This window comes from Myxocyprinus asiaticus, chromosome 18, assembly GCF_019703515.2.
Source record: "Myxocyprinus asiaticus isolate MX2 ecotype Aquarium Trade chromosome 18, UBuf_Myxa_2, whole genome shotgun sequence".
NCBI lineage: Eukaryota > Metazoa > Chordata > Actinopteri > Cypriniformes > Catostomidae > Myxocyprinus > Myxocyprinus asiaticus.
The window spans coordinates 47,608,979-47,897,336 of record NC_059361.1 but is presented as its reverse complement, the minus strand read 5'-3'; the positions used below and the strand labels follow the sequence as shown (position 1 = coordinate 47,897,336).

Here is a 288,358-nt window from a genome sequence, read left to right as displayed (position 1 = left end):
GCTTGTCATAGGAATCAATGAGACAGCCTGCCCTGTAGGCCCATGTGCAGCAGTACATTCATCAGAGACTTTAATACTTAGCAAGCACCTATGGACTCCAAATTCTAGAACCTGATTTGGGGGCCCCAGATGGTCGAGGATCTCAAATTTCAAGGTCCTGTGGCCTTTGGAACCCCCTTTTCTAGACGGCCCACTTGACCATTAAACCAATGCAATTCCATAGGTGTTTCGTGGGCTGCCTTAAATTAGGTGCTAAGACCTGGGGGCTTCGAATGCTTCATCATAGGGCCCTTAGAAACAACATATTAAAAAGCTGTGTCCCTTGAAGTTTGGGAAGTACTTTAAAAAAAAATATCAAGAAAAATATTATAGAAAAAGAACTGTCACTTTTCATTCACAAGTCAGCCAATTAAGCACTTAACGAAGTCATTCAGACTTCAAACTTTGCACACTCACTAAGGGGCCCCTGAGAAGCTATAGATTTCAAATTGGAGTCATTTGGAGCTTTCTGAGGGGTGTCCACGAAACACCTATAGAAATGAATGGAATAAATTGCTCATGGGATGTGCCCTGGCAGTGTGCCCAGAGGTCCCACAGACCCCAAATTTCACATAGTGACCCCTCGTGGGCCTCTTGAAGACATACTAAGAGTGCTAACGATTTCTGTGAAGTTTTGGTCAAACGTCAGAAAACACCTTTAAAGGACTCTGGGCAGACACAGCGTGCCCCCGCCATGTGCCCCATGAGGAAATGAATTAAAAAATGTAACAAAACATTATTTGTCAGGAGTACAGCAGTACATTCATCAGAGACTTTAATACTTAGCAAGCATCTATGGGGGCCCCAGACGGGGGGCATGTGGGATGCCTGGGCGCTGCCTGGCACGAATTAGGGTGATGTATGCCATCAGGGGAACACTGGGGGCAAAGGCATGCCAAAGTGGTATTTAGTGGGTAAGGGGACAAATAGTGGTTCTGTGGACGGAAGGAAGACTATGATGAAGTCTAGTGGGTAAGGGGGACACAGGAAGTGAGTTTGTGGACAACAGGAAGCCCATTTAGAAGAATAGTGGGAAAGGGGTCACAGGAAGTGAGTTCATGGACAACAGGAAGCCCATTTAGAAGAATAGTGGGTAAGGAGGACACAGGAAGTGAGTTCGTGGACAAGAGGAAGACTATGGTGAAGACTAGTGGGTAACGGGAACACAGGAAATGAGTTCGTGGACAAGAGGAAGACTATGGTGAAGACTAGTGGGTAAGGGGGACACAGGAAATGAGTTTGTGGACAAGAGGAAGGCTATGGTGAAGACTAGTGGGTAAGGGGGACACAGGAAATGAGTTCGTGGACAAGAGGAAGACTATGATGAAGACTAGAGTTAAGGTGGACAAAAAGAGGCTCTGTGGACACTGTTTACATTACTAAATGCCCCATGGGCAGTAGGTGGCTCGTGGGCACTCCCCGAAGTGACCATGACAACTCGAGAGCGCCCCTAGAGGTGTCCATACGGTGAGATAAGGGGGAAATTGAAACTTACCCCAAAGTAATGGGGAAGTGACAGATGGCCACCAAGCTAGTGGCCAAGTGGGTGTCCACATAAGGGGTACGATCCATCGCACCAACTATGGGTCCAATGGCAATTTAAATGAATAGGGCTCGATACCTCAATCCACCTAACTTCACTAGGTGGGAATCCCCCCCCCTCCCCCCAAAAAAAGGGGGCAGGGTCGGTAATCATCAAAAGAGGCAGGGACATGGGCAGGAACCATAAAGAGGTGGAGCCATGATTGGATCCCCCAAGGGGGCAGAGCTACAGATGGGAAAACCCCCAGGGGGCAGAGTTAGGGTTAGGTAAGGGGCGGGGCGGTGTTAAGGGTTGTAGGTAAGAAGGAAGCGGGGACCAGCTTGACAAACACATAGACATTTAATGACGCTTTTCAGTGTCTAAAGAAACAAAAACACGCACTGCTTTTTAGCCAGCTGTGTCAAATCATAAAGACATTCAGACATGTGGACAGGCTTCGTACATCTCTCTCCTGTCTGCCGCTGTCTCTTCTCCTTAAATACTCCCACCTCCCCTCGCAGGAACGCGAAGCCGGTGTGGCAAGCAGGTGGATGTCATTCGCCACTTATCTTCCTGGCCTCGCTCTGCCCAGACACCATTTGGCTCCGCCCTGCTCAACCACATACCCCCATCACCGAACTCAGGTCAGGGATTTCTCTGGCCTGTGACCTACCCCCCCCCCATTTCTAGGAAGGGTGCATTGACGGGTCACACCGGTCTCCAGATCTGACCTGTGCATGCCTGGGAGGGAAAGAGGAAGGGGAAGAGGGGGTGGGAATAACAATAGGGAGAGAGAAAGCAGAGACGGGCTCGCCGGCCTCGGACATGCTGCCGAATGGCCCTCAGCTCACTGTTGTGCTTCCATCTGGGATGCTGGCCGATGGCACTGGACCCCTCAGCCATCCGTTCCGGATGCCAGTTGATGCAGTGCTCCAGCGCCGCTGGATCAAGCACTCCCTCAGTGTCACAATCCTCAGTCAGGGGCGAGGACTCCTTGGACGGCGCATCCTTCCTCCTTCCCAGGTTTCGGCACCAGTGTAACAAAGGTAAAGGAGGAAGCGGGAACCAGTTTCCACAGTTCGATTGAGTCCGTTTTATTCACAGATAACCAGCAATCGCTGTACAGCTTCACTTCAAAACACAAGATGGCTTTTCAGCATCACTCAAATAAACTGTCTGCTTTTCAGCTTCACACAACACAAGGCTCTCTCTCTCTCAGGGGACAGACACGAAGACTCTGGTCTGTCTGTCTCTCTACTCTCTCTTTGAACTGGCCGTCTTTTTATCTCCCCCGACTCTCACTGTGAACATAGAGATGGTAATTAGTCACAATTCATCTCAGGTGGATGTCCTTACCGCTTTCTCTCTCCCCAGTTGGGCGCTCGACCATGCCCTCACCTCCACAAAATACAATACGGTTCTAGCACCTCCGGTGCTTGGCCTCCTAAATAGCAGAATGTTATTTTTGAAATGTTTAAAATGATGTGGACTCACATGAGATGAAGACTCAAGTCATGTCAGTCTTGGAGAAAAAGCTGCTTTATCCTAGATATTGATTCATATAGTATTGTGATTTATGTCATATGCATTGTATCATGAGGTAGCTGACAATACCCAGCCCTACTAGCTAGGTCATCAAATACAACGTCACTTCCATTTAAACACACCAGTAAGTCCCACCCACAGTTTTTTGAACTCTTGATCTCCCACGATCAAAATACATCAGCACTGCACTTTATTACTCGTACTCTTATATCTCACACCGGACTGTCATAAATTATATTATTATTATATATATTCTCTCTTAACAACTTACTATCAACCGACAGCCTGAATGTCAATACAGTACAATACAGCCTACTGTACATTCTATATATACTACTATATATACACTTTTTTTTTATTGAATAATGTGTATCTATATTGTGCGTATTGTATACTGTACATTGTATGTTATTATTTGTATATTGTTGTGTGTAATTATGTGTATATTAGACTTTAAATTGCGTTGTGTTAATTTGATGTTATTGTAAATTGGTATATGTCTCATCACTGTCACGACTGCTACATTGATCGGAACCGCACCCAAGAATTTCACACAACATTGCACTTGTGTATATGGCTGTGTGACAATAAATGTGATTTGATTTGATTTGATTTGAGGTGATCTGGTGTTGGCTTGCAGTCCAAACCAGGATTTCAGTTTCATTTGAGTTTGGCACGGGAAGAGCGTAATAATGAGGAAGTGAAATCACAAATTTATGTATTGCTACTCAGTGACAGAGTCATGTAGAATTTAGGGCACTGCAACTTTTCTAGTCGAAATTTGGCAGAAATGTGGTACACAAAAATTTAAATACACAACTTGCAATTATCTTTTAGTTAGTTTGCAAATTATGAATTCACTAAAAGGAGTTTTGTCCAGAATATGCCTCCATAGTTTCTCATTTATCAACACAAAATCTTTCATTGTCATTGACCAATCATCTTTGTTTTTTCCAAACAGCTATGGGTGGGCATGCCTGCTTGGTACGTTGCAGCCTGCCGTGCTAATGTAAAGAGTGGTGCTATCATGTCGGCCTTGTCAGACACAGAGATCCAGCAAGAGATCGGCATCAGTAACCCTCTTCATCTCCTCAAGCTGCGTCTAGCTTTTCAGGAGATCATGTCACTTACCTCGAGAATGGTGGGAAACATCTCACAGGCACATATATTCATACCCGCCCACCTAATTTTGAGATCAGAAACCTGACCCCGTCTAGTCATTGTGAAGTAATGATAAACTAGGATAGATATTTTAACAGTTTGTTTGGCACATTTCAGCTCAGATTATTTAGTTCATTAATCATAACTATGGTTATTTACATATAAAGTTTTTAAAGGAATAGTTGAAATGCCATCCCAGATGTGTATGACTTTCTTTCTTCTGCAGAACACAAACTAAGATTTTTTTGAAAAATATCTCAGCTCTGTAGGTCCATACAATGCAAGTGAATCGTGACCAAAACTGCAAAAAAATACCAAAATATAATTCCTTTTTCACTGTACATCTTGCCATTGCAGTCTCTAGGCACGATCAAGATTTCAAGCTCGATTACACTTCCTAGTGCTTGACACAGAGTGCTAGAAGGCTCTAGGAAGTGTAATCGAGCTTGAAATCATGATCACCAAGGAGACTGCTAATGTCAAGATTTATAGTGAAAAAGGAGTTATATTTTGGTCTGTTCTCACCCAAAACTGACTGGATCGCTTCACTGTTTTGACCTGAACATTCCAAGAAGGACTAAAGTTCAAGTTTGGTTTGTTTTGGAGGCTAAATGTGACCCTGCTCCTAATTACCTCACTGATAGTAATTCTGTTTTTCTGCCCATCCCAAATTTACTCTTTGATTATTTGCATTTCTGCTAGCTGAAATGTGATTTTGATTTTCATCAATGCATAACATTAAATTACAGTAAATTATTATAAATTATGCACAAGTTTTATTTCTATATTGAACCAATGGTTTAAACCAGCGCCACTCAACATACGGCCGTGGACCGCATGTGGCCCTCGAGTCATTTTTTTCAGCCCGTGTTATGTTGAAATCATCAAAAATATTTTTATCAGTATCAAATGTATGATTTGTGAGGTACCCATTTCCAAGAATATTTATTGTAATTTGTATCTCTGAATCGCAGAACAGCTAGAGTGCTAAAAAAAAAAAAAACTGGCAAGAATGTAATGAATGAATAAAAAAAAAATTTGAATATAGCTGATGTTACATGTCCACGCAGCCACGTGCTCTGCCACGCGCTCTGTCATTCAAAATTAATAAATCTTATACATAAGAATTACTAAAAATAAGAGTGTGTCCCTCAAGGCTTTAGGGGTCCTGCTTTGCAGTCCCTGAGCTTTCCATAGTTGAGTAGCCCTGGTTTAAACAATCAGGGTTTATGACATAAAAAGAGTGTGATCTGTGTTGTTAGTGGAATGTCCTTAATTAGCTATAAACATTTCTGTTGGTGAAAACTGTAACTCGCACACATGCTGCTGTGTTTTTTCCATGGTACACACCTGTCCGCCCTTGTCTCATCTCTCACACTCTAACAGCTGAAGGGATTTATTCTAACAGGTTTTACAAATTTTTCTTCTGTTAATAAAACATTCTCCTCTTACTGTCTCTTCACTCCGTTTTTTTTTTTTAAGATTAACATTTTTATTGATTCATAGAAATGACAAAGAAAAACAAAACATATATACAATGAATCAACATTTAACTCCCACTACTACCCGTCCCCCTCCCCCTCCCAAATCAACAACCCCACCCTGATCCCCAGTGAACATCCCTGTGGTCTCACATAAGTATACACACACACACACACACAGAAAATAAATAAATGTAAAAAAATAATAATCATTATAATATACGTATATATATATATACGTATATATATATATACGTATATATATATATATATATATATATATATATATATATATATATATATATATATATATATAATCATACACATCTAAAACTACACCTCTCTCTCCACAGTCCCTCCCTGAGAGTCCCCCAAAAACATTAAATAACTGCCCCATTTCCCATCCAATGAATCCCAGATCCCCAGCCTTTTACACGACACCTCCTCGACAGCTGCCACCCTCCCCCCTCGCACCACTCCCGAATTGAGGGTGCTCCAGCCGACTTCCATCATTGTGCCTGTACCAAAGCAATCAAAAATCACTTGACTGGCATCCTGTTGCTCTGACCCTCATCATCAGCAAATGCTTTGAGAGACTAATCAGAGATTACATCTGCTCTGTGCTGCCTGCCTCACTGCAGTTTGCATATCGCAACAATCACTCCACTGATGATGCCATTGCATCTACACTACACACTGCTCTCTACCACCTGGAAAAAAGGAACACATATGTGAGAATGCTGTTTGTAGACTACAGCTCAGCATTCAACACCATAGTGCCCTCCAAGCTTGATGTGAAACTCCAGGCTCTGGGCTTAAACAGCTCGCTGTGCAGCTGGATCCTGGACTTTCTGTCCAGCAGATGCCAGGCGGTTAGGATAGGCAGCAACATCTCCTCATCACTGACCCTCTACACTGGAGCCCCGCAGGGCTGTGTTCTCAGCCCACTCCTGTATTCCCTGTACACACATGACTGTGTGGCAACACATTGCTCCAATGCCATCATTAAGTTTGCTGATGATACGACGGTGGTAGGATTGATCACTGACAATGATGAAACAGCCTACAGAGAGGAGGTGCACACTCTGACACACTGGTGTCAGGAGCACAACCTCTCCCTCAACGTCAGTAAGACCAAGGTGCTTGTGGTGGACTTCAGGAGAAAAGACAGAGAACACAGGCCCATCACCATCAATGGAGCACCGGAGGAGATGGTCAGCAGCTTCAAGTTCCTCGGTGTCCACATCACTGAGGAACTCACATGGTCCGTCCACACTGAGGCCATTGTGAAGAAGGTTCACCAGTGCCTCTTCTTCCTGAGATGGCTGAGGAAGTTTGGAATGAACCACCACATCCTCACACGGTTCTATACCAGCACTGTGGAGAGCATCCTGACTGGCTGCATCACTGCCTGGTATGGCATCAGCACTGCCCTCAACCGCAAAGCCCTGCAAAGGGTGGTGCGAACTGCCAGACACATCATCGGAGGTGAGCTTCCCTCCCTCCAGGACATATATACCAGGTGGTGTGTGAAAAAAGCTTGGAGGATCATCAGAGACTCCAACCACCCGAGCCATGGACTGCTCTCACTGCTACCATCAGGCAGGCGGTATCGCAGCATCAGGACCCGCATCAGCTGACTTCATGACAGCTTCTTCCCGCAAGCAATCAGACTTTTGAACACTTGATCTCTCACGATCAATATACATCAGCACTGCACTTTATTAATCTTATGCTGGACTGTCATAAATTATATTCTCTCTTAACAACACACTGGCAACTGACTATCAACCGACAGCCTGAATGTCAATATAGCACAATACAACCTACTGTATATTTATATATACTATTTTTATTGTATACTGTGTATTCTATATTGTGTGTATTGTATACTGTATACTGTACATTGTATATTATTATTTGTATATTGTATTGTGTGTAAATTATGTGTATATTAGATATGTAAATTGTGTTGTGTAAATCTGTTGTTTATTGTAAATTGGTATATGTCTCATCACTGTCATGACTGTTATGTTGTTTGGAATTGCACCCAAGACTTTCACCCAGTGTTGCACTTGTGTATATGGTTGAGTGACAGAGGGTTTTGATTTGATTACAACAATCTGCCTGCCTGTCATAACACTGGTCAGGACCCAATTTTTTTATATATTTATCTCCTTTGTTGATGACCCCATCGCCCAAAACACAGAGTCTGGGGCAAAATGAAACCTGAGTGCCCAACATGTCACACACAAAACTCTGAACTTTCAACCAAATTCCTGGATCTCAGCACACCACCAAAAAACATGGGCCGTGTCTCCATCCTCCGATTGGCATCGGCAGCAGATGGGTGTGTCTTTAAGACCAAGCCTATACAATCTGGATGGGGTCCAATAGAATGTATGTAAAATCTTGAATGACCTTTTCCAAAAGCAGTAATCACCACTCCCAGAGTGTCTGCCGCTTTGGGGGGGGGGGTGTATGCTACTCCCAAAAATAGTACAGAGCAGGTGGCGCAGCTGTAAATACCTAAAAATCTGAGATTGGGAATCCCAAAATGTTGAACCAAATTTTCAAAGGATCTTAACACTCCACTCTCATATAGGTCACCGAGTGTAGCAACCCCCCTCACAATCCACTCTGACCAGCAGAAAAGGGACTTATTAATACATAATTTTGGGTTCAGCCATAAGCTCAAGGCAACATTTAAATAAATGTCTGAAATAAACATGCTGGACACTTTTGTCCATACCGAGTGCAAATGCGAGATAACGGGGTGTAACGTCATGGTTACTTGTGTAACCTCTGTTCCCTGATGGAGGGAACGAGATGTTGTGTCGATGTAGTGACACTAGGGGTCACACTTGGGAGCCCGAAACACCTCTGGTCTTTGATAAAAGGCCAATGAAAATTGGCGAGTGGTATTTGGATGCCACTCCCCCGGACATACGGGTATAAATGGAGCTGGTATGCAACCACTCATTTAGGTTTTATGCTGAGGAGCCGATATATGGTCCGGCCACTTCAGCGTGTAGTTCAGCGTCGTGGCAGGAGGGACACAACGTCTCGTTCCCTCCATCAGGGAACAGAGGTTACACAAGTAACGATGACGTTCCCTATCTGTCACTCACTCGATGTTGTGTCGATGTAGTGACACTAGGGGTCCCTATACGAAACGCCACAATTGGCTGAACTGTGTTACGTGAACTGGCGGTGTGTGGTGGGCAGACTACTGTGTGCCTCATAGCCAGCACACCAGGTCGACATGTAACCTCCCCCAACATAGTAATGAGTGTCGAATGGCCCTCTGGGGACAAGTCGACTACTCAAGAGATAGAGACAGGCTTAACCCAGTCGTGGCTTCTTTTCCCCTTCTCTTTTTCCACTCCCTAAAACAGAAGGAGGATTATCCGACTGGGCCGCCAGGTCTAGTCGTGGGGTGTCCCTCCCAAGGGGAAGACACCGCAGAGACCACACCTCGCCCAAAGAGAGGGGGATATTTAAGTGGAAGAATACGTCACATGGTCTTTCCAACCATGTGGAGAGTCTTCAAGGTAGATCCTACCCAACGGGGGAGGAGTTACTACAAACATGGAGACTGGGGCAGAGGGGCTCTGCCCAAGGAAGACGCAGTTTGCCAATAGGGAAACGAATTAGCGGAAGATATATCGCATAGGGTTAGCCTTACAGGGAACAGCCACATGCGGAGCACCTACGCCAGAACAGGACTCTTAGTTAGCACGTGTACTGGGCCGGCAGCGAGTCTCTCCGAAAACTCGACTGCCACAGGGCTCGGAGGAAGTCAACCAGGGAACAAAGTTTGTGAACACTACTGGGAATTAATGGCGCACGTCTTCAGCTCAAAAGGAGGTGGAAGGCGCTATGTGCAAGCGATACACCCGGCCAGCTATCCCGGGCTTATCCGTTTGTATTGCGTGCCACTACCTGGGACGAAACCGGTTCCACCCGGAGGTTGTAGAACCTTGCAAAGGTGTTGGGTGTAGCCCAGCCTGCTGCTCTGCAAATATCTGTTAGAGAGGCACCCCTGGCCAGGGCCCAGGAGGCCGCTACACTCCTGGAAGAATGGGCTCGTAGCCCTACTGGGGGGCAGCATGTCCTGGGCGTGATATGCCATAGTTATGGCGTCAATGAGCAAGTGGGTGATCCTCTGCTTGGAGACAGCGCTTCCTTTCCGCTGTGCACCAAAACAGATAAAGAGCTGCTCAGAGATCCTTAAGCTCGGCTGACTGCAAAGGCTCAAATGGGGCTCTCTGTAGACCCGGAAGAACTACAAAGAGGTCCCATGAGGGAACGAGGCACGGTCTGGAGGGATTCAGCCTCCTGGTGCCTCTTAGGAACCTGATGATCAGGTCATGCTTCCTAAGGACTTACCGTCGACTGCGTCGTGGTGTGCTGCTATGGCGGCAACGTACACCTTCAAGGTGGAAGGGGACAGCCTCCCTTCCAACCTCTCCTGCAGGAAGGAAAGCACTGATCTGACTGTGCATCTCTGGGGGTCTTCCCATCGGGAAGAACACCACTTAGCGAAGAGACGCCACTTAAAGGCATACAGGCGCCTTGTAGAGGGGGCCCTAGCCTGAGCGATCATGTCTATCACCTCAGGTGCCTCTTCCTCGTCCCGTCCAGGGGCCAGACATGGAGATTCCAGAGGTCTGGTCGCAGGTGCCATAGGGAGCCCCGTCCCTGAGAAAGAAGGTCCTTCCTCAGGGGAATTCGCCGGAAGGGGCTGTCGCGAGGAGCGTGAGGTCCGAGAACCACGTCTGGGTGGGCCAGTAGGGTGCTACCAGGACAACCTGCTCCTCGTCCTCCCTGACCTTGCACAGGGTCTGTGCAAGTAGGCTCACTGGGGGAAACACATATTTGCGCAGGCCAGGGGGCCAGCTGTGTGCCAGCGGTGAGGGTGTACCAGAGCGGGCAGTGGGAGGATTCTTGGGAGGCGAACAGGTCCACCTGTGCCCATCTGAATCGACTCCAAATCAGCTGGACCACCTGAGGGTGGAGTCTCCACTCTCCCCTGAGGGTAACCTGCCATGACAGCATGTCCGCTGTAGTGTTGTGGTTGCCCAGGATGTGAGTGGCTCGCAATGACTTGAAGTGCTGCTGACTCCAGAGGAGGACACGGCGGGCGAGTTGTGACATACAACGAGAGCGCAGACCGCCTTGGAGGTTGACATATGCTACCGTTGCTGTGTTGTCTGTCCGAAATAACACATGCTTGCCCTGGATCAACGGCCGAAACCTCCGCAGGATGAGCAGAATTGCCAACAACTCGAGGCAGTTGATGTGCCAATGCAGTGCGGGCCCGTCCACAGGCCGGTGGCTGCGTGCCCGTTGCAAACAGCGCCCCAGCCCGTTTTGGAGGCATCTGTCATGACCACGATGCGCCTGCAGACCAGTTCTAGAGGAACACCTGCCCGTAGAAATGAGAGGTCGGTCCAAGGGCTGAAAAGACGGTGACAGACCGTCGTGATGACCACGTGATGTGTCCCGTGGCACCAATGCCCATCTCGGGACTCAAGTCTGAAGCCAGTGCTGAAGCGGTCTCATATGCATCAACCTGAGCGGGGTAGCTACCGCCGAGGATGTCATATGCCCCAGGAGCTTCTGAAAAAGTTTCAGTGGAACCGCTGTTTTCTGTTTCAACGCCTTCAAACAGGCCAGCACTGACTGGGAGCGCTCGTTCGTAAGGCGCGCCGTCAAAGAGACTGAGTCCAGCTCCAAACCAAGAAAAGAGATGCTCTGAACCGGGAGGAGCTTGCTCTTTTCCCAATTGACCCGAAGCCCTAGTCGGCTGAGGTGTGAGAGCACCAAGTCCCTGTGTGCGCACAATATGTCTCGAGAGTGAGCTAGGATTAGCCAGTCGTCGAGATAGTTGAGAATGCGAATGCCCACCTCCGTTAATGGGGCAAGGGCAGCCTCTGTGACATTCGTGAAGATGCGAGGAGACAGGGACAGGCTGAAAGGGAGGACTTTGTACTGATACGCCTGACCCTCGAATGCAAACCGCAGGAAGGGTCTGTGTCGAGGAAGGATCGAGACGTGGAAGTACGCGTCCTTCAGGTCTACCGACGCGAACCAATCTTGATGCCGGACGCTCACCAGAATGCGTTTTTGCATTCAAACTAAATTCTCCTTCGTTTGGCAAAATCAAACAAAAAGGCAACAAAAGATTTTCCACCCGGCCCTCCACCGGGGGATGGAGTGGTCTTCTTACCAGCTCCAGGTGAGTGGGTTCCTTTGTCCTTGGGTTGCCTGTCTCAGGGGCACTTTGACGACCTCCGTGGGTTCTTAGGCACCGACTGTGAGACGGTTGGTGTCTGCTTCCTGTGCTGGGCTCCACGCCAGGGCCTGGCCGAAGGAGTGGGCTGCGGTGAAGCCGGTGCAGTCACCGCAGGGGGACGCCCTTGACGACAAGCAGAGGGGTGCAGGATCTTGAGCCGCGCCGGGGCAGGATGTGCCGTATAGCCTCTGTCTGCTGCTTCAGCACTGAGAACTGCTGGGCAAAGTCCTCGACGGTGTCACCAAATAGGCCAGCCTGGGAAATGGGGGCAGCAAGAAACCGTGTCTTGTTGGCCTCACCCATCTCGACCAGGTTGAGCCAAAGGTGGTGCTCCTGGACCACTAATGTGGCCATCATCCATCCGAGAGACCGCGCCGTGACCTTCGTCACTTGGAGAGCAAGTTCCTGCATCAAATCTGGGGCGGAACTACCCTCGTGCAGTTCTTTCAGTGCCTTGGCAGGAGAGCCATGGCGTGCAGGGCAGAGGCGGCTTGTCCAGCAGCGCTGTAGGCTTTAGTCATCAGTGACGACGTGAGCCTACAGGGCTTGGATGGGAGCTTAGGGCGTCCGCGCCAGGTGGCAGTGCTCTGCGGGCATAGGTGCACTGTGAGCGCCTTATCCATTGGGGGAATCGCCGTATAGCCCCTGGCTGCCCCGCCATCGAGGGTAGTGAGAGCAGGGGAACAGCAGAATCGGGGCCGGGCAGTGAAAGGTGCCTCCCACGATTTCGTCAGCTCCTCGTGCACTTCCGGGAAGAAAGGCACTGGAGCGGGGCGTGGCTACTTTGAGCGGTGCCGCGAGCTCAGGAACCAATCCTGGTGGAGGGTTCCACTCTAAACGACGCTCGCGGCTGCCCAGGAAAGCATGTCCGTCATTTCGGCATCAGCCTGTGACTGGGCAATCGTCCCCGAGGGGGGGAGCTGAGGCATCTGTGTCTGACTGGACAAGCCCGCTCTCCGATGCTGCGCTCGAGAGCTCATCATCTTCGTGGGCTCCGAACAAGAAGCCAGACTCGCTGTGAGACGAGCCGGCGAACTCATCCGGAAGCCCGACTGGGGCAGACGAGCGTGCTGGGGAATGGGAGGTCCGCGGTGGGATACCCGGCGGAGGCGATCCCATTGGGGTCCCCAAATCGCCCCCAGTGCTAGCCGCGCTGGCCTCATACCCATAGGTAGAAGGACCGAGGCGGGGAGCCGCTGGGGTGGCTTGCTTCTTACGAAAACAAGCCGTGACTGCAACGTTGCCATGGTCATGTTCTCGCAATGAGAACAAGAACCATCCACAAACGCTGCCTCTGTGTGGGTCGTGCCCAGACAGGAAAGACAGCAATCATGACCATCCCAAGTTGAGAGATAACGTCCGCAACCAGGAATAACACACAATCAGAAAGGCATCTTTAAAAAGACGTGTCTTTAAAAAGACGTTCCATGTGTGCTGCTCTTTTAGAGAAATATACTCTTTTAGAGGAAAAAGCTCTTTCAGAAAATATACTCTCTTTGTTTTCTGCCGAAGCGCTCAGGGGCGTTCTCTGCAGTGCACCAGTGCAGAGGAGGGAGAAGCCGCTGAAATGCGCCATCAGATCCAGCAGAGATGAATGAACAGTACAATTCAGCTCAATGAGCATGACCGTTCGGCTCCGAAGAGAAAATTTGCATACCAGCTCCTTTTATACCCGTATGTCCGGGGGAGGGGCATGCAAATACCACTCACCAATTTTTATTGGCCTTTTATCAAAGACCAGAGGTGTCTCGGGCTTCCAAGGGTGACCCCTAGTATCACTACATTGACACAACGTCGTGTGAGTGACAGATAGGGAACTTAACTTATCTGGTTAGTTTGATAGAAAGGCTTTGCAGTGGTGACATGGGGCAAGAACTTCCTGTTCAATACCAAACCAGGGAGGGGCTCTCTCAGGTGGAAGCGACCAATGAGCCAAATGTCTGAGACTGAATGCATAATAATAAAATAAAATCTTGGGTAGGCCTAGCCCACCTTTGTCAATCGGCCTATGTAACTGTGACGAGGAGGAGGGTAGGGCCGGGCCGTGACTATGCACACCCAGCCCCCAGTTGGGCTAATCAGCCGAGGAGAGGGATAAATGTGGTGGAACGCAGCAGTTCGGGAGAGAGAGAGCCACATGCAGCTGCCATGTGTGTGTTTATGTTGTTTGTCTTTTTGTTTAAGTTCTTATTAAATATTATTTTGACTGTTCAGCCCATTCCTGTCTCCTCCTTTCCAAACCTTACCCGAATTACAGTAATTTATTGAAATGTAATTTGGGACGCTTACCATTTCAAATGAAGGACTTCGCTATGCTATCAAATTGCTTGAAATAAGAGAGGGGGACATCTACAGGAAGAGATTATAGCAGGTAGTTGAATTCTGGAACACAATTCATTTTAATAACATTAACCTTCCCAATCATAGATGAATGTAATGAAGCCCACCTGCCCACATTGCTCGAAAACCTTTTTAATAAGGTGTCAAAATTAACTCTAACTAAATCACACAAATGTGCTGGGAATATAATGCCCAAATACTTAATGCCCTGTTTGGGCCACTGGAAGACACACGGCTGAAAAGCCATCACTGGGCAGTACGCTGTCAGAGCCAAAGCTTCGGATTTAGTCCAACTGATTCTGTATCCTGAGAACTTAACTTAATAATTCTGTGGAGGCAAGGCATAGATCTAGTGGGGTTGGAGACGAATAATAAAATATCATCTGCGTAAATCAAAAGCTTATGCGCCATACCTCCCGCCACCACCCCTAGAAAATCATCTTCCTTATCGCAGCTGCTAATGGTTCCAGGGCATTGCCCTCTTTCCCCCAATAATGGGGAAAGAGGGCAACCCTGCCTGGTGTTCCTATCCAGAGTAAAATAATCTGAAATTAATCCATTTGTTTGTACTGCCGCTACCGGGTGTCTATAAAGTAACTTAAACCAACCAATAAATGTACTCCCATTTCTAAAATCTTAAAAAGATAATCCCATTCTACCATATCAAACGCCTTTTCGGCGTCAAGTCAGATGGCAGCGACTGGAGACTGTTCATTCGCCACTGACCACATGATATTGATGAAACGCATAATGTTATCAGAAGAGCTATGACCCCGAATAAACCCCACCTGATCTATATGTATAAGAGATGTCATAACTTAGTCGATTATCAAACATTTTTGACAACATTTTTACATCTAGCTGGATCAGGGAAATTGGACGGTAACTTTAACACTCGCTTGGATCTTTGTCCTTTTTAAGAATCAGACTGATCCGGGCTTGTGTCATGGTTGGGGGAAGATTTTCATTCTTTAATGATTCCATATAAACTTCTAGCAAAAGTGGAGCCAATTCTGTATAAGTTCTAAAAAATTCAGTGGCAGAGCCATCTGGCCCTGGAGACTTGCCTGTAGACAAGGCATTTATTACCGCACCAAGCTCTCCAAGGTTATCTCAGAATCAAGATAATTATTTTGCTCAGTCATCAGTTTAGGAAGATCTAATGTTGCTACAAAGTTTTTTATATCCTCATCAGTAGATGAAGACTTGAAACTATAGAGATCAAGATAGAATTTTTTAAAAGATTATTAATATCAGTAGCCAAGGTAAATATTTCACCACCAGCAGATTTCACTGAGGGAATGGTAGAAAAAGACTCTCTCTACTTTATATATCTAGCCAAAAGCTTCCCTGTTTTGTCCCCCGACTCAAAGTATGACTGTCTTGCCCTGAATAGCCAAAACTCCACCTTCCACAACAAAATAGTATTATATCTATATTTCAGTCATTTCAGACATTTCACCCCACACTTCCTGTAGCACTTGCCATAGATGTGGCTGTCTTGTCGGGCACTTCTCACACAACTTACAGTCTACCTGATCCCACTAAAGCTCAATGGGGTTAAGATCCATAACACTCTTTTCCAATTATCTGTTGCCCAATGTCTGTGTTTCTTTGCCCACTCTAATTCTTCTGATTCTGAATCTTCTGATTCTAACCTTTTCTTTTTGTTTTGCAATTCTTCCCATAAGGCCTGCATCCCTGAGTCTTCTCTTTACTATTGTACATGAAACTGGTGTTGAGCGGGTAGAATTCAATGAAGCTGTCACCTGAGGACTTGTGAGGCGTCTATTTCTCAAACTAGAGACTCTGATGTACTTATCCTCTTTTTTAGTTGTACATCTAGCCTTCCACATCTCTTTTTGTCCTTGTTAGAGCCTGTTGTCCTTTGTCTTTGAAGAATGTAGTGTACACCTTTGTATGAAATCTTCAGAATTATATAGCCTTCATTCCTCAAAACAATAATTGACTGACAAGTTTCTAGAGAAAGCAGTTTCTTTTTTGCCATTTTTGACCTAATATTGACCTTAAGACATGGCAGTCTATTGCATAATGTGACAACTCAAAAACAAACACAAAGACAATATTAAGCTTCATTTAACTAACCAAATAGCTTTCAGTGTTTGATATAATGGCAAGTGATTTTATAGTACCAAATTAGCAATTTAGCATGATTACTCAAGGATAAGGTGTTGGAGTGATGGCTGCTGGAAATGGGGCCTGTCTAGATTTGATCAAAAATTACTTTTTTAGGGAAAGTTATGTGACGCCATGCGAGGATCGGTTGTGTGAATGGCGAGCTCTGTGCACTTTGCTAGTTTTAATACTTTTTTCCCCTCCCCTTTTCTCGCCAATTTGGAATACCCAATTCCCAATGCGCTCTAAGTGCTCGTGGTGGAATAGTGACTCGCCTCAATCCGGGTGGCGGAGGATGAATCTCAGTTGCCTCAAATACCGCGTTACCACGGAGACATAGCGCGTGTGGAGGCTTCACCCTATTCTCCGCGGCATCTATGCACAACTCACCACGTGCCCCACCGAGAGCGAGAACCACATTATAGCGACCACGAGGAGATTACCCCATGTGACTCTACCCTCCCTAGCAACCGCGCCAATTTGGTTGCTTTGGAGACCTGGCTGGAGTGACTCAGCATGCCATGGATTCGAACTCGGGACTCCAGGGGTGGTAGTCAGTAAACGTCACTGAGCTATCCATGCCCCAGTTTTAATACTTTTTATGACATAAACCGGTGAGATTCGAAACAATCTTTTCCATATCTGTTCTAGGAGGACAATATGTCAAAGAATTCAATATCCTCTGGCTCTGGAGACATTAAAAGACACTTACGTGCTCAAGCTGAGGCAAATTTCTGAGATCATCCAATAAAGATCTTCTGTTACACGAGGCAAGGAGTAAAGGAAGCATTTTTTGGAAGAACCACAGCATTTTCTTGTTCCCAGACTTTGCGAACTCGACAAGAGAGAAACATGATCGATTCAAAGAATCCAAGAAACTTTTACATCAACAGAAGGTCACTTTTGCACTAATATTCCTGGTCAAATTGAGAATAGATGCTAAGGATGGCACTAAAACATTCACATGCCCACATCAAACGATGTCCTTCATGAAGTCAATGGAGTGAGTAAGTCATCTTGTTGTACTCACGTTGTAGCCGAGTGGACCGGCTCACTGAACATTTGCTTGACTGTTTGGGGAATCTCCACACTTTTTTTGTGCTGCTTCCACCTATCGGCTGGAGTTTATTTTGTAGATTATCACACCTTCATGACAGATTTATGGATGAATCTACACACTGTTTGTGTTTATTCTGCCTATTGGGTGGAGTTTGTTTTGTGGAGTATTTCTTGCAAAGTCATTGGAGTGAGTAAGTAATTTGCTTGCACTCATGTTGCAGCCAAGTGGACCGGCTCACTGAACATTTGCTTGACTGTTTGAAGAATCTGCATGCTTTTTTGTGCTGGTTCCACCTATTGGCTGGAGTTTATTTTGTAGAGTAACACACCTTCAGGACAGTTTTATGGATGAATCTACATGCTCTTTGTATTTATTCCACCTATTGGCTGGAGTTAGTTTTATTGATTATATTTTGCTGTGTAATTCTGTCTCACAAAATTTGTATAGAAACACCGAACTTGAGCAATCCGACGGCAAGGTTGTTGCGGGGGCTCTCGTAAGCGTGCATGGACTGTTTATGTTTGGAGGGATGGACGCCAGTTGGCGCTGTCATGCGTGGGGTTAATGCACATGTTTTTCTTTTATCTGTTTGTTTTGTTCGGGGGGATGTTCAGGTTTTGAGGGTTGCATTAATGTTGGAATGTGGTCTTTATAATCTTTTTTTTTGGAACCATAATACATTTTTTCTTATATGTCAAAATGTCAAATGTTAATATGAGTGGATTGTCTCTCTCCACATGGAATATGAATGGGTTGGGGCACCCCATAAAAAGAAGGAAGGTTATTTCTCTTCTTAAGCGTAAGAAATATGATATAGTATTTCTTCAAGAAATGCACCTTTCTCTGCAGGAAGCTGAAAATTTTGGAAAGTTATGGGGTGGGCATTTTTTTTATATAGTGCTGGCTTGAGTAAGAGCAGGGGAGTCATTACACTGATAAGTAAACACCTACAATTCAAATGTCTTTACTGTCATTACTGATTTAGCTGAAATTCAGGGACAAAGTCTTATTTTGGCTAATATTTATGCATCTAACGTTGATGATCAGGGTTTTTTTATAGATCTTGAAGGGATGCTGCAAGCTGCTGTCACCCCTCATGATATAATATTAGGAGGAGACTTTTGATGGACTCAGTCATTAATCATAGTGAAGCAAAAGTGTGCAAGCCCCCTAGAGCAACAGATAGATATTTGAGCTTATAGATATTTGGAGACTTTTGAACCCATCTGGTAGGGACTATAAAAAATTTTCAACAGTCCGTAAGATTTACTCTAGAATAGATTTTTTCCCTCAGTCCCTCATTTCATCTGTTGTTGATTGCTCAATTGGAAACATTTTAGTTTCAGATCATGCCCTGGTGTGTTTAGAGGTGTTGCCACATATGGAGAAAAATAAATCATATAGTTGGCGCTTAAATGTATCCCTTTTGCAAAATCCTGAATTCCAACAAATGCTAAAGACTGAAATCAGTGTCTATATGGAGACCAACTGGTCCTCAGTATCCTCTGTGGGCATGGCTTGGGAGGCACTTAAGGCGGGTCTTAGGAGCCGGATCATACAGTTTGGATTCATTAAATACAGATATACAGATATGATACTATTTTCTCACGGAAGGTGGAGTTTTGGCTATTCAGGGCAAGACAGTCAAACTTTGAGTCGGGGGACAAGGCAGGGAAACTTCTGTCTAGATATATAAAACAGAGATAGTCTTTTTCTACCATTCCCTCAGTTAAATCTGCTGGTGGTGAAATATTTACCTCGGCTACTGATATTAATAATGCTTTTAAAGAATTCTATTTTGATCTCTATAGTTTCAAGTCTTCATCTACTGATGAGGATATAAGAAACTTTGTAGAAACATTAGATCTCCCTAAACTGACGACTGAGCAAAATAATTATCTTGATTCTAAGATAACCTTGGAGGAGTTTGGTGCGGTAATAAATGCCTTGTCTACAGGCAAGGCTCCAGGGCCAGATGGCTCTGCCTCTGAATTTTTTAGAACTTATACAGAATTGGCTCCACTTTTGCTAGAAGTTTATATGGAATCATTAAAGAATGGAAAGCTTCCACCAACCATGGCACAAGCCTGGATCAGTCTGATACTTAAAAAGGACAAAGATCCAAACGAGTGTGAGAGTTACCGTACAATTTCCCTGATCCAGCTAGACGTTAAAATATTCTGGCTAACTGATTAAGTAAAGTTATGACATCTCTTATACATATAGATCAGGTGTGGTTTATTTGGGACTGCAGCTCTTCTGATAACATTAGGAGTTTCATCAATATCGTGGTCAGTGGTGAATGATCAGATTCCGGTTTCTGCCATCTCACTTGATACTTAAAAGGTGTTTGAAATGGTAGAATGGGATTATCTTCTTAAGATTTTGGAAATATACGGGTTCTGGAATACTTTTATTGGATGGGTTAAGTTACTTTATAGACACCCGCTAGCAGTGGTACAAACAAATGGATTAATTTCAGATTATTTTACTCTGGATAGGGGACCCTGCAGGGTTGCCCTCTTTCCCCATTATTGTTCTGTCTTGCCCTGGAACCATTAACAGCCATGATAAGAAAGGAAGATGATATTCCAGGGGTGGTGACAGGAGGTATGGCGCAAAAGCTTTTGCTTTACACAGATGATCTTTTATTATTCATCTCCGACCCCACTAGATCTATGTCTTGCCTCCACAGAATTCTTAGTTCCTTTTCTAAGTTCTCAGGATACAGAGTTAATTGGTCTAAAAATGAAGCTTTGGCTCTGACAGCGTACTGCCCAGTAACGTTTTTTCAACCGGGCACCTTCCAGTGGCCCAAACAGGGCATTAAGTATTTGAGCATTTTATTCCCAGCAAATTTGTGTGATTTGTGATTGGGAAGGTTAATGTTATTAAAATGAATTGTATACCAACTTCCTGCTACACTCTCTCCCTATAGATGTCCCCCTCTCTTATTTCAAGCAATTTGATAGCATAGCGAAGACCTTTATTTGGAATGGTAAAGGTCCCAGATTAGATTTCAACAAATTACATAGGCTGATTGCCAAAGGTGGGCTAGGCCTACCAAAGATTTTGTTTTATTATTATGCACTCAGTCTCAGACATTTGGCTCATTGGTTGCTTCTTCTGGAGAGAGCCCCTCCCTGGGGTGTATTGAACAGGAAGTTCTTGCCGCTATTTCGCCATTGCAAAGCCTCTCTATCAAACTAACCGGAGAAGTTAAGTTACACCCCGTTATCTCGCATTTGCACTCGGTATGGACAAAAGTGTCCAGACTGTTTAATTCGAACATTTATATAAATGTTGCCTCGAGCATATGGCCGAACCCAAAATTATGTATTAATAAGTCCCCCTTCTGCTGGTCAGAGTGGATTGTGAGGGGGGTTACTACACTCGGTGACCTATATGAGAGTGGAGTGTTGAGATCTTTTGAAAATTTTGTTCAACATTTTGGGATTCCCAGATCTCAGTTTTATAGATATTTACAGCTGCGCCACCTGCTCTGTACTATTTTTGGGAGTAGCATACTAAAGCGACAGATACTCTGGGAATGGTGATTACTGCTTTTGGAAAAGGTCATGAGGCATCAGTGTATTACTCCCTGCTAATTCAGAGTCTGGGGGACGGAGCTTTAACTTCTATCAAGAGATTATGGGAGAAAGATTTCAACTCGGTATTGGAGGAGGGAGTGTGGGCTAGGATTCTAAAAAATGTCAAGTCTGCATCTAGAGATTCAAGGGTGTGCCTAATGCAATTCAAGATTTTACATCCCCCCTCTAGATTGTATAGGCTTGGTCTTAAAGACACACCCACCTGCTGGCAATGCCAATCGGAGGTTGGAGACACGGCCCATGTTTTTTGGTGGTGTGTTGAGATCCAGGAATTTTGGTTGAAGGTTCAGAGTTTTGTGTGTGACGTGTTAGGCACTCGGGTTTCATTTTGCCCCAGACTCTGTGTTTTGGGCGATGGGGCACTCATTGATGTGGGGAATAAACACATAAGAAATTGGGTTCTGACCAGTTTAATGATCGACAGGCAAATTATTTTAAGGGGATGGAGGTCGGCTGGGGCGCCCCCATTTCAGGAGTGGTGCATGGAGATGGGGAGGGTGGCGGCTTTTGAGGAAGTGTCATTTAGAAGATGGGGTAACTTAGATTTGTTTGTTGGGAAATGGGGTAACTATTTGGAGTTTTTGGAGGGCTCTCGGGGAGGGGCAGTGGAGAGAAAGGTAGAGGTATAAATGTATGTGATTATTATAAATTATTATAAATTATATATAAAATTTTTTTATTTTATTTTATTTTTTTTATTTTTTTTTTGCTTTTTTGTGTATGTACTCATGCGTGACCACAGGAATGTTTGTTGAGCATCAAGGTGGGGTTGGGGATTGGGAGGGGTAATTGTGGGGTTTAAATGTTGATTCTATGTATATATGTTTTGCTTTTCTTTATTTACTGAAGGAATCAATATAAAATGTTAATTTAAAAAAAAAATTTTTTTTAATGTATACCTGTGCATTGACTGTTGAGATAATGATTGCCATCTGCCTTGGTCCTTTACCTAACATGCAACCCCATATCATAAATGACTGGTGAAATTTGATTGTTTTCTTCAGGCAGTCATCTTTATATGTTTCATTACAACTGCACCAGACAAAAGTTCCAGCATAATTGCCTTGGCCAATGCAGATTTGTGATTCATCACTGAATATCACTTTCATCCAGTCATCCGCTATTGCTTCTCTTTAGGCCACTGTAGCCCTGTTTTCTTCTGTTTAAGTGTTAGTTCTGGTTTTCGTTTGGCCTTTCTATATGTAAATCCCTTTTCATTCAGACGTTTTTTCTACAGTTCTGTCCCAAACTGTAATGTTTAATGTGTTTGTTCATGTGTTTCATGTCATGTGGTCCTCTTGTCATGTGATTTCATGTTTTCCTCTATGTTCATGTGTCTTGTTTTCATTGATTTATTGTCTTGTTACCTTGTTATCAGTTCTGTCTTCTCATTGATTATCATTGTTATGTTTCTTCCTTGTCCATGTATTTAAGCCTCATGTTTGCCATTGTCCATTATCAGGTATTGATAATGTAACATTTTTGTGAGTGTAACTTTGTTGGATGGTTCATATCATGTCATGTCATGTCAAGTCAAGTTTAATCAAGTCAAGTCAAGTTAAAGTCAAGTGCATGTTTTTGGTATTTTGTTCATGTTGGGAGTTAAGGCTTTGGAATTTCACATTTGATAATAAAACTGCATTAGGGTTCTTCACACGTCTTCGTCTTTGTCATTGCCAGTGACAGCATTACAGAATACCTGACTTCGCAAGATGAACTCAGCAGTTCAAATCCTGCGTCTTCACCAGGGGAATCGATCCCTGGAAAATTATGTGGAGGACTTCTGCGCTCTGGCTGCCGGGTGGACCTCGTGATCGTGTATTGATTCGCCTCAGTCCGGGTGGCGGACAGCGAATCCCAGTTGCCTCCGCGTCTGAGACCGTCAACCCGCGCATCTTATCATGTGGCTTGTTGAGCGCGTTGCCACGGAGACATAGCGCATGTGGAGGCTTCACACCATCCACCGCGGCAACCACGCTCAGCTCACCACGTGCCCCACCGAGAACGAACCACATTATAGTGACCACGAGGAGTTTACCCCATGTGAATCTACCCTCCCTAGCAACCAGGCCAATTTGGTTGCTTAGGAGACCTGGCTGGAGTCACTCAGCACACCCTGGGATTTGAACTAGCGAGCTAGCGAACTCCAGGGGTGGTAGACAGAGTATTTTACCACTGAGCTACCCAGGCCCCCTGCCGGGTGGACTTTAATGAAGTCGTCCTCAAGGACATTTTCCGGGTGGGATTGAGTGAGCTGGTTTCCTCCTTGATGCCTCAGTCTCCTCAATCTGGCTCAGTATATAGACCTTGCCCTGCAGATAAGTGGTTCTACGTTCACTGTGGGGGAGGCGGATGCCGAGCAGGAGTTCCATGACATGGCTGCCAAGCCAGAGTCCCATGCCATTGCCGCCAAGCCAGAGTCCCACGCCATGGCCGCCAAGCCAGAGTCCCACGCCATGGCCGCCAAGTCAGAGTCCCACGCCATTGCCGCCAAGCCAGAGTCCCACGCCTTGGCCACCAAGCCAGAGTCCCACATCATGGCAGCCAAGCTAGAGTTCCTCGTCATGGTCGCTGAGCTAGTGCCATCTTTTGGCCCGGATCCTGAGTCTACTCCATGCCATGTCACAGCCACGAATCAGTCTGCTCCATGCTACGTCACAGCCAAGCTTCAGTCTGCTCCATGCAAGGTCTCAGGCTCACCTCTGGCCAACGAACCAGCGTTGCAGGCCTCGTCCGTTCCAGAGCCATCTCTCACTGGGCTATTTGAGCTGGAATTGGTTCCTGCCCTTGAGCCCACCCCTAGTTCTCCTGATCAGGCAAGGGGAACTTTCGACCCTCCGACACTGCCTAGATCCTCCGAGCCCTGGACTCCGCCTTGGTCCTTCGATCCCTCAGTCCCACCTTGGCCCTGTGTCCCTTCAGCTCCACCGTGGCCCTTCAGCCAATCGGCTTCTCTAGGGTCCCTCGTCCCTCCGGCTCCGCCTTGGTCAGTTGGTCACCTGGCTCCGCCTGGCCTCTTCTATCCTCCAGCTTTGCTTCATCACTCCGAGCCTGCGGCTTCACTAAGGACCTCCTTCCCTACAGCTTCACCTTGGTCCTCAGTCCCACTGGCTCCACCTCTGTCTTCCGATCCCCTAGCTCCACTTTGGTCCTCCGAGCCTACAGCGCTACCTCGGTACTCTGAATCTCCGGCTCCACCATGTCCCTTCGAGCTGTCGGCTACACTCCGGGAACCAAGTTCCCTGGTGTCGCCCTTCAAGTCTCTCATGGCTCTGCCTTCCATGGCTTCGCTCCTCTAGTCTCTCAAGGCTCCGCCCCTCGAGCCTCTCATGGCTCCACCTTCCATTGGCATTGCCCTGATCCCACGCTTCACGCACTGTCTTGCCAAGCCACGCCTCAAGACCCCCCCCCCCTCAGCTCCCAACAGAACTTTTTGATTATGTCATGTTTCATGTGTTTGTTCATGTTTTGGGGTGTCGGGAGCCGCCCCTAGTGGGGGGGATATGTAATGTTTAATGTGTTTGTTCATGTGTTTCATGTCATGTGGTCCCCGTGTCATGTGATTTCATGTTTCTCTCCATGTTCATTTTGTCTTGTTTTCATTGGTTTATTGTCTTGTTACCTTGTTATCAGTTCTGTCTTGTCATTGGTTATCATTGTCATGTTTCTCCCTTGTCCATGTATTTAAGCCTCATGTTTGCCATTGTCAGGTATTGATAATGTAACACTGTTTGTGAGTGTAACTTTGTTGGATGGTCCATGTCATGTCAAGTATAATCAAGTTAATATTTTTCGTATTTTGTTCACGTTGGGAATTACGGCTTTGGAATTTCACGTTTGATAATAAAACTGCACTTGGGTTCATCATCCTCTTTGTCATTGCCATCGACAGTGTTACACAAACATTGACTCCTGTTTCCGCCCATTTGTTTTTCATTTGTTTTGTTGTGCGTTTTCTATTTTCAAGGCATATTGCTTTGAGTTTTCTATCCTGATGCTTTGACGTCTTTCATGGTCTGCCACTATATTTTCCTTTATAACCTTCCCATTTTGTTTATACTTGAACCAAATTTTAGACACAGCTGGCTGGGAACAACCAACTTCTTGTGCCACATTCTGTGTTGGATTTCATTCTTGAAGGAGTTTAATAATCCTTTCCATTTTTTCAATTGACAACTCTCTTGTTGGGGTCATGTTTCCTTTCAATTATCCAAGTCCAACAGCTCGTTAAGGTCTGTAAGAACTCTCTTTTAACTGCAGACTAATTTGTATTTTTAGACTTGTGCCAGTATTTGTTTTTGAAATGAGAATTACAAGGTGATTCCATAATTTTTTCCTCAAAATTTAGTGATTCCATATTTTTTTTCCTCTACTTGATATGGGGAAGAAAATGGCATTATTTAAAATAATGTAATTTAATTTGTTTGAGGGATGTTTCATGAAGCCAGAATGTTCAGCTATTAAACAAAAATTGTTTTGTGTCATATCTGTGATTTATTTGCTACGAAGTAAAAAAGCTGGGTGAACATTCTCTAAATGTGGTGATTCCATCATTTTTGCCAGGGGTTGTATATATTTTGTAATTCTGTGCTCTGTCTTCTTACCTACCTCATTGTGTGTTTTTAGTCATTTATGTGATTTGCTGCTGTAACAGAAATTTCACTTGGGCACAAATAAAGCTCGCTCTCTCTCTCTCTCTCTCTCTCTCTATCTATAAAGTTACCTTCACTGCACATGACACAATGGATGGTTGTTTACATTTAGATTTTTCCCCCTTGCCTTCGTTGTGCTGCAGACTATACCAGTCTGAATTCATATTATTGCTATTATGACATTCCTTCAATTAAAAAATATGGGGGTCTAAATATGTATTTATGAAATATTTATAGACGTTTATATAATGTATAGATTAAGTTTACCTTTACTTTCTTTGAATGAAATTCTGTTATTAGATGTCATTATTCAGTTATTCAATTATTCTACTTAATTGTGAATGTTTTATTTCATATTTTTCATTAAATGTAATACATTCAGATGTATTTTATACATTCTATAAAAACGAATAACAGCTGGGACAAGTTTACCTTGGGGGGTTTCTTGCCCCAGGTAGTGGGGTCATCTTATCCTAGTAGTGATAAAAGCCCACAGTAATAACTGAAGTGATACATCACTGCTCTTGTGGAGTTTAGATGGTTTTTCAGATGCCTCATTCCGATCGTACTATTATATAATGTGGGGAAATTCCTGACAGATGTGAATTATATGATTAACGCTGCTTACCAGAGATTCGCTTTTATCAGATATCTTTAGTCTGTGTCTTATCTTAAAGCATGCGATAGACCAAACCTTACCATAATAATAAGAAGAACAATAACACCAAATCCCACAAAGTCTCTGACAAAGTCCCCCCACATTCCCAGCGCAGGTGGTGCAGTCTGTCTGGAGCAGGAAGTGGGAAGTCTGCGGGAAGAAAACCAGGCGACTTTTCTATTTATAACGATTTTCTCTCCATACGCGAAATTTACTTCAATATATTTGCATTAAGGAGGACATTTCAGTAAACCGTAAGTGTAAATGCGCGATTTTACCTGTTTTAAACCGACAGACGAGAAGAAACACGATAAAGTTAAATAGCAGGAATAAGAGCGATGATTTCTCAACAGTCGGTGTTTATTTATGATAGATTGCTTACATTTGTTTCTAAACACACTTATTGCTGCATTTCAGTTTTACAATAAAATAAGTTATGTCTTTATTAAAGTTGTATCAGCCAGAACGGAAGCGTTTAGTTTATGGGACAGGCTGAATGAACAGCAGAGCTTCACTACATCTCCAATACGTTACGTGTACATCGCATGAAAATATACATGTACAGTAATATGCACCTATTCACATTTGACCTTGTAAACATCGACTGGGTGGCTGTACAGATAACCAGTATCAAAACCATCCGGCCTATTAGTTGTATTTAGCCTAGGTAGGCGTTTTCTTTATAGCCCACTCATACCATTACAGAACACACTTATTACAGACCTAAAGGAATTCTGAATATACACTCACCTGACATACTTAAAACAATTATATAAAACATTTAAATCAGTTTGACTGCTGATTTTTAATTATAACAGGTAAAAAAGGGGCTTCTGAGGTGTCTGATCTTTAATTTATATGAGTCTGCAGATCATCTTTTATTATTTTAAAACTGTGTAGCCGTGTGTTGTTTTGTGAAGTGTAATGTTTTTGTCTCATGTCAGATGTGGAAAGCAGTCGTTGGTCAGTCTGTCTCTGTTGCAGTAGATGATGGAGGAGATGACTGGGAGACTGACCCTGACTTTGAGGTTACAAACACCCAATTTCCTTTTTAAAGCATCATCTCTCAGTCTTGAGACCCATTCATTCATTCATTCTGATTATGTTAAAGCTACCTATTTTTTGTAATTATTCGGTATAGGCAAGAATGCTAGTAGTAAATTATATCATTGACTGATTAGATAAGATAGTCTCTTATGCACCTGTTTACTCTGAAAACTCTTTAGTTTTTGCTGTGTTTAAAAGTTTAATACTCTCAGTTTTTTCTTTCTTCCCCTTACAAATGTTTTCTTCCTAATTTGTTTTTACTCTCTCTCTGCTGGTGTGTCGTTTTTCCCCCAAATCTCAGAATGATGTGTCAGAGAAGGAGCAGCGATGGGGTGCCAAGACCGTGGCTGGCTCTGGACATCAGGAACATATCAAGTTAGTCCAACTTCTATAATAAAAATGATAAAAATACATATTTCATGATGGAATATAGTTGTGAACTACATCCCCCAAGTCCTTAAAGGGTCATGAAACACTAAACTACATTATCTAAGATGTTAACCGATATACACTTCCGGTCAAAAGTTTTGAAACACTTACTCATTCTTTATTATAATTTTCTTTTTCACATTTTAGAATAATAGTAAAGTCATCAAAACTATGGAATAACATAAATGGAACTATGGGAATTATGCTGTGACTAAACAAAATCCAAAATAAATCAAAACTGTGTTATATTTTAGCATCTTCAAAGTAGTCACCCTTTGCCTAGAATTTGCAGATATGTACTCTTGACATTTTCTCAACCAACTTCTTGAGGTATCGCCCTGGGATGCTTTTTAAACAGTATTGAAGGAGTTCCCATCTATGTTGGGCACTTACTGGATGCTTTTCTTTATTATTTGGTCCAAGTCATCAATTTCAAAAAAATTGTTTTTTAAATTACATTTTAGTTTTATAATGAAATAAATTAATATGGTGGCGTAATTATATTTTTGTATACAAAACTAATTTCAAACATTTAAGCATACGCCTTCAGATCAAAAGATTTTTAAGATCATGAGAAACATTTCAGTCAAGTGTTTCAAAACTTTTGACTGGTAGTGTGTATTTGTTGCACATGACAGAAGATAACATTAGCATTTGTTAATTGTAATTTGAGAGGAAAATTGTTAAGCGTTATTTATTTTATTTTTATTTTATTTTTTTATTATTTTGATCTTCCAGCTTTGAAGTCAGCTTTGAGTAAACATCACAGGATGTTTTGGCCACGCCCCTCTTTGAAACTAGCAAACGTTTTGATTTTATTTTCTCCCAAAACACTTAATAGCAACAAAAACTACCATAGCACTTTCCTTAACACCTGTCTGTCACTATACACTGCAAAAATTTTACTGATCCATGAGATCATTTCGTGTGGTGTCTAAAGCGGCATTTTCACTGTCTCCCACATTTACAAATGACTGTTGTATTTCTCCCCCTAGTGGCAGTCGTGATGAACTGTCACTTTGCCCGCAATGGATTTTATTGATTGAGGGAGAAGCTACCAACGGTTTACCTGAGAATGACATTACTATGTGTGATGGATGGATTCAATGAAATTCATGATTAATATTAATTCAGTATTTATTGTTTTTGTGATAAACGTTTTTTATTGATTAATATATTAAACAAATAAAAGCAAAAACATATACAAACAGAATCAATACTTAACCCCCTCTATTACTCCCCCTCCCAATCCCCATCCCCACCCACAAGAACACCCCAGTGGTCCCACATGATTATAGACACACAAAAACAAGTATAAAGAAAATAATAATAATAAAAAAAAGTAAATAAATAAATAACATATAATAATCACACACTACACCTCTCTCTCCACTGTCCCTCCACGAGGGTCCTCCAAAAATGCCGGATATTTGCCCCATTTTCCCACAAACAAGTCCAAATTTCCCAATCCTCTAGATACCCCTTCTTCAAAAGCTGCCACCCTCTCCATCTCTGCACACCACTCCGGAAATGATGACGCGCCGTCCTACTTCCAACCCCTTAAAATAACTTGTCTGCCAATCATAACACTAGTCAGAACCCAATTTTTTATAAATTTGTCCCCCAAATTTATGACCGCCCCATCGCCCAAAATACAAAGTCTGGGGCAAAGTAAAACTTGAGTGCCCAAAACGTCACACAAATAACTTTGAACCCTTCAACCAAAAATCTTGAATCTTAACACACCCCCAAAAGACATGAGTTGTGTCTCCAACTTCTGATTGGCATCGCCAGCAGGTGGGTGTGTTTTTAAGACCAAGCCTATATAATCTAGAGGGGGTCCAATAAAATCTATGTAAAATCTTAAACTGCATAAGGCGAACCCTTGCATCTCTAGATGCAGACTTGACATTTTTAGAATCCTAGTCCACACTCCTTCCTCCAATACCAAGTTCAAATCTTTCTCCCATAATCTCTTGATAGAAGTTAAAGCTCCGTCCCCCAAACTCTGAATTAGCAGGGAGTAATACACTGATGCCTCGTGTCATTTTCCAAAAGCAGTAATCACCTCTCCCAAAGTGTCTGCTGCTTTAGGTGGGTGTGTGCTACTCCTAAAAACAATACAGAGCAGGTGGTGCAGCTGTAAATACCTATAAAACTGAGATCTGGGAATCCCAAAATGATTAACCAAATTCTCAAAAGATCTCAACACTCCACTCTCATACAGGTCATCGAGTGTAGTAATCCCCCTCACAATCCACTCTGACCAACAGAAAGGGGACTTATTAATATGTAATTTAGGGTTCAGCCATATGCTTGATAAAATAAATGTCCGAATTAAACACACTGGACACTTCTGTCCAAACCATGTGCCAACGCTAGATAACGGGTGTGACTTAACTTTTTCGGTTAGTTTGATAGAAAAGCTTTGCAATGGCGAAATAGGGGCAAGAACTTCCTGTTCAATACGAAACCAGGGAGGGGCTCTCTCAGGTGGAAGTGACCAATGAGCCAGATGTCTGAGACTGAATGCATAATAATAAAACAAAATCTTGGGTAGGCCTAGCCCACCTTTGTCAATCGGCCTATGTAACTTGTTGAAATGTAATCTGGGATGTTTACCATTCCAAATAAAGGACTTCGCTATGCTATCAAATTGCTTGAAATAAGAGAGGGGGACATCTATAGGGAGAGATTGTAGCAGGTAGTTCAATTTTGGAATAAAATTCATTTTAATAACATTAACCTTCCCAATCATAGATAAATGTAATGAACCCCACCTACTCATGTCACTCAAAAATCTTTTAATTAAAGGGAGAAATGAACTCTAACTAAATCACACAGATTAGCTGGGAATAAAATGCCCAAATACTTAATGCCCTGTTTGGGCCACTGGAAGGTGCCCGGCTGAAAATCCGTTACTGTGCAGTACACTGTCAGAGACGAAGCTTTGGATTTAGACCAGTTGGCTCTGTAACCTGAGAATTTAGAGAAGGAGCTAATAATCCTGTGGAGGCAAGGCATAGATCTAATGGGGTCAGAGACGAATAATAAAATATCATCTGCGTAAATCAAAAGCTTATGCGCCTCACCTCCTGCCATCACCCCTGGAAAATCATCCTCTTTTCTTATTGCAGCTGCTAATGGTTCCAGGGCAAGACAGAACAATAATGGGGAAAGAGGGCAACCCTGCCAGGTGCCCCTATCCAGACTAAAATAATCTGAAATTAATCCATTTGTTTGTACCGCCACTACTGGGTGTCTATAAAGTAACTTAATCCATTTAATAAAAGTATTCCCAAACCCGTACCTTTCCAAAATCTTAAAAAGATAATCCCATTCTACCATATCAAACGACTTTTCGGCATCAAGTGAGATGGCAGCGACCGGAGTCTGATCATTTGCCACTGACCACATGATATTGATGAAACGTCTAATGTTATCAGAAGAGCTACAGCCCTGAATAAACCCCACCTGATCTATATGTATAAGAGATGTCATAACTTAATTGGTTAGCCAGAATTTTTGACAAAATTTTAATGTCTAGCTGGATCAGGGAAATTGGACGGTAACTCTTACACTCGCTTGGATCTTTATCCTTCTTAAGTATCAGACTGATCTGGGCTTGTGTCATGGTTTACGGAAGCTTTCCAATCTTTAATGATTCCGTATAAACTTCTAACAAAAGTGGAGCCAGTTCTGTAGCATAAGATCTTAAAAATTTAGCGGCAAAACAGCGTGGCCCCGGAGCCTTGCCTGTAGGCAGGGCCTTAATTACCTCGTCAAGCTCCTCCAAGGTTATCTCAGAATCAAGAGAATTGTTTTGCTCAGTTGTCAGTTTAGGGAGATCTAATGGTTCCACAAAGTTTCTAAAATCTTCATCAATAGACGAAGACATGGAACTATAAAGATCAAGATAGAATTCTTTAAAAGCATTATTAATATCAGTGGCCCAGGTATAAATTTCACCACCAGCAGATTTCACTGTGGGAATGGTAGAAAAAATATAAAGCAGAGAGAATATCTAGCCAAAAGCTTCCCTGCTTTGTCCCCTGACTCAAAATTTGACTGTCTTGCCCTAAATAACCAAAAGTCCACCTTCTGTGACAAAATAGTATTATATCTGTATTTCAATCGGGTCAATTCTCTGAGGCCATCAGACGACATTCAGCGCTTCAGTTCTGTCTCGGTACTTTTAATATTCTCTTCCAACTCCACGAGTTCTCGTGCTATGGATTTTTTGATGAATGAGGCATACTGTATGATCCGACCCCTAAGAACTGCCTTAAGTGCCTCCCAAGCCACGCCCACAGAGGATACTGAGGACCAGTTGGTCTCCATATAAACATTGATTTCAGCCTTTAACATTTGTTGGAAATCAGTATTTTGCAAAAGGGATACATTAAAGAGGCAACTATATGATTTATTTTTCTCCATATGTGGCAACACCTCTAAACACACCTCTAAACAGGGTGTGATCTGAGACTAAGATGTTTCCTATTGAGCAATCCACAACATATGAAATGAGGGACTTAGATATAAAAAAATGTATATATATATTCTAGAATAAATCTTATGGACTGATGAAAAATTTGTATAGTCCCTACCAGATGGCTTCAAAAGTCTCCAGTATCTGTAAGACCAAGATTTTTACACATCCTGTGTAGCGTCAGTGTTGCTCAAGGGGGCTTACACACTTTTGCTTCACTGTGATCAAGAACTGAGTCCATCAATAGATTAAAGTCTCCTCCCAATATTATATCATGAGGGGTGCCAGAAGCTTGCAACAACCCTTCAAGATCTATAAAAAGGCCCTGATCATCAACGTTAGCTGAGTAAATATTAGCCAAAATCAACCTTTGCCCCTGAATTTCAGCTAAAACAATAATGACTCTTTATCTGTTTTAGACATTGGAATTGTAGATGTTTACTTATCAATGTAATCAAATCACTTTTATTGTCACACAACCATATACACAAGTGCAATAGTGTGTGAAATTCTTGGGTGCAGTTCCGAGCAACATAGTAGTTGTGACAGTGATGAGACATATACCATTTTACAATAAATATCAGATTTACTCAACACAATTTAAAATCTAATATACACATAATTACACACAACACAATATACAAATAATAACATACAATGTACGGTATACAATACACACAATATAGAATACACGTTAAACAATTTAAAAAAAATAGTATATATAGTATATATAAAATATACAGTAGGTTGTATTGTACTGTATTGCCATTCAGGCTGTTGGTTGATAGTAAGTTGCCAGTGTGTTGTTAAGAGAGAATATAATTTATGACAGTCCGATGTGAGATAATAAGATTAATAAAGTGCAGTGCTGATGTATTTTGATCGTGAGAGATCAAGAGTTCAAAAGTCTGATTGCTTGGGGGAAGAAGCTGTCATGTAGTCGGCTGGTGCGGGTCCTGATGCTGCGATACCGCCTGCCTGATGGTAGCAGTGAGAACAGCCCATGGCTCAGGTGGCTGGAGTCTCTGATGATCCTCTGAGCTTTTTTCACACACCGCCTGGTATATATGTCCTGGAGGGAGGGAAGCTCACCTCCGATGATGTGTCTGGCAGTTCGCACCACCCTTTGCAGGGTTTTGCGGTTGTGGCGGTGCTGTTGCCGTACCAGGCAGAGATGCAGCCAGTCAGGATGCTCTCTACAGTGCTGGTGTAGAACTGGTGTGAGGATGTGGCGGTTCATTCCAAACTTCCTCAGCCATCTCAGGAAGAAGAGGCGCTGATGAGCCTTCTTCACAACGGCCTCAGTGTGGACTGACCATGTGAGTTCCTCAGTGATGTGGACACCCAGGAACTTGAAGCTACTGACTCTCTCCACATGGGGCTGTGTTCTCTTGCTCTTCTCATGAAGTCCACCACAAGCTCCTTTTGTCTTGCTGACGTTGAGGTAGAGGTTGTGCTCCTGACACCAGTGTGTCAGAGTGTGCATCTCCTCTCTGTAGGCTGTTTCATCATTGTCAGTGATCAGACCTACCACCGTCGTATCATCAGCAAACTTGATGGCATTGGAGCTGTGTGTTGCCACACAGTCGTGTGTACAGAGAATACAGGAGTGGGCTGAGAGCACAGCCCTGCGGGGCTCCAGTGTTGAGGGTCAGTGATGAGGAGATGTTGCTGCCCATTCTAACCACCTGGCGTCTGCTTGACAGGAAGTCCAGGATCCAGCTGCACAGCGAGCCGTTTTAGCCCAGAGCCCGGAGTTTCACATAAAGCTTGGAGGGCACTATGGTGTTGAATGCTGAGCTGTAGTCTACAAACAGCATTCTCACATGTGTTCTTTTTTTCCAGGTGGGAGAGAGCAGTGTGTATTGCAGATGCAATGGCATCATCTGTGGAGCAGTTGTTGCGGTAAGCAAACTGCAATGGGTCCAGTGATGGAGGCAGCACAGAGCAGATGTAATCTCTGATTAGTCTCTCAAAGCATTTGCTGATGATGGGGGTCAGAGCAACAGGACGCCAGTCATTTAAGCAAGTGATTTTGGATTGCTTTGGAACAGGCACAATGTTGGACATTTTAAAGCATGTGGGGACTACAGACAAAGAGAGGGAAAGGTTGAAAATGTCCGTAAAAACACCAGCCAGTTGGTTCGCACACGCTCTGATGACGTGGCCCGGAATGCCGTCTGGACCCGCGGCTTTACGGATGTTCACCCGTCGGAAGGATCGGGTTACATCCGCTACAGAGACGGAGAGTGAACTAACCTCTGTAGCTTCGGCCGCGAGAGCTCTCTCCATGAGGGCGGTGTTATTTCCCTCGAAACGAGCATAAAATTTATTTAGCTCATCCGGGAGAGAGGCAGCGGTGTTCACGGCGAAGTTTTTATTCCTTTTAAAGTCCGTGATGATGTTAATTCCCTGCCACATGCTTCTAGAATCGGTGGTGTTAAACTGTCCTTCAATCTTGTTCCTGTACTGACGTTTTGCTGTTCTGATTCTGTTTTTCGGAGGGCATAACTGGCTTGTTTATGCTCCTCCGCGTTCCCAGAATTAAAAGCGGAGGTCTGCGCATCAAGTGCCGCGCGAACATCGCTATTAATCCAAGGTTTCTGGTTCGGGTAGATCCGTATTGTTTTGGTCGGAACAACGTCCTCTACGCACTTTCTGGTGAAACACGTTACGTTATCAGCGTAAAGCTCGATGTCGTCATCCGAGGCGGACCGGAACATCTCCCAGTCCATGTGTTCAAAACAGTCTTGTAGCGTAGAGTCTGATTGGTCCGACCAGCACTGGAATGTTCTGAGGGTGGGTGCTTCTTGTTTCAGTTTCTGCCTGTAAGCGGGCAGAAGCAGAACGGAAGAGTGGTCCGATTTGCCAAATGGTGGGCGGGGGAGGGATTTGTAGCCATCCCGGAAGGGAGAGTAGCAATGGTCCAAAACCCGGTCCACTCGTGTGTAAAAACTGATGTGTTGGTGGTATTTTGGTGCGACTGATTTGAGATTGGCTTTGTTAAAGTCCCCGGTCACAATGAACATGGCCTCGGGGTGCGCGGGTTCCTGCTTGCTTATAATCCCACACAATTCCTTGAGTGCCCGGTCTGTGTCGGCTTGTGGCGTGATGTACACAGCAGTGATAATGACCGCTGTGAATTCCCTCAGTAGCCAGAATGGTCAACACAGAAGCATGAGAAATTCCAGATCAGGAGAGCAGAAAGACTTGATAGAATGTACGTTCCTCTGATCACACCAGGATTTGTTGATCATAAAACATACACCACCACCTCTGCTTTTACCTGAGAGGTCTTTCGCTCTGTCTGCTCGGTGCACGGAGAACCTATAAAACAAACTCCAGCCAATAGGCAGAATAAATACAAAGAACGTGTAGATTTATTCACAAAAATGTCTCGAAGGTGTGTTCCTCCACAAAACAAATTCCAGCCGCTAGCGGAACCAGCACAAGAAAAATTACAAATAAAGCCGTTCAGTTTCCTCGGACAGTCAAACGAATGTTCAGTGAGCCGGCAGTTTCATAAGTGCAGCAAATGACATAATCATTCCAATGTCCTGCAAAAAATACTCCACGAAACGCACTCCATCCAAAAGGAGGCATAAGCACAAAGAGCAAGCAGATTCATCCACAACTGTCCCGAAGGAGTGTTATTCCACAAAACAAACTCCAGCTGCTAGGCGGAACCAGTACAAAAAGAAACAAAGGCGCCCAGCTTCCTCAGACGATCAAGAGTATTTTCAGCGAGACAGCCCACAGGAGGCATGTAAGAAACACACCATGACTTCCTCAGTCCATTGGTTTTATGAAAGACATCGCTCATTGTGGGCATGTAAATATTTTGTGGCCATCTTTAGTATCTATTCTCAATATCTATTATTGGCCAGGAACTTCAGGGTAAAAGTGTGCCTCCGTCGATGCAAAATGTAGGGAAACAGTATGTGTGAGCTAGGAATTAAATTAAACTGTTCTTATACTACATTATTATGTAAGGAAAGTTATAATGGAATTAGTCGCGTTCGACAATTTAACTGTTCATGAGATGGATAGCCTGAGGGGAAAAAACTGTTCCTGTGCCTGATGGTTCTGGTGCTCGGAGCTCTGAAGCGTTGGCCAGAAGGCAACAGTTCAAAAAGGTAGTGGGCAGGGTGAGTGGGGTCCAGAGTGATTTTTTCCCAGCCTTTTTCCTCACTCTGGAAGTGTGTAGTTCTTGAAGGGGGGGCAAGGGGCAACCAATAATCCTCTCAGCACTCCGAACTGTCCTTTGTAGTCTTCTGATGTCTGATTTCGTAGCTGAACCAAACCAGACAGTTATTGAAGTGCAGAGGACAGACTCAATGACTGCTGAGTAAAACTGTATCAGCAGCACCTGTGGCAGGTTGAATTTCCTCAGCTGGCAAAGGAAGTACAACCCTTGCTGGGCCTTTTTCACAGTGGAGTCAATGTGGGTCTCCCACTTCAGGTCCTGTGAGATGGTAGTGCCCAGGAACCTGAATGACTTCACTGCTGCCACAGTGCTGTTTAGAATGGTGAGAGGGGTCAGTGTTGGGGTGTTTCTTTGGGACAGGAATAATGATTGAGCGTTTGAAGCAGCATGGGACTTCACACTGCTCCAGTGATCTATTGAACATCTGTGTGAAGATGGGGGCCAGCTGGTTAGCACAGGATTGTAGGGCTTTACTGGTTGTTTAGATCAGTGTTACTATCAGAAATAATTAATAATTATTTCTGTTGTTATTAATCAATATTTAAATTAATTAATTGGATCTAACTCATTAAAACCTCATATGGGACTCCAGTAAATGTAGTGTGCTACGTTTAGGAGCAAGTTTGGTTATTAGCAATAATTTATAATTATCAAAGATAACAATTAACATTAAAAATCAATAGAACATTGATGAGAATCAATGTTAGCTTTTTTTAATCCTTTAAAATCAACACTTATCAAAGATAATCGTTAATTGTTAACATCGATGAAACATTAAAATTAACACTAGTTTATTGATCATTCAAATTCAAAGATAATTATCAATTATCAAAAATCAATAGAATATTAATAAGGATTAACATTGACGGGGCACCACCCTGGAATCAGGGACTAATAACCGAATATTAAAATAGTCTCAATATTAGATTGTTTTCTTAGGAAAAATCGACATCCGAAGAATATCGATTTTTGGGAAAAAAAACAATGAATGAAGGTTTAAATCCGAGCACTGACATCCCGTCAGCATGACACAGGCGTATGCAAAACAAACCAAAACACTTCTCTTTGTAATTTAACAAAGTTTATTTATGCTGTAATATCAATTAATAATTAATACAATGCGGTCAATAAACTTCCGACTTACAACTACAAACTAAACAGTGACATGATTAGATATGGAAATAAAAATAATCCTATAACACATAAGGTGTGTGTGTGACAGTGTGTGTGTGTGTGTGTGTGTGTGTGTCTGTGTCAGTGTGGTTAGTGAGAGAGAGCGAGCGAGAGAGAGAGAGAGATTATTCAGTGCCAGCCCGAAAGCTGAGTTTGCGATAGCTGGAGATAAAGCAGCCGTGTTTATCACTCAGAGACGCGGTTTTACGAGCGGGGCTTGTAAAAGTCCTGCGTTATTTGACTCTAATGGATGAACTCAGTTTCTGTCTCACCCGCGATGGCGAAAATGCACAACAATCCAATTTGGTTGGACCACAATACAGCAAACAATTCGTGATAATTAATACCCTGTATATTAATAATGAGCGGACATGGCAATCCGTAAACTGTACAAGCAAAAAACCTTGAAACACAAGAATAACACGCTATAATATTCTATCTCTGCCCAGACGTAACCTCTTACTTGAATTGCATGAGGACACAGGTAGAATGTGTTTTCCTCCGTCCTTTAACTTTGACCCGGTTCCTTGAGGCTCGTGTGATGACGGGAGGCCGTTTCCTCGCGCTGTTGATTCTCAGAGGGCGGTACGGCTGTTGATTCTCAGAGGGCGGTACGGCTGTTGATTCTCGGCGGGCTGGCGGAGAACTCAGAAATGTCGACTTGATTGAAGATGGAAGAGAAATCTTTAATCTCTTTACTTCTGTAGGCCAATGGATGAAGATGCGAATTGCTCGGCGGTCTCCTTCGGATCCGTTAGAGTGTTCGGTTGAACACAGAGTAATCTCAACTCGTCCAGCGAGATGGAGATTGTATGGCTACAGTTTCAAGTCGGACATTACTTCCTTATGCCACGAGGCTGCACTGGAGAGCAGCAAAAAGCTACGTCCATATTCGGTGAACGAAGTCGCTGGAAGCAACTCTGGAAGCATTTCAGAATTATTTGAAGTCCTGATGATGTCATGTTTGAGGGACATTCTGTGGTGTGCCTCATCCAATAGGAGTTGAGAGCTCGATCCTTTAAAGGGCAAGGCTTCATGGATCTGTAGTCTGTTTTGGACTCCCTTTGTTTGATTTTGGCACGATTTTTATGAGTAAAATTTAGGTGGGGGCTTGAGTTATGTTTTTATGACTGTTAGGCCTGCCTTTGTCTTCTATCTGAACACATGAGGCCCAACAGGCTCGAAGACACGCTGGTCAGACGCCATCTGGGCCTGAAGTCTTCCTCGTCTTTTGTTTCCGAAAGACGCGGCTCACATCATCTTCACAGATTTTAAGTGCAGGTTGAGTAGCAGGAGGGAGGAGGAGTGGGGGTTGCAGGAGGTGTTGGTGTTTGTGTGAAGTGAAGGTCAGAGTGGGTGTGGGGTGTGAGATTGGGCCTTTCAAATCTGCAGTAGAACACATTCAGGTTGTCAGCCAGTTGTTGGTTCCCTACAGGGTTGGGGGTAGGAGTCCTGTAATTTGTGAGTTGTTTCATGCCACTCCACACTGATGCAGGGTCGTTAGTTGAAAACTTGTTTTTCAGCTTCTCAGAGTATCTCCTTTTAGCCACTCTGATTTCCCTGTTCAGTGTGTTCCTGGCCTGATTGTACAAGATTTTATCCCCACCCCTGTAAGCATCCTCTTTGGCCTGACAAAGCTGCCTGAGCTCTGTTGTAAACCACGGTTTGTCGTTGTTGAACTTTAAATAAGTCCTAGTAGGAATGCACATATCCTCACAGAAACTGATATATGATGTCACAGTATCTGTGAGCTCGTCCAGGTGTGTGGCTGCAGCCTCAAAAACACTCCAATCTGTGCAATCGAAGCAGGCTTGTAGTTCCTGCTCTGCTTCATTGGTCCATCTCTTTACAGTCCTTAATACTGGCTTGGTTGATTTAAATTTCTGCCTGTAGGTTAGAAGAAGATGAACCAGACAGTGATCAGAGAGTCCCAAAGCTGCTCTAGGGACAGAGCGATATGTACCCTTTATTTTTGTGTAGCAATGATCCAGAATGTTCCTGTTTCTGGTGGGGCATGTGATGTGCTGTTTGTATTTGGGCAGTTCACGTGTGAGATTTGCTTTGTTAAAATCCCCAAGAATAATAATAACTGAGTCCGGGTATTGTTGTTCCATGTCTGTGATTTGATCAGCCAGCTGTTGCAGCGCTGTGTTCAAACCTGCGTTTGGCGCGATATACACACTCACCAGAATAAACAAGGAAAACTCCCGCGGCGAGTAGAAAGGCTTACAGTTAATAAAGAGTGCTTCCAAATTAGGACAGCACATCCTCTTTAACGTTGTTACATCTGTACACCAACTTTCATTGATATAAAAGCATGTTCCACCTCCTCTTGTTTTCCCCGTTAACTCCGTGATGCGATCCGCTCTGAACAGCTGGAAGCCCGGCAGATGTAATGCGCTGTCCGGAATGGATTCACTCAGCCAGGTTTCTGTGAAGCACAAGGCAGCAGAGGTTGAAAAGTCCTTGTTTGTGCGGGTGAGGAGATCTAGTTCATGCGTTTTGTTAGGAAGAGAGCAGAGATTCGCTAAGTGAATACTCTGCAGCGCTGTTTGAAATCCGTGCCGACGGAGTTTGACCAGCGCACCGGCTCGTCGTCCTCGCCTGCGTCTCTTGAGCCGCAGAGCTGCGCCTCCAACTAAAATGTGTAGCAAAACGTCTGAATATTCAAAAACCGTGAAAAGATTGTCTTGTACGTGCTGTCGAATGTTCAGCAGTTCATCTCTGTTAAAACTGACTGGAAAATGATTACTAAACACGGGACAAACAAACAAAAACAACAAAAGAACTGAGGAGCTCCACACCGGGGCAGCCATCCGCGGCGCCATCATGATGATAACAGGTGTCCCGTTCCATTTTGCGCTGGACGTGCTGACACTACTACTGCCAACAACACAAACAGTTTAGAAAGTTTGTGATGAATGCAGTAATGTACAGAGACATCCTTGATGAAAACCTGCTCCAGAGCGCTCTGGACCTCAGACTGGGGTGAAGGTTCATCTTCCAACAGGACACCGACCCTAAGCACACAGCCAAGATAACAAAGGAGTGGCTCTGGGACAACTCTGTGAATGTCCTTGAGTGGCCCAGCCAGAGCCCAGACTTGAACCTGATTGAACATCTCTGGAGAGATCTGAAAATGGCTGTGCACCGACGCTCCCCATCCAACCTGATGGAGCTTGTGAGGTCCTGCAAAGAAGAATGGGAGAAACTGCCCAAAAATAGGTGTGCCAAGCTTGTAGCATCATACTCAAAAAGACTTGAGGCTGTAATTGGTGCCAAAGGTGCTTCAACAAAGTATTGAGCAAAGGCTGTGAATACTTATGTACATGTGATTTTTTTTTTTCGTTTTAATTTTTAATACATTTGCAAAGATTTCAAACAAACTTCTTTCATGTTGTCATTATGGGGTATTGTTTGTAGAATTTTGAGGAAAATAATGAATTTAATCCATTTTGGAATAAGGCTGTAACATAACAAAATGTGGAAAAAGTGAAGCGCTGTGAAAACTTGCGTTTTCAAACCTGTGTGTGTCACCTTGTGTGTCTGTAACAAGGCCAAACATTCAAGTGTATGTAAACTTTTAATCTGGGCTATTTGGGTGATTTCTGTTATCATTATGATTTAAAAAGGAGCCAAACAACTATGTAATAATAAATGGCTTCATATGATCACTATCCTTAAATAAAAGACAGTTTTTTTGCATGATAAGTCATATTTTCAAAATCAATGCAAAAATTTCACAATTTCTGCTAGGGTATGCAAACTTTTGAGCACAACTGTATGTGTTCATCTACTGACTGAAAATCCCAAGACTGATGGTGGCAGACGTAGAGATGAAATTACCATATCATGTGAAATATCTATTTGAGTGATTGAATAGGTCATTAATAACGACTGTTTATCAAAATGGGTGATTAAAAATAATCTCTTATTATGCATAAAATAATTAATATTCATGAGTTTCGCAGCACTGCCACCCAAAGTACTGTTTTCCTAGAGTTTATTTTTATTTAGAACTAACATTGTGTTAATGTTCCCTTTCAAATGGCTTATTCCAGTTGTTACAAAGTTGATAGGCCTACAGGATTTTACTAACAGAATAACATTGGATATGCATGCACTCTCCATCCATGTGTATACTTTAAAAAAAGAAAAAAAAATTGTCCTGCATAATGTGAAATTAATCTAGATTGCCAGTTTTATGTCAAGCTAAGGAACATTTAGAATTTGTTGATGTGTTTAATAGACAATATCTTGGTACTCTGGAGATTTTTATGTTGGCAAATCAGTAGCAAAATTGTTACTATGTGATTCCTGTGGAAATGCAGTTGTATCGCAAATTTATGGATGTTTATAATTTCATTGTGACTCCAATTAATGAACTAATACTTGTTGCAATGAAGCTTGGTACCTTAATCCATAAACTCTACGCATGGGTGCTTGCTTTGGTGTTGCCACCCCTCATAGTATATAGTACATAGTACAAATATATGAACTCTAATTGTATTTGTTCGTATATGGCCATATACCAGATTTAAATATCAGAAAATGTAAATATTGCAACAGTCCTAATTATTGAATCCTCATTTGTGTTTTTAGTTTACAGATTTATTGTACATCTATTTTAACCTTAGATAAGTTTTCTTGCATTACCTAACTGCAACGTAATTTGATGACCAAACTTTCGTTGTGGCAATGTATTTGATTACGTTGTGACAACCGGAAAAGTGAATTTCCTATGTTCGTAGCCACAACGTAACTTTGGATCTGTCATTATGACGGTGTGGCAACATCGATGAACAATAGTTCTAAGTATGTGTAACTACGTTCTTCAGGTAACTGTGTTACGAAAAGAACGACAGATAAAGTTAAAGATCTGTTTAAGATAGCTAGCAAAATAAAAACGTCTGTATCTTAGAAATAACAGCTTGTATTCGTGAGCAATGACGTCACTCTCCACCCCATGTGGTCCAAATCGCTCCGAACCGGTGTGTCTTTCGTTTGTGCTGATTTATGCCGTTAAAAGAAACACTAACTATTTATCTTCCTTAGAAATAGCATGAAACATTTCGGGAGCAGAGATGTCGCTCCAAATCTCTCCGAACAGGTGTCGTTCGTTTGTGCTGATTTGTGCTGTTAAAAGAAACATCATAACATATTCCCTTTTTTGTATTTAACAAGATAGCTTTTGGGAGCGCTTAATGTGAATGGCCCCTCAGTGTAAGACTAGAACTCCAGAAAAATTTGACGCATTTGACCTATTCTTTATTATTTCTTACTGCACATTTTAGATTATAACATCATCAAAACTAAGGAGTAACACAAAAGTATGGAAATTATGCAGTGACCAAAACAAATTAAATCAAAAACATCTATTTGAAATTTTTCAGTGTAGCATTTTGTCTATTCCAGCTCTGCACACAGTTCAATTTCTCAATCAACTTCAGGTGCAGCCTGAGATGCTTTTTAAAATGTATTGAATGATTTCATATACTGGACACTTTTTGGCTACTTTTCTTTAAAAAATAAAATAAAATAAAATAAAAATAAAAGGTTTGTATCATCTATAATTAGGCACAATTTATTTTTGAGTACAGAAATAATCCCAAGCGTTTGACCATAAACCTTTAGATCAAAAGGTTTTAAGATTATGAGAAACAAACTTAGTGTTCTTTGGACTGGTTGTGTAGGCTATATTTATTTTATATTTATAAGTTCTTGATATAAATTTTATTTACTAACTTTTACTGTTTTTTATTTGATTTGTATTGTATCTCGCTGCGTTTTGCTATTGCTGTAGATAAATCGAGGACAACTGAGTTTCAAGTTTTAATTTACATTTTTAAGCTTAAAGTAACCATTTAAAGTGATTTTAATAAGGACAATTTAGAAATTTTACCAAACAATTTGGTCAAATTAGCTCCAGAAAAAGTGACTTTAGCTGAAAGGTGAGTAGTTTGCATCCATGATTTAAATATCAGACCAAATCTGATTTTTCCTGACAGAGAAAGATAGATGATTTTGAGTTTGATGTGGTGAAAGATTAAATATTTGCCAAAAATGAATGCTTCAACGATACCAAACACCGCACAAACCAGAAGCGAGCACAAATGATGAAGACAGGTGAGAGTGATTGACATGGGGTTTAAATACTTGTTAAATGCAAAGAAAGGAATATGTTATGATGTTTGTATCATCTCCATAGTAACAGTGTAGCGTCTCCTCCACTTTGTGTGTTCACAATCAAAATACTTCTAAAATTTCTTGGGACCGCAGACAGCACACATACATCACAGCTCGCGTTTAATCTTCACCCTGCGTGCTGAGAATGAGACACAAAACCCGCATTTATACAAAGAATCCCTAACATTCACTTAAAATCCCCATTAGTTGTGTAATAAAATGTGATTTGAATTTTAAGTGCGATTAATACAGTAGGCTACGAATCTGAAAATGGCAATATATGCTTAACACTTGTATGCTGGTAAGTGTTTATAAATGTTTTTACTGATATAAAAATGTAAATTATATACAGTAGATATATGCAATATACACTGACAATATGACAAAAATGTACATTTTCATATATGAAACATGTTTTTTAAACACTTGTGGAATTTAAATGTGTACATAAATACTCAAATATATGAACTCTAATTGTATTTGTTCATATATGGCCAGTGGCGATTTCTCAGGGCCAGCAAAGCCTTCTCTGCTGGCGTAACATGGCTAATAAATAAATATTTTTTCATCCTTTCATTCTCATTGACCTTTTTGCCTATGTTTCAATCACTTTCCACTTCTAATTAATGTACAAACAAATAGCAAAAAAACAAAAAAATTTATCCAATTCCTCGATGCTTACAAGCAAAGTGTGACACAAATCGCATGCCCGAAGCCATGCTCGTTAGCCAAAGCAGCGCTTGAGTTTGAGCTCCACCACATCAGGTCTTCAGAATTTCCACAGAATCCCTCAACACTACAGTGATTAGGCATCTAAAGTCACATTGGCAGATTAATCAGCCAATCAGATTGATTTATTTGTTCTTGTGGGTGTGGTCTTCAGGATATGTCCCAGTCCAGGCCTACTAGCTGGCGTTGAGTGACACAATCATGTCACTAATGTTGGGCCTCATGTATTCAGATAGAAGACAAAGGCAGGCCTAACACAGTCGTAAAACCTAACTCAGGCCCCCACATAACAAGTCATAAATCTTACTGATAAAAACCGCACCAAAATCAAACAAAGGGAGTCCAAAACAGACTACAAATCCCATGAAGCCTTGCTCACTAAAGGATCGAACTCTCAACTCCTATTGGATGAGGCACACGGCAGAACGCACCTCAACCATGACATCATCAGGAGTAGAAATACCTCTGAAATGCTTCCGGGATTTGCTTCCAGTAACTTTGCTCGCTCTCAGGTGCAGCCTCGTGGCACAAGGAAGTAACGTCCGACTTGAAACTGTGGCCATATAATCTCCATCTCGCTGGACGAGTTGAGATTACTCTGTGTTCCACCAAACACTCTAACGGATCCGAAGGAGACCGCGGAGCAATCCGCCTCTTCATCCGTTTGCCTGCAGAAGTGAAGAGAGAAAAGATTTCTCTTCCATCTTCAATCAAGTCGACGTTGCTGATTTCTCCGCCAGCCCGCCGAGAATCAGCAGCCGTACCGCCCGCTGACAGAGCGAGGAAACGGCCTCCCGTCATCACCTGAGCCTCGAGGAACCAAGTCGGAGTTAAAGGACGGATGATCACACATTCTGCGTCCTCATGCGATTCAAGTAAGAGGTTTACGTCTGGGCAGAGATAGAATATTATAGTGTGTTATTCTTGTGTATCAAGGTTATTGCTTGTACAGTTTACGGACCACTCGTTGCGATTAACACTCAGGGTATTAATTATCACGAATGAGATTTGTTGTATTGTAGTCCAACCACATTGGACTGTTGTGCATTTCCGCCATCGCGGGTGAGACCGGCACACTGAGTTTATCCATTAAAGAATCAAAGACAGCGGGATGGTTTACGAGCCGTCCACCACGTCTCTAAGTGATAAACTAACAGCTGCTTTCTCTCCCACGATCACGAAATCTATTCTCTCTCGCTCTCTCTCGTACTAACCACGCACACACGCGCGACCCTTCACAAACATTCTCGCACACATTTTTGGCTAGTAGATAGCTTCGTGATAAAGCTCAGCTTTGTCCCTATGCTACCATTGACTGGTTTCTCTCCGCCCACATTCACGGCCATATTCTCTGGCCGGAAGTCCCGCGTGACATACTCTCCACGAGAGTCACATCCGCCATTTTGTGCACGTCCCTCCTTACACACTCTCACACACACACCCTCATGTGTTATAGGATTATTTTGATTTCCATATCCAATCATATCACTGTTTAGTTTGTAGTTGGAAGTTGGAAGTTTATTGACTGCATTGTATTAATTATTAATTGATATTACTGCATAAATAAACTTTTGTTATACTTCAAAGAGAAGTGATTTGGTTTGTTTTGCATACACCTGTGTCATGCTGACGGGATGTCAGTGCTTGGATTCAAGCCTTCATTCCGAAAATCGATATTCTTCGGATGTCGATTTTCCTAAGAAAACAATCTAATATTGAGACTGTTATACTATCTGGTTATTAGTCCCTGATTCCAGGGTGGTGCCCCGTCAATATTAATCCTTGTTAATATTCTACTGATTTTTGACAATTGATAATTATCTTTGATGATTGTTGAATTTGAATGATCAATAAACTAGTGTTAATTTTAATTAATGTTCCATCGATGTTAATGATTAGTGATTATCTTTGATAATTGTTGATTTAAAGGATTAAAAAAGCTAACATTGATTCTCATCAATGTTCTATTGATTTTAATGATTAATAATTATCTTTGATAATTATTAATTATTGCTAATAACCAAACCCGCTCCTAAATGTAGCGCACTACATTTACTGGAGCCCCATATGAGGTTTTAATGAGTTAGATTCAATTAATTAATTTAAATATTAATTAATAACTAAAGAAATAATTATCAATTATTTCTGATAGTAACACTGATCTAAACAACCAGTAAAGCCCTACACTACGTAATTTGAAAGCGAAGAGCGCGAGATCTTGCTGACGAGTCGGCTGTCATCACTGCTGGTATTGCCATTGAGAAAGAGATCCTTATGGATTTAAAAACCTGAAATGTTCTGCATGATCGTGCGATTGACTAATTAAACAGGAATGGAGGGCTGATTTTAACTTCAAGCAAACTGGTAAGTGCTTTTTGCATTGTTATAGCAACATCAGGAGTTTTCTAAGTGTAAATTAGGCTGCTTGAGCATTCAGTGTCAGATCAAGTTTTGAAAAGTAACCGTGTACCCTGACGAAACAAAATTTATTGCAAGCGAAATTTAAATCGCAAATATTATTAGAGAGCTTTTCCTTTGTATTAGACCTCCTTAGTTCTGGCTTTCGTGTGTGGACGTCTTTTTAAAATGTCAGTTGGTATTATTAGTTGACTGCCACGTAATGTTTTATGGGCATACTGTGTCTTATTTATTGTGAAATTGTGTTTTCTTAATGGCATGAATCGCACTGAAGGCCTAGACTTAAAATGCACGGGCCGCGGCTGTATATGTCCATATACCAGATTTAAATATCAGACAATGTAATAATGGCAACAGGCCTAATTATTGAATCCTCATTTGTGTTTTAGCTTACAGATTTATTGTACGTCTATTTTAAACTTAGATAAGTTTTATTGCATTCTCTGAGGCAGAAAATTATAATACAAAAATAATTAAGGGTCTTTCTATACCCACAGCTTTCGCCTAAATGTATGCTATTTTTTGGTTGCTAACTGCATATTCAGTTATTATGCACTAAAATATTTACAAAATGTTAACACAATTACAGAGGTATATAATGATGATTTGTGAGTTTTCACTGCAAAACAACCCCCAAAAATGCAGCAAATTGCATTGCAGCAAATTCAGCCATTTTGTAATTCCAGCTAGCCAAATTACGTGGCCATTTCCTAACTACACCGTAATTTGATGTTTACTAAACAAACTTTAGTTGTGGCAATGTAGCTGATTATGTTGTGACAGTCGGAAAAGTGACATTTCTGTGTTCGTTGCCACATCGTAACTTTGAAGCGGTGCCAGTCCATTACAACGACGTCGTGGTTCAGTAGTGTCACGGGGGGACAAAGGATCGAAAAGCAGAGATGGCTGTTCAATGGTTTTATTAACAAAGTTCTCAATGGCAAGATAAGGCGCACCTGGCGCTGGCTGCTGAAGGCTGAAATCCACAATGGGTTATGGGCTAGTGAAGGGTGTGTTCGTATGATAAGTGTGTGCTTTGTGGAAGTCAGGAACAATCCGAAGAGAGTCCGTTGAAGCTGGTGTGTTGCAAAGCCCAGATGATATAGTCCCCGAGACGTGGGCAGAGACCGAGGAATCCTCCTCCACATGAACTGGGAACAGAACTGGCGAGGGTGACTGCAAACAGGAAGGTAACCACACCTCTACAGAGGGGCAACCAGCAGACACACGGGCATGCTCCAACTACACAAGAGAGCACAGTTAACATGATAGTGAACAATAAACGGTCAAATAACAAGGTGACACACAAGGAATAAGTAGGGAGTGCAATCATAGTGAAGCAGATGGTAACGGGCGAGTAAATCATTGCTGTGATCAGCATCTCCCCGAGATCGATCACCGTTCCCATGGAAATGCTGATCGCATGCCAGCTCCACTTGTGAGACATGAGGGAGAGAGAAAAGCAAACAACAGTATGAGCCGGCAGAAATGCCGGAACCATGACAAATATTTGTTTGTTGGTAACCAGTTGGTAATTTATGCTTTGAATAATTATTCTATGGGCAAACATGCAGTATTCTAAACTAATTTATGTCCTCATTTGCCCTACATTAATTTAGAGGCTATTTTAAACAGTTGTGCGTTTGAAGAACGAATGCAGACTCAAAGTTAATGTACTTAATTTATTTTGACAGGGCACAGAGAAAAAAATGCAACAACCGAATTGCAATGAAATTACAAGCCATAATGTCTTCTGTGCTCATATTAAAATCTATTTAGACTATATTAACACCTAATGCCATGAATTACATTTGTTCATTTAATTTAAAGCCGGTTTATGGATGAATAAAAATGGTAAATAACTTCATTACAATATAATCTTTGGATCTACATATTTTTTTTCCAATAAATAGTTATATTAAATTATAACAAAAATGTCAAATTAATCAGTTAGCAAAAAATTTAAAATTACAATTAAAAAATGATAGATAGATAGATAGTCTCATGAATCACCATTCAGAGAATCTGTCACCGCATTTAGACAACATTATGCCAAGACATCGAAGATGCTAAATTGCGAACAGATTTTTAAATATCGAACGGTGTTGCCATGGCGATTCACTAAATTAATGGCAAAAACAGGGAAACAGGAAGTGTCTCATATCTTCTGCGTGCATTGTGTGATTTAGATTAAAATTGAGTTGTATGTTTTTTCTTGGGGGCTAATCACATGGATGTGGCTATTGTGGGTCACGGTCAAAGCGCCACCAACTGGCAGCAGGAAGTGTGGCACTTACAACAGACTTTGAAAAAGTTCTCTTACATTTACCCAAATTACTTACATGGTTTAGACACTGCTGATGGAAAATTTTGTGACGTTGTAGTCGAACTGGAATGGTGGCATATATCTATTACTCATTGTATGTTTAGGGTCCAAGTGTACATTAATGTTGAGTTGTTGCTGTGTCCATCATTGTTTTCCGAAAGCCACCGAGTGGAAATGGACCCATGGTGCTTGGGCCCGTCATTGCTGCTTGCAGCTATATTTTTTATGTTATAATTGTAAGTGACCACTGTAGTGCGTGTTTGTGTCGGAGGGGGGGGAATGAAAGGAGAATGTGGAACCGAACGAACAATCAACAAAACTTTAATCATACAACATAAACACATATACAGAGCGGTATGTCTCTCTCTGTCGTCCCCGGCTCTTCCCTTATCTCCCTCCCGCTGATTAGGCAACTCAGCGCTGGCCGTGTATCTTCACGGCCCGGCCACGCCTTCCTCCTCGTCACAGCAGTTTTATTTTTTCAAACTGCTCGCTAGAGAATCATTTGCTTTTCTTGTTTGTATTGCAAACTTGTCAAATGGCTATTTCTTCTCACCCGGTAATGGTCATTGAGCCACCTACCATACCGGAGTAATATTGCTTGTCAATTAGCACCATCTATTGTAAAGGCATGAATGTGCTAACGGTGAGCATTCTCTTCACTTTCTATGGGAAAGGGCCGTTTGTCGGTGGTTCTGCAAAGGCCTTTAGTTATCATTTAATTTATTGTCTATGTATTCTATTTTAAAGGGATAGTTCACCCAAAATTTGTAATTCTCTCATCATTTACTCACCCTCATGCCATCCCAGATGTGTATGACTTAATTTATTCAGCAGAACAAAAACAAAGATTTTTGGAAGAATATTTCAGTTCTGTAGGTCCATACACTGCAAGTGAATGGTGGCCAGACCTTTTTAGCTACAAAAATCACATAAAAAAAATGTAAGTAATCCATATGACTTAAGTGGTTAAATCAATATCTTCAGAAGCAATATGATAGGTATGTGTGAGAAACAGAAAGTTAGGTTACTTCTGTTACCCCAGTTCTCTGATAAGATGTGAGGTATCTCACTAAGGGAACGCCTCAGGTGTGACTGATTGAGGAAGCACCAACTGACAACATCTGCAGAATGACGAGAATGAGAATTGAAGTAACGATCAGGGAGTCCTGCCTCCCTCATATGTAGACCACTCCAGCTCGGTGCTGCACCATTCTCAGCATACTGTATCTCTTCACCATGCCAGTCTGCAAGGAGGGTGGTGAGGTGAGATATCTCACTTCTGTTATCAGAGAACTGGGTTTACGAAAGTAACCTAACATTCTCTTTCTAACATTTGTTTGGGATCTCACTAAGGGATATAGTCAACTCCTGTATTGCAGATATGCTGTACGAGACAGACGCAATAGCCGAATAATAAAGGCAGCCAACATAACCGTAGCTTTAGGTACCATTGTAAATAAAACCTATTCCCCTTATGTCAACGAGATCTATACCATTATTCAGGGGTCCCTTTCCTGAGAAAAGACGGAGCCCCCAGTGACGTAAAGCTAGTACACACTCCTCAGAAATGATTATTCTGCGACTGAGCAGGTCCCTAAGGCGCAAAGTTTATGTCGCTGTCGAGTACTGAAATTCCCTCATTCGTAACAGCCAAGGGGAATCACAAATACTTTTGATGCCATCAAACCGAGAAGCCTCAGATATATTCTGAGAGCAACCGATCTCCCTCTCTGAAAAATGGAGATACAATTGCGAAATGATTTGATGCATTCCTCTGACAGGAATGCACATAACAGAACTGAGTTCAACCTGAGGCCCAGATAGTTTCTTTCTTGGGCAGGAACCAGGCAGCTCTTCACTTGGTTTATTCTGAAACCCAAGTTCATCAGACAGTAAAACTAGTGTTTCTGTATCCTTCTTTCGCCTGCCATTGTGACAACGCACAAAGAAGCAGATTGTCCAGGTAAGGCAACACTGATGCCCAAATGTCTTAAGGGGGTTAGAGCCACCTCTACACATTTGCTGAATACTCGGGGGGTCTTTAAATACTAGTAGGCTCTGCCCTAATAGGCGAACCTGAGAAATTTCCTGTGAGCAGGAAATAAGTCTATGTGGAAGTATGCATCCTGGAGATCTACTATGGTAAACCGGTCTATGGGATTAATAGAGTCAGACCATGTTCTGAGCTTGAGCATTTTGAACCTGTACTTTCTGTGCTCTCTGGTGTTTTAGCTGCGGCCATAACACCAACGTCCTTCACCCTCTTTGTTCTGTAAACTCGACCACAACATACAAGTTTACAGCCACAGAACAGTGTCAGACAAAACTCTCAGCAAATAAACTCCTACTTTCTCTTTTGATACAAACTAAATCACATCAAAATTATTTAGATGTGGTGTAGATGAGAGCGAAAAGAAATATTTTTCACGAGAATGAAAAACCTGCTGTGACGCGGTCATTTTACACCCTCGAGCATAAAAACACCCAGCAACTGCAAGATCGAATCTTATCGCGTTTGTGACATTACCTTGCGACTTCATCTGTAAACTGTTAAGCGATAACTCAGATAATGCGTCTGAGTGCAGCTTCCACAAACTTCATGGGGAAGAGAGAGAGAATGCCTTTAGTAGCGAGCTGGAGTGGTCTATATACGAGGGAGGCGGGACTCCTTGATCGCTACAGCGATTGGTCTGTCATTCTGACGTTGTCAATTGGTGCTTCCTCAATCAGTCATGCCTGAAGCGTACCCTTCGTGAGATACCAAACGAATGTTAGAAAGAGAACAAAATTTAAGCCCTTTTTTACTCTAAATATCCACTTCACTTTCACTTTCAAATGTGAAATTGAAGCTAAACACAAACACATTTTGATCTGTTTATCACCGACACCTATAATACAGCTTCTGAAGATATAGATTTAACCATATGGTCATATGGTTTACTTTTATGTTTCTTTTATGTGATTTTTGGAGCTACAAAGGTCTGGCCACTCAGCCATTCACTTGCATTGTAAGGACCAACAGAGCTGAAATATTCTTCTTAAAATCTTTGTTTGCATTCTGCTGAGGAATGTCATACACACCTGGAATGGCATGAGGGTGAGTAAATGAGAGAATTGTAATTTTTTGGTGAACTATCCCTTTAACCCTCTGGGGTCTGAGGGTGTTTTGGGCCCTGGAGAAGTTTTGACATGCCTTGACATTTGTGCTTTTTTCAGTTGCTTAAAAACATATTAATGGCTAAAGTCTGATAACACTGTATTCAGCACAAACTAGGCTACAATAATATGTGAACAACATGTATGTACATGTTTGTATTTTTGAGAAAATAACATTTATGCGTGGTTTTTGAAAAAACAAAAATTTTAAGTCACTGAAATAAGGCCATATAACACATACTAAACATTTGTTCACAAGACTTTTGAGAACTGGATCTTGTAGCATAGAGTTTTTGCTACAAAAATGATGTGAAAACCATCCCGATCACTCATTCATACAAAACAATATAGTCATTTAACTTTTGTAAGACGCTTTTAGTGTTAGAAAGGCCATATGTGAGGAGGCGTGGATGATCATGAATATTGATGTGATTCACACCTGAGGACCCCTCCCCTGAGAGAGAATGAGTGTGAGGAGACTTAATGAATGAATGTATTGTTTGTAGCTTATTCACAAAATCAAGTTTAAGTTAAAAAGTAATCTGACTATACATTTTCTTTAAATAAAGACTTAACTTAAAAACTTTAGACCTACACTACCGTTTAAAAGTTTTAGATCTGTAAGATTTTTAAATGTTTTTAAAAGAAGTCTCATTTGCTCACCAAGGCTGCATTTATTTGATCCAAAATACAGCAAAAACAGTGATATTGTGAAATATTTTTACAATTTAAAATAACTTTTCTATTTGAATATATTGTAAAATGCAATTTATTCCTGTGATCAAAGCTGAATTTTCAGCATCATTACTGCAGTCTTCAGTGTCACGTGATCCTTCAGAAATCATTCTAATATGCTGATTTTCTAATATGGGCATATTTACAACACATTTTACACATTTACACCCGAACAGATATTTGCAAGCACAAGCTTCGTTGTTGATAATGAGGCAGCATAAACACTAGTTAAAATATAATCTAAACATTCATATTATTTTTATACCATATTACATATCATATTTATATCATACAGAATACAATTTAAATACCTGCTTTAGCCGAAACAACATTTAAATGTAACTAAAACTTGCCTATTAGGACATATTTCAAATTTTAATACACTGAACCCTGGCTGGCAAGTCTGGAAATAGTCCAACTAGTAAAATATGTACATGTTTATATAAAATAGCATGTCAACTAATATGTAAGTAAAACTAAATGACTTACTCATCCGAAATTGTATTCTCGGCTGGATCAAGTCGCTCTTCAAAATGCAAATGTTCCTCGTCGGATTCCTGCTCTTCTTCTGAGGAAAATGTGAACTCTTCTTCACTATCCAGGACCATCTGTAGAGCTTGCTTACCTGTGTAGCATGCCATCTTCCAAACATGCAGAAAAGTGAATGAACTTTGTTTTTTAAGGCATTGTTGGGGGCGTTTACCATTTGCATTGATCGTCTCAGCACATTATCATATGAATAGCGTGCTCTGCTGGTGGGTGTGATCACATTAGCGATAATTAGCTGAGCCAGGAGAAACTGTACATCGCTTTGTTTCGTACAGATTACATTGCAGGAGAATATTTGTTTTAAATTCGAATTGTTTTATTTAAAAGTAGACATTTTAAGCTTTCTTTAGACATATGTTTACTGTTTGTCTGATAAGTATTCGCAGAGTTTCAGTTCATTTTTGTGATGTGTTTCAGAAAGATGCTCGCGGAGATAGAGACGGCTGAAAGCGCACCCTGTTTATTTTCTTTATTTTACAAAAGCACAAGGTTTTGTTGTTATTGTGAGTGTACACAAATAAAAGTAGACCCTTTTATAGTCTCTAATGATGTCTTACACTTATCTATATGACCAAAAATGACGGAGTATTTGAAGTTGTTTCCGCTGTTATGAGGAAAAAATCCAGCAGGACGCGCCGGTGCATCTGTCAACCCCAGAGGGTTAAGAGAGTGTAGGCCATCCTGTGACCAAAATGATACAGGCAGAGGTCAGTGAGTTGCATAGCAGTCCGGATGCAAGCTGGTGGCAGTTCATTTCCGGTGAAGTCCATTGTAAGTCCAAGGTTCAGGCAGTGGCCAGTGAAGTATCACATGTCTTACGGTTGAAGTTAAGAGTTCATCCATTGTGAAGTCCATCGTAGTAGACTGAAGTGATATTTGGCTGCCATAGGCTGCGGATAGTAGTCATCACTTGACGACACATTGTTGTGGGAGTAGGACATCAGACAGGACTGAAGCTGTATCTGGCTGGCTCTGGTAACCTTATGTTATGTATCCCAAGGTTGATACATGGAAACAGATAGAATAATATTAGCATAGATGCCATTCATTTTAAAGCAGATTTATAGAATATGAGAAGTGTTTCTTGTTCCAGCAGTCCTGACTAATGCAGCATAACCATGAGCTGAGGGATAAATTAGGTGTATGCCTGGCTGAAGAGATGAGTCTTTAGTCTAGACTTAAACAGACAGAGGGTGTCTGATTCCTGAACAATGCTAGAAATTGTATTCCATAGTTTAGGAGCCAAATAGAAAAAGGATCTTCCTCGTTTCGTGGATTTTGATATTCTAGGTGTTATTAACAGGCTGGAATTGCGATTTTAGTGAACGTGATGGATTATTGTGTGATAGAAGGTCACTTAAGTACTGTGGAACTTATCCGATATCCACCAAATTTGGCACATTTCTTCAGAATCAAATGACTCATATGTGTACTAAATTTGATGAAAATTTGGATGGATTTGTCCTTTAGGAGTTATAAAGCTTTTGGGTAAACTAGGTCATGCCCAGAGTATTAAATTACACCATTATAGCCATACCCTGTTGTAGCCATGCCAAATAATTATATATATATATATATATATATATATATATTGATCTAGGCCTGTACAGGTTTTGTTCATGTGTGGGGAAAAATGTAGGAATAGTTCACCGAAGTAGGTTTTTTAAATAATCTTAGGCAGAGTGGCTGTAGTTCCATATTTCTTCCACTTCTGTATGATGCTCCTATGTATGAACATTGCTTTTGAAATGGCCTTGTATCCTACCTCAGATTTGTGCTTCTCCACAATTATATCACTCACTTTTTTTGAAGGCTCTTTTGTCTTCATTTTTGTTTGTTCAAAGGAAAATCCAACCATACAGTTTGATCTTATAGAGAAGGAAGGTATTTATGCTCTTGAAGTAATTGAAAGCAGCTGATCCACTAATTTCCAACACTAGTGGAGACTAGAGCAACTAATTCAATGTGTTTATAAGACAATATCTTGCACCAGAGTACCTAGTAATTACAAAGGGTGTGAATACTTTTTTAAAATATTTTTAAATTATTTTTTTTAGGGTATTTTATTTATTTATTTTTAAGAGGTTTTGGGAATTTTTTTTATCATGATATACAGTACTGTGTTCCAACTGGGGAAAAACTTACTTTTATTATATTCTACATTTGGAAACTGACACACAAAATTGTGAAAACTGTACTTTATAATTTTTTTGTTCAGGTCTTAAACTCTGCAACAACCCTGAATTCTCACCTGGACTATAAGTGATTTATGGTGAATTTTCACCCTGCATTGCTCTTATTTCTCAGTATTCATAAGCTGCGTGAGAAGGTGTCATGTGAACACAGTGATCTGAAGCAGAAGGAGCTGGACAACATGCCCAAAGCATCTCATGGATATGGAGGAAAGTTTGGAGTGCAGCAGGATCGCATGGATAAGGCAAGATACTTCTGTCTTTATCATAAACTTAATTGAAGCAGGAGAAGTTCATCATCACTGATATATACAGTATATAGAACTGGATTGCTGATGACGTCATAACAGTGAAGCCACTGTGCCACCATATTGCTATGCCCAAACATTCCAATGTGCCCATTGACGTAATAGAAAATCATCTCAGTTCAGTGAATAAACATAGGCCATTTAATCACAGATTTTTATTTCTAAAATCTGCCTGTACATCCCTACAACGCAAAGGTCCTACACATGTAATTATTTATTTAAAGTCGGTAATTGTTTTTTGAAAGCTCGAGTGAGTTATGTGTATCTATCAACAAACATCCCTGTGGTCACACATGAGTATACAGGTGCATCTCAATAAATTAGAATGTCGTGGAAAAGTTCATTTATTTCAGTAATTCAACTCAAATTGTGAAACTCGTGTATTAAATAAATTCAGTGCACACAGACTGAAGTAGTTTAAGTCTTTGGTTCTTTTAATTGTGATGATTTTGGCTCACATTTAACAAAAACCCACCAATTCACTATCTCAAAAAATTAGAATATGGTGACATGCCAATCAGCTAATCAACTCAAAACACCTGCAAAGGTTTCCTGAGCCTTCAAAATGGTCTCTCAGTTTGGTTCACTAGGCTACACAATCATGGGGAAGACTGCTGATCTGACAGTTGTCCAGAAGACAATCATTGACACCCTTCACAAGGAGGGTAAGCCACAAACATTCATTGCCAAAGAAGCTGGCTGTTCACAGAGTGCTGTATCCAAGCATGTTAACAGAAAGTTGAGTGGAAGGAAAAAGCGTGGAAGAAAAAGATGCGCAACCAACCGAGAGAACCGCAGCCTTATGATTGTCAAGCAAAATCGATTCAAGAATTTGGGTGAACTTCACAAGGAATGGACTGAGGCTGGGGTCAAGGCATCAAGAGCCACCACACACAGACGTGTCAAGGAATTTGGCTACAGTTGTCGTATTCCTCTTGTTAAGCCACTCCTGAACCACAGACAACGTCAGAGGCGTCTTACCTGGGCTAAGGAGAAGAAGAACTGGACTGTTGCCCAGTGTTCCAAAGTCCTCTTTTCAGATGAGAGCAAGTTTCATATTTCATTTGGAAACCAAGGTCCTAGAGTCTGGAGGAAGGGTGGAGAAGCTCATAGCCCAAGTTGCTTGAAGTCCAGTGTTAAGTTTCCACAGTCTATGATGATTTGGGGTGCAATGTCATCTGCTGGTATTGGTCCATTGTGTTTTTTGAAAACCAAAGTCACTGCACCCGTTTACCAAGAAATTTTGGAGCACTTCATGCTTCCTTCTGCTGACCAGCTTTTTAAAGATGCTGATTTCATTTTCCAGCAGGATTTGGCACTTGCCCACACTGCCAAAAGCACCAAAAGTTGGTTAAATGACCATGGTGTTGGTGTGCTTGACTGGCCAGCAAACTCACCAGACCTGAACCCCATAGAGAATCTATGGGGTATTGTCAAGAGGAAAATGAGAAACAAGAGACCAAAAAATGCAGATGAGCTGAAGGCCACTGTCAAAGAAACCTGGGCTTCCATACCACCTCAGCAGTGCCACAAACTGATCACCTCCATGCCACGCCGAACTGAGGCAGTAATTAAAGCAAAAGGAGCCCCTACCAAGTATTGAGTACATATACAGTAAATGAACATACTTTCCAGAAGGCCAACAATTCACTAAAAATGTTTTTTTTTATTGGTCTTATGATGTATTCTAATTTTTTGAGATAGTGAATTGGTGGGTTTTTGTTAAATGTGAGCCAAAATCATCACAATTAAAAGAACCAAAGACTTAAACTACTTCAGTCTGTGTGCATTGAATTTATTTAATACACGAGTTTCACAATTTGAGTTGAATTACTGAAATAAATTAACTTTTCCACGACATTCTAATTTATTGAGATGCACCTGTATATACAAAAAAAAGCAAACAAATACACAAACAAAAAAATATCTAATAACCATACACATTTAAAACTATACTACTCTCTCCACTGCCCCACCCCGAAAGCCCTCCAAAGACTCCAAATAGTTGCCCCATTTCCCAACAAACAAATCCAAGTTACCCCATCTTCCAAATGACACCTCCTCAAAAGCCCCCACCCTCCCCATCTCCGAGCACCACTCCCGAAATGGGGGTGCTCGAGCTGACCACCAACCCCTTAAAATATTCTGCCTGGCGATCATCACACTGGTCAGAACCCAATTCTCTGTGTCTATTCCCCACATCGATGACCGCCCCATCACCCAAAACACAGAGTCTGGGGCAAAACGAAACCCAAGTGCCCAACACGTCACACACAAAACTCTTAACCTTCTACTAGAATTCTTGGATCTCAACACATCACCAAAAAACATGGGCCGTGTCTTCATCCTCCGATTGGCATCGCCAGCAGGTGGGTGTCTTTAAGACCAAGTCTATACAATCTAGAGGGGGTCCAATTAAATCTGTGTAAAATCTTGAATTGCATAAGGCACACCCTTGCATCTCTAGATGCAGACTTTTTTTTACATTTTCTCCCCTTTTCTCACCAATTTTCGAATGCCCAATGCACTCTAAGTCCTCGTGGTGGCATAGTGACTCGCCTCAACTCGGGTGGTGAAGGACGAATCTCAGTTGCCTCCTCGTCTGAGACCGTCAATCCACTCATCTTATCACGTGGCTTGTTGTGCACATTACTGCGGAGACCTAGTGTGTGTGGAGGTTTCACGCTATTCTCCGTGGCATCGACACAACTCACCACGTGCCCCACCGAGAGCGAGAACCACATTATAGCGACCACAAGAAGGTTAACCCAATGTGACTGGCAACCGGGCCAATTGGTTGCTTAGGAAGCCTGACTGGAGTCACTCAGCAGGCTATATGCAGACTTGACGTTTTTTTTAATCCTAGCCCACACTGGGTCTGTGGTGACAGCATTTGAAGGTCAGACATGTGCAAGACAGCTCTGTGCACTTTGCTAATTTTTTTTATTATTTTCATGATATAATCCGGTGAAATTCGATACACCCAGTTACACATTTACTGTTTGAGGTAAACATGGCAAAGAAGTCAAAATCCTCAGGCTCTGGAGACATTAAAAGACACTTACATGTACAAGATGAAAGCCCAGACTGGCCTGTGGACCGGGGACTCGATTTGGATGGCGCGGCGGGAGAAGGAATCCAGCGTCAACTATCCAACATGTCGGTGATGTTGACGAATGTACTTGCGGACTTGGAGGATCTTGCTGTAATACATTGATCGATTACGGTGATGGAAAAAAAATTCTCTGAGCTAGTCACGAGTGACAGATGTTGAAAAACGAATCGATTATTTGGAGTCATCAGAGAGGGAATTAGCCGCTAAGTTGATTTGGAACGTGTTCTTGAAAAGCTTGAAGATCTTGAGAATAGAAGCCACAGGAATAACATTCGAATTGTTGGAAATCCTGAGCATGAGGAGGGCAAGAGATATGGTGAAATTCCTAGACGAGCTTTTCCCGAGTCTGCTCGACATAACAGGCCACAAACTGGAAATTGAGCGAGCTCACAGAGTCCCACCTCACAGATCTGCTGAGGGAGGAAGGCACCGATCGATTCTGGCCAAATTTTTGAGATCATCCGATAAAGATCTCGTGTTGCACTAGGCGAGGAGCAAAGGAAAGCTTTCTTGGAAGAATTACAATATTTTCATGTTCCCGGACATTGTGAAATCAACGAGAGAGAAATGCGATCGGTTTTAGGAATGCAAGAAACTCTTACATCAGCGGAAGATCACTTTTGCTCTGATGTTTCCAGCCAGACTGAGAATAAACACCAAGGATGGCAGACGGTTATTGAAACAATGGGTGAGTAACCACTGGGTGTTTTTCTTGTGAGTGGATTGACTCACTGTACATACTCTGGCTTTCAGAGGAAGCTGGGCGCCATTTTTGTTTTCTTTTGTGTTGGCTGGAATTTGTTTTGTTTTGTGGGTTAACACTTTTCCTTAAAGAAACTTTTGCATTGACGGAAGATCACTTTTACAATGAACTGATGACCACAAAATATCTACATGCCCACACAAAGAATGTCTTTTATAAAGTTGGCAGACTGTGTAAATCATGGGATATACTTTTATGCGGCCTCCGAGTGAATTGACTCTTGACCATCCGAGGAACCGGGATGCGTGTTTCGTTTCCTTTGTTCTGGTTCCGCCTAGCAGTTGGAGCTTGTTTTGTTAAATAACATTACTTAGGGACAGTTATAGATGAATCTGTCAGTTCCTCCTGTTGGCTGGAGTATGATTTGTGGAGTATTTTCGTGGAACATTGGAATTATGATGTCATCTGCTGCTCTCATCAGCTGGCTCACTGAAGATTCGTTTGTCTGACCGAGGAAAATGAACGGCTTTATATCAGCTGGAATGTGTTTTGTGAAGGAACACACCTTTGAGACAGTTCTGTGAATGAGTCTACACGTTCCTAGTGTTTATTCTGCTTATTGGCTGGGGTTTGTTTTACAAAATATTTGATGTTATATAATTTTGCCTTACAAATTTGTGAGGCAAAATTGAGCAATCCGATGGCAAAGTTGTCACGGGGGCTCTCATAGGCGTACATGGACTCTTTGAGTTTAAAAGGATTGACGCTGGTTGGCGCTTTCGTGCGTGGGGTTAATGCGCACGTTTTTTTCTTTTTTCTGTTTGTTTTGTTTGGAGGGAAGTTCGGTATTTTATTGTTGCATTGATGTTGAAATGTGGTTTTCATAATTTTGTTTTTGGCACACAATTTATTTTTTCTATTATATCAAAATGTCAAATGTTAATATGAGTGTACTATCTCTCTCCACATGGAATGTGAATGGGTTGGGGCACCCCATAAAAAGAAGGAAGGTTATTTATTTTCTTAAACGTAAGAAATATGATATAGTGTTTCTTCACGAAACACATCTTTCCCCGCAGGAAGCTGAAAAATTTGGGAAGATATGGGGTAGACATGTTTTCTTTAGTGTTGGCTCAAGTAAGAGCAAGGGAGTCATTATATTGGTAAATAAACATTTACAATTCAAATTTCTCAAACAGTTTAATGATAAATTAGGAAGAGTCATTATTGTTTTAGCAGAAATTCAGGGGCAAAGTCTGATTTTGGCTAATATTTACGCACTTAACGCTGATGATCAGGGCTTTTTTATAGATCTTGAAGGGATGTTGCAAGCTGCTGGCACCTCTCATGATATCATTTTGGGAGGAGACTTTAATCTTTTGATGGACTCAGTCCTTGATCATAGTGAAGCAAAAGTGTGTAAGCCCCCTAGAGCAACATTGACGCTTCACAGGATATGTAAAAATCTCGGTCTCACAGATATTTGGAGACTTTTGAACCCATCTGGTAGAGACTATACATTTTGTTTTCATCAGTCCATAAGATTTATTCTAGAATAGATTGTTTTTTTTTATATATATTTATATCCAAATCCCTCATTTCATCTGTTGTTGATTGCTCAGTTGGAAACATTTTAGTCTGAGATCACACCCTGGTGAGTTGAGGTGTTTCCACATAAGGAGAAAAAGAAATCATATAGCTGGTGCCTTAATGTATCCCTTTTGCAAAATCCTGATTTCCAGCAAATGGTAAAGACTGAAATCAGTGTTTATATGGAGACCAACTGGTCCTCGGTATCCTCTGTGAGCGTGGCTTGGGAGGCACTTAAGGCAGTTCTTAGAGGTCGGATCATACAGTATGTCTCATTCACCAAAAAATCCAAAGCACGAGAACTCGTGGAGTTGGAATGAAATATTAAAAGTGCAGAGGCAGAGCTGAAGAATCGTATGTCATCTGATGGCCTCAGAGAATTTACCCGATTGAAATATAGATATAATACTATTTTGTCGCAGAAAGTGGAGTTTTGGTTATTCAGGGCAAGACAGTCATACTTTGAGTCGGGGACAAAGCAGGGAAGCTTTTGGCTAGATATATAAAGCAGAGAGTCTTTTTCTACAATTCCCTCAGTGAAATCTGCTGGTGGTGAAATTTTTACCTCAGCCATTGATATTAATAATGCCTTTTAAAGAATTCTAGCTTGATCTTTATAGTTCCACGTCTTCGTCTACTGATGAAGACATTAGAAACTTTGTGGAACCATTAGATATTCCTAAACTGAAGACTGAGCAAAAAAAAAGCTCTTGATTCTGAGATAACCTTGGAGGAGCTTGACGAGGTAATTAAGGCCCTGCCTACTGGCAAGGCTCCGGGGTCAGATGGTTTTGCCACAGAATTTTTTAGATTCTATGCTACAGAACTGGCTCCACTTTTGTTAGAAGTTTATACTGAATCATTAAAGAATGGAAAGCTTCCCCCAACCATGACACAAGCCCGGATCAGTCTGATTCTTAAAAAGCACAAAGATCCAAGTGAGTGTAAAAGTTACCGTCCAATCTCCCTGATCTAACTAGATGTAAAAATTGTCAAAAATATTGGCCAACCGAAAGTTATGACATCTCTTGTACATATAGATCAGGTGGGGATTATTCGGGGCCGCAGCTCTTCTGATAACATTAGGCGTCTCATCAATATCATGGTTGGCGGAAGCTTTCCATTCTTTAATGATTCCGTATAAACTTCTAGCAAAAGTGGAGCCAGTTTTGTAGCATAAGATCTAAAAAAAACTCATCGGCAAAGCCATCTGGCCCCGGAGTGTTGCCTGTAGGTAAGGCCTTAAATACCTTGCCAATCTCCTCCAAGGTTATCTCAGAATCAAGATAATGTTTTTGCTCAGTCATCAGTTTAGGGAGTTCTAAAGGTTTCACAAAATTTCTAATATCTTCATCAGTAGACAAAGACGGGGAACTATAGAGATCAAGATAAAATTCTTTAGAAGCATTATTAATATCAATGGCCGAGGGAAAAATTTCACCACCAGCAGATTTCACTGAGGGAATGATAGAAAAAGACTATCTCTGCTTTGTCCCCCGACTCAATGTATGACTGTCTTGCTCTGAATAGCCAAAACTCCACCTTCCGTGACAAAATAGTATTATATCTGTATTTCAATTGGGTCAATTCCCTGAGGCCATCAGATGACATTCGGTGCTTCAGCTCTGCCTCTGCACTTTTAATATTCCTTTCCAACTCCACGAGTTCTCGTGCTTTGGATTTTTTGATGAATGAGGCATACTGTATGATCCGACCCCTGAGAACCGCCTTAAGTGCCTCCCATGCCATGCCCACAGAGGATACTGAGGACCAGTTGATCTCCATGTAAATATTGATTTCAGCCTTTAACATTTGTTGGAAATCAGGATTTTGCAAAAGGGATACATTAAAGTGCCAACTATATGATTTCCTCTTCTCCATATGTGGCAACACCTCTAAACTCACCAGGGCATGAGCTGAGACTAAAATGTTTCCAAATGAGCAATAAACAACAGATGAAATGAGGGATTTAGATATAAAAAAAAATAAAAATGTATTCTAGAGTAAATCTTATGGACTGATGAAAAAAAATTATAGTCCCTGCCAGATGGGTTCAAAAGTCTCCAAATATCTATAAGACCAAGATTCAATGTTGCTCTAGGGGGCTTGCACACTTTTGCTTCACTATGATCAAGGACTGAGTGCTTCAAAAAATTAAAGTCTCCTCCCAATATTATATCCTCAGAGGTGCGAACACCTTGCAACATCCCTTCAAGATCTATAAAAAAGCCCTGATCATCAACGTTAGGTGCATAAATATTAGTCAAAATAAGACTTTGTCCCTGAATTTCAGCTAAAACAATAATGACTCTTCCTAATTTATCTTAACTCTGTTTGAGACATTTGAATTGTTGGTGTTTACTTATCAGTGTAATGACTCCCCTGCTCTTACTCGAGCCCAACCATATCTTTCCAAATTTTTCCAAAGGTTCGTTTCTTGAAGAAACACTATATCATATTTCTTAAGCTTAAGAGAAATAACCTTCTTTTTATGGGGTGCCCCAACCCATTCACATTCCACATGGAGAGAGACAGTCCACTCATATTAACATTTGACATTTTGACATATAAAAAACAATAGATTGTGTGTCAAAAACAAGATTATAAAGACCACATTCCAACATTAGTGCAATCCTCAAAACCCGAACATCCTCCCGAACAAAACAAACAGAAAAAAGAAAGCGTGCGCATTAACCCCGCGCACGGTCCATCCCTCCAAACTCATACAGTCCATGCATGCCTACGAGAGCCCCCGCGACAACCTTGCTCAAGTCTGGTGTTTCTATACAAATTTTGAGACAGAATTACACAGCAAAAGATAATCAATAAAACAAACTCCAGCCAATAGGCGAAATAAACGCAAAGAGTGTGTAGATTCATCCATAAAACTGTCGTGAAAGGTGTGTTACTCTACAAAATAAACTCCAGCCGATAGGCGGAACCAACACAAAAAAAGTGCACAGATTCTTCAAACAGTCAAGCAAATGTTCAGTGAGCTGGCCCACTTGGCTGCTACATGAGTGCAAGCAAATGACTTACTCCAATGACTTTATGAAGGACATCGCTTGCTGTGTGCATGTGAATGTTTTACGGCCATCCTTAGCACCTATTCTCAATTTGGCTGGGAATATCAGTGCAAAAGCGACCTTCCGTTGTTGTAAAGGTTTCTTGCATTCCTTGAATCCATCACATTTCTCTCTTGTCAAGTTTGCAAAGTCTGGGAACAAGAAAATGCTGTGGTTCTTCCAAGAAAGCCTTCCTTTACTCCTTGCCTCGCATAATACAAGATTTTTATTGGATGATCTTAGAAATTTGACCAGAATTTATCGGGGCTTGTCTCCCTCTGCGGATCGCCGAGCAGAAACCCTGTGAGCTCGCTCAATTTCCAGCTTATGGCCTGCTATGTCGAGCAGATTTGGAAAGAGCCCATCCAGGAATTTCATCGTATCCTGTCCCACTACTCCCTGCGGGACTCCAACGATACGGACGTTATTCTGCCGGCTACGGTTTTCCATGTCCTCCAACTTCTCCCAGACATGCTCCAAATCCACCTTGGTTGCTTGCGGATTAGCAGATAATTCCCTCTCCGATGACTCCAGGTAATCGGTCCGTTTCTCGACATCCCCCCACTCTTGTAACCACATCAGTGAACTTCACCACCATGGCAGTGATCGATCGACGTATCACAGCAAGATCATCCAAGTCAGCAACGACCTTCGTCAGCATTGCCATCATGTTCAGCATCTCCTGCCGCATTTCCCACACCTCCCTGACCAGATTGACTCCCAGGCCTGCGGCCTGCTCGGGGGCATCAGCTTGTGTAAGTGTCTTTTTTTTCTTCTTCTTTTCTCCCTTTTTCTCCCCTGTTTTGGAATGCCCATTTCCCAATGCACTCTTAAGTCCACATGGTGGTGTAGTGACTCACCTCAATCCGGGTGGTGGAAGACAAATCTCAGTTGCCTCCGCGTCTGAGACCGTCAGTCCACGCATCTTATCACGTGGCTTGTTGAGCACGTTACCGCGGAGATGTAGCACGTGTGGAGGCTTCATGCTATTCTCCGTGGCATCCACACACAACTCGCCATGCGCCCCACCGAGAGCGAGAACCACACATTATAGTGACCACGAGGTTACCCCATGTGACTCTACCCTCCCTTGCAACCGGGCCTATTTGGTTGCTTAGGAGATCTGGTTGGAGTCACTCAGCATGCCCTGGATTCGAACTTGCGACTCCAGGTGTGGTAGTCAGCTTCAATACTCGCTGAGCTACCCAGGCCCCACCACATAAGTGTCTTTTAATGTCTCCAGAGCCAGAGGATTTTAAACTCTTTGACATATTGTCCTCCTAGAACAGTTATGGAACAGAGTGTATCGAATCTCGCCAGTTTATTTCATAAAAAGGATTAAAACTAGCTAAGTGCGCAGAGCTCGCCGTTCACACGTCCGATCCTCGCATGGTGTCACATGACTCCCTGCTTTGCCCAATTTGAATGCCAGCAATAAATAGTCTCTTAGAAACTAAATCAACACCTGAATCAATGGCTGTATAATTTGCTCCTTAAGATAAAGCCCCGGTAAAATGTTCCTCTTGTCGTCCAATTAGTCTACTTAATGTGGATTATAAAATTATGGCCAAATCGGCTTGTAACTGTTTTGCCTCATATTATTAATCCGGACCAGACCGGGTTTGTTAAGTCTAGATATGGTACTGATAATATTTGCAGAGCATTTAATATAATTGATCATTTAAATAGGACAGGGGACTCTTATTTTATCTCTCGATGCCGAAAACGCATTTGGCAGGGTAGAACTGCCCTTTCTTTTTGCAGTGCTGGAGAAGGTAGGGCTGGGACTGAAGTTTATTGGTTTGGTCATACTTTTATATTCTGAACCTGTGGCCTTTGTCAAGACCAATGGAGTATTATCTAATACATTTCCAGTAAATAGAGGCTGCCATCATAGCTGCCCGCTCTCACCACTTTTGTTTTCTTTGGTTAATGAACCACTGGCTGTAGCCAGGGTTTTTCCTGGCTCAAAATGAGGCAGAGGAGGTACCATCCTGATCATGTGCACACATACACTTGTACCATGCCTTCCACTGGCTGAAGCAAACACTTACAAGCAACATATTTTAGATGTTTTAATAATTAGATGATTGAAGAAAATGACAATTATCAACTTATAGCATATTTAATCAAAAAAGCTAACCTGTTCAACATTAAATTAAATACAACATAACAGCTAATGTGTTCATTTATAGTTAACAAACAGCAAACTTGATTAACCTCTTAAACCAATAATAAGATCATCTCTGATCTCAGGTATGTGGGTGGGTATGATGGGAAGGGACGATGTGTAGAGACCAATCAGCCACTGTTTTACAGTTTGGATTGGACTGATCGCTTAGATTGACAGGTCTTGATTTACCATGCGCACAACTGAAACAGTGCTGGATCTTGTTACTTATTCTATGTAATTGTGTTTCTGGTTTATTGTGGCATTTACAAATGTAAGTAGTTCTTAGGTTCAGTAAAACCCTCAGATCACTTGTTTGGAGAATTTTTTGGACTTTTGATAAAAAAGGCTACCTTGGTTCCAAATGCCATAACTTGCTTGGAGATAACAATACAAAATTTTGCCCAGATACAGTTGACATGATTGTAGTCATGATGTCAAGCATGAATAATTAACAAAATTAATAAATAAACTGCATCACTTTCTCAGCAGTGTTGTAAGATAAGACCCTCCAAACATGAGATGTACTTGTTTGCATTTTTGAGAAAATCAAGATTATGTGTGGTTAGTAATTTAAGTCACTGAAATAAGGCCATGAAACACATAATAGATTTTGTAGACTCCAGTTTTCACTCACAAAATTAACTTTTGTGAGACACTTTTTGTGTTAGAAAGGCCGTATCGTATCACGCTCTTCTTCTGAGGTAAATTCACAGCGTGTCTTCTTCCAAAAACGATAATGAGCTCAAACGGGAAAGACTGTACCTCTCGTTGGTTTCATACAGATTACACAATCAGAGAATATTTGTTTTCGATTTAAATTGGTTCATTTAAAAGTAGACAATTCAAGCTTTCTATAGACATATTTCTCATGTCTGCGAGGCAAGTATATGCTGAGTTTCAGTTCATTTTCATGACGCGCTCCAGACAGAAGTTCACGGAGACTGAGATGGCAGAAAGCGCATTCTGTATGATTTCTTTATTTTACAAAACCACAACATTTTGCTGTTATTGTGATGGTGTGACACTCCGCTCAATAACCCGCACCATGCGTGTGCACTCCACTCAGCCGCTCATGGCCCAAGCAGACGCTCCGCTCAAGTACCACTCACGCTCACCGATAAAAAAGCGTTTGCTCAAATCCCACTCTGACATTCAATTTCTCTGTAGTATACTTGGTTCCAAGCATGTAAACGGGGGGTAGCTGCAGTGGCCCATGCAACTGCACTTTGCCCACATGGGCTGAAGTGCCCCTCTGGGTGAAATATAGACTATAGGCCGACATTTATTAAATTATCAAATGATTAGTAATGTATACATCTGAAATTATGTGATTTGTATTGTGTTTTTGTATATAAAATCTTGCTGTTTATTTTGGACTGGTTTACAACGGCTGTTAGATATTCAGGTCTACCAGACCTTCGTTAACATTTGTAATCAGTCAAATATTTCTCTATCACATATGCCATTGAACATCTTCAAATAATACCTTTAATAAAAAATCAGTTCTAAATTACCTTTATTTACTTTAAACAAATCATCAAACATGCCTCTACAAGTGATAAAACGTGCGTTGGCACGGAAACTCGCATACGTGCAAATTTGCGCTTTTCAGTTTAAACTGGATCTGAATGACACAACCGACTCAGAAAAACACTTTCAACTTTAAAGTTTGTTCGAGTCGTTTAAATAATGAAAACATGGACTGGTATCAGGAAAAATATTGCAGGTAAAAGTGAAATTCATAATTGTTTTTCAGTTGTCTCCACAGAATGATTATACTGTAGATTTGATACATTAATATTTTTCTGATTTCTGATTTAATGCTATCAGACTTTGGGTCTGTAAATTAAAATTAGCAATTTTTCATCCTAATTTTGTGTTCAGTTTTAAAGGGATTATTAAGTTATCCAGAAAAGAGCAGTGAATGTTTTTCTCTTTTTCAGTGTTGTTGCTTTATTAATATTCCCTACAATTTTATATGTACGAATCAATTATTATATGGTTATTTATATAATAATTATTATATTAGTAGATAGCATGTGCCCCCTTTGTTTTTCCTTAATATTTTTAAAGCATTATAAAGTGAATCTGGACTTTATATGCGTCAAACGATCATGTCTTGTGTATGCACTCTTTATATGTACAGCAAGGTTTAATCATGGATCTAACAAATTAAAAATATTTGTCCTGCATAAAGTGAGATTTTGTCCAATATATATTAGATGAAATCATGTTTAATGATCCTAAAACAAATAAAAATTATTTAATTCACAAATTGCACTGCCTACGTTTAAGAATTATTTTTTTTCTAATGTACAATCATTTCTAGAATTTTTTTTAATTACGTTTCACTTATCGTTAAGGTGTGGATTTGGCTTTGGGAAACTGACCAGCGGTTATGTGTCACTTTATCCCGAAGCAGAAATCGAAAGCAACAGGCGGTCGATTAAGTGAGATAATTCCGCTATGAAATTCTCTATGCGAGAGCAGAAATATTTACCAATCAAATGCTCAGTTGTACAATAGAGGCATGAAAGCAGAATGCTGCGCCAGCAAATTAGGACACACTGATCTGCAAGATCATACATGTTTAATAGTTTTGAAGCAGGGTTTTTTCTCTCACAGTCTCTCCACACTCCCTTTTGATTTCCTCATTCTTAACTTTGATTTATACTTTGCATTTATTTAGGCTATAAGGTTTGCAACTTCACTAAAACAGTGTTAGAGCTCCATAACCTCAGGCCTATTGCTTCCTTTCGCAGATTCCCAAACCAGCAATTCCCTCTGGTGTACACAAATAAAATTAAACCCTTTATAGTTTCGAATGATATCTTGCTCTTATCTGTATGACCAAAAATGACAGCGTATTTATTTCTGCTGTTATCAGGGAAAAAGTCAGGTGATCGTGCCGGCACCTCCAGTGACCACAGAGGATTGAGTATGTTAACTATCAATATGTAAACTAATGCTATTTTGAGCCAATGCCTGATTAGCTTGCTTGTTGTTAAGCTTAATGGAGGGATTTTGCCTAATTTATGCTGGCTCTATGGAGATTTTTTTTATAGTGGTTTAATTTCACAGCACCACTTGGGGTCTCTATATGTGCATGTGACTGCCTGCCTGAGTTTCGTCAACAGTCGGAGACGGCACGGAATTTGACGTAGGTGGCTGCCTCATAATTCTCTATGCAGGAAAAGCCCTAGTAGCTGTGAGAACCAATGCAAACATGCATGGCATTAAAATAGGCCCAGAGGAACATCACATATCCCTTTATGCAGACAATGTTCTGCTATACCTTAAATACCCTGAGACCTCTACTAACACAGTTTTTGCAGTAATTTATAATTATAGTAATTTTTCAGGATATAAGATTAATTTGGATAAATCTCTGGCTTTGTGTATGCATGTCCCTCCTGAAACCACTTTGAGTTCCACCCTCCATTTAGCATCCTCAGGATTTAAATATTTGGGAATTAATTTTACGCCTAAAGAATTTATAAGACTGGTCAAACCTTCCAACTTCTTTATTTGGCAGGATTAATGTTATAAGAATGAATATTCTTGCCAGTTTGAATTTTTTGTTCCAATGTCTGCCATGCTATTTGAATACAAGTTTTTTTTTTTTTTTAAGGATACATTCTTAAATTATAAGGTATTTGGAATAAAAAAAAAGCCCAGACTTAAACTCTCCGTTTTGATGAAGCCAAGAAAACTGGGTGGGCTTTGCTTCCTAATCTTCAGTTATATTATTTGTCTGCACAAATTAAACACATGTTAAGTTGGTTTCTTAATAGACTTGAATCTCTTTGGGTTGAGACTGAATCTTCAATGTGTTATCAAAGATTGTAATGTTCTTTGCCATTTATTTATTATACACAAAAGATTCAGTCTCTGACTAATAACTTTACTGTGGAAAATACTCTTCTGGTGTGGAAGGATGTTAGGAAGTACTTAGCCATTCCAACTAATTTATCTCTTAAATCTCCCATTGCCCTCAACCCTGATCTTCCCTCATCAATACAGAACATTGGGCTTCAGGCCTGGATGTCAAGAGGAGTGTTGGAGTTTGGGCATTTATTTAAAAATGTTAAAATTAAATCATTTCAGCAGTTAAGACAGGAATTTAACTTGCCCGGTAATGATTTCTATAAGTTTCTTCAACTGCGGCACTTTATAGTGTCACAGTTACTCTTACTGAAGTGGAAAAACAGCTTTTTTCCCTCATCCACTCTTAAGAGGAAGATTTCTGACATATACACTGTTATCTAATGTTGGTCCTTCAACTTTTGATTCTTTGAAGGTGATATGGGAAAGGGACATTGGGTCATCTTTCAGTGACAAGGAATGATTATCTGTTTGTGCAAGTGTTTTTCTTAAGTGTGCCCCAATTTCGGGCCATTAGCAAAATTTTACATTTATCCATAGGACCTACTTAACACCGGGTTGCCTCCACAAAATATCCCCCAATACTTCTCAATTATGCTTTAAATGTAAGACAGACATCGGCACTGTAATGCATGTATTCTGGGTTTGTGATAAGATAAAATCCTTTTGGAAAGAGATTCACAAAATTATACAAAAGATCATTGGAAAAACTTTTACAATGTTTCCAAACGCACATCTCTTCCAGTAAGAGGGAAGCAGAAAAACAGAACTAATAACTGTAGTGACAGCAAATGAAATTTGCAGAGGTATTCTGTGCATTTTTCAGTACTCTGTTTGAGTTGTGATCATTGTGATTACAGCTGCAAATATTTCAGTCTGGCTTCTGTTTTCCACACCTAGATTCAGGAAGTGAAAGCCATTCTGCCTTGCTTATCTACACTTCATGAGAATTAAACAGTGCGTTTTGTATTCTTCCTGTAGTCTGCTGTGGGTCATGAGTATCAGAGTAAACTATCCAAACATTGCTCTCAGACCGACACATCGAAGGGGTTTGGAGGGAAATTTGGAGTGCAAGCCGATCGTGTTGACCAGGTAAATCATTAGATCCTCAGATCTTCAATTGACCGTTTCTACTCAATGTCACATTTTCTCAGTAATGTGTGGGTTTCATGCAGTCTGCCGTGGGCTTCGAGTATGCTGGAAAAACAGAGAAACATGCATCTCAAAAAGGTGAATCTTTCTTTCTTTACTGTAAAACAGGTTTCATTTACAGTACTCTGCCTCACGAACCTGTCAAACCAACAGCATCCTGAAATTATGGAATTATGTGTCATTGTTTTATCTATAGTTTTTTCCAAATGAGTGTGAGAGAATTTGTCAGTATGTCACTCTTTAGCACATACACATACACTCTTCACTCAAAATATAAACACTCACAGAAAACAGATGCATCAAGCAATCAATCACACAATTTCCACTCATGAACATCAGTTTTGTTATTTTGACATTTATTCATTCATTCATTGACTGGTAATGTTGGTTTAATATTTCTGTACGATCACTGACACTTTATATTAATGACAAACAGATATGGCTTTTTCAGTAGTCCTTGCAGATGCCGATATCTACAGCAAAGAAAATAGTTGAGCTGAAAATGGATATTAGATATACATTAGAACAATAATCATTTATATATTAAGATTAAATTAGATAAAAATTATATTAGATATAATTAAATGATTTACATTTTATAAATTTTTATACACACTATGTACAATTGATAATAAATTGATTACAATTTGAAAATCATTTTAAATAATATTTACAATGTTTAAATGTAATAATTATATTTACTTAATTTTTGGTATTATTGAATTGAGTGAATGTAGTATTAACTCAAAAATATTTGAAAACAGTTAATAATGCACTGTATACTATATTTACATATCGCCTCCGAAATGACCAAATATCAGTTGCTATCACTTCTCTATATAGTATTTAGGAATACTTTATATACTGTGTAAATACACACACACACACACACACACACACACACACACATATATATATATGTGCAATACCCAAGTAATGTATGTGATTCACTACTCCAACATGACAATAATGTTCATTGTTTCTTGTAGAGGATCATTAGCAGAAAGAGCTTCAGCAACTCTTCTGTCATATGATTTTTCTATTTTTCCTGACATTCACCCTATTCTCCTCTGTGCTCTTATGCTGCATTCTATTACCCCTGCAAGACTACGCCACTGGGTTTGGCGGTCGCTACGGCGTACAGGCAGATCGCGTGGATCAGAGCGCTGTTGGCTTCGATTACAAGGGTAAAACTGAAAAACATGAGTCACAGAAAGGTTCGTTACTGGTCCCGCTCACAGACACATATTCACTAAGCAGCTGCCTGTGTTCATGTGTTAGTAATATTATTGTTAATACTGACAACACCTGTATGATATGGTTTGGTTTGATCTGTTGAGAAGTTTTCAACCTCTCTTAGATTATGCCAAAGGGTTTGGTGGCAAGTTTGGAGTGGAGACCGATAAAGTTGACAAGAGTGCAATGGGATTTGAGTATCAGGGCAAGACTGAGAAACATGAGTCACAGAAAGGTTTGTGTCACACACGTCTCTCCTGTGTTTCATAGGTCAACACTGTTTTCAGCTGCTAAGTTTAAGAATACAGTCATGGGTTGTCAGTGTTTTCTTAAGAACAGAAGATACAGGTTGCCTGATTTTTTTTTTTTTTCTTTTTTTTTTTTTTGCTGGGTCATGTCAGTATGATTAATTATATAATATATTTTCAAATGTTTTGGTTTGGTTCCTTTAAACTTTGTTGAAATGGAGATGCTCTTCTCTAGTACCGGAGTAGCATTTCAATACTGTCAGTGTTGGTCTTAGCACTGTGGTGGTGAAGTGGCAGTGGCGGTGATGTGCATGTAAATGTATCAACTTATAAGACCTGAAATAAATTAGTGAAATAATAGCATACGAGTATATTGAAGTATTGGATCCTAAGTTACGGTGTTTTCAAATCTTAATGCTAGAGACATATTAATTTTCAGATTTTTAGAGACTGTAGGAGTACATTAGGAGGACTTTAGCGACTATGTAGCGCATTATGGCACCGGCCTATTCACAATGCAGGTTACGCATCTAGTGCAACTTGTTCAAGTTCAGCTGTGCATTCGCTTCATTGGCCACGTTTACATGCACCCTCATAATGCAATTATACTGCGATTAAGGCAATACTGCGATTTAAACTGTAACTCATGTAAACAGAATATTGCGATTATGATACTGTGATTATGCTAATAATCAAAGTAATGATAATCGCTGGATATGTGGAGTACTCCTATTTTAATCGCTTTATACTAGCATGTAAACGCTTTAATGGCATTTCTTCCACTCTGAGACGGATCTGCAGACGGATGATGTTATGCTCGAGCACAGGTTTGAAAACAGGTTAGAAAAAGAAGCTGCACTTACTTTTTGGTTTCATGTAAAACGGCAGTTCCATGCAGTGTTTTCCAGCAGTGGTCCTCCCCCATCTACACCCCTTGGCAAAAGAAACCATATTTTCCCAAGTTGTGAATGTCCATTTAAAGTCTGAATTGAATGTTGGGGAGATAAAAAGACCATATGCCGCAAAATAATGGCAAGGAAACACGTCTTTGAAATTAGTTTGTGCTCGCAGGCGAAACACAACAAAATCCATCGCGTGTATTCCGATTCACACACAAATGACTCTAATGAACCGATTCTTTTTAGTGATCATGTTTAATCTAGCAAATCTAATGTAGTCAAAAATGAATCTTATGAATTGGTTCTTTTAATAAATCGTTCAGAAAGACTCACAAACTGACTGACTAATTTTCCTTATACCAAGCTGTATTTAAAGAGACATATTTGCAACAAGTTTTTTTTTTGTAATAAATATTCATATATATTAACACTGTTAGTTTATTGGTTATATCTTGCAGTTATTTATTTTACGTCATATTTTCATATATTTAAGCAGAATTGTTAAATGATCCTCATGATGCACATCTATTCTTTTTTTTATCGGAATAAAAATACAAAACACCTGAACTTTCGTTGACTGAACGTGTTTTCAGTGCGGCTGATAGCATCATAACCCCAGTGAGGTCCTCTATAAAACCGGACAGTGTTGTTGTTTTTTCCTGTTGAAAGAATGTACATCTGAATTGAAAAGCTTTCAGCCAAGGTAGGACTGAACTATTTAATTATTGTCCAGCTGTTCACTGATATTTAGTCTTGATCAGTTTTCAAGTTTAGCTATATTAACAGATTTTGACATTCAGTAATATTTTTAGCCGTTGATGTTTACCGACTTATAAGAAGCTATTGGTGCAATAAAAGCCAATACAATTTTTTTTAGTTTTGTATTATGGTATTTTGCATATTTTGTGATATTTTACAAAGGGATTAATTTCAGTGATGCATTTTTTAAAGTTTGATCCACAATAAACATAATTTGTGCGCACTCTCTCCCCTGCCCTCCAACCACCGTACAACACTGTCACTGGCGGTGGTTGGCCTTTAAACACCATGGTGGCACAAAAATTTGTCACCGCAACTGCTGTAGTCACATTTCAGTCTGTGCCCCTTTCTCTTTCACACTAATATGTTGTTGTGTTTGTTGTATGTCAGACTATGTGAAGGGATTTGGAGGGAAGTTTGGCGTTCAGATGGATCGTCAGGATAAATCTGCGGTAGGGTGGGATCACCAGGAGAAACTGCAGCTGCATGAGTCACAGAAAGGTGAAAACACACGCTTACATCTTCACCGGTTCTATGTAATGTCAAGTCAAGTGAAGTAAGTTATTTGTATAATGCTTTTCACAACACACATAGTTTCAAAGCAGCTTCACAGAAAATTGTGATATAACAGAAAATTAAGCTGTAATGTCTGTAATGTCTTAAAGTCCTCATTATTCAGTTAAAATTAATAATGTGATTTTATATTATACTTACATTTTTTTTCATGCATTCTGGAGTACAAATCACTTTACACTACAGACAAATACAGTGTGCATAACGGCCCATTATTATTTGAACTGGAGCACAGTGTAATTTGTCTTTTTGGAACCCAAAATCAGCTTTTGATGGTAATTCAGAATTCGGCATTCAGTGTAAAACTTATCCTAAAAGTGCAGTATCATCACTGCTCAAGGAATCAGACTAGTGTATTAGTTTAGCTTCCTATCTGTCTGCTTTATGTTTGTTGTGTTAATGTCATGTTTCATGTACTTACAGGGCTCTACGCTAACATTTTTATTTTGAAGCACTCATGCCCCAAAGTAAAAAATTTAAAGGACAGTCAAAAATGTAGGGGCACGAGAGTCACGTGACGCCACGCAAGGATCAGATGTGTGAATGACGAGCTCTGCGCATTTTGCTAGTTTTTAATTATTTTTCTATCATAAACCGGTGAGATTCGATACACCCTGATAACATAACTGTTCTAACATAAGAATTCAAAATCCTCGGGCTCTGGAGATATTAAAAGGCACTTACGTGCTTAAGCTGATTCCTCAGACAGGGCAGCAGACCAGGGACTCGGTTTGGACGGTGCGGCGGGAGAAATTCAGCGGCAAATGTCGGTGATGCTGACAAAGGCATAGCGGACCTGGAGGATCTTGCTGTAATACGGCGATCAATTACGGCGATGGAGGTAAAATTCTCTGAGTTGGTTACAAGAATCGGGGACGTCGAGAAATGGATCGATTATCTGGAGTCATCGGGGAGGGAATTAGCTGCTAACCCGCTAGCAACCAAAGTAGATTTGCAACGCGTTTGGGAAAAGCTGGAAGACCTTGAGAATCGTATTCGGCGAAACAATGTCAGAATTGTTGGAATTCCTGAGAACGAGGAAGGCAGAGATATGGTGAAATTCCTAGATGAGCTCTTCTCGAGTCTGCTCAACATAACAGGCCATAAGCTGGAAATCGAGCGAGCTCACAGAGTCCCGCCTCACAGATCTGCTGAGGGACGCAGGCCATCAATTCTGCCCAAATTTCTGAGATCATCCGATAAAAATTCTTGTGTTATGCGAGGAGTAAAGGAAGGCTTTCTTGGAAGAACCACAGCATTTTCTTGTTCCCAGACTTTGCGAATTCGACGAGAGAAACATGATCGATTCAAGGAATGCAAGAAACTCTTACATCAGCGGAAGATCGCTTTTGCACATGTTTCCGGCCAAACTGAGAATAGATACTAAGGATGGCCGCAAAATATTTACTTGCCCACAGCAAGCATTGTCTTTCATAGAGACAATGGGGTGAGTAAGCCATTTGATGTTTCTCACATGGTCCCCAAGTGAGCTTGACTTGCTGAACATACAGTGCTGTGCAAAAGTCTTAATTTATCTTAAGATAGTTATGTATATCTTCAGCTTTAGTGTGTCAATAGGAAATATAAATTTTAGACTCTCAAACATTACTTTTGTAAATATCGAACATCGAGTCACTCTGAGATTAAATGAAGAGATAGAAGCAATTGAGACAGCCTAAACAGATGGAAGAACTGTGGTAAATTCTCCAAGAAGCTTGGAACATCCTATCTGCCAACAACCAAAAAAACTGTGTCCAGGAGTACCTAGGAGAATTGATGCTGTTTTGAAGAAAAGGTGGTCACATCAAATATTGATTTAGCTTTTTTTTTATGTTTACTGGACTTTGCATGACATTAATTGATAAATTAAAACTATTTATGGCATTATTTTTAAAGACATCCTTACTATGCAACATTTTTCACCAGTGCCTAAAACTTTTGCACAGTACTGTACACTTGACTGTCTGAGAAAGCTGGGCGCTATTTTGTTTCTTTTTGTGTTGGTTCCGCCTAGCGGCTGGAGTTTGTTTTGTGCAGTAACAGTCCTTCAAGAAACTCTTGCATCGACGGAGGATCGCTTTTGCACTGATGTTTCCGGCCAAACTGAGAATAGATTCAAAGGATGGCCGCAAAATATTTACATGCCCACAACAAGCGATGTCTTTCATAAAATCAATGGACCGAGGAAGTCGTGGTGTGTTTCTCACATTTGCTCCCAAGTGAGCTCGTCTCGCTGAACATACTCTTGATCGTCCGAGGAACGGACACCTCGGCACCTTTCTTGTTACTTTTTGTGCTGGTTCTGCCTAGCGGCTGGAGTTTGTTTTGTGGAATAACACTCCTTCGGGACAATTGTGGATGAATCTGCTTGTTCTTTGTGCTTATGCCTTTTTTGGAGTATTTTTTGCAGGACATAGGAAGGATTTGGTCATCTGCTGCACTCATGAACAGCCGTCTCACTGAACATTCTTTTGACTGTCCGAGGAAACTGAACGTTTTTTTTTTTTGTGCTGGTTCCGCTAGCGCCTGGAGTTTGTTTTGTGGAGGAACACACCTTCGATACAGTTTTGTGAATGAATCTACACATTCTTTGTGTTTATTCTGCCTATTGGCTGGAGTTTGTTTTATAGATTATTTTCTGTTATGTAATTCTGTCTCACAAAATTTGTATAGAAGCACCGGACTTCAATCCGGCGGAAAAGTTGTCGCGGGGACACTCGTAGGCGTACATGGACTGTTTGAGATTAGAAGGATGGACGCCGGTTGGCGCTGCCGTGCTCAGGCTTAATGCGCACGTTTTTCTTTGTTCTGTTTGTTCGGTTCGGAAGGATGTTCGGGGTTTGACATTTTGACATATTAGAAAAAATAGATTGTGTGTCAAAAATAAAATTATAAAGACCACATTCACCATTGTTGCACTAATGGTGAATGTGGTCTTTATAATTTTATTTTTGACACACAATCTATTTTTTCTAATATGTCAAAATGTCAAATGTTATATGAGTGGATTATCTCTCTCCACGTTGTTGGGCCTCATGTATTCAGATAGAAGACAAAGGCAGGCCTAACAGTCATAAAAACATAACTCAAGCCCCCATCTTCTAAGTCGTAAATTTTACTGATAAAAATCGCGCCAAAATCAAACAAAGGGAGTCCAAAACAGACTACAGATCCATGAAGCCTTGCTCACTAAAGGATCGAGCGCTCAACTCCTATTAGATGAGGCACACAACAGAACGTCCCTCAAACATGACATCATCAGGAGTTCAAATAATTCTGAAATGCGTCCAGAATTCGCTTCCAGCGACTTAGTTCACCGAATACGGACGTAGCTTTTTGCTGCTTTCCGGTGCAACCTCGTGGCATAAGGAAGTAATGTCCGACTTGAAACTGTAGCCATACAATCTCCATCTCGCTGGACAAGTTGAGATTACTCTGTGTTCAACCAAACACTCTAACGGATCCGAAGGAGACCACCGAGCAATTCGCATCTTCATCCGTTTGCCTACAGAAGTGAAGAGATTAAAGATTTCTCTTCCATCTTCAATCAAGTCGACATTTCTGAGTTCTCCGCCAGCCCGCCGAGGATCAACAGCCATACCGCCCGCTGACAATCAATAGCCGTACCGCCCGCCGACAGAGCGAGGAAACGGCCTCCTGTCATCACCCGAGCCTCAAGGAACCGGGTCAAAGTTAAAGGACGGAAGAAAACACATTTTACCTGTGTCCTCATGCGATTCAAGTAAGAGGTTACGTCTGGGCAGAGATAGAATATTATAGTGTGTTATTCTTGTGTTTCAAGGTTTTTTGCTTGTACAGTTTACGGACCGCCATGTCCGCTCATTATTAATACTCAGGGTATTAATTATCACAAATTTGTTTTGCTGTATTGTGGTCCAACCAAATTGGATTGTTGTGCAATTTCGCCATCGCGGGTGAGACAGAAACTGAGTTCATCCGTTAGAGTCAAATAACGCAGGACTTTTACCGCGTCTCTGAGTGATGAGCACAGCTGCTTTCTCTCCAGCTATCACAAAATCAGCTTTTGGGCTGTCACTTAATCATCTCTCTCTCTCTCACTAACCACACTGACACACACACACACACACGCACACACACACACTGTCACACACACGCCTTATGTGTTATAGGATTATTTTTATTTCCATATCTAATCATGTCACTGTTTAGTTTGTAGTTGTAAGTCGGAAGTTTATTGACTGCATTGTATTAATTATTAATTGATATTACTGCATAAATAAACTTTGTTTATATTACAAAGAGAAGTGTTTTGGTTTGTGTTGCATACGCCCGTGTCATGCTGACGGGATGTCAGTGCTTGGATTCAAACCTTCATTCATTGTTTTTTTCCCGAAAATCGATATTCTTCGGATGTCGATTTTCCTAAGAAAACAATCTAATATTGAGACTGTTTTACTATTTGGTTATTAGTTCCTAATTCTAGGGTGGTGCCCCGTCAATGTTAATCCTTATTAATATTCTGTTGATTTTTGATAATTGATAATTATCTTTGATGATTGTTGAATTTGAATGATCAATAAGCTAGTGTTAATTTTAATTAATGTTTCATCGATGTTAACAATTAACGATTATCTTTGATAAGTGTTGATTTTTTTTAAAGGATTAAAAAGCTACATTGATTCTCATCAATGTTCTATTGATTTTAATAATTAGTAATTATCTTTGATCATTATTAATTATTGCTAATAACCAAACTTGCTCCTAAATGTAGCACACTACATTTACTGGAGCCCCATGTGAGGTTTTAATGAGCTAGATCCAATTAATTAATTAAAATATTGATTAATAACTACAGAAATAATTATTAATTATTTCTGATAGTAACACTAATCTAAACAACCAGTAAAGCCCTACAATGTGGAATGTGAATGGGTTGGGGCACCCCATTAAAAGAAGGAAGGTTATTTATATTCTTAAACGTAAGAAATATGATATAGTGTTTCTTCAAGAAACGCATCTTTCCCCGCAGGAAGCTGAAAAGTTTGGGAAGATATGGGGTGGAAATGTTTTCTTTAGTTTTCTTTAGTGCTGCCTCAAGTAAGAACTGGGGAGTCATTACATTTGATAAGTAAACATCTACAATTCTAATGTCTCAAACAGATTAAAGATAAATTAGGAAGAGTCATTATTGTTTTAGCAGAAATTCAGGGGCAAAGGTTGATTTTGGCTAATATTTACGCACCTAACGCTGTAAATACGGAATCATGATTTTTTATAGATCTTGAAGGGATGTTGCAAACTGCTGGCACCCCTCATGATATAATATTGGGAGGAGAATTTAATCTTTTGATGGACTCAGTCATTGATCATAGTGAAGGTTCTCAGGGGTCGGATCATACAGTATGCCTCCAAAAAATCCAAAGCATGAGACCTTGTGGAGTTAGAAGGGAATATAAAAAATGCAGAGGCAGAGCTGAAGCATCGAATGTCGTCTGATGGCCTCAGAGAATTGACCCAACTGAAATACAGATAATACTATTTTGTAGTGGAAGGTGGAGTTTTGGCTATTCAGGGCAAGCATATTTTGAGTCAGGGGACAAAGCAGGGAAGCTTTTTCTATCATTCCCTCAGTGAAATCTGCTGGTGGTGAAATATTTACCTCAGCCATTGATATTAATAATGCTTTTAAAGAATTCTATCTTGATCTTTATAGTTCCACATCTTCGTCCACCGAAGAAGATATTAGAAACTTTGTGGAACCGTTAGAACTCCCTAAACTGACAACTGAGCAAAAAAATTCTGATAAATTCTGAGATAACCTTGGAGGAGCTTGGCAAGGAAATCAAGGCCTTGCCTACATGCAAGGCTCTGGGGCCAGATGGCTTTTCCGCTGAGTGTTTTTTTAGATCTTATGCTACAGAACTCGATCCACTTTTGTTAGAAGTTGATATGGCAACTTTTGGGCCAAGCGTAGTGTTTTCACAACCAATCAAAGATTTAGTGACTGAGTTAAAGATTTGATTGTTGGCTTAAAGTAATAAACATGAATCCATGAGAGAGGAGACCATGCTAATAAATAGATTGTGACGTGTAATATACAGTAGGTAAGACATTAGGCCTAACCTGTGAATTAATAATGTGTATATAAACATGATACTAGACAACCCAAACGAGACCAACACTGACTGATACACAAAGCACAGAAAGAGTCCAGAAATGAGAAATGTAACGGGTGTGTTATGAGGATGATATGAAGTAGGCTAGACTGTTTTAAATGAACAGCCTTAACTTAAGATTTTACTTTTCATATCAAACTCCATTATCATTTTGATTTATTGTTTATGTTATGAGACATTGCCTAAGTAAATGTTTACTTGCATTTTGGATACTGAGCAGCTCAGATTTCCAGCCATGTGGATAAAGTTTATTATGTTTCATTCAGTGCTTCATTTCTAAAGGCGAAATAATGAGAGAAATTTGCTTTTATTTTTTTTAATGTGGGAATAATACTTGCGCTCTGTCCCTTTATGAGTGTGCATTCATGCTAAACGGGGTATACAATGCATGGAGAGAGATGGATTTACAGTCCAATAGAAAGAAACTGTTGATTTCTTGTGTTCCAATGTGTGGATTAATAATTTTCAGCCAACATGTTAAAGGTGCACTCAGTAAGTTTTTGTTCATGTAGTCTTGGACTTACACTGACATCTAGGGGCATGATGCAGCATCACTCAAACACAATAGTTTGCAGGTATAGATGCCATTGTAGAAATTCAGTACTCTCAGTAAGCCATAATTAATTTAATCCATGAGTGAAAGTGTCTGATAACAGGGCGGTGACTGAGATTAAGTGAGTAGTATTCAGCTGGTCATGTGATTTTAACATGGCAGCCCCGATGAGGGGATCCTCTCCATGTAGAATAAAACAGGTTTTATAAAGTTACTGATATGACTAGAGACTTCATCTAAAGTGAGTTATCATGATTATATACATCTGTTTCAAAATTACTATTGTTTAGGAGTTAAACTTTTTTTAATGAGGAAAAAATGACTGAGTGCACCTTTAAAATGAAAAAATGGAATTTGCTGGAATATTTTTTTTTTTTTTTGCAATTAACAGTTTTTATTGATTCTAATGACAAATCCAATAAACATAAAAGGAAACACAGAATCACATTACATAAACCTAAACCCTTCCCTCCGAACATTCCCACCCCCCACCCAACACAAACACACACACCCCAGTGGCCTGACATCAAACCAATAATGACACACCAAATAAACAATAAATCAACAGACAGTATTCAGAAAAATAAATAAAGAAATAAGAAAAAAGAAAAAACAATAAGAACGCACACTCGCATTCAATATTACCCATCTCCCTCCACCGTCTCCCCCAGGGAGCCCTCCACAAAATCCAAGTACCTACTCCATTTTTTTATTAAATAATCCTGTGTTGCCCAGCCTTCTACAAACCATCCCCTCAAAAGCCGCCACCCTGCCCAACTTTGCGCACCACTCCAAAAACGAGGGCGCTCCAGCTGATTTCCATCCCCTAAGGATGACTTGCCTTCCGGTCATGACACCAGCCAGGACCCAACTCTTCATAAACCCATCTCCTACATCAATGACCGTCCCATCACCTAGAACACAGAGCTGAGGCAAAATGAAACCTGAGCAGCCAACACCTCACAAATACAATTCTGAACCCTCAACCAAAAATCTTGAATCTTTACACACACCCAAAAAACATGGGTTATGTCCCCAACTTCTGATTGGCATCGCCAGCAGGTGAGTGTGTCTTTGAGACCAAGTCTATACAATCTAGAGGGGGTCTAATAGAATCGATGTAAAATCTTAAATTGCATCAGACACACCCTTGCATTTCTAGATGTAGACTTGATGTTTTTTAGAACCCTAGCCCACACTCCCTCCTCCAATACCAAATTTAAGTCTTTCTCCCATACTCTCTTAAGAGAAATTGAAGCTCCATCACCCAGATTAACAGGGAATAATACACTGATGCCTCATGACCTTTTCCAAAGGCAGTAATCACCACTTCCAGAGTATCTGCTGCTTTGGGGGGCGTGTGCTACTCCCAAAAACAGTGCAAAGCAGGTGACGCAGCTGTAAATACCTGTAGAATTGAGATCTGGGAATCACAAAATGTTGAATCAAATTTTCAAAAGATCTCAATACTCCACTCTCATACAGGTCACCGAGTACATTAACGCCCCTCATAATCCAGTCTGTTCCAGCAGAAAGGGGACTTAGTAATACATAGTTTAGGGTTCAGCCATAAGCTTGAGGCAACATTTAGATAAATATCCGAATTAAACACTCTGGACACTTTTGTCCATACCGATTGCAAATGCGAAATAACGGAGTGTGATTTAACTTCTCTGGTTAGATTGATAGAAAGGCTTGCAATGGAAAAATAGGGGCAAGAAATTCCTGTTCAATACAAAACCAGGGAGGGGCTCTTTCAGGTGGAAGCAACTAATGAGCCAAATGCCTGAGACCGAACGCATAATAATAAAACAAAATCTTGGGTTGGCCTTGCCCACTTTTGTCAATCGGCCTATGTAACTTATTAAAATGTAATCTGGGATGTTTACCATTCCAAATGAAGGACTTCGCTATGCTATCAAATTGCTTGAAATAAGAGAGAGGGACATCTATAGGGAGTGACTGTAGGTAGTTGACTAGTGTCAAATTTCTACCAGTTTATCGTGTCTATATCACTCACCCCTACTATCAACAGACAATCTACATATATCTACAAAGAAAATGTAGTAATTTTGTTGTTCTCCATCACTGTAGATTATTCTAAAGGATTTGGTGGGAAATATGGTGTGCAGAAGGACCGAATGGACAAGGTAAAATTATTTAATTGTTATTTTGATCTATTTCATGCAGTTAATCAAATCATTACATTTCAAATGTAAATTAGGAAAGGCTACATTTATGTTAATGTTTCATCGAGGTCTGACTTTATGCAGTTTCAACATGCCATGAGCCAAAATTTGAATATTATTATGTTTGTGTCAAATGTTTCAAATAATCTTGACAGACAAATTGAAAATAGAGCTCTTCAGGTTGTAGGCCAAAACCCCGGAAGAGAATTCGCCATGGGTTCCATTGGGATTTTCCTATGGGTTTTTATAATGCCAGATTTTAATTTATATGTAAAATAAGGTCTGTGGTAAACATTACTTGACAATACATAGTCGTTTTGTTCTACAACATAAATTACACACAGTCATACCTCAAATGGGAATTTTGAAGTCATATTGAATTGCATTTTTTATTTTATTTTTTATATATAAACTTGGCGACTTCAAAATTCACATTTGAGGTATAAAAGAGTGTAATTTATGTTTTAGAACAAACGTCCACGTATCTTTAAGTAATGTTTTACCACAGACCATATTGTACTCAAAAACACTTTTATAAAAACCCATAGGAAAATTCAGAGGGAACCCTTGGCAAATTTGCCTTCCAGGTTCACCTACAAATTGGTGTCATGGCTGAAAGCTTTATGCATCACAGATCTTGTCAGTGAGTTTTACTACCACATGATGTTTTTTATGCTGTTGTCAGAGTGCCGGCACATTTGAGGAGGTGGAGAAAACAAGCGCCACATATCAGAAGACCAGACCAATTGAAGCAGGTCAGAATTATGATGCTGTAGAAGCAAAACATTTATGTTTTATAACACAAATATGTTGTGTTTAGCTGGCAGCATTATATCGTTTATATACTGTAGGTTTATTATGCTTTAAATGGGTTGAACTCATGAATGGGTTGTGTTTTGTTGGCAGCATTATATAATTTATAAAGCTTTTTAATGCTTTATAACACATGAATGTGTGGTGTTTAGCTGGCAGCAGTGCTGGCAGTATTAAGGCTCGGTTTGAGAACATTGCAAAACAGGAGGATAAGAAGAGAGCCGAGGAGGAGCGTGCTAGACAACAGGCCAAAGAGAAGCAGGAGCAGGAGGAGGCACGCAGAAAGCAGAAGGTGCCTTCTTTTTTTTTTTCTTTTTTTTTGCATAACATAACACCTATACAACATTCCATCACAAACCTGTGACATCTCTAATAAAGTAATTTACACATTTATTTACTTAAACTTATTACACACTTCAAATGTACCATTAATACAGGGATGTCCAAACTATAGTCCACTTCCAGTTCTGGTGTTGCCGCAGTAGAAATTAAATTAGAATTTGACTTATATTTCATTGTCTGAACACTGGGTGGCATAATCAAATGGCACAGCCAAATGTTAAAAGTAAAAATGTGTGGAAGACATATTACTGTTCTAAATGAGAGAAAGATGTATAATACCACTGATAAATTAAGACTTAAGAATTATTAAGAATTCTTACACATGCACTTTTCAAGTATATACTATAGCACAGAATTCACATTATGATAGGATACTACTTATTACGATTAAGGCTCTGGGTTACTGATCAGAAGGTCGGGGGTTCAAGCCCCAGCACCGCCAAGATGCCACTGTTGGGCCCTTGAGCAAGGCCCTTGACCCTATCTGCTCCAGGGGTGCCGTATCATGGCTGACCCTGCACTCTGACCCCAGCTTAGCTGGGATATGTGAAAAAAAGAATTTCACTGTATATGTGCAAATGTATAATGTGTGATAAATAAATATAATTATAATTAAATAATTATAATTACTTATTTTGTGTTGGCTGGCCCCCAATTAAATATTTTGGACACCCTTCCACTAATGTATACTTAATGTTTAGTGTGTCACAATGTATAATGGTGGTAAAGTAATTTGCTGTTGCTGCAAAAACATGACTGGCAAAAAAATATTGCTCAGATGTGTCAATTCAAAGCACATTTCTGTAATGAGGGTATTGCTTTTGATAGAGGGAGACTATACTCTAATCGGAGATGATGGTTTGTATTGTGACTCATGATCTTGTGCAGGAGGAACCTTCAAATGAGAACGTGGAGAATGGTGCTAATGTGTATGAGGTGGAACCTGCTGCAGCAGAACCCACATATGAAGAACCGCTTCCAGAAGACCTGTACCAGAACCCTGAGCCGGACAGCCAGTACCAGAACACGGGTATCACACCTGGAACATCACACATCATATTCACATACTATTACATTTCATTAGGTCTGCTTCTGGCTCGTTTTGTGCAGATGTTTCAGTCCTCTTAGTGGTTTTTGTGTGTGTTTTACAGGTGATCAGTCAAATGAGTATGGCGAGGATCTGGGTGTGACCGCTGTAGCTCTGTATGATTATCAAGCTGGTAAGTGAACAATTCCATTATCGGCTGGTGTTTTTTCATTCTTGCCTGCACAATTCCTTACATGCATAAACACACACACATGCACGCATACACACACATGCCTGGGTCAGAAGTTTACATACACTTTGTTAGTATTTGGTAGCTAAAACTAAACAAATTTTACTTAAGATTATATTTTTATAGTGTTTAAACAGAGACCATATGATGATGTATGGTTTATGACAAAATAACACCAATGTGGAGACCGGTGATAAAATAAAATGCACTCTCATACAGGTCGCCGAGTGTAACAACCCCCCTCACAATCCACTCTGACCAACAGAAAGGGGACTTAATGATACATAATTTTGGGTTCAGCCATATGCTTGAGGCAACATTTAAATAAATGTCTGAATTAAATACTCTGGCCACTCTTGTCCAAATCATGCAAATGTGAAATAACGGGGTGTGACTTAACTTCTCCAGTTAGTCTGATAGAAAGTCTTTGCAATGGTGAAGTAGGGGCAAGAACTTTCTGTTCAATAAAAAAACCAGGGAGGGGCTCTTTCGGGTGGAAGTGACCAATGAGCCGAACGCATAATAATAAAACAAAATCTTGGGTAAGCCTAGCCCACCTTTGTCAATCGGCCTATGTAATTTGTTGAAATGTAGTCTGGGACGTTTACCATTCCAAATTAAGGACTTCGCAATTCTATCAAATTGCTTGAAATAAGAGAGGGGGACATCTACAGGGAGACTGTAGCAGGTAGTTGAATTTTGGAATACAGTTCATTTTAATAACATCACTCAAACTTTTTAATTAAAGGGTCAAAATTAACTCTAACTAAATCAGACAAATTTGCTGGGAATAAAATACCCAAATACTTAATGCCGTTTGGGCCATTGAAAGGCGCCTGGCTGAAAGGCCGTTACTGGGCAGTACGCAGTCAGAGCTAAAGCTTTGGATTTAGACCAATTTACTTTGTATCCAGAGAACTTGGAAAAGGAATTAATAATTCTGTGGAGGCAAGGCATAGATCTAGTGGGGTCAGAGACAAATAATAAAATATCATCTGCGTAAAGCAAAAGCTTATGCGCCACACCTCCCGCCAGCACCCCCGGAATATCCTCCTCCTTTCTTATCGCGGCTGCTAATGATTCCAGGGCAAGACAGAACAATAATGGAGAAAGAGGGTAACCCTGCCGGGTGCCCCTATCCAGAGCAACAAAATCTGAAATTAATCCATTTGTTTGTACCGCCACTACAGGGTGTCTATAAAGTAACTTAATCCAATCAGTGAATGTACTCCCGAACCCATACATTTCCAAAATCTTAAAGATAATCCCATTCTACCATATCAAACGCCTTTTCGGCATCAAGTGAGATGGCAGCGACCGGAGACTGATCATTCGCTACTGACCACATGATATTAATGAAACTAATGTTATCAGAAGAGCTTCGGCCCCAAATAAACCCCACCTGATCTATATGTATAAGAGATGTTATAAGCCAAATTTTTGACAATTTTTAAATCTGGCTGGATCAGGGAAATTGGACAGTAACTCTTACGCTCCCTTAGATTTTTGTCGTTTTTAAGAATCAGACTGATCCGTGCCTGTGTCATGGTTGGAGGAAGCATTCCATTCTTTAATGATTCCGTATAAACTTCTAACAAAAGTGGAGCCAATTCTGTAGCATAAGATCTAAAAAATTCAGCGGCAAAACCATCTGGCCCTGGAGCCTTGCCTGTAGGTAAGGCCTTAATTACCTTGTCAAGTTCCTCCAATTTATCTCAGAATCAAGAGAATGTTTTTGCTCAGTCATCAGTTTAGGAAGTTCTAATGGTTCCACAAAGTTTCTAATATCTTTATCAGTAGACGAAGACTTGGAACTATAAAGATCAAGATAGAATTCTTCAAAAGCATTATTAATATCAATGGCTGAGGTAAAAATTTCATCCCCAGCAGATTTCACTGAGGGAATGGTAGAAAAAGACACTCTCTGTTTTATATATCTAGCCAAAAGCTTCCCTGCCTTGTCCCCCGACTCAAAGTATGACTGTCTTGCCCTGAATAATCAAAACTCAAAACACTTTTGCAAAAGGGATACATTAAAGCACCAATGTCAATGTTGCTCTAGGGGGCTTATACACTTTTGCTTCACTATGATCAAGGACCATCAAAAGATAAAAATCTCCTCCCAATATTATATCATGAGGGGTGCCAGTGGGTTGCAGCATCCCTTCAAGATCTATAAAAAAAGCCCTGATCATCAGCGTTAGGTGCATAAATATTAGCCAAAATCAACCTTTGCCCCTGAATTTCTCCTAAAACAATAATGACTCTTCCTAATTTATCTTTAATCTGTTTGAGACATTTGAATTGTAGATGTTTATTTATCAGTATAATGACTCCTCTACTCTTACTTGAGCCAGCACTAAAGAAAACATGTCCACCCCATATCTTCCCAAATTTTTCAGCTTCTTGCAGGGAAAGATGTGTTTATTGAAGAAACACTATATCATATTTCTTACACTTAAGAAAATAAATAACCTTCCTTCTTTTTATGGGATGACCCAACCCATTCACATTCCATGTGGAGAGAGATAGTACACTCATATTAACATTTGACATGTTAGAAAAAATAGATTGTGTGTCAAAAATAAAATTATAAAGACCACATTCCCCATTAGTGCAACAATCAAACCCCAAATACCCCCCCCCCCGGCAAAACAGAAAAAAACATGTGCATTAACCCCACGCACGACAGCGCCAAACGGTGTCAATCCCTCTACACTCAAAAGGTCCATGTCCATACGAGAGTCTCTGCGACAACTTTGCCATCAGATTGTTTAAGTCTGGTGCTTCTGCACAAATTTTGTGAGGCAAAATTACATAACAGAAAATACTTTGTAAAACAGACCCCAGACAACAGGCAGAATAAACACAAAGAATGTGTAGATTCATTCACAGAACTGTCTCGAAGGTGTGTTCCTCCACAAAACAAACTCCAGCTGATATAAAGCCATTCAGTTTCCTTGGACAGACAGACAACTGTTCAGTGAGCCGGCTGTTTATGAGTTCAGCAGATGACGAAATCATTCCAATGTCCCTTAAAAATATTCCACAAAAACAAACTCCAGCCAACAGGAGGCATAAGCACAAACAGCGAACAGATTCATCCACGATTCATATCCCGAAGCAGTGTTATTCCACAAAACAAGCTCCATCCGCTAGGCGGAACCAGCACAAAAAGAAACAAAACAGGCATCCCGGTTCCTCGGATGATCAAGTTTATATTGAGCGAGTCAAATTCACTCGGAGGCCGCGTAAAAAAACAAAAAAACAAAAAAAAAACCGCCATGATTTAATCAGTCCGTCAAAAAGATGTCCTTTATGTGAGCATGTAGATATTTTGCGGTCATCCATAATGTCCATTCTCAATCGGGCCGGGAATTTCATTGTAAAAACGATCTTCTGTCAATGCAAACATTTCTTGAAGGAAGTGTCATTCCACAAAATAAACTCCAGCTGCTAGGCGGAGCCAACGCAAAAAGAAACAAAAAATGCCACCCAGTTTCCTCAGACCCTCGAGTGTATGTTCAGTGAGTCAAACCACTAATATAAGAAACATCAAATGGCTTACTCCAATGTATTTATGAAGGAGAGTGCCTGTTTTGGACATGTAAATACTTTGCAACCATCCTTCGTTTCTGTTCTCAGTTTGGCCGGAAATATCAATGCAAAAGCGATCTTCCGTTGATGTAAGAGTTTCTTACATTCCTTGAACCGATCGCGTTTCTCTCGTCGAATTTGCAAAGTCCGGGAACAAGAAAATATTGTGATTCTTCCAAGAAAGCTTTCCTTTGCTCCTCTCCTGGTGCAACACGAAATCTTTATCGGATGATCTCAGAAATTTGGCCAGGATTGATCGGGGCCTGTCTCCCTCAGCAGATCCGTGAGCCGGGACTCTGTGAGCTCGCTTGATTTCCAGTTTATGGCGCGTTATGTCGAGCAGACTCGGGAAGAGCTCGTCCAGGAATTTCACCATATCTCTGCCCTCTTCATGCTCAGGAAGTCCAACAATCCATATGTTATTCCTTCGGCTCATATTTTCAAGATATTCCAGATTTTCCAAAATGTGTTCCAAGTCTGTTTTGGACGCGGGCGGATTAGCGGATAATTCCCTTTCTGATGCATAATCGATTATCTCCAGATAATCGATCCTTTCTCAACATCTGCCACTCTTGTGACCAACTCAGAGAATTTTGTTTCCATCACCTTAATTGATCGAAGTATTACAGCGAGATCCTCCAAGTCAGCAACAGCCTTCGTCAGCATCACTGAGTTGTTGGACAGTTGACGCTGAATTTCTTCTCCCGACGTGCCGTCCAAATCGAGTCCCGGCTCGCGGCCTGTTAGCTTGAGCACGTAAGTGTCTTTTAATGTCTCCAGAGTCTTTTGTTTACCTCAAAGAGCAAATATATAATTGGGTGTATCGAATCTCACTGGATTATAACATGAAAATAATAAAAAAAAAACTAGCGAAGTGCGCAGAGCTCGTGATTCACACGTCTACTTCTCGCATGGCGTCCTGGTTTTTTTTAATATGTGTATATTCTTAATCAGAGTCACAATGGTGACAAATGAATGTTGGTAACCCTGGAGTGCAGGCTTGGTGGGCCCAGAGACTGCACAGGGCACATTTTACCCATACTTCGTTTGGCTTTGAGTTGCCAAATGGCTCCATACAGACAACACAAAAGTTTTCATCATCTGAGGTCTCAGAATCCTCAGATTTGTCTTTCAACATTTTCTTGGCGGGCTTTCTCTCCTTTTTCTTTTGCTTGGGGGAAGGTAAGTAGCACAATCCCCTTTTCTTTGCAGAAGTCGATAGCTTTCACAGATATATGTGAACAGTGGTTATCCAGCAAAAGCAAAACCTTCTTCTCTTGGCTGACCTTTGTGTGTTTTGCAAAGTGATCAGGGAATAAGAGGAAGTCTTCCTCTTGCATCCATCCTGAGGCGTTACCATTTCCGGCACTCCCTGTTGGCCCACTTAGAATAAAGTATTCCTTATAACGTTTACAGGGGAATACAAAGAAGGGGGGGATTGCATTTCCCAGCGCTTGCACAGCACATGCTATTGTAACAAGCACACCTCTTTCACCTGATGTCATCGCACCCAACTGTTTGACTCTGCGACGTGCAACAACACGGTCTGGTGACTGGACTGTTGTTACACCAGTTTCGTCTACATTCCATATGTCGCTCCAGTCAAAGTTGCATCTCTCAATGACCTGTCCAAGGCTGTTGAAGAAACGTTCCACATTTGTGCAGTTAAAACTTGTGGCCCGTGTAAGGCTGGTTGTCTCTAGACTCCTCATTGACAGGTTGGGGTTCCGCTTCATAAAGAAAGTGAACCAGTCAGGCCCTGCCATCTGCTTCTCATCCCATGTTTGTGGGTGTTTCGTGTTATATATTTCTGCCAGTTGATATGCAAACTTTCTGACCTGAAATAAAGTGGAATAGAAATCTCCTGCACCTCAGAAAACTTTGTTGCTGCTCCGGTAACCTACACTCGGAGGATCATTGGACCCCTGGACTCTCAACTTCTGCAGTGATTTGCAGTACCTGCTCAGTATTACGTGGCAGATCCCGTGTGCCTTCAACAGATCTGACTGACTTGCCCTTTTTTGTAAAATCATCAGATGCTTTTTTAAAACATTGGCAGGCACACCTCTCTCTGTCTTTCTTTTCCACTGCCTAGGCATTCTGTAATTATTAAAATCAAGAAACTTTTCTTAGTTGAAAGTAAGGGGATGGTTGTAACATTTTGTAAAGGTGTGTTACAACCCACCCCACCCCTGTCAGCCATTGTTTAGCTAGCTGTATTAGCACAGTGGTTTAAAATTAGCAGGGGAAATGTATCACAGTTTGCCAGAGAAACTACAATTTAATCTAATATAAGTCATATGATTTTATCTGTAATAGTATTCGTTGTAAACAAAATATAGTCTTGGTCAAAACATTTACTTTCTTACCTCAAAATCCGTTTTTTCTCAATAAAATCAGCATGCGCACCACCGTGTGGGATCAGAGAGGAAGTGGAAAAACACTGAAATGATCATATGACTCCTATCTTATCCCTGATTGGTGGAAACCCTTCCCCGTTACAACCATACCCAGTCTCCCCTATATTTTATTAGCCAAGTTGATGTATGCAATAAAACATGCTCATGTACATTTAGTGTTAGAATTGTATTATATTCCTGATGCAAATGTTACAGAATCCATCCATCTTCTATAGCCGTTTGTCCTATGCAGGGTTGTGGGTAGTGCTGGAGCCTATCCCAGCTGTCTTGGGCCGAAGGCAGGGAAATTACCTGGACAGGTGGCCAGTCCATCACAGGACAGCAAACACACACAGACATACACAATCTCACTCTTAGGTAAAATTTAGAGTTTCTAAGGGCATTTTAGAGTTTCCAATTCACTGAACCTGCATGTTTTTGGACTGTGGGGGAAATTGGAGCAAACACTGAAAGCATGTAAACTCCACACAGAAAGGCCTAGAGTGAGCTGGGGCTCAAACCGGAGAACTTCTTGCTGTGAGGCAACAATGCTACCCACTTAGCCACCGTGCCCCCCTATGTTTCAGAATGACCTGAGCAAATCAAATCAAAATAAAGATGCCTTGTGACTCTTTTTTTTTTTTCTTTCAGCGGGTGATGACGAGATTTCCTTTGATCCTGATGACATCATCACCAACATTGAGATGATTGACGAGGGCTGGTGGAGAGGGGTGTGTCGTGGTGCATATGGACTCTTCCCCGCCAATTATGTTGAAGTTCGGCAATAGACCCATATAATGCGCCATTTAAACCGCAGTGCATCTCTGAAGAACACGTCGCCCGATGCTTCCACACCACTGCTTCATCACTTCACTCCTTTTCTTTTCTGTATTGTGCTGGCACTTTCAGACTGCTCCCTTCAGCTGAAACTCGAACTGTCCAGTTCATGTCAATTTATCCTCTGTAGTTGAGCGAGACTTCACTCCAGCCCTGCCAATAGAGATTTTATGATACTTAAAGTTTTTATATACTACATAATATGTACGTACACACAGTGTAAATCAGTGTTTGAAGAGGTGGTTGACCAAAGATGGAGGAATAATGTCAGTTATCATGTACATGGGTGGATTCTTCATGGAATAAATCTGTGGTAGCTCCTAAATCAATTTAAATTCTTAATCATTTTCTCATCTAGCTGTGTTTGAAAAGGTCTTTAAAATATTTCTGATATATGAAGAGGTGTGTATTAAAATAAGATACTAATGGCTTGTTCTATAGTGTAAATTATGAAAAGCGTTTCATTTGCGCCGAGTCTCACATGCTTTTCTTGTTTCTGATTTATATCTATGTAAGTTCTGTGGGTATATATGACTAAATCAGGAGTCTGTGAGTGCATGACATTTGGGACAGCTGAATTATCATCAAGTGATCTTTTGACAAATGACAATCCAGTGCAGGTGCAGTGGAATATAGTATGAAGGCTTAGCAACGATTAATGCCATTTTCTGTTTTACATTTTTAGTTAAGTGACCTTTGCAAACATATTGTCTGTGCTTATCTGTATTTGCTCTCTGTCCATGGTTTAAGAAATATCAATTAAGAATAAAAAATAAAATAGTTTTAGTATTTTTAACACCGCAGTACCACTGAAATACCATTATAAAAGTAATGTAATTATATAAATTCAAAATACTGCGCATTCTTTTATACTACTATTGTATTGAATATTTAAAGAGGATCTATGTTAAAACTACATAACAGCAGTAAACTTTTATTCAGAACAGGCTTGAATTTTCTTTATTCTGGCCCACATATTATAAATAATAATCTTACTTGGGGAGATGCCTAAAAAGAACAAGAACCCTACAGCAAAAAAAACTTAGCAGAATGATTTTCATCGTTTTCAGTATACACCAATGTTATGAATTTCTTTGTATGAGTTGCACATACAGAATCAACACCGGGATTTACAAATTAACAATAAATATGGTTCCAATTTTAAAATATCACAACCTGTTTATGACATCCTCTCAGTTCACTGCTCTCAGATGTTTTTGAATTTCTTTACATCTTTGCTCAATCTACAACATATGCCTGAACATCCACATCAGTTTGAGATCAATTAATGATTTGAAAATGGTGAAACAAGTTAAAATACATTATGAAATATGCAGGTAAGCCCACACATAGCAGTGAATATATATCCCTTTTTATTATGGTAAATATAAGCGAAAGCATTTACACTTTGTGGGATTTATTTTAGCTGTAAGGATCAGAAAAATTAAACTCTTCAGCTGCCCTTGTGGAAGATGACGATGAGTTTGAATTATTGTCCTCATTCAACCCCATGAAACCCAAGAAGCATAATGGACACGGATGGGGCCGATTAACGAGCGCCACGACCCTGCACTTGTCTGGAGTGACTGCAAGTTCCCGACAGGGTAAACATTTTTATGTTTAAGTACAAGTGAATCCCAATTTTTTTGCTAATTCAGCAATCAACATTTTATAAAGATGAAACAAAAACATAATAATGCTCTTTTGTGTACGTGTTATCAAAACTCTCTTAATGTACTTGATCTCTCATTCATTGCAGTTTTTCCAAAAACTTCATTTGCAAACAAGAAGCATTTTCTCATGAATTGCATGTTCTATTTCAATGCAAATTTGAAAACCACTAACACTGCTGCAAAACAACACTTCCTTTCTATTTTCATTATACTGTTCATTGCAATTCCTAAAATATACGAACTATGTATGCAAACTGCATATTGCCAAAAGTTCCTTTCATTTGTTACGTCCCTCCCCATCTAGGGTTGGGAAGGGGGTAACAAGGAAATAAGAATGGAAAAATGTATAAAAATAAATTTAACAGGTATCTAAAGAGGTATCCTCTCCTGTCCCAGCGCTGTAACAAAGATCACTCAATTCTCAAATCAATCAAAAATCATATTTATTTACAAGTTCACAAAAAAAGGGAAGCTTCAAAAGGCTTCAGGAGGGGACCAGGCCAAAACAACAAGTTTTAGGAGAGTACTTTCTAACCTTTACAAACAAAATAAAAATTAACAAAACTCTTTCCTTACTCCCTCTCTAAACCAAAAACAGGAGAAAACATGGTCAATAACAAAAATGGCATCCTACGGCTTCCAAAAGGAACAAAAAAGATAAAACAATGAACTAAGGATTCTCTAGGAGTATCAATAATCTAAAATTATGAAACAATGAATCAACACTTACCACCATTACTAAGTAACAGGTTGTACAATAACAACAGGTAACACTTAGTATAATTCAACAACAACAATAATAATAATAATAATAGCACAATTGCTAGTTGACTGGGACAGGAGAAAACAGTCTCAGCAGCCTGGAAACAAAAGGCCTTCCTGAAGTGAGTTAACTCTCCAGCTATATCCTCAAGCTCTCCATCCAGCAACCAATCAAGGCAGCAATCAAAGGTAACCATTGTTAGCTGGTGTCCATTAACCTTTGCAATGAGGAGAGAGCGAGAGCAAATCACCACAAAACACTGCCACAATACAGACAACACATACACAGTAATCAGTACAATTAAGACTTCCCATGTATTATACAAATAAAAATAATAATTACACCCTGGGACATAACACAGTGCAGTGCCTAAAATAACTAACACTGCTATTCTCACTAGTTTCTTTCTACTCAATATAGTTCTGAAAATAACTCTTTACTTTCAAACGTATTGAATATTCTTGCCGAAAACCACTAAATGCGAGACTGCGAGCAAAACACATTCTATTTTCATGATACCTACCATTGCAATTCCTAAAATATACAAACTACGTATGCAAAATGCATATTGCCAAAATTTCCACGGACCCCTTCATTGCAGTGCCTAAAATAACTAACACTGCCTGCAAAAAAACCACTTCCTTTCTATTTTCATAATACTGATCTTTTAAATTCCTAAAATATACGAACTATGCATGCAAAATGCATATTGTCATACTTTACATAATCGCCTTCACTGCAATGCCTAATATAGATTAATTACAAGAGCCCGTTCACTGCATAGCGAAAAATCATTATGCAAGTAAATCTCATATTCTCACTAGTTTCTTTCTTCTTTTCAATATAGTTCTGAAAATAACTCTTTACTTTCAAATGTATTGAATATTCTTGCCAAAACAACTAAATGTGTGACTGCGAGCAAAACGTTCTATTTTCATGATACCGATCATTGCAATTCCTAAACTATACAAACTATGTATGCAAATGCATATTGCCAAAATTTCCACAGTCCCCTTCATTGCAGTGCCTAAAATGCCTGCATAAAAATACTTCCTTTCTATTTTCATAATACTGATCATTGCAATACCTAATATATATGAACTATCCATACAAAATGCATGTTGCCATATTCTCTCTCTCTTAGTGTTCTTGATCTCTCATTCACTGCAGTGAATGTCTATGTTCTATGTCAATGCAGATTTGAAAACTACTAACACTGCATGCAAAAAAAAAAAAAAAATTCCTTTCTATTTTCATAATACTGATCATTGCAATTAATAAAATATACAAACTATGCATGCAAAATGAATCTTGCCATACTTTACATGATCTCCTTCATTGAACTGCCTGCTATAGATTAATTTCAAGCTGCCGTTCATTGCGTAGCGAAACATCACCATGCAAGCAAATCTCATATTCTCACTAATTTCTTTCTACTTCTCAATAAAGTTCTGAAAATAACTATATTTAATTACAAACATATTGAATATTCTTGTGATTAACATTTGTATTGATTCATCTATTAAAAAGGAACAGCAAAACATAGACACACAAACAAACAAAAAAAGTATATAAATAAATAAAAATAAAATAAATAATAAACTGAATCACACATATCCCCTCCACCTCTCTCCACTGTCCCTCCCCGAGAGCCCTCCAAAAAAGACAGATATTTGCCCCATTTCTCCCCAAACGGGTCTAGACTCCTCAATCTTCTGGATATCCCCTCCTCAAGCGCTGCCACTCTGGAGACCTCTGAACACCACTCCTGAAATGGGAGTGCTCCAGCTGACTTCCAACTCCTTAGAATAATCTGTCTGGCAATCATAATACTAGTTAGGACCCAGTTTTTCACATGTTTATTCTCCAAATTAATGACTGCCCCATCTCCTAAGATAGAGAGTATGGGGCAGAATAAAATCTGAGAGACTGAAACCTTGCACATAAAACTCTGAATCCTCAACCAGAACTCTTGAATCTTAACACATCCCCAAAAGACATGGGTTGTGTCTCCATCTTCTGACTGACATTGCCAGCAGGTGGGTGTGTCTTAAGACCAAGCCTATGCATTCTAGAGGGGGTCCAATAGACTCTATGTAAAATCTTAAACTGCATAAGGCAAACCCTTGCATCTCTAGATGCAAATTTGACATTTTTTAGAATCCTAGCCCAGACTCCCTCCTCCAATACCAAGTTTAGATCTTTCTCCCATAATCTCTTAAGAGAAGCTGAAGTTCTGTCCCCCAGACTCTGTAACAGGGAGTAATACACAGATGCCTCATGACCTTTTCCGAAAGCAGTAATCACCACTCCCAGAGTATCTGCCGCTTTAGGGGGGTGTAAACCACTCCCAAAAACAGTACAGTGTAGGTGGTGCAACTGAAAATACTTACAGAACTGAGATCCTGGAATCCCAAATAGTTTAACCAAATTTTGAAAGGATCTCCGCACTCCACTCTCATATAGGTCACTGAGTGTAGTAAACCCCCTCCCAATCCATTCTGACCATCAAAAAAGGGACTTGTTGATGCATAATTTGGGGTTCAGCCATATGCTCGAGGCAACATTTAAATAAATGTCTGAATTAAACACTGGACACTTTTGTCCATACCAAGTTCAAATGCGAGATAACGGGGTGTAAATTAACTTCTCCGATTAATTTGATCTAATAAAGGCTTTGCAATGGTGAAATAGGGGCAAGAACTTCCTGCTCTATACAGAACCAGGGAGGGGCTCTCTCAGGTGGAAGCGACCAATGAGCCAAATGTCTGAGACCAAATGCATAATAATAAAATAAAATCTTGGGTAGGCCTAGCCCACCTTTGTCAATTGGCCTATGTAACTTATTGAAATGTAATTTGGGATGCTTACCATTCCAAATGAAGGACTTCGCTATGCTATCAAATTGCTTGAAATAAGAGAGGGGGACATCTATAGGCAGAGACTGCAGCAAGTAATTGAATTTTGGAATACAATTCATTTTAATAACATTAACTTTCCCGATCATAGATAAATGCAATGAAACCCATCTGCCCACATCGCTCGAAAACATTTTTATTAAGGGGTCAAAATTATCTCTAACTAAATCATACAATTTTGCTGGGAAAAAAATGCCCAAATACTTAATGCCCTGTTTGGGCCACTGGAAAGCGCCTTGCTGGAAAGTCGTCGCTGGGCAGTACGCTGTCAAAGCCAAAGCTTCAGATTTAGACCAATTGACTTTGTATCCTGAAAACTTAGAAAAGGAATTAATAATTCTGTGGAGGCAAGGCATAGATCTAGTAGGTTCAGCAACGAATAATAAAATATCACCTGCATAAAGCAAAAGCTTTATGGTACCTCCCGCCACCACCCCTGGAAAATCCTGCTCCTTTCTTATCGCAGCTGCTAATGGTTCCAGGGCAAGACAGAACAATAATGGGGAAAGAGGGCAACCCTGCCGAGCGCCCCTATTCAAAGTAAAATAATCTGAAATGAATCCATTTGTTTGTACTGCCGCTACAGGGTGTCTATAAAGTAACTTAATCCAACCAATAAATGTACACTCGAACCCATATATTTCCAAAATCTTAAAAAGATAATCCCATTCTACCATATCAAATGCCTTTTCGGCTTCAAGTGAGATGGCAGCGACCGGAGTCTGATCATTCACCACTGACCACATGATATTGATGAAACGCCTAATGTTGTCAGAAGAGCTGCGGCCCCTAATAAACCCCACCTGATCTATATGTATAAGAGATGTCATAACTTAATCGATTAGCCAAAATTTTTTACAATATTTTTACATCTAGCTGGATCAGGGAAATTGGACGGTAACTTTTACACTTGCTTGGATCTTTGTCCTTTTTAAGAATCAGACTGATCCGGGCTTGCGTCATGGTTGGCAGAAGTTTTCCATTCTTTAATGATTCCGTATAAACTTCTAACAAAAGTGGAGCCAGTTATGCAGCATAAGATCTAAAAAACTCAGCGGCAAAACCATCTGGCCCTGGAGCTTTGTCTGAAGGCAAGGCCTTAATTACCTCGTCAAGCTCCAAGATTATCTCAGAATCAAGAGAAATGTTTTGCTCAGTCATCAATTTAGGGAGTTCTAATGGTTAAACAAATTTTCTAATATATTCATCAGTAGACGAAGATGTGGAACTATAGAGATCAAGATAGAACTCTTTAAAAGCATTATTAATATCAATGGCTGAGGTAAAAATTTCACCACCAGCATATTTCACTGAGGGAATGGTAGAAAAAGACTCTCTTTGTTTTGTATATCTAGTCAGAAGCTTCCCTGCTTTGTCCCCCGACTCAAAGTCTTGCCCTGAACAACCAAAACTCTACTTTCTGCGACAAAATAGTATTATATCTATATTTCAGTCGGGTCAATTCTCTGAGGCCATCAGATGACATTCGGCGCTTCAGCTCTGCTTTGGCACTTTTAATATTCTCTTCCAACTCTACGAGTTCTCGTGCTTTGGATTTTTTGATGAATGAGACATACTGTATGATCCGACCCCTAAGAACTGCCTTAAGTGCCTCCCAAGCCACGCCCACAGACCAGTTGGTCTCCATATAAACACTGATTTCAGTCTTTAACATTTGTTGGAAATCAGGATTTTGCAAAAGCGATACATTAAAACGGCAACTATATGATTTATTTTTCTCTGTATGTGGCAACATCTTTAAACTCACCAGTGCGTGATCCGAGACTAAGATATTTCCAATTGAGCAATCAACAACAGATGTAATGATGGATTTAGATGTAAAAAATAAAAAAAATCTATTCTAGAATAAATCTTATGAACTGATGAAAAAATGTATAATCCCTACCAGATGGGTTCAAAAGTCACCAGATATCCCTTTCTGAAGATTCCAGACAATCGACTTGTTTATCAACTTCTGTCACTCGTGACCAAATCAGACAATTTTGTTTCCATCGCCGTAATCGATCGACGTATTACAGCGAAATCTTCCAAGTCAGCAACAACCAAATCAAGTCCCTCATTCACCAAAAGTGGAGCCAGTTATGCAGCATAAGATCTAAAAAATTCAGCGGCAAAACCATCTGGCCCTGGAGCCTTGCCAGTAGGCAGGGCCTTAATTACCTCGTCAAGCTCCTCCAATTTTATCTCAGAATTAAGAGAATTTTTTTGCTCAGTAGTCAGTTTAGGGAGTTCTAATGGTTCCACAAAATTTCTAATATCTTCATCAGTAGACGAAGATATGGAACTATAAAGATCAAAATAGAACTCTTTAAAAGCATTATTAATATCAATGGCTGAGGTAAAAAATTTCCCCCCCAGCAGATTTCACTGAGGGAATTGTAGAAAAAGACTCTCTCTGCTTTATTTATCTAGCCAAAAGCTTCCCTGCTATTATCATGGCTTCCTAATAATCATGAATTGGCTACATCACTGTATTCTCCTCTCCATTAATAGCTAGTGTGTGGTGGGGGTTCTGGTGCACTATGGCTGCCGTCACATCATCCAGTTCGATGCTGCGCACTTGTGGTGGTTGAGTAGATTTATTAGTTGAGAAGATTTTCTTTAAGTACCTAGAAAGGAATTATTTTTGTTGTTATTAAACCTACTGTGAAGGCCTTTGGAGTACACTGAATTATATGTACCATAATGGTTGTAGAACCAGCTTCAAATTATGTGTGCTTTGTGACATGGTGCGTTATCCAGTTGGGAGTATCCATAAGAAGATGGTAACAACACACCCTACCAACAACCCTATTATATGCATGTTCAAGATTTATAAGACCAGAGGATATTTTTTTCCAATCTGTGTCCACTGTAGCCTCAGATTCCTGTTCTTAGTTGACAGGAGTAGACTGTCACTTAATGGATGATTTTTAGTCAAGAGATTATTGTGTGGACATCAACAATACAGTGCTCACAATTCACACCATGAGGAATGCAACAAGTAGTTGATATAAAGTTAAATGTAAACTGAAGCCACTTGCATGAAATACAGTATGTGTGAGCATGTATGCTTATTGAAGAGCCCTCTCAAGACATTAGTTCACTCGGCTCAGGTCCCTTCATTTTGATTGCATTTGTCTATAAACCAGTGCAAACTATGTGTTTGATGGCTGTATCTCCACTAGTCCAAAAATTCACCTATAAGCACGTTTCACCAGCCCTTCAACCTCATCACAGCACCATCTCCATCCCTCCTGTCCCTTCATGCTTTGCAGATGCCGCCTCCTGTCCTGGCTACGTTCCTGGCTCATTGGTCTCAACCTGACAGACAGAAGAGGCAATGACAGGCTAAGCAATAGCGACTCCATATTTTCTCATTTTTTGACACTTTCTATCCTCTTCACAACCTCTGACATTTATTGTGTGTTGTATTTTTGTTCTTTTATCATCAGTCTGTTTTTCCTCCAGCCTCTAGCGCTGTTATGGATGTGTTCAGTGAAAACACTGAACTGTATTATGCTCTATCAATTACAAAAAAAGCTCCACAGAATCACACAATAATGATTTAATTTATTTATTTATTTTTTACTTGAGAGAATGATTGATTTACTTAGTTTGTGGACTCAATACTTTATGAGCTCTTTAATGTAAGGTTAGTTAGAATAAAGATTGCACACATGAAATTGTCTTTACTCTTGTAGTTAACCCAGCCCACCGCCTTTGTCTTGACAGCACCCATAAACAAAACTACATGACGAACTACTCTAGACAGATGGGTTTTCACCACTACTGCAACAGGAAGAGGCGGGCATTGCGACAGCGGACCTAACTGCTTAGAAGGAACAATGTGCCAATCACACATACGATTCTGTTGGCTACTATATGCTTTCCTTGATGAAAAAAACACTATGTCAGGTCACTTCTGTTAGCATAAGGCCATTCTTTCCCATCTGGACAATACATGGACCATCTAGTTCCATTTATAGCCAATCAATGCCTTCCCAGAGCAGTGTGATGGGAAAGACAAAGCACCTAAACTTGAATTTTTTGTATACTCTCAGTGAACTGTTGGTTTTCTTGATTTTGTTTATTATTATTCTTATTTGGATTCTCCTGATTTGAACTTCTACAAAGCTCTCTTGCTCTCACCTCACTCTCTACCACACTGTTAAGTTATTCTGATGGTTCTGATCATTACTAGTGCTGATAACATTCTGGGGTAGGTCCACAAAGGAAAACTGAAGTAGTAGTTTCTAGAAAGAAGATAATGACAATGTGTTTTTGCTGTTGTGTGTCTGTGGGTTTGTTTTGTGATGCGTTAATTGTGGTGTTCCAATCATTTGTTGGTTTTATACTAACTTGTTTCTTCTGGGCTTTGATCATTTTTCCTCTCTGAAATGAGGCAAGGGGAGTCAGCCTTAGAGAAGGAAAAAAAAAAAGAAACAAGCAGAGAATGAAAAGAGAAAAATAAGTTTAAAAAGAGAGACTGACAATGTTTTTTTGTTGTTGATAAATCACTTTTTATATATTTTGTTTCTTTAAAAATATTAATGGTAAATGGTTCCCACCTTAACCTATTTAAAATACAGCGCGTGTGAAACCTGTATGTTTTTCATTTTTTAGTTTTAAGTTATTAAGCAAACAACACCCTTCTTTCCTCACTCAGTGTCATCCAGTCGTAATGTTACCCACTCCTTTGTTTCCCCTCTTTTGTTTGTACCTGAAAAGTTTGCGCTCAGTGTTGTTTATGATGTTACCCTCTCCCCTTCTTGGTGTAGCTCTCCGATATAGCAAGTTCTTGTGTATATATAGATTGTATATTGTACATATATGCAGAGATCCATCAGCCTTATAAAAGGGAAATAAAGAACTTTCAAAACATATTTTTTATAATAGTTTTTGTTTTATGGACACCTGTTGCAGATAAAATGTTCAATATTAACAACAGGAATGTGATTTATAATAAAACCAATCAGATGTCGAGTCTATCCAGTAACCAAAATCCAAAGCATGATGCAAGAATAAGAATTGAGACAAGACAGACCATGAAGTGCAAAAGAGCACTCAGAACTGCAGACCTACCTGAGGCTAACAAACCTTTCCAAAGTGATAATGTACAGGTATTTGGGTCGTTCCTAAAATTCTGTGAATTTTTGGCTTTTATAAGTATCTTTCTTTCATCAATAAAGGGACACGTTAAAGACTTTATAAGTCAAATGTCCATCCAGTTAAATAAGCAAGGTCAGGGTGGAAAATAACAGAGTGGACATTCAGTGGGTAAAATTAACCTCTACATGGTCTGTGAAAGAAATCCCGCTAACATATTTGTAAACTTATATTGATGATTTTACTTCTGTTAACAAATATATTGAAATTTTTCAATGACATTAATTTTACCTATCTTTCCATAACAGGGTGGACATATTATGCTTGACCACATCTGACTAACGCCACAAAATGAAGAAAAACATAAGAGTTGCTTCAAATAACATTATTTTGCTGAATGTTACCACCAGTGTGTGATGTCATTTCATTTAAAAAAACTTGTGATTATTCAGCACTTATTTTTGTCATAGATGTTTGAGATGCAGCTCTGGGGATGTAAGGAAATGACACTAGTGTAATGAATTAAAATTTAAATTATTTGATATTTGACTTTTTGGTCCACAACAGTGTGTAACACTATAAATAGTCATTATTCTTTTTAACAAGCTAATTAAAATTGTAATCGGCTGAAATAAAACATAATTATCATAACTTGTAGGGTACAACCTAAGGTGTAAAGGCACACCTTAAGGAAAATTAAGAGTCAAAGGACACAGCTCAAAAAAAAAAAAAAAAAAGGTGTTCTCACAACTAAGTGCCAATGAGCAGAGAGGACTTGTATGCAGTAATTTCTATAATGTTTTGGACATCACTGCATAATTTTCTGTTACAGCATAATTTTCTACAATGCTCCTTTGAAATGTGTGTTGTGAAAAGCACTTAACAAATAAAAATGACTTAACTCTTATCCCTCTCCATAAGCTAACATACAGTTCCTAGCTGCAACACTTTTCACTTCTTAAGAGTGAAAGGAATGCAGATTCCAAAACTGTTACACAAAAATCAATTCTCAGTTGAGATAAGAAACTTTTATAATCTGCTTAAAGATGCATTCAGTTGTTTGGAGCCAATTTTAAAAGTTTTGCACATTACCGAATGAATTGTGTTTTCGTTAAGTTTGATCTGAATTGTGTACACTCACATGAGATGAAGACTGTACGCAATAGTTTTCTATAAAAAATAAGTTTTATTACACATGGTGCAGGTCACCCACTTCAATGTGTTAAGCCATGTTGAAATCGCATGACACGTGGTGTTTCACTAAACGTCGAATTAGAGAATCCTTGCGCTCATTAGCTGCCGCCTATGTAGATATGCTTGACTATGCTTAGAACAGTGTTGTTTGGTGATGCGAAGAGCAAAACAATGTAAAAAAAAATATTTATCATGCTTTAGAAGCAGAGACAACAGGAGATTCTGTAACTGTACTGCAGGAGAACCAAAAAAAGGTCTGAAGCAAGAAGACGGAAAGACTGGCAAATGCAAAAAACTAGAGTAAACATCGGTAATGGTAAGGCATCTTCATTTGTTTAGTAGCTTGGCACAGCGATTGTTGTGGATTTTGTGTAAACCATGACTTTGGTTGATTGGAAAAAAAATAAGTTAATCAAAAACAGTATTCATGGACATGCTAAATTTGATAATCAAAAACAACTCTAATCTTTCCTTTACCATAACATTCTTTAATCGCTAGATAACTGAGGTTTATTTTACGCTAAGCAGTTCTCTAATAAAGGTAATAACTGTCTTTAGAAATAACGTGAAGCATAGACTGTCTCCAAAGTTTGATACGAGGGACAATAATAATCTGTCCTTAACTGTAGAAGTCTTTTCACTTGAATCCTGACGTTTGTTTTTAGGCAAACTAATTTTATTATAATAGTAATAAATAACTTTATGACTTCAAACTCCAGCATTTTTCAAATGCAAATGATATTCCATAACTGGTGGGGGCAGCAGGGACGATCATGCTTATCCATGTCAAAAGATGGCAGTACAACATCTCACACACACACACGTTGGGTTTTCATGTTTTATGAGGACTCGCCATAGACAATGGTTTTTATAAATGTACAAACTTTATATTCTATCCCCTAACCCTATGCCTAACCCTCACAGAAAACTTTCTGCATTTTTAATTTTCAAAAAACTCATTTAGTATGACTTGAGCTGTTTTCCTCATGGGGACCGACTGATTGTCCCCACAATGTCAAAAATTTCCTTGTGGGGACATTTGTTCCTCACAACATAGGGAATACCTGGACACACACACACACACACACACACGTGTGTTCCCACACATTTTAATTCTAGTCACTATAAAGTTCAAGAGGAGACCCATGAGGCGACACAGGTGGAGATATCAACTAGGAAATGTCGAGGCATACAGGTTCTGCGATACACCAGCAAAGAGCAATTTGTGAATGCTTGGACTTCAGAAAACCCCACTCCAAACAGCCGATCACATCAAAAATTCATGTTAAAATGGTTTTGTTTTTTGACAAACTGTTTAATCAGTCTCAGTTAAAAAGTCAAACAAACTTAAGTTTAAAAAAAGTTCAGCATAGTAGCTCATGACTTGCAGTACTCCATTCCATTTTGTCTGTGGCTTACGCTGCAAAAGCAGAGGTTGACAGTCCCTTTACTACATTCAGCATACAAGTCCACTCAAACCAGTCACAAAAGCACTCACAGTAATAGCGGTCACTGTGAGGAGTATGTGGTTGTATGCACAGCGCTGGTTTGAGTTGCAGTAATGTTGGTCGCAGCAGGAGTATTTGAAGGTTATGTTGTTCCCTCGTATGACAGAACTGTTTGACCTGATGCAGTTACTCTTGGTCATGCAGCCCTTGGTGAACAGAACAGAGGCTCGTCCAAAACGGCCATCAGCAGTGAAGCACAGCTCCTGTGGTGGACACTCAGATAAAACATGCTTACAGGACTTGTTGAAAGCTGTCAGAGGACAGTAGTAACACTGAATGTTTTCACAAAACAGACCAGGTAGAAGACACATAAACAAGAACAAGAACAAAACACCTAGCACTTTGTGAAGACCTGGACTAAAAAACAAGAAACTCATGTTGTTGGATACCACCAAACAGTTCTCAACAAACCTCAGCCCTGAGTTAAATATAACACACATCCACAAACCAGGTGTTAGCTGTTTCTTTAATTGCTAAATTAGTGAAGCTCAATCTCATTCAGAGAGACTTTTGTCTCTACAGAACAAAAACAGGCTTTTCCCAATCAGTGGGCATTTTCAAACCATTGAGATTCCCTGCTTTCATTGGATAGTTTAGAAACGCCTACCCTGGTTTGAAAACGCCCACAGATTGGAAAATACCCATTATTGTTCCACAGAGTATACAAGTATACTTGGAATACTTGCATTCAGAACACATGGGCTGCATCCAAATTCCCATACTTTCATAGTAGGCCTATGTACTAAATTTGATGACAAACTTGACCAAGGTACGTTCTGTAGGTATGCAGGTGTGTAGAAGAAATACATTCTCAGGCTGAGTTTGGAATGGCATACTACTTTATCTATGGACTCTGGTGTTTGAGGTGATAAAAAAGTAGAAATCTTTTTAAAATCTATTTTTAAAAACATGTCAATTTCGTAGAAATGTTATGTTTGTGTCCATGTTGGTTACACAAATTTTTAACAAATATTTACACTGGTGGCCAAAAGTTTGGAATAATGTACAGATTTTGCTGTTTTGGAAGGAAATTGTATTCAACTGATCACAAAGTATAGTCAGGACATTACTGATGTAAAAAACAGCACCATCACTTTTTGAAAATGTCATTTTTGATCAAATCTAGACAGGCCCCATTTCCAGTAGCCATCACTCCATCACCTTATCCTTGAGTAATCATGCAAAATTGCTAATTTGGTACTAGAAAATCACTTGCCATTATATCAAACACTGCTGAAAGCTATTTGGTTCATTACATGAAGCTTATCATTGTCTTTGTGTTTGTTTTTGAGTTGCCACAGTATGCAATAGACTGGCATGTCTTAAGGTCAATATTAGGTCAAAAATGGCAAAAAAGAAACAGCTTTCTCTAGAAACTCATCAGTCAATCACTGTTTTGTGGAATGAAGGCTATACAATGCTTGAAATTGCCAAAAACTGAAGATTCCATACAAAGGTGTACACTACAGTCTTCAAAAACAAAGGACAACTGGCTCTAACAAGGACAGAAAGAGATTTGGAAGGCCCAGATGTACAACTAAATAAGAGGATAAGTACATCAGAGTCTCTAATTTGAGAAATAGACAGCTCACATGTCCTCAGCTGACAGCTTCATTGAATTCTACCCGCTCAACACCAGTTTCATGTAAAACAGTAAAGAGAAGACTCAGGGGTGCAGGCCTTATGGGAAGAATTGCAAAAAAAAAGCCACTTTTGAAACAGAAAAACAAAAAGAAAAGGTTAGAGTGGGCAAAGAAACACAGACATTGGACAACAGATAATTGGAAAAAGTGTTCTGGATCTTAACCCCATTGAGCTTTTGTGGGATTAGCTAGACTTTAAGGTGCATGAGAAGTGCCCGACAAGACAGCCACATCTATGGCAAGTGCTACAGGAAGTGGGGGGTGAAATGTCACCTGAGTATCTGGACAAATTGACAGCTAGAATGTCAAGGATCTGCAAAGCTGTCATTGCTGCACATTTTTTTTAGTGAGAACTCTTTGAAGTAGTTTAAGAAGTTCTGAAATTTTTTTTTCAAATTGTAATAGTAAATGTTCACATTATTAATGTTCTGACTATACATTGTGATCAGCTGAATGCCACTTTGGTGAATAAACGTACCAATTTCTTTCCATAAGAGCAAAATCTGTACATTATTCCAAACTTTTGGCTGCCTGTGTTTATGTGTGTATATATATACACACACATACATATTTTAAATATCATGAATTTTTGAGTCAAGGATGTCAAGAAGTTTTCTCAGAGTTACTCGATATGACCTGAAAATGTGCCGTTTATTAAATTAAATTTAAACTATTGATATTTAATGATTCACATGACAACAAAACAACAGGGTACAGTACATGACCACCTGACTATGGGCAAAAGTTTTTCAAATATTATATTTTAAAACAAAAATAAAGCAATAATAATAAGATTCTATACTACTCATGCCAACATATAATTTTTCAAGAATTTAAGCTTTTAATGAGACTTTAAAAATAGTTTCTTTTTTACTGTCTTAGATGGTGACACAACATGAATATTTTTACTTTAAGCCCCAGAAAGAAATATCAAAATGACTTTGAACTCAGTAATTTATATATATATATATATATATATATATATATATATATATATATATATATATATATATATATATATTTCATTTGATCTGAACAAAAATGAGCATTGTGTCATTTACCTTTTCTGTGTATAGATATGGCTGAAGAGTAATAGTATGCCATTATAAACTTAGCCTCAGACATACCACATACACCATGCTGACATGTGTTTTTTATCCTATGAAGTACTTCCAGCAACCATTAAAGCTTCAAGTAATTGTTCCCCCATTAATTATAATTCTCTCATCATTACTCACCCTCATGCAATCTAAAACTCATATGACTTTCTTTGTTCTGCGGACACAAACAAAGATATTTTATGTAGATATGATGTGAATAAATCCATAAATTTTCTGTATAAATCCAAATTCTCTTCCAGCACCTGTGTGATCAGCACTCGCGCCCCCCAGTGATGTGTGCTCTCCCCACTACTCCCTGTACACAAATGGCTGCACCGGCAAGGACCCCTCTGTCAAGTTCCTGAAGTTTGCAGATGACACTACTGTCATCGGCCTCATCCAGGATGACGATGAGTCTGCATACAGAAGGGAGGTTGAACAGCTGGCTGTCTGGTGCAGTCAAAACAACCTGGAGCTGAACACACTCAAAACAGTGGAGATGATTGTGGACTTCAGGAGAAACACCCCAGCTACCAAATCAGACATCAGAAGACTACAAAGGACAGTTCGGACTGCTGAGCGGATTACTGGTTCTCCCCTTTCCCCCTTCAAGAACTGTACACATCCAGAGTAAGGAAAAGGGCTGGAAAAATCACCCTGGACCCCACTCACCCAGCCCACTACCTTTTTGAACTGTTGCCCTGTTGCCCTCTGCCCGGCACTACAGAGCATCAGAACAGCCAGGCAAAAGAACAGTTTTTCCCTCAGGCCATCCATCTCATGAACAGTTAAAACTGCTCCATTGAGCAATAATTATGTGCAATAACAAGCTTAGTCAATTATATATTTTTAACATATCCTACCTCTTCTGCACATCACATTCTCTTGCACTTTCTGTATATACGAGATTGCATTTTTATATGTGTATATTTTTTGTGTCTTATTGTGTATTTTTACATAAACTTTATATTTTATTGACTTATTTTTCTTCTTTATTCTATTTTTTATTATTTCTGTCTTGTTGTTGTATTGTTTTTGCACTGGAAGTTTCTATCACCAAGTCAAATTCCTTGTATGTGTAAGCATACTTGGCAATAAAACTCATTCTGATTCTCATTCTGATACAATGCAAGTCAATGCCCACCCCAGTAGGAAAGCTCCACAAAAAACGCTTGAGGGGTGACATGTTGTTCTGGGTACACGCGCGAATACGCTGCTGTCAGCGCTCTCAGAGCATTTCACGTTAGTAGCTGCTGGGTTTGGGTCAATTTTTCAAGTGATATGGGCATGGCCGAGCAACGTCTGTGGAAAGCAAGGCAGAGAGAGTGAGTACGGTAGGGATTGACACCTGTGAGAAATTACCTCTAACAGCTGTTTTGTGCTTGCAGTTAGAGTGGAGAGGGATTTAAAAAGGGCAGTCCAGTCCACCGTGGGGGTGAGAGAGAGAGATGCATGAAGCTGTGTGTGTGTGTGTGGCTGAAAAGCAACAAGTTTCTGAGAAAATAAAGAGACTTATGTTGGATTGTTATCCGGCTCCCGCTTCCTTCTTTGGAGAGAGTTAAGACCCTTATCACAGTGATGCCGAAACCCTGGAAGGAGGAAGGATACGCTGAAATTACATCCTCACCGCTGAAAGAAGTCTTCAAATCCCTCGCCAGCATCCACCAAGCACAACACCAGGCCAGGCAGAAAGAGCAGGAGAAGTGTTTCAAGATGCTCCTCCAGGCACAAGCGGAGGACTGGTGGGTGTTGCAGAGCTTGCTGCCCCAGGAGGGGGCTTCAGCCGTAACCCCCGCAGAAGCAGGAATCTATGTGAAGCTCATGAAAATGACACCACAGGATGACCCGAAGATTTTTCTGGAGCTCTTCGATCACACAGACAGAGCCCTGAAGTGGCCGCACTCACAATGGGCGGTCCATCTGTTACACTGCTGTCTGGGGAAGCCCAACTCACGGCACAACCTCCTGGAGTATTCCAATTTGGAGAAAGCCATCCTGCAACAGGTTAGCCGCAGCCCGGAACAGCACTGCCAGCGTTAACGCACTTTTCTCTCTCTCTCTCCCTCTTTCTCCCTTTCCTCACCCTCCCCCTCATCCTTTTCCTGCTCCCCGGAAACTGTGAATCCCTTCCCCAAAACCAGTTCCCCGGTTCCGTGGGCCATTCATCCTGCTGACTTTCCCTAACCCTCTCTGCTCTTCCCCACAGGGTGGTGAATCCGCTCCCGCTGGTGCGGGCGTGAAGTCTGGGCCAGTCTGCTGGAGCTGTGGGGGTCCGGGGCATTTCCAGGACTGATGCCCCACGATGAAGTTGGAGACATTGGTCTGGGTCCCTGACACGCCACATGCCACCACCGATCAAGCAGGAGCATACCGGATACCTGTGAGTATAAAGGGGGTACATATCAAGCCTTGGTGGATTCAGGTTGTAATCAAACCTCCATTAACCAAAGTTTGATTCAATCTGAGGCAGTGGATACAAGCTGGTGGGTGAGGGTTAGGGTTGTTACAGGTCTCTCAGACAAAAGAAGATGCAACACAATTGTTAGTACCGAAGAGCCATCGGGAAATGTTATTCCAGACGGCTCATTGTAATCCGATGGTGGGTCGCTTAGCGTGTGAGAAAACACCGAACCATCTAACGGCCCATTTCTATTGGCCAGGCATTCCCAAGGATGTTCGCAGATGGTGTGCGACATGCCGTGAATGTCAGCTGGTGAATCTGCCGGCCACCCCAAGAGTGCTATTGCGTCCCCTTCCGTTGATCGAGGTCCCCTTTGAAAGAATTGGAATGGACCTCGTCGGGCCATTAGAGCAGACGGCACGTGGGCATCGCTTTGTGTTGGTTCTGGTGGACTACGCAACACGAAATCCGGAAGCAGCCACTCTTCAGAATAATCTCCTGAGTGGGGATTCCGAAAGAAATCCTCACTGATCAAGGCAGAACGTTTATGTCACGTACACTACACGAACTGTATTAATTATTGGGGATTAATAGATTCGGACCAGCATTTATCACCCCCAAATGGACAGCTTGGTTGAGTGATTTAATCAGACACAAAAAAATATGATTCGTAAGTTCGTTTACAAAGACACTCGAAATTGGGACAAGTGGCTTGAGCCCCTTTTATTTGCATTTCAAGAGATCCCGCAAGCCTCCATGGGGTTCTCCCCATTTGAATTATTGTACGGGTGTCAACCACGTGGTGTGCTCAACGTCCTATGGTAAAATTGGGAGGAAGGACCTTCAAACAGCAAAACCATGGAGAGAGGCGGTCCCTGTGACTTTGGCGACATTGGTTCTGGAGAGGGAGGAGCTCGGACTGGAGGTGAACTTAAAAGCCACCGATCGAGTCACTTGCAGAGACCACCTCTAACCTTCACAAGTCAGGTTGCAAGGAGAATTCTCTGATGTGTTCTCACCTCTTCCTGGTTGTACGAATCTCATAGACCACCATATCGAAACGACCCCAGGGGTAGTGGTACGCAGTCATCCCTACCGGTTACCAGAGCACAAAAAAAGTAGTTCGGGAAGAATTAAAGGCCATGCTAGATATAGGGGTAATAGAAGATACCCACAGTGACTGGGCCAGCCCGGTGGTGTTGGTTCCGAAGAGTGATGGCTCGGTCCGATTCTGTGTGGATTATAGAAAAGTCAATGCAGTGTCTAAATTTGATGCATACCCAGGAGATCACATGATGACATGTGAGAAGCAGTCATGTGAATCACGAGCTCTGCACACTAAGCTGTTTTTAAAAAATATATATTTTTATGTTATAATCCAGTGAGATTCGATACACCCTGTACATATTTGTTCTTTGAGGTAAACATGGCAAAGAAGTCAAAATCCTCGGGCTCTGGAGACATTAAAAGACAATTACGTGCTCAAGATGAAACCTCTGGGCCTGCAGACCGGGGACTCGATTTGGGCGGCACGTCGGGAGATGAAATCCAGCGTCAACTGTCCAACATCTCGGTGATGCTGGCGAAGGTTGTTGCTAACATGGAGGATCTCGCTGTAATACGTCGATCGAGTTGGTCACAAGAGTGACAGAAGTTGAGAAACAAATCGATTATCTGGAGTCTTTGGAAAGAGGATTATCTGCTAATTCGCCCACGTCCAAAATAGTCGTGGAAAATTTTTTGGAAAAACTTGAAGATTTGGAAAATAGGAGCCGAAGGAATAATATATGAATTGTTGGAATTCCTGAACATGAAGAAGGCAGAGATATGGTGAAATTCCTGGACGAGCTCTTTCCGAGTCTGCTCGTCATAACAGGCCATAAACTAGAAATCAAGCGAGCTCACAGAGTCCCGGCTTGCAGATCTGCTGAGGGAGACAGGCCCCGATCAATTTCTGAGATCATCCAATAAAGATCTTGTGTTGCGCCAGGCGAGGAGCAAAGTAAAGCTTTCTTGGAAGAATCACAATATTTTCTTGTTCCCGGACTTTGCGAATGCGACGAGAGAAACACGATCGATTCAAGGAATGTAAGAAACTCTTACATCAATGGAAGATCGCTTTTGCACTGATGTTTCCGGCCAGACTGAGAATAGAAAAGAAGGATGGTCGCAGGTATTTACATGTCCAAAGCAAGCACTGTCTTATATTAAAACAATGGGTGAGTAAGCCATTTGGGATTTTTCATGTAGCTCCAGAGTGGATTAACTCGTTGTACTTACTCACTTTTTGTTTCTTTTTGCGCTGGCTTCGTCTAGCGGCTGGAGTTTGTTTTGTGGAATGACTCCCTCAAGAAACTTTTGCATGGACGGATGATCGCTATTTTTCAAAAAATAGCTGGCTGGCTATTATCATAGGTTTGTGCCTTAATATTCGACCGTCATTAGCCCGCTGACTGATCTTACTAAAAAGGGGGACCAGATCCGGTCCAATGGATGAAGCCGTGTCAGCAGGCATTCACACAAGTTAAAGTGGCGGGCCATTGTTACATGCTCCCGATTTCTCCCTGTGCTGTACATAAGTTGCAAGTTCTCGATGAGAGAGACTAAGTACAGCACAATCGAGAAGGAGTGTTTGGCCATCAAGTGGGCAGTCCTCACGCTCCTATCATCCTACTATTGTTGGGACATGCTTTCACCCTCTGTTAGGACCACGCCCCGCTCCAGTGGCTCCATCGCATGAAGGATGCCAATGCGTGGATCACCCTGTAACTATTCGCTCTAGAGCGTAAGATACACAAAAAAAGGAAAGTTGTCTTCCCTACTATGAATGAATGTTTGACTGGAAAAATAACATAGCCATACACAAGCTGTACAAAAAACCCAAGTTGTATTATACCTCTCAAACAAATAGTACAAACAGTGAAAAATAACCGGCACCATACATAAAGTTTGTGTGTGTGTGTGTGTGTGTGTGCGTGCGCATGTAAAGTCTTTCAAAGTCCCAATGTATAATATATATCAGATGAGCTAGATTGGTCTCACCGTATTGACAGTTTATGTCCCGGGAAAGCAAAATCCAACCAGCGCTGCGCTGGAAAGTCCCTCTGTGGTAAGTAATCCAAAACGTATGAAAACTCCTCAAAGAGACAATAAAAGTTCTCTATCATCCAACATCCAAGCGCCAATGAGTAATCCTTGGAGTGATCGATTGTTAATCCCAACCATGAATGCCAAATACCTCCTCCCTTCACGCCACTTTACCGGCTTCTTTTATGTCCCTGTTTACTTCCTCATTCATGGCTTCGTCCATCACATGATTGCACGTAACTGAAGTATCGCGTAAGTAAACACCATAACCATCACCATAGCAGGGCAAACAAACAGAAACAGGGAAAACAGTATAATCATCTTAATCACTAACAGACACATTTATCCGTGGTTTATACATGTGAATCCCATTATGTGGCTTCGCTACAACCCGTTGGTATCTAGCTCTCCAGCCGTTTAAGTTCAAGGTGGTCCACAGGCCGGGGGCGCAGATGGCTGTTGCGGATTTCCTCTCCAGGAATGGGGGGGTGGGGGGAGTAAGTGACAGGCCGGATGGCTTCCCGGCCTGAGTTGGGCGGTATGTGGTGATAGGGGCGTGGCTGAGCGACGTCTGTGGAAACCGAGGCAGAGAGAGTGAGTACGGTAAGGACTGACACCTGTGAGAAATCACCTCTAACAGCTGAGAGGGATTTAAAAGGGCAGTCAAGACCGCCAAGGGGGAGAGAAAGAGAGACGAAGCTGTGTGTGTGTGTGTTGGCTGAAAAGAAACAAGTTTCTGTGAAAGTAAAGAGACTTACGTTGGTTTGTTATCCGGCTCCTACTTCCTCCTTTGGAGAGAGTTAAGAACCTTGTCACAGTAATTTATTTAAACATTATTCCAGATTGTTCTGCACCTAGCAAAGTTTCAGCGCTGGATAAACGGAAATGTTTTTGATCCCTTCTGCTCTAGTGTGCTGAGGGGCCGCCGTGCCTTGAATGTTTACAGTTACAATACTTTTTTGAATGTCGGCTACAATGCTTACTAAAAATAAAGCCTTTTGCAATATGGTGAACAATACACTGCAGCTTTAGAATTTAAGCTCCCGGTGAAAGTACATGAAAAAAGACAGAAATATATTACTATTGTATACAACAAATCCTCAAATAATAATAATAATAATACTGTATCATATTATAATGACAAACTGGAAAACAATAAATAATTGTTGGGTTATAACATTAATAAATAACAACTGAATTCCAAAATGTTACTGGGTGAAGTAGTATTATTTTGCACACCCTGTTAAAAACAAAAGTGTTTTGTAAAAATATATGTAGGTAAATATTGCTTTTTTTTATCACTGTTATGGAAAAACTAGAAAACATGCATTAATTATCTTTAAAAATGTTGGTTCCCATTGACTGCATATTTGCATACCTTCATCAAAATATTTTCATTTGTGATTCGCTGAAGAAAGAAAGTCATACAAGTTTGAGATAGCATAAAAGTAAGTAAATTATAATTTTGGAGAATTATAATTTTTTGGTAACTGTTTCTTCAAAGGCTTTCTTCAAACACAGAACTGTGTTGCAATACCAGCCTCAAACTGATTTAAATGATGGTTATGCTTTTCATCAGCATATTTTTTTTTTTTTTTTTTTTAATTCAATGACATCAACGATAGAAAGTCTTTCTGCAAAAAGTTCACTAAATAAGCCTAATCCATCTCACTTGTTTAAACCTTCAAGTCAAAAAACCTTTATTAAAGGTGCACTCAGTAACTTTTGTCTTTGTGTTATATTGGACTTACACTGACACCTAGCGGCTTGGATGCAGAATCATTTAAAATCAATAGTTTTCACTTTCAGATGCCATTGTAGAAATTTAGTATTTACAGTCAGCCATGATTACTTTAATCAATGAGTGAAAGTGTCAAATAACAGGACGGTTACTGAGATTAAGTGAGTATTATTCAGCTGGTCATGTTATTCTATCATGTGCGGACCCTCTCCATGTAGAATAAAACAGCTTTTATAAGGATACTGATTTGACTGTAGTCGTCATTTTAATGTGAGTGCTCATGATTTCCTACATATATTGCAAAATTACAATTCATGTCTTTAGGAGTTAAACTTTTTTAATGAGGAAAAAATTACTGAGTGCTCCTTTTAACAAGTACAATTTATCAAAGAACCCAACTTGCAGTTCTCCACCATTTTTTTTTTTTTTTTCTCAAATCTGACAGTTCCTTAGCTCCAATGGCTTTATGGGATAGTAAAGTGCCCTCTGGTTGCTTCAGAATCTCAGCCAATGCAGTAGTTCATCTGGGTATTGTTCACCTGTATCATGAATACTGAGGATTTGTTTACATACTGCTTTTTGCATACTGTGCAGCAGAAGAGTATGCATACTCAGATGCAGGGATGGGTTTCCACCATATTTGTAGCATTAACAGGAAAAAGAGTTGATTATTAAACCCAATACATTGTTTTATAAACTGTGGAAAAGGGTTTGGTGAGTTGACAAGAGTCTATCTGGTCAAAAAGCCAGTTGTCTTCAACCTGTTGAAAAGACCAGCATTGTAAATAAATGTTTCAGCAAGGGAGATACAATAGTCAAGTTATTTCATTTCAGACTCAAACATGCTTTATTACGAAGTTCATCAGTTCCCAGACTGAAAAACCAGTCATATGTATAAGAAGTGGGACATTATCTATTGCAGCCCCTTTGGTATTAATACAATTGTCAAGTTATAAATACAAGCCTTCAAAAGCATGTAAAAAAATGTCATGTTACACACAAACAATAAAAGAACTTCTGTCCTGTTCATTTCCCACCATAGTCTAGGTAAGATATTTCTGAGACTTTTATTCATCTGGACAGCAATCTAGAGGACTGGCAGTGGTGATGTTGTCAGCAGGACTGATGGCAACCCCAAGCAGTTTTTTGATGAGGTTGTCTACTGTAGGGGGTGTATTGCAGCGGTCGCAACAGCAGCAGGTGTAGGTGACATTGTAGCTAACACCCATGTACATGAGTGTTTGATGTGAGCCACAGAGGTGCTGTGCCACACAGCCCTGCCCAGAAAGCATGTGGACTCGACCGTAAAACCCCCTGCTGAATGAGCAGCGCTTATTTGGACTGCACTCAGTGGTGATGTTGGGGAATGGATGGTCTCTGGCCTGCAGGGGGCCATAGTTACATAGTAGCCCATCAGTGGACAGAACCACAGTGAGCAGCAGGAACATGCCAACAAGAGGAAACTTAAAGGTTTGTGTTAGTAAGCTAGGCCTGCATGGGAAACACAAACACTGCATTAATCCAAAAATTATACACAAAAACATTGCTGTAATCCAAAAATGATACACACAAAAACAAAGTATAAATGACATTTCGAAAGAATCATAAGAAGGTTTCTTTCAAAACATTTTAACATACTGTATGTCAGTGAAGGTTGAGACATGAGAGATTATAAATGGATGTTGTTTCTTCATTTCCATTTTAAGGAGTAAAATTACAGGAGAGAAAAGAATGTACTACATCTGCACTAACAAGTTTTGTCAAACCTAAATTGGATTTACTGGTTGCATTTTGATAACAGGTCACAGTTGCTGATGGCAATATTCACCTGCTGACAGTTACACAATCTGTTTCCATTGCTGCTGTAGAGTGGAGAAATCAGTCCAATACTGTGGAACTGAGGTGGTAAGAAAATTAGCTCAGTTGACTGGTTCTTCGGTTTCATTGCTGTCTGTAATTGGTTTAATTAATCATCAGGAAACCAGGTGCAGTGAATTGACATGATCTTGACTTATTAATAACGACAATTTTATTAATACCAAAGGGACCGCAATAGATAATACCCCACTTCTTTTACTTTTGAATTGGTTACCTATACCTATATTTATGACTGGTATTTCAGTCATATGTTCATATGTTCTAGCATCAGAAACAAAAATCAGAAATAAAAAAATTAAAAATTGAAACTGTGAGAGTTCACCCTTTGGAACTTTTCTCTCCCATATGGCAACAATGCCGAAAGAGCAGAGAATAGAGACATTGAAGTAATAAAATAATTAAACAATGAAAATGACAAAGAATCAACATACCTGATTAAAAAACAGCCTTTAAACTTGTGTGTTCCTTGTAACTTTCTGTGAAGTAAAAAAAATTATGTGTAATGTGGTGTGTTTGCATTTGAAGTTCACTAAATAGACAGAAAACGAAACATAGCTGTAAACAAGTCAAATCAAGAAAATAATTAAATATATGGAAAAAAAATATAATTACATATGAATTAAAGGAAAATACATTAAAAAATAATTTTAAGGCAAAGATTAAATAATATTAATTGGAGCTTTGCCTAAACCTACCTCTCCCATCCAGACACAATGCTGAAAGGGAAGAGGAGGAGCTAAGACAGGAAATAATTGATAAACACAAAATTTCAGTCAGAAAGTTAAAGGAGCAGAGACACACAAACAGACAGGGACATCAGGTACACATTGAACATTTTATGCAGTTCTATATATGAGAAATACTGTGCATGTATGTAAAATGTACTTGCATCCCTTTTACACTCACAAGCTCCCATTTGTCTGCAAGTTTCTGCTTCCCTCTACAACCCTTGTTAACCACAAGAACTTGGTTACCGACTGAAAGAAGCAGACCCTTTTGTCTTTTGCTGTACTGACTGGACTGGTGTTGTTGTTCCAAAGTTGAACAAGATTCCATAAAAGCACTGCAAGTTTGTCCCACTGCTTCAAATTTCTGAACACAAACTGGTTTTCATTGGCATGTTCACATCTAGATGGTCTGCGTCTTCTGCCAACATAATGGGACACTCTTGCTGCCTTCACGTGCTGTCGGAATTATCGTAAATATAAGTTTCCCACTCGGATGTTGCACATGAATGACCCCTCAAGTCGTATTTACGACTGGGAAACTCAGAAATACTTTTGATACCCGAGTTTCTGAGATTGGTGGAGTCCTAAACTTTCAACATGGTGGAGGAGAGTACAGTTTCTGTAGTGAATGACAGTTTTTTTTTTTTCTAAATACAGCTAATTGTTAGTGCTTGCCGTTTTAGTCAAATTAATTTACTTTATGTATATCAGCAACCATTCTATGTATGTTGTACATTTTTACACTGTGAAAATAGATTGTATTTGACCAAAATTCCATTATCGTCAGAAAGCTAACTGTGTGATATGTATTATGGTTTCAAAATAAAAGTTCCTCAAGAAATATGTATAAATGAACCTGGCGTCGTCTATGTTTCCTGTTCTTCCCAACAACAAAGCACGTGAACACGACATACTCGTAATTACCACATCAGAAGTGGGAAGTAGGATAATTCCGATAGCACATGAAGGCAACATCAGTCAATGACAGAGTCCTGCTGCTGATGTTTCTGCAGGCCGATCAGTGATAGGGAGTTTAGAGAGTTCATCAAAAGATGTCACTCTTAGTTGCGTTCCTGTTTCCCACTCTTCACAGGAGGACAGAATGGAAAACATGTCTTCTGCAGACATAGATGCATGCAGCCCCATGTGCAGTGACAGTTCTGATAATGTTTGCGATAGGGGTGCAACAATTCATCGATCTCGTTTCATCGATACAACACGTAAATATCAATATAGAATTTGTTTTAAGATGTACCTTTATTTTAATACTCTCATGTCGAAGAGAACATGGACGCCATGCCAGGTTCGGATGTATGAACGGCGAGCTCTGCGCACTTTGCTAGTTTTAATACTATTAATGTCATAAACCGGTGAGATTCGACACACTCTGATTCTTAACTGTTCTAGAGGACAATATGTCAAAGAATTCAAAATCCTCTGGCTCTAGAGATATTAAAAGACACTTACGTGCTCAAGCTGAAGCCCCTGAGCAACAGGCCGAAAGCCCGGGACTCAATTTGGCCAGTGAGGTGAAAGAGATTCAGCGTCAACTGTTGAACATGTCAGCAATGCTGAAGAAGGTCGTAGCTGACTTGGAGGATCTTGCTATAATATGTTGATCGATCACTGCCATGGAGATGAAATTCACTGAGATGGTTACAAGAATGGCGGATGTTGAGAAACGGATCGATTATCTGGAGTCATCGCAGAGGGAATTAGCTGCTAATCCGCTAGCGACCAAGACAGACTTGGAGCGCGTTTGGGAAAAGTTGGAAGACCTTGAAAATTGTAACCAGCGAAACAACGTCCGAATTGTTGGAATTCCTGAGGATGAAGGCGGCAGAGATATGGTGAAATTCCTAGATGGGCTCTTCCCAAGTCTGCTCGACCTAAAAGGCCATAAGCTGGAAATCGAGCGAGCTCACAGAGTTCCAGCTCGGAGATCCGCGGAAGGAGACAGGCCACGATCAATTCAGGCCAAATTTCTGAGATCATCCGATAAAGACCTCGTGTTACGAGAGGCAAGGAGTAAATTAAGGCTTTCTTAGAAGAACCACAGCATTTTCTTTTTTCCAGATTTTGAGAGTTTGACAAGAGAGAAACGTAATTGATTCAAGGAATGCAAGAAACTCTTACATCAATGGAAGGTCACTTTCGCACTGATGTTCCTGGCCAAATTGAGAATATATACTAAGGATGGCCACAAAATATTTACATGCCCACAAGCGATGTCCTTCATAAAGTCAATCGTGCTGTGGGCAAGCGATTGAGTCATTGTGTGATGCACTCTATGCAGCCGAGTGGGCCTGAATCACTGAACATTCACTTGATTGTTTGAGGAAACTGAACGCCTTTTTTGTTTCTTTTTGTGATGGTTCAGCCTAGCAGCTGGAGTTTGTTTAGTGGGATAACAGTCCTTCGGGACAGTTTCTGGATGATCTGCATGTGCTTTGTGCATATGCCTCCTATTGGTTGGAGTTTGTTCTGTGGAATATTTCTTGCAAAACATTGGAATGATTAGGGCATTTGTTTCAGTCATGTAACAGTCAAGTGGGCCTGACTCACTGAGCATTCACTTGACCACCATCTCAGGACTCAATAACAGCATCTGCATGGGTAACATTCTATAGTGATCACTATCACAGAAACCACTCTCATTTCACCATGAACTCTTTAGCATTCATGGTTTGAGGGTCAAGCTGAAAAGACCATAAATTTCCATGCTTGTCCAGGCTGATTTGTGCTGTTTTTGTACTGCTGGAGGACCAACAAAACAATGTGGCTCACCAGCAAAACATAGCTGATCATCCAGCATAATCTTTTTGATGAAGCTATGGACAAGCAAGTCTTCTTGGTTAAGCTAGTTAAAGGTGCACTCCGTAAAATTTGCTTTTATGTTGTACTGACACCTACCGGCATAGATGCAATATCACATAAAAACAGGTTCTCTGTTGGCGATATCATTAAAAGAAATGCGCTATTCATAGTCAGCCATGATTCATTGGTTTCGCAAGTGAAAGCGAGTAATATTTGGCTAGTTATATGATGTGAACATGGTAGTGCTCATGAACGTGCATCCAGCACCATATGTTGAATAAAGCAACTTTATTACTAAGACTGAAATGTGTACATCATTTTAAGTATATTTTCCAAAACAAAATAAAACTATTATAATATTACAATTTCTTTCTGTTTAAAATTTTAGCAATTAAAAAAAAAATAACGAGAACACTTTTAAGAAGTCTATCGGTGGGGAAAGTCTTGTGAGAGTCGCATTTCCTGTTACTAAGGTTATGGTTAGGGTTAGGTTTAGGGGTGGGGGTAGGTGCAGGGTTTCTGTAGGACTACCAGTAAACAAAATAAACAGATTGTATGAATGTTGCATGTGACTCTTGTGAGACTTTCTCCAGCCAGATGGTTCCCTTGTAGACATGACCCAGCAGCACACCAGTATCCAAATCACAACATACAATGATGAGCAGCTGTAGTGCTATTTTCAACAGGGGACAGAACTCTATTTTTTCTTGCAATTATGTGTTCTTTTCGTTGTGTTAATTTATTTAATTGTTGAATGGTTTTTGTGTGTGTATGAAGTTTTTCAGACACTGATGAGTGTAAACTGTTCCACAATGGTCAGGTCGGCCGTTTGCGTTTACACTCATGTGTTAACGCTCCTGGTGGCTATCGATGCACTTGGCCGGCCAGTTACAATGTGACTCGTGATGGGCGGAACTGCAAAGGTCATTCATTATGAAAAAAAAAAAGCATGCACTTGGGATGCACTGAGGTTCAGTCACTCTAGACTTTAACATAGAATGGGGGAAAAAAAAAAATTATGTTATTATTCATTTACCACCTGCATGATCTATACAAAATAGGTGTTGTAAAGCTTAGAATCTTGACTGTGCAAAGAATATAGCTGATCTGACCAATCGTTAAAAACTTTTCTGTTTTCATAATTAGCAAATTTGTGATCAAAACAATCATATTCAGAATTGGTAAAAACATCAAAAAGATCAGATATTCATGTAACATATATCATTAGAAAGGTCTCAAGTGGTAGAATACAACAACTAAAAAGCAACATTTGCTTCGCTCAGAGACCAAACAACAGTGAGTTTTAGCCCTTAGGAAAATCGAGAGTTCATGGCAAATTTTCCCGCAAACTTGCTGCAAATTCGCCACTGATAATTTCCATATGCAAATGAGCTTTGCAGCAAACATGCGGCAAATTGTCCATTGTTGCCAAAGGTTTGCCGGAGGATCACAACTTTGCAGGCAAAGAGCTGCAAACTTCTGGCAAACATGTGTGGCGAATCACAAAATAACGAGCTGCAAATTTGCTACAAATTTAAGGGAGTGTGTGAAATCCACATAAATATCATTTAACAGATGGCTTATTATTTCATCAAAACCAAACATAATATGAAAAATGTCATGTTGTAACTTACAGCAGGTGATCCCCATTCAAATGAGACACAAACACAATGTGATATAATGTTTAGATCCTGATTTATACCTTAAGAGTGTCATGACAGGCTATGGTGCCTAATAGCTAATAGTATCTCTATGAGACTGACTCACTGAAACACGATATTTTGTGTCATAGATGTGTTAGATTGTCGTCACTGTATGTCTAGTGTTAGCATCCATATTTGGTGAGTGAGTGCGGGTGAGCGTAGGCAAAGCGCACATACAATGCACATTTTTGGAGTGATGGACTATGATGTCCATTTTTTTCATTATATGGTACTTGATAGACATAAGTTTAAGAATTTTATGATTTAAAAAAAAATGTTTAATAAAACAACACATCAGTATTTGCTTAGAGAAATTTTTTGCAATTGCTGTAACTTCTGATTTGTACTAAGAAATTAGTTTCAACAGTATTAACACAATTTTGCAGGTATAGCTGACATGCTAGAGAACTACACAAAAGTATTTTTTTATTTTTTTTATACTTGTTTGCATTCTGATGTATATTATGTCAAAAACATAAATATAACAATAGATACAAACAATTATTTCCTATTTGCTGTTTAGGTGGGAAATATTTAAAAATTGCCTTCAAGGGTGTAAGGGGTTAAAGGTACACTCAGTAACTTTTGTCTTTGTGTCATCATGGACTTACACTGACACCTAGCTTGGATGCACCATCATTTAAAATCAATAGTTTTCAATTACAGATGCCATTGTAGAAATTTAGTATTCACAGTAAGCTATGATTACTTTAATCAATGAGAGAAAGTGTCAAAAACAGGATGGTTACTGAGATTAAGGAGTAGTATTCGGCAGGGCATGTGATTCTAACATGGCAGCCCTCATGTGTGGACCCTCTCCATGTAGAATAAAACAGCTTTTATAAGGTTACTGATATGACTGCAGTCTTCGTTTTAATGTGAGTGGTCATGATTTCCCACATATACTACAAAATTACAATTAATTTCTTTAGGAGTTAAACTTTTTTAATGAGGAAAAAATTACTGAGTGCGCCTTTAAGTATGCAAAATGACTTTGGACCGGATATGGTCCAAAGGATATACACTGTGTGCACAATTATTAGGCAAATTGTATTCCTCAGGATTATTTTTTTGTTGTTGTTGAACAATGCTCTCAGTCAATCCAAAATGTTATTGAACCTCAAACCTGAATGTTTAACAAAGGAAAAGTGAGTTTTGTCTCAGGGGAATATATAAGTGTGCACAATTATTAGGCAACTAAATTACAAAAATAATTTCTCCCAACTCAGTTGTTTATTCTCAATTTTTAGAGTAAGTGCAACAAATAAGTAACACAAAATGACAATTAAATAAAATTTTTGGCCTTTCAAAAATATTCAGTGACCAATATAGCCACCCTTCTTTTCAATAACTGCCATGAGCCTTCCATATATGGAGTCTGTCAGTTTCTTGATCTATTCACGATCAACTTTCGCTGAAGCAGCAACCACAGCCTCCCAAATGCTGTTCAAAGAGATGTATTGTCTTCCCTCACTGTAAATCTCACGTTTGAGAAGGGCCCACAAGTTCTCAGTAGGATTTAAGTCAGGTGAGGAAGGGTCCAAGTCATTATTTGGGCATCTTTGAGGCCCTTGCTGGCTAGCCAAGCAGTGGAGTACTTGGATGCATGTGATGGAGCATTGTACTGCATAAAGATCATGGCCTTCTTGAATGCTGAGGACTTTACTTTACTGCTGAGGCAGTAGGTTTGGAAGTTGAGTTTCAGTCCATCTTCAACTAGAAAAGGTTGAGGATGAGGTCCAACTACCTCATCCTTAATGATAGCAGCCCATACCAGTACCCCTCCTCCACCTTGTTGGCGCCTGGTGAAGTGGTGCCATTTGTCCATTAGTGATCCGGCCATGGGCCCATCCATCTAGTCCATCAAGAGTCACTTATTTCATCTGTCCATAAAACCTTTGAAAAATCTGTCTTCAGGTATTTCTTTGCCCAATCTTGACGCTTCAGCTTGTGAATCTTATTCAGTGGTGGTCATGTTTCAGCCTTCTTGACCTTGGCAATGTCTCTGAGCACTTGACACCTTGTACTTCTGGACACTCCAGGTAGGCTGCAGATCTGGAATATGGTGGCACTGGAGGATAATGGGTTCCTGTTAGCTTCTCATTTAATTCTTCTGAAGTCTTTTGCAGTTAATTTGCGCCTTTGCATAAATAAATGCCTCCATGCATTTTTTGCGCACCAGTTGAATATTCGCAACAAAACATTTGATTGTCCGGTGGTCACGCCTCAATAGTTTAGATATTTCAAGAGTGTTGCATCCGTCTGAAAGCCATTTTACAATTTTTGACTTTTCAGTGTCAGTTAAATCTCTTTTTTGGCCCATTTTACCTGAGGTAATGAAGTTGCCTAATAATTATGCACACCTTGATGTAAGGTGTTAGTCACTTTCGCCACACCCTCCCTCATTACACAAACACATATCACCTGAAAATGACTGAATCCAATAAGCATTCAAGTTTATATGGTTTGGAGTTGGGAAATGTGCATGAAAATGATGTTAAGATCAGAATACCCACTTGCCTAATAATTGTGCACGCAGTGTAGTGTCACACCCTTGGGATTCTGTTTTTATAAATTAAGAATATCTAATAATAATTAGTGCTGTCAGTAGATTAACCTTTTTAATCTTGATTAATCTCATATTTTTTTGTAGTGTATTTTGAAAATGCTGAAATTTGACCCTATATATACTTCTTTTTCAGTCAAAATGCATTTATTTCCATCTTAGGAAAGAAAACAAAACAATGTAATGGTTTATTTTTGATATTAACAATTTTTATTGATTCCAGTCAACAAATTACATAAACATCACAGAAAATGCGGAATCAAATTATATACAATTAAACCCTTCCCCTGACCACCCCCACCCGACACAAACACTCACCCCAGTGGACATAAATATAAAAATAAAAAAAACACGCACACATAATAAATAAATAAATAAAAGCATATTAAAAAAAAAAAAAAAAAAACAATCAAATTGCACACACATATTTAAAACTAAAGATCCCTCTCCACTACCCTTCCCCGAAAGCTTTCCAAAAAGGCCAAATATTTGCCCCATTTCCTATCAAATAACCCCAGATTTCCCAGACTTCTATAGATCCCTTCCTCAAAGGCCGCCACCCTCCCCATCTCCGAGCACCAGTCATGAAATGAGGGCACTCCAACCGACCTCCAACCCCTTAAAATAACCTGTCTGGCGATCATAACGCTCATTAGGACCTAACTCTTTATGTGCCGATTCTCAACGTCGGTGACCACCCCATCGCCCAAAATACAGAATCTGGGACAAAGTGAAAGCCGAGTGCCCAATACATCACATATAAGACTCTGAACTTTCAACCAGAACACCTGGATCTCAACACACCCCCAAAAGTCATGAGTTATGTCTCCAACCTCTGACTGACATCGCCAGCAGGTGGGTGTGTCTTTAAGACCAAGCCTATACAATCTGGAGGGGGTCCAATAAAATCGATGTAAAATCTTAAATTGCGTAAGGCGAACCCTTGCATCTCTAGATGCAGACTTGACATATTTTAGGATCCTAGCCCACACCCCTTCCTCCAATGACAAGTTTAGATCCTTCTCCCATAATTTTTTGAGAGAATTCAAAGTTCCGTCCCCCAGACACTGAATTAGCAGGGAGTAATACATTGATGCCTCATGACCCTTCCCAAAAGCAGCAATCACCACTCCCAGAGTATCTGCTGCACTGGGGGGGTGCGTGCCACTCCCAAAAACAGTGCAGAGTAGGTGGCGCAGCTGTAAATATTTGTAAAACTGAGATCTAGGAATGCCAAAATGTTGAACCAAATTTTCAAAAGGTCTCAATACTCCACTCTCATATAGGTCACCAAGTGTATTAACCCCCCTCACAATCCAATCCGACCAACAAAAAGGGGACTTATCAATACATAGTTTAGGGTTCAGCCATATGCTCGAGGCTACGTTTAAATAAATATAAGAATTAAACACTCTTGACACTTTTGTCCATATCGAGTGCAAATGCAAAATAATGGGGTGCGACTTAACCTCTCCGGCTAGTTTAATCGAAAGGCTTTGCAGTGGCGAGATAGGGGCAACAACTTCCTTTTCAATACAAAACCAGTGAGGGGCTCTCTCAGGTGGAAGCGACCAATGAGCCAAATGTCTAAGACTGAATGCATAATAATAAAACAAAATCTTGGGTAGGCCTAACCCAACTTTGTCAATTGGCCTATGTAACTTATTGAAATTTAACCTGAGACGCTTACCATTCCAAATGAAGGACTTTGCTATGCTATCAAATTGCTTGAAATAAGAGAGGGGGATATCTACAGGGAGAGACTGCAGTAAGTAATTGAATTTTGGAATACCATTCATTTTAATAACATTAACCTTCCCAGTCATAGATAAATGTAATGAAGCCCACCTGCCCACATCGCTCGAAAACCGTTTTATTAAGGGGTCAAAATTAACTCTAACTAAATCAGACAAATTTTCTGGAAATAAAATACCCAAATACTTAATGCCCTGTTTGGGAAGCTGGAAAAGCCGTTACTGGACAGTACGCTGTCAGAGCCAAAGCTTCGGATTTAGACCAGTTGACTCTATATCCTGAAAATGTAGAAAAGGAGTTAATAATTCTGTGGAGGCAAGGCATAGATCTACTAGGGTCAGAGACAAATAATAAAATATCATCTGCGTAAAGCAGAAGCTTATGCGCCACACCTCCCTCCACCACCCCTGGAAAATCATCCTCCTTTCTTATCGCGGCTGCTAATGGTTCCAGGGCAAGACAGAACAATAATGGGGAAAGAGGGCAACCCTGCCGGGTGCCCCTATCCAGAGTAAAATAATCTGAAATTAATCCATTTGTTTGTACCGCCGCTACTGGGTGTCTATAAATTAACTTAAGCCATCCAATAAACGTACTCCCGAACCCATAAATTTCCAAAACCTTAAAAAGATAATCCCATTCTACCATATCAAATGCCTTTTCGGCATCAAGTGAGATGGCAGCGACCGGAGACTGATCATTCGCTACTGACCACATGATATTGATGAGACGCCTAATGTTATCAGAAGAGCTACGGCCTCGAATAAACCCCACCTGATCTATATGTATAAGAGATGTCATAACATTACTTAATCGATTAGCCAGAATTTTTGAAACAATTTTTACATCTAGCTGGATCAGGGAAATTGGATGGTAACTTTTACACTCGCTTGGATATTTGTCCTTTTTAAGAATCAGACTGATCCGGGCTTGTGTCATGGCTGGCGGAAGCTTTCCATTCTTTAATGATTCAGTATAAACTTCTAACAAAAGTGGAACCAGTTCTGTAGCATAAGATTTGAAACACTCAGCAGCAAAGCCGTCAGGCCCCAGAGCCTTGCCTGTAGGCAAAGACCTTGCCAAGCTCTTCCAAAGTTATCTCAGAATCAAGAGAAATTTTTTTGCTCCGTCATCAGTTTAGGGAGATCTAATGGTTCCACAAAGTTTCTAATATCTTCATCAGTAGATGAAGACGTGGAACTATAAAGATCAAGACAGAATTCTTTAAAAGCATTATTAATATCAATGGCCGAGGTAAATATTTCACCACCAGCAGATTTCACTGAGGGAATGATAGAAAAAGACTCTCTCTGCTTTATATATCTAGCCAAAAGTTTTCCTGCTTTGTCCCCCAACTCAAAGTATGACTGTCTTGCCCTGAATAACCAAAACTCCACTTTCCGTGACAAAATAGTATTATATCTGTATTTCAATCGAGTCAATTCTCTGAGGCCATCGGATGACAAACGGTGCTTCAGCTCTGCTTCGACATTTTTAATATTTCCTTCCAGCTCCACAAGTTCTCGTGCTTTGGATTTTTTGGTGAATGAGGCATACTGTATGATCCGGCCCCTAAGAACCGCCTTAAGTGCCTCCCAAGCCACGGCCACAGTGGATACTGAGGACCAATTGGTCTCCATATAAACATTGATTTCAGTCTTTAACATTTGTTGGAATTCAGGATTTTGCAAAAGGGATACATTAACGTGCCAACTATATGATTTATTTTTCTCTATATGTGGCAACACCTCTAAACTCACCAGTGCGTGATCTGAGTCTAAGATGTTTCCAATTGAGCAATCCACAACAGATGAAATGAGGGACTTGGATGGATATAAAAAAAAAATCTATTCAGGAATAAATCTTATGGACAGATGAAAAAAATGTATAGTCCCTACCAGGTGGGTTCAAAAGTCTCCAAATATCCATAAGACCAAGATTTTTACACATCCTGTGAAGCATCAATGTTGCTCTAGGGGGCTTACACACTTTTGCTCCACTACGATCAAGGACTGAGTCCATCAAAAGATTAAAGTCTCCTCCCAATATTATATCATGAGGGGTGCCAGCAGCTTGCAACATCCCTTCAAGATCTATAAAAAAGTCTTGATCATCAGCGTTAGGTGCGTAAATATTAGCCAAAATCAACCTTTGCCCCCGAATTTCAGCTAAAACAATTATGACTCTCCCTAATTTATCTTTAGTCTGTTTGAGACATTTGAATTGTAGATGTTTATTTACCAGTATAATGACTCCCTTGCTCTTACTTGAGCCAAAACTAAAAAAAACATGTCTACCCCATATCTTCCCAAATGTTTCTGCTTCCTGCGGAGAAAGGTGTGTTTCTTGAAGAAACACTATATCATATTTCTTACGTTTAAGAAAATAAATAACCTTCCTTCTTTTTATGGGGTGCCCCAACCCATTTTCATTCCATGTGGAGAGAGATAGTACACTCATATTAACAACTGACATATTGATATAATAAAAATAAAAAAACTGTGTGTCAAAAACAAAATTATACAGACCATATTCCCCATTAGTGAAACAAACAAACCCGAACTTCCCCCCGAACAAAACAAACAGAAAAAAGAAAAACGTGCGCATTAACCCCACGCATGAAAGTGCCAACCGGCATCAATCCCTCTAAACTCAAAAGGTCCATGAATGCCCACAAGCTCCTACGACAACTTTGCCATCGGATTGCTCAATTTTGCCTCACAAATTTGTGAGGCAAAATTACATAACAGAAAATAGTTTGTAAAATAAACCCCAGCAAATAGGAAGAATGAACACAAAGAACGTGTAGATTAATTCACAGAACTGTTTTAAAGGTGTGATCCTCCACAAAACAAATTTCAGCTGATATAAAACCGTTCAGTTTCACGGACAGATAAACGAATGTTCAGTGAGCCAGCTGTTATGAGTTCAGCAGATGACGTAATCATTCCAGTGTCCTGTAAACAGTACAAAATCCAGCCGCTAGGCGGAGCCAACACAAAAAGAAACAAAACCAACATCCTGTTTCCCCGGATGGTCAAGTCAATTCACTCTATACCATGACTTCCTCAATCCGTCAACTTTATAGAAGACATCCTTTGTGTGAGCATGTAGATATTTTGCAGTCATCTGTAGTGTCCACTCTCAAACTGGCCGGGAACTTCCATGCAAAAGTAATCTTCTGCCAATGCAAAAGCTTCTTTAAGGAAAGTGTTATTCACAAATCAAACTCCAGCCGCTAGGCGGAGCCAACGCAAAAAGAAACCAAAATGTCACCCAGCTTCCTCAAGAGTAAGTACAGCGAGTCGGCCCACTCACATGAGAAACATCCAATGGTTTACTCATCCATTGATTCTAAAAAAGACATTGCCTGATTGGGACATGTAAATACTTTGCGACCGTCCTTCGTTTCTATTCTCAGTTTGGCCGGGAACATCAATGCAAAAGTAATCTTACGCTGATGCAAGAGATTCTTGCATTCCCTGAACCGATCGCGTTTCTCTCTTGTCGAACTCGCAAAGTCCGGGAACAAGAAAATATGATGGTTCTTCCAAAAAAGCTTTCCTTTGCTCCTCGCCTGGCGCAACACGAGATCTTTATGACCTCAGAAATTTGGCCAGAATCGATCGGGCCTATTTCCCTCAGTAGATCTATGAGCTGGGACTCTGTGAGCTCGCTCGATTTCCAGCTTGTGGCCTGTTATGTCGAGCAGACTCGGGACAAACTCGTCTAGGAATTTCACCATATCGCTGCCCTCCTCATGCTCAGGAATTCCAACAATTCTGACGTTATTCCTGCGGCTTCTATTCTCAAGATCTTTAAGCTTTTCAAGAACATGTTCCAAATCAACTTTGGTCGCAGGCGGATTAGCAGATAATTCCCTCTCTGATGACTCCAAATAATCGATTTGTTTCTCAGCATCTGACACTCTTGTAACCAACTCAGAGAATTTTATTTCCATTGCTGTAATCGATCGACGTATTACAGCGAGATCCTCCAAGTCAGCAAGAACCTTCGATATCATCACCGATATGTTGGACAACTGACGCCGGATCTCCTCTCCCGCCGCGCCATTCAAAACAAGTCTACGGTCTGTAGGCCTGTCGGGGCTCTCATCCTGAACACATAAGTGTCTTTTAATGTCTCCAGAGCCCGATGATTTTGACTTCTATGCCATGTTTTACCTCAAAGAGCAAATGTGTAACTGGGTTTATCGAGTTTCACCAGATTATAACATAAGAATAATTAAAAATCTAGCAAAGTGCGCAGAGCTCGTCGTTCACACGTCTGCTTCTTGCATGGTGTCACGTGAACTCAATGTAATGGTTTATTAACATTTTCCAAACAAAACCTTCCACAGAATAAAGATAGAAATGCACTAAAATATCACCAATTCAAGTAACATTAAATGTTTCCCAAAGTCTAACTGGGAGGTTGACTAATTGAAAGAATTAGTCTCCCCATATGTTGCATTTTCATTGCAATGAACATTAAATATCTTAAACTCTTATCCTCCACAATATTAATCTGCCGGTAGACTGTGGCTATCCACTTTGTTACAGCAATTGTGAACTGCTTTCATGATTCGCATGCCACTTTGAACTCCATGCTCGCAGACAAATACGTCTCATTCTGCATTTTGGTGATAGTTAAAGGTGCTGTAAGTGTTCCCTATCTGTCACTCACTCGATGTTGTGTCGATGTAGTGACACTAGGGGTCACTCTTGGGAGCCCGAGACACCTCTGGTCTTTGATAAAAGTCCAATGAAAATTGGTGAGTGGTATTTGCATGCTACTCCCCCGGACATAAGGGTATAAAAGGAGCTGGTATGCAACCACTCATTCAGATTTTCTCTTCGGAGCCAAACGGTCATGCTCATTGAGCTGAATCCTACTGTTCATTCACCTCTGCTGGACCTGACGGGGCATTTCAGCGGCTTCTCCCTCCTCTGCACTGGTGCACTGCAGAGAACGCCCCTGGGCGCTTTGGCAGAAAAACAAGAGAGTATATTTTCTGAAAGAGCTTTTTCTCCTCTAAAAGAGTACCTATTTCTCTAAAAGAGTGTCACACATGGAACGTCTTTTTAAAGACGCGTCTTTTTAAAGATGCCTTTCTGATTGTGTGTTATTCCTGGTTACGGTCGTTATCTCTCAACTTCGGATGGTCATGATCGCTGTCTTTTGTGTCTGGGCACGACCCACACAGAGGCAGTGTTTGTGTATGGTTGGCAACGTTGCGGTCACGGCTTGCTTTCGCCGGGTATCCCCCCGCGGACCTCCCATTCCCCAGCATGCTCGTCTGCCCCAATCGGGCTTCCGGATGAGTTCACCAGCTTGTCTCATGGCGAGTCTGGCTTCTTGTTCGGAGCCCGCGAAGATGATGAGCTCTCGAGCGCAGCATCGGAGAGTGGCCTTGTCCAGTCGGATGCAGAAGCCTCAGCTGGGCTTCCCCCTTTGGGAACGATTGCCCAGACACAGGTCAATGCCGAAATGACGGACATGCAAGTGTCGGGTTAGAGTGGAACCTTCTGCTCTCCCCTGAACCCTCGCGGCTTGATGATTGGTTCCTGGGCTTGCGGCGCCGCTCAAAGCAACCACACCCCGCTCCAGTGCCATTCTTCCCAGAAGTGCACGAGGAGCTGATGAAGTCGTGGGAGGCACCTTTTACTGCTCGGCCCCGATTCCGCAGTTCCCCTGCTCTCACTACCCTCGATGGTGGGGCAGCCAGGGGCTATACAGCAATTCCCCAGTGGATAAGGTGCTCGCGGTGCACCTATGCCCGCAGAGCACCGCCACCTGGCGTGGACACCCTAAGCATCTGTCCAAGCCCTGTAGGCTCACGTCGTCCCTGACGACTAAAGCTTACAGTGCTGCTGGACAAGCCACCTCTGCCCTGCACGCCATGGCTCTTCTGCAGGTCCAGCAAGCCAAGGCATTGAAAGAACTGCACGAGGGTAGTTCCACCCCAGATTTGATGCAGGAACTGCGCTTGGTGACCGACCTCGCTCTCCGAGCAACGAAGGTCACAGCGCGGTCTCTCGGGTGGACGATGGTCACACTAGTGGTCCAGGAGCGCCACCTTTGGCTCAACCTGGTCGAAATGGGCGAGGCCGACAAGACACGGTTCCTTGCTGCCCCCATTTCCCAGGCGGGCCTATTCGGCGACACTGTCGTGGACTTTGCCCAGCAGTTCTTGGTGGTGAAGCAGCAGACAGAGGCAATCCGGCACATCCTTCCCCGGTGCGGCTCAATATCCCACACCCCGTCTGCTCGTCGCCAAGGGCGTCCCCCTGCGGTGACTGCCGGATGGAGGAAGGACCTTCTTTCTCAGGGACGGGGCACCTTCCGGCACCTGCGACCAGACCTCTGGAATCTCCATGTCTGGCCCCTGGACGGGATGCGGAAGACCTAAGCGGTGGTAGACACGATCACTCAGGCTAGGGCCCCCTCTACGAGGCGCCTGTATGCCTTTAAGTGCCGTCTATTTGCTAAGTGGTGTTCTTCCCGACACGAAGACCCCCAGAGATGCGCAGTCGGATCAGTGCTTTCCTTCCTGCAGGAGAGGTTGGAAGGGAGGCTGTCCCCTTCCACCTTGAAGGTGTACGTTGCTGCCATAGTGGCACACCACGACACAGTCGACAGTAAGTCCTTAGGGAAGCACGACCTGATCATCAGGTCTCTAAGAGGTGCCAGGAGGCTGAATCCCTCCAGACCGTGCCTCGTGGGACCTCTCTGTAATTCTTCAGGGTCTACAAAGAGCCCCCTTTGAGCCTTTGCAGTCAGCCGAGCTTAAGGCACTCTCCTTGAAGACTGCCCTCCTGACTGCACTCACTTCCATCAAGAGGGTAGGTGACCTGCAAGCGTTCTCTGTCAGTGAAACATGCCTGGAGTTCGGTCCGGGTTACTCTCACGTGATCCTGAGACCCCGACCGGGTTATGTGCCCAAGGTTCCCACCACCCCTTTTAGGGACCAGGTGGTGAACCTGCAAGTGCTGCCCCAGGAGGAGGCAGACCCTGTCGTTGCTGTGTCCGGTGCGCGCTTTACGCATCTATTTGGATCGCACGAAGAGCTTTAGAATCTCTGAGCAGCTCTTTGGCTGCTTTGGTGCACAGCGGAAAGGAAGCACTGTCTCCAAGCAGAGGATCGCCCACTGGCTCTTTGATGCCATAACTATGGCATATCTCGCCCAGGACATGCCGCCCCCAGTAGGGCTACGAGCCCATTCTACCAGGGGTGTAGGGGCTTCCTGGGCCTTGGCCAGAGGTGCCTCTCTAACAGACATTTGCACAGCAGCAGGCTGGGCAACACCCAACACCTTTGCAAAGTTCTACAACCTCCGGGTGGAACCGGTTTCGCCCCAGATAGTGGCACGCAACACAAGCGGATCCTTTTGTGCTGAAGACGTGCGCCATTAATTCCCAGTAGTGTTCACAAGTTTGTTTCCTGGTTGACTTCCTCCAAGCCCTGTGGCAGTCAAGTGTTCGGAGAGATTCGCTGCCGGCCCAGTACACATGCTAACTAAGAGCCCTGTTCTGGGGTAGGTGCTCCGCATGTGGCGGTTCCCTGTAAGGCTAACCCCATGCGATATATATCTTCCGCTAATTCATTTCCCTGTTGGCAAACTGCGTCTTCCTTGGGCAGAGCCCCTATGCCCCAGTCTCCATGTTTGTAGTAACTCCTCCCCCATTGGGTAGGATCTACCTTGAAGACTCTCCACATGGTCAGAAAGACCATGTGACGTATTCTTCCACTTAAATATCCCCCCCTCTCTTTGGGCGAGGTGTGGTCTCCGCAGTGTCTTCCCCTTGGGAGGGACACCCCCCAACTAGACCTGACGGCCCAGTCGGATAATCCCCCTTCTTTTTTAGGGAGTGGAAAAAAGAGAAGGGGAAAAGAGGCCACGATTGGGCTAAGCCTGTCTCTATCTCTTGGGTAGTTGACTTGTCCCCAAAAAGGGCCGTTCGACACTCAAAAATATGTTGGGGGAGGTTACGTGTCGACCTGGTGTGCTGGCTATGAGGCACACAGTAGTCTGCCCACCACACACCGCCAGTTCACGTAACACAGTTCAGCCAATTGTGGCGCTTCGTATAGGGACCCCTAGTGTCACTACATCAACACAACGTCGAGTGAGTGACAGATAGGGAATGTCATGGTTACTTGAGTAACCTCCGTTCCCTGATGGAGGGAACGAGACATTGTGTCCCTCCTGCCACATCACTGAACTACCCGCTGAAATGGCCGAACCTTATATCGGCTCCTCAGCATAAAACCTGAATGAGTGGTTGCATACCAGCTCCTTTTATACCCGTATGTCCGGGGGAGTGGCATGCAAATACCACTCGCCAATTTTCATTGGCCTTTTATCAAAGACCAGAGGTGTCTTGGGCTCCCAAGAGTGACCCCTAGTGTCATTACATCGACACAACATCTCGTTCCCTCCATCAGGGAACGGAGGTAACACAAGTAACCATGACGATTTTTTTCATGGAAAGGTAGGCAAAAAAAATTCTACTCCCTGAGAGATATTACTGAAATAAGTGTTGTAAGATATCTCTGTGACATCTCCAGACTCTGTAAACAGCAAACAAAAATGTGTCCGCAGTCCACGGACAATGACGCTTTCGACCTGTCAATCGTTTTGCATGTTCTCATAGTGTTGGAGTTGCAGGAAATTAATGAGACTTACTGCCATTTTTAAGCTATGTTGTTGGTTTTTAAAAAAAAATTTGGCACAATGTCGGTCTCAATAAAACTCATTTGGTATCTTTGGAGATAGGATTGCTGTCGTGTATTTTGTTGGTTCATGTTTTTCATGTCTTTTATTTTGAAATTCTAGTTCCTGTTTCATGTCATGTGGTTCCCTTGTCATGTGATTTCATGTTTCCCTCCATGTTCATGTGTCTTGTTTTCATTGTTTGATTGTCTTGTTATCTTGTTTAGAGTTCTTTGTGTTTATTGGTTATCCTTGTCATGTGTTCTCCCATGTTCATGTATTTAACCTTTTCCAGCCGGAGCGTTAAAATTTGGGAACAATTATTCCCATGGTTCCTGTCTCAATATCTTTGCCTTTCAATCACCGATTTTATTTCTGAAAACTGCCAGATACTCATGACAATATAAGCTAAAAGCACATATGATTGGGTTACTGGGCGTGAATAATAAATGTATCGTCATCCGTGTCATCCTCCATTTGCCTGGGCGAAGCCAGAGAGGATACCCCGGGAAATTACCTCCAGTGTTGGACTTACTGCTTCAAATTGAAAACTGAGGCGATCTTTCGAGGTAAGACAAGTTATTTAACATGTGTTGTCAATATTGTCTATTTAAAGTCAAAATGTTTTAGTTATGAAGCATTTATTTGTAGGAGTAATGCTAGTTATTTCTGGAAAAAATGGCATGACTGGCAGCGTTCATCGGACAGGCAGCTAGCCTCTATTTTTAAGCAATTTCTGTGAAACTTGTTAAATAAACATTAGCTTGCAATACTATGTACATTTTTAGCTAAATATCAATAACTTTTTTGGCCAATTTTGTCGCTTGTGGAAGATAGTCAAACCTTTTTAGTTATGAAGCATTTATTTGTAGCAGTGCTAGCTAGTTTTTTTTTTTCTGGAAAAAAACGTGACCGTCATCTGCGAGCCTCTTCTTTTTATATAAAAGTTTTTTTGGCAGTTTCTGTGAAACTTGCTAAATAAACATTAACTAGCAATACTATGTACATTTTTAACTAAATATCAAAAAAATTTTGCCAATTTTGTCGCTTGTGAAAAATCTGCCTGAAGTAAAGTGAGGCAGAAAGCAGACTCTTTTTTTTTTTTTTTTCACACTGTTCAGACCTGCCAGGAAACTGGCCTGCTAGTTAGATAAGTTATCTAGCTTGTTGATTTTCCCATGTAATAAAAAAAATGGTAGATATCTTTCTATAATTTAGCAGATAGCCTTACCCATCCATCACACAGACATGATTTTAGGTTGTGTGTAGCTTCCTGTTCACAAGGAAAGTGTGAGAGGGCTTTCGGATATTCTGGTTAGTCTGCAAGCCTTTGGTGACTATTCAGTGTACGGATTTGTGAAGAACACACTGCTGGCTACCAATTGTGTACTTTTTTTCTGTAGTAGAGATGGATAGAGACTATGGCTCCCTGCTTTTGAGGGCATGAGCACACAGGAGGAAGATCTGCTGGACTCAGGAACTACTGCAGGAAGACCTGGACCACGAGGAGATGGAGGATGAGATGGAACCTGATCCCCAGCCAAGACCATCAACTGGGTATATATGAATGTGTATTCAAATGTTTGTTTCTATTTCTCATATGACTGATGCTCACAGTAACACTAACACTGTTACTCTTATTATTTTGGGTATGGCTAGCCATTCTCACACAGGTCCCAAGTCATCTAGAAAGCGTAAACGCTTCCCTGACTCATTTTCTTATCCCTCGTACTCTGACATCAATTCACAGGCACCAAAACCTCTCCCGTTTAAGCCTAGACATTGATGGGCCTCATGTATTCAGATAGAAGACAAAGGCAGGCCTAACACAGTTGTAAAACTCATACCAAGTCGTAAATCTTACTGATAAAAATCGCGCCAAAATCAAACAAAGGGAGTCCAAAACAGACTACAAATCCCATGAAGCCTTGCTCACTAAAGGATCGAACTCTCGAGGAAACGGCCTCCCGTCATCACCCGAGCCTTGAGGAACTGAGTCTGAGTTAAAGGACGGATGAACACACATTCTGCATCCTCATGCGATTCAAGTAAGAGGTTTACGTCTGGGCAGAGATAGAATATTATAGTGTGTTAGTCTTGTGTTTCAAGGTTTTTGCTTGTACAGTTTACGGACCGCCATGTCTGCTCATTATTAATACTCAGGGTATTAATTATCATTAATTTGTTTTGCTGTATTGTGGTCCAACCAAATTGGACTGTTGTGCATTTTCGCCATCGCGGGTGAGACCGGCAAACTGAGTTTATCCATTAAAGAGTCAAAGAACGCGGGACTTTTACAAGCTGTCCACCGCGTCTCTGAGCGATAAACTAACAGCTGCTTTCTCTCCCACGATCGCGAAATCGGCTTTAGGGCCATCACTTAATTCTCTCTCTCTCTCTTTCTCTCTCGTACTAACCACACACACACACGCGACCCCTCACAAACATTCTGGCACACATTTTTGGCTCGTAGATAGCTTCGTGCTAAAGCTCAGCTTTGTGCCTAAGTTATCGTACAAGCGGATACACGCGGTAACTGGTAGACGCCATTGACTGGTTTCTCTCCGCCCACATTCGTGGCCATATTCCCTGGCCGGAAGTCTCGCGTGACATACTCTCCACGAGAGTCATGTCCGCCATTTTGTGCATGTCCCTCCTTACACACACACACACACACACACACACACACACACACTCGCTCTCACACACACACACCCCCTCATGTGTTATAGGATTATTTTGATTTCCATATCTAATCATATCACTGTTTAGTTTGTAATTGGAAGTTGGAAGTTTATTGACTGCATTGTATTAATTATTAACTGATATTACTGCATAAATAAACTTTGTTTATATTACAAAGAGAAGTGTTTTGGTTTGTTTTGCATATGCCTGTGTCATGCTGACGGGATGTCAGTGCTCGGATTCAAGCCTTCATTCATTGTTTTTTTCCCGAAAATCGATATTCTTCGGATGTCGATTTTCCTAAGAAAACAATCTAATATTGAGACTGTTATACTATCTGGTTATTAGTCCCTGATTCCAGGGTGGTAACCCGTCAATGTTAATCCTTATTAATATTCTGTTGATTTTTGATAATTGATAATTATCTTTGATGATTGTTGAATTTGAATGATCAATAAGCTAGTGTTAATTTTAATTAATGTTTCATCGATGTTAACAATTAACGATTATCTTTGATAATTGTTGATTTAAAAGATTAAAATAGCTAACATTGATTCTCATCAATGTTCTATTGATTTTAATAACCAAACCCGCTCCTAAACGTAGCGCACTACATTTACTGGAGCCCCATATGAGGTTTTAATGAGTTAGATTCAAGTAATTCATTTAAATATTAATTAATAACTAAAGAAATAATTATTAATTATTTCTGATAGTAACACTGACATAAACAACCAGTAAAGCCCTACATAATAATTGGTGCCCCATGTGAGGCATCCTACGTGCCAGTTCTGTCACAGTATGTCATTACTTCAAAGTTTGGTTCTGTTTGACAATTTACTTCTCACAACATGCCAAACATAAGCCAGTGTGGTGTGAAAGTGCTCTTAAGAGTGAATTAGGGGTTGGTAAATTTACTATAGTCTGCTTCAAATCTGCTGTTGTTGTTATTTAACTCCTAATGCTTTCATCTAAATGTTACAGAGAGGTGCCAAGTCACTTCATTGACGTCCACCAACGAGAGAATGCAGTGAAATTTGCACGTTACATAACAGTAGCCTGTAAGCCACAGGTCGAAGCCTCTCACCTGTGCGTTCGTGTCAGCATTATAGCAACTGTAAAACAACAAGCTATCAGAGCCACTGTGTTGCAAGAATTTTTACTGCCCAGTAAAATGAGTCAACAATCGCCCCTGGAGCTGAAGCTCCACAGAGGTTAGTCGACCCAGCACTGCAAGATGTGGTCGCTGCTGTCCTTCGTCTCTCCGTAGGGGAGAGAGATAACCTTAACTGCTACGATATTAGTTGTTGTGATGATGCATTGCAGGAACTAGTTGATTATGTCAACAACCCGGTCGGATTGTTGCAGAGCAGCTACCAAGCGGTGCAGAGGGAAAATCTCAGCCTGCACTAAGAAATTAGGTGCACCCAAGCTGAGAAAGTCCAGGCACAGGAAGATAATGCCCAGCACAACATCTGACATAGAAGAGGGCCCCCTTTTTAGCGATATGCGTAGAAATGTGCCCTTGAGAAACCCAGGGACACACGCTAGGAGCCGAGCTACCCCTAGTGGTACAGTCTCTGACTTCGTCCTGCAAGACACCTTTCAAGCTCCTCCAGCGGCCTGCTGGTTAGATGTAGGTGCCCCTCCTTACAGTTGCCCTCCACAGTCAGTTTTCAGTCACGCCACCTTTACTTTCAAACCAACAGATTCCACACCACGGAGGGGGGACAATTATTTTCAAGCCCAGAGTGGTGTAAGCAGCTCGAAGATCCCATTAGCCAGGGAGCTGTACGTAATCCGGGGTCCACCCCCACGCGTCGACTGGACTCCTTCCCCACCACGAAGGGGAGGAAGTCGTCCTCATTGCTATACGATCCGAGTGACTATGGTGTTTCGGATGACTCGGACGACCCGTGGTCATACCGCCACCAACTCTTGCGCATCCGACAACTCGAGTCCCTCGCAGGGGACATAGAACGCTTTGACCCAAGTAATTGAGATTCAAACATCGACAATTATCTTAGGGAAATTGAGCACTGCCTGGTTGACTTGCCTTATGCTTCGTCACGTGAAAAACTCAAGCTCATATGGAAGACCATGGTAAGGAGTGTCCATGCGTTCATGGAAATGCTTCCGACTGGTACACGAAACTGCTACTCAGCTCTGTGTAAAGCCCTACGCGAGGAGTATTCGCTGTTTATCGACGAAGCCTCCGCTACCATAGCTGCTTTCGCCATCACCCAGAAGAGGCACGATCCTCCGCGTGAGTATTACAGACGCCTGAGAACCATGTACTTCCAAGGAGGTAATGCACCAGGTCTGGAGGAGGAAAGAGCTTTCAAGTCTCTTTTCCTTCACAACATCCACGAGTGCGGGCGATATGACGTCACGATGCACTGCAGAATGGGCAACCCCACCATGCAGGAAATCAGAAGATACGCGCAACTGGCATGGGAGACACGCATGCACCCTGCCCAAGGGCACGAAGGTGACGCCAGAGTCCTGGGGATCCAAGCCTCAGAATATGCAGACCTAGCGCTTGAAGGCAACAAAATGCCTCACGTTAAGGTGAATGCTAGAAAAGGACCCCAGAGGCGCCGATCACCCCGCCAGCAGGGTAGGCAACAGAACCAGGGGGTGGTAACCAGACACACCCCCAGGGTCATGGCAGGCCTACACAACAAAACGTTCGCCGGCCGAAAGGAAAGGCACGGTTCGAACAAAAACCCAAACAAGAAGGTGAATGGGTAGGTAAGGTTTCAAATCCCCTCAGAGAACAAGATTTGAGAAAAGAAATGGAGGATATAAGGAGATGTTGGACTGAGTTAGTAACAAAGCTTGAGGTGCTCCATTGTTCACCAGGTCCGCCGACCTCTTCAAAGGAACACGGCACTGAAACCCCGTCAGTATGACTAGATGATGTACCCCCTCCCGTTAACGCCAAAGTTTACTTTGTAGGTCGGGAAAAGGGGAACAGAGTCCAAGTTGCTCCCCAAAACAGTCACTCCTAACATGCCACACCCTCCTTTTCTGACCTTCTTGGGCGATCTGTACCGTAAGGGCAACGCCTGACACATGGGTCATTCAGCTCCCACGCACTACTCGACACCGGTTCTGAAATAGTCTAATGGGTTCCAACACCTTCGCAGAGGTGGCTAGAGCAAAGCTCTCCCTTGGCAAACCATTATAGACAGAGACCTGCAATGTAAGCATCACAAGCTACACGCAAGATAGGTCGTCTATCACAAAACGGGCCTGGATTGACACCTTTCAAGGGATGATGCTAATAGACCCTGTTTACATATGTCCGATTAATATGGAACCACTGTTAGTTGGCCAGGACCTACTGAACCGATTGGCTCCGCTCATTGACTGCCGTCGTGGACACATGTGGGCTCAGGTTGACATACCGAGACCACTTGGTCCAGAAAACAGTTCGCCAGCTTCAGATGGACAAGTCGCCATCGTCCAAAAATCCAGCAGAGACGACGTCTCCAATAAGAACAATTACAGGGCCTGAATAAAACACTTCAGGGTACTATAGTCACTGTAAATTTGCACTCCGTTCTTATCAATAACACTTTGCACGCTTTAGGGACTTTGTCAGAGAAGACAACTTATGTGTGTATCGTTAGAGATCTAATGCAGGACCTCCTCAGGGAAATTAGCTCCTCAGTCAACAATCTGAGTGGTGGAAGGATTCCAGCTTACCTGGTCTCCCTAGACCTTGTCGAACAAATCCTTAGATCTGCTACTATCTCCATTGTGTAGCCTTCACAGATACACCTGTCATATAGTTTTGGCATTGAAATTCCAATCCATGTAAATCCTCAGAACCTCAAAATAGGATTTATTCTCAATCTACCATCATAGGCAGAATATATACAGACTAAAGTCCATATTTAATGTTGATTTTCAGAGAGGTAATGCACACATTCACCTCAAAACACCACCAACACTCGCCTACCATGATGAGGACCCCTCGCTCTACCTTATACTTAACCTAAACATGTGTACCAAGACAAAGTACATTCATTGGGTTTGTCAAAACGCAACCCCTTTGTTAGAGAGGTGACTAACTACCTCCCTGAACAAGTGTCATGGTAGCATGTCCATCAAAGATGAAGGAACAGAGACAAAGGTAGAGCGAGCAGGCAAGCGCTGGCTCGTTAACACACCAGCAACCGAAGTCCCAATGTCATATGACTGCCATGATACAGCCACTAATCTAAGGCTACCAAACCAAACGGTGTTCTTAATGGTTCCCCAAGGAGCCACCGTGCACATTGACAATATTTTCCTCCATCATCTCAACGTCAACAAACATGACGCAGAAATTGAGATCATGGATGCATTTAGAGGTCACAGCCTCACCGTTGATGACACCCTTCAACAGCAGCTTCAGGCTGAAGGGACGAAATTAGTGAAGTTCAGTCTCAAACCGACTGGCTTGACCACTATATTTCCTAGTCACATAAGCAGATCGTCATCTTACCGAGAACACCCTATCAGTTTGATTGCCCTCTGGCTCCTCCTTAGTGGTTGGATCATCGCAATTATTGCACACGCCATGTACAGGTACATTCAACACCTACAGGCCAGACTGGACTCACTTCTCGTACAGCCGTGTATTACACACCAGTCTGAGCCCATCCCACAGGTTAACCCCAATCATTTCCAAGGGTAATCCTTTTAACCTTTAACCCTCCTTTCCTCTAACATTTTGTTCCTCGTAACCAATGTCAGGTTCTACTTTGATTTTGTGTTATGACCAAAAAACAACTAAGGATGGTGTTATGGTTCCAATAACTTGAAATGTTTATGTGTGATGAATGTAGTTTTAGATTTAGCTAGAAGTTCTATGCCCAGATGTGCCTCAATCTCTGTCCAGACGATAAAGCCTCTGTGAACTCTAATGAACTGTATGGACTGTGCAACCATTTTCTTTCCTATCAGGAATACATAGATGGCGTAACCCACAGGTTACTGTGAACCGACAAGAACTGTTCGGCCCTTCAGTTGCTCTAAAGATGCTGGACAACAACCAACTCTTCAGAACAAGGGGGGGAATGTTGGGCCTCATGTATTCAGATAGAAGACAAAGGCAGGCCTAACACAGTCTTAAACCTAACTCAGCCCCCACATACCAAGTCGTAACTCTTACTGATAAAAATTGCGCCAAAATCAAACAAAGGGAGTCCAAAACAGACTACAAATCCCATGAAGCCTTGCTCACTAAAGGATCGAACTCTCAACTCCTATTGGATGAGGCACACAACAGAACGTCCCTCAACTATGACATCATCAGGAGTAGAAATACCTCTGAAATGCTTCCGGGATTTGCTTCCAGCAACTTTGCTCGCCGGGTATAGACACACCTCATCGCTGCTCTCAGGTGCAGTCTCGTGGCACAAGGAAGTAACGTCCAACTTGAAACTGTGGCCATACAATCTCCATCTCGCTGGACGAGTTGAGATTACTCTGTGTTCAACCGAACACTCTAACAGATCCGAAGGAGACCGCCGAGCAATCCACATCTTCATCCGTTTGCCTGCAGAAGTGAAGAGATTAAAGATTTCTCTTCCATCTTCAATCAAGTCGGCATTTCTGAGTTCTCCGCCAGCCCGCCGAGAATCAGCAGCCATGCCCGCTGACAGAGCGAGTAAACGGCTTCCCGTCATCACCCGAGCCTCGAGGAACTGAGTCTGAGTTAAAGGACGGATGAACACACATTCTGCATCCTCACGCGATTCAAGTAAGAGGTTTACGTCTGGACAGAGATAGAATATTATAGTGTGTTAGTCTTGTGTTTCAAGGTTTTTGCTTGTACAGTTTACGGACCACCATGTTTTTCATTATTACCATCATTATTAATACTCAGGGTATTAATTATCACGAATTTGTTTTGCTGTATTGTGGTCCAACCAAATTGGACTGTTGTGCATTTTCGCCATCGCGGGTGAGACCGGCAAACTGAGTTTATCCATTAAAGAGTCAAAGAACGCAGGACTTTTACGAGCCGTCCACCATGTCTCTGAGCGATAAACTAACAGCTGCTTTCTCTCCCATGATCGTGAAATCTGCTTTAGGGCCGTCACTTAATTCTCTCTCTCTCTCTCTCTCTCTCTCTCTCTCTCTCTCTTGAACTAACCACACACACACACACACGCGACCCCTCACAAACATTCTGGCACACATTTTTGGCTCATAGATAGCTTTGTGCTAAAGCTCAGCTTTGTGCCTAAGCTATCGTACAAGCGGATACACGTGGTAACTGGTAGACGCCATTGACTGGTTTCTCTCCGCCCACATTCCATATTCCCTGGCCGGAAGTCTCGTGTGACATACTCTCCACGAGATTCACGTCCACCATTTTGTGCGCATCCCTCCTTACACACACACTCGCTCTCACACACACACACACACCCTCATGTGTTATAGGATTATTTTGATTTCCATATCTAATCATATCACTGTTTAGTTTGTAGTTGTAAGTCGGAAGTTTATTGACTGCATTGTTTTAATTATTAATTGATATTACTGCATAAATAAACTTTGTTTATATTACAAAGAGAAGTGTTTTGGTTTGTTTTGCATACGCCTGTGTCATGCTGACGGGATGTCAGTGCTCGGATTCAAGCCTTCATTCATTGTTTTTTTCCCGAAAATCGATATTCTTCGGATGTCGATTTTCCTAAGAAAACAATCTAATATTGAGACTGTTATACTATCTGGTTATTAGTCCCTGATTCCAGGGTGGTGCCCCGTCAATGTTAATCCTTATTAATATTCTGCTGATTTTTGATAATTGATAATTATCTTTGATGATTGTTGAATTTGAATGATCAATAAGCTAGTGTTAATTTTAATTAATGTTTCATCGATGTTAACCATTAACGATTATCTTTGATAATTGTTGGTTTAAAGGATTAAAAAAGCTAACATTGATTCTCATCAATGTTCTATAATTTAATAATTAATAATTATCTTTGATATCGTCCCCTCGAGGATTACGTGGAGGACTTTTGCACTCTGGCATGCCAGGTGGACTTTAATGAGGTTGCCCTCAAAGACATTTTTCAATCTCTTTGCTGATGCCAGGCGGTCAGAGTACCCACAGCCCGGCTCAATACATCGACCTCGCCCTGCAGATTATTGGTTCCACGTTCACTGTGGGGGAGGCGGATGCCGAGCCAGAGTTCCACGTCATGGCCGCCGAGCCAGAGTTCCACGACATGGCCGTCGAGCCAGAGTTCCACGACATGGCCGCCGTGCCAGAGTTCCTCGTCATGGTCGCTGAGCTAGCGCCATCTTTTGCCCCGGATGCTCAGCCTGCTCCATGCCATGTCACAGCCACGTCTGAGCCTGCTCCATGCCATGTCACAGCAACCCCTCAGCCTGCTGCATGCCATGTCACAGCAACGCCTCAGCCTGCTCCATGCCATGTCATAGACACATCTGAGCTATTGGACCTGGAGATGGTTCCCGCCCTTGTACCCACCCTAAGGACGCTTCTTCAGGATCAGACAAGGGGAACTTCTGATTCTCCGAATTCGCCTAGACCCTCCGAGCCCTGGACTCTGCCTTGGTTCTTTTGGAGAATTTGGAGAATTGTGAAATTTCATCATGTTTAGAAGAAATATAAAGTTGGGTATCATCGGCATAACAGTGGAAACTTATTTAATGATTCCTGATAATATCTCCCAGGGGAAGCATATATAAGGAGAAAAACAGAGGCCCTCAAACTGATCCCTGTGGCACTCCATACTTCTGTTTGATTTGACAATTGCTCATTTACACAGACAAAATGGTAGCAGTCTGCTTAATAGGACCTAAACCATGCTAATGCAAGTCCACAAATGCCAACATAATTCTCTAGCCTATTCAAGAGAATATCGTGATCTATTGTGTCGAAGGCATAACTAAGATCTAAAAGCACTACAAGAGAAGTGCAGCCGCGGTCAGATGATAAGAGCAAGTCATTTGTAATTCTGATAAGTGCAGTCTCTGTACTGTGGCCTAAATCCTGACTGAAATTGTTCATATATACTATTTCTCTGTAGAAATGAACATAATTTGGAGGACACAACCTTTTCTAGTATTTTTGACATAAGATTTGAGATCGGTCTATAATTAGCCATTTCTCTAGGATCAAGTTGTGGCTTCTTAATAAGCGGTTTGATAACTGCCGTTTTAAAGTTTCTTGGGACATGTCCTAAGAATAGCAAGGAGTTCATAATATTAAGAAGAGGTTCTGAGATTACAGGAAAGGGCTTAGTTGGTATTGGATCTAACATACATGTTGTGGCTTTTGATGTTTTGATAAGTTTTGTTAGCTCTTCATGACCTATGACAGCGAAGGATTGAAGTTGCACGTGAGGAAAATTATGAGATACTGTTTTCTGAGGTATTGTGACAGATGACTGCATAATTCCAATTTTATTTCTGATTATTTAAATTTGATCCGTAAATAAATTAATGAAGTCATTTGAGGCTCAGTTGAGGCTTTATTCCTAACCAATTTTGCCATAGTACTGAATAAACACCTAGGATTGTTGTGGTTCATTTCTATGAGTTTGCTAAAATATGCTAACCTGGCAGCTCTTACTGTGGATTAAGACAAATTTCCCTCTTCAAAGAAGAATAACATGAAACCGATATAGGTTTTAAAACACCGTTATTTTACTTGATAACAGGGCTGCCCCCAACCAAAGATTTTCTTAGTGGACTAGTAGGTGTTAGTTTAAGCTATTAGTTGACTAGTTGTCGCACGTTTATGATATTGATATAATTACTTAAATATATATATTTGGGGGGGCATCAGAAAATGGTTTGAGTTCCAGGGCTGAGAAAGAATGTTATAAGTAACATTGCTAACACAGTTCTACATTACAGAGAAATACGAAACCGTAATAACGACCTTTAAAATATAAAATATACAAGCGCACATTCGAAGCCAGCCGCAGCGACACTGGCAAAAGTGATAATGATTCTGAATGTGTCGGAAAAACCAGCAAGGAGACTGTCTGAACATCTTGTTCTACTGGATGATACCTGGTAGTGTTGACAAGGTCCAAGCAGAGGTGGGCTACAAGATTGACTTCTCTAGTGCAGCTAACAGGGTGGCATTCGACAAGTGCATCAATGGGGAGAGAGGAATGCCAGGGATACGTACTCGTTTTGACTCTGCGAGTCCTTGTGGGCATAAGCCCACACTTTCAGACCTGTCACCCCTGCTTCAGATTTTGCACACTCACAGCAAGGCTGTTTGTCTTTCTGGGCTTGAGGAGTACTACCATCATTATGCAGACCCTGTTAAGCCACATGTAGTGCCAAAGTCCCTACTGCACCTTCGTGACCCAGGAAAGGATGAATGCGAACTATCTGTCCCGCTCCAGCATTGCAACATCATCACACACCTGGTAGCGGTAACAGAGACACAGGCAGCTGCAGTGGAAGCTCAGACAAGACTGCAACATCGATCGCCTGCCTGGTAAACATTAAGAGCAGGAAGAATAACTGCTTCCAATATGCATGCCGTTATGTCCACTAGTGTTGACAAACCAGCTACATCAACTGTGTCAAGAGTGTGCTATCCCAAAAAAACAGCAACCTAAGCTGCCTTGTCACAACGAAAACTGTGCAGTCCAGTGGTTCCACCTCAGCTGTTCCCACACAGCTGTGTGGAACTCAGTCAGGCACCTTCAGAAAGCAAGTCATGGTTCTGTGCCTCCTGCACACACTGAAACATTGGAGCACAAGTGTGTTTTTGTATTTATAGTTCTTTTTAATTACTGGACAGTATTGTATTTAAATTTTCATGTAATGTTCCAATAGGTTTTCATTTTTAGTTTTCTATTTAACTTGTTTACTTATTGCCTTGTTATCTGTGTTCTTGATACTTGAAGGTTACGCCGCTGTTACCTCTTTTACCTGTTGTATTTGCACTACAGTAGCACTGAACTTTAAGGTGCAATGTTTTTTTTTTTTTCTATTTAGCTTTTTTACTTAATTACCTTTTAATGTGTTAAGTTTACACTGCCACTTTACCTGTTTTGTATGTTGAATAAGTTACTGTGAACTGTACACATTTACCTCAGTGTGTTTTGATACACAAATAAAGAGATACAGAATTGAGCTACTTTGTCATTTATTATGGTAACAGGTGGTATGCAACATGAATAAAACTGATAATGCAGGATATGCTGTTCATGCATAGCGTTATTCCCTGTGACAGCTTGCTGTCTCTGTGTTCTCCGGTTAAACAGCCCAGAGTGTGTTGCTTTAAATTCTGTGTGCCCGAAATGTAATGATGGTACCCAGTCAGGGTCACACTCCAGCATTTCATAGGCTGGTTTGCCTAAAAAGAAAATGCAGAATTTATTTGATTAGTTATGTAGCTATGCAGCTAGTTACTAGTGCAAAGTTAGCGGTCGTGAGAGCGATTATGGCAGTTAATTACACAACAAGCATTCACCATTGTTACGTATTTTTATCTGTATAATACAAACTATACCATCTAATTCCAATACAACACAGTATCCACCACAGCTTCCGTGTCCTGAAGTCCCAACATGCATTGCGTTGCTGACGTCACGTTCCCAGAACCTATAGTGAGAAATGCACATTAGGGTTGTGCCAACAGACGATGATCTCGGGGATCGACGATGGTCAGAGTGATTGGCAATAGCTGATGCCTTTGACGATGTCAAGACGATATTTGGCTCGTTTCCCCATTAATTTATTTTAATTATTATTATTATTAGGCTAGTATTATTATCAATTTATATAACAAATAATTTGCCCGTAGACACAGACACACGCTTAAAGAAACACACTTTATTATATTATTAAGAACAGATGACAGAAAAGCCGTCTATGCGCATGTATGTTTGTTCGGAGGCGTGCAGTCTTGTGGAACAAGCACGCGCATGTAAAAGGTTCTCACTCTTTGTTTCTGTGTTCTGCATTTTTTTTTTTTTGCAAGAACAGTATCATCTATGAGTGCTGCAAATGACCTCAGACATCTCAGCTCAGGAGGTGCTTTGAGTTCAGTTCGCTTTATTTCCAAAGAGCAGTTCATTGTGCCCACAACTCAGCCTATACATCTGTGATTAAAACAAAATAATACAAAAACATATTCACCTCGAACCATGATTTATATTTCAGTGATTATTATCATCATTATAATGATATATTTTTACATTTATAATTGTTTTTATGTATTCATAAGTAATTTTCCGCCTGCATATTTAGATGGATCCTTGCCTAATGGTTAATGGAAAGGTGGTTACTTATATATATATATATATATATATATATATAAATATTTTTTTGATCACTTCATTATTTTAATTGCTTTTTCATTTCGTTTGGAGTGCAGTTTGAATTTAGAAATGTATGTGATTTAAGTTTTTAGTTTTTTAAATAAATAAATTACATTTTCAATGCAAAATCACTAAAGCAAGAATATTCACCGATCCCTCAGCCCAGGGGTTGCAGATGTAATTGTATATTGCGATATATATATATATATATATATACATACAGTTATGCTCAAAAGTTTGCATACCCTGGCAGAAATTGTGAAATTTTGGCATTGATTTTGAAAATATGACTGATCATGCAAAAAAACTGTCTTTTATTTAAGGATAGTGATCATATGAAGCCATTTATTATCATATATATATATATATATCGTGAAGGAGGGAACAAAATGAATTTATTCAAATACGTGATGTATTTTCCCGGACAACGAAATATCCGATCAGTAGAGGATGCACACTCCCTCCTCCAATACCAAGTTTAAATCTTTCTCCTATAATCTCTTGATAGAAGTTAAAGCTCCATCCCCCAGACTCTGAATTAGCAGGGAGTAATACACTGATGCCTCATGTCCTTTTCCAAAAGCAGTAATCACCACTCCCAGAGTATCTGCTGCTTTAGGGGGGTGTATGCCACTCCCAAAAATAGTACAGAGCAGATGGCGCAGCTGTAAATACCTAAAGAACTGAGAATCACAAAATGTTGAACCAAATTTTTAAAGGATCTCAACACTCCACTCTCATATAGGTCACGGAGTGTAGTAACCTCCCTAACAATCCACTCTGACCAGCAGAAAAGAGACTTATTAATACATAATTTTGGGTCCAGCCATATGCTCGAGGCAACATTTAAATAAACGTCCGAATTAAACACTCTGGACACTTTTGTCCATACCGAGTGCAAATGCGAGATAAAGGGGTGTAACTTAACTTCTCTGATTAGTTTGATAGAAAGGCTTGGCAATGGCGAAATAGGGGCAAGGACTTCCTGTTCAATAAGAAACCATGGAGGGGCTCTCTCAGGTGGAAGCGACCAATGAGCCAAAAGTCTGAGACCGAATTCATAATAATAAAACAAAATCTTGGGTAGACCTAGCCCACCTTTGTCAATCGGCCTATGTAACTTGTTGAAATGTAATCTGGGACGTTTACCATTCTGAATAAAGTATTTCAATATGCTATCAAATTGCTTGAAATAAGAGAGGGGGACATCTACAGGGAGACATTGTAGCTGAAGTTGAATTTTGGAATACAATTCATTTTAATAACATTAACCTTCCCAATCATAGAAAAATTTAATGAAGCCCATCTACTCACATCACTCGAAAACCTTTTTATTAAAGGGTCGAAATTAACTAACTAAATCACACAAATTAGCTGGGAATAAAATGCCCAAATACCTAATGCCCTGTTTGGGCCACTGGAAGGCGCTTGGCTGAAAAGCTGTTACTGGGCAGTAAGCTGTCAGAGCCACGGCTTCGGATCTAGACCAATTGACTCTGTATCCTGAGAATTTAGAGAAGGAACTAATAATCCTGTAGAGGCAAGGCATAGATCTAATGGGGTCAGAGATGAATAATAAAATATCATCTGCGTAAAGCAAAAGCTTATGCGCCATCAAAACTGGAAAATCATCCTCCTTTCTTATCGCGGTTGCTAATGGTTCCAAGGCAAGACAGAACAATAATGGGGAATGAGGGCAACCCTGCCGGGTTTGAAATGAGTCCATTTGTTTGTACAGCCGCTATAAAGTAACTTAATCTATTCAATAAAAGTATTCTCGAACCCGTACATTTCCAAAATCTTAAAAAGATAATCCCATTCTACTCTATCAAATGCCTTTTCGGCATCAAGTGAGATGGCAGTGACCGGAGTCTGATCATTCGCCACTGACCACATGATATTGATGAAACTTTTAAAATTAATTCTCTGAGACCATCAGACTACATTCGGCACTTCAGTTCTGTCTCGGTACTTTTAATATTCTCTTCCAACTCCACGAGTTCTCATGCTTTGGATTTTTTAATGAATGAGGCTTACTGTATGATCCGACCCATAAGAACTGCCTTAAGTGCCTCCCAAGCCAATCTCACAGAGGATACTGTCTGTGTGGGTGCCTCCAAATATCTGTAAGACCAAGATTTTTACACATCCTATGAAGCATCTATGTTGCTCTAGGGGGCTTACACACTTTTGCTTCACTATGATCAAGGACTGAATCCATCAATAGATTAAAGTCTCCTACCAATATTATATCATGAGGGGTGCCAGCGGCTTGCAACATCCCTTCAAGACCTATAAAAAAGCCCTGATCATCAGTGTTAGGTGCGTAAATATTAGCCAAAATCAACCTTTGCCCCTGAATTTTTTCTAAAACGATAATGACTCTTCCTAATTTATCTTTAATCTGTTTGAGACATTTGAATTGTAGGTGCTTACTTATCAGTGTAATGACTCCTCTGCTCTTACTTGAGCCAGCACTAAAGAAAATTTCCACCCCATATCTACCCAAATTTTTCAGCTTTCTGCAGGGAAAGATGCTTTTCTTGAAGAAACACTATATCATATTTCTTACGTTTAAGAAAAGAAATAATCTTCCTTCTTTTTATGGGGTGCCCCAGCCCATTCACATTCAACGTGGAGAAAGATAATCCACTCATATTAACATTTGACATTTTGACATATTAGGAAAAAATTATTGTGTAAAAAATAAAATTATAAGACCACATTCCAACATTAGTGCAACAGTCAAACCCCAAACTTCCCCCCAAACCAAACAAATAGAAAAAAGAAAAATGTGCGCATTAACCTCACGCACGACAGCGCCAACTGGCGTCAATCCCTCTAAACCAGGGTTGGGCAACTTTGAAGGGGGCGAGGGCCCAAATTTTTTCTCCTTTCTACCAAGGGGCCGGATTACAAATCCGTACTCTAACAATGTTCACCCCTTTACTCAATTTCCTGATTATTGTGGGTAATCTATGCACAACTAATGCAATGTTCTTTTAAAGATTTTGTTACCTATATTAAAATTTTTATATAACAATATTTATAAAAACTATTATAATTATTTTGTAACTTAAGTTTTTACTAAAACATGCCGTTCACATGTACAAATTCATGTTCAATTGACAAGCAATATATTTCAGACTTACATTTTCAAGAAAATTGATCTAATTTGCATTGTCTACATTTGCAACAGACAAACACACAAATGAACAGACAATATTTTCAACCCCACCTCATAAAACAGCTTATAGGTATTAGTTAAAATCATCAATAACAATACTGGATACAAGAACATAACATTTCAGTGCATTAATACAAAACATTTCAGCACCACAACATACACGCATGGATCGAACAGTCCCGTGCATCAGAGAACATTCTGTCTATTCGCAAGACTTTTCAACAATCAGTCAGGCATCTCAGTCGCTCATTTCTTCAAAGTTTCTCCCTCTTACTACAACTTTTTCATTTTTCACAAGCACGAGCAAAACAACATTAGATGTCTTTGGTAATTCCCGCACTGTCACGGATTTCGTAAAAACTTTTGATGCCTGTTACCCTTGTATTTTATTTACCCTTTACATCTGTGAGGAGAACAGCTCTGGTGTATGTATTTCTCATACTGTACACCTCTTTGATCACTTGATCAATGGTGTATTTGCGAATCAAATTGAAATCTTTAATGACTTCGTATCCAGGCAAACAAAAGACATGGGTTCCAACAGCGTACACTAACAATAGCGCGCACTATGTTGCTGACAAGCTGAGGTAAAATTGAGCTCAATTTACCTTATAAATGATGAGCAAGTGTAAGATGTTGCATGCTAGAATCCTAGAGTAATCAGCTAGTCTGCTAAAAACAAGCGCCCTCTTCTGGTCAATAGTTGTAATAACATCATAAACTGAATGCAGTCTTTACATAATCCCTTTTTCAAAGAAATATAATCAATCCTCATTCTTGTCCGACGGGCTGTATTCAACAATACAGAGGGCCATATACGGCCCGCGGGCCACCAGTCGCCCATCCCTGCTCTAAACCCAAACAGTCCATGTACGCCTACGAGAATCCCCACGACAACTTTGCTGTCAGATTGCTCAAGTCCAGTGTATATATAAAAACTTTGTGAGACAGAATTACATAATAGAAAATTATCTATAAAACAAACTCCAGCCAATAGGCAGAATAAACACAAAGAAGAGGAAAAAAAATTTTCAGTTTCCTCGGACAGTCAAATAAATGCTCAGTGAGCCGGCTGTCATGAGTGCAGCAGATGACCTAATCCTTCCAATATCCTGCAAAAAATACTCCACAAAACAAACTCCAACCAATAGGAGGCATAAACACAAGGTATATGCAGATTCATCCACAACTGTCCTGAAGGAGTGTTATTCCACAAAACAAACTCCAGCCGCTAGGCTGAACCAGCAGAAAAAGAAAAAAGAAAGGCGCCCAGCTTCCACGGAGGGTCAAGCGTATGTTCAGCGAGACAAGCTCACTTGGGGGCAATGTGAGAAACACACCATGACTTCCTCAGTCCATCAGTTTTATGGAAGACATCGCTTGCTGTGGGCATGCAAATACCCTGCAGCCATCCTTATTATCCATTCTCAATTTGGCCGGGAACATCAGTGCAAAAGTGATCCTCCATCAATGCAAACGTTTCTTGAAGGTGTGTTATTCCACAAAACAAACTCCAGCTGCTAAGCGGAACCAACACAAAAAGAAACAAAAAAAAGGCGCCCAGCTTCCTTAGACAGTCAAGTGTATGTTCGGTAAGACGAGCACACTTGGGGGCAACATGAAAATCATCAAATGGCTTACTCACCCCATTGTCTCTATGAAAGAAAATACTTGCTGGGGACATGTGAATACTTTACGGCCATCCTTAGTATCTATTCTATTGGCCAGACTTGATCAGGGCCTGTCTTCCTCAGCGGATCTCCAAGCCAGGACTCTGTGAGCTCGCTCGATTTCCAGCTTATGGCCTGTTATGTCGAGCAGACTCGGGAAGAGCTCGTCTAGGAATTTCACCATACCTCGGCCTTCTTTATGCTCAGGAATTCCAACAATTCGGACGTTGTTTCGCCGATTACGATTCTCCAAATCCTCCAGTTTTTCCCAAATGCGTTCCAAGACTGTCTTGGTTGCTAGCGGATTAGCAGCTAATTCCCTCTCTGATGACTCCAGATAATTGATCTGCCTCTCGACGTCCGACAATCTTGTAACCAATTCAGTGAATTTCACCTCCATCGCCGTATTACAGCAAGATTCTCCAGGTCATAAACAACCTTCGTCACCATCACAGACATGCTCGACAGTTGGCGTTGAATTTCTCCCGCCGCACCGTCCAAACCGAGTCCCTGGTCTGCGGGCCTGTCAGAGGTATCAGCTTGAGCACGTAAGTGTCTTTTAATATCTGCAGAGCCTGAGGATTTTGACTTCATAGAACAGTTATGTAGCAAGGTGTATCGAATCTCACCGGTTTATGACATAAAAATTATTAAAACTAGCAAAGTGTGCAGAGCTTGCCGTTTACACATCCGACCCCCGCATGGCGCCACGCGACTCTTCGACATGTCACATTCTTAAAATAAAGTAGTGATCCTAACTGACCTAAGACAGGGAATGTTTTCTACGATTAAATGTCAGGAATTGTGAAAAACTGAGTTTAAATGTATTTGGCTGTGTATGCAAACTTCTGACTTCAACTGCAGGTTCTTTGCCAGAGAGATGTTGCCCTTCACAACTGTTGTAAAGCCATCTTTCAAAAAGTTGAACAACACACATTTTAATTGCACTTAATTTTGTCCAGTTTCATTTTAATTTTTAGTTAAAATAAAAAATAAAGTTCAAAGTTTGAAATCAAGGTATCTTGCTTTATTGTGTAGGTTTAACCCTAACCCTGCTTAATGAAAATGACCCCGTAGTACCACCAAGCGTCCAACCAGCGGTGTTCATCAGTTTCCTGTGGAGTTTTTTTTCTGCGACCAACCGACCAATCAAAACTTGGTCGACCAAGACTCTTCTCATAAAATAACATTTGGTCGACTATTAGAGGGCAGCCCTACTTGATAAGCTTGATCAGGGGCACATTAACGCACGGGCTTATACGGGCTGAAGCCCAGGGGCCTACAACTCCCATGGGGCCCAGCGGGAAGAGCGCATTTAAATGCTTTCAGCGGGATACGTGGTTGTTGACATGGTGACAGTGTGCCACCGTTAAAGGCATCTGTGTAGTGCTTGTTCAATGCAGAGCAGTTCTGACCCCTCCTCCCCCCCGCTCAACAACTTGAAGGGGGCCTCAGCGGACCAGCGAGCCCATGGGCCCAGAGGTACCTTAAAGCACCCCTGAGCTTGATAACATTGTGCAAACAAACAGTTTGTGCAGTATTATATATATATATATATATATATATATATATATATATATCATGCAAGTTATAACTACTTACATAAACATCTGGACTTGTGTATAACCGAACATCTCCTTATGGTTTAACACGCATCTACAAACAACACAGAATGGCAGTGACAACTAGCCAGCATGTCTTCATCCACTTTCATTAATTTCTAGCTTTTTTTATTCAGGTTCCGTGGTTAGATGGATCGATCAGACGTCTGCAATTTTTCACTTTTCTTGGTGCAAAGGGCAAAATGGCACATTTACCTATTTAAATGAATATCAGATGCTAAAACTACATTGAATTATAGTCCTTACCAGGAATATACTTTAACTGTTGTTGTTGTTTATGCTTCAGGACTTGCTATTGGCTGTTGGCATTGCATAAGTAATGAGATACATCTTTTAGGTTTTGTGGACTGTTTTGGGGTGTTACTAATTAACATTTAAAAGTTATTGGGGGTTATAGTTATGTTTTAAGTTCTGTTTAATGTTAATTAAGTTGTTTTAATTTATGACATGGGTTTTATTTTTAGTTACCATGGGTGAGATTAGTGTTCCTTTGATTTAGTTGTGATACTGTTCAACATAATGTTCTGCTTCACAAAACTTTTTGGAGGTCTGAATCAAGTTAATCAATTCAGTCAGTAAACAATTTGGTAAATGATTCTGTGTTTTGAATCGAAAGTCCTATACTGGCTCTGTTTGTCCATAGTGTAATCAATATGAGATCTCCTCTCAGTTTTGTCTAGAATGGAACCCTTGATCTGGGTTAAGTCTTATAAGAGTAACATGCAATATTCATATTCATGAAAGCATTATCACCAGTAAACAACTTTGCCAATCAGTTAACAATTACACATCCATCCGGAGACTGCTGTCCTGGTGCTGCTGTCCTGAACTGTGACTGGCTGAAAAGCAATAGCTTCCCCAGCTGCCACACTCGTAACACAGTAGCCAGCCCTTATTTTCTGTGCTTATGGACATGACATAAACATGCAAGGACGAAAGACGTAAGCCTGTGATTTCTAGTCAAATCTGGCCTGACAGCTCAAAATATAAAACATTATTGTTGGCTTACTGTAGTGAATCGGGGGTAAGGCAAGGACAGGGTTTTGAACGCAAATTTGTATGTACTCAATAATTATTGGAATTTTGTTAATTTGTAACCAATAAAAGCTTAAATACTGCAGCTTTAAACTTGGCAAGCAGTTTAAGATTCCGGTCATTCCCTAATTAAATAGACAGTACTTATTTGACTGAAACTAGCGGTCCTAAAATGGCCACTACGTGGACTGACTTGACATAAAATGAAATTTTGTTTTGTGAATTCTGTCTTCTCTCTTCGTAGGCACTGTGAATGGAACCCGTGTCCTGTAGACAGCAAGTCCTGCTCTCAGGCACCAAACTCTTTGTCAAACCATCACGTCTGTGGTGTCCAATCTATCCGCTCCACGGGTCATGTTCCCATTTCCGCCATCAGAATGATCGGAGACACACTTCGGTTTGCAGTACTTAGAGGCCGTGCTCACCGTTACTTCACTGCACAGCGCTTCGATCATCAGACCGGGGAAGTTCTGCTGGTTAGTCCTGTTCAGGGTCCCGTTACGCTCAACGTCGAGGTGGAGATGACGGAATTGGGATGCTACATCACAAAAATGACAATTTTTGTATCAAAATATGAGTTTTAAAGACCGCATATTGGACTTCTAAAAGTATTCAAATAAAATATTTTATTTAAGCAATATGATGTGAGCAAGAGTGCTGTTATACTGAATATTACCTGCGGCCTCATGCATATGACCCAATCACAGCCGTGATGTTCAAAACAACCGTACTATTACTTGTGTCATATTGCTGAAAAGACCTTATTCACAGCAGCACCATCTTTGATTTTTGACGGGATGTGAGGGATAGACGTACAGTCTTTTCAGTGGGTTGTACTGAAGAGTAAAGTGTTTTTGGATCGTTCTGCGAACAAAACATTTTTCCAAAGTATGCGATACTAGAGCATTTTCAAAAGTTTACATATTTGGTGGAAGAAAATGCTGTTCCATTGTGGATGAGGGACGTAAACTAAAGAGAAAGTCATACTCAATGCTAGTTTATAGTGCTTAGAGCCGAATCTATTTGTTGAAAATGTATTTGGACAGATTTAGAATATAATACAACATGAATAAAATGAGAGGGACCATAGTCAGAATTGTATTGCTGTTAGTGTTTGAGTGTAACTCTTAAGTAACTTGGACAAATAAATGATAAGGATCAACCTGCTGATGTACTTTATTTCCACTGTATTTATTTAGTCAGTCATCATATTCATGTGTTAAATGTAGGGTGGTCAATAGGTTAAACGTAATTGGAATTAATCTCAAAGAAAACAAAGCAATACAGGTGCTGGTCATATAATTAGAATATCATCAAAAAGTTGATTTATTTCACTAATTCCATTCAAAAAGTGAAACTTGTATATTATATTCATTCATTACACACAGACTGATATATTCCAAATGTTTATTTCTTTTAATTTTGATGATTATAACTGACAACTAAGGAAAATCCCAAATTCAGTATCTCAGAAAATTAGAATATTACTTAAGACCAATACAAAGAAAGGATTTTTAGAAATCTTGGCCAACTGAGAAGTATGAACATGAAAAGTATGAGCATGTACAGCACTCAATACTTAGTTGGGGCTCCTTTTGCCTGAATTACTGCAGCAATGCGGCGTGGCATGGAGTCGATCAGTCTGTGGCACTGCTCAGGTGTTATGAGAGCCCAGGTTGCTCTGATAGTGGCCTTCAGCTCTTCTGCATTGTTGGGTCTGGCATATCGCATCTTCCTCTTCACAATACCCCATAGATTTTCTATGGGGTTAAGGTCAGGCGAGTTTGCTGGCCAATTAAGAACAGGGATACCATGGTCCTTAAACCAGATACTGGCTGCTTTGGCACTGTGTGCAGGTGCCAAGTCCTGTTGGAAAATGAAATCTGCATCTCCATAAAGTTGGTCAGCAGCAGGAAGCATGAAGTGCTCTAAAACTTCCTGGTATATGGCTGTGTTGACCTTGGACCTCAGAAAACACAGTGGACCAACACCAGCAGATGACATGGCACCCCAAACCATCACTGACTGTGGAAACTTTACACTGGACCTCAAGCAACGTGGATTGTGTGCCTCTCCTCTCTTCCTCCAGACTCTGGGACCCTGATTTCCAAAGGAAATGCAAAATTTACTTTCATCAGAGAACATAACTTTGGACCACTCAGCAGCAGTCCAGTCCTTTTTGTCTTTAGCCCAGGCGAGACGCTGAAACCCATGTCTTGCATACGTCTGTGCGTAGTGGTTCTTGAAGCACTGACTCCAGCTGCAGTCCACTCTTTGTGAATCTCCCCCACATTTTTGAATGGGTTTTGTTTCACAATCCTCTCCAGGGTGCGGTTATCCCTATTGCTTGTACACTTTTTTCTACCACTTCTTTTCCTTCCCTTCGCCTCTCTATTAATGTGCTTGGACACAGAGCTCTGTGAACAGCCAGCCTCTTTTGCAATGACCTTTTGTGTCTTGCCCTCCTTGTGCAACGTGTCAATGGTCGTCTTTTGGACAACTGTCAAGTCAGCAGTCTTCCCCATGATTGTGTAGTGTACAGAACTAGACTGAGAGACCATTTAAAGGCCTTTGCAGGTGTTTTGAGTTAATTAGCTGATTAGAGTGTGGCACCAGGTGTCTTCAATATTGAACCTTTTCACAATATTCTAATTTTCTGAGATACTGAATTTGGGATTTTCCTTAGTTGTCAGTTATAATCATCAAAATTAAAAGAAATAAACATTTGAAATATATCAGTCTGTATGTAATGAATGAATATAATATACAAGTTTCACTTTTTGAATGGAATTAGTGAAATAAATCAACTTTTTGATGATATTCTAATTATATGACCAGCACCTGTATATGTTAATGATGCCACTGCAGTCCTCCAGTTCTGTCAAATCCAAATATATGGATTTAGTTTTTAGTTTTTTTTTAATGAGAGAAAAATAGTCATATTTTAATTCAGATTTGTATTTATGAAAATGAACCAAACATTTGTACAATATATGATATAAATGCAGTATAAAGACAGGCAACAAGGAAGTGAAGGATCGTCTTATAATAAGCAATTGGCCCTGCTATTTTTGACAAATTTTGAAAACACAACAGGTACAAGCCAAGCGAAAGGTGCACACCTGATCTGTTTAGCATGAGCGCTGACAATACCAAACTCATTTATGGCCATTATAGATTAATTCTTCTTAGTGACAACACAAAACCCTGCTACAACCGATGCCTATATTCAAACAAATATGCTGTCTCACATTTACACAATCAATTACTCGCACGCACACACACGCGACAACGAAAATCAAGAGATTCTTGATGAATAGTAAGTTAAATGCATAAGTATAAATTCATTATGGATTAATAAACATCAGTGAGTCTCTTCATGTACAATTAGCATTGTGCGTTCATGAAAAAAAAAAAAATCTGGGCCCATTACTGTAATGAGAATTACATTTTTTTGCACTACGTTAATAAGAATGTGCTTAATTGAGTTGAAATGTTACCTGGACGTGTTCTGATGTGATTCATTCTTATTGTAATGATTGTTTGGCTGTAGTTGTCACATGCATCATTCAAACACATACAACTTTTACAGTACAAATGAACCATCATCCATCATCTTTTAATAAATGCTCAAAATAAGGTGCTTTTGATTCATAAATAGTATACAATATGCAATTCTTAGTGTGTGTATATATATACACTAGTAAATTATGTTGTAAAACATGATGTGGAACATAAGCTGAATATCTCAACACTATTTCACAACAAATGTGCACATATTAGCAACATATCACATGCCTTTAGAACAGGACAGGAATATGACCCAGACAATGACTTTCCTCTTCCAATATAAACAGCCATTACAAATGATAGATTTACCAAAACAATCCAGTTTGAGTGTGAACACAATTTATCCTTTATGCGCTTCATATCACACTGGCCCAAACCTCTCGTGAGCTGTTGCAAGGCACTTTAAAAAACCAACACTCAACACTAATGTTATCAGTCATGTTTCAATAAACACCATATAAATTTTGCATGCCCCACAGTACCTCCTCATTTAGAATTGTCAGTGTTACACAATAGTGTGGCACAAAGAAAGACAAAAATGGAAGTACAGTTTTCACCAATTTAGCACAACTCGATGCCTCAAACAATCAAAGCTGCTGTTCGTATAAAAATGCAACCCTTTGTTTTTAAACCATGTGACACAGGCATGTGCTCTTAAAAAGAGAGACATCTAAGATTACAACTAGAACAATGAATCAATATATTATTCAAGACATTAATGCACTTTTAAAAGTGCAATAATTGGACTATTTACAAGCACACACACATACAAAAAAGCCAAAGGCAATATGCTTTCAAATTATTGTAATACCCGAGCTAAACAAGTTCCACTTCAGCTGTCGAAAATGGGCGACTTGTGACGTTACACTATTATGTGTTTTAAAAATTCATCAACCGCTCTATCAAAGAATGTTAAATGCCACATAATGAGTGACTCACTTGACACAAATATCCTTTGGTGTATAAAAGATATCTTCAGGACTCAATGGAGTGGACTGTGTCAAAACTGAGTTGTAGCTCTAGTGCCGCTTGTTCGTAGATTTGATTCAGCTGACTACGGCTCGTCACCTTCACTTGCCCTGGAAGTTGCTCAGCTCCATGTCATCCTTGCGGCGCTTCTGTTGTGCAAACAGTGAGCTGAAAGGGTAGAGTTTTGCTTTAGCTGGGTACCTCTGCCCTGCGATGTCCACCTCATAGTTGCCCCGGTTGATGAAATCAGGGGTGACCACGGCCGGAGCGCCATCCGAGTTGGTCGGGCTGACAAAGCCTAGACACACATGGCGCTCTAGGGTGTAGCTGTAGGCGCTGCTTGTGGTGACACCTACCAGCTCACCGTTTCGGTAAATGGGTTCACCCCACCAGGGCCAGAGGTCGAGCTCAGTGTCGTGGTCCTCAAGGACCAACATAATAAAGCGTCGCGTCACTCCCTCCACGCGTTGTCGCAACAAAGCGTCCCGACCCAAAAAGTCTGTGTCCTATGAGAGAAAGACAACCAGATGGTAAAAAGAGAAAAGACAGAGTAAGACGTGGCATTTAACATGCAGGAAAATACAAATACAACATGATTATCATGTCCACTTCAGCCAGGGCTGCAGTCAAGTACAAGACCAACTAGAAAAAATTGTCAAGACAAACTCTGAATGTTGACTTGACAGAGATTGGCTTGAAAGTTTAAAAAAGAAAGAAAGAAAAAACTTTTAAAGGCCTTGAAATTTGAAGGCCCTATGCAGTTTGAATTCTTGGGCAGACTGAATAGTTTTGAAGACTGAAGGTTATGCACATTACATGTAGCTGTGTGCAGTTTGAAAATTTTATTTGAAGGTTGTGTAATTCTGAAGACAGATTTGAACAGGCAGCTGTTTATTTACAGTGACAAGAAAAAGTATGTGAACCCTTTGGAATTAGCTGGTTTTCAGAATTAATTGGTCATAAAATGTGATCTCATCTTCATCAAAGTCACAAGTATAGACAAACACAATGTGCTTAAGCTAACAACACACAAACAATTATAATATTTTATGTCTTTATTGAACACATCCCATTAAACATTTACAGTGCTTTGGAAAAAAGTAAGTGAACCCTTGGATTTAATAACTGGCCAATCCTCCTTTGGCTGCAATAACCTCAACCAAGCTGCGGATAAGACCTGCACAACATAGAGAAGGAATTTTGGACCATTCTTCCTTACAGAACTGCCATATTCTTAGGATGTCACGTGTGAACGGCTCTCTTGAGGTCATTCCACAACATTTCTATTGGGTTAAGGTCTGGGCTCTGACTGGGCCACTCCAAAAGGTAGTTTTGAATTTTTTGAAGCCATTATGTAGTGGATTTACTTCGATATTTAGGGTCCTTGTCCTGCTGCTTCACCCAACTTCTACTGAGCTTCTGCTGCCACACAGCCACCCTGACATTATCCTGTAGGATATCTTGATAAACTTGGGAATTAATTTTTCCCTCGGTGATGGCAAGCGGTCCAGGCCCCGAAGCAGCAAAGCAGCCCCAAATCATGATGCTCCCTGATGAAGTACGGTGGGATGATGTTTTCATGTTGGTATGCGGTGCCCTTTTTACGCCATATGTAGTGCTGCGTGTTCTTCCCAAACAATTCAACCTTAGTTTCATCAGTCCCCAAAACATTTTCCCAGTAGCATTGTGGAATGTCAAGGTGGTCTTTGGCAAACTTCAGGCATGCAGCAACATTTTTGTTAGAAAGCAGAAGCTTCCTTTGTGGTGTCCTGCCATGGACACCATCCCTGTTTAATGTTTTTCAGTTTTGTAGACTCAAGAACAGAGATGTTGATCAGTTCCAATGATTCCTTCAAGTCTTAAGCTGTCACTCTAGGGTTCTTTTTTACCTCATTAAGCATTCTGCGGTGTGCCCTTTGAGTTATCTTGGCTGGAAGGCCACTTCTAGGGAGAGTAGCCACAGTACTAAATCATCTCCATTTAAAGACAATTTGTCTAACTGTGGACAGATGAATATCTAATCTCTTCGAGATAACTTTGTAACCCTTTCCAGCTGTATGCAAAGCAACAATTCTTGATCGTAGGTCTTCTGAGATCTTTTTTTTGTGAGGCATGGTCCACGTCAGCAGATGCTTCTTGTGAGTAGCAAACTCAAAATGTTTGAGTGCTTTTTACAAGTCAAAGTAGCTCTAACCCACAACTCCAATCTTGTTTTATTAATTGGATGCCAGGTTTGCCAACTACTGACTCTAATTAGCTTTTTTTGTCGTCTTTAGCCTATGGATTAACTTACTTTTTCCAACCTACACTGTGAATGTTTGAATGATGTATTCAATATATACAATAACAATACAATAATTTGTTTGTTTTTAGTTCAAACAGATTGTGTTGGTTTCGTTATTGTAACTTAGATAAAGATCAAACCAGATTTTAAGACAAATTTATACATAAATGCAGGTAATTCCAAAAGGTTCACATACTTTTTCTTGCCACTGTAGGTTATGAAATGAAAAGGTGTTCTGAGTAGTTGCTAGGGAAATGCTAGGTGGTTGCTAGGGTGTACTTGCTGGCTAATAAAATAACAGTGCAATGAAATGGAACCCAAGACTCATCCTGAGAACTACAACCTTGACAGAAGACAGTTATAAAGAGCAACAGAAACAGACCTTGTCAAATTTGACGCGGAATTCTCGGCCGCACTCCAGTGGAGTGGTAAACGAGTCCAGATCCTGCCCCCAGAATGCAAAAAACTTCTCAATGCGCAGACTCCGTAAGGCGTAGTAGCCCGCATTCCGGATCCCATACTTCTGCCCGACTGACATCACTTCATTATACACATGCAGTGCATACTGGAAAAAAAAGAGTGCATTCTCAGAGCTTTGTAAACAATACACAAATAATTTATACGTTTTGTAATATAGCACATTGTAGAATTAGGGGCTGTTCACAAAAACATGTTCTTGTATTCAGTTTCCAATGTTTATAAATTGTTGATCTATGTACATGTGTCTGACGGATATCTACCTGTCTTTTCATCGTCTGCATTTCTAAGACGTTGTGTCAAGTTATGTCATGTCTGGTATTTTTATGTATATAGAGCTTTTCACAATGCACATTGTTTCAAAGCAGCTTTACAGATGTTAACTATTTATTAACTAAGATGAATAAATGCTGTAAAAAGGTGTTTTTCATTATTAGTTCACATCACAATTCTAGGCTACAAGATCCAGTTCTAAAAAGTCTAGTGAACAAATGTTTAGTATGTGTTATATGGCCTTATTTCAGTGACTTAAAATCTTTTTTTTTTCAAAAACCACGAACGTTATTTTCTCAAAAATACAAACATGTACATACATGTTGTTCACATATTATTGTAGCCCAGTTTGTGCTGAATACAGTGTTATCAGACTTTAGCCATTGATATGTTTTTAAGCAACTGAAAAAAGCACAAATGTCAAGGCATGTCAAAACTTCTCCAGGGCCCAAATCACCCTCAGACCCCAGAGGGTTAAAGCAATCACCACTGCCCTTTTTAATGTTAAGAAATGTGCTAATATATGTAGCCTATGAATAAAAAAAATCAAGATTTATGCTGTAAAGGGGTGTTGTTTATTGGTAGTTCATGTTAACTAATGCATAAACTAAAACAAATACAACCATATTGAAAAGTGTTCCCAACTTACCTCTATTGGTATGTAGAGCATGAAGCCTGGCTCTCCTGTGTGTGTCATACTCATCACTCTGATGCCGTTAGCATAACCCACACTCATTTCCTGTCAGAGACAATCACAGTCAGAAGCTCTGCTGTATGTCACATTTGTCAAATCTCATTCAACACAAGCATGTCTCACCTTACAGAACAGAGAGGGGAAGTGTTCTGGAGTCATGGACACATAAGACAGCTCAGACAACACGTCCATGGCACGAGGGCCAATCAGATTCAGAGCTGAAAAACAGACCAAAGATCAAAGGTAAAAAATCATAATACAAATACTGTGAACATTTTTGGCACCTTCATGAGCATACACTATTAAGCACTTTATTTAAATAACTTATGTCGGGAGTCACATGGCGCCATGCGTGGGTCGGACGTGTGAACGGCGAGCTCTGCGCACTTTGCTAGTTTTTAATACTTTTTGTGTCATAAACCGGTAAGATTCGATACACCCTGTTCCGTAACTGTTCTATGAAGACAATATGTCAAAGAATTCAAAATCCTCAGGCTCTGGAGAAATGAAAAGACACTTACGTGCTCAAGCTGACACCCCTGACAGGTTTGGACAGTGCGGTGGGAGAGATCCAGCGTCAACTGTCAAGCATGTCGGCAATGCTGGCGAAGGTCGTTGCTGACTTGGAGGATCTTGCAGTAGTACGTCAATCGATCACTGCCATGGAGACAAAGTTCTCTGAGTTGGTTACAAGAATGGGGGACGTCGAGAAACGGATCGATTATCTGGAGTCATCGGAGAGGGAATTAGCTGCTAACCCGCTAGCAACCAAGACAGACTTTGGAGTGCGTTTGGGAAAAGTTGGAAGACCTTGAGCATAGTATCCGGCGAAACAGCATCCGAATTGTTGGAATTGCTGAGAACGAAGAAAGCCGAGATATGGTGAAATTCCTAGATGAGCTCTTCCCGAGTCTGCTCGACATAACAGGCCATAAGCTGGAAATCGAGCGAGCTCACAGAGTTCCGGCTCGGAGATTCACAGAGAGAGACAGGCCCCGATCAATTCTGGCCAAATTTCTTACGCGAGGCAAGGAATAAAGGAAGGCTTTCTTGGAAGAACCACATAATTTTCTTGTTCCCAGACTTTGCGAATTCGACAAGAAAAACATGGTCGATTCAAGGAATGCAAGAAACTCTTACATCAACGGAAGGTCGCTTTTGCACTGATGTTCCCGGCCAAATTGAGAATAGATACTAAGGATGGCCGCAAATATTTACATGCCCACAGCAAGCGATGTCCTTCATAAAGTCAATGGAATAAATCATGGTGTGATTCTCATGTTGCAGCCAAGTGAGCCTGACTCACTGAACGTTCACTTGTCCGAGGAAGCTGGGCACCTTTTTTGTTTCTTTTTGTGCTGGTTCCGCCTTGTGGCTGGAGATTGTTTTGTGGAAGAACACTCCTTCAAGAAACTTTTGCATTGACGGAGGGTCGCTTTTGCACTAAAGTTCCTGGCCAGGTTGAGAATAGATGCTAAGTATGCCCGCAAAGTATTTACTTGTCCCCAATATGCATTGTCCTTCATAAAGTCAATGGAATGAGTAAGTCATTGTGTGGCGCTCGCTTTGCCTCACTGAACATTCACTTGACCGTCCGAGGAAACTGGGCGACTTTTTTGTTTCTTTTTGTGCTGGTTCCGCCTAGCGGCTGGAGTTTGTTTTGTGGAATAACACTCCTTCGGGACTGTTTATGGATGAATCTGCACGTTCTTTGTGTTTATGCCTCCTATTGGCTGGTGTTTGTTTTGTGGAGTATTTTTTGCAGGACACTGGAATGATTAGGTCATCTGCTGCACTCATGAAACAGCCGGCTCACTGAACATTCGTTTGACTGTCCGAGGAAACGAAACGGCTTTTTTTTTTTGTGCTGGTTCCGCTAGAGGCTGGAGTTTGTTTTGCGGAGGAACACACCTTCGGGACAGTTATGCGGATTAATCTACACGTTCTTTGTGTTTATTCTGCCTATTGGCTGGAGTTTGTTTTATAGATTTTCTTCTGTTATGTAATTCTGTCTCACAATATGTGTATACAGGTGCATCTCAATAAATTAGAATGTCGTGGAAAAGTTCATTTATTTCAGTAATTCAACTCAAATTGTGAAACTTGTGTATTAAATAAATTCAATGCACACAGACTGAAGTAGTTTAAGTCTTTGGTTCTTTTAATTGTGATGATTTTGGCTCACATTTAACAAAAACCCACCAATTCACTATCTCAAAAAATTAGAATACATCATAAGACCAATAAAAAAAACATTTTTAGTGAATTGTTGGCCTTCTGGAAAGTATGTTCATTTACTGTATATGTACTCAATACTTGGTAGGGGCTCCTTTTGCTTTAATTACTGCCTCAATTCGGCGTGGCATGGAGGTGATCAGTTTGTGGCACTGCTGAGGTGGTATGGAAGCCCAGGTTTCTTTGACAGTGGCCTTCAGCTCATCTGCATTTTTTGGTCTCTTGTTTCTCATTTTCCTCTTGACAATACCCCATAGATTCTCTATGGGGTTCAGGTCTGGTGAGTTTGCTGGCCAGTCAAGCACACCGACACCATGGTCATTTAACCAACTTTTGGTGCTTTTGGCAGTGTGGGCAGGTGCCAAATCCTGCTGGAAAATGAAATCAGCATCTTTAAAAAGCTGGTCAGCAGAAGAAAGCATGAAGTGCTCCAAAATTTCTTGGTAAATGGGTGCAGTGACTTTGGTTTTCAAAAAACACAATGGACAAACACAAGCAGATGACATTGCACCCCAAATCATCACAGGCTGTGGAAACTTAACACTGGACTTCAAGCAGCTTGGGCTATGAGCTTCTCCACCCTTCCTCCAGACTCTAGGACCTTGGTTTCCAAATGAAATACAAAACTTGCTCTCATCTGAAAAGAGGACTTCGGACCACTGGGCAACAGTCCAGTTCTTCTTCTCCTTAGCCCAGGTAAGACGCCTCTGACGTTGTCTGTGGTTCAGGAGTGGCTTAACAAGAGGAATACGACAACTGTAGCCAAATTCCTTGAAATGTCTGTGTGTGGTGGCTCTTGATGCCTTGACCCCAGCCTCAGTCCATTCCTTGTGAAGTTCCTTGAATCGATTTTGCTTGACAATTCTCATAAGGCTGCGGTTCTCTCGGTTGGTTGTGTATCTTTTTCTTCCAAACTTTTTCCTTCCACTCAACTTTCTGTTAACATGCTTGGATACAGCACTCTGTGAACAGCCAGCTTCTTTGGCAATGCATGTTTGTGGCTTACCCTCCTTGTGAAGGGTGTCAATGATTGTCTTCTGGACAACTGTCAGATCATCAGTCTTCCCCATGATTGTGTAGCCTAGTGAACCAAACTGAGAGACCATTTTGAAGGCTCAGGAAACCTTTGCAGGTGTTTTGAGTTGATTAGCTGATTGGCATGTCACCATATTCTAATTTTTTGAGATAGTGAATTGGTGGGTTTTTGTTAAATGTGAGCCAAAATCATCACAATTAAAAGAACCAAAGACTTAAACTACTTCAGTCTGTGTGCATTGAATTGATTTAATACACAAGTTTCACAATTTGAGTTGAATTACTGAAATAAATGAACTTTTCCACGACATTCTAATTTATTGAGATGCACCTGTAGAAACACCAGACTTGAGCAATCCGATGGCAAAGTTGTCACGGGGACTCTCGTAGGCGTACATGGACTGTTTGAATTTAGATTGATTGACGCCGGTTGGCGCTGTCGTGTGCAGGGTTAATGTGCACGTTTTTCTTTTTTCTGTTTGTTTGGTTCGGGGAGAAGTTTGGGGTTTGACTGTTGCACTAATGTTGGAATGTGGTCTTTATAATTTTATTTTTGACACACAATACATTTTTTCTCATATGTCAAAATGTCAAATGTTAATATGCGTGGATTGTCTCTCTCCACGTGGAATGTGAATGGGTTGGGGCACCCCATAAAAAGAAGAAAGGTTATTTATTTTCTTAAATGAAAGAAATATGATATAGTGTTTCTTCAAGATCTTTCCTCGCAGGAATCTGAAAAATTTGGGAGGATATGGGGTGGGCATGCTTTCTTTAGTGCTGGCTTGAGTAAGATTAAGGGAGTCATTACGCTGATAAGTAAACATCTACAATTCAAATGTCTCAAACAGAATAAAGATAAATTAGGAAGAGTCATTATTGTTTTAGCTTAAATTCAAGGGCAAAGTCTTATTTTGGCTAACATTTATGCACATAACGTTGATGATCAGGGCTTTTTTATAGATCTTGAAGGGATGCTGCAAGCCGCTGGCACCCCTCATGATATAATATTGGGAGGAGACTTTAATCTTTTGATGGATTCAGTCTTTGATCATAGTGAAAGCAGAAGTGTGCAAACCCCCCAGAGCAACATTGACGCTTCACAGGATGTGTAAAAAATATCGGTCTTACAGATATTTGGAGACTTTGAACCCATCTGGGAGGGACTATACATTTTGTTTTCATCAGTCCATAAGATTTACTCTAAAATAGATTTTTTTTTTTTTTTTTTATATATTTAAGTCCCTCATTCCATTTGTTGTTGAAAGCTCATTTGGAAATATTTTAGTCTCAGATCACACCCTGGTGTGTTAGAGGTGATGCCACATATGAAGAAAAGGAAATCATATAGTTGGTGCTTTAATGTAAAGCAAAGAGAGTCTTTTTCTGTCATTCCCTCAGTGAAATCTGCTGGTGGTGAAATATTTACCTCGGCCACTGATATTAATAATGCTTTTAAAGAATTCTATCTTGATCTTTATAGTTCCAAATCTTCGTCTACTGAACAGGATATTAGAAACTTTATGGAACCATTAGAACTTCCTAAACTGTCGGCTGAGCAAAAAAACTATCTTGCTTCTGAGATAACTTTGGAGGAGCTTGGTGAGGTAATTAACACCTTGCCTACAGGCAAGGCTCCGGGGCCAGATGACTTTGCAGCTGAATTTTTTAGATCTTATGCTACAGAACTGGCTCCACTTTTGCTACAAGTTTATACAGAATCATTAAAGAATGGAAAGCTTCCGCCAACCATGACACAAGCCTGGATCAGTCTGATACTTAAAAAGGAGAAAGATCCAAGTGAGTGTAAGAGTTACCGTCCAATTTCCATGATCCAGCTAGATCCAGCTAACTGATTGAGTAAAGTTATGACATCTCTTATTCATATAGATCAGGTGGGGTTTATTCGGGGCCGTAACTCTTCTGATAACATTAGGCTTTCATTAATGTCATGTGGTCAGTGGCGAACAATCAGACTCCGGTCGCTGCCATCTCACTTGACACCAAAAAAGCGTTTGAGATGGTAGAATGGGATTATCTTTTTAAGATTTTGGAAATGTACGGATTCGGGAATACTTTTATTGGGTGGATTAAGTTACTTTATAGACACCCGGTAGTGGCGGTTCAAACGAATGGATTAATTTCATATTATTTCACTCTGGATAGGGGCACCCGGCAGGGTTGCCCTCTTTCCCCCTTATTGTTCTGTCTTGCCCTGGAACCATTAGCAGCAGCGATAAGAAAGGAGGATGGAGTGGTGGCGGGAGGTGTGGTGCATAAGCTTTTGCTTTACACAGCTGATATTTTATTATTTGTCTCCAACCCCACTAGATATATGCCTTGCCTCCAAAGAATTATTAATTCCTTTTCTAAGTTCTCAGGATACAAAGTTAATTGGTCTAAATCCGAAGCTTTGGCTCTGACAGCGTACTGCCCGGTAACAGCTTTTCAGCCGGGCACCTTCCAGTGGCCCAAACGGCATTAAGTATTTGGGCATTTTATTCCCAGCAATTTTTTTTTTAGTTAGAGTTAAATTTGACCCTTTAATAAAAAGGTTTTCGAGCGATGTGGGCAGGTGGGCTTCATTACATTTATCTATGACTGGGAAGTTTAATGTTGTTAAAATTAATTGTATTCCAAAATTCAACTACCTGCTACAATCTCTCCCTATAGATGTCCCCCTCTCTTATTTCAAGCAATTTGATAGCATAGAGAAGTCCTTCATTTGGAATGGTAAACGTCCCAGATTACAATTCAGTAAATTAGATAGGCCGATTGACAAAGGTGGGCTAGGCCTACCCAAGATTTTGTTTTATTATTATGCATTCGGTCTCAGACATTTGGCTCATTGGTCGCTTCCACCTTAAAGTGCCCCTCCCTGGTTTTGTATTGAACAGGAAGTTCTTGCCCCTATCTCGCCATTGCTAAGCCTTTCTATCAAACTAACCAGAGAAGCTAAGTTACACCCCGTTATCTCGCACTTGCATGCGGTATGGACAAAAGTGTCCAGAATGTTTAATTCAGACATTTATTTAAATGTTGCTTCGACCATATGGCTGAACCCAAAATTATGTATTGACAAGTCCCCTTTCTGCTAGACGGAGTGGATTGTGAGGGAGATTAATACGCTTGGTGACCTATATGAGAGTGGAATGTTAAGATCCTTTGAAAATATGGTTCAACATTTTGGGATTCCTAGGTCTCAATTCTTTAGATATTTACAACTGCGCCACCTGCTCTGTACTATTTTTGGGAGTAGCATACACCCCCCTAAAGCGGCAGACACTCTGAGAGTGGTGATTACTGCCTTTGGAAAAGGTCACGAGGCATCAGTGTATTATTCCTTGCTAATTCAGAGTCTGTGGGACGGAGCTTCAACTTCTCTCAAGAGATTATGGGGGAGAAAGATTTAAACTTGGTATTGGAGGAGGGAGTGTGGGCTAGGATTCTAAAAAACATCAAGCCTGCATCTAGAGATGCAAGAGTGCGCCTTATGCAATTTAAGAGTTTAAATTGATTCTATTGGACCCCCTCTAGATTGTATAGGCTTGGTCTTAAAGACACACCCACCTGCTGGCAATGCCAATCAGAAGATGGGGACACAACCCATGTTTTTTGGTGGTGTGTTAAGATCCAAGAATTTTGGTTGAGGGTCCAGAGTTTTATATGTGACGTATTGGGCACTCAAATTTCATTTTGCCCCAGACTCTGTATTTTAGGTGATGGGGCGGTCATTAATATAGGGGATAAATACATAAGAAATTGGGTTCTAGCCAGTGTTATGATCGGCAGATTATCCTTAGGGGTTGGAGGTCGGCTGGAGCGCCCTCATTTTGGGAGTCGTGCACAGAGATGAGCATGGTTTCAGCATTTGAAAAAATGTCAGATAGAAGGCTAGGCAACCTGGGGGTATTTAATAGGAAGTGGGGCAGTTATTTGACCTTTTTAGAAGGCTCTCGGGGAGGGGCAGTGGAGAGAGATTTAAAGTTTTAAATGTGTGTTATTATTATTTAATTTTATAGTTGTGCTCAAAAGTTTGCATACCCTTGGAGATAATATATGTACCATTTTTAAAGAAAACATGTATGAGCAGACAAAACACATTTATTTTATTTCTTATGGGATTCATATTCAACTGTAGGTTATAACAGAATGGCACAATCATAAAACAAAACATGGCAACAATAAAAAAATGAAATGACCCCTGTTCAAAAGTCTGCATACCCTTAGTTCTTAATACTGTGTATTGCCCCCTTTAGCATCAATGACAGCATGCAGTTGTAGAGCCGAGGAGGGCGGGGCCGGGCTGGAATGAGACACACCCGGTCCCCAATCAGCCTGATGGGGCGCGCGAGGGATAAAGGCGGCCGGGGACGACAGTTCGAGAGAGAGAGAATTGCAGGCAGCTGTACTGTGTGTTTTTAGTTGTGCGTTTTGGTTGTGTTTTTTGTTTAATAAATTGTTATTTAAGTTGTCAAGCCGGTTCTCGCCTCCTCCTTTCCACTAAACCCCCTTACAGCAGTCTTTTGTAATAGTTGTCTATGAGGCCCCAAATTCTTGCAGGAGGTATAGCTGCCCATTTGTCTTGGCAAAATGCCTCCAGGTCATGCAGAGTCTTTGGTCGTCTTGCATGAACTGCACGTTTGAGATCTCCCCAGAGTAGCTCGATGATATTAAGGTCAGGAGACTGTGATGGCCACTCCAGAACCTTCACCTTTTTCTGCTGTAACCACTGGAGGGTCAACTTGGCCTTGTGCTTATGGTCACTGTCATGCTGGAAAGTCCAAGAGCGTCCCATGTGCAGCTTTCGTGCAGAAGAATGCAAATTGTCTGCCAGTATTTTCTGATATCATGCTGCATTCATCTTGCCATCAATTTTCACAAGATTCCCCGTGCCTTTAGAGCTCACATACCCCCAAAATATCAGTGAGCCACCACCATGCTTCACAGTGGGGATGGTATTCTTTTCACTATAGGCCTTGTTGACCCACCCTTGTTGAGCACAACTTGTGCTCAAAAGTTTGCATACCCTAGCAGAAATTGTGAAATTTTGGTATTGATTTTGAAAATAGGACTAATCATGCAAAAAAAACTGTCTTTTATTTAAGGATAGTGATCATATGAAGCCATTTATCATCACATAGTTGTTTGGCTCCTTTTTAAATCATATTGGTAACAGAAATCACCCAAATGGCCCTGATCAAAAGTTTACATACCCTTGAATGTTTGGCCTTGTTACAGACACACAAGGTGACACGCACAGGTTTAAATGGCAATTAAAGGTTAATTTCCCACACGGATTGACCGCACAGAATCAGTCTGTATGTGTAAAATAAACTACTGCAAACGTGTAAATGACTTGTGTTTGTAGCATAAATGTTTTCCTGAAATAATCCATTATACACTGTTCTGTCTTCCCTTCTGTTGCGCTCACACTTGTGGCACAAATTTCTCACTGAAAAGAGTTTTGCAAGTGCGAGGGGGAAGGCGGGTCTACCTGCTTCTAGTAACCAGTCAAATGAGGTTTTCCTTGACCAGTTTAGTTTAATAACGTGACAGACCACTGCTTCTTCATAAGGCTGAGCATCATTCCTCTTGGTATCTCTCCTCTCTTAAATATTCAGCTGAAATATTAATACAAACACGTTCTTTTATTGTGAGTGTAAATTTGAGCAGACACCGTTTATTGACATAAATCTCAATCTGGTCTTCAAATGTTTCTTCTTGTTGCTGTTTATTATTTTAATTATATTTTAATTACTTTGTATTATCAGTGGCATGGCAAATGGGTGGATGGAACTTGCTGGTATCATAGAACTACTGTAATTCTAGAAAAGAAAATGAGATAAGTAAACTCTTATCTATCTGTTCAGAGAGTTTCATTTTATATGGCATACTTTATTAATTTGTTTTCTAGCATGAGTTCTGTGATACCAGCTAATTCATCAAAATGCCTAGCCAATGATAATTAAAAGTAAATATAATTAAAATAGCCTAATGAACAGCAACAAGAAGAAACATTTGAACACCAGATTGAGATTTATATCAATAAACAAAAAGAGTTCTGGCACACTAGCTGCAAATTTGCCACTCATTATTTTCATTTGCAAATGAGCTTGTGATTCGCCGCAAATTTTTGCCAGAAGTGTGCAGCTCTTCGCCGGTAACCTGCAGCAAACCTTTGGCAACAATGGACAATTTGCCACAAGTTTGCCGCAAAGCTCATTTGCACTAAAAAATTAGTGGTGAATTTGCTGCAAGTTTGCCATGAACTCTCAATTTTTGTGAGGGTACAGATGAAAACCTGAGTCACAGAGACGGTAGTAGCATTTTTAAGTAGCCTATTCAGAGTATTTTGCCTTCAGTATACACAGTATGCAACCAGTTTAAATATTCTATTTTGATTTTGACCAGATGCGACTGTTTTTCCAGAAAATATGATGTGAATACTTGTTAATTAAACATTTTTAGCATTTGGAGTTAAAAATGCCAGTCAGCATTTTTATGCCTCTTGTTATAACTTCATATTAGTGGTTTCTAATGCATTTGAAAATGAATTATTAGTCATCAATAAACCTATTTATAACCCTTAACAAAGTGAACTTTAATGTAAAGTATTATTATTATTATTATTAAAATTACACCCTGTTACACACAGTTATTACATTTGGGACCAATTATTACATTTGTGCCCTCTACAGACTCCTTTAGGGGGTATTTACACTTGGTCACCTCATGCATTTTTACTGATCGAATAACTTTCCGATCATGGAAAGACCAAGTGTAAATGCCCTCCAAAATGTATTCAAGACGGATATAAATCTGACCACACCTCCAGAGGACTTGGTCAAGAGTAAATGCATCTGGCTGTTCAAGCCACATTATTTAAACTTTACTCCGTCCAAACAGCACTCCATCAGCAAAAGGAAAAAGCAAAACATCACAGATGTTACAGAGTATTTGCATACGGCTTGTGTTGTGCAGTAAATAATAAAAAAGAACGGAATGGATGCACATTGTTGGAGAGACAGAACTTTTTCTTCATGTACCTGATGCAGATCGCAGACGAATACTGAAACTAAACACAGCTATAAATAAGCGCAGATGGCACGCACGACGTGTCTTAACTACGGCAAGCCCTGAGGGGGAAAATACACAGTGCATACACAAACACACATGCACTGGGCAAATTCACTTGGAATCAAATAATATATCACATCTTTTAAATTCTCTGCCTGGAATTAGCATAATCACAGAAGTGAACTCTGTTTTATATGCATATATCGCGGGAATTGTAATTGAACATTATGCCTAATATGCTGATGGTCCTCCACGTGCCATGAAAACAGTGCCGATCCACCAATGTATGGAATCTACCAGACCCCTGAAGGTGTCCTGTGGTCTCTGGCACCAAGACATTAGCAGCAGATCCATCAAGTGGACTGAACTTGTTGGTCCAGCACATCCCACAGCTGCTCAATCGAATTGAAATGTGGGGAATTTGGAGGCCAGTGCAACATCTTGAACACTTCATCATGTTCCTCAAACCAATGTGAGCAGTGTGGCAGGGTGTATTATCCTGCTGAAAGAGGCCATTACCATCAGGGAATTACATTGCCATAAAGGGGTGTTCCTGGTCTGCAATGACGTTTAAGATAAGTGGCACGTGTCAAATTGACGTCCACATGAATGGCTGGACCCAGGGTTTTCCAGCAGAACATTGCTCAGAGCATCACACTCCCTCCACCAGCTTGTTGTCTTCCCACAGTGCATCCTGGTGCCATCACTTCCCCAGGTAAACGGCACACACGTACATGGCCGTCCACATGATGTACAAGAAAATGGGACTCATCGGACCAGGCGACCTTCTTCCACTGCTCCAAAGTCCAGTTCCGACACTTGCGTGCCCATTGTAGGCACTTTCGACGGTGGACAGGGGTCATCATGGGCACTCTGACCGGACTGCAGCCACGTAGCCCTATATGCAGCAGGGTGCAATGTGTGTTGTGACACATTCCTCCCGTAACCATCGTTAAAATTTTCTGTGAGTGCCACAATAGACCTTCTGTTGGTTCAGACCAGAAGGCATAGCCTTCATTGCCCTCGTGCGTCGATGAGCCCTGGAGCGCCCAACACCCTGTCGCCGGTTTGTTCCTCCTCGGGCCACTGTTGGTGGGTACTCACCACTGCTGACCGGGAGCACCCCATAAGCCTGTCTGTTTCAGAGATGCTCTGACCCAGTCGTCTTGCCATAACAATTTGGCCTTTGTCAAAGTCGCTCAGGTCTTTACTCCTGCCCATTTCTCCTGCATTCAACAAGTTGACTACGAGAACTGATTGTTCGCTTGCCATGTAATCTACCCAGACCTTGACACGTGGCCTTGTTAGGAGATGATCAACATTATTCGCTTCACCTCTGAGTGGTCTTTATTTTCTGGGCCATTGGTGTATGTGCTTATTCAATCGGATAGCAATCTGATCAATAAAAACGCATGAAGTGACCAAGTGTAAATACCCCCTTAGAAGCACACATAAAGTATGTAAGCTGAGCTCATGAGTTCATGTCACCTGTGTATTTCCAGCTAACATCCTCCAGGTGGAGTTGAGGATCGTTGGGCATGTGCTTCTTAATCCAAGACCAGCAGTGAACTTGTTGATCAGTAGGTGAAATGATGAAGAAACTGGAGACAAAAAGTGAACTGAATGATTTTTATGAATGATTCATTCATTCCCATGCCATTCATGACCTGATCCTGATCTAACTGAGAGTGTGGTCAGTATCTGAAACAATACATTTAATTCACATCCAGCTGGATAAGGCCAGTAATATGGTAGCTATGTCCAAACATTATTTTAATGTCCTTTCACAATACACAATTTTAAGGTTAAAAGGGTAACTACAAGCAAACTAATAAGCAAAACAAATGTACTGATCATTTATTAACAGTGTTCCACAAAAAAGCACACAGGAGTTTTAAGGTTAGGGTATACATTACGTCTCACGCATGTTTGGGTGTACAAGCCTTTCAAAGTATACTCTCTTTTGACCGTGAGCCAATACAGAGGCGTTCAATGCATGTGCACTAGGACTGCTTTATGATACTCATTAGTACAGTGAATTCCAGGCGCATGGTTTTGGTTAGGTAGAGAATTTATAGGCCATACTTTGATGATTTTGGCGCCACCTATCGACTTCTGCCAGTTAAGAACGAAATCATCTGCCCCTCAGTAATCTACAATCAACATGTTTCCTGTGATTATGCTTCCTGTTTAAATGCATTAATGGCGCCTCTGTCTCACTTCAAAAAGTCTACGTCAACACACTATTTTTGTGCTGTATTTGCAGTGTAAACACGGCTTTAGTTGTCTGAACTTGCCATTTTCAATTGTCTGAGATTTTTTTGTTAATGTCCTGGACTAGTGGACATCCATTAAAGGGATAGTTCACCCAAAATTGACTGACCCTTTTGCTGTCTCAAACTCGTATGACTTTCTTCAAACAAAGATATTTTGATGGAGATATGAAGTGTTTATATCCATACAATGCAAGTGAATGGGGTTTTTACTTTCAAGCTCCAAAAAGCACAAAGGCAGCATAAAGATATGACTCGAGTGATTTAATCCATGTCTTCTGAAGCGATCAGTTTTGGGTGAGAAACAGACCATTAAGTAACTCCTTTTTCACTCTAAATCTTGACATCTGCAGTTTCATTGGCATGATCATGATTTGAAGCTTGATTACACCTCCCTGTGCTTTAAGCATGCACAAAGCGCTGTACACTCTTCAGAAGACATGGATTAAACCACTCGAGTCATCTGGATTAACTTTATGTCCTTTTTGGAGCTTGAAAGTTTGGTTCTCATTCACCTGCATAGTATAGATATATTCACATTATATCTCAAAGTATCTTTGTTTGTGTTCCGTGGAAGAAAGACAGTTATAAGAGTTTGAGTGAGTAAATGAGTTATTAAATGATGATAGAATTATCCTTTTTGGGTGAACTATTTCTTAATGTCGAGCCCTTATTCTTCACTATCAATGTTTTGGCACCTGTTTTTGCTGAGTCGCACCACACTGCAGTCATTCTCATATCCTCCTCTCTCATTCAGCATGCCTGTGTGGACGATATGACCCACTGGCACGTCCAGATCATTACCACACAAACGCTGCAACAGACTCAAGGCCTGATCACCTGCAGACTGACACAAACACACATTCAAGAGTTCAGTGTTAATTACTGCAAGACATTAATGATCAGTGACCCTGTTTACACCTGGCATTAAGATGTGTTTCTGGTGAGTCAACAATTTTTTTCTGTGCTTTATCATCATGAAGTAAGACACTGGTGTAGTATGTGATGTTTGTCATCATGAAATCAGAGACCCTCCCCTCGAAATCTTATCACAAGTGTAAATGCTGATAGGTCTCGCCTGACCACAATGTGATCAGATCACCTGAGATGCATCTTAATATCAGGTTTACACAGAGCCTTAGTCATTCAACAGACTCAGAACCAAATCCAGCAAAAGCGCTGTCTCCAATTTACCTCCAGCAACAACTGAGGATTGGAAACCTCTTTTAGGTCATAGAGATAAATAAGTTCTAGAAACAAGTAGTATTAAAATCAAACGTTACAGCCACCTGAAACTCATAACAGGTGATATCTGATAAAAGTATCTGAAGAGTGAACAGATGAATTAACTCACTGTGAGCTCAAACTTTGTGAAGGAGGACATGTCAATCACACACACGGCCTCTTTACAGCATTTCACCTCTGCTCCCACAATATCAAACCAGTCCGGTTTATAGAAGGTCTTACTCTGGTCCAGAGCCAGTAGATCTGTGGGGATGAAGATTGGATTTCAGTATTTCAGCCTTGGCTGATGTAAAAACTTTCCCTTAAACATGGTAATCATGCATCAAATTTTGACCTAGAAATGGTGATTTTGATGAAATAAAATAATAATAAAATCAAACCCATCGATCTGTGTTGAGAGTATTCAAAATTAGTTATAAACTAATATATCAGCAAGGCTAATTATTGGACCAATGTTTGGCCATTTTGAGACTTAAACATCAGCTTTAGCTTTCTTTTTTTCAAAGGCTATGTCCAGATTAATCCAGATATATTTGAAAACAGTGTTTTCGAAACACTCTCCGTCCAAACTGCTGTTGTCAAGCGTTTTCCAAAAGTTTTTCATCCACACTGAAATGTAAAAAAAATCCCTTTACTACACATGTGAAAAATCGCCATTCCATGTACGGTCTGAAATGCAATTGTCCTCAAGTTCTTTCACCGGATAGCAATTTTGAGTAAACTTGCCGTCGCTTTTTAGAGAATGCAATGTGAAGGATGTACAAAGTAACATTTATCTTTAACAACGCTATCAAAGTAAATAACAGGCACAACAACGCCGCTACAGCTTGGGTGGCCATCTTGATTGTTTTGGGTTGAATGGATCACATGACTGCGTCACATCGTCATCATCTACGTCATCGTTTTCAGAATTTATCCACTTGGAAGAGCTTTTTCAAAAAGCTACGTTTTCGCTGTCAAAAACGGCATCTCAGTGATGGCCTCTTAGTAGGCCACGTACACTAATATGTTTTCATTTGAAAACGCATCTTTTTCTCTACGTTTTGGCTTTCTGTCCACACTGAGACTGCGTTTTTGACATAGAAAACTAAGCTTTTCGAAAACGCTCTCCCAAGTAGATACATTTGAAAATGCTATCTTCGCGTTGTAGTGTGAACAGGGAAAACAGAGATATTTTAAAACTATTACTTATTTGTTGTCGTGATCTATTCAACCCAAAACAATCAAGATTTCAGCCTATGCTGTAGTGGCGTTGTTTTACCTGCTATTCACTTTGATGCCGTTGTTGAAGATAAAAGTTATTGCATTCCATTCCTTCAAAGGCAATGGGAGGTTTACTCAAAATTGCTGTCTGGCAACAGAACATGAGGACAATTGCTTTTCAGACTGTTCATAGAACGATTTTTCAAATGTGCAGTAAGGGTATTTAAGACTTTTCATAAGTTTCAGTGTGGACAGTGAAAATGCCAATGTGGATGGAGATTGTTCAGAAAACGAAAATGCTGTTTTCTAATGTATCCGGATTAATGTGGATGTAGCCGTAGAGGAAAAGATACGTTTTCAAATGAAATGTATAAGTCTATCAACAGCCTTGTCAATGGATAATAAATAGTTTCTGTATTCAAAAATGTATGAGTAAAATTTGAGAAAATATTGTGTTAAAAAGTGTTTTATATATACAGAATATTTATACACAGACCAGGGCTAGTTGTCACACGGGGGGCTGTCACAAAGGCTATAATAGACAAAAGTCAAAATGCACAAATGTGTTTTCTCTAGCAGAGGTTCTGTATGTTGGTTTCAACTAGATCCAAGTTGAACATTTCACATTTTTAATAACATTTACATTTTACATTTACATTTATGCATTTTGCAGACGCTTTTATCCAAAGCGACTTACAGTGCCCTTATTACAGGGACAATCCCCCTGGATCAACCTGGAGTTAAGTGTCTTGCTCAAAGACACAATGGTGGTGGTTGTGGGGATTGAACCAACAACCTTTTGCTTACCAGTTCAATGCTTTAGTCCACTATGCCACCACCACTCCTAATAAATGAATAAAAAATAAATAAATGTATTCAATTTATTAAATACAATATTTGTTGGCCAAAACAATGTGTATGTTACCTTTTCTGCTTCATAATTGTCTTACTTTTTAAATTGAGCTGAAAGCCTATAATTGTCTGTTTGATGCAGGTGTTGAATAAAAAAGATTTGTTTTGGTGGTTGTGATGGCAGGGACACATTCTATCATAACCCTTCAATGTTCACATGAAACCTACACCATTGGTTTAGTGGAAAGTTCCACTGTGACAACTTTTAGGGCATGTTTCCACTGCTGGGGCATGTTTTCACAAAAGGTCAACTTGTTATCAATGCACGGTGAAAATGTTCAATAGCTTTTTTGAAGCCAAAACTTCAAGGTATGTGGCTACACAGAAATTGACTTTCAAAAATAAACAACTAGCCCTGGTCTCCCCTATAGTATATCAGCCTTATCATGGCCACCCTGCTCTTTAGTTGAAAACCCATATCAACAACTACACAAAATCAATCTCTCACCCTTCCCAGCAGGAACAAAGTATTTGGCTCGCTCAAAGCCGTGTTTCTCCATCCAGCGTGCTCCCTGAGTGTCCAAGCGGTCATACAGCGGACTCGTGCGCAGCTGTCGACCAGTCTGGAAGTCCCAGCGAGGAACTTTAAGTTCATATAGGAGCGCTGAAGCAGACACACACACACACACACACACACACACACACACACACACACACACACACACACACACACACACACACAGATAAATGCTAGAGGGACCTATTAATGGGATATGGTTTTAGAATGACATGAGGGTGAGTAAATTATGATGAACTTTTCATTTTTGGACAATAATATTCTAATATTTTATACAATAATAATAACAATAGTATCTTTGTGTAACTGTAAAGAATGAAAACAACAACAGAACAGCTGTGTCACTCAAACAACATGAGTGGTATTGTGATACTTTAGCCGGCATCACACTGTAAGTAATACAACATTATTAAGGTATCATGACAACCCGAAATGGTAGTGATGGTAGTGGAGAAGTTTCTGAAACTTTCTAATCAATTCAACCAGCTGCTTTGCAAAATGATACGCTGTTTTGAAGAGCTTGAAACTCTACATGCTGAGAACATATGCTCGTTATTAGTTTATCATAGAACTATGATTAGTTTGGTGTTATGATTTTTTTTTAGTTTCTTTTTTTTTTTTTTTGGGGGGGGGGGTTTCCCCTTTTTCTCCCAATTTGGAATGCCCAATTCCCAATGCGCTCTAAGTCCTCGTGGTCGCATAGTGATTCACCTCAGTCCGGGTGGCGGAGGACGAATCCCAGTTGCCTCCGCGTCTGAGACAGTCAACCCGCACATCTTATCACGTGGCTTGTTGAGCGCGTAGCCACGGAGACATAGCGCGTGTGGAGGCTTCACGTCATCCACCGCGGCAACCACGCTCAATTCACCACGCGCCCCACCGAGAACAAACCACATTATGGCGACCATGAGGAGGTTACCCCATGTGACTCTACCCTCCCTAGCAACCGGGCCAATCTGGTTGCTTACGAGACCTGGCTGGAGTCACTAAGCACACCCTGGGATTCGAACTAGCGAACTTCAGGTGTGGTAGCCAGCGTATTTTACCACTATATTTGTATACTCGTATAAATCTTATATCTTGCTGTTTGTTTTTCATACACCTCAGTCTGAACTAGTCTGACATTATTAACTTTGCTTTCGAGCCCAGCCCATCACTCTTAAATGGATAAATAAAATGCAATTCAATGTAAAGTAACTTAATCTTTGTCCATAACGATGGTTTATACTCACGCATGACCTCCATAACACGATGCCGCAGGAATGTCCGGCTGCTCTGTAGATTACCAAAGCGCTTTATGTCTAACGGCCATACATTAGCACTGGGGTATCCATCTGTAATCCACTCTGCCAAATATCTGTGGATAAAACACTATTATGAGCTTCAACACAAAGCCAGAGAAACACACAGCAGAGCTGCTTCCTCACCTGCCCGCCCCCCCAGCGAAGGACAGGCCCGACGAATTCATGCCCGCCAGCACATAGTATCCGTATATGCCTGGAGTCTCTCCCATCAGACAGCGCATGTCTGGAGTGAAGGATTCTGGGCAGTTCACCAGCTGCTGGATCTCACATGACTCCAGACTAGGCATCCGCCGCAGAAGAGCACTCAACATAGGCTCTGTGTGGATCACAGGAGACAAATATAAAGAGAAAAATAATATGAAGAGGATAATAAACCACAATGATGATGCAGGATTTTTTCTGCTGGCCCAGTGGAGTCAGTAGCTCACATTTATACTGATCTGCCAATACTTTCACCAGCCTTATTTTATTTTTAGTAACATATGTGTCAAGATGTAACAGAATTTAACTCCATGACAGCTATACATTCAAAACACGATAGATACATACATACATGTTATTCATTTTCAACTCAACTCAGGGGTACTACGTTCTGTCCATGCTGCGCGTCCTTGAATGAGCAATTTTTTTTGCGCATTTACTTGAACCGCTCAGGTAATGTGCTCAGGAACCCAAGCCGAAATTAATCAAGCAGAGCAATCCAAAGATATCTTAATATTATTAATCAAGCAGAGCTATCCAAATATATCTTCATATTTACAATTTAAGCTTCATATTACGAGTACTTTCTACGACCCCCCTTACAAAGCAAGTGAGTATTTCCTACTTCATTTGGACAAAAATGTAAATCGAATTGTAGTAATTGCATTTATAGAAAAGGGTGTAATGTTGGTCTTTCACTCAAATAAGGATGTGTGAGTCTAGTTAGTTAAACCAGAAAGAAAATGGCATGACTCTGACATGACGTGAAACTTTCATGGCCTTTTCTACAACAGCAGACAATCAAAGCAGATCTGCTCCTGATGGCTAAAATTAGCAGCCTATCACAGCGTTTGAGCAATCGGCAACAATGACATCACAGAAAAACAGGTGGTAACACAACATGAGGTTCAATTTAGATAGTCCTAACAGATCATTTATAAGAGCGCACACATCACTCAGTCATGAATCCATTCCTGCAGTGAAAAATTATTATTAATAACAGCAGATAACTATGCAACACGCTTCTATTATGCCCAAGTTACAAGTGAAATTACAGGGATAGAAGACAAGGACAGAAAGAAAATAAAAGAAGAGAAAGAGAGGGAATAAAGGTCAGTGTGTAAGCTAGAAATAGCTGTCCTTCACTGCATACTGCACACACAACACCACCACTAGAGGCCTGGAAAGCACTCATTTTCACATCATGCCCTATAGTTCAGATGTACATGTGCAGTGTTAAAATCACTGACTTTCTATATTTATATCAGGGCATGTGCAACATAATACCGGATGTTCACCTGGCTCAGTTTCAGAACACACGCAGAGTCTCCTATAAACGAATCCTCAAACTGCTTAATCCATAGACAAAATATTGTAGATTACGGAAGCCCATTTTGTACTTGGTTTATTACTTTTTTGTGTCTTGTTTTCTCATAATCTTGACATAACAAATATCGTTTTCTCATGATTATGACTTGAACACAAGAGAAAACACCTTTTGGTGCCTGGAGCAGCTCATAACGTCACAGGCACAGCATCTTCATCTGCCGTTTATCGCAACAGTATAGGCTTCTCCAAGTCAAGGAGATGGATTTTTTCTAGTGACTCACAAGCCTGCTGACCTGCATCTCTCAGTCATCGCCAATCCATGGAGTAGTGATGTGAAAATGAAGCTTTCTGAAGCAATGAGGCTTTCATTACAAACATATGAAAATTGGGTTCGTTCCTCAAACTTCTTTTCACGGATCAATTCACTGCCATCCGGTGGTCAAAAAAATTAAGCGCAACTAGTAAGTTGCTGTGGCTGACAACAATTTGAAGCAATACAGTTTTTATCAGCGCTAATATGTCGGTTTCGTCTTTTGTTAACTAAACAAAGGGTTTATAAATAAATAAGTACTAACCAAGTGAATGCTCAAAGGCTTCACTGTGCTCTGTTGAAAATAAAAATAAAATAACTGAGTAGTCAGGCCTGTCACAAATATTTATTAATCGTCTGATCGCGGTTATTTGATCTAACAGCGGTTATTTGAGTTTAAATTCCAATCCCATTTTACTGTCTAAAAGGGAATGAACGGCGCGTTTTAGTGTCTCATTCAACTGAACTCCGACCGTCTCACTGAGCCGCACCGCAGTTCATACTGATTGCTACCAGTGGGACTTTGAGCAGCTCTTAAAGAAAGCGTGAAGATTAAGTGATTCTGAAGCGGCGCCGTGATGCCCCGTGATGCACGCGCCGTCTACGGAGGTTCACGCCAAACTCCAGCGAAAATATAAATGAGGATTTTAGTAAATGCAAAGTGCTCTAATGGCAAATGTTATATGTCGATGTGAGTTCATTGATCAGCAATGTTGTTGATAAATAGCAGCTTTATTTTAATGCGCAAGCTCGTAATCACGTCGTAGGTGATTGAATCATTAGTGTTCTAGGGCCCTTTTTTAAGAGCGCAAATGTTAAGTCATAAGCGCATAGCATAAGGCCCTTTTTTAAGAGCGCAAATGTCAAGTCATAAGCGCAAAGTCAATGGGCATGGGCGTGAAGTTTTAGCATTTTCGTGCAAGCATGCGTTAAGTCTTGGAGCAAGTGGGTTTGGCGAATTCGCATGTGCAATGTGCAAAAAGGCTGGATCAAATACAATTTAATTCTGAGGTTCTTCTCTAGTTATTCAACCGTCTGCGTCCTATTATATAGTCCATTCCCTTAAGCACCAATGATTTCAGCAAAGACAAATCCAGAATTCATAAGAAGTTGGTAGAGTAAATGAATTAGAAGAATAAAAATATGGACTTACATTCTTTTGCGCATTCACTGGGTCCTTGCTGAATGTCAGGCATATTTATATGACAGTGACACACGCTCCTTTTATACACATGGGAAATGTGATTCTCGTCAGAATTTGGATGTATGCGCCATTATATTATAGAGAATGTAAGTATTATTAATCATTTTCATCAACTGACACACAAATTATGGCTATCATTAACAGTGATTGTATTGGCACGCACTTCACTTCTATCGGTCATTTTTGATTTTGAATAACTGAATTCATTTATTGAAAGATGAAAAAATGTAACAAAAATCATACCCAACTCCAACTTATTCCACCAGCCCCTTTTTCAGTGGCTTAAAAATCACTCTACGACAACGGGAGGAAAACTACCAATATAAATTATATCATAAATACAATTGCAAATATAAACATAATGATAATAATTTAAAAATAAGCCATGACCTTTAGATAGTTTAACAAAATCTCATTATTATTTTAGTTTTTTCTCAAAATGGCTACGACTGTGATTGTCAGGGACTTAATTTAATGTTCCACTATATTTTCAGAGTTTGGACATTAACTTTATTACCACCTGTTGGTGGAATCTCAGAACTGTAAATGCAGGAACTGAATTTGGACTTTGCGTTGAGATAAGATGTGGTATTGAAACGTCTTAGCGCAATGACCAAATTCACAGGAAAATAGCTAATTGTGCTTTGCGGCACTTCATTTACATACAATACACCCACAGCAGCGCAAACACTCCCTCCCACGCCCACTTGTGGTTTGCGCTGGCACAAAAATCGCACTTAGAAGTAGCGCTCTCACGAAAATAGACCCACCAATGTTCAGTGGATGAACACCCTTGCCAGTGTCCGAATTCCTGTTCACAATATGCAGTGCTTAAAATATGGAATTTCAATCAAGCCAGCCAATCAGATCAGCTATTACTAGATTGAGAAAGTAGTTTTGAGAAAGTTGTCGTCTGAGGCTGACAGTAACTTTTATCATCAAGTGCCTTTTTGTGCTTTTGAAACTTGACAGCCTCCTTCCCCATTCACTTTAGTTGTATGAAATGTAGCACCATGAACATATTTAAAAATGTGTCCTTTTGTGCTCTAAAGAAAGTCATACAGGTTTGGAGCATCATGAGGGTGAATAAATGATGACTGAACTATTATTTTTGGGTGAAGTATTCTAACTATTAACAGCACAGTATGTCACACAAGAGCTGTAGCGAGTTGAACTCACCGAAGTGGTCCCAGTCTTCCTGCATGTTGTGAATCTCCAGCTGGTTGCGTCCCTCAGTGAAGATTGGTTTAGGGTTCTTCTCAAAGCCGCCTGACAGAATCCCCCCCTGCCAGGCCCGAGCGTAGATCCGTCCGTCCATGTCTATCACTACTACACGAACACAACACATTCTGCAGTTACTGCAACACGCTTTCATCAACTGGCCACAACATGCTGTGTTTGCAGTGGATCAGTACTTATTCAAAAATGCTAAACCAGGGGTATGCAACCACAGGGAGCCCAATGATTGGCAAATGAATTTTTAGAGTGAGAGAAATTAATATTTTATGTGTTTATTATTTTATTAAAGGTGATATGTGTAATTTTTTAGATGTTAAAATACTAATATCCCAGCTTAATACTCAGATAGCACACATATATATCTATATCTGGAGAGCATTGAATTTTAATTTTTGTGCAAAAAACATCTGATAAACATTTTAAAAAGAGCAGATTCTAAATCATAAATGTATCAAAGACATCCATTGAATGTCTTTTTGACATCTGAGAGTTAACTCTTACAGTATAGATGTATTGCAGATGAGCAAACAATAACAAAAAAGGCCCTTTCCAACCTACAGTCCTGGTACTTTTCCTTAAGTAACTTTCAGACGAGAACTCTTACGAGGAACCGGACACCCGAGGAGACTTTTCCCCTGTTGCATTCACATTACAAAAGTTACCACGTAGTGAAGTCATCAAGTATCGACCATTTTTCTTCTGACGTGGTTGGCACGTGCAATTCAATATCAACAACAACTACGAAATCAACAAAACCAACACCAGGATCGGATCTATATTCTACACTTTTGTTGGGCTATTTTACATGAGCTTTGGCTGCATCCAAAAATGTAGACAGCTGCCTAATCAGTTAACGGTTTAAAAGGGCAGAGGCGGTGCTTAAGCACTAGTGGATTATCGCAGCGCCAGCTACATAAGTCGAGACCATATACCAACAAAGTCACGTAGCTGAGCTTCGAGGATAACAGCCACATTAGCTCAGCATCCAGCCTCTTTTGCTTTCTCGCCTGATGAGATAGGTCGTTATTCTTTGTGTGATTCCACACTGTATAATACAGCTTACAGGAGCTGTGATGTATCGTCCTTGCAAGCTGAGACAACGCGCTCCTAAGCCTTTTGGATTACTTTGTCGGCATTTGGTGAGTTTTTGTATTTCATTGGATATATTTTTACTATCTGTTGTTAACACTCCGTGCTTTTCTGTGCTATCCAGTGGCTAGTGTTTACCACGCTGATAAGTTGGCGGTCCCCTGATAACTTAGTTATCTTAATCTCCATACAGATTTTTGTGATATGCTGTGCTCCTCGGTGCAATACGACAGCCAGTTATCAGAGTGTGGATATATTCTTTTAAATTTTTCCGCGAGCGTTCTTTGCTGAACTGCCTTTCGGTTCTATCCGGAGGAATTGGATTACTTTTTGTTCATTATCAAGGTATCTCTCCTGGGTTATTTACCGCTCTGCTCATCTTCGCCTTACTGTTCTATCCGGGGGTGTTTTGTTACCGAAGTGATCATGGCTCACGGTTCTATTGCCACTGTCTTCCCACTGACATGTAAGCTGTGTCCTAATACTCTTCTCCCTGACAACGGCCATGATGTCTGTCCGTCCTGTTTGGGAATTCAGCATTTGAGAGAAGCTATCAAGGACCCGTGCTTGCACTGTAGTTTTTTTGCCTATGTTGGAGAGACGGCTCTGTCTCGCTGAGTTAGACCCTAATTCAACGGAGAAACTCGGGGAATCGGAGTCACCCCCCACCACACGGACTCGGAAATGTTGTGCGTATGCTGTAGCAGCAATCGTATGGAGCTATGCCACCATGCAAAGATTTTGAGTCTGACTTTTCTAATGCCCTCACAGGGTCTAGTGCACCAAAGCGGCGATCAAGGATCACTCGTACACTAGTGTCTATGGCCGAAGCAGATTCAATTGAGATGGGCCACACTCCAGAAATAGAACAGCCTGTCGCAGCCCTGGTGGTGTCACCCGACGAGGCCTTACGGGGCAATGTGTGATGCCCCAGTACCCAATGTGGTCGCACAGACTCGCTGTTGAAAAAGGCGTACGAATCTGCTGCCTATATAACCTGCGCTGAGAATACAAGTCCACAGAGACCCTGTGCTACTGACAGTGCCGAGGTTTTTGACCTCCTCATTGGCAGTTGCCAGGGGGACCATGGCAGCGCAGCCCAACTCACCCCCCCTCCCCCACTAAAAGTCACACCCACCAAGCCTTGCTTGGGCCAGCAGGTGATCATTTTTCAATGCAACACCTACAGTTCTGGAGGAGCACAACAGTAGATCCCTGGGATTTGACTACCCTGAGCAGGGGGGTATGCTCTACAGTTTTAATGCCAGCCCCCATAGTTCTCAAGGATTATACCTACAGTGGTCAGGGATGCAGTTCATTCAGTGGCTCTCTCTCAGGAAATTCGTTCTCTGATCGAGAAGGGAGCCATAAAAAAGGTTCACCCCCTCGTACAAAGCAAGGGTTTTTATTCAAATTATTTTCTAGTTCCAAAAAAAGACAGTGGTTTTCATGTAATTCTCAATTTAAGGCATCTAAACTTGTTCCTGAAAACTCTGCCTTTTCGAATGTTGCACGCAGCCTCTGTCGCTTGTGGTTTGCGAGGGCAGAGACATCCAGCCAGTTGGGGCAGGATGCGCTGTCTCACGGGTGGCCGAACTGCTTACTTTATTAATTTCCTCCTATTCCGCTGTTGTGGGAGACACAGGATATCCCTGTGCAACCATAGGATGCTCCTTGTAGCACCCCGATGGCCAGCCAGGCCTTGGTTTCCCATACTTCTGAGACTATTGGTGGGCAGACCGTGGCAGGTTCTACTCTGGAAGGATCTGCTATTGCAGATGGACAATGGTATTTGGCACCCAGATCCAGCCCGTCTGCAGCTTTGGGTTTGGCCTCTGGGTCCAACCCTCTTCTAACTGATTGTGAAGCTGCTGTTTTTCATACTATTGCAAGTGCTAGGGCTGCATCCACACGTCAGCTCTACGCTGCACGTTGGAATTTTTTATCTTCATGGTGCAGGGATCGTAGGTTGGATCCTACACACTGAGAGTTTCCAAGAGTTTTGAGATTTTTGGATGCAGGCAAGGCAGTTTCCACATTAAAGGTATAAGTTTCTGCATATCATGTGCCAGTAAATGGTTTTTCTCATGGTTCCCATAATCTTAATTATAGTTTTTTAAAGGGTGCAAGATGTTTAAGGCTAGCCTGCAACTCCATTTTCCTGTGTGGGATTTTCTCTGTTTGCTGCTATTTGAGCTTTTGCAGACTGCTGACCTAAGTGGGTATCTTTCAAAACTGCTTTTCTGCTGGCCATCGCTCCCACTAAGTGAATCAGTGAGTTACATGCATTGTCTGTTAGTGCATTATAAATGCGTTGGTTGCCGGATGATTCTGCCATTGTGCTTGAGCCAAATCCATCTTTTCTTCCTAAAGTTCTGTTTCCTCAGTTGGTGAATCAGCCTATTAATCTGGCTGCATTCCAGTATTTGTCCCAATCAGATGAGTCGAGGGATCACCTCTTGTTTCCTGTGTGAGCCTTGAGGTGTTACATGGATACTACCGTTCGTCTTAGACAAACAGATCAGCTATTCGTTTGCTATGGTGGTGTCCAGAAAGGTGCCGCTGTTTCAAAGCAGAGATTTTCACATTGGATTGCGGAGGTGATCACTCTGGCATAAAAAAGCCCAAAAGCCCCTGCCACGAGGTATCTCTTGTCATTCTACTAGGGCTGTGTCTTCATCTTGGGCTGCCTTTAGATGAGTCTCCAAGGCGGATATCTGTGCAGCTGCTACCTGGGCTTCTCCATGTACCTTTGCTCGCTTCTACAAGGTCAATTTTGCTACCCTCATGCTGTGAGTTCAGCTGTTCTTCAGGGGCAGCCTTGACTGTTTTTCAGGTGAGTAGCATTCCTCATGACTATGTTGGTAGGAGTCATCCACTAGTGCTTAAGCACCGCCTCTGGCAGTCAGGAGGAATGAAACAGAATGCTAGTTAAGTAGGTAACTGTGGTTCTGTGAATTCCGGATGACCGGCAGAGTTATTTGTCACTTAGAATGTGGCTATTATACTCGAAGCTCAGCCTACGTCACTACATGACTTTGTTGTTATATGCTCTGTTATATGGTGCTGCAATAATCCACTAGTGCTTAAGCACCGCCTCTGGCAGTCATCCGGAATTCACAGAACCACAGTTACCTACGTAACTAGCATTTTGATGAATGGAACTCTTAAGGTAACTGGTCACAGAACAGTTAAAGCACCTTATTTCATCCTACCTCCTTATACAGTCTCCTGAAGGCAGCATTTTCCAGTTTTCGGACACAGTCTGTGTCTTCAGGTTACAGTTTTAGACTGGGCACGAGAGCTGTGTGTGCAGAGCTCTGTGATGCTGCAGCCAGTGTGAGAGATGAGATGAGCGGTCAGACGCAGCACACACTGAATTTAGTGGACGACATGTTCAAAATGCACTATAAACCTATTTATCAACACAATATTTTACAATAAAGGCTTTTATGACTCAACATTAAATACTGTACTGAAATACTAATTTACTTAAAGACGTCTTGATGCATGTTAACCACACAGTAACAGGCACGCAATACTTCCCTCATGTAAACTAGATGTCATGACGGTTTAGTGTATAACAGAGTTAAAATACCCACTCGATAAACAGCTGATTATTTATATCCATCACAAACACGTGTGAAACAGGTGATCCTCTTTGTATACTTTGTTGATTATGTTATTTCTGTTAAGGGAACTGTAAAATTAGTGCAATCCTCTGAGTAGCAGGCTAGCAGCTAAAAGTTTGTTTACAAATGGCAGCTGCGGACTCCTCTCCTTTCTCAAAGCTATTTGTGTGTCATAGGTTTTTGACCAATCACAGGCTGCAGCACCTCCCACAGTTCCTATACACCCCAAAAGTACCTACTCTAGAGTAGGAGCTAAAAATCCCCCTAAAACGGCTCAGAGGAACTATAGTTCCTCAGGTGCAAAAGCGATGAAAAGTACTAGTCCCGGGGAAAAGTACCATAAACGAGCTTTAGTACCTGCAGTGGGAAAGGGCCTAAAGATATCTTCCAGATTTAAAACACACACATGAAATAGATGTCTTAATGATGTGACATGATCCATCAGAAAACACAGAGTGGATCCTTTTATATGCATGAGCCATCGACAATCAGTTTGCTCCATGCTGCACTGTCAGTCAGTCATGCAAGTGAACAGATCTGTTCTGAGCTGTACAACAGGTTGCGCTGTGCGGTTCATTTGAGTAGCACGGTTGTTTTTATGGGTAATATGGTAAAGTGATTAATAAAATAATAAAAAATGGCACTGTGTGTGCTGGTTTCAGCTGTGTGTTCATCACCTGGGCTGTCGGGCTGCAGTGGCTCTGAGAGAGGTTTAGTGAGCAGGTAGAAATGCTCACAGCCATGTAACGGCACCGACACTTTCACCTCACTGCTCTGACCCAGCTCATACGCCCACTGAAACACATATCAACACATCGCAGGTCAATCCGAGAATCTCTAAAGTCAAAAGACCAAATATATACTGGAACACAGTCCTGGATCCTGAGTGGTCAATACTAGGGCTGGGTAAAAATAAATTCTTAATATCAATCCTTTTTTTTTTATCCCCTTTTTCTCCCAATTTGGAATGCCCAATTCCCACTACTTAGCCTAACCTCACCTCAATCCGGGTGGCGGACGACGAATCTCAGTTGCCTCCGCTTCCGAGACCATCAATCCGTGCATCTTATCACGTGACTCATTGTGCATGACACTGCGGAGACCGCATGTGGAGGCGCATGCTACCCTCCGCGATCCACGCTCAACTTACCACGTGCCCCATTGTGAGCGAGAACAACTAATCATGACCACGAGGAGGTTACCCCATGTGACTCTACCCTCCCTAGCAACTGGGCCAATTTGGCTGCTTAGGAGACCTGCGACTCCAGGGGTGGCTTAATATCAATTCTTAAAATCCCAGGATCGATCTTTTACTCTATGTGCAACCCATTACAACAGAAGTAAATCACTTGAGTATGCCACCACATTTTACATGACTAAAATGTCTGTGATTAGCCACTGGATGGTAAAATTTCGCTTGCCAGTGATTGAGTAGTATAGTGGAGAAGAAGTTTAGCAGCAAGATCCTTTTACTGCATGTTGAGAGTAAAGATTTGGTTTGACTCGTTCTGTGTAATGTGTCTCCAAAGACGAGATCCACGCAATCCATTTGTTATTGAATAATCTCTTAGTATCCTCCCTGTTCTTTACTGTCAGTTGTTTATCAAAAACTACAAAAAAGAAACATTTAATTCTAATCACACGGATGCGCTAAAGAAGCCGTACAACTCCACTCTCATCTAATGCAACTAACATACACTCAACCAAAACACAATGCGAGACGCTTACCAAACTGCTGTGATTCTTAAAGTGACAGTACCATTTTAGCACGAATTCTACAAATCAATGTGAATACTTGTAAATAATAAAAATTATGCATGTAAACAATAAACATGTAACAAAATATATATCTGCAATGTAATATATGCAATTTCAAGACATCATAATTATTGATAGAATACATGGAATTTGTACTTTTTTAAAAAGCTACAATTATAAAATAAATTGTGTAAAATTAATATTTTTGCAGAATACCTAGTTAGACGTTCAGCTGTATATGTAACAGCATTAGCTGAGAGAGAATTTCTTTCATTTGTAAGCAAAATGGACATAACTGAAATACACCCAAAAGAATCAGAATCAAACTGAATCGATATCAGAATCAAACCAAGAGCTTGTGAATTATAATTGAATGGAATCAAGAAATCTGTAACAAAACCCAGCCCTAGTCAATACAGCATTCCAGACAAAATACAACACTTGATATAGTAAGAACTGTTCAGCAGCTACAGTTTACATCACTGCACAGCACAGAGTTTCCGCAATTTAGAAATGTTTGTGTTGGGGAAAAATTTGGTCAAGCTCGATTACACTTTATAGTGCCATCTAGCGCTCTGTGCATGCATCAAGCCCTAGGAAGTGTAATCAATCTTGAAATTATAATCATGCCTACAGACTGCACTGACAAGATGTACAGTGAAAAAGAAGTTTTATTTTTGTCTGTTCTCATCCAAAACCCATTGGATTGCTTCAGAAGACATTGATTAAACCATTAGAGTCATATGGATTACTTTTATGCTGACTTTATGTGCTTTTTGGAGCTTCAACATTTTGGTCACCATTTACTTATAAGGACCTACAGAGCTAAGATAATCTTCTAAAAATCTTTGTTGGTGTTCAGCAGAAGAAAGTCATACACATCTGGGATGGAGGGTGAGGAAATGATGAGAGAGCATTTTTGGGTGAACTATTCCTTCAAATAAAAACAGTTCTTTTCAAAACCAGTGCATCTAAAGACTGACCTGTCCAGCACAGTTGACAAAGTATTCACACTCTATTGGTCCCCGATCGGTTTCTACGGCTGTAACGTGACCCTTCTGCACCAAGACATGATTCACACTCGTGTTTTCATAAATCTGAACTCCTGAAGAAAAAAAAAAAGAAAAAATTATCAAGAAATGAAAAAAAGATCATGAACACTGCCAAAACTACAACTGCAATGTTTCGGCTTGTATCCTACCATAACCTGCTGCCGCTACAGCAAGCGCATGATTGACATCCGGCGGCGAAACAACAGCGTCTCCCGGCAGGTGAAGGGCACCAACAAGATCATGAATATTCACGAGTGGGTGGAGCCTTGCCACATCTTTGGGTTTGATGATGTTACAGTTCACACCAAGAACCCTGAAGAGAGAAAAGACCGTAGATGAGTGGACAATTATACTGAGTCTATGGAGCCTAAGGCCCTGTCTCACATGCCACTCTCAGTCCATGCGGTCCTATTCTGCGTCTAAATGGACTGTTGGGTAACAGTCCGCTGTGTAACTGGCATCAGATTGTGTGCTCAGTGAAAGTGCATATCAAAGATGTATTGTGGCGGCAGGGGACGCTTGTGACCATCCTTCACAATCATGTACGTAATTAACAATTGGACACCCTTTACAGACACATATCCGTGCCAAGACCACTTCAAGTGCGCCATTTGTGTCAAGAAATGCAGAAGGTGAATAAACAGAACACAAACATCCCCTGCCATTTACTTTATATATATAAATATATACAGGTGCATCTCAATAAATTAGAATGTCGTGGAAAAGTTCATTTATTTCAGTAATTCAACTCAAATTGTGAAACTCGTGTATTAAATAAATTCAATGCACACAGACTGAAGTAGTTTAAGTCTTTGGTTCTTTTAATTGTGATGATTTTGCTCACATTTAACAAAAACCCACCAATTCACTATCTCAAAAAATTAGAATACATTACAAGACCAATAAAAAAACATTTTTAGTGAATTGTTGGCCTTCTGGAAAGTATGTTCATTTCCTGTATATGTACTCAATACTTGGTAGGGGCTCCTTTTGCTTTAATTACTGCCTCAATTCGGCGTGGCATGGAGGTGGTCAGTTTGTGGCACTGCTGAGGTGGTATGGAAGCCCAGGTTTCTTTGACAGTGGCCTTCAGCTCATCTGCATTTTTTGGTCTATTGTTTATCATTTTCCTCTTGACAATACCCCATAGATTCTCTATGGGGTTCAGGTCTGGTGAGTTTGCTGGCCAGTCAAGCACACTAACACCATGGTCATTTAACCAACTTTTGGTGCTTTTGGCAGTGTGGGCAGGTGCCAAATCCTGCTGGAAAATGAAATCAGCATCTTTAAAAAGCTGGTCAGCAGAAGGAAGCATGAAGTGCTCCAAAATTTCTTGGTAAACGGGTGCAGTGACTTTGGTTTTCAAAGCAGATGACATTGCACCCCAAATCATCACAGACTGTGGAAACTTAACACTGGACTTCAAGCAACTTGGGCTATGAGCTTCTCCACCCTTCCTCCAGACTCTAGGACCTTGGTTTCCAAATGAAATACAAAACTTGCTCTCATCTGAAAAGAGGACTTTGGAACACTGGGCAACAGTCCAGTTCTTCTTCTCCTTAGCCCAGGTAAGACGCCTCTGACGTTGTCTGTGGTTCAGGAGTGGCTTAACAAGAGGAATACGACAACTGTAGCCAAATTCCTTGACACGTCTGTGTGTGGTGGCTCTTGATGCCTTGACCCCAGCCTCAGTCCATTGCTTGTGAAGTTCACCCAAATTCTTGAATCGATTTTGCTTGACAATCCTCATAAGGCTGCGGTTCTCTCGGTTGGTTGTGCATCTTTTTCTTCCACACTTTTTCCTTCCACTCAACTTTCTGTTAACATGCTTGGATACATCACTCTGTGAACAGCCAGATTCTTTGGCAATGAATGTTTGTGGCTTACCCTCCTTGTGAAGGGTGTCAATGATTGTCTTCTGGACAACTGTCAGATCATCAGTCTTCCCCATGATTGTGTAGCCTAGTGAACCAAACTGAGAGACCATTTTGAAGGCTCAGGAAACCTTTGCAGGTGTTTTGAGTTGATTAGCTGATTGGCATGTCACCATATTCTAATTTTTTGAGATAGTGAATTGGTGGGTTTTTGTTAAATGTGAGCCAAAATCATCACAATTAAAAGAACCAAAGACTTAAACTACTTCAGTCTGTGTGCATTGAATTTATTTAATACACGAGTTTCACAATTTGAGTTGAATTACTGAAATAAATGAACTTTTCCACGACATTCTAATTCATTGAGATGCACCTGTATTATATATACTGTGTCCTTGGTGTGGAACATATCTCAAAACTCAATTTTCAGATGCCGTCCTCACACACACACACACACACACACACACACAGTCTGCACATGAGTTACTACAGCACACGACACTTCAGTTACTGTAAGATGATATCTGCCCATACCACAAACCCTCATTTATACTGTTCAAGCTGGTAACAAGGTCAACACTGAAAGTTCACAAAATTCTGCTTGTATTTAATGTTTAAAGGAATAGTTTTATATAATAATAATAGAATACTATTAAACATCTCCTTTTGTCATAGAAAGAAAAAAATATAGCTTTGGAACAACATGAGGGTGAGGAAATGATGAATAATTGAACTATTCCGTTCAGTCACTGTGATATTAAAGTCAATGTTGCTGTTAATAGCACCTCTGTGTTTCACTTTTAGGTGAAATCTATGGTAGTCGCGGTGTGCCAATTAAAAAAGAATAAAGAAATAAATGATCAGTCTGTTAATTTGAAAATAAAAACTAGAATAAACCAATTTATAAATGGACAAATAAAAAGACACATTTAAATGTTAACATTTATTTAACATTAAAAATGTTAATTATATTTAACAATAAAATGCATTAATAAATGCACATTCATGTTTAAAATGCAATTAAATGTTACAATAAAATAGCACATAAGTCATTTTTAAATGCACCTTTAAAAAGCATTTGGCAGTTGCTTTTCTTCATTCATTTGCCAGTTGCTTTTCTTCGTAAAAAAATAAATAAAAATTAAAATAAGTTAAAGAGGAGAGCGGGGGTTAAACACTTGATTTGTGATCATTTTTATTCAGAAAATGTTTAGCCTAAACCTTTGACATCTTAGTGCTTTGACATTTTACCTCAACCATCTATGACTTGTTAGTTGCCATTATCTGTGTCAATTTAATGTAAAACACAAATCGAGTCTGATACAATTAAACTGCAAATTAATTATTGCTAAATCCATAACACCCAGACAACAACTGCAAGAGAGATATGTGATAAAAGTAGCAATAATTCACAAAGCACTTTTTTTCTCTCTCCAATTTGGAATGCCCAGTTCCCAATGCGCTCTAAGTCCTCGTGGTGGCGTAGTGACTCGCCTCAATCCGGGTGGCAGAGGATGAATCTCAGCTGCCTCCGCATCTGAGACCGTCAACCCACGCATCTTACCACGTGGCTTGTTGAGCGCGTTACCGCGGAGACATACCGCGTGTGGAGGCTTCACGCTATTCTCCGCGGCATCCACGCACAACCCACCACGTACCACACAGAGAGCAAGATCCACATTATAGCGACCACGAGGAGGTTACCCCATGTGACTCTACCCTCCCTAGCAACCAGGCCAATTTGGTTGCTTAGGGGACCTGGCTGGAGTCACTCAGCATGCCCTGGATTCGAACTCGCGACTCCAGGGGTGGTAGTCAGCGTCTTTACTTGCAGAGCTACCCAGGTCCCCCACAAAGCACTTTAATGCCAATGTACATTGAGTTTAATGTGGGTACAGCTACTATTATAGTCATTAAACACCTTTATGAAGAGGTGCACAACACAAGGTTATGAAGCAAAGACTTTTTTGCAACTTTATAAATAGTCATGTACACAGCAGGTAGATATTATACAATATTTTTAAATTAGCATTCCAAAGAGACCATTTTTAAATGCTTGACAAGTAAAACACAACAGTAGTTTAAGCTCTACCATTTTCAACAAAGTGTGCTCGCCTTCTGTGTATCAGCTGGTCCGCCTTTTCCTGATCATACTCAGGCAATTCTTTCAATGAAAGTGAACTTAAAATACTAAAAAGATGGACATAAAGTGTCTTAAGTGGAATGTGATATCACTGAAAGTGGATGTGGTGTCACCGCTTAATAGGAGCGGATGGATCCAGCGGCCGCTGCACCCCAGAGGTCCGGCATCTTTCTCCAGCTGCTCGGTACCTCATGCCGGTGGAGCACGAGCATGCTTTCAGTCAGAGGCACGGATCAGTTCTGTTGATAGCATCGTGGTTACCGGCTCCCTTCCTGTAAACGTCACACTGTGCATGTTCGGTGAGGACCACGCTCTGCATTTAACTGCAGAAGCAAAAAGTGTCCATTTACTTCTGATACACCTCACGTCCATTTGTTTTGCACGGGTTTAATAGTAAACCTCTATTAATAGCCATCCAATGACAGACTGTCTTACATCTCCTTCGAGTGGGACGTGGGAGAAGGGGTGTGTTTTAAAACCGAGTCGAATGTTCATTGGTTGCTCCCACGTGTCAACTGTCCAATGGCATTTTAAAACTCGACTGTCAAATGGATAACGAAAAGCCAAAGTAAAACGAAAAAGAAAAGCAACTGGCAAATGAATGAAGAAAAGCAACTGCCAAATGCTTTTTTAAAATGCAGTTTAAAAGGTGCATTTAAAAATGACTTATTAATGTGCTATTTTATTGTTACATTTAATTGCATTTTAAACATGAATTAAATACATGATTTATTAATGTACAATTTTATTGTTAAATATATTTACATTTAAATGTGAATTAAACTCATTTAAATGTGTCTATTTGTCCATTTACAAATTGGTTTATTTATTCAAGTTTTTATTTTCAAATTAATAGATAGATCATTTATTTCTTAATTCTTTTTTAATCGGCACTCCGTGACTTCCATAGAAATCAGCCTTTAAATGGCTTACTTACGGTATAGTTGACTCTGCATTTTATGATGGGATTTTAACAAAAAAATAACACACATCAGTTTAGAAAAAAAAAAGAAAAAAAGAAAATGAGGAAGTAACTGACTTCAGTCTGGACGCCAGACGCTTTAAAGACAGGAAGCGATCCTGATTCTGAGCCAGACAAAGAGAGCCAGTCCGTACAAAACCTTGAAAATACACAAACATCTCAACTTCTAGCATTTCAACAATGAAGCAATGATGAACTGCTCTTTTTGTTAATTGTCTCTCACCTGTTTTAACACCTGTCTCTGCCTCCAAACGCTCATAGAGTGTATTTGAGTGATCAGCCATTTTACTCTCAACAGAAAGAGGTTTGGCAACACTCACTATTCCTGCACAAAACCGAGTTGTGCCTGCTCCAAGTCTACAACACACACACAAACATACAAAAATGGCATTTTATTAATGTTGAAGTAAAGTTTCCTTGGGATGACATATTATGTACTAACTAAATGTGCACTTATAAGATAGATGAGATTGGATTAACAGATGGATAGACAGACAGACAGACAGATGGACACAAAGCACCTCCTTCAGCGGCAATGACATCAACTAAACATTTATGTGCATTTCTCTTGACATAACTGAAATAGTTTCAGTGCTCTATGTGGTGATTTTACATTCTATGACTTGTATCATAAGTGCGTGAATCTCAGAAAAAAGGCTAGTCTAGGCTACCTTTAACCCCAAAACCAAAAGAAGAAAATGTTTCTCATAAAGAAGCCTAGTTTTAGGTCCATTCAGATTTATTTTTCATTTTGACATTATTTACGACAGTTAAGCCCATTTCCCTGCCAAATTCTCATCAACACAGAGCAAAAACTCTCGTGCACTGAATTATTATTATTTATTTTTTTGGTTTAAATTAATTCACTTATGGACATTGGTTCCACACAATGAAAATTAGTTTCTTTGATATGAAATAAAAATGTAGGCTCTACTCAAATACTTTGTGTAGCTAAAACCTAAATTAATTTTTAACTGACCTTGCAGCTTGTTGCTAGTTAAGAACAAACACATTAGCATACATATATATTTTTGTACTGTATATCAAGTATGGAGCTGCTGACAGTTTACAGATCGCCAATCAGTCATTATACTGATGATCTTTAAGACATACTGATGAACACATGATCAGCAATGCATACTGATTTTTAAGTAGTAATTTACCAAACCATGCCCTAACCATTAGCTCCACTGTTCTCCACAATGGTAACCTCCAAAAAAATTAAATATGACAGAACATTAAACACTAACATGTCTCCTACTTGTTTCATTTAGCATAGAAATACATTAAAATAACACTTAGTTTTAAAATGTACTCTCCCAATTCAATCCCATGCAAAGCATGCTGGGAACTGGTAATCCCCTGCCCAGTTTCAGCAATACATTGAAGCAACAAATATTATTAACATAGTCCCAACCCGATTGGATTAAGTGAACATAGATGGACAATAGCCTCGTTTCCACCATCGGGCCATATGAGGGTGTGCTAGTGTGTGCCAGGGCCAGTTGCGTCCCCAGTCACTTCCGGGACTTCATCGTGCCTCCTCTGGGCTTCTTTGCTGATTATCCTTGGGCCAAACAAGGCCAACTGGGGATTGAGGTGGGTCAAAGGTGTAGTTTTACCGAGTCAGGTTCAGTGGTTTCAGCACCAAGATCGCCGAACTTGCAGGTTGTGTATCCAGTGCACAACGGTACAGGTTCGGGAAAAATGGAATTGCGGGCACAGTACAAATCTGTTAAACTGCACATTGGACAAAGCGGTGCCAAAAGATCATGGTTCAAGATCATGGATGGTGTGCTGGGACATCGTCCTGCTGTTAGTGGAGAGAGCACTCGGGACACCACGGCAGTTACAGTCGGCGAGTTGTCAACGCTAGCTTATCTTGCTAGCTAGCTAATGTTTACATATATAGAATATATAGAGTTTATATCATAACTAAGAATAACATGACACCTCAGCTTGAGCTTCCCTCTTGTTTGTGAAATGGGTGAGGTGTGTGACGATGGCACAAGAGCAGCGTGTTAAGGGTGGGTTTTAGGGCAAATCTGCGGGGCTATTGGCCCCATGATGGGAATGCAGATTGATTTTGGTCTCACAGCTCGAGATCAGAGGCTACTGGCCCCGGCTAGCCAGTTGATAGCCCTGGCTCCAACTGGCCTGATAGTGGAAAAGTGGCTAATGAAAATAAGTTGAGACTTAATGCTAAAGAATTGTGTTGCATTAGCTCATTTCAATTAAGTTAATTGAGCAAGCAGTAAAAATCACGTTGAGTGAACACCATATGTTAGATGTTTGAATCCATTTGAAGATTTCATAGCAATGTGATCATATCACTTTTTTATGACAGTGTTGAAAAGCCTATCACTTGGACTTTATGCAATATAATTATGTATTCATCACAAACATAAGTTGATTTCAAGTGTACTGGTTTTGTATTTTAATTGAGCTGTTTTCCCTTTTTTTCAGTGTTTTCATTACTGTGAGGCATACAGATGCTTTACTTTTTATTTTTTTTATTTTTGTAATTCTATTCTCAACGGAGATTCTTGTTAGATTCTTATTACTATAACACAACAGTTTTCTTTCATTTTCATCAGCAAAATTAAAGGCAGTTCAACAAGTACTACCGTCAAATTAAAGTAAATGATTTAAAAGTGCTGTTAGCGATTTCAGCCATTCTACTTCCATGAGACTGAGCCTTTGGATTAGCCATGCCCCCTCTTTACAAACCCTGAACTCCAAAGATACCAAAATGAGATTTATTGAGAGCAGAAACGGTTGTTAAAAACAACAATAGTAAAATTGTGCCCTCAACTGACAATTGTTATAAACAACATGGCATAAAAACGCATTATGCCACAATATTTTCGCTGCAACTACAATAATATGAAAACGTACAAAGTGATTGACAGGCAGAAAGCATCATTGTTTGCGGACACATTTTTGTTTGCTGTTTACAAAGTCTACAGCTGTCACAGAGACCAGTGAGATATCTCAGGACACTTATTTCACTGATATCTTTCAGGGAATAGGTACAGTTTTTGCATACCTTTCCATTAAAAAAACCTTTAAGCATAACCAAAATATAATTTATTATTTCTCTGTTTTGATTTGGGATGAAATATGACCTGAATGTGTTTTCTGAGATTCACCCAAGCCTTCTATGTAGACAGTCACTAGCCTGGTTTCCATCCAACTATTATTATGCATATTTTGAAATGGTGCATAAGAAATCCTGAATGTAAATGCTTGATATACAAATACAACTCTTAAATTCACTTAAAATTTGGATTTTCTAGTGTTTTGCATTAGCTAAAATGCACATTTAGGTGATAGAAACAGTTTATTCGCAAAACAATGACGTGTCATGAGTGTGGGATGGCTTGATCTATTATCTGATATGTATAACAATGAACAATAATATTTTCATAAATTAGCATTAACAAACATTCATAATTGCTGTAATATATACATACTTGCTAATGTTAACAAATAAAACCTTATTTTAAAGTGTTACAGAGTGTGTATTCCATACTCTATTGCAGAAAGTATGTAATGCTCTAATGCATTTCATAATGTGGCCATTGTGCACTGCTGCAAAATACCAATACCATGCAAAAGCATTTGTGTTGTTGTGAGTATGTGACTGAGTGCTTACCTGCCCTGCTCCAGCAGAACTATCTCAGTCCAGCCCAGCTTGGCCAGATGATACGCCACTGACGTGCCCACAATGCCCCCTCCACAGATGACCACACGGGCACGAGCAGGCAGGGCTGCGGAGGGTGCTTCTGTGCTTAAAAAGCGCACGGATCTGAGGATGCTCACATGAGCAGGTCGCGCTCCAACATCACAGAACCAGCGTGGCAGAAGAACCGGGGACAGAGCCCGCACGCTCCATGCACTGCTGTGCATGGCTCTGACGCCTCTACATAACACAACACAATCACAACAATGACACAGTATGCCTATTTTAAATGTCATATGAATGTGTTAATGCCATTGCATTAAGTAACAAAATATGAATGTAAGTGATATTTATTTGAAAGATAACACACAAGCAAACCTTTCACAAAAAGACATTTGGTGGGTTTGAAATGCTAAAACAACAGCCATAGTGTGTACAATGAATTCACTTTGTGTTTGCCAGTGTGCTGATAATGAATGTACTGAACTCCACCTGTGGTTATACTGTTAGGACACCTGTGTGTTCTTGAGGGGAACTGACTTCATACATCTACTAAAAATAACCACAACACCAGTTCATTCAAAGTCATTGAGCAAAAATCCCTCAGAAATGTCAAGTTCATTTTGTGAAAAGATCCAGCAGCATTTGAGACATGCAGATCATACTTGATTTCATATTATCTAATGCAATGACATTTACAGTTTTAAGTCAAATCCAGGTTTACAAATTCTTTACACATGTATTTGGAATTTTAAATGTTTTATAAAAATAAAAAAAGCCACATGAGCTAAAAAAAAAAATACGTTTATCTGTAAAACTTTAAAAACGGAATTAATACTAAATGAAAAATGCAAGAGGATTTGAAGCAGAATATGATGCAAAAAAAGAAAAAAAGAAAAAGATTTGAGGTGCATGTAGCATCTTCTGACAGATCTAAATATTATATTACGATTTATCACAGCAGAAGACAAATAATATTTTGCGCTCTGAGATATATTATTGTGTATAAATTAGCTTGATTTTTACAAATGAGGCAATAACAACAACGCGAATGAAAGTAAACTGTGAACCATTACAGGCTGATTAATATCAGTGATCATTATCATGACACTTTGGATCATATACCTCACTCAATATTATATTTAATTTTGTTTCGCTATATAATGTTGTTTATTGACATGTAGCCGTTAGCTTGAGGCCTGTAAGGTGATGCCACCATTAAAACATGGTGAAACGCGTTTGAGACGTTTAATGTCATGACAGCTATCTGACTGCCACAAAAAGATGTTAAAAGAGCAGATTTATACATGATTGTGATTCTGCTGAATGGTGTAATTAAACATTTACAGTCAAACTGAACAACATAGAAGCTAAATCATGTTCGCAGGTTATAAAAGACACATATAAACAAATATGCTGAGAGCAGCGAAGAGACACAAACCTGAATAAAGGCGTTATAATCGCTCAGATCTGATCAGATTAGATTTTTTGGATTTGGATTTTTGGATTTTGTGTGATATGAGTCTTCACTACAACTGTAGCTTTACGGAGTCTTACAAACGTGCGCATGCGCGGTTACAACTTTACAAACAACCCACTGCCTGCTGCCAGTCCAGACTACGAGCCGTTATGATAGTACTACGCTTCATAACGTGTCTTTAACGTGTGTATCCATTATTAGTTTTCAGTCACAACTGGCTGGCAGGTCAAAACTTATCAGTAGAGGTTCGTTTGTTGTGCATACAACAAGCTACATTGGAGGGTTTTAGAACATTATTAATAATAATAACCTGTTATAATAATAATAATAATAATAATAATAATAATTATTATTATTATTATTATTATTATTATTAAGAGTAGTATGGCATTTCGACCTCAGCCATAATGTCGGTTTATATTTTATTATTACATTTTATCTGTAGTTTGTGTCAGTTTTATGTTAAATTATTTTAACTTGGTTTATTTTAAATCATTGGAAGTCATCGTGCAGGATTGTTTGAGAAACAAGTGCTTGTTTAAAACATTTAAATTATAAAAAGGCAAAAAATTAAGACACCTGGAATATTTCTTCATAATTTAAAAAGTTTATGCATAGTAGGCTCTAGGATGTTGCCATTTTTGCCTCGTCCCAAGGCATAGTTGCACATCCGCTCAATTACTGAAATCTGATCGATTATTTTAAATGTGAAATGTGAAAACGAATTACTGAGCTCAATATCTTTCCATGTGTTTTCCATCTTTTGTTGTGCTGTGTGTGTGTGTGTGTGTGTGTGTGTGTGTGTGTGTGTGTGTACTGTAGTGTACGGTGCAGTGTGTCCCCCAGACCGCAGGCGGCGCTCTTACACTCGCAGTCTGAGGCTGTGCTGCTTATCTGAGCGCTCTTCAGAGGATTCATGCAACATAGCCGACCCTAAACACGATTTAAAGTTGATTTTTGGCTGTTCGTGTTCAATAAGTGAACGCCATGTCCTACAACTACGTGGTCACCGCGCAGAAGCCCACAGCAGTGAACGCCTGTATCACTGGTGAGTGAGTGCGCATGTGTTTATCTCCCGCGCGCGAGCGCTACAGGCCGCGACTCGACAACATCTGCGCAAATATTAACGTTTATAATATCATTCTGACGGATTAAGTGATTTCTGATCATATCCGCATGAGTTAACGATCTGCACGATTTAAAATGAATTTAAATAATGCTGTCATTGTTCTGCCGTTGCCGTGTCTGTGGTGTTGTAGTAAATATGACACAGACTTTAGGTAAATTGAACTTCTGCTCGCGTGTGTTTGTTTAACTCCTGTTTGAGTTCATACGCAGACATAATCTTTAAAGGAAACAAAGAATGTAGATGATAAACGCTCAAAAGCCGCATGTAAACACCATGTGCTCTACAGAGACAGCTGCACTGGAATTCTGCATGTATTTTTGGTTTGCATAAATTATTTATTAACTCAGACGAGCATCTATAATATTACAGTAATAAATGCTTGCTGAATGTTGTGTCAGTAAGATTACCAGAGTTTCCATTGTTATGCAAAACCAGGAAATATTCGGGAATTATGTTTTCCAGGCCTGGAAATGTTATGGGAAAAGTTAATAAAATCTTAAAAGTCATGGATATTTCTTTAGTAAATATAGACTTTCTGAGTTACACTGTGCTCTAAAATATTCCATGATCTAAATATAACTCTTGGTTAGAGCTTGTTTAGACTAGAACTGGCTTGCAAGCCACAGTGATATCCAAAGTTGTGAGCAAATCCTTCTTTTGAGTAATTTCTTTGCCGATATTTGTTTGAAATAGTACAAATCTGTCCAAATGATTCGATAGCCAAACATTCTGAATATAAATTTGTTTCAAAAATCGGGTTTCCAGTTATCACAAATGACTGGAAAGGTCATGGAAATTCACTGTTTAGTTTGAAGTGAATGTTGCTAGTTTATTCAGTAATGAATGGGAGAGTATGAGACACTGAAACACCCAATATGGTGACCGTAAAAAAAAAAAAAAAAAAAGGAATGCACATTAGCCGGACCAGCCTGAAAAATAGCGTTTGTTATTTTAGCATGATTTGAACTATTTATGATTATGTGAGTGTTATATTTACAGTGACACTTCTTCTACAGGTCACTTCACATCTGCTGAAGATCTGAATCTGCTGATCGCTAAGAACACGCGTCTGGAGATCTATGTGGTCACTGCCGAAGGTCTGCGGCCGGTCAAAGAGGTCGGAATGTATGGCAAGATCGCAGTCATGGAGCTCTTCAGACCTAAGGTGTGTAAGACACATTCATCTGTACTCATAGACTCAGATGAAGAAATGACACATGCAGATATCTCTGCAACATGAAGGTGCTATGAGTAAAGTTGTTTGTTTGCTTTGTGTGAAGGGAGAGAGTAAAGATCTTCTGTTTATTCTGACTGCTAAATACAACGCATGTATCCTGGAGTACAAACAGAATGGAGACAGCATCGACATCATCACTCGTGCTCATGGCAACGTGCAGGTACCATTACCACACAGAACACAACCTTAAATCATCATTTGCACACATCTGTGAATCTGTTAAGCCGTGTTTCATGAGAGCTTTGATTACATTATCCCTGTGTTTTTAACAGGACCGGATTGGGCGTCCATCCGAGACAGGGATCATCGGTATTGTGGATCCGGAGTGTCGTATGATCGGCTTGCGTCTGTACGACGGGCTGTTTAAAGTCGTTCCACTGGACCGCGATAACCGTGAGCTGAAAGCCTTCAACATTCGTCTGGAGGAGCTGCAGGTCATTGATGTTCAGTTCCTGTACGGCTGCCAGGCTCCCACTGTCTGCTTCATATATCAGGTACACTTTGCATTCACGCCGCACGTGTTAGAAACAGCCCATGATGCATGCTCAGTGTATTTTCATGTCGTCTGCTGTCGTATAGGACCCTCAGGGTCGACATGTGAAGACGTATGAGGTGTCTCTGAGGGAGAAGGAGTTTAATAAAGGACCCTGGAAGCAGGAGAACGTGGAGGCTGAAGCTTCAATGGTCATTCCAGGTGACTAAAAACTATCTGATCAATGCATGAACCATGTTTCCATATTCACCATCCAGTGTCCATGAGAACTGGGTTTTTAACCCGATGTCATTGAGTTAAGGAATAGTTCACCCAAAAATGATAATTCTCACACTTATGCTGTCTCAAACTTGTATAATTTTCTTCCATTGAACACAAAGAAATTTTTATAGATGTATGATGTGTTTATGATGTAAGTCAATGGGGTCCAAAACTTCCAAGCTTCAAAAATTACATAAAGGCAGCATAAATGTAATCCAAATGATCGAGTGGTTTATTTCATGTCTTCTGAAGCATGTACAGTGCTCTGAACATTTGTTTAACGTGAGGAAGAGTAATCAAGCTTCAAATGATGATCACGCCAAGCAGACTGCAGATGTCAAGATTCAGAGTGAAAAAGGAGTTACATTTTGGTCCATTTCACACCCAAAACCGATCGTATTGCTTCAGAAGTCATGGATAAAACCACTCGAATCATATGGATTACCTTTATGATGCCTTTTTGTGCTTTTTGGACCTTGGAAGTGTTGGACCCCATTAACTTGCATTGTATGGATATAAATACATCATACTACCATACTGTTAAACATAAGGTCAAAACATCTCACAGATCAGAAAGTTCTCGAGTAGAATACAAAAATAAGTTGTCAATTTTTTACTTGTAACTTCATGAAACAAACTGAACATGAACAATTGTTGCACACCATTACTTGAAGCAAATTATCCCGATTATAACAAGCCCCAGTGCACCGTGATGCGATGTGTAGATCCTAAGGTAACCTTCACAGAGCACATCTTGACATCTGAGCGGCTGAAGGGAAGTCGGGAGGCTGCTCAAGGATCCTAATGCCTGGCACATGCAAACTCTGCCAGTGCGACTTATACACAGATGCGACTTACAGTGGCAAGCAAATGTATGGTGAACCCTTTGGAATGAGCTGCTTTTCTGCATTAAATTGTCATAAAATGTGATCTCATCTTCATCAAGTCACAAGTATAGACAAACACAATGTGCTTAAGCTAACAAGACACAAACAATTATAATATTTTATGTCTTTATAGAACGCATCCCATTAAACATTCACAGTGCTGTGAAAAAAGTAAATGAACCCTTGAATTTAATAAGTGGTCAATCTTCCTTTGGCAGCAGTAACCTCAACCAAGCATTTCCGGTAGCTGCGGATTAGACCTGCACCACGTTCGGAAGGAATTTTGGTCCATTCTTCCTTACAGAACTGCTTCAGCTATGCCATATTCTTAGGATGTCTGGTGTGAAAGGCTCTCTTGAGGTCATTCTACAACATTTCTATTGGGTTAAGGTGTGGGCTCTGACTGGGACACTCCAAAAGGTGGATTTTCTTTTTTTTTTTTTTTTTTTAAGCTATTTTAATATATCAACGTGGATTTACTTTGATGTTTAGCGTCATTTTCCTGCTGCATCACTCAACTTCTACTGAGCTTCAGCAGGCGCACAGCCACCCAGACATCTCAACTCACGTTGATGATGTAATCAGATCGTGGTTCGGACCCAAATAATACGATGTGAACACAGACCAGTGCAGGCAGCAGGAAGGGGAGGAAACGAACTCTGGTTCGGTCCAAGCAATTGAGCCAAGTGTGAAAGCACTCTTAGTTTCATCAGTCCACAAAACGTTTTTCCAGTAGTGTTGTGGAGTGTCAAGGTGGTCTTTGGCAAACCTCAGGCATGTAGCAATGTTTTTGTTGGAAAGCAACAAACATCCTTCGTGGTATCCTGCCATGGACACCATCCCTGTTTAATGATTTCAATGTAGTAGACTCATGAACAGAGATGTTAGCCAGTTCCAATGATTCCTTCAAGTCTTAAGCTGTCACTTTAGGGTTCTTTTTTTACCTCCTTGAGCATTCTGCTGTGTGCCCTTTGAGTCATCTTGATTGGATGGCCATTTCTAGGTAGAGTAGCCACAGTATTAAATCATCTCCATTTATAGACAGTTTGTCTAACTGTGGACAGATGGATATATAAGCTCTTTGAGGTAACTTTTAACCCTTTCCAGCTTTATGCAAAGCAACAATTCTTAATCGTAGGTCTTCCGAGATGTTTTTTTGCAAGGCATGGTCCATGTCAGCAGATGCTTCTTAGCAAACTCAAAATGTTTGAGTGCTTTTTACGAGTCAAATTAGCTTTAACACACACCTCAAATCTCGTTTCATTAATTAGATATCAGGTTGGCCAGCTCCTAACTCTAATTAGCTTTTGTTGTTGTCATTAGCCTAGGGGTTCACATACTTTATCCAACCTACTCTGTGAATGTTTGAGTGACGCATTCAAAAGGAACAAGAACGATACAATTATTTTTGTGTGTGTGTTATTAGTTAAAACAGATTGTGTTGGTTCATTATTGTAACTTAGATCAAACCAGATTTAAGACAAATTTATACATAAATGCAGGTAAATCAAAAGGGTTCATGCGATTTTGACCAGGTGCTACTTTATTTCCAATAAATACGGTACATGTGAGCAGGAACACTTCCATCCAATCACTGCGCTGCCTCATGCATGAGCTTGCATTACAGTGCAGAATTCAAAATCACACCTGACAGTGCTTCCTGGCCCAGATACGAGAGTGGTCTTTTACACAGAACACCGTGGTGAGATCGGAATCACTCGTCAGAATAGACCACAGTCAATAACTGGACCGGAGCGAGCACGTTTGTTGGCCAGACATGATGTAGCTTAGAGCATCACACATGCGTCTTCTCCAAACAGAAACAAGTCATGTCCACTCTCTTTTTGGTTTCCTTTACATCGTGCGAAAGGTACCGGGATATAGGCGTACAGTACTGTACTACTGTGCAAATACTGGAATAAAAGCTAGAAAGATCAAATTGTAAAAAATGAGCAATCAGGAACTTTGCCAAAATGAATGTTATTTTAAAGTATTGCTCTTGATCATAAGCATGTTCTGAAAGGCATTTTTGCTATCTGTTATTGTCTCTGTGAAATCTCAAAATAAAGTAGACCTCCTCAAATATTTTGATTTATTAACATTTGTTTCAAGTGATTTTTGGCAGTACTTTAATGTGTTTATTTGTACATTTTAGTCCCAGAGCCGTTTGGTGGTGCTATAATCATTGGACAAGAGTCCATCACGTATCATAATGGAGACAAATACTTAGCCATTGCACCGCCAACTATCAAGGTAAAAAAGTTTGATTATCTTTGCCTGTTCATTTCAAACTGTTATTTGTGTGCTGAATAAAGTGTTTTGTGTTGCGGTCATTCTAGCAAAGCACCATCGTGTGTCATAACCGCGTGGATCCCAACGGCTCACGCTATCTGCTGGGTGACATGGAGGGCCGACTCTTCATGCTTCTGTTGGAGAAAGAGGAGCTCATGGACGGAGCGGTGGTGCTCAAAGACCTGCGGGTGGAGCTGTTAGGAGAGGTGTTTATGTGTCCGAGCAACTGAAAGTAGTAACTTCTCAAATGGGCTGTTGCTTCCCTTTGTACTGCTAATGATTTCTCACCCCTTTAGCTGAGAAAACAATTCTGTTTTTCATAGTATCTGCAGCTGATTTAAATCTGGGACGACAGTGTGTTCCTCAAGTCAGATGTGTTGGGGATTTGACTAGAATTGAATAGAATAGTTTTCTGTTGGGCCCAGACTTTACACCACTGCTGATCTTGTCATGTTTTTCTAAAGACAACTCTTTGTCAACACGTGTGTCTGTGTGTGTTTTGTAGACATCCATTGCTGAGTGTCTGACATATCTGGACAATGGTGTGGTGTTTGTGGGTTCCAGGCTTGGAGATTCTCAACTAGTTAAGGTTAGCCCTCTTGCAGATTGATTATCATTGCATTTAACCTCTTATTTGTGTCAAAGACCAGAGTGATTGTGTGTGTGTTTATGCAGCTTAATGTGGACAGTAATGATCAGGGCTCATATGTGGTGGTCATGGAAACCTTCACTAATCTGGGTCCGATCGTAGACATGTGTGTGGTTGACCTAGAGCGACAGGGACAAGGACAGGTGAGTTCTGTTTCACTGCAACATTTACATATATTCCTGATAGTATTGATGGTTTATGTAACCTCATGATGCATTCACAGAAAACAGGTGTTGTTGTTTTTTAAAACCAAGCAACAGACATTTCACCATTTGTAGTTGTAAAGCTGAAAAGGATCAAGTCTTGGCAATAATGCTGGGCGAAATATAATAAATACCGCATGAAAATGGTCTTTTAACAATATGACCATGACAAATGTACTACAAAGGTATGTCATATGTTCATTGGCAGTATTTTGAAAGCTTTAGAAGTATGTGCTGCTATGTTGAAGGTTGATTAGTCACAGAAGCCACAAAATATTTGTGTTAAGGGGAATAATCTTAAAAATAATGAGTCGCGTGGCGCCATGTGAGGGTCGGACTTGTGAATGGTGAGCTCTGCGCACTTTGCTAGTTTTAATACTATTAATGTCATAAACCGGATAGATTCGATACACTCTGATTCTTAATTGTTCTAGGAAGACAATATGTCAAAGAATTCATAATCCTTGTGCTCTGGAGACATTAAAAGACACTTACGTGCTCAAGCTGAAGCCCCTGAGCAAAAGGCCGAAAGCCCAGGACTCAATTTGGCCAGTGAGGTGAAAGAGATTCAGCGTCAACTGTTGAACATGTCGGCAATGCTGATAAAGGTCGTTGCTGACTTGAAGGATCTTGCTGTAATACGTTGATCGATCACTGCTATGGAGACGATATTCACTGAGATGGTTACAAGAATGGTGGATGTTGAGAAACGGATTGATTATCTGGAGTCATCGGAGAGGGAATTAGCTGCTAATCCGCTACCGACCAAGACAGACTTGGAGCGCGTTTGGGAAAAGTTGGAAGACCTTGACAAATGTAACCGGCGAAACAACATCTGAATCGTTGGAGTTCCTGAGGTCGAAGAAGGCTGAGATATGGTGAAATTCCTAGACGGGCTTTTCCCGAGTCTGCTTGACAGAACAGGCCATAAGCTGGAAATCAAGCGAGCTCACAGAGTTCCGCCTCAGAGATCCGCGGAAGGAGATGGGCCCTGATCAATTCTGGCCAAATGTCTGCGATCATCCGATAAAGATCTCATGTTACTCGAGGCGAGGAGTAAATGAAGGCTTTCCTGGAAGAACCACAGCATTTTCTTGTTCCCAGACATAGTGAATTCGACGAGAGAAATGTGATCGATTCTAGGAATGCAAGAAACTCTTACATCAACAGAAGGTCGCTTTTGCACTGATGTTCCCTGCCAAATTGAGAATAGATACTAAGGATGGCCGCAAAATATTTACATGTCCCCAGTAAGTGAGGTCCTTCATAAAGTCAATGGACTAAGTTATTTTGTGGTACTCTCTATGCAGCCAAGTGGGCCTGACTCACTGAACATTCACTTGACTGTCTGAGGAAACTAAGCGCCTCTTTTGTTTCTTTTTGTGCTGGTTCCGCCTAGTGCCTGGAGTTTGTTTTTGTGGAGGAACACACCTTCAGGACAGTTATGTAGATGAATCTACACATTCTTTGTGCTTATGCCTCCTATTGGCTGGAGTTTATTTTATAGATTATTTTCTGTTGTGTAATTCTGTCTCACAGAATTTTTATAGAAGCTTCAGACTTGAGCAATCCAATGGCAAAGTTGTCGCGGGAGCTCTCGTAGGCGTACATGGACTGTTTGAGTTTAGAGGGATGGACGTGTGGGGTTAAGGCGCACATTTTCTTTTCTGTGATTTTTGTTTGGGGGGGGAGTTAGGGGTTTCATTGTTGCACTAATGTTGGAATGTGGTCGTTATAATTTTATTTGAACCGTCTATTTTTTTCTAATATGTCAAAATGTCAAATGTTATTGAGTGGATTGTCTCTCTCCAAGTGGAATGTGAATGGGTTGGGGCGCCCCATAAAAAGAAGGAAGGTTAATTCTCTTAAGCGTAAGAAATATGATATAGTGTTTCTTCAAGGAATGCATCTTTCCCTGCAGGAAGCTGAAAAATTTGGGATGATATGGGGTGGACATGTTTTCTTTAGTGCTGGCTCAAACAGATTAATGATAAATTAGGAAGAGTCATTATTGTTTTAGCAGAAATTCAGGGGCAAATGTTGATTTTTGCTAATATTTACGCACCTAACGCTGACGATCAGGACATTTTTATAGATCCTGAAGGGATGTTGCAAGCCGCTGGCACCCCTAATGATATAATACTGGGAGGAAACTTGAATCTTTTGATGGACTCAGCCCTTGATCGTAGTGAAGCAAAAGTGTGTAAGCCCCTTAGAGCAACATTGACGCTTCACAGGATGTGTAAAAATCTTGATCTTACAGATATTTGGAGACTATTGAACCATCTGGTAGGGTCTATAATTATTTTTTCATCAGTCCATAAGATTTATTCTAGAATAGATTTTTATATATATCTATCCAAGTCCCTCATTTCATCTGTTGTTGATTGCTCAATTGGAAACATCTTAGTCTCGGATCACGCCCTGGTGTGTTTAGAGGTGTTGCCACATACGGAGAAAAAGAAATCATATAGTTGGCGCTTGAATGTATCCCTTTTGCAAAATCCTGAATTCCAACAAATGTTAAAGGCTGAAATCAACGTTTATATGGAGACCAATTGGTCCTCAGTATCCTCTGTTGGCGTGGCTTGGGAGGCACTTAAGGCAGTTCTTAGGGGTCTGATCATACAGTATGCCTCATTCACCAAAAAATCCAAAGCACGAAAACTCATGGAACTGGAAGGGAATATTAAAGGTGCCGAGGTGGAGCTGAAGCACTGAATATCGTCTGATGGCCTCAGAGAATTGACTCGATTGAAATACAGATATAATACTATTTTGTTGAAGGTAGAGTTTTGGCTATTCAGGGCAAGACAGTCATACTTCGAGTCAGGGGACAAGGCAGGGAAGCTTTGGCTAGATATATAAAGCAGAGAGAGTCTTTTTCTATCATTCCCTCAGTGAAATCTGCTGGTGGTGAAATATTTACCTCGGCCATTGATATTAATAATGCTTTTAAAGAATTCTATCTTGATCTCTGTTGTTCTACGTCTTCGTCTACTGATGAAGATATTAGAACATTTGTGGAACCATTAGATCTCCCTAAACTGTCGACTGAGCAAAAACATTCTCTTGATTCTGAGATAACCTTGGAGGAGCTTTACGAGGTAATTAAGGCCTTGCCTACAGGCAAGTTCAGGAATACTTTTATTGGATGGATTAATTTCCTTTATAGACACCCGGTAGTGGCAGTACAAACAAATGGATTAATTTCAGATTATTTTACTCTGGACAGGGGCACCCGGCAGGGTTGCCCTCTTTCCCCATTATTGTTCTGTCTTGCCCTGGAACCATTAGCACCCGCGATAAGAAAGGAAGATTATTTTCCAGGGGTGGTGGCAGCGGGAGGTATGGCGCATAAGCTTTTGTTTTACGCAGATAATATTTTATTATTCGTCTCCGACCCCACTAGATCTATGCCTTGCCTCCTCAGAATTCTTAGTTCCTTCTCTAAATTCTCAGGATTCAGAGTCAATTGGTCAAATCTGAAGCTTTGGCTCTGACACCATACTGCCCAGTAGCGGCTTTTCAGCCGGGTGCCTTCCAGTGGCCCAAACAGGGCATTAAATATTTGGATATTTTATTCCCAGCAAATTTGTATGGTTAAGTTAATTTTGACCCCTTGATAAAAAGGTTTTTGAACGATGTGGGCAGGTGGGCTTCATTACATTTATCTATGATTGGGAAGGTTAATGTTATTAAAATCAATTGTATTCCAAAATGTAACTACCTGCTACAATCTCTCCCTGTAAATGTCCCCCTCTCTTATTTCAAACAGTTTGATAGCATAGCGAAGTCCTTCATTTGGAATGGTAAGCGTCCCAGATTACATTTCATTAAGTTACATAGGCCGATTGACAAAGGTGGGCTAGGCCTACCCAAGATTTTGTTTTATTATTATGCATTCGGTCTCAGACATTTGGCTCATTGGTCGCTTCCACCTGAGAGAGCCCCACCCTGGTTTTGTATTGAACGTGAAGTTCTTGCCCCTATTTCGCCATTGCAAAGTCTTTCTGTCAAACTAACCGGAGAAGTCAAGTTACACCCCGTTATCTCGCATTTGTACTCGGTATGAATAAAAGTGTCCAGAGTGTTTAATTCGGACATGTATTTAAATGTTGCCTCGAGCATATGGCTGGACCCAAAATTATGAATTAATAAGTCCCCTTTCTGCTGGACAGTGTGGATTGTGAGGGAGGTTAATACGCTCTGTGACCTATATGAGAGTGGAGTGTTGAGATCCTTTGAAAATTTGGTTCACTATTTTTGGATTCCCAGATCTCCGTTTTTTTAGGTATTTACAGCTGCGCCACCTGCTCTGTACTATTTTTGGGAGTAGCATACACCCCCCCTAAAGCGGCAGATACTCTGGGAGTGGTGATTACTGCTTTTGGAAAAGGTCATGAGGCATCAGTGTATTACTCCTTGCTAATTCAGAGTCTGGGGGACAGAGCATTAACTTCTATCAAGAGATTATGGGAGAAAGATTTTAACTTGGTATTGGAAGAGGGAGTGTGGGCTAGGATTCTAAAAAAATGTCAAGTCTGTATCTAGAGATGCAAGGGTGTGCCTTATGCAATTCAAGATTTTACATAGATTCTATTGGGGCCCCCTATAGATTGTATAGGCTTGGTCTTAAAGACACACCCACCTGCTGGCGATGCAGTTCAGAGGATGGAGACACGGCCCATGTTTTTGGTGGTTTGCTGAGATCCAGGAATTTTGTTTGAAGGTTCAGAGTTTTGTGTGTGACATTTTGGTTACTCAGGTTTCGTTTTGCCCCAGACTCTGTGTTTTGGTCGATGGGGCGGTCATCGATGTAGGAGATAAACACACAAAAAATTGGATCCTGACCAGTGTTATGATAGGCAGGCAGATTGTTTTAAGGGTATGGAAGTCTGCTGGAGCACCCTCAATTCAGGAGTGGTGCGAGGAGATGGGGAGGGTGGCAGCTTTCGAAGAGGTGTCGTGTAGAAGGCTGGGGATCTGTGATTCATTTGATGGGAAATGGGGCAGTTATTTGATGACCTTTTCTGGGGACTCTCGGGGAGTGACTGTGGAGCGAGAGGTGTAGTTTTAGATGTGTATGATAATTTTATATAATATATACATTTTTTATTTTATTTTTTTCCTGTGTGTACTTATAGGAGACCACGAGGATGTTCGTTGGGGGTCGGGGTGGGGGTTGTTGATTGAGGAGGGGGAGGGGTAGTAGTGGGAGTTAAATGTTGATTTATTGTATATAAGTTTTGTTTTTCTTTGTCATTTCTATGAATCAATAAAAATGTTAATCTTAAAAAAAATAAAAATAATGAGAGCCAGTGCTAAACATGGTTGGAACAAAGCTGATCAGATCCTAGTATTTAGTGGCTAACAAAAGTATTCAGTAGGGCTTCTTACACTTGTAGTAGTTAACTCGGTGTTATCTTTAACCCAGGGTAGACAAAATCCTTGGTAACCTTGTTTCATATGTCACACTGTTCATACTTAAATTAATCATTAATCCTGGGTATTCATGTTCTGAGGTTTCACACTGTACATCATACCTGCTGCTCACATTTCATGCACTTGATTTGCGCAGATCCGATTAGTTTTTGTATTTGGTGTGGAGGGTCTAGGGGTTGTTGATTACCCTACACATCCATGTAAATGATTTGGTAAACTTTAACTTTATATGAACAAGCATTTTCCTTGGCTGATCACTTCCATGATTAGAGCAGCACAAGCACAAAAGGACTCTGCGCATGTGTGTTTGACAGACGTGGTATGTTTCTTAAAAGGACTGCAAACAACAATCTTATGGCCTTTCCACACCTACCCTGCTTTTTGGGTGCGACTGTTCATTCCAAATGAGCTTTTGAATGGTAACAATGGATTCCTATGGCATTATTCACAGCGGGTCTGACAAATTGTCTGCCGATAATCCGAAGGTCAGATTTTATTTAATTTATTTCTTCGGACTGCATTGAAAACTGACTGACCAATGAGAAGAGCTTTTTGTCATTTTTCCAGAGTCACTGCAGCTGCTCAATCCAGCGTGTTGGTGGCGCTAATCAACTGACAAACACCGGCATTGACGTGCAGCTGATACACACTCAGAAAATTATATACTTAAATAGTTGCAGTTCATGAACACTTTTGTACTGCAAACATAAACCCATTCTGTTTTTGAAAGTCTGCTTATGGTGTTTTGACTTAATGTAGCTTACATTATTTAATATGCATATCAATGTTCCTGTATATTCTAATGGCATTAAAAATAGCAGCGAGGTTCGACAATTCGTTTGCACTAAGCTTGTAGTAAAATATCCCATAAAAAGATTTGTTACATGCAGTGTTTTAGACAAATGAATTGCCACACTGCTATTTTTATTGCAAGGAAAATATAAAGTATTGCAATAATTTAATTAAAGAAAAGACAGTGAGCAGTGTTTTATATTGTATTTAATATATACATCATATTTTATACTATACCTGTTATTTTCAATGTACATTATTCCACATGTATTTATATCACTGTACCTTGTGCTATATTATCCAAGCATTATAAAAAGAGAAGTTGAGTTCAAGAGTCTGGAATATAGACCTACTTGTAGCAAAATACATATGCAAATAAATATGAATCTGCACTCTTTACTCATCTCACTCACATAAAAACACAGATTATGTACTCAGAATGTATCAACACCATGGAAAGAACATAATGAAACAGTTATGCTAAAGTAGGTAAATAAATGCTTTAACAGCGTTCAGTATTTTAATCTCTAACAGCTGAAGGGTGCGGACAGGAGACTGCTCTGCCTATTTTTCAGGAGTGAAATAGTTTTTCGTTTAATTTTTTTATGGACTCTGTGTAAATAGTCTTTCCGTCAGATGTTTGTCTCACAAAATCATTGCAGATGTGAACAGTTTTTTACTCGCACTTCCAGACGCAGGAATAAGGTATCCTTGCTGTGTATGGTACAAAACTGATGGTCTAAATTAATTTGTCGCTTGTAATACTCAAGAGAATTCATTTATACAGAACACAGGACTTCAAAATGTTTAATGGTTTAGATGTTAGTAACGGATGATCTTGTTTCATGATGTCTCTTTGTATATCTCCTATGTTCTGTACTGTGAGTTGTTGATTAAAAGCTAATAAAAAATAAATAAATTTGATGAACAGCTGACCATAAAGAACGTAAGGAATATTCAAAGAAATAATGGTCACTCCATTTTAAAGGTGACATGCAGTGTCACAAAGTACAATTCATGTCGGAGCCAGCGCCTGTATTTCCCTGCAAAAACGGTTGAAATCCACAGCGTGGGAAAACTTTGGGTATGTTGAAGTCCCACAAGGCACTGTCAGTTTTTCTCAGTTACACAGTTTGTAAGGTTTGCTGCAAAAAAGTGTCAGCTCAGGCAGGAAACACTTCAAACCCAAAGCACCATCTCCACGAGCATCATCCAATGGAATGAATTGGATATGAACGTGGGTGAAAATACAAAGTATATAGGCTAAAAAATTATAGACGCCCTTTAAAAAGAAACCGCTTATAAAATACAGTTTTACTTTTTTTGTAATAACTCGGAGGGAGTGCCTGTCCAGGCCGTAAGGACAGACGTCTGCCGCGGAGCTCAGGAGGTGTCCACATCACTGAGGAACTCACATGGTCCATCCACACTGAAGCCGTTGTGAAGAAGGCTCATCAGCGCCTCTTTTTCCTGAGACGGCTGAGGAGTTTGGAATGAACCGCCACATTCTCACACGGTTCTACACCTGCACTGTAGAGAGCATCCTGACTGGCTGCATCTCCGCCTGGTACGGCAATAGCACAGCCCACAACCGCAAAGCACTGCAAAGGGTGGTGCGAACTGCCAGACACATCATCGGAGGTGAGCTTCCCTCTCTCCAGGAAATATATACCAGTCGGTGTGTGAAAAAAGCTCGGAGGATCATCAGAGACTCCAGCCACCTGAGCCATGGGCTGTTCTCACTGCTACCATCAGGCAGGCGGTATCGCAGCATCAGGACCCGCACCAGCCGATGATAGCTTCTTCCCCCAAGCAATCAGACTTTTGAACTCTTGATCTTCCACGATCAAAATACATCAGCACTGCGCTTTATTACCCTTACTCTTATATCTCACACCGGACTGTCATAAATTATATTATTATTATTATATTATATTCTCTCTTAACAACTTACTATCAACCGACAGCCTGAATGTCAATACAGTACAATACTGTACATTCTATATTTACTACTATATATGTATATATATATATATACTTTTTTTTATTGAATAATGTGCATCTATATTGTGTATTGTATACTGTACAGTGTATGTTATTATTTGTATATTGTGTTGTGTGTAATTGTGTATATCAGACGTTTAAATTGTGCTGTGTTAATTTGATGTTATTGTAAATTGGTATATGTCTCATCACTGTCACGACTGCTATATTGATCGGAACTGCACCCAAGAATTTCACACACCATTGCACTTGTGTATATGGCTGTGTGACAATAAATGTAATGTGATTTGATGTCCTGACATCTTAAAGGCCAAAGTTTACTTTGGTTTTCCATGTTCCAGATCAAGCACAGTAAGCGTAGCGCGAATTTTGCCACCACCATTGTCTGCGCTGACTGTCCGTGTACAGCCCAGGTTTTATTGACATGCGGACAGTCCTCGTGTGTGCACATCATCAGCGCATGCAATCTTATATGACACCACATTTAGAAAGTTATTGAACAAAAACTACACTACGTTATGGATTGGGTATACTTGTCAACGACAGGCGCATGTGCTGATGATGTGCACACGAGGACTGTCCGCGTGTCAAGAAAAACTGGGCTGCACACAGACAGTCCTCGTGTGTGCACATCAGTGCATAAACCTGTCGTTGACAAGTATACCCGATCCTTAACGTAGTGTAGTTTTTGTTCAATAACTTTCTAAATGTAGTGTTGTATCAGATTGACACCACAAATTCCTATCTGCCTATTATGACACTTGACCATTAATTACTCATGTTTAAGTTTTATTGGAACAGCTTGCAAAAAAAAACTTTTCCTTCTGTATTATCTCATATTCCAGAATGATAGAGCTCCTGTATGCCCTAAACCAGTTCTACAGGGATCAAATGATCAACAGAATAAAGCCAAATGCCCAGAGCCTTTCCCCTGTTCCCAGTATACGTTACTGACACAGATTACCCACAAAAAACTAGAGTCTTTTACTCTTTAAAAAATGGAGCAATCATCATTTGCACCTCCAGCAGGTATAGTTATAGACATAAACTAATGTTGTTATTTTATTTTCCTGCAGTTGGTAACGTGCTCTGGAGCATTTAAGGAGGGATCTTTGAGGATTATCCGGAATGGCATTGGAATCCATGAGCACGCTAGCATTGACCTGCCCGGAATTAAAGGTCAGTTTACACATCTAGTGTTTCATCTTTTGCTCATCACTACCTGCCTATATAGTTAGGATGCAGAATATATCAGTGACCATATAAGTATCAGACAATATTGATGCTGAGCCTGCGGTACTGTTTAAATGAGACTTATTTGCACACCAGTCTATTATTGTGTTAACACAGTGGCACGTAACAACTAGGGATGCACCGATCCGATACCTGCTTCAGTATCGGAGACGATACCGATCCATTTAGACAGATCGGGTATCGGTCCGACGAGCCCGATCCAAATCCGATACTGTGTGTTGTCATGTTCATTACTGTCAAGCTCCAACAATGAAAAAAGAACCATAAAAACACCATTAAAGCAGTTCATATGACTAGTGCATGTTATTCAAAGCCACTTGAAGATGTGCGATAGCTCTGTGAATCTCAAAAGGCTGTGTTTAATAAGTAAAAATATAGTATGCGCAGCACCAGCGCATTAGTGAATGGTGCTGCTCTGTTGACACAAACTCTAAAAGCTAGTTTTAGCCTTCACAGCAGTACACAATATTTGAGCGCAACATCTCGGATGTAGATGCTCAATAGTTAGGTTCACTTATAATATGCATTTAGAACGGCACCGGAGGTGCATTTTACCAGAATTTTAATAAGAAGCGAATTAAACTACTGTGAACTTGCCTACAAACAGACACATACAGGACTTCCTGGAGAGTTTATTATGTCAAAATAAAAGCATGAGGGTTTAAAAAGTGTACGATTTAAATATATTACTGTTGTATTTAAAATTAAAAGTCAATAATAATATTAATAACAATTTTTTATTATTATTATTATTGTCATCATTAGTATTTGTTTACAATTTATAACAATATTTGAGTTGAATGGGTTCCAAAAAATAACTGTGTGACTGAAAAGTGGACTGATGTCTTACAACTAAATTGAACAAAAAAGATGCAAGTTGAAACATAAAAAAAAAAAAGAAAAAAAAAGGCAAAAATAAAACACTAGTTTCTTTTCTACTGAAGACTTGAATTACTGTTAATTTTGCTGCTACATTATCCAGTATACTAGTTAATAATTAAGTGTTCCTTAATAAGCTACACATTTATATTGAAAAAATGTGTAGTTAGAAGTTTGTGTTTCTTTACATATTAAAGAGTACTCCCAATTAGTTCCACACAATAATGTAAAGATATACTAAACTGATTATGCAAAAAAACAACACTGGTATCGGCTTGGGATCAGTATCAGCTGATACTGAGATTTCCGATAACGGGATTGGAAGAGAAAACGTTGTATCGGTGCATCCCTATTAACAACAAATGAACTATGAATGGCCGTTTGCACGGCTCCTTCACATAAAATCAGGCAATTTTAAGCGTTGTTCTGGCTTCCAAAACTAATAGGCTAATCAGGAAAATGTATTGTCTGATCATTTAATCTGAGCCAAATATCAGTCAATTTACTCAAACTGAATGAGAATTTTTTGCATTACAGTAATTTTTAATGTGAAAAAAAATTTAATCTGTGAAGTATTTATGCAACATGGTATTATTTTTGTGCTTTCTTTTAACCTTATTAACAGATTTTTAAAATTCTAGTATTTTAGTCCTTTATTTTGAATGTGTTTGTCAGGTCTGTGGCCTCTTCGCTCGGAGTCAAGCAGAGACACTGATGACATGCTCGTTCTATCTTTTGTGGGTCAGACCAGGTGAGTAGTTTACTACACACACTTTACTGCAGTCTAGAGCTGACATCACCTCATGAACATTACTGTGTGTGTGTGTGTGTGTGTGTGTGTGTGTGTGTGTGTGTGTGTGTGTGTGTGTGTGTGTGTGTATAGAGTACTGATGTTGAATGGTGAGGAGGTGGAGGAGACAGAGCTGCCAGGGTTTGTGGATAACCAACAGACGTTTTTCTGTGGAAATGTAGCACACCAGCAGCTTATACAGGTGAACCAACACACATCCACATTTTTATTTTTCTGTCTCATTAATGGTTTTCGCCGATGGCTGGTGTACACAGTCCAAATGTGTGAAGTTATAATACATTAATATTTATCCTAATTATGTAGTTGCATGTCATGTTTACATTGGATAAAGTTCTTGGCATCTAACGCATCCTACTCCAGATATTGTTTTCCTTTCATCAGTGTTTCATCATTAATGATTTATGTAATATTTAGGAATGTTTGGTATTAGTTTATCTCCTAATACCAAAAATACACAATAACCAAAAATGTGTTATACAGAAAATGTATAACACATTTTTACAAAATTATACTTGCCCTAATGTTTACCATAGTTTTTCTGTTGTTTAACAGTGGTATTGTAATACCATAACCACAGGTAAGTTAGACCATGGATGGCTCCTCATTTCTGTGGTTTGGTCAGTGTAGCTGGTCGTTCTAAAAAAAAAAAAAACTTGTAAACAAAGTATTTGTTCTGAAAAAACGAATAACCTAAACACATTTAGAAATGAAATACAACTGCCACATTTGCAATAACAAGGTCTAGTAGAGCTGTTCAGCTTGTAGTCCAAAAACCTGGAAGAGAGTTGGCCATGGGTTCCCTCTGGATTTTCCTATGGGTTTTTATAATGGGGTTTTTGAACTTTTGTGTAAAATAAGGTCTGTGAAAAACATTACGATACATGGACGTTTTGTTCTACAATATAAATTACACACAATCATACCTCAGCCATATAGAACTACATACTTTTTTTTTCTTTTTTTTTAAACACATGGCGACTTCAAAATTTACATTTGAGTTATGCCTGTGTTATTATCCGAGAGATTATTTAATATGAAACTAGAACATCTGTTATAGTTTACCTTGATAATTTTTAGTATAAGTGATTATGTGAAGTTTGAAAAACCTCAATTGATGTTGGTGCATATCTCAGTGTTGTCTCGTCAGTCCTGTTTAGCATTTCAGGCTGTCGTCTAGCTGTTTGTGAGGTTTGACTTCTTCCATAGCACTTCTAACTAGAAAATTTTGTCAGAATTCAAACAGGTCGCAAAAGTTTTGTGGTCTGCAGCACGATATTGAGGGAAGACTGGTTGAGTCACGTGTCTGATTTCAATAGTGCAGCGCGACCAGAAATATTGATAAAAATCTAGCTCTCGGGAGTTTTTACAGTTTTTTGTGTCTAATCAATTGTTGTCTTGAATGAGAATGTGTTAGGATAGCTTTATTGTCATATGTTTTTGTGTGTGCGTAGATCACATCAGTGTCAGTGCGGTTGGTGACTCAGGACAGTAAGTCTCTAGTGAGCGAGTGGAAGGAGCCGCAAGGCAGAAACATCAGCGTTGCATCCTGTAACAGCACACAGGTGGTGATCGCTGTTGGCAGAGTGCTGTATTACCTTCAGATACTGACAGGAGAACTCAAACAGATGAGGTACACACACACACATTCACCAGCACACCTCTATCATCATTTCCTGTCCTATCTCTCTTGGCCTCTAAATGTCAGAAGATCAAAAATGCAATAATTCACTAAGTCACTGATTGTAGTGCTGCACAATCATTGTATTGTTTGACAAATATTGTGATCACGGTTTGATCTGCAAAATAAACATTTAACACTTAAGTCACTGCTGCTGAGATATCAAGCCTAAAAGAACAGAGAGTTGAAATCCCATTGAAACAGCAGCTCTGATGTGCCACAGATTGTGTAAAAAATACAAACTAGAAAGTAGGGATGTCAAAAGTACCGATATATCGGTGCCAAGTTGATACTAAAATAAAAAAATGATGTAACGATACCAATGTTTCTGCAGTACCGGTAGTACAGAGCACCTGCTTTTTTTTTTTTTTTTTTTACTCCTTTTACACCGAAATGGACAATTAATTAAATTAAAATTGTGATTTGTCCTAGTGTGATTATTAAATCACAAAAGGATTTCATTTAATCAAATAAATAATTCAGTCTGCATGTGCTACGCGTTTCAAAGTGAATGTGTAAAGCCGCTCATACGCTAAAAACATAACATTTTATGAGCATCGTGCACTGTGCTTGTTGTAGTAGACAGAAGAGAGCGCACATTTTCTGTGAAGCGCCTGCAGAGTATATATTTATATAATAAATCACAGCAGGGTTAGGGTAGTAACAGGGTAATAACCAGTTCATTTCATTCTAGGAATTTGTTTATGAAACCAAAGGATTCATCACAGTACATTTTTGGAAAAACTTAAATTTCTCAGTTGTTTCCAAGTCTTCACTGAATTACTCACTGAAATATAATGCATTAATACAGATTTGATGCTGCTATGAATGAGAAGCAGATCTGTAATTAAAATAAAATTATCCATTCAGTTGATATTTTTAATTTTATTTTGGCCTTTGTGATAATGTTCGGTTTTATAAGGCTTATTACAGCTAAAGAGCCAAGAGTGTGTGTGCTCCCTACTATTTTACCCCATTGTTGGTTATTAAATCAGTATAAAGTTGATTCAGGACTTTATTAGCTCCAGAAGAACATGGTCTCTGCATGCACTCTTTGTGGGTGCAACGATAAAAAATAAATAAATTGGCTCGCATAAGGTGATGCATGCAGGAGAGAGAGATTAGGGCTATTAGCCTAATTTAAGATGGCAAGATATATTTGGAATTACAGTATAAATTGAATATTAAGAATACATTTATTGAAAAGGCTACTATATACTGCTTATGATTAATTTGCTGATAATTCCTCCACATGGGAAAAAAATTTAATCACCTATTTTTGCTTATTTTGAGCTTATAATGTGCAGTATTTAGCACATAGTACTGATATTTTAAAAATAACATTATTAACCATTCTTTTTTTATATCGTTCTAACCGGTTACCATTTAGAGAAAAGGAGGCTGTGGAACGCTGGAACCAAAAATACAATTTCTGCTCCAAATGAACTGAAATTAAAAACATTAAATTTTTTAGTCCTTAGTTTATCAATATTTTCATGTATTGCTCTGTTGTGCAGCACTTTATTTGACAAAAATAAGACCAGTGTTGTGTTATCGATTGTGTTGTGGGGATCTTTACTGAAGCACTTCATTTGATGAAAAAATAAAATGGTATGTTGAAAAGTAATTGTTACATTTTAATTTGATTTAAAGTTTTATGAATGCATATGATTAGAAACCATTTTGATGATGAAATTGAATTAAACCAGAGACTATTTTGCAAAGACGGGCCACTTTAGGCCACTATTAAAATTCATGGGAGAAATTGGAATGCCCACTGGTGATGGGATGTAGAAAGGAAGTCCCGCCTTATAGATAAAAGAGCCAATCACCTTTTAGATACAGACATTGCATGTCAATTTACTCGAGAACAGTGGCGATTTCTCAGGGCCAGCAAAGCCTTCTCTGCTGGCCTAACGTGCCAAATAAATATTTTTCATCCTTTCATTCTCAGTCATCTTTTTGTCTATGTATTTTTAATCACTTTCCACTCGTAATTAATCTACAAACAAACAGAGAAAAACAAAAAGTTTATCCAGTCAGAATTTATTCCTTGATGCTTACAAACAAAGTGTGACAACTGTTTCACAAATCGCATGCCCGAAGCAGCGCGTGAGTCTGAGCTCCACCCCATCAGGCCTTCAGAATTTCTTCAGAATCCCTCAACAGTGCAAATGAATGAGCAACTAAAGTCAGATTGTCAGATTCATCAGCCAATCAGATTGATTTATTTGTTCTTGGTGGGTGTGATCTTTAGGATATGTCCCGGTCAAGGCTTTCTAGCTGACCTTGAGTGACGCAATCACGCTTCAAGTGATATACGCAATTCCAAGAGTGAAAAACGCGAGATCTTGCTAAGTCGGCTGTCACTACCACATCACCACTGAGAAAGAGATCCTTATGTATTTAAAAACACGAGATGTTCTGCATGATCATGCGATTGATTAATTAAAGAGGAAAGAAGGACTGATTTTCACTTCAAGTAAACTGGTAAGTGCTTTTTGCATTGTTATAGCAACATCAGGAGTTTTCTAAGCGTAAATTAGGCTGCTTGAGCATTCAGTGTTGGATCAAGTTTTGAAAAGTAGTGCTGCATTCCATGCAACTCGGAAAGTCGGATTTTACAACTTCCTACTAGGAAAAGTGCAATGGAATGCATCTTGAAATCAGAATTACAACTTGTTGGCTCGTGCAGAAATTCTCAACTGCGATTTCACCCAGATGCAGGGGCATGATGTCACACAAACATGTCGACACTCAGGGAGATATACAAAGTGATAAACATTCACTTTATTAAGTAATATCAATAAATGAGTTTGTTTCCACATTACATGATATTAAAGCTTGTTTAACAAACGCCTGCAGAAACAGGTGTATAAAACATGGTAAATTATAATCTCTTTGGATAATCATACACCTGAAGCACAAATGCTAGCGCTGCAGCATTGTTTATCAGTTGGGTTGCTAGGAGACATCTCTAATGAGAGTCAAACCCCTGCTAAGCTAACGGGAGCGTTGCAGTTCCGAATATCGGGGAATGGAATGCATTTATGGTCGGAGATATCAAGTAGGAATATCCCACATCCAACTGGAATGGAACGCAGCATAACCGTGTACCCTGACTAAACGAAATTTATTGCAAGCAAAATTGCAAATATTATTTGATAGATTTTTTGAGACCTCCTTGGTAGATTCATATGAAAAATTATGATTTTTTTAATGTCTGTTTGGGAGACGTTCATTTCACAAAATAGTCATGCTGCAGTTCAAATTAGGCTTACTTGAGCATTAAGTGTCGTTTCAAGTTCTGGCTTTTGTGCGTGGACATGTTTTTAAAATGTCAATTGGTATTACTAGTTAGCTGCAACATAATGTATGATGCCCAAAGGCATAGGGTGTCTTATTCATTGTGAAACTGTGTTTTCTTAATGGTATGAATCACACTGAAGGCCTAGGATGTAAATGCACAGCCCGCCACTGCCTGAGAATGTGCATGCGCATTAGCTATACAAGCCTAAAAAATTAGTATTTTTTTTTCGTAATCTGAGGTAAAGCAGCACAATTTATGATACCAGTGTTGTCAGAATTTACTGCTGATTTGAAATGTCTTTTTATTGATTCATATGCACATGACAGTGAAAAACAACACATATATAAAGAATCAACATTTTACATTTAAACCCCACTAATACAAACCTGCGTGAAGTTGGCCCCCCACCCAATGCAAAATGTCGGCAAAATAGTCTCAATCGTTTGTGCTCCGTTTGTGCTGTAAAAATTTGTTTGTGCTGCTTCGGTTTTTTAGATATTAAAATAATATTTATAGGTCATTCTGAGATCACTCAGCCCCCCACATGCTCCAAATTCACCCCAAATAGTCTCGTTTGTTTGTGCTGGTTTGTGCCGGTAAAAGTTTCATTTATGCTGCTTCGGTTTTTAAAGTATTAGACGTTGAATTATAGGCGATGACATCACCAGCCCCCCCACATGCTTTAAATTCACCCAAAATAAGCTCAATCGTTTGTGCTTCATTTGTGCTGGTTTGTGCCAATAAAAGTTTCGTTTTTGCGACTGTCTTTTTTTTTTTTTTTAACAATACAGTTTAAGTAACACGGTAAGATCCAAATGGCAAACCAAATCACATAAATAGTTGCATTCACTTAACTGTTACCTATCCACTGTGCGTTTTCAACTTTTAACGGACACAGCGGATCACAGGATGTGTGGAATGTAACACAAACTCAAAGGTAAGTGTTTTTACTTGTTACTGTATGTAGTTATGTGAATAACAGTAGTTATATTAACATTGTCATAAATACAGGCACCATAATCTGTTTGGTGTAGCTCTGTGTTTATACATACATAGGCTGTGTGTGTGTGTGTGTGTGTGTGTGTGTGTGTGTGTGTGTGTGTGTGTGTGTGTGTGTGTGTGTGGGCCTATACAGTACAGGTCAAAAGTTTGTAAACATTAAGATTTTTAAATGTTTTTGAAAGAAATCTCTTAATCTCACCAAGGCTGTTTTTATTTGATAAAAAAAAATACAGTAAAAACAGTAATATTGTGAAACTATACACTTTAAAATAGCTGTTTTAATATCATTTAAAATGTAATTTTATTTCTGTGATGTCAAAGCTGAATGTTCAGCATCATTACTCCAGTCTTCAATGGTTTGTTTGTTTTTAATTTAGTTTTTGTTTTTCTTTATTTTACTTGTATTGTTTATTTTACAGATTATACTGTATATTATTTTTTTCTATTTGTAGTCTATATATGCTCTATATTTTATACTATGTGTTGGAATGACTATTGTCATGTTCATTGTTTGTAATTTGACTGGCATAATAATAAAAAACTCCAGTCTTCAATGTCACATGATCCTTCAGAAATCATAGTAAAATGTTGATATTGTGCTCAACTATTATCAATTATTATTGGTGCTCAATTAAGATTGGTTCTTATTTTATCAGTGTTGAAAACCATTTTTGCATGCTTAATATTTTTGTGGAAACCGTGATACATTTTTGTGTGGATTCTTTGATGAATAGAAAGGTAAAAAGAACAGCATTTCAAATCAAATCACTTTTATTGTCACACAGCCATATACACAAGTGCAATGGTGTGTGAAATTCTTGGGTGCAGTTCCGATCAACATAGCAGTCGTGACAGTGATGAGACATATACCAATTTACAATAACATCAAATTAACACAGCACAATTTAAACATCTGATACACAATTACACACAACACAATATACAAATAATAACATACACTGTACAGTATACAATACACACAATATAGATGCACATTATTCAATAGAAAAAGTATATATAGAATGTACAGTAGGTTGTATTGTACTGTATTGACATTCAGGCTGTCGGTTGATAGTAAGTTGTTAAGAGAGAATATAATATAATAATAATATAATTTATGACAGTCCGGTGTGAGAAATAAGAGTAAGAGTAATAAAGTGGAGTGCTGATGTATTTTGATCGTGAGAGATCAAGAGTTCAAAAGTCTGATTGCGTGGGGGAAGAAGCTATCATGGAGTCGGCTGGTGCAGGTCCTGATGCTGCGATACCGCCTGCCTGATGGTAGCAGTGAGAACAGCCCATGGCTCAGGTGGCTGGAGTCTCTGATGATCCTCTGAGCTTTTTTCACACACCACCTGGTATATACACTATATTGCCAAAAGTATTCGCTCATCTGCCTTTAGACGCATATGAACTTAAGTGACATCCCATTCTTAATCCATAGGGTTTAATATGACGTCGGCCCACCCTTTGCAGCTATAACAGCTTCAACTCTTCTGGGAAGGCTTTCCACAAGATTTAAGAGTGTGTTTATGGGAATTTTTGACCATTCTTCCAGAAGCGCATTTGTGAAGTCAGACACTGATGTTGGACGAGAAGGCCTGGCTCGCAGTCTTCGCTCTAATTCATCCCAAAGGTGCTCTATCAGGTTGAGGTCAGGACTCTGTGCAGGCCAGTCAAGTTCTTCCACACCAAACTCGCTCATCCATGTCTTTATGGACCTTGCTTTGTGCACTGGTGCGCAGTCATGTTGGAACAGGAAGGGGCCATCTCCAAACTGTTCCCACAAAGGTATGCTGAAGCATTCAGAGTTCCTTTCACTGGAACTAAGGGGCCAAGCCCAGCTCCTGAAAAACAACCCCACACCATAATCCCCCCTCCACCAAACTTCACAGTTGGCACAATGCAGTCAGACAAGTACCATTCTCCTGGCAACCGCCAAACCCAGACTCGTCCATCAGATTGCCAGATGGAGAAGCGTGATTCGTCACTCCAGAGAATGCGTCTCCACTGCTCTAGAGTCCAGTGGCGGTGTGCTTTACACCACTGCATCTGACGCTTTGCATTGCACTTGATGTATGGCTTGGATGCAGTTGCTCGGCCATGGAAACCCATTCCATGAAGCTCTCTACGCACTGTTCTTGAGCTAATCTGAAGGCCACATGAACTTTGGAGGTCTGTAGCGATTGACTCTGCAGAAAGTTGGCGACCTCTGCGCACTATGCGCCTCAGCATCCGCTGACCCCGCTCTGTCATTTTACGTGATTACGAATTGCTGTCATTCCCAATCGCTTCCACTTTGTTATAATACCACTGACAGTTGACTGTGGAATATTTAGTAGCGAGGACATTTCATGACTGGACTTGTTGCACAGGTGGCATCCTATCACAGTACCATGCTGGAATTCACTGAGCTCCTGAGAGCGGCCCATTCTTTCACAAATGTTTGTAGAAGCAGTCTGCATGCCTAGGTGCTTCATTTTATACACCTGTGGCCATGGAAGTGATTGGAACACCTGAATTCAATTATTTGGATGGGTGAGCGAATACTTTTGGCAATATAGTGTATGTCCTGGAGGGAGGGAAGCTCACCTCCGATGATGTGTCTGGCAGTTCGCACCACCCTTTGCAGTGCTTTGCAGTTGTGGGCTGTGCTATTGCCGTACCAGGCGGAGATGCAGCCAGTCAGGATGCTCTCTACAGTGCAGGTGTAGAACCGTGTGAGGATGTGGCGGTTCATTCCAAACTTCCTCAGCCATCTCAGGAAGAAGAGGCGCTGATGAGCCTTCTTCACAACGACTTCAGTGTGGATGGACCATGTGAGTTCCTCAGTGATGTGGACACCCAGGAACTTGAAGCTGCTGACTCTCTCCACTGGTGCTCCATTGATGGTGATGGGACTGTGTTCTCTGTCTTTTCTTCTGAAGCTCCTTTGTCTTACTAACGTTGAGGGAGAGGTTGTGCTCCTGACACCAGTGTCACCACCTCCTCTCTGTAGGCTGTTTCATCATTGTCAGTGATCAGACCTAACACCGTTGTGTCATCAGCAAACTTAATGATGGCATTGGAGCTATGTGTTGCCACACAGTCATGTGTGTACAAGGAATACAAGAGTGGGCTGAGAACACAGTCCTGTGGGGCTCCAGTGTAGAGGGTCAGTGATGAGATGTTGCTGCCTATTCTAACCACCTGGCGTCTGCTTGACAGGAAGTCCAGGATCCAGCTGCACAGCGAGCTGTTTAAGCCCAGAGCCCGGAGTTTCTCATCAAGCTTGGAGGGCACTATGGTGTTGAATGCTGAGCTGTAGTCTACAAACAACTTTCTCACAAGTGTTCTTTTTTCCAGGTGGGAGAGAGCAGTGTGTAGTGTAGATGCAATGGCATCATCAGTGGAGCGGTTGTTGCGGTAAGCAAACTGCAATGGGTCGAGAGAGGCAGCACAGAGCAGATGTAATCTCTGATTAGTCTATCAAAGCATTTGCTGATGATGGGGGTCAGAGCAACAGGATGCCAGTCATTTAAGCAAGTAATTTTTGATTGCTTTGGAACAGGCACAATGGTGGACATTTTAAAGCATGTGGGGACTACAGACAAAGAGAGGGAAAGGTTGAAAATGTCCGTAAAAACACCAGCCAGCTGGTTCGCGCACGCTCTGATGACGCGGCCCGGAATGACGGAGAGAGGCAGCGGTGTTCATGGCGGAGTTTTTATTCCCTTTAAAGTCCGTGATGATGTTAATTCCCTGCCACATGCTTCTAGAGTTGGTGGTGTTAAACTGTTCTTCAATCTTGTCCCTGTACTGGCGTTTTGCTGTTCTGATCTTTCTGATCTTTCTGATCTTTTCAGAGGGCATAACTGGCTTGTTTGTGCTCCTCTGCGTTCCCGGAATTAAAAGCGGCGGTCCGCACATTAAGTGCCGCGCGAACATCGCTATTAATCCATGGCTTCTGGTTCGGATAGATCCGTGTTCTGGTCGGAACGACGTCCTCTACACACTTTCTGATGAAACACATTACACTATCAGCGTAAAGCTCAATGTCGTCATCAGAGGCGGACCGGAACATCTCCCAGTCCATGTGATGAAAACAGTCTTGTAGCGTAGAGTCTGATTGGTCTGACAAGCACTGGATCGTTCTGAGAGTGGGTGCTTCCTGTTTCAGTTTCTGCCTGTAAGCGGGCAGGAGCAGAATGGAAGAGTGGTCTGATTTGCCAAATGGTGGGTGGGGTAGGGATTTGTAGCCATCTCGGTAGGGAGAGTAGCAATGGTCCAAAACCCGGTCCCCTCGTGTGTTGAAACTAATGTGCTGGTGGTATTTTGGTGCGACTAATTTGAAACTGGCTTTATTAAAGTCCCTCGGTGCGTGGTTTCCTGCTTGCTTATAATCCTGTACAGTTCCTTGAGTGCCCGGTCTGTGTCGGCTTGTGGGGGGATGTACACAGCAGTGATAATGACCGCTGTGAATTCCCTAGGTAGCCAGAATGGTCGACACAGAAGCATGAGAAATTCCAGATCAGGAGAGCAGAAAGACTTGATAGAATGTACATTCCTCTGATCACACCAGGATTTGTTGATCATAAAACATACACCACCACCTCTGCTTTTACCTGAGAGATCTTTCGCTCTGTCCGCTCGGTGCACGGAGTACCCCGCGGGTTCAATGGCTGAGTCTGGAATCTCCGCAGACATCCAAGTTTCCGTAAGGCAGATAATGCAGCATTCTCTCATTGGAAAGAGTAGGCCTAACCCACCATTGTCAACCGGCCTATGTAACTTATTGAAATTTAACCTGGAGTGCTTACCATTCCAAATAAAGGACTTCGCTATGCTATCAAATTGCTTGAAATAAGAGAGGGGGACATCTACAGGGAGAGACTGAAGCAGGTAGTTGAATTTTGGAATACAATTCATTTGAATAACATTAACCTTCCCAATCATCGATAAATGTAATGAAGCCCACCTGCCCACATCGCTTGAAAACCTTTTTATTAAAGAGTCAAAATGAACTCTAACTAAATCAGACAAATTTGCTGGGAATAAAATCCCCAAATACTTAATGCCCTGTTTGGGTCACTGGAAGACGCCCGGCTGGAAAGCCGTTACTGGACAGTACGCTGTCAGAGCCAAAGCTTCGGATTTAGACCAATTGACTTTGTATCCTGAGAACTTGGAAAAGGAATTAATAATTCTGGCAAGGCATAGATCTAGTAGGTTCAGAGACAAATAATAAAATATAATCTGCGTAAAACAGAAGCTTATGTGCCACACCTCCCGCAACCACCCCTGGAAAATCATCCTCCTTTCTTATCGCGGCTGCTAATGGTTCCAGGGCAAGACAGAACAATAATGGGGAAAGAGGGCAGCCCTGCCGAGTGCCCCTATCCAGAGTAAAATAATCCATTTGTTTGTACCGCTGCTACAGGGTGTCTATAAAGTAACTTAATCCAGTCAATAAATGTACTCCCGAACCCATACATTTCCAAAATCTTAAAAAGATAATCCCATTCTACCATATCAAACGTCTTTTCGGCGTCAAGTGAGATGGCAGCGATCGGAGATTGATTATTCGCTACTGACCACATGATATTGATGAGATGTTATCAGAAGAGCTACGGCCCCGAATAAATCCCACTTGATCTATATGAATGAGAGATGTCATAACCTTACTTAATCGGTTAGCCAACATTTTTGACAATATTTTTACATCTAGTTGGATCAGGGAGATTGGACGGTAACTTTTACACTCGCTTGGATCTTTGTCCTTTTTAAGAATCGGACTGATCCAGGCTTGTGTCATGGTTGGAGGAAGCTTTCCATTCTTTAATGATTCAGTATAAACTTCTAACAAAAGTGGAGCCAGTTCTGTAGCATAAGATCTAAAAAATTCTGTGGCAAAACCATCTGGCCCCCGGAGCCTTGCCAGTAGGTAGGGACTTAATTACCTCGTCAAGTTCCTCCAAGGTTATCTCAGAATCAAGAGTTTTTTTTGCTCAATCGTTAGTTTAGGAAGATCTAATGGTTCCACAAAGTTTCTAATATATTCATCAGTAGACGAAGACGTGGAACTATAAAGATCAATATAGAATTCTTTAAAGGCATTATTAATATCAATGGCTGAGGCAAATATTTCACCACCAACAGATTTCACTGAGGGAATGGTAGAAAAAGACTATCTCTGCTTTATATATCTAGCCAAAAGCTTCCCTGCTTTGTCACCCGACTCAAAGTATGACTGTCTTGCTCTGAATAGCCAAACCTCCACTTTCCGCAGCAAAATATTATTTTATATATATATTTCAATCGGGTCAATTCTCTGAGGCCATCAGCTGACATACAGTGCTTCAGCTCTGCCTCTGCACTTTTAATATTTCCTTCCAACTCCACGAGTTCTTGTGCTTTGGATTTTTTGATGAATGAGGCATACTGTATGATCTGACCCCTAAGAACTGCCTTAAGTGCCTCCCAAGCCATGCCCACAGAGGATACTGAGGACCAGTTGGTCTCCATATAAACACTGATTTCAGTCTTTAACATTTGTTGGAAATCAGGATTTTGCAAAAGGGACACATTAAGGCACCAACTATATGATTTCTTTTTCTCTATATGTGGTATTACCTCTAAACTCACCAGGGCGTGATCTGACACTAAAATGTTTCCAGTTGAGCAATCCACAACAGATGAAATGAGGGATTTAGATATTTAAAAAAAAAAAAAAAAAAAAATCTTTTCTAGAATAAATCTTATGGACTGATGCAAAAAAGTCTCAATATCCATAAGACCAAGATTTTTATCTTGATTCACATCCTGTGAAGCGTCAATGTTGCTCTAGGGGGTTTACACTTTGCTTCACTGTGATCAAGGACTGAGTCCATCAAAAGATTAAAGTGTCCTCCCAATATCATATCATGAGGGGTGCCAGCGGTTTGCAACATCCCTTCAAGATCTATAAAAAGGCCCTGATTATCAGCGTTAGGTGTGTAAATATTAGCCAAAATCAACCTTTGCCCTTGAATTTCAGCTAAAACAATAATGAATAATTTATCTTTAGTCTGTTTGAGACATTTGAATTGTAGATGTTTATTTACCAATATAATGACTCCCTTGGTCCTACTTGAGCCAGCTCTAAAGAAAAATATGTCCACCCCATATCTTCCCAAATTTTTCAGCTTCCTGTGGGGAAAGATGTGTTTCTTCAAGAAACACTATATCATATTTCTTACGTTTAAGAAAATAAATAACCTTCCTTCCTTTTTATGGGGTGCCCCAACCCATTCACATTCCATGTGGAGAGAGATAGCATACTCGTATTAACATTTGACATTTTGATATAATAGAAAAAATAAATTGTGTGTCAAAAACAAGATTATACAGACCACATTCCCCATTAGTGAAACAATCAAACCCCGAACTTCCCCCCGAACAAAACAAACAGAAAAAAGAACAACGTGCGCATTAACCCCACGCACGATGGCGCCAACCGGCGACAATCCCTCTAAACTCAAAAGGTCCATGTACGCCCACGAGCCCCCATGACAACTTTGCCATCTGATTGCACAATTTTGCCAGAAAATACTCTGTAAAATAAACCCAGTCAGTATGAAGAATGAACACAAAGAATGTGTAGATTCATTCACAGAACTGTCTCAAAGGTGTGATCTTCCACAAAACAAATTCCAGCTGATATAAAACCGTTCAAATTCCTCGGACAGACAAACGAATATTCATTGAGCTAGCTGTTAAGTTCATCGGATGACTTAATCATTCCAATGTCCCGTAAAAAAAAAAAAACTCAACACAAACTACAGCCAGCAGGAGGAATAAGCACGAAGAACAAACAGATTTATCCACAGCTTTCCAAAGGAGTGTTATTCAATAGAACAAGCTCCAGCCACTAGGAGGAACCAACACAAAAAGAAACAAAACCGGCATCACGGTTCCCCGGATGGTCGAGTCAATTCACTCAGAGGCCGCATAAAAGTATATACCATGACTTACACAATCCGTCAACTTTATAAAAGACATCCTTTGTGTGAGCATGTAGATATTTTGCGGTCATCTGTAGTGTCCACTCTCAAACTGGCTGGGAACTTCAATGCAAAAGTAATGTTTCATCAATGCAAAAGCTTCTTTAAGGAAAGTGTTATTCACAAAACAAGCTCCAGCCACACGGCGGAGCCAACGCAAAAAACACAATGTCGCCCAGCTTCCTCAAGAGTAAATACAGCGAGTCGACCCACACACATCCAATGGTTTACTCACCCAGTGTTTCAATAAAGACATTGCCTGATTGGGACATGTAAATACTTTGCGACCGACCTTCGTTTCTATTCTCAGTTTGGCTGGAAACATCAGAGCAAACGAGATCTTTCGCCAATGTAAGAGTTTCTTACATTCCTTGAACCGATCGCGTTTCTCTCTTGTCGAGTTCGCAAAGTCCGGGAACAAGAAAATATTATGGTTCTTCCAAGAAAGCTTCCCTTTGCTCCTCGCCTGGCGCAACACAAGATCTTTATCGGATCTCAGATATCTGGCCAGAATCGGTCGGGGCCTGTCTCCCTCAGCAAATCTATGAGCTGGGACTCTGTGTGATCGCTCGATTTCCAGCTTGTGGCCTTATGTCGAGCAGACTTGGGAAGAGCTCGTCTAGGAATTTGACCATATCTCTGCCCTCCTCATGCTCAGGAATTCCAACAATTCGAACATTATTCGTGCGGCTTCTATTCTCAAGATCTTCAAGCTTTTCAAGGAGACGTTCCAAATCAACTTTGGTCGCAGGCAGATTAGCGGTTAATTTCCTCTCCGAAGTTTCCAGACAATCGATTCGACTCTCAACATCAGTCACTCTTGTAACTAACTCAGAGAATTTTATTTCCATCACCGTAATCGATCGACGTATTACAGCGAGATCCTCCAAGTCAGCAAGAACCTTCGTCAACATCACCGACATGTTGGACAACTGACGATGGATCTCCTCTCCCGCCACGTCATCTAAATCGAGTCCCCGGTCTGTAGGCCTGTTGGGGCTTTCATCCTGAACACGTAAGTGTCTTTTAATGTCTCCAGAGCCTGAGGATTTTGACTTCTTCGCCATGTTTTGCATCAAAGAGCAATTGTGTAACTGGGTGTATCAAATTCACCAGATTATAACATGAAAATAATTGAAAATTTAGCAAAGTGCGCAGAGCTCGTCGCTTAGACGTCTGCTTCTTGCATGGCGTCATGTGACCCCCTCAAATGTTGTCTTTGGTTGTAATCTTAACCAACCATTTTTGAAATTCGGTCTTTCCCCATTCTGTTTATAGGAGCTGCACTTTCATGAGTAGAAATAGCCTCCTGGGAGCATTCCAAAGATGGCCACCAGTAGACTGACTTGCTAGAAAGACATTGATTGAACTTTAATACATGGAATGGATTGGGGGGACTGAATTTAGAAAAAAAAAAAAAAAGCGAGATCATATACGGTCATTCTTAAAAAAATAAAAAAAAAAAAATGAAACAATGTTTACTTAAGGCTGTATCCACTGGCAAAGTACAGTCCTCTCAATGGGAATCTGCCTGATTGGGTACAGTATTTCATGCAGTGGATTTCAGGTAGTGAAGAATTTCCCCTTGCGGATTTCAAGATTGGTGACCAATAGGAAGTTTCTTGATTTGGAAGTGACCTCTGTGTGCTTGGCAATTAGGCTTTGCTGGTTTGACATGCGCTCAGTGTCTGCCCACACCACCTTTGCCCATGAAATTCCACCGTGCATAGGTAAATGTGACAGCGCATTCAATTTAAAAACACCAGTGAAACATGTAGGGGAAGTGACCCAGTTAAGCCCACCTAAATCTAAGTTTTACATGCTTTCTTATATAAATGTTAACAGCCTTCCAATAAAATTAGAATTAAATCAAAGATTAATCTATCATCTAAACACTTGTGTTAAGTTTTGTGATAAACTGACAACATTAAGTTACTTTATTTAACTGCAAACATGAAAAGTCTGGAGTGGGCTTATGAGGAACATGTGTACCATTTAAGCCCACATGTGTTCTTAATAAGCCCACTATGCTTTTAAAAATGTAAATGCTTCACATTTTACTAAAACACCTCAATTTTGATTATTTTTGAAAATTTAGACTCAAACATCATAACCAGTTAATTAAACCTTTAAATTCTAAATCTGGCAGTCCTTATAATTTTGTCCTCTGTCTTTTCATTTTTCTCCCTGCAATGAAAACAGATTCAATATGTAGCATTGACAAGGAGTTCAGTTTAATATGAGGTTCAATGGTTTATTTGCTCAGTGGGCTTATTAGGAACAATAGGGGTCATTTGTAAAAGTAGAGTCAAGGTAAAAGTTTAATATTTTCATTAATAAAAAACACTTACAACAGAGCATGTTTGTTATTGTTGTTTAAACAAATAAAATAATTATTCTGCTTTGAGGAAACAGGATTTCAAAGGCACTGTTCCTTATAAGCCAACATGAAAACATATTTCTGGATTATAATTACAGACAGAGCATTAAATCTTGTTTGAGCTCAAGAGGCTTCTTAAATATTTTCATTTAATCCATTTATCAGCAGTTTTTATTCATTTATTTTCTTTTACTGCATCTATCTTTGTGAGCATCACTCAGGCAGTGTCCTGCAGTAACTCCAGAAACAAAAAAATGAAATCCATCTTTTCAAATACATAGTATTGCTTTTTAATACAAAGATAATAAATATCAAGTATCATTTGGTTTATTAATGTCTTAATTTTTTTTTTTTTTATCATAATTCACCTGGTTTGTTCATCTGATTCCAGAAAAATAGCTTTTTTTGAGGCCATTAAAAGCTGAAGTTTTGCAGCAACTTCCAATATGGCGCCGAACAGTGGTAGGACATGTTGCCAAATAACTCAAGAACGAAACATTTGATTGGCTCCAAATAAAAAGTAAAATGACACCAACAAATGTGTGCATTTCCTCTGCAACATTTTTTTTTCTCTTTCTTTCTGTCTTTTTTATATTTAAAAATAAAACAGTAAGTGGGCTTACATGGTACGTGGCCTTAATTGGTTCACTTTCCCATTTTTTACATTTATTATTTACATTGATACATTTAACTTGGTTAAATAGGCTAAAGGGAGTGTGTTCAATATCATATTACTTATTTATTTTTTATCAAAATTGGTATCGAGAATTGTGAAATTTTTGTGGTATTGGTACCGACTACTGAAATTTTGGTATCATGACAGCCCTATTAGAAAGAGATGCCTTTTGTCTCCTATTGAAGTCATGTTTTCCCATCTACTACCAATTGAAAGAGTTACTCACATTTGAGTCCTCTTGAGAAGAATCAAACTCAATCCTCTTTCAGTTGGCCTAAAATTGACCACCCGCAGGCTGTTTTCTTAAATATGATTGAAAACAATGTTGTTATTTTTCAATTCTGTATTTGTGATTGTGCATGTTGTGTTTGTGTTTTTTTTTGTCTCCTGCAGTTGTACAGAGATGGAGCATGAGGTGGCGTGTCTGGACATTACTCCTCTGGGTGACTGCGCAGGTGAGTCTAGCATCTGCGCGGTTGGGCTCTGGACAGACATCTCAGCTCGTCTGCTCAAGTTACCCTGCTTCAGCACGCTGCATAAAGAGATGCTGGGAGGAGGTGAGATTTCACATTTGTCCCACCAGAGAATAAATTCTGCAAACAGTGCAGGCTGTTACAAAATTTCTGCTTTTATAAATGTAGTATAATATTGTCTGCTTTATCCACCACGGGCCTGTACCGCAAAGCTTGATGAACAAACTCTGATTAATTGGATTGGTTTCAAGTTGACAAAAGCAAACTAATCCAACCCAGTTTAAATGATACCACAACACTCAATATAAACCTTCTCTGTCAACTTAGAATTTGATCCTGAGTTTAGGATTAGTTCACGAGTGCGTGCACATAAATAGCTGCTTTTCCACTATCAGGCCAGGGCTATCAACTGGCCAGCCAGGGTCAATACAGGGCTCCAGACTAAATAAAATTACTTAGGAGCCATTGGCTCCTAAACTGAAACATTAAGGAGCCAAATGGCTGTTTTTAGTAGCCAAATCAGATTTTCCCGATTTAGATTTTTGTTCAGAAACAAGATAGAAAGCAGAAGAAAAGGAAGACAGCTGATAACCCATTAATCTGAGGTTTAATAAACAGAATATATATAGTTAAGATAAGTTTGCATTCCCTTTTGTCTCATCATTGTTCACACCCCTTTCATAATTTATATAAATATAAGAGATAAAATATTTTTTTTTATTTAGTACTGCTCTTTGGAGTCTACATTACAGATATTAACATATAGTAATGTGTTGTCTTTTTGAGCATCAATGAATGTTTGCACCTTGTGTAATAGTTGTGTACAAGTCCCTCAGTAAACCTTTTTCACACTCCGGGTTTTGGAACGTGGAAGTAAATGTTTGCAGGGTAAACTTCGACAGCGGTGAATGGGAGATCACAGCAAATCTTATTTTCACTTACCCGTTTGCTCCATGACCAAAAGAAAAAATCCACTATTACATTTGAATGACTTTCCAGAAGAAAAAAAAATAGAGAGCAGTGGATAAAGACAGTCAGATGGGAGAAGATGACAAATGTACTGTCACTCTCTCAGCAGCTGTAATAGAAACAAGCACTCTGGAAGACATTTTTAACAAAGTCAAACCGAACGCAATTTTAGAGTTTTTAGGAAAAATTGATTTCGAAAACCTTTTATAGAATTCCTTACACATTTATCGCCATGGAAATAGCCATAGAAGCTGGCATGGCTTTAAAAACAAACAAACTGTAATAGAAACATCCTTGCAGCTGTGGTAATTAATTTTTTTTTAAACTAATTCCAGGGTAATCTAACACAAAGCATAATGTTATAAACTTACGCTCAGTATTTAAAAAAATGATCATATATTGCTAAATAAGGTGGAAACGCATCATCACAGTCTGTGAAAAATGTCTTTTGTCCTAAGTGTCTAAAGCTTGATTATATACAGTGCATCCGGAAAGTATTCACAGCGCTTCACTTTTTCCACATTTTGTTATGTTACAGCCTTATTCCAAAATGGATTAAATTCATTATTTTCCTCAAAATTCTACAAACGATACCCCATAATGACAACGTGAAAGAAGTTTGTTTGAAATCTTTGCAAATGTATTAAAAATAAAAAACGAAAAAAAAAATCGCATGTACATAATTATTCACAGCCTTTGCTCAATACTTTGTTGAAGCACCTTTGGCACCAATTACAGCCTCAAGTCTTTTTGAGTATGATGTTACAAGCTTGGCACACCTATTTTTGGGCAGTTTCTCCCATTCTTCTTTGCAGGACCTCTCAAGCTCCATCAGGTGAGCGTCAGTGCACAGCCATTTTCAGATCTCTCCAGAGATGTTCAATCGGGTTCAAGTCTGGGCTCTGGCTGGGCCGCTCAAGGACATTCACAGAGTTGTCCCGTAGCCACTCCTTTGTTATCTTGGCTGTGTGCTTAGGGTCGTTGTTGGAAGATGCACTTTCGCCCCAGTCTGAGGTCCAGAGCACTCTGGAGCAGGTTTTCATCAAGGATGTCTCTGTACATTGCTGCATTCATCTTTCCCTCGATCCTGACTAGTCTCCCAGTTCCTGCTGCTGAAAAACATCCCCACAGCATGATGCTGCCACCACCATGCTTCACTGTAGGGATGGTATTGGCCAGGTGATGAGCGGTGCCTGGTTTCCTCCAGGCATGACGCTTGCCATTCAGGCCAAAGAGTTCAATCTTTGTTTGTCATGGTCTGAGAGTCCTTCAGGTGCCTTTTGGCAAACTCCAGGTGGGCTGTCATGTGCCTTTTACTGAGGAGTGGCTTTCGTCTGGCCACTCTACCATACAGGCCTGATTGATGGTTGTTCTTCTGGAAGGTTCTCCTCTCTCCACAGAGAAATGCTGGAGCTCTGTCAGAGTGACCATCGGGTTCTTGGTCACCTCCCTGACTAAGGCCCTTCTCCCCCGATCGCTCAGTTTGGCCGGGCGGCCAGCTCTAGGAAGAGTTCTGGTGGTTCCAAACTTCTTCCATTTACGGATGATGGAGGCCACTGTGCTCATTGGGACCTTCAATGCTGCAGAAATTTTTCTGTATCCTTCCCCAGATCTGTGCCTCGATACAATCCTGTCTCGGAGGTCTACAGACATGGCTTGGTTTGTGCTCTGACATGCACTGTTAACTGTGGGACCTTATATAGACAGGTGTGTGCCTTTCCAAATCATGTCCAATCAACTGAATTTACCACAGGTGGACTCCAATCAAGTTGTAGAAACATCTCAAGGATGATCAGTGGAAACAGGATGCACCTGAGCTCAATTTTGAGTGTCATGGCAAAGGCTGTGAATACTTATGTTCATGTGATTTTTTTTTTTTTTTTTTTTCGTTTTTTATTTTTAATAAATTTGCAAAGATTTCAAACAAACTTCTTTCATGTTGTCATTATGGGGTATTGTTTGTAGAATTTTGAGGAAAATAATGAATTTAATCCATTTTGGAATAAGGCTATAACATAACAAAATGTGGAAAAAGTGAAGCACTGTGAATACTTTCCGGATGCACTGTATACAGGGTTCCCGTGGATCCTTAAAGTCTTAAAAGGCATTGAATTCATTAATCTAAAAATAAGGCCTTAATTGGTATTAAAATGACTTAATCTTTCAAAAGTCTTAAAAATGCTAAGGCATGGGAACTAGGATTTTATGAATAGTTTTTTTCCTGACATTGCAATTTAAAATCTCAAAATAATTGGTAATATAATTTTTTAAAAAAATATAATTTACCAAATGTGTCTCACATTAACGTCGCGCAGATCAGGATAGCGGAACCAACAACACTCATATTTTGAGTTTGCGGCCAGGATGCTCAGAGCAGATGCACTGTCTCCTTGCTAGCGACGACATGGGGATGTGCAAATTCAATGAAAACTGGCTATTCAACCAAGATTTCGTGGCATGTCTGAAACCGGTACCAGGCAATGTGTACGAGGCACAGTGTATTTTGTGCAGGAAGTGTTTCAAACGGCACGATGGGAATCAAGGCTGTGGAATCCCACATGTAGAGTGAGAATCAGAAAGCTGCCAAGTCAACCCGCCAACAGACGGCAGGTATTTCCCAGTTCTGTTCCACCCTCGTCTCCACCATGCCTCTACCCCCATCTCCGATACCAGCAAAAGGGTAAGCAGCAACAGATCTCTGGATAACATTCAGGTGTACACTTACACTGAAAGCAGAGGTATTGTGGTGTCTGAACGCAATGACAAAACACCAATCATACAAGTCAAATGAGGGAGTTGAGACTTATTCTGACATATTTAGGTGACACGTTATTATTGGCTTTTTTAGTTGTGTATTTTGAATATACATTAAAGGCATACCGCCATTAAAGCGCATAACGAATACGAGAATTATAGTTCTCAGGCAATTGTGCCTTTTTACTGATGATTCATGATTGTTGTTTTATGTTATTGTTTTCCACTCTAGAAAGTGATATAAAAAAATTAAAAAAAATAAACATTTGAAGTAGATCATCTAACTTTTTCACTGGAGCAAAAAAAGTCATGTTTTATGTTACAATAAACATTTGGGCAAAATTGTCCCTAACCCTAAATATTTGATGTCGTTTTTTCTTCAATTTTGGCTATTTTAAAGTTGGTCTTAAATTTAATTCTGTGTGGCATTAAAAAAAGTCTTAAGTCTTAAATCTAACTTGCCTTAAGCTGTAGGAACCCAGTTTATAGTCAGTTGAAGACAGAAGTTTACATACACCTTAGCCAAATACATTTAAACTCAGTTTTTCACAATTCCTGATATTTAATCGTAGAAAACATTCCCCGTCTTAGGTCAGTTGGGATCACTAGTTTATTTTAAGAATGTGAATGATTTATTTCAGCTTTTATTTCTTTCATCACATTCCCAGTGGGTCAGAAGTTTACATAAACTTTGTTAGTATTTGATAGGATTGCCTTAAACAATTTAAACTTGGGTCAAACATTTTGGGTAGCCTTCCACAAGCTTCTCACAATAAGTTGCTGGAATTTTGGACCATTCCTCCAGACAGAACTGGTGTAACTGAGTCAGGTTTATAGGCCTCCTTGCTCGCACGTGCTTTTTCAGTTCTGCCCACAAATTTTCTGTCAGATTGAGGTCAGGGCTTTGTGATGGCCACTCCAATACCTAGACTTTGTTGTCCTTAAGCCAATTTGCCACAACTTTGGAGGTATGCTTGGGGTCATTGTCAATTTGGAAGACCCATTTGCGACCGAGCTTTAACTTCCTGACTGATGTCTTGAGATTTTGCTTCAATATATCCACATAATTTTCCATCATGATACCATCTATTTTGTGAAGTGCACCAGTCCCTCTTGCAGCAAAGCACCCCCAAAACATGATGCTGCCACCCCCATACTTCACGGTTGTGATGGTGTTCTTCGGCTTGCAAGCTTCACCTTTTTCCTCGCACAATACTTGTTGACCCCTCTCCAAACATAGCGCTTATGGTTGTGACCATAAAGCTCTATTTTGGTCTCGTCATTCCAAATTACAGTGTGCCAGAAGCTGTGAGGCATGTCAAGGTGTTGTCGGGCATATTGTAACCGGGCTTTTTTTGTGGCATTGGCTTCTTTCTGGCAACTCGACCATGCAGCTCATTTTTGTTCAAGTATTGTAGTATTGTGCTCCTTGAAACAACCACACCGTCTTTTTCCAGAGCAGCCTGTATTTCTCCTGAGGTTACCTGTGGGTTTTTCTCTGTATCCCGAAAAATTCTTCTGGCAGTTGTGGCTGAAATCTTTCTTGGTCTACCTGACCTTGGCTTGGTATCAAGAGATCCCTGAATTTTCCACTTTTTAATAAGTGATTGAACAGTACTGACTGGCATTTTCAAGGCTTTGGATATATTTTGATATCCTTTTCCATCTTTATAAAGTTCCATTACCTTGTTACGCAGGTCTTTTGACAGTTCTTTTCTGCTCCCCATGGCTCAGTATCTAGCCTGCTCAGTGCATCCATGTGAGAGCTAACAAACTCATTGTCTATTTATACACAGACACTAATTGCAATTTAAAAAGCCACAGGTGTGGATAGTTGTTTATTCATAGGCTATGTATGGATCCATATGTATGGATATGTACGAACCCTATATCAAGGTCAAGAACATAAATGTGAATTAAGTTGCTCTCCATATTTACTCAAAAACAGAGTTTGAATTGGGAAGCTTTTCATGAATTAGTTTGAACTGTTTGTTTTAATGAATCTCAATTCAACGACTTGCGCATCATTAAAATTGCTTATGGAAAGCTCCATGTGGAATATTTCATATTAAAATGTTTTGGTAAAACTATACAGTAAATATTGCTGTTTGTTTCTGCTTTGTACTATGTTGGAGTATAGTGTGGAAAACATGCCTTTATTAACTACTTTTTTACTTTTAAAACTCAGTTTTACATTATTGTAGTTTCTCAACAACTACATTCCTTGAGATGCATTTTAACATATTTCAATTGTTCTCCCTCTGTGCTCAGGTTTTTATATATAATTGAATTAAAACTGTCACTTTCTTTAGAAACATTTCTAAATTCTGTCCTTGTATAATTGATGAGTCCATTTGAAGTTTGTCTTTGAAATTCTGTTTCTAAGTTCAGACTTTAGGCTTATTCTGTGTTAAATCAACCACATTTCTGAAACTTCCCTGTCTGAAATTTTTTGATTTTATTACTTTTTCTGAAGAAAGATAAACAAATAATTATGAAAGCCAAAATATTAAAGCTGAAGTATGTAACTTTTTCCAGTTTTAAAATACTTCTGTCCCAGCTTAATATGCAGATACAACAATGAGTAATCCATTCATAGGATAATTTTCTTGAAAACTTTAAACACTGTCACTATGAAAATTCTCTGTTTGTTTGGAGCAACTCTCTTGGACCCGCCCCAACAATATTACTCAACCAGTGGTGTGAGTTTAGGGTGGGACTATCTCTTTTTTTGATCAATGGCAGATGAGTGGTTTTTCAGTTTTTCCTTTGAAAATTATATTTTTGCAATTCCATTCGGTTGCGCAGAAATGACATATTTCAGCTTTACCATGGATAAATATTTAGTAATCCATTATTTTCTAGATCCGTTATATCCATTATATCTTGCTTTTTGATAGTCCAAAAATACACTATTTGTACACTCTTCAGTTCATGCAATACCTAAATCAAATTTTTAGTTTGTCAGCATCTGCAAAGCTCTAGAATGCATCATTAGGGCTCTAAACACCAAAAGTGCTGAAACTCAACTGTATTTGTACTGTATTTTAGTATTATGCTTTTTTCTGACCTAAAAGTGTTTGGGTGTCAGAGACTGTAAATGGAAGAGATCCCATACTTGGTGGGATGGCCCTAAAACTGTGTTTTAACCAGATGTGATGAGCCACAGGGCATTCTCTCTTTGACTTGGTTTCTCTTTCTGCTACGTAGCGCCTGACAGCCCCGTCTACAAATGAACTTTCATGGGTCTAACATCCTCATAACAGTGTATTAAAGCTGTCAGCTCAATAGCTGGTCCAAAACAACTTGATTTTGGCCGAGGGTGTCACACCAGCCGACTGTTGTTCTTGAGGTCTCGGTCTCTTCAGTCAGAGCTGTCTCTCTCACACACACACACACACACACCCCCCGTTTCAGAATGGCAGAGGGGAGACATACTGGCTGGCTCCCTCTGATTTTCTCTCTGCTTCCCTGTCACATGCAGATTGGCAAAATAACAACATAAAGTAACTTTGTTCTGTGTGTGATTTGTATATGTATCCCCTTTGGTGCTTGCCATAGAGTGTCCATACACTGCTTCAGTGAGAAAAAGAATTCCGTTCAATCAACAGAATGTTCTGCGTTTTCTGTTTTTCTTTATTTTTATTTTTTTATTTATCATGATTTTAGTGAATGAATATCATGTTGTCGTGTCTCATTTAGTGTGGACAGACAGATTGCTTGTTGCTGAAATCTTATGTCTGGATAGGACACTAAGTCCTCCCCACTACTAGCCCCTCTGCATACACACATCCATCTTACACTAGGTGGTGCTATAATTAACAAAGTTACTTTTTCGCCAACACCTTTGGAACAGTATGGGCAAAAAAAAAAAAAAAAGTTTAGCCCAAGATGGACATTAAAGCCCAACACTTGTTTTAAAATGAATGGGTGAAATTGGAACACCCAATATGGCAGATGTAGAAAAGGAAGTCCCGCCTTTCAAGTAAAATAGCCAGTCACTTTTTAGATACAGACATCGCCTGTCAGTTAACTCGAACGCGCATGTGCGTTAGCCGGACCAGCCTGAAAAATAGCAGTTTTTTTTGTGTGGTCTGAGCTAAAGAAACACAATTTATGATTCCATTGTTGTCAGATTTTACTGCTGATTTGAAATGTTCTTTGATCGTAATCTTGACCAACCATTTTGGAGATTTCTGTGTTTCTCGATTCAAGTGGATAGGAGCTGTAATTTCATGCCGCTTGTATCCATAGAAAATGACTGCCTGCGGGTGTTCCAAAGATGGCCGCAGTGTGGACTGACTTGCCTTGAAAGGGACTTTGGATGCGTCTCAATCATCTCCTTAGTTCAGTAGTCAGGGCACGGTCTCGATCTCAAAATCGTTACAGTGCACTGAAAAGTTGCACCCTAAAAATTCACATAATGCACCGTAAAAACCAAGGAGCATCGTTGCTCACTATGTTCCTTTACCAGATGCGTCGGCATGTCTTTTGTCTACAAAGGCAAAGCCTTATTTTCTCTTTTAAAGAGATGTTGTTTGTAATGTCTTTCATCCATAATGACCACGAAATGGAAAGTCTTTTAAATAGGGGTCGACCGATATTGTTTTTTCAGGGCCGATAACGATTATTTGTAATCAAGATGACTGATAACCGATATTTTGGGCCGATATACATTTGCAGTAAAAATTAAAATTGTAGTGTCAAATTTTACACTAAAACAAATTCCAGCACAAAACGTCCTTTAAATGCCTATGAACGTGTTTAGTGAAATACTGCAAAACAGAACATTTCAATATTATATTTTTAAAAATACTGGAAAACAACATAACATATTTTTTTCAAAGCCTGTTTAGTCAAGTGAAAAAAGGGCAACGGGATTTTATTCACAACGGAGGAGAAAGATTAAACTCTAGCAAAGTTGACGATACGTTTGCTGAACCTCCTAACATTGATTAGCTAGCTACCACTATTAATGCCATCATCAGTTATAACATGTAAAAACACCAACTCATATGGGCGAGTACTCTGTTAAATCAGTCCTTATCTCTGCCACCCCGCATAATGCACTCCATTGCAGTAAAAGATAGCAGTAATGTTCATTGAGTTTATGCAGTGATATTTTTGTGTAACGTTGGTGCTAATATAACTAGAGATAGCTAACGTTCGTAGTATGGTAACAATTAATATTTAACCTTTATCACTTTTGCCCTTTTTTAAGCGGGGGATCCTGAAAAGTCGCTTACCAATGTCCTTTTTTCCTGCTAGTTTGCTACACATAAGTACAGGCATTTTCAGGTACCATAAGCCCCCCCCCCCCCCCCCCCAAAAATTTAAACTGGATATAGTCATCATTGAAATGGATTATAATGATTGTGATGTTTATTGCAACTTCAGTATATGCATTCTTACCTTTTGAAAACAGCTTGTCCTCTCAGTGATGCATCTTTCTCTCGCTGCTTTCCTCTTTCTAACCTCTCCCCCATGAATACGGAGTACGGTGTTGTTTGGCCATTTACTCGTGACATATAACCAGTCTGATAATACTGTGGCAGGACATAGAGCCAAACTAAAAGCAGTAACCTTTCAGAGAGGCGTAGACATCAGAGCCAACAGAGCGCATTTGAAAATGTATTTAATTGGCAATCAGAGCAGACAAAATAACGATTCCGATAATTAGAAAAATTAGGAATATCGGATCCGATTGTCGGCCAGGCCGATAATAGGTCGACCTCTACTTTTGAAGATGGTTAAAAATGCACTCCTTTTATATTTTATTTCTTTATTTGTCATGTATCTTTCATATAACTGTACATTTGAATATCAACAACGAAAATCCACAAATCCATAGATATACGTATTTCACAAATTCAAGAGCCACATGTTTCGCTTTTACTAAATAATAGGTTATTTTTGGACTCTTAAAAATCTAGATTTTGACTACTGTTTATGTGTGATTAAATTAAGGTCACGTTTCTCGTTGGTACTTTAGACCTTTTTCTTTGTGACCTACATTTGGTTTTTGACCTTTGAAAATTATTTAAAAAAAATAATAATAATAAGCAATCTGTATTGTCACAGGTGGGGATGCATTGTATACAGCCCATTTACACTACCAAATGGAATATATAATAGGCCACAGATGTTGCAATAACGGGGAAGAACCTTACACCTAAACTGCCCTTGACCCAACCCACTTGCACCTAGACTTAGCTTGCATGAAAATATAAAAACTTCATGGCCATGCCCATTGAATTTGCGCATATGACGAATCACATAGCGCTGTGCATAAGGCATAGTGCTCTTAAAAGAGGACCCATAATATTAAACTCGTGCTCTAATCCACAGTTGTCAAACTCAGTGCCCCATTTCATTAAATTAGCTTTTTTGTTAGTTTTTTTGTTACATTTTGTGATGTCTGTGTGTCTTGTAGAGATCATTCCTCGTTCAATCCTCATGACGACTTTTGAGGGCACTCATTATCTGCTGTGTGCTCTGGGAGACGGAGCACTCTTCTATTTCGGACTGGACATTCAAACAGGTTAAACAAACACACACACTCAAACACCCAACCACAATAAAAATCAACTTAGTTTCTCTAAACACTTTTGTGAAGATCTTTTATGAAATCAAAATGTACTTTCTTAATACATATTGCTGGTCTTACTGTAAACGATTCAACAGTGCACGTTATTCTTTTATGTGCAGGGTCTATCCATAATTGTTGAAAAGATTAATTGATTCAAAAGATTAATGTTTCTTGAATGTTGACAGAATTGTTCCATTTAGAGTTTGTTAGCACATCATAGTTTGTTTTCAGGACAGGGGACACAGTGTAATAATGCAGAAGCTTTTGCAGATCTAAGAGTGTGATTTTTTTTTTTTGTTTTTTTTTTTTTTTTTTTTTTTTTTTTCCTGTGCAGGAGTTTTAAGTGAACGTAAGAAGGTGACTCTTGGCACTCAGCCGACGGTTCTGCGCACCTTTCGCTCGCTTTCCACATCAAACGTGTTCGCCTGCTCAGACCGACCCACCGTCATCTATTCCAGCAACCACAAACTGGTATTCTCTAACGTCAACCTTAAAGAGGTGAACTACATGTGCCCGCTCAACTCTGAGGGATACCCTGACAGGTAAAACGACTCAAACTCACACCAAGAGCGACATTTTTTGATCTATGCATTTCTATGGGCCTGTTCAAACAAGCATTTTTTTGTTCTCACATTTGTTTGTCCAAAAAAAACTGTCCGATAAGATAGCTTTTGTGGTCAAATGTCTAGAATTGAAATTCTAGATGGATATTGAGCTTTTGATATTGTTGATCTCAGAGTACAGTCAACATATTAAAGATGAAATGGTGGTAAGTAGAGCAAAAATAACTGCTATGAAAAGCAATTGCTGACAAAATGGGAATGTTTAGTCTATTTATGAAATATTTATTTACCTAGTACCATTTTAATACAGCTAGCTTTTATTATTACAGTACTCTATTACTAAGCCACTGAAGCGAATGGAGTGTAAAATATGTGTACATCCGTTCTTCCGTAAATTCTCTTTGAATTGAATTAATTTAGAAATGATTAACACAAATTTGATCAATTAATAATTCTTTTTTTTTTTTTTTTAAATATGAATGTTAAAAGCTATTTCCCCCAAGTCGTCTTGACAGCACAACCAGCATAGGAAAAGAAACCTGCTGATGCACCAGATGTCACTGCATAGGGTCCAAAGGACAAATGTCTGAGTGCACCTCTTAAAGTGTCATTTACATGCTCATTGTGATGATGGGTTTTATTTTGCATTAAAGTGTGTAAAGGAGCAGAGTGCTTTAGCTTTTACTGTGAACACGTTTAGAATAAATTAAGTGTTTATGACTGTATTTTTGGAATCATAAGTGTAATTTTGTCCTGGTATTTCAGTTTGGCTCTGGCTAATAACAGCACTCTGACCATCGGCACCATTGATGAGATCCAGAAACTCCACATCAGAACTGTACCACTATACGAGTCACCCAAGTGAGTGTGTGTGTGGGGGGAGTGGGGGGAGGGTTTATAGAGGCTTTGGCTAGAATACATACAAGGGATGGATGTGATGTATTGATTCATGTAAAAGAAAATGCATGGCGTCAGATTAAATTAATCAGAGCTTGTTTTTGAAAAAGCCTCCGAACTCATGATCTTGAAAAAAAGATGGGTGTGAATTTACTAAAAACCACTTGCTTGTGGTATTTCAGCGCAAAACTCGGCATCTTATTCACTAACCACCTGCAATCAAGTTTATTCGCTGCAATCAGTGCAGAAATTGCACTATGTCTTAAGTATTTAAATTATGTCAATGTCATGCTTTTCCACACAAACAAGCCTCTTTTCTATGTAAAACAGATGACTTATAGGATTGCGCTTCAATTACAAAAATTGCCTGCCGCAATTTAGATGGCACTGTTACTGCCAGATGAAAGCAGGCATGTGACGAGGAGGAGGGTGTGGCCGGGCCGTGATGGAGCACGGGCGGCACTGAATCAGCTGATCAGCAGGAGAGCGAGATAAGGGGCAGCCGGAGACCCCGGTTCGAGAGAGAGACGCACGTGGCCGCGTTTTATGTTTTACGTTGAGTTTTACATTAAAACTTACGTTTACTGTTCAGCCGGTTCCCGCCTCCTCCTTGCCCATCCTTGAACTATTACAGTGGTGCCAAAACCCGAGAGGGGGGAGGGATGCGCTGTTGTGGAGTCCTCGCTGCTGCCGTATGCCTGGGGACAGAGGGGTCGCTGCCGAGAGCCGGAGTATCCGCTACTGTCTGCCGAGAAGGGGAGGTGCGGTTCCGTCCGCCAGGGGCTGGAGGATTCGCTGGCATCTGTCAGAGGGCGGAGAAGCGGTTGAGGACCGGGCGACAGCGTGTCCGGGAGCCGGCAAACAAGTTCTTCTCTTTCTCTCTCTGTGTCTCCCCGCTGACCTGTTCCCTCTCCCCATGCCTCCCCTCATCTCTCCCCAAGGTTCACAGGAGGCGGGGTAGACCACCGGCTGACAGAACGGCCTGAAGGGCAGCGTCTCCCCTCCAGATATGGGGGGGGGGAGTTAGTCAGACTGGTGGCGCCCCGGCCTGAATCGGGCGGGGGAGGAGTGTGACGAGGAGGAGCGCATGGCCAGAATCAGCTGATTAGTGGGAGAGCGAGATAAGGGGCAGCCAGAGACACCAGTTCGAGAGAGAGAGAGAGACGCACGCGGCCGTGTCTGTTTGTCTTGTTTTATGTTGTTTTAAGTTGAGTTTTACATTAAACCTTACATTTAATGTTCAGCCGGTTCCCGCCGCCTCCTTGCCTGTACTTGAACTGTTACAAGGCAGTAAAAAGAATTGTATTTATGATGTTTGTGTACATTTTATATCAATCATATCAGCAGTAATTCATCAAATAATTATCAAATAATGGAAAAGGGCATTATAGCCTTTCGGCATATTAAAGAGATGATTCAGGTGTCTGGATCACAGTAGTCAGCAGGGTTCCCACGCTTCCTGGAAAACCTGGAATTTTGCAATGCAGTTTTCCAGTGATGGAAAAGTCATGGAAAATGGAAAAAAAAATCTTAAATGTTTTGGAAAATAATTATTAGTCCTGGAAAATATTTTAGTAAAATAAAACTGTTTGACTGTGTAACAAGTAACAAGTTTTGTTACATGTACAAAAGCATGGTAATGATCGGGACTCGGGATAGGTGTCAAATACACACATTCGTATCGCTTTGTCACTGCTGCCGGCTACGCATTGTGAAACAACGTCAGCAGTTGACTGTTATGAACCAAGCCCTTTCACGAACATTCTCTGCTGTCATCTGCTTTGCTTCGACGAAATGGTTTAAGTATTGATAAAATGCATATGACTTTTTTGTTCAAACATTGCTGTTGTGATAACTACAAAAACATTTGAGTTGTAAACTTCAGACAATGACGGTGGTCGAACCGCAGATTATTATTTTTATGAATTCACATCTCAAGCCTGAGGTGGTAGCATGTTGATGCAGTGTTTACATATGTGAATTAATTTTCAACAATTCATCAGGGCCTGGGTAGCTCAGCAAGTAAAAACACTGACTACCACCCCTGGAGTCGCGAGTTCGAATCCAGGGCGTGCTGAGTGACTCTGGCCAGGTCTCCTAAGTAACCAAATTGGCCCGGTTGCTAGGGAGGGTAGAGTCACATGGGGTAACCTCCTCGTGGTCGCTAAAATGTGGTTCGCTCTCGGTGGGGCGCGTGGTGAGTTGTGCGTGGATGCCGCGGAGAATAGTGTGAAGCCTCCACACGCACTATATATCCGCGGTAACTTGCTCAACAAGCCACATGATAAGATGCGCGGGTCGACGGTATCAGACGTGGAGGCAACTGAGATTTGTCCTCCGCCACCCAGATTGAGGCAAGTCACTATGCCACCACGAGGACTTAGAGCGCATTGGGAACTGGGCATTACAAACTGGGGAGAAAAAAAGAAGTCAACTTTTACCATGGTTAACACAATTTGTGATGCGGAATCTCTTAATCCAATTAATATTTATAATTATATTTATTTATCACACATTATACATTTGCACATACACAGTGAAATTATTTTTTTCACATATCCCAGCTAAGCTGGGGTCAGAGTGCAGGGTCAGCCATGATACGGCGCCCCTGGAGCAGATAGGGTCAAGAGCCCAACAGTGTCATCTTGGCGGTGCTGGGGCTTGAACCCCCGACCTTCTGATCAGTAACCCAGAGCCTTAACCGCTGAGCCACCACTGCCCCAACCATCCAGTCGTAAAAATGGCATTAGCTATAAAACGCAGTGTCACAGAATTTGATACAATTTGGACGAAAGTAAATATTTGAATGCATAATTAATCAAATTACAATTGCGATATGTTCTAGTGTGATTAAACCACAAAAGGCTGAGATTTTATAAAATAAATATATAATCTGCGTGTGATGCATGCTTCAAAATAGGCGTTCCTCTTATAGGCTATTCATTATAGTGGTCGATAGATAAGGGTTTTACAGTGGTCTGTTTGTAAACCAGTGCAATGCATGTTAGTAAAAATATTTAGTATGAAAGTATTAGTATTACATTAGTGTTTATAACAGCAGAAAATTAGAAAATGTGTTTTCTGTGGTATGTTGGAGTTTTAGAAATGGCTATCATATATCTTAAAAATGAATATACAGTGGTGTGAAAAAGTGTTTGCCCCCTTCCTGATTTCTTATTTTTTTGCATGTTTGTCACACTTAAATGTTTCAGATCATCAAACAAGTTTAAATATTAGTCAAAGATAACACAAGTAAACACAAAATGCAGTTTTTAAATGAAGGTTGTTATTATTAAGGGAAAACAAAATCCAAACCTACATGGCCCTGTGTGAAAAAGTGATTGCCCCCTAAACCTAATAACTGGTTGGCCACCCTTAGCAGCAACAACTGCAATCAAGCGTTTGCGATAACTTGCAATGAGTCTTTTACAGCGCTGAATTTTGGCCCACTCATCTTTGCAGAATTGTTGTAATTCAGCCACATTGGAGGGTTTTCGAGCATGAACTGCCTTTTTAAGGTCATGCCACAGCATCTCAATAGGATTCAGGTCAGGACTTTGACTAGGCCACTCCAGTCTTAATTTTGTTTTTCTTCAGCCATTCAGAGGTGGACTTGCTGGTGTGTTTTGGATCATTGTCCTGCTGAAGAACCCAAGTTCGCTTCAGCTTGAGGTCACGAACAGATGGCCGGACATTCTCCTTCAGGATTTTTTGGTAGACAGCAGAATTCATGGTTCCATTTATCACAGCAAGTCTTCCAGGTCCTGAAGCAGCAAAACAGCCCCAGACCATCACACTACCACCACCATATTTTACTGTTGGTATGATGTTCTTTTTCTGAAATGCGGTGTTACTTTTACGCCAGATGTAATGGGACACACACCTTCCAAAAAGTTCAAATTTTGTCTCGTCAGTCCACAGAGTATTTTCCCAAAAGTCTTGGGGATCATCAAGATGTTTTCTGGCAAAAATGAGACGAGCCTTAATATTCTTTTTGCTCAGCAGGTGGTTTTTGTCTTGGAACTCTGACATGCAGGCCATTTTTGCCCAGTCTCTTTCTTATGGTGGAGTCATGAACACTGACCTTAACTGAGGCAAGTGAGGCCTGCAGTTCTTTGGATGTTGTTGTGGGGTCTTTTGTAACCTCTTGGATGAGTCGTCGCTGCGCTCTTGGGGTAATTTTGGTCGGCCGGCCACTCCTGGGAAGGTTCACCACTGTTCCATGTTTTCGCCATTTGTGGATAATGGCTCTCACTGTGGTTCTCTGGAGTCCCAAAGCTTTATAAATGGCTTTATAACCTTTTCCAGACTGATAGATCTCAATTACTTTCTCATTTGTTCCTGAATTTCTTTGGATCTTGGCATGATGTCTAGCTTTTGAAGATCTTTTGGTCTACTTCACTTTGTCAGGCAGGTCCTATTTAAGTGATTTCTTGATTGAGAACAGGTGTGGCAGTAATAATAACAACCTTCATTTACAAACTGCATTTTGTGTTTGCTTGTTATCTTTGACTAATATTTAAACTTGTTTGATGATCTGAAACATTTAAGTGTGACAAACATGCAAAAAAATAAGAAATCAGGAAGGGGGCAAACACTTTTTCACACCACTGTAAGTATCACAGCTTTTTGGGGTTTTATAATCACACTGTTCCATGCAGTGAACTGCTTATCTAGAGTTGAGAAACTAAACTACCATCAAAACCACACTGAAAGGCCAAAATAAAAGCTTGATTTAAATGAGGGGGAAAAGACAACAATACAGTATATTACTACAGTATGGTAATCTGAAGGTGCTGTAAGCGATTTTTCTTTTTTTTTTTTTTTCATGGAAAGGTATGCAAAAAAATGTTCTACTCCCTGAAAGATATTTATGAAATAAGTGTCTGAGATATCTCACCGGTCTCTGTGACAGCTGTAGACTCTGTAAACAGCAAACAAAAATGTGTCCGTGGGCCCCGGTCTCTGACACTTTCTGCCTGTCAGTCAGTTCTCATAGTGTTGTAGTTGCAGCAGATTATTGAGGCATAATGCGTTTTTGTTATGTGGCTCATAACAGTTGTCAGGTGAGGGCCCTTTTTTGCTGCTGTTTTTTTTTTTTCTTTTTTTTTTTTTTTGACAACTGTTTCTGCTCTTGAAGGTCTTAATAAAGCTCATTTGGTATCTTTGGAGTGCTGCGTTTTGGGAAAAGGGGGTGTGGCTAACCTAACGGCTCAGCTTGTGGAAATTCTAGAATGGGTAAAATCGCTTACAGCACCTTTAATTTTTACTGTGATTAAATACTAATAATGAATTAAAGCAATATCTCGCATCTGTTATGTTCTGTTGTGCAGCACTTCATTTGACAAAAATAATGCGGTTATGTTGAAAAATTATACTTTCACCGTTTTGATAAAATGTTAAACTGTTCAAATATGGAATTCCAAAAAAAATAACCATTCAGTAGCCACAATATACAGTGCATCATGACCTCTTGTGTGTTTTTGCTTGAATGTTACACCAGTGGGTACATAAAATGTCCTGGAAATTTGTGCCGTGAAAAGAGTGGGAACCCTGAGTGAGTGATGCTGTTCAGTCCTGCCAAAGTGTGTCAGATCACGGTGGTCTGCAGCATCCTCCACTATATATCGATAAGAATTGTCCCGTAAGACCATAATTGCGTGTACAGAGTGTGTTTAGCAGATTCTATCGGCGTGGGTCGCACGCCTGAAATTGAACAACCTGTCGCAGCCTTGGTGGTGTCACCTGACGAGGCTTTGCGAGGCAATGTACGCTGTCCCAGAGCACAGTGCGGGTGCACAGATTCGCTCCTTAAAGTCTGTTGCTTACTTAACCTGCAGAAATTACGATCTGCCAGCTACTCCTTGCCACTTCTTGGGGTCAGCTAACATCGACCCCTCTGTTCCTCAGTTCCTGCAGATGGCTCTGCTGTGACCCGCGAGCTGGGCATGCTGACCGCCACACAACTCTCAGCATGTTGTCAAATGTGGCTTGCCCAAGCAAGGTTGCCTGAGGACTGCAAAAAGACCCTAAGGAACCTCTCAATGTTCCTGGTCAACTCTTTGGACCGAACGTCCCGGAACTGCTAGAAAGGAAGGTGAAATTGTCACAGGCTTCTCGTCAGCTGAGACGGGTGCAGTGTAATCCTACGTTTAGGTCGCCGACCGCTCAAGCTCGCCATCGCTATGCAGTGCCAGAACAACGCTCCCGTCAACCCCCTAACCAGCAGTCACTGGCCTCACAAAGGTCTCATGTTGTCGAGGATGTTTGTGGCTTTCGGCCATCTCATTAACAGTCAGTGGGAGGACCAGGACAGCGCGCCACCCCCCCACCAACAAAAACCAAAACCTTAAGGCCTGAAGTGCTCAGACCGGCAGTCGGTCATTTTTTGATGCAACAGCTCGAATACTGAACGGACACAACACCAGACTCCTGTGTCTTGAGCAAGGGGTATACTCTACAGTTCCAACGCCAGCCGCCCAAGTTTTCGAGAATCATTTCTACGGTGGTCAGGAATGTGGTTCGTTCGAAGGCTCTCTCACAAGAAATCCGTTCACTTTTGAAGGGAGCCATAGAAAAGGTTCACCCCATCGTTCAGAAAGACTAGTTTTATTCAGCTTATTTTCTTGTTCCAAAGAAGGATGGTGGTGTCCACCTGGTTCTTGATTTAAGACGTCTGAATTTGTTTTTAAAAACACTCCCATTTCGGATGTTACGCACAGCCGACGTTCTTCGGTCTGTGTTGAGGGAAGACTGGTTTGTGAGAGTTGACCTGAAAGACGTATACTTTAATGTTCCTATTGCTGTCTGTCACAGAACATTTTTGCATTTCAGTTTTCAAAACCAAGCCTACCAGTTCAAGGTTCGTCCATTCAGTCTGTCTCTGGCTCCTTGTGTCTTCATCAGATGCATGAATTCTGTTCTGTCTCCTCTGTGGTCAAGGGGAGTTTGAATTCTGCCTTATTTGGTCGGCTGTGCACGACTCCAGGTCTCTTCTGGAACATGTGCGGAAGCTGGGCCTCTCGGTGAACGATGCAAAGATTTGTCTGGTTCCGACACAATACGTTACATTTGTAGGAATGACTCAGGATTCTTGTGCAATGTCTGCCACACTTTCACAGGTGTGGGTGACCAACATCTTATGACTACTAACTTGTTTCTGCCCCGGTGTGTCCCTGCAGTATGGGGTGCTGCTACAGTTGATAGGCATGCTGACTGCTGCTACGTCAGTGATTCCACTGGGTTTACTCCACCTCAGACCACTCCAGAGGTGGAACAACAGCTTACGTTTGAGTCCCATCAGACATCACCATCATCTGATTGTAATCTCTCACCGCTGTGTTCGCTCATTGCGTTGGTGGACTCGAGTGAAGTTCTTGGCGGCTAGGGTGCCTCTGGGTGTCATTCCCTGTCGTTGCGAGGTGGTCACGACTGACGCTTCCCTTACAGGGTGGGGAGCAACATGGAACCAGAGGGGCATCTGCAGCCGATGGACACCAGCTCAGACCACAGACTATATCAATCTGTTGGAGCTGCGTGCAGTTTACCTGGCCATGTAGTATTTCATGCCAGTCATAGAGGGGCGTCATGTGTTGGTCCAGTCCGACAACACCTCAGCAGTGTTCCAACTGAACTGTCAAGGCGGCACGAAGTCCAGCAAGTCTTTACAACTTTCAAGATTCTTACAACGTGTCTGCTCCAACTTGCATCATTGAGAGCGGTTCATCTTCTGGGGTCAACCAACCAGGTAGCAGATGCACTTACCAGGGGCCGGATTCACCCAGGAGAGTGGAGGCTCCATCCAAAGGTAGTGCAGGGAATTTGGCAGAGGTTCGGCGAGGCAGAGGTGATGTTTTTCCGTCAGAGTCAACCACTCATTGTCGCTTGTGGTTTGCAAAGACGGAGGCATCCAACCCCTTGGGTCAGGACGCACTGTCTAATGAATGGCCAAACTGTCTGGTTTATGCATTTCCTCTTGTTGTGGGAAACATTGCACAGGGTCTTTCTGTACAATCACAGAGTGCTCCTGGTGGCACCACGGTGGCCGGACAGGCCTTGGTTCCCTCTGCTGTGGAAGCTTTTAGCAGGCAGTCCATGGCAACTTTCCCTCAGGAGGAATCTTCTCTCCCAGCTGTACAGCTGCATCTGGCACCCAGAGCCAGCACGCCTGCAGATTTGGGTTTGGCCTCTGGGTCCAATCCTCTTCTAGAGTGTCATTAACACTGGTTGTTAGGGAGGGTAGAGTCACATGGGGTAACCTCCTCGTGGTCGCTATAATGTGGTTCTCGCTCTCGGTGGGGTCGTGTGGTGAGTTGTGCATGGATGCTGCAGAGAATAGCGTGAAGCCTCCGTGTGCTATGTCTCCGCGGTAACGCCCTCAACAAGCCACGTGATAAGATGCATGGATTGACTGTTTCAGATGCAGAGGCAACTGAGATTCATCCTCCGCTTGAGGCGAGTCACTATGACACCACGAGGACTTAGAGTGCATTGGGAATTGGGCATTCCAAATTGGGGAGAAAATAAAAAAAAAGAATGTGAAATGTCAGAAAAACAGCAGAGAGAGTGATTTATTTCAGCTTTTATTTCTTTCATCACATTCCCAGTGGGTCAGAAGTTTACATAAACTTTGTTAGTATTTGGTAGCATTGCCTTAAATTGTTTGTACTTTGGTCAGAACGTTTTGGGTAGCCTTCCACAAGCTTCTCACAAGAAGTTGCTGGAATTTTGGCCCATTCCTCCAGACAGAACTGGTGTAACTAAGTCAGGTTTGTAAGCCTCCTTGCTCACACACACTTTTTCAGTTCTGCCCACAAATTTTCTATCGGATCGAGGTCTGGGCTTTGTGATGGCCACTCCAATACCTTGACTTTGTTGTCCTTAAGCCATTTTGCCACAACTTTGGAGGTATGCTTGGGGTCATTGTCCATTTGGAAGACCCATTTGCGACTGAGCTTTAACTTCTTAGCTGATGTCTTGAGATCTTGCTTCAATTTATCAACATAATATTCCTTCCTAATGATGCCATCTATTTTGTGAAGTGCACCAGTCCCTCCTGCAGCAAAGTACCCCCACAACATGATGCTGCCACCCCCATGCTTCACGATTGGGATGATGATCTTCGGCTTGCAAGCCTCACCCTTTTTCCTCCAAACATAACAATGGTCATTATGGCCAAACAGTTCGATTTTTGTTTCATCAGACCAGAGGACATTTCTCCAAAAAGTAAGATCTTTGTCCCCATGTGCACTTACAAACATAGTCTGGCTTTTTTATGGCAGTTTTGGAGCACTGGCTTCTTTCTTGCTGAGCATCCTTTCAGGTTATGTCTATATAGGACTTGTTTTACTGTGGATATAGATACTTGTCTACCTGTTTCCTCCAGCATCTCCACAAGGTCCTTTGCTGTTGTTCTGGGATTGATTTGCACTTTTTGCACCAAACTATGTTCATCTCTAGGAGACAGAATGCGTCTCCTTCCTGAGCGGTATGATGGCTGCGTGGTCCCATGGTGTTTAGACTTGCATACTATTGTTTGGACGGATGAACGTGATACCTTCAGGCGTTTGGAAATTGCTCCCAAGGATGAACCAGATTTGTGGAGGTCCACAATTGTTTGTTTTTTTTGTTTTTTTTTTTGTTTTTTTTGTTTTTCTCTCGAGTTCTTGGCTGATTTTGTTTGATTTTCCAATGATGTCAAGCAAGGAGGCACTGAGTTTGAAGGTAGGCATTAAAATGCATCCACAGGTACATCTCCAATTCAGTACACCTCCAATCAGAAGCTAATTGTCTAAAGGCCTGACATTTTATGGAATTTTCAAAGCTGCTTAAAGGCACAGTTAACTTGGTGTATAAACTTCTGATCCACTGGAATTGTGATATAGTCAATTAAAAGTGAAACAGTCTGTCTGTAAACAATTGTTGGAAAAATTACTCGTGTCATACACAAAGTAGATGTCCTAAACGACTTTCCAAAACTATACTTTGCTAATATTAAATCTGTGGAGTGGTTAAAAAATGAGTTTTAATGACTTCAAACTAAGTGATTGTAAACTTCTGACTCCGACTGTAAAAAAGATAACTTGATTGGTATATTTGATCATTCGAATTTCTAACACCAGCAGGAACTAGCAGCAAGTTTCATCAATCATACTTTGTTTATGAATGGGCGAAGGCATTTACCAGTGGAAAAGAAAAATCAAACTACCTTATTTGCAAGTCTGTAATAAAAACAGCAGTATTAAATAATAAATCTAAAATAAAAAGATGCAGCAGTGTTAAATTATTCAGTTTTTTTATGTAAATATCCTTTGAAATTAGTATATTTCATCATGTAATATTCATTCATTTTAGTCTGTTTTATGCGGACTAAAATGGCATATAATTTGTCAACAAAAATAATCTTTAAATGATAATGTGCAAAATGAGAAAATAGCATGTGTCAGTGTGACAGACCAAACTTTTATCAAATATTTAGAAAAAATATATTAACATTCTTAATTTAAGTATGTATTAAACTTAAAAGATTGTCTACATACAAAATACTGTACAATTGTCCTTGTGAAAACCTGAGCTCCTGAAATAATGGCAAATAATGAATGTATACTGAAGTATAAGATAATCTTGAGAAGTTAGCCTACTGTATTCCTAACTTTTCATGCTACATACTGTTATTAATTGCGTGTAGCGTGTCATTTGGATGACATATTCACAATACAAGTTAGGCACGTTATGAATAGTGCATAACTTCAAATTCACCTGTTAATCCGCTTCATTTTCTGTTGAAGAGGTTTGCAGGTCTTGCACTGTTAATATCTTGCAGTGTAATTCTTTCCTCATAATTTTTTCATCAACAGTATGCTTTAATATAATCATTTAATTATCGTCATGATGATGCTTTTCATCTCGTTTTTGTTATCGTTGTTTGGAAAAATCTGCTGCTAAGCTAGCAATACAGACTGGTTAATGTACACAATAAAGGTTCAAAATGCCAATTGTATGTTTGCGGTTCACTTTATTGACATTCAACACTTCCACTGGGTCCTCCACCTTCACGGTGGGAGGTAATAAGGATGAATGTCTTCTCAGATGGGGTGGAGTCTGGTGCCAGACTGTTTTGCCAACCAGTGCTAGCGGTGCTTATAATCGATTACATCCATGCTAGTTTCCTCTCCCTTGCATTCCCGGATGTCATCCTTGAATTTTGCACCCTGAATTTCCCAACCTGAATATTGAGACCTGAATTTCCCAACATGTAATCCACCACTTGAATAATAAAACCTGAATTCAAAACCCAAATATCTAGGAGGTGAATTCACACCGCAAGAATTTTCAGTATCCAAATCAAATTACACTGTCTTTTTTCAAGATCATGAATTCTGAGTCTTTTTCAAATTCAAGCTCTGGTAAGAATTATGACGCCATAAAAATGTTGTTCTTAATGTTCATTGACTACTGTCACCGGTTTATAAATTAATATTTTGTTGTGTCACTCTCTCATTTGTTATTGTATTGTGTGTTTGGCAGGCGTATCTGTTATCAGGAGGTGTCTCAGTGTTTTGGAGTGTTGTCCAGTAGAGTGGAAATGCAGGACGCCAGTGGAAGTACAGCAGCGGTGCGCCCCAGTGCCAGTACACAGGTTTGTGTGTGTGTCAGGGTGTACAGATGGCTCAGAAAGCTCTAGTTCACTGATTCCCAACCAGGGGTACGCGTTCCTCAGGGGGTAAGTGAGCAGGTTCCAGGGGGTACATGAAAACTGTTGGATTGGATGTTTTTTATAATTAATTGTAATCTTTATTTGAACGATCTTAAACAATGTAATGCGATTCAAAGACGCAATCCATTTGTCATTGATAATGTCTCTTTTAATATCCTTTCTGTTCTTTACTGTCATTTGTTGATCAAAAAACAAATAAATAAAAGGTAAAATAAAATCGGTAAAATTTGTATTTCCCAGTGTACAGTTAGAAGATCCTGTGTAATTAACAGCATTATTCTGCTCTAACTGTGCATTTCACAGCTCATTTGGCCTGGTTTTGATTTTGTTGTTGTTGAAAAACATCATAAATGATATTTATATATAAATTATATTTGTATATTTATATATAAATGTTAATTATCCTTTGGTACACATCTATGGTTTTGTGTCGATGTAGGGGGGTACTCTAGCCTTACTGATGATGCTGTAGGTGTACTTATGGCAAAAAAGGTTGGGAAACACGGCTCTGTTCCAACAACTTACCTGTTCATTAATGACATAAACTAGAATTTTAATTTTAATTTTATTTTTTGGCTTTGATATTTTTAGACAGCATGGTAAAACCCCTCTGAGAGTAGTTGAGTTTTTAAAGTCTTCCCCTTTCAGTAATACGGCTACTGTCATACACATTCAGATGGACGCCACAAGCATTTATACGGGTCTGATCGGTGTTAAATGGATATGACTTTAAAAGGCTTTTTCACACCAAAAAAATTTTTTTTTACCACAGTGAAGATTTGAATAGAAACAATAGATTCCTATAGAGCTTTTCACACCGGGAGCGAACATTTGTGCGCCGACAGTGAGTTTTTTTTTTGTTTTTTATGGTTAGTGACTGACTTTCTCTCTCTCTCTTTTATTTATTTATTTATTTATTAATTTTTTTGCCTGGTGGTGAAATGCCCTGACCATACAGTTTGAGCTTTGGATCACTTGACAGGAGCTTCTGCATTTACCAAAACCAGCACAATTTGTGGCGCTAAGGCACAGAAAGCTGTTTTGCTCACCAACATTTTTAAGCATTCTTTTATATTTAAAATGTAGAATGGCAACAACATTAGTATCAGTTTTCTTCCTTTTGATAACCTTTGTTTTAACCATTAATATTATTTTTACACTGGATTCTTTCTAATCGCTCCTCAAACTGTGCATTCATGATTAAACTGTCTGCCAACTTTTTCTGCAGGTGAATTGAAATAGTTTGAAATTGTCTTGAATGTTTTCTTTCTCGTTGAGCAAATCAACAAACTCATCATCGCTGCTGCAGCTTGTAGAGAAAACACTGGTTATGTATGTAACTGTGGTTCTATGACTGAGTGGAAGACCACCAGAGGCAGTACTCAAAGCATTAGTGGAAAACACTTGTGGTTTGACCGAGAATCTAATTAGAAAGTTGTCACCCCGTGACGCATGACGTGTCTTCAGCTATAAAAATCCCTGAACACGTCAGCTCGATCTCTAGATAGCTAATTCTTGTGAATTCCGAGTGACCAGAGACTCTGGCAGTCTTCCACTCAGTCATAGAACCACAGTTACACACGTAACCAGTGTTCTATTTCCTTTCGTTCCAGACCGCCAAAGGCAGTACTGAAAATACTAGTGGAAGATGAATACCTACGCGGTCACAAGGAATCACCTTGCGATGCATCAGTGCAGCTAGAGAGCTTCGCAGCACACACTGCTGGCAGGGGAGTCACATTCAGTCTGTAGAAATGAGAAAAAGTGCAGGCTGAAGCCCATGTTGCTGCTGCACAAATTTCAGAGAGCGATACACCTCTGAGCGCTGCCCAAGATGTTGCGAGAGCACGCGTAGAGTGACGGTGAATAGATGAGGGGACAGGACGCCCTGGAGACTTGATTCATAAGAAATTACCTACGTCACCCAGTGCGCTAGTCTCTTCTTGGAGAGCCAATCCCTTTGCGTGCATCACTAAAGGAAACAAACAATTGGTCAGTCTTGCGCCAGGCTGCTGTTCTGTCAATGTAAACCTTCAAAGACCTAACTTGACATAGCTCAACCCGCATGTCAGCCTGATCTAGTGGCAGAGCAGCCAACACAATGGGCTAATTCATAAATTGTGGAGACAATGTCTTCGGAAAAAATGCTGGATTGGCCACAATGAAACATTATTAAAATCAGGCCCCCAGCGCAAACAGGAAGTGCTCACTGATAATGTGTGGAGTTCACTCACGCTTCGCTGTTGTAATGGTCAAGAGGCATGCAGTCTTCAAAGACAGCCATTTAATGTCAGAGTCCATTATAGGCTCAAATGATGCTTGGCATATGGAATTGGCTTTGCACATCCCATGGAGGGCACAGAAGATTAGCCCCTTTCAAAAAGGCCACAACTAACCAGTCAGACTCAAGTAAGACACTGATCACCTCAGAACGGTTGGCTGCCAAAGCTGCTACATACACCTTGATTGTAGAAGCAGAACATCCAAGCTCTAAAAGATTTTGCAAAATATCTAAAATCCGTCCTACAAAAAAGTGTAGTGAATCAGCGGCATGGTCTCTGCACCAGTCACAGAACACCTTCCACTTACTAGCTTACAATTTTCGTGTAGATGCTGCAAAAGCATTCAAAACAGTGTCTCTGGCCACCTGTGAACACACCAAGAGGGGCCCGGTGGACCCAGTGGCCACATCCACAATTTCGACCGGTCTGGGTGAGGATGCCAAACTCTCCCCTCCAACTGAGTCAGCAGATCTGATCTGCTGGGTAGAGGACAATGTGGCCCTGCTAACAATGACGGGAGGGTCTGAAACCATGGCCTCAAAGGCCATTGAGGATCAACTAACAGCAGACGGTGGCCGCAGTCACGCACGCGGCACAGTGTTCTCCAAATCAGTGGTAACGGGGGGGGGAGCATACAACATTACTTCCAGACAATTGTGAGCCAGTGCATCCAGGCCCAGTGATTCTGGCTCGTCTGTCAGAGAGACCCAACGAGGGCAGTGAGTTGTCTGACTGTCTGCGAACACATTGACTACTGCGGTCCCATAAATCCGCCATATCATCTGCACCACCTCCGGGTGTGGTCTGCAATCTCCCTGTAACACCAGAGAGCGTCTGCGGCATGGTTGAGTCGACCGGGCAGGTAAACCCCTCGAATGGAAAGAAGGATTGCTTGAGCCCATATTAGCAGAATGTGAGCAACTTGAAGTGCGCTCCGTGACCTTGTGCCCCCCTGATAATTGATGAAAAAAAGCGTTGCCACGTTGTCTGTGCGCACCAAGATTTGTTTGTCCCTGAGCACCATTTGAAAATGGAGTAGAGTGAGAAACACTGCAGTCAATTCCAGAATGTTTATATGTGCTGTGCACAAAGCCCCACTCACTCTTCTGCCATTCACTCCTCTCTGGCACCAGACTCCACCCCATCTGAGAAGACTGGCATTCGTCCTTATTACCTCCCACCGTGAAGGTGGAGGACCCAGTGGAACTCCTTTGAGGAGGAACTGCTTCCGTGACCATGTAGCCAGGGCTTGAGTGCAACGGTGTGTGATTTTTTTTTTTTTTTTTTTTTTTTTTTTTGACCCTTGCATATTTGTCCCGCACTGGACAAGGCTGCGTCTGAATGAGCCAGCGTTAGAATGGTCTCAGCCATAGCAATCCCAGTGGCACCACTGCTGTTGCCACTGTGAGCTTCCCTAAGAGCCTCATTAAGGTAATGTAGCGCTTGGTGTGGCCCACCCGAAGAAGCTTCCCTGCTTTCAAAATCGATTGTATCCTCTCCAATGTGGGGGAGGTCAGCACTGTGGGAGAGTTGAGTGTCAGACCTATGAAATGGTGGACTGAGTTGGGACAAGCCTGCATTTGTCCCAATTCTCTGTGAACCCCAAAGACGTAATATGGTCCAGTAACTGGCGAGTTTGATCCATTGCCTGCTGTGGTGATGCCGCACAGACAAGCCAATTGTCCAGGTATGGCAACACTCTCATGCCGTTCCTTTGGTGTGGTTCTAGTGCAGCCTGGATGCACTTTGAAAACACACTTGGTGCCAGGAAGAGGCCAAACGGGAGAACTCTGAAATATTTGACCCATAAATGAAAACCAAAGGAATCGCCTGTGTTCCAGAACAATTGGAATATGAAAGTAGGCTCCATTAAATCTAGCATAATGGCCTGTAAAACATCTGCTGTGTGCAGCATTCGGATTGGCAGGAACTTTAGAACATTTAAATTCCTTAAATCTAAGATTGGCCGAAATCTGCCATCTTTCTTTGTGACCAGAAAGTAATTGGAAAAGAATCCCCCGGGTTGAACTTGGGGGTTGACACGTTCTATGGCTCCTTTGCGCAGCAATACCTGAACTTCGTGTGCAAGGGTGTCTATCTGGCGTGGATTGTAAACTACTGTGGGTCTCACGCCAGTGTGTACAGGAGGTAGACGGCGAAACTGTAAACGATAGCCTCTTGAGAGGATAGTCAGCAGCCACTGGTTTGTTGTTATTGATCTTCAATGAGCCAGATGACTCTCCATGAAACACAGTCGAACTTTCCACATCAGCACTCCTGTCTGCAGAGATGGGGGGTGACAATGGGTCCTTGGTGTTGCATGTGAGACTGCCCTGTAGTAAGGTGCCACCACGTCTGGCAGGAGGACGTGGAGGATGGATGCTCCGACAGCGAAACTGATGAGGAGGCTTAAATGTAGGTTTTGCACCAACATTCTGATAGCAAACAACAGGGGTCACTGTAGGTGCACTGGTCCCTGAAGCTGTCCCTACATGATGGGAATGAGTCTGACTCTGACACTCATTGACAGACGATGATCGACAATATCGGGAAATGGCAAAACCATGGATCTGAGAAGTTGCCAGATATATTAAACAGTAGCTCAGGGTGTGAAAATAGCACCCACCGAGTGTGACGGCTGAATTGAGTTCGCAAGCTCCTCGTTGAAATGTATTTCATGCGTGGGTAATTTTGCTCATCTACCCGCAACAGGTGGGCGACCTGTAAGACGTCTCGGAGTGACACATTACAAGAAATGCTGCAAGTCACAAAGACACACACTTTAAAAAAAAAAACACATTTTTATCCCCTTTTCTCCCAATTTGGAATGCCCAATTCCCACTACTTAGTAGGTCCTCATGGTGGCGCGGTTACCTCAATCCGGGTGGCGGAGGACAAGACTCAGTTGCCTCAGATTCTGAGACCGCCAATCCGCACATCTTATCACGTGGCTCGTTGTGCATGACATCACAGAGACCCACAGCACGGGAGGCTCATGCTACTCTCTGCGATCCACGCACAACTTACCACGTGCCCCATTGAGAGCGAGAACCCTTAATCGTGACCACATGGAGGTTACCCCATGTGACTCTACCCTCCCTAGCAACTGGGCCAATTTGTTTGCTTAGGAGAGCTGGCTAGATTCACTCAGCATGCCCTGGATTCGAACTCGCGACTCCAGGGGTGGTACAAAGACATGCACTTGAAGAAACACTTTATTATATTTATAAGAACAGACAAAAGAAAAGCTGTCAATGATCGTGTCTGTCTTGTTGAACAAGCGCATGTAAAGAGTTTTCACTCTTTTTCTCTTGCTTTATTCATCTGAAAACTGTTTGCAAGAATAATGTCGTCTATGAGAATGCTGCAAATTATCTCCGATCATCTTAGGAGGTGCTGTGGGTTTAGTTCGCTTTATTTCCACCCGGTTAACATGCATTGTGAACGCAACACTGCAGGTTCAGTAAAAGAGAGATATATATATATATATATATATATATTTGTATTAAAGAAACAAAGACGAAAGTGATTAAATTATAAAGTAATACGACATGTTCAAATTGAACCTAAAACTGAGTTCTATTTCATTTGACCAAAACGCAATACAAACACAAATTCGATAAGAACACATTTGGCAGCATTATTTTGGGAACACAAGGGAATTTATTAGGCTAATTTATTATGAATATTATTGTCTTTATGATTGTCTTTAGTTCTTGATCTGTAGGCTATATGTAATTTAGACATAGGGATGCTCGAAGAAGGCAGCAAATCCTCTGCAGAGGATTCCAGACCTGCCAGTCCCGCTCGATGCACAGCAAGAGGCTTTATGGAGCAATTAGAGCATGGGTCATACATGGCCTCTTTAAGATAGTCCACTCCAAGGCAAGCAGGGCACTGATTATGTCCATCCATGATATTCATCGCATTAGGGCATGTAGAACATCTAGATGTATCCATACTGACTTCAGTACTCACCTAAAAGCAATCCAATGGGTTTAAATCCAGCTCTCGTTAACGACACTCGCGTAAGTTTCATATCCAGCGAGAAACAAACAATGATCCTGCACTCATTAAACCTAGGCAACCAGGGCTTCAGAGTGCATGTGTTTACAAAGATATACAAACTTACAGGCAGCCAGAAGTTTGAAACCTCTCGTGGGTGCTTCCCGGAGAAAACACTCGTAAACGGCGCTTCCCGATCGCGAGCAGCGAATCCCGGAGAAAACCACTCGTAATCCAATCCGTAAACACGGTGACAAAACAGTTTGTGGATGTCAGCTGAAGCACTCATCAAAACAAACTGGCCAAGATATTGTCACAATCGATTTCGTCAAGCGAAAATGAAGAAGAGATCGAGCTGAGGTGTTCAGGGGTTTTTATAGCTAAAGACACATCATGCGTCACGTGGTGACAAATTTACAATTCGATTCTTGGTCAAAGCGCAATAATTTTCCACTAGTGCTTTCAGTACTGCCTCTGGCGATCTTGAATGAAAGGAAATAGAACACCCCTCCCGATCAGCTCTCTCACTTGTGAGGTTGTTTTGGAATCTTTTTAAGTAGTTCCTCTTACCAGTGATGGACCAGCTGAATGGTGCGTTGCGCCACTGTCTATAAAATTGACTGGATCAGCGACACCTATTGTAAAAGCATGAATGTGCTAACTGTGAGCATTGGGCACATTGCTTTTGGTGTGAAGGAGCCTTAAACCTGCCTAATTAAACAGGGCTTCTTTAAGACTTAAAAGTCAACTAGACATTCAGGCAACCCACAGACTAGTCGATTATGATGATAGCTAGTTTTGCACATCCCTAGTGTGGACACATTAAAATAACTACTTTATAAATTAAACCTAATTTACTTTGTACAAGTGATTCAATAGCATCATCAGAGTCATGTGAGAGATGTTTTGATCGTGTGTGTTTGTATTCAGGCATTGTCCAGCAGCGTGAGCTCCAGTAAACTGTTCCCCAGCAGCACTTCACCTCATGAGACATCATTTGGAGAGGAGGTGGAGGTGCACAGTCTGCTGGTGGTGGATCAGCACACATTTGAGGGTGCGTTCATACTTTATAACACTTACTTGAGCTTCAATCTCTCTGTACGGGAATGTGTGTTTTAAAGGGGCATTCAGTAATTCTTTAGCTAGCGTTAGCATTGCTCTGCTTCGTGTACTTTAAGTACCTATTCAACAGTGCTGTTGGGCGTTGTACTGCCATCTTTCAACGTGGATAAGCATGATCATCTTTGGAATATTATTTGCATCTGGAAAATGTCGGAGTTTGAGGTAATTTCTAAAGTTATTTATTACTACTATAATTGCTTTGCCTACAAACAAACGTCAGGATTCAAGCGAAAAGACTTCTATAGTTAAGGACAGATTATTATTGTTCCTCGTATCAATAAACTTTGGAGACAGTCTATGCTTCATGTTATTTCTAAAGACAGTTATTACCTTTATTAGAGAACTGCTTAGCGTAAAATAAACCTCAGTTATCTAGCGATTAAAGAATGTTATGGTAAAGGAAAGATTAGAGTTGTTTTTGATTATCAAATTTAGCATGTCCATGAATACTGTTTTTGATTAACTTATTTTTTTTCCAATCAACCAAAGTCATGGTTTACACAAAATCCACAACAATCGCTGTGCCAAGCTACTAAACAAATGAAGATGTAGATGCCTTACCATTACTGATGTTTACTCTAGTTTTTTGCATTTGCCAGTCTTTCCGTCTTCTTGCTTCAGACCTTTTTTTGGTTCTCCTGCAGTACAGTTACAGAATCTCCTGTTGTCTCTGCTTCTAAAGCATGATAATAAGTATTTTCCATTGTTTTGCTCTTCGCATCACCAAACAACACTGTTCTAAGCATAGTCAAGCATATCTACATAGGCGGCAGCCAGTGAGCATGAGGATTCTCTTCGACGTTTAGTGAATCACAGCAGGTCATGTGATTTCAACATGGCGAAACACATTGAAGGGGTGACCCGCACACCATGTGTAATAACACTTTTTATAGAAAACTATTATGAGTACAGTCTTCATCTCATCTGAGTCTACACCATTCAGACCACTCTTCACAAAAACACAATTCATTTGTTAATGTGTAAAACTTTTTAAATTAGCCCTAAATTACTGAATGCACCTTTAAATGGAAAGCATTATTTCTTCCTGCTGCAGTGTTACACGGCCATCAGTTCCTGCAGAATGAGTATGCACTGAGTATGGTGTCCTGTAAGCTGGGCAGAGATCCTGCTGTGTACTTTATCGTCGGCACGGCCATGGTGTATCCAGAAGAGGCGGAGCCTAAACAGGGACGCATCATTGTCTTTCACTATACAGATGGTAAGAGCGCATTACAGTCCTTTTTTTTTTTTTTATTTCAAATCTAGCTTAGAACAAGTTTATTCAAGTTTGTTTCATACAGTTTTATAATACCATTTTTGTATACCTTATTTAACAAAAGTATTGATTTAATGACAAGTGGAACTACAAACTCAAGTAAATGATTTAAGTGGTATGATCATTGACAAAACTAACATTTAATTTATCCTGAATATATGTCAGTGTCCACATCTTCATCATTATTGTTTAAGGGTTAAAGTATTTTTTGGAGCATTTTACCATTTGACATGTCAACATGATCTAACCTTGCCATGTCATTTAAAAAGGTCAGATTTTCTAATATTTATAAGAGAGACAACCTCTGTGGTGTCATTTCCTGTGTTATGGTTTTACATAGGGATGTCCCGATACCATTTTTTTTGAGACAGAGTACAGGAGTCTGATACTTTTTTTTTGTTTTGTTTTTTCTTAACTGCATATCAACAGTTTTTCAATTTTATCACCAAAATGGTGTTTAAATAAATTCATTAAAACTTTAAATCAAAGCATAATTAATTTTAAACATGATATTGTATTATTTTTATCAAATGAAGTGCTTTTATTCAGAACCTCGCAGCACAATCTAAAATACATCGGAGTTATATTTTATCAAATAAAGTGCTGCATAACAGAGCATCACAGATGTGAGATGCTCTATGCTCATGATGGTGTTTCCGTATATTAGCCAAGGAGGAGCTTTAAAAGGGACGTGTTGTGCAGCCTGCATCACACACCACTGTCTCCACACATTCACAATGCTCACGTTTGCAGCGCGTCGCTCATGCAAACTATGTACACTGATCAGCCACTGACAGGTGAAGTGAAAAACATGGATTATCTCGTTACAATGGCACCTGTCAAGGGGTGGTATATATTAGGCAGCAAGTGAACAGTTAGTTTTTGAATTTCATGTAATGTAAGCAGGAAAAATGGGCCAGCGTAAGGATCTGAGCGACTTTGACGCAGTCGTCTAGCACTCACAATTTGGCCCTTGTCAGAGCATCTCCAAAACGGCAGGACTTGTGGGGTGTTCCCGGTATGCAGTGGTTAGTACCTACCAAAAGTGGTCCAAGGAAGGACAACTGCTGAACCGGCGACAGGGTCATGGGCGCCAAAGGCTCATTGATGCGCGTGGGGAGCAAGGCTCACCCGCCTGGTGTGATCCCACAGAAGAGCTACTGTAGCAAAAATATCAAAATTATTTACAATACAGAGAAATTGAATACATGTTTACCATAGAAGGGGTGTATTCAAGTCATCTGTATGAAATGTATTTTCGAAAAAAATAAACAAAATGAGCAACATGTCATAGACTCTTATATACTGTACCCCGTGATGGATAGATAGATAGATAGATAGATAGATTATATATATATATTCAGTTGGATGTTTCATGTTTTCTGTATTTTCAGGTAAACTGCAGACAGTTGCAGAGAAGGAAGTGAAAGGAGCAGTTTACTCGATGGTGGAGTTTAATGGCAAACTGCTGGCTAGCATCAACAGCACTGTGAGTCCACTGACGCTCATGTGATGGTTTAATCAAACACATGTTCTGTACACTAGCAGTGGTCTGTGTGTGTGTGTGTGCGCAGGTGCGTCTGTACGAGTGGACGGCGGAGAAGGAGCTGCGCACTGAGTGTAATCACTATAACAACATCATGGCCCTGTATCTGAAGACTAAAGGTGATTTCATACTGGTGGGAGATCTGATGCGCTCGGTGCTGCTTCTGGCGTACAAACCCATGGAGGGCAGCTTTGAAGAGGTGAACAGTCCTGCCATTTTTTACATTTCATTAAATTCATGTTGTAATTATGCTGTTGTAATTTCATCAGATCGCTCGTGATTTCAATCCTAACTGGATGAGTGCTGTAGAAATCCTGGATGATGATAACTTTCTGGGAGCAGAGAATGCTTTCAACCTGTTCGTCTGCCAGAAAGACGGGTAATGACTGTGGCTGCAACAGCAGTAAATTGCAATTGTGATTGATTTGTTGGGTAAATGTGCTGTGTACAGTGTTAACCTTGTCAACTTAATTACTGACAAATGTTTGTCAAACAGTTTATTGATTTTGTTAACGAAGAAGAGACTAAAAAGACGCATCATGACAATAATCAGACGGTTTTTTTATTCAAACATGCTGTTGAAAAAAATATTGCAAGATATTAACAATGTACTAACACTTTTTTTTTTATATTAATTTTTAGTATTTTTTTTTTTTTTCAAGAAAGAGATATCTACGAAAAATTGAGTGAAATCAAGTCATAATATGTTGTGTATTTCCCACCTGAACACCTGTTCAATGAACTTTACTAACGGGTTAATTGCCTCACTGAAAAACATCCTATATGTGTGACATTATAAACATAAACCTCATATTACAACTTACATCTGCACAGACATTGAAACCAATAAACAAGTGAACTAGAACTAAGTTATGCGCTAGTCAGAATGCGTAACTTGTGCTGTGAATATGCAGTTTCTTTAAAAACTCGCTACATGTAATGTAATGTCCTTAACTGTCTAAATGTGAGGAATTAACAACAGAGTAACCTCTAAAAGTAGCTAATACTTAACTATATTCATTATACGCAATTGTTTCTGGAGCTAACATTTTCACGACAATTTTCTAATGTTATAATTATATTGCCAAATTGATAAGCTATTTTTAGAGTATTTTTTCTCCCACTTCCTGCAAGAAAATTCACACCCGAATTACCTAGTTTATTTTTTTTACAAACACCAAGGTCATGTAGTAATTTAATTACCGTCCAAATCCACATCTCCGAGTTTATTATCCAAAAGTCATTTTTTAAATCCTTTTTGACCACTGCTAAGAGCTGTACGGTTGTACTGCGTGGTAACAGCTCTGGTCATAATGTACAGTTGTGAACAATGGAGGATTGTGTAACAAAAATGTTTGAAATAATTCACAATAATAAAATGACATCGCTGCTCTACCACAGTGAGCAGGATCTCTTAAGAAAAACGAGAGCCAGATCACGTAAACTTTTGAAATGGACCATTATTATGGCAGCAACATGTAATAAAATTTTATCCCATTTTAATATAGAAACATGTAATATACATTTATACAAAGGGCTTGCATGTCTACCCGTTTATTTGGGTAAACTAGTCCCAGAAATGTGGCCTTTTTAAAAAAAAAAAACAAACAAAAAAAAAAAAAACACTTCAACGGATAATTCCAAACGATGTCCGTCATTTTGATAGATAAAACGTAAGAAAAACATTTTAACTATAGGATCTAAATTTTTATTTTAACTATCTTTACTGTCCGTGATATGTCTGGCTTCTTTCTCCCTGCATGCGCTTAAAAGAGAAATGAAGCATGTGTACTCCCATTGACAGATTTTTTCGGCTTGCATTGTCAAACAGTCTTGTCCCTACAGTTTCTAGATTAGTTTAATTGCTCTTCGCAAGAATTTTGGCTTGTGCCGTATGTGAAAATGTACACTGTAAATGTCCGCTGCGCTTTGCAGTGCAGTTCGAGGATACATGCATACATACAGAACTTGTCTTGAAAAATACCGATACGTAGCTACACCTGGCTTCTCCTGATACCCTTTGCTTTGCCGTAGCGTATGCTATTGATATGGTCAAATTTAAGTCTGAAATAAAATCTTTATTTTATGGATTTAAATAAGATTAATATATGTAATGCAAATAACAATATAAGCACAGAACTTTAATGTTAGTACCTTAAATCACATTACACATTAATGTGTGCAACCGTCAACACTTTCAACAGAATTGTTTTTCTTTAATCTTGTCATTGAAACTGTTTGGCTTTTCAGATCTGGACTTTTTGTTATTAACATTTTCTTTCACACAAAGTTTGAATTTTTTTATGTGTTTTATAGCAATTCACTGTGCAAGACATTTGATTCATCGAAGAAATAATAGACCGATTATCTAAACAGTTATTATACAGAATGAACCGATGGAGGATAACCAGCTTCACTATTTCTATTTCTCTAAATAATTCCTATCTATTAATTCTGAGAGATGTTCAGAATATTGTTGATTAAAGAGAACACATAATGACCCCGTGTCCACCTGGTTTTTAGATGTATCTCGGGTTATCCGATCACATGTGGTCAGTTGAGACACATTGCTGTTTACACATGGTCGCTTAAATGCGTCTCCTGTGACCACTTGTGTAGGGATTTGGAGGGGAGGGTCTCTGTTTCATGATGACATACATCAGTCACACTGTCAATGTGTTACTGCATGATGATAAAGCACAACAAAGTCAGAAAAGACAAAGAAAGCACGGGAAAAAAACAGCGCACTGTTTCTCCCAGATGCGAAAATTTAATCTAAGCACAAAAGCAATATGTCAAGCAGAATTATCCATTATTTTAGTGTTTTATCTGTATTAAAGGAGCTTCAGGTGTTCGTACTTCTCATCTGTGTTGATATCAGACACACTAAAGTAGATCCATGAAGCTCTTATGATTGTGTATGTGTCTGCTTTTTAATTAAAAAAGGCCGAGGTGTCCGATCGGACGGTTATTTCCTTTTAAAACGCTCTTAAACGGCAAAGTTTAAACTCTTTTTCACTCTGATTGACAGGTGAGGGGCGGCGCTTCACTTCTGCCAGGACACATGCAGGATGGATTAGCATTTACACCTCAAATGTGATGTGCTCTTATTCATTTTTGACCACATTCGTATCACAAAATGTTTTAGACCTCGTTTATACCTGTATTTAGGGCTGACCACATGTGATCGGATCACCCGAAACGCATCTTAATACCAGGTGGAAACGGGGCCAATGAATGCGGTACAGTGAATTACAGATAATAAAGTAAACATTTCTCTCTTCCTGCAGGGCGGCGACTACAGATGAGGAGCGGCAGCACCTGCAGGAGGTGGGCTTGTTTCATCTCGGCGAGTTTGTCAATGTGTTTTCACACGGTTCTCTAGTTCTGCAGAACCTCGGCGAGAGCTCCACACCAACCCAGGGTTCAGTGCTGTTCGGCACAGTCAACGGAATGATTGGTGAATTTGTTTTACCTTTAAATACACACGGTACCTGTTCTAAAATCCAGCAGCGAGTGCATTAACACCACTTTGATGTTCACTTTTCAGGTTTGGTGACGTCACTGTCCGAGGGCTGGTACAGTTTAATGATGGATCTTCAGAACAGACTCAATAAAGTCATCAAAAGTGTCGGCAAGATCGAGCACAGCTTATATCCTTCAACAAACTGTGTGTGTGTTTATATGGTGAATGAAGTCTCTTCTGCATAAACCATATGTGTGTAGTCCTTGACTCTAGTGCCACCTGGAGGTCATTCCACACAGAACGCAAGACCGAGCAGGCCACAGGGTTCATAGATGGAGATCTGATCGAGAGTTTCCTGGATCTGGGTCGTGCTAAGATGCAGGAGGTGGTGAGCACACTGCAGGTAAGCACGCTAAAATTCACACACACACATCTCTGCAGCATCGCGTGTAGAAAATAGGGCTGTATTAGGGGAGTAAGGGAATATAAGTCACTTTTATGGCAGTTGTTAGTTTTTTCAGAACAAATACCATTTATTTGTTTTTTATAAACCAGTTACATTTAAACAACCACGCTTATGAGGACCATGGTTTTACGAGTGAAAACCATGATCTTACATAATACCATCTCAATACTATGCAAGAACTGCTGTGAATTTTCATAAGGGCAAGAGCAAAGCAGAATTTAACAAAAGTGCTTTAAAACCTGGACCTCCATGAAATATGGACGAAGCTATGAGCTTTTCTCTTCTGTAAATGTTCAGTTCTAATGCTTACCAGCTTTGATTAAAGGCAGAAGTTAATTCAATAATTAAGAGCCTGATGAAAGGAAAATATGAGTAGCCCTACATCAGTTAGGTGTTTATTAAGTTTATACAGATTTTATTGTTAATCAGTGTTGGGTGAGTCACTCAAAAGTGTTTCACTAATAATTACTACTCAAAAACATACATATTACTGACTTTACTGATTACTTCATCTGCATCCCAACTCAAAATCAATGCTTTACTGTCAATTTATACTTGTAGTTTTTATAGTTTGAATTTCATGCTAACATTGACAATTTGAAAGCTGAGACTTTATTAAAAACGTTACAAATTCAAGTTTTACCAGGGCGTGCTGAGTGACTCCAGCCAGGTCTCCTAAGCAACCAAATTGGCCCGGTTGCTAGGGAGGGTAGAGTCACATGGGGTAACCTCCTCGTGGTAGCTATAATGTGGTCAGTTCTCGGTGGAGCGCGTGGTGAGTTGAGCGTGGATGCCGCAGTGGATGGCGTGAAGCCTCCACATGTGCTATGTCTCCATGGCAACACGCTCAACAAGCCACGTGATAAGATGTGCGGGTTGACGGTCTCAGACGCGAAAGCAACTGGGATTCGTACTGCGCCATCCGGATTGAGGCGAATCACTACGTGACCACGAGGACTTAAAAAGCACATTGGGAATTGGGCATTCCAAATTGGGAGAAAAAGGGGAAAAATCAAAAAAGCATTCAAATTTTAAGGTGACTCCATGCGAGGGTCGGACGTGTGAGCGGCAAGCTCTGCGCACTTTGCTAGTTTTTACTACTTTTTATGTCATAAACTAGTGAGATTCGATGCACCCTGATTCTTAACAGTTTTATGGAGACAATATGTCAAAGAATTCAAAATTCTGGGGCGCTGGAGGTATTAAAAGACACTTACGTGCTCAAGCTGATACCCCAGACAGGCCCGTAGACCAGGGACTCACTTTGGATGGTGCGGTGGGAGAAATTCAGCATCAGCTGTCCAGTATGTCTGTAATGCTGACAAAAGTCATCGCAGACTTAGAGGATTTGGCTGTAATATGTCGATCAATCACTTCCATGGAGGCGAAATTCTCTGATTAGCTGCTAATCCGCTAGCAACCAAGACAGACTTGCAGCACATTTGGGAAAAACTGGAGGATTTGGAGAATCGTAATCAACAAAACAACGTCCGAATTGTTGGAATTCCTGAGTATGAAGAAGGTCGAGATATGGTGAAATTCCTAGACGAGCTCTTCCCGAGTCTGCTCAACATAACAGGCCATAAGATGGAAATCGAGCGAGCTCACAGAGTCCCGGCTCGCAGATCCACCAAGGGAGACAGGCCCCGATCAGTTCTGGCCAAATTTCTGAGATCATCCAAAAAAGATCTTGTGTTTACACGAGGTGAGGAGTAAAGAAAAGCTTTCTTGGAAGAACCACAGCATTTTCTTGTTCCCAGACTTTGCGAATTCGAAAAGAGAGAAACGTTATCGATTCAAGGAATGCAAGAAAGTCTTACATCAACGGAAGATCGCATTTGCACTGATGTTTCCGGCCAACCTGAGTATAGATGCTAAGGATGGCCGTAGAGAATTTACATGCCCACAGCAAGCTCTGTCCTTCATAAAAACATTGGCGGGAGTAAGCCCTTTGGTGATTTTCATGTTGCTGTTTAGTGGGCTTAACTCACTGAACATACACCATTTAGGAAGCTGGGCGCCGCCTTTGTTTCTTTTTGTGCTGGTTCCGCCTAGTGGCTGGAGTTTGTTTTGTGTAATATAATTTCTTCGGGATAGCTTGTGGATAAATCTGCACATTTTTGGTGCTTATGCCTCCTGTGGCCTAAAGTTTGTTTTGTGGAACATCTCTTGCAGGACATTGGAGTGATTGGGTCTTTTGTTGCACTCATTTATCGGTCGAATGGGCTGGCTTACTGAGCATTCGTTTGACTGTCCGTGGAAACTGAACTGGTTCCGCTAGCGGCTGGAGCTTGTTCTGTGGAGGAACAGTTATGTGGATGAAGCTACATGTTTTGTGTTTATTCTGCTAATTGGCTAGAGTTTGTTTTATAGATTATTTTCTGTTATGTAATTCTGTTTCACAAAATCTGTATAGAAACACCAGACTTGGGCTATCCGACGGCAAAGCTGTCGCTAGGGATGCACCGATCCGATACCTGGATCGGTATCGGCTCCGATACTGACGTTTTTAGATGGATCGGGTATCGGTCCGACGAGCCCGATCCAAATCCGATACTGTGTGTTAGTCATGTTTGTTCCTGTCAAGCTCCAAAAATGTCATAAAAGAACCATAAAAACACCATTGAAGTAGTTAATATGACTTGTGCATTTTATTCAAAGCCACTTGAAGACATGTGATAGCTCTGTGAATCACAAAAGGCTGTGTTTAATAAGTAAATATATAATATGCACGTGCAGCGCCAGCACGTTATTGAATAGCGTTGCTCTGTTTACACTTACACTCGCGGCTATTTTTAGCCTTCAACGTGTTGCGTAAACATTTGAGCACTACTCACGAACAACATCTCAGATGTAGATGCTCAATAGTTAGGTTCACTTATAATATGCATTTAGAATGGTGCCGGAGGTGCATTTTACCAGAATTTGAATAAGAAGCTAATTAAACTACTGTGAACTTGCTTACTAACAGACACATACAGGACTTCCTGGAGAGTTCAGAATGTCAAAATAAAAGCCTGAGGGTTTTAAAGTTAAATGTGCAGGATTTAAATATATTACTGTTGTATTTAAAATTCTAAAAGTCAATAATAATAATGTATAATTATTTTTATTATTATTATTATTATTTGTTTACAAATTATAACAATATTTAAATTTAATGGGTTCCAAAAAATAACTGTGTGAATGAAAAGTGAGCTGATATCTTACAACTAAATTGAATAAAAAAAGAGATCCGAATCCATTAAAGTCCAGATACAAGTTGAATGTTTTTTGCAAAAAAAAAAAAAAAAGACTGCCGCCTTAGACTGGAATTACTGTTAATTGTGCTGCAGCATTATCCAGTAGACTATTTAACAATAAAGTTTTTCTTAATAGTTTGTACATTTATATTGAAATAATGTGTAGTTAGAGGTTTGTGTTTCTTTACATATAATTAGCATCACTCAGTGAGGTGTATATATATTCTAAACTTATTATGAAAAAAAAACAACACTGTATCGGATCGGTATCGGCCGGTACTGAGATTTCAGATATTGGATCGGAAGAGAAAAAGTGGTATCGGTGCATCCCTAGTTGTCACGGGGACTCTCGTAGGCATACATGTACTGTTTGAGTTTAGAGGGATGGACGCCGGTTGGCGCTGTTGTGCGCGGGGTTAGTGTGCACATTTTTCTTTTTTAGTTTGTTTGGTTTGGGGGGAGGTTTGGGGTTTGATTTGTTACACTAATGTTGGAATGTGGTCTTTATAATATTGTTTTTGACACACAATCTATTTTTCTCATATATCAAATGTTAATATGAGTGGATTGTCTCTCTCCACGTGGAATGTGAATGGGTTGGGGCACCCCACAAAAAGAAGGAAGGTTATTTCTTAAACGTAAGAAATATAATATAGTGTTTCTTCAAGAAACGCATCTTTCCCCGCAGGAAGCTGAAAATTTGGGAAGATATGGGGTGGACATATTTTCTTTAGTGCTGGCTCAAGTAAGAGCAGGGGAGTCATTACACGAAGTAAACATCTACAGTTCAAATGTCTCAAACAGTTTAAATATAAATTAGGAAGAGTCATTATTGTTTTAGCAGAAATTCAGGGGCATCTTGAAGGGATGTTGCAAGCCGCTGGCACCCCTCATGATATAATATTGGGAGGATACTTTAATCTTTTGATGGACTCAGTCCTTGATCGTACTGAAGCAAAAGTGCGTAAGCCCCCTAGACCAACATTGACGCTTCAAAGGATGTGTAAAAATCTTGGCCTTACTGATATTTGGAGACTCTTGAACCCATCTGGTAGGAACTATAAATTTATTTTCATCAGTCCATAAGATTTATTCTAGAATAGATTTTTATATATATATATATATATATATATATATATATATATATATCCAAGTCCCTCATTTCATCTGTTGTTGACTGCTCAATTGGAAACATCTTTGTCTTAGATCATGCCCTGGTGAGTTTAGAGGTGTTGCCACATATGGAGAAAAAGAAATCATATAGTTGCTGCTTTAATGTATCCCTTTTGCAAAATCCTGATTTTCAACAAATGTTAAATGCTGAAATTAAAGTTTATATGGAGACCAACTAGTCCTCAGTATCCTCTGTGGGCATGGCTTGGAAGGCACTTAAGGCAGTGGTCGGATCATACAGTATGCATCATTCACCAAAAAATCCAAAGCAAGAGAACTCGTGGAGTTGGAAGGGAATATTAAAAGTGCAGAGCTGAAGCACCGACTGACTCATTTTGATGGAGCGTGTCACATTTTTATGTTCATAAATATAAGTCTGGTTGCTCAAAAATAGTAATCCACTACAAATTACTTATCTGAAATTGTAAACACATTACTTCACTTAAATGTAAAGTTATAAGTAATGTGAAATGATTTTTTGCGAAACATTAAAAAAAAAAATCTATATATAAAATAATTTCCGCCTCTTTCATTGTAATTGTATCTTTAACTGTCACAGAAACACAGTCGTACACATGAACATGTTTTAAATATATTCTACATAATATTACACTATGTAACACGATTTTTGTTCCTGGGTAGTAAGTGTTATTTCCTATATATGCCTCAAAAGTATAGAAAATGGCTATTATTCCCCACAAACTTTGCTTTTGTGACCAGGACAGTGATATTTTGAAATGTACCTATTTCCGATGAGAAAACGGGCGAATTGTTGTCTTTTCATTCACATAAAGTCAGAAAAAAACATATGAATCCAAAATCCTTTTTTTGTCTGTGGTCCTACGAAGACACTGGCTTTGACCTTTGTCTCAGACAGCTTAGGGAAGAAGTCTGGAAGGTACTTGAAGGCTGCCGACTCCTTATCTAGAGCTCTGACAAATTGTTTCATAAGGCCCAATTTGATGTGCAGTGGTGGCATCAGCACCTTCCGGGGGTCCACCAGTGGCTCCCACTTGACGTTGTTCCTCCCCACAGAGAACTCGGTCCACTGTGACCAATCCCGCCGGTGTCCCTGCTGTCCCAAAGGCAAAGATAGCAGGGAAACTTGTTAAAACCGCCTTGGAGACCCATCAGGAATGTCACCATTTTGAAGTCTCTTATGACCAATTAGTTAAAAACACTTACTACCCATGAACAAATTTTTTTTAGAAATAAGTGTAACCAATGTAATGTACTTAAAAGTAATTAATTTAATTGAAAATCAGTAACTGTAATCTGAATACAAGAATTTAAATTGTAATGTGTTATACTACTTTTTGACTAAAAAGTAATCAATTACATCCAACACTGGTCAGTACTAATGTTTGACGCCACCTGTAAGGTTAACTGAAAAAACCTTAAGTTTCTCAACAAAGCCGTTTAAAGCTGAAGTGTGTATTTTCAGCATTACTAACTCCACCGAACAGAATTGCAAAAATAAATGTTTTCAAAACAACTTTCTGAGTACGCCCTTCGCCTGCAGTTGTTCAAACTGTCAGTAAGTCCCGCCCTCAAACTCATGCCATTGGTTGAGTAACGTTGATGGGGCAGGTCACTAAAAATAAACATGAATACCACAAAGACAGTGTTTACAGTTTTCAATAAAATGAATCTATGAATTGCTTACTGATAGTTGTATCTGCATATCAAGCAGGGATTGAAGATGGTGTTTTAACACTGGAAAAAGTTACATACTTCAGCTTTAATGTTCTTTTGTCATGTATCAAATATTCTGTAGTAATTCTCTGCTTGTGCAGTGCATATGTATGTTGTATTGTGACTAACAGTTAAAAACTCTGACTGTGTCCCTGAACCCCTTTTCACTTGCTCCTAAACAACATTATCATAGAGTCTTAGTCTAAATTCATAGTGACAAAAACCCAACTGATGCTTGTCACATGAATGTAGTGAATTCATAAATTCACTTGTCTTATATCCTGGCAGTAATATAAATTCAGGTTTTGATGTCACAGTTATTTTTGGGACTCACAGTGCTGTTGGTTTTGTTTGATCATAAGCAGTGCATTGTCATGTGAACATGTTTATGAATGTTTGTCTTTTTCAGATTGATGATGGCAGTGGAATGAAGCGGGAAGCTACGGTGGATGAGGTTATTAAGATCGTGGAAGAGCTCACACGAATCCACTAACCAATCTGAGCGTTCACACATCTGTACATAAATATAAATAAATCCGAGTGTGTGCACTTCACTCCTGCACAATGAATTGTGTTCTGTCACAGCTCACACACACATTCAAGGTGTCTGTCATATGAGTATAATTATGATAGATTTTATGTGAAGAATATCCCTGTCTGCTGGATGGAGGTTATATACTGTTCAATACTGAATCTCAATAGTTTTAGTAAAGCCTTTGTCATTGTGATTGTTTTTTTTTATTATTTTTTTATTTTGTTTTAAAAAAATAAAGTTTTCTTCAATACTTTCGACCTGTTGCGTTTTATGAAGTATGATGTATTAAATGCATTGAGGAATTCAGTGAATTACTGGCTGAATTCAGTCATTGCTTACCATAATGACATTCATATTAAATGAGAAATATTAGGCCTATATGCAGGAATGTGTATTTTTTTCTCCCCAGATTAATCTGGATTTGCAGAGTTTTTGAGCTAAAAATGTGACTCACGCGAGTCATGTAAATCCACAAAAAAACACAAAACAGGAAGGTATCTATTTCCAGACCACCACCTACAATTGTCAATTCTCAAAGTGCTTTTCACCCTAACAAGTTCCAGTTTAACTCTTACTTCATCTGACATTACAAACTGTCATTGTACCTTCCCATTTATTTTATTGAATCCAGAAAAATAAACGGATCACAATACAGTTGGCCGATCACATGCCTGCATATGTCTAGAGGCTGCGTCCATGAATGCGAGCTTTATTGTAACAATATCCAAATGGTTACCAATCATCACTGGCCCACTCAAATTGAGAAGTGAAATCTAGACCAGTGGTAAATATATTTATTGTTTTAGTTGGACTGTACAATTACAGTCCTTTCTAAATGTATGTTTTTTTAGATATTGCTCACGATTTATCTTACAGTATTATTGACATTAATCAAAACAAAGAATTACAACACAGTCTCTAAGACTGCACAAAGTGATGGACAGTTTGCCCAATGCTGAAAAGACTAGAGGGAACATGCTGACTACATTACTTCTGAATTGTGATCTGATACTGATTACAAATTATATGGCTTAAAATTGTAGTCAGAAATGTAATCTAATGGATTCATTTTTAAAGTAATCTAATCTGATTTCTTTTGGATTACTTCTGTCCTTATTTTTGTTTGTTTGATGTCACATGCATTTGAGTAGGATAAACTTGCACCATTTTGATAATGTTGCTTAAATGCATTAAAAACTTCATTAATATGAGATATGAGAATTGTTTTTTTGTGTGTGTTTTACTATAACTTTACTGCACTAATGCAGTTGGTTTGGCAATTATGTGAAAA

General features: G+C 40.5%; 4 protein-coding genes across 6 annotated transcripts; 2 read left to right on the top strand and 2 right to left on the bottom strand.

Moving 5' to 3' along the window:
• Positions 1-26,628: 26,628 nt before the first annotated feature.
• Positions 26,629-95,191, top strand: LOC127456156 (src substrate cortactin-like). The gene is made up of 15 exons (XM_051724500.1): positions 26,629-26,760; positions 27,451-27,534; positions 27,855-27,928; positions 56,261-56,390; positions 71,966-72,076; positions 72,160-72,214; positions 73,243-73,353; positions 73,497-73,607; positions 75,669-75,779; positions 84,657-84,712; positions 85,437-85,506; positions 85,717-85,856; positions 86,795-86,936; positions 87,058-87,126; positions 93,831-95,191. The coding sequence occupies exons 2-15, from the start codon at positions 27,451-27,453 to the stop codon at positions 93,965-93,967; spliced, it is 1,401 nt and encodes a 466-aa protein (XP_051580460.1). The 5' UTR covers positions 26,629-26,760; the 3' UTR covers positions 93,968-95,191.
• A 23,029-nt stretch (positions 95,192-118,220) lies between these two features.
• Positions 118,221-118,601, bottom strand: LOC127456150 (protein Bouncer-like). The gene has a single exon (XM_051724482.1). The coding sequence runs from the start codon at positions 118,599-118,601 to the stop codon at positions 118,221-118,223; it is 381 nt and encodes a 126-aa protein (XP_051580442.1).
• A 44,359-nt stretch (positions 118,602-162,960) lies between these two features.
• LOC127456153 (pyruvate dehydrogenase phosphatase regulatory subunit, mitochondrial-like) lies at positions 162,961-207,020 on the bottom strand. 3 transcript variants are annotated; one of them, XM_051724493.1, is made up of 19 exons: positions 206,857-207,006; positions 205,908-205,967; positions 205,389-205,655; positions 201,954-202,087; positions 201,788-201,869; positions 196,881-197,044; positions 196,663-196,784; positions 194,599-194,716; positions 189,141-189,290; positions 185,041-185,233; positions 184,846-184,970; positions 183,545-183,700; positions 181,091-181,224; positions 180,435-180,583; positions 178,952-179,064; positions 167,237-167,331; positions 167,069-167,158; positions 166,052-166,234; positions 162,961-163,891 (listed from the first exon to the last, which is right to left on the bottom strand). In XM_051724493.1, exons 3-19 carry the CDS (start codon positions 205,640-205,642, stop codon positions 163,487-163,489), a joined length of 2,667 nt encoding a protein of 888 aa, XP_051580453.1. In that variant the 5' UTR covers positions 205,643-205,655; positions 205,908-205,967; positions 206,857-207,006; the 3' UTR covers positions 162,961-163,486. The 3 variants fall into 3 exon arrangements, with proteins under 3 accessions (XP_051580453.1, XP_051580452.1, XP_051580454.1); XM_051724492.1 differs by lacking the exon at positions 205,908-205,967 and having other exon boundaries at positions 206,857-207,020; XM_051724494.1 differs by lacking the exons at positions 194,599-194,716; positions 196,881-197,044; positions 201,788-201,869; ... (2 more) ...; positions 205,908-205,967; positions 206,857-207,006.
• Positions 207,021-207,755: 735 nt separating this feature from the next.
• LOC127456167 (DNA damage-binding protein 1-like) lies at positions 207,756-287,317 on the top strand. The gene is made up of 27 exons (XM_051724516.1): positions 207,756-207,943; positions 209,041-209,189; positions 209,305-209,421; positions 209,534-209,755; positions 209,841-209,955; positions 213,058-213,155; positions 213,242-213,400; positions 213,700-213,783; positions 213,870-213,986; positions 223,364-223,466; positions 225,096-225,171; positions 225,304-225,412; positions 226,683-226,861; positions 242,692-242,855; positions 252,928-253,035; positions 253,418-253,625; positions 254,412-254,507; positions 266,070-266,181; positions 273,477-273,600; positions 274,723-274,887; positions 276,339-276,433; positions 276,519-276,689; positions 276,760-276,869; positions 279,781-279,950; positions 280,041-280,143; positions 280,236-280,359; positions 286,942-287,317. Exons 1-27 carry the CDS (start codon positions 207,883-207,885, stop codon positions 287,023-287,025), a joined length of 3,423 nt encoding a protein of 1,140 aa, XP_051580476.1. The 5' UTR covers positions 207,756-207,882; the 3' UTR covers positions 287,026-287,317.
• Positions 287,318-288,358: the final 1,041 nt, after the last annotated feature.

Excerpts from the sequence above, each read along its gene's own strand:
- LOC127456156 (XM_051724500.1), top strand. The coding sequence starts at position 27,451 with ATGTGGAAAGCAGTCGTTGGTCAGTCTGTCTCTGTTGCAGTAGATGAT. Across the intron at positions 72,215-73,242 it reads GAAACATGCATCTCAAAAAG|ACTACGCCACTGGGTTTGGC; the intron begins GTGAATCTTTCT and ends TACCCCTGCAAG. Across the intron at positions 73,354-73,496 it reads AAAACATGAGTCACAGAAAG|ATTATGCCAAAGGGTTTGGT; the intron begins GTTCGTTACTGG and ends AACCTCTCTTAG.
- LOC127456150 (XM_051724482.1), bottom strand. The coding sequence starts at position 118,601 with ATGTTCCTGCTGCTCACTGTGGTTCTGTCCACTGATGGGCTACTATGT.
- LOC127456153 (XM_051724492.1), bottom strand. The coding sequence starts at position 205,642 with ATGCACAGCAGTGCATGGAGCGTGCGGGCTCTGTCCCCGGTTCTTCTG. Across the intron at positions 194,717-196,662 it reads TTGTCAACTGTGCTGGACAG|TGGGCGTATGAGCTGGGTCA; the intron begins GTCAGTCTTTAG and ends TATGTGTTTCAG. Across the intron at positions 185,234-189,140 it reads GGAAGACTGGGACCACTTCG|AGCCTATGTTGAGTGCTCTT; the intron begins GTGAGTTCAACT and ends TGATCCACACAG.
- LOC127456167 (XM_051724516.1), top strand. The coding sequence starts at position 207,883 with ATGTCCTACAACTACGTGGTCACCGCGCAGAAGCCCACAGCAGTGAAC. Across the intron at positions 213,156-213,241 it reads TTGCACCGCCAACTATCAAG|CAAAGCACCATCGTGTGTCA; the intron begins GTAAAAAAGTTT and ends CGGTCATTCTAG. Across the intron at positions 223,467-225,095 it reads TGACCTGCCCGGAATTAAAG|GTCTGTGGCCTCTTCGCTCG; the intron begins GTCAGTTTACAC and ends TGTGTTTGTCAG.